Raw genomic sequence first — 272339 nt, forward strand, 5'->3', positions numbered from 1 at the left:
CAGAATGTCGAAAAATTGCATAGTGGCTGCTTCCCTACTTCACAAAAATTATGATGATTTATAGCGTAGTGGGTTCCTGGCAAGTGCACTTCTATTGGTTGCCAAGGAAGCCCATAAGGCTCCCTTGATCCATTTCCTCAGAATAATTCCCGTTCTCTCTTTCTCGCTCTCCGTCTCTCCGGTTACGTATATTATAAAGTGTGGTGGGACAGTTAAATGACGACCGGGCGTCACACAATATGAATTACGTAAGTAGTGGGTCTTTTAAAGCTTCCAACCCATTACAAAGGGCTCAGCCGTAATTTTTCATCGTCATCAACCACCACAATAACAAAGTGTACATAATGCCTCACAGATGGTACCTCGCTTCTCCACAGAACAACGAATAATGTTGTGGTGGGTGGTTCCCAACTTCCCAAAAATTATGATTTGTGGCGTAGTGGGTACGTTCCTAATGTACTTGTATTAGTAGCCACAAGAGAGTTTATAACGGGCTCTAGAAATGCCGCTCTTCCAGCTTTCGCTGTGACTGTGCTGCGCTTTCCGTGCAGGCCTGGCGTTTTTTGTACACTCAATTACTTAGCGACAAGGTAAAGTGTTCAGCGCTGAGCGAACTAGATGAGACTGTAACCGAGGGCTCAGAGCCCCTTGTCTCACTCAGCACCGTCGTATTAACCCCTCAGGCTGGCTCCTCCTTCTTGATGACAACCAATCACACATACGAGAGCACCTACCTTGGCATCAGCAAATAACACTGTCGCTTAGGGGTCGTTTGTCCAATTATTTGCCCGGACTTATCGTAAATGTTCCAAGCGCGCTTTTAAAACGAAGCAAATCGACAAACTATCTTCAACTGTTTTCTAAATGTCGCGCCCCTATTAACATAAGAAAACTAATATATTAAACAATACGTATATTCAAACCGATGAGGTGAATTTGTCGGGATCATGTGACGCCATGCCTTTGTGAAGCGTTCTTTACGCGCCAATTACAACTAGTCATCCTTGTCCTCCAGTCCGCACAGGCTGTACTTGAACTAGATGGTAAAGAAAACGTGTTCTAGAATTTGATGCTAACAGTGAATTCATAAAAAAAACACCCATGTGATTGACAAAAATGAAATACCTGTTAGAAGGTCCTCTGACGTCCAGAAAAGATTCTTAAAGCGATGATCAACCAACCGAAATGCGGCTTCATATTTTTAGTGCCATTGGAAAGGCCATGACTAACAATGAGAGGGGCAGACATATTTCATAATGCAAATCTTGGCGAACCAAGGGCACTTTAATCTTATCTACCTATCTAGCCGCTCGCGTCTTGGTGCTCTCCTAGCCATTTCGTCAAATTGATACATAACAAATTTGGCATAGTATGAAATGAGTTTATGACAAACATGAACGGTACGTCATAACGAGAATAGCACGATGTGTACGTCATGACATATATTAGTTGACGCGGACGTGGTGTCATGACCATCGTCCAAACAGTTTGGTTTTGGTCCAAACAGTTTAAGTGTGCGATCTGTGATGTTCAGGGAAAGCGTGCAGGGTGTTGAAAATAAAGAAGTGGGGCATGGGCTCAGGAAGAGGCGCGAGAGACAGGAGAGAGGAGAACGAAGTGGGATTTGGAGCTAGCCCTCAAAGACGTGTTCCAGATGTGCGTCCACGGGTCCTCGTTATTTATATTAGGTGCCGAAACCCGGGAGTGGTCATTCCCGGACTTCAATGACTTCGGCCGAGCGCCTTCGCAAGGTGCGTGGAACTCTCAGGGTCAGCGTCTCTCTGATTATTACACTCCTGACAGAACTGCTGCAGAATCCCGATACCGAAGCGCGCCGTGTCATGAAGCACGTCAACTTTTCGAAGAGAAAGGAAGCTGAGCTCCGCCAGTTGGACAGGAAGATCATCGACGTTATTGAAGACGAGGAACTTGACAAGGAACTCGATGAGTCTGCAGAATACCATGAGAAGGTCTTGTATGCAATCGCTGATGGGCAGTACTTCCTGTCTGAACGCGAACAGTCAGTTCACCTACGTGACACGTGCTATCGCCCTTTTGTTTACGCCAGACACGACAGCGGAAACTACAACCAAGCTGGTTTGTGTACAATCGCCGACAGCTAAGCTGAGCACACGACACCTGAAGCAAGAACACACAAGGCGACCGACATTTTGTAAATCCAGGTCGAAGTGCGCGAGGAAGGAAAGCAAGAAGCGCCGTCGTCGCACACACGCCACTCGACAAGCATGCCTGATGGCATGGGCTCGCCAACAAGATCTACACAGAATATTCCATCGGCATCTGCGCTAGCTGCGACGGTATTCCTACAGCAGCGCATTCCGTCTTGCACAATGTGCAACAGCAGATCTCACAGCCTCGCGGAATGCACAGCCGCCAGTTTGCCCGCCAGTTGCGATGGCTCATTTGATCTCCTCGGCGGCAGAGCTAGCAATCCTACTGTGTTTATTCTGGTTTACTCGCCATTGGACGAACAACAAGAACATGAGGACTTGGAGGAAGTGGACTGCTTGGAGGAACTGCACGAGGTTGTGACGGAGCAAAGAAAGGAGTGCGCAGACAAAGAAGGGAAAGCGCTGCTTCTGCCTCGGGAAGGGAAGTGGACTGTCCCGAAAACGAAGTCGAAGCAATACCGCCACCACGCGAACCTACTGCGAGGGCATTTCGATGAACATGTTCCCACGGAGTAGCGGGAGAGCCACGCACAGGGACTCGCCACTGACGTGGTCAACCTACCAGAAGAACAAGCGTCGATCTCGGCAACCTTCTCGAAATTTGGGATTTCGCAGGGTTTGGGCCGCAGCAAGAAACGTCGCTGCAGGTATCCAGACACTTCGTGGAGAAGACTCCAAAACGCTGCATAGACCGTCTGCAGGGGAACCTGAGTGCGGAGTACACCAGCAATGCCACACCGAGATGGAAACGGCGGAGATGGAAACGCGCACATCATTTTCATGGCACATCGGCGCGCTACCCCCCGGACGAGGCTTCGATGCAGATTCATGTTGGATACGCGGGAATGGTGCAAGAAGAAAACATATCTTTGAGTGACATCGCTACATTCCGGGCGAGATGCAATGGACAGAGCTCTTTCCGTTCGTGTTGAACCGGACCACGTTCTGAAGCCCTGTACATAGGTTCTGCATGCTGACAGAAACGAAATTGCCTATGTCACGTTCGTCCCGTCCCCCTCGGAGGATGTTGAAAATAAAGAAGTGGGGCATGGGCTCGGGGAGAGGCACGAGAGACGGAAGGAGAGAGGAGAACGAAGTGGGATTTGGAGCTAACCCTCAAAGACGTGTTCCAGATCTACGACGTGTTCCAGATCAAAGACGTGTTCCAGATCCAATGCGGGGGGCGTCCAATGCGTGTAATGCAGTTCATGCGGAAGGTGTCCTCAGCTTACTTTTAGAAGCGTGAGCTGACGCTGGGAGGGGGGGGGGGGGGGAGGTTGCAAATCTCACGCCGACGCAGCAATGTATTGAGGAGGACATAGCAAATATATCATGTTTCCGACCGAAATTTAATGTTTACTTCCGCCTAGAAATTAATTTATATCTCTGTAATGTCAGGTGGTACATTCAGGGATGTTAACATTCTGCATGAAGGAGGGGCAAGCATAATCCTCTCCCCTTTCGATGCTAGCTCAAGGGAGAGGGGGGGGATAGGCTTCGCACACCTGGAGCTTCGCACCCCTACCCCCCACCCCCTTCAACAGACAGCTCTGGACACTTTGCAGTTTCGCTACGTTGCTACAGAGGTCGAGGTTGGCAAATTTGAACGTCTTAAAAACATCCCATGGTAGGAAACATTGAGCTAAGCATGACAACTGATGAAATTACGTATATATGGAGCTAATCGAATATTCTGGTTCTGGCTTGCTTGGATTGTCATTACGAACATTGTTTTGGATAGGAACGTACTGATTTCTGGAAGCAGTTCAAGTTATATAAGAAGTGTTTATTGAAACTGTGGGTGTGCCTCCAGAGGTATCTGGATAAACGTGGAAGGCTTTTGCCAAGTGTTTATGTAGCCGGGGTCTCCACCAGTGCCACTGTCACGAGTGAAGTACACATGAGCCACTGGAACTAATATTTATACTAGCACCAGCCTATATAGCATGCCCCCTTCTTTTTTAAACTGACCGTCTACATATGTATATATAGAGCACAAGAGGCTCACAGATGGCATGCGGCAAGGCACACCATCATAGCATAGCAAAATAAGGCGGTTTATTTTAATTCGGTAATACACTAGAATTAAACGTATGACAGGACAGTTCAACACAGTATATTAGTAAACGAAAGGAATTCAATTAACCTGAGAGTTCTGTGGTAATTTTAGTAAGCGGAAACCTGCTTGGAATTACGCTGTTATATATGTTATAGTTAACCATTTACTGTGTAGTGTACATAGTCAACCAAACAAGGGTAAATCTAAGAATCCTGGGCACGTCAACATGTGACAAGTGTATGAAACAGATGAAGAGAATTTTGTCCGTATAATTTAAACGCCGCTGTGTTTCAATTTGGTTGTTTTTTTTTTTTTGCTTTCGTTATCATCCACAGTTGTAAAGGAAAAGGCGTCGCATTGAAAGCGGGCTTTTGTTAACATTGCTCACTGCGGGCCTAGCGGGAGGTCTGTTTGTCATGCAGCACGTAAGTTGCGAGACTACGGAGAAGACCGTACCGACGATGTAACGTCACTTTCTGGCCGCAACAGGGGCCAGTCCAGTTGCATGGAGCGCCAGAAAGCCGTTTAGACAACATTATCTCAGAACATCACACCAAGATGGCACATAGAATGCAGTCAGAGCCTTCATAATGTGCTAGGGTTCGGGCGTCGCCCTCCCTTCTTGGTGCCGCTGTACTCCGTGACTGCTTGCGCGAATGCCTTACAGACACGGCGTAAGAAGCCGCTTAGTCAAACAGAGAAAGTGAAAGAAGGCAAAAAAAAAAAAAACGCCAGGCCTGCGCGGAAAGCGCAGCACAGTCACAGCGAAAGCTCGAAGAGCGGCATTTCTAGAGCCCGTTATAAGCTCTCTTGTGGCTAATAATATAAGTACACTAGCGACGAACCCACTACGCCACAAGTCATTATTTTTGTGAAGTTGGGAAGCACCCAACACGACATTATTCGTCATTCTGCGGAGAAGCGAGGTACCATCTGTAAGGCATTATGTGCACATTGTTCATGCATTGGTTGATGACGATGAATTATGGCTGAGCCATTTGTAATGGGTTGGAAGCTTTAAACGACCCACTAGTTACGTAATTCGCATGGTGTGACGCCAGGTCGTTATTTTACTCTCCCACCACGCTATATAACATACGTTAACGCGAGAAAGAGAGAGAGAGAGAGAGAAAGAAAGGGAAAGAACTTTATTGAGACCCTGAGGTAATGGATCATGGAAATGCATGGCTTGTTCGCTCTGCCAGGAACTGGACCATTTTGAAACGGAAAGAGACACACGCAGGGTGAAGCACGTAAGGATGAAGCACATAACGCGCTTCACCCTGTGTGTGTCTCTTTCCGTATCAAAATCGTCCAGTTCCTGGCAGGGCGAACAAGCGATGTATTCGCACCAACTAGCCCCCATAGCAGCTTTACTTGGATCATGGGAGCCTTATGCGCTTCCTTGGCAACCAATAGAAGTGCACTTGCGAAGAACTCGCTATGCTATAAATTATCATAATTTCTGTAAAGTAGGGAAGCAGCCACTATGCAATCTTTCGCCATTCTGCGGAGAACCGTGGTACCCGCTAAACACCTGTAAGGCATTGTGATCAGTTTGTTGGTGCTGTGGCTGAAGACGATGAAGAATTATGGCAGATCCCTTCGTAATGGGTTGGAAGCATTCAACAACCCACTCGTTGCGCAATTCGCATTGTGTGACGCTTGGTTACAGAATTGGCGTTGTATGACGACTGGTTGTTATTTCAATCTTCTACCACATTACATTACATATGTTAATACGGTTCCTTCCCAGCATGAGGACTGTATAAGGCCTCTTTTCAAAGCAGTTTCAAGCACCGGGATGGCTCTGAGGTGGAATACTGGGTTCTCACACAGAGCGCCCAGGTTCGAACCTCGTTCCATCCCGGATATCTTTCTTATGTAATTTTGTTTCTCATTTCGCGCAATAGTGGTTACGGACAACAGCGGCGGCGGCGGCGGCGGCGGCGCCAAAAACGGCCCTTTTTGTGATCTCATAATAGCTCTCATGACAGATCTCCTAACAGCATAAAAAATAAGCACGGAGGCCAAGGGCGTGTCCTGCGTCTCTCCCACGTAAATCGTTCTTCGGGTTACAACATTGACACTCTAAAGATATAGCCACAGTCGAAAAATAAACGTCTTTTGCCTCTTTGTTGTGAGCCCTGGCTGGCTACGTATATCACTATCTTATAGACATATGTTAGCTCTCTTTCAGGAAGATTCGCCTGCCTAGAGAGCATAATGATATCTTGGGGTGTGCAAATAAAAAGTTATCCACTTTGAAGCGAACGCGAATGACGAAAACCATGCGCGAATCCGGTTGAATATTTTTCGATTATGTTACAATAAGAATAGTCAAAACTACTGACTTTAAAAAAAGATTCACAAACCAGAGATGAATATGTAAGCATGTTGTGCAGGAAATAATATAGAGCACGTTGTACAAGAAATAATATAGAGAAAATGTATGCATTGTACAGTGCTATTGCTCGACACTACTACTTATGCAGTTAATTAATTATCTCATGAAAAATTGATAGCTAGTTAGTATATACGGGAAGCAGACACCGATCTGGATCTCACCATCCCTCCAGACATTTAAAAGAGCCGCTCACTAGCCAAAATACTGCTGATGTGTTAATCTTGTTGTTACAGCTTAATCCTCTAAGTTGCTTTTTCAAGTGAGAGGAGCAACGAAAACTAAGCGGCCTGATGTTCATTACATGTGCTTCATCTTACGATAACCTAGAGTAACACCGGGGTTTCTTCTTTTTAGACAGCACATCAACAAAAGCGTCTCCTCTTTCAATTATTTTTATTATTCGTTCATACTGGTGAATGGTCGTCATATTAAGCAAACTTACGCTTACCTTAACTTGAACAAGAGCTATTGATTTCGAACCAGTTTTATTTTTTTAAATATGTTTTCTGAATATTCTGAAAACCGGAAGTAAATGCTCGACCGGATGTGCTTGGAAGAAAAACAAGAGCTTCACTCGTTGCTCGTGCCGCTAATAACTTCTAACATGCAATAGACATGACAAGAGGTCTAAGATTAATTAGATAGTAACAAACGCACGGTGCACATTCAGTGTAATTGTTGGTAGACCGCTAACAGGGAAGGCATCTCCCAGGATCACATTTAGCTCCTCCTCCCCGAAGGGGAATGTGGTGAGCGAGCAGAGTGCTTATTTTGAGATGGTGTGCATATGAGACGTACGTGACAATGAGAAATTCTGGCGTCAAGAAGAGCAGTTCACTACCCCGGGCCACTGTGTACAGCTCACAACTTTAGCTTCTCCTGGCGCATAACACAATGCCACACAAAGTTCGTTTCCAGTGCATCTCACGAATTCAAACGCGATTGGAAATTTCTTCAGGATCGTACTCTTGGAAGTCGCTTGTGAGACATGTTCACTGAAAACCCAGTATATGTAGGCGGGACGGTGAGGCTTGAAAATTCACATTGGGTATTTTTATTTATTCATTTAAAAGCTCTTTACGGGCCTTGCAAGACGCATTCGGTAAGGGCGGCATCGCAATAAGAAATTGTCATACATAATGAATACGTTTTCTTCATACCGGATAAAATTCTGTAATGCATACACGTCAATTCATGAACACATTAGAAGATTACACAGCAATATTTGCAGAGGTAGCGTGGTTATTATAGTAAGAATAAAAGAGGTGTTGAACGTCTGGTACATAAAAATAGGATAACAAAACTGCTAATGTACCCATAAACAAGAAAATTACATCAACATTATATAGAACTAAACGTGAGTACTGACGCACAAGTTGGAGTAAGCACTTGGAGGACGAGTGAGGTTCGCCTTGAAGAGTAGAAAGCGATAGCGTAATCGGGCACCGTGCGCATCGCTTTTCTCCACTGCTATAGACTAACTTCGGTTCTCGGTGCATGCCTCAATCGGGCCATAAGGAAATGAATGACCGTGCGCGTAATATTGGCCGTTTCAAACTGTCATGGAATGCCTACTGCAAGTACAGTTGTCAAGTGCCCACTACGCCATACTTATTCCCCTTGCGAATCAGCGAAGGGCCCACTACGCGTCCGTAAGGCAACGCGTAAATCTACGCAGCTGCTCACTTGGTTATGCTTTTGCAGCTGATGATGATCAAATATGTCTGAGCGCTTTGTAATGGGTGGGCCTTTAAAACACCCACTCGTTAGGCAATTTATACGTTTTGACGCCTGGCGCGATTGTACTCTTCTGCCACGCAATATTACATGTATTTCCAATACATTAGATTCATATAGCATTTTTTTCCGAAGCACTTTCAAGAAATACATGGCTACGTGGTAGAACACTTGCCTTCCACGCAGACGGCCTGGGTTCGATTTTCACTCGAACCCGAAGATTTCTATTATTTATTTTAGTTGCATCTTTCTCGAAAATTTCGGTCACGGACAAGATGATGAGTTTTCGCTCACAACCATCGACGCCGACGCCAGAATTTCTGCCAAACGAGCTCTTCAACGCCATCGGGTTAAAGAAAACGAAATATATAGTTGACAGAAAAGTATGCATTGTAAATTGAAATATATAAAAGTACCAGTACATGTAAGAAGAAATAAACCCACAAACAAGAGATTTAACAGAACACGTATGACGAGAAAAAAAAGAAAAGCAATATGCATTTTGTCGAGATCAGGCAGTGAAATATTAAATGATGAGATGTTGAAATTTATCAGTCTTTTTTTTTGTTCACTGCTGACTGTACATTTTGACGGCTGTGCTACCCTCCCCAATTGCGGTCTCGTTACAGCCACGTCCATATGGACTCCTCAAGCGCAGCGCGGGTGGCGTGTTAGTTTAGTCGAAACCAGCACGGTTTCCACTCTTTCGAAGCAACCCAGCGAGTAACGTGCACAAATGTAATGCCCGAGCATTTACGTGAGATTCACTCGTAATGCAATACAAATCACAGAAGCAATTGTGTCTTTTGTTCGTGCCCGTCTGAACTGCCCGATTGTGAAACATTACTTCCGCATATACACGCAGCCTTTTCTTTTCCTTCAGTCATACTTTTTTTTTTGTGCAAGCACGCCCTACATTCTCAAGTAGTCTTGCCAGGTACCGTTCGGAATGAAGAAAACCATGTTTTTATACTTTTCACATGGCTCTCTTTCCATTGTTCGCACTGAGCGCGTAACACGGATTGTTAACTACCAAATAAGAAAGAAATAATGACACGTTCTTCGCAATGACGCAAACGAGCAACCGCAAGAAATTAGCAATGCAAAAAAAAATTAATTTTCACGGTATTAAGCGCCACTAATATACGTGGCACGAAATTTGATGAGAACACACGTGGGAGCGAGGGCGGTAAATCCGTTCCCGTGCGCCGAGCAGTGAATACTGGCAACGTGGGTATGCGTGACATGCGTGCACACGGCCGCCAAGATGAGAATGGAAAGACGGATCCGAAGCAACTTACACGGATGGTGTCGCACATGCTGATGAATCTCTGCGTAGATCCTAGACATCACGTTGCCCTACAATCCCTGACATGCTGCCGCCGGCCTTCACACATTTCAAAGACTTGCTTCCCATGCACAAGTACTGTTACATGGCTTTAACACTACGCCGTCGCAGTGGAGCGTCGCGAGCAAGTGCGTCAGCGGCCGCCACGCATGAATATGTTGAATTTTTCTCGCCGTCTCATCAGGAACACCGCTGTTGTTTTCCCTTTCTTTTCAGTGATTCTGAATTCAGGTGAAGGTAGCTGAGGCCAAGGGTACCCGTAGTCCGCTGGTGTCCGAATAGCGTGTGAACCTTAGCAGTGAAAGGGGTCACGTTAAACACCAGCGATTTGCCGGTTGTATGTTGCTTCTCTTAAGGCCCCCCTTCCTTGTCGGATTTTCTTTTGCTGGAGAGGGATGGATAATAAACCGCCTCAGCGTAGACAGTCTTGTATCAGTTGGAGGCGCTCAGTTCGCTGGAACGCACACACTGGAATGATGGTGTTACAAAGTTGCGTATTCGCCCTGGTCCTGCTGGTAGCATCACCTATAGGTAAGCTCTCCTTTTGCTTGGCAAATTGCGTCTAGTAACATCTGATGGAATATCTGAGGGTACGCTGCGTTATTTTGCAAATTATCGCGCTGTCTTCGCACCATCTATTAAATGGAGGGTTCCAGCGCGCTCCCTTAAAACTACACTGTGTATGAAGGCGTGGCCAATTGCGTATGCCTCCACGGCACGTTGGCGGTCAGGTAAGGTGCGGTAGTAGTAGTAGCAGCAGTAATAGTGCAAACTTTATTCAATATAGTTTTGTTGAAGTTTGACCTAAAACCACTCTTTTAGAGCATTATTTATCATGGAGGTTCTTTATTTTCTATCACGTAAAATTAGCCTCTTAATAAATCAACAGGACTCGAACTAGTCATTGGGATGGTGTCATAATCCGAACATTACCGGTGGCAACGGAATAAAAAAAAAAGAGCCAACGCCATCTATTATTTGTATTCGCGAATTTCAGGAGTCCGTAATGGCCTTCTTTCTTGGCTCCTTTATGAGATGTGAGCGAACAAAAACGAAATATCTATTGCGCGTAATTAAAGAACGACGTCAATTTAAGAGTCCATTACATGTGCGAAATTTACGCGGTGTTCGAGCAATCATCAAGCATGTTCGAGCGATCATCAAAAATGAGACAGTGGAGCGGCGCAAGTTAGAAAGTCACGCGCGTAAGCTATGGCTACAGTGATCCCTTCAGGCATAACTATTCGAAACCAGCAGTATGGGTCTCTCTTGCGCTACAACCGTGAAGGCGACGAGGTGTGCAAATTGAGAATTAGTGCTGGCAAAACCATATTATTTGCTTTAAGCTTTTCCTGCGCTGGTCCCTCTAACCACTGGCTTCTTGGACATCACCGCGGGACATAGCAGACAGAGTGGGAGGGAAGCCGGTTTTATACTCAACGCACATTCATACTCCAATCGTTACACAGATGTGTAGGAGGAGCACTGGCGTAGCGAGAGGTGAGGGGGGGGGGGTTCAAACACCTCCAAAATTTTTCGATTTTGCATGTGTATATACACACGCACACATACAGAAATACGCATGAACATACATAAGGGGTGCTGCAAATTGGTTCTGCCGAATCCCGCAATGTGGCGAAAGGGTTAAGAAATGGAAATTGGCAACCACCCGTTTGCAGTTTGGCTGACCCCCTCCCAACCCGTCTCCCCCCTAAAAAACTTTCGGTTACACCCCTGGGAAGGATGCTGCTGCGTGGTCAAATTGTTATAATCAATATCATGCACACTGCGAACCCTTTTAAATTCATGTCATACATCAGATATTGAGTTAAGAGTAACTCTTGTACTAGTAATACACGATCATTTCACCGGATCTTGCTCACATGGTTTTTAAGACTATTATCTCTACTTTGTTATTTCATTTTTTTTGCTTCTGTAACTGCTCGCGTGAAAGGGCATTCATTCAGAATTTTTTGTACTTCGAATATGTGCGCTATATGATTTTTTTGCGTGTGTGTGTTCTGATATGTGCTATCGCTGCGTGCATTGTATGAGGTGCCTGCGGGCTTCTGTCAAGTTCTTTGCCTCTCAAGCGACTTCTACCTACAATCTTCTCCATCGTACATAAATATAAATAAGATTATTATTATTATTATTATTATTATTATTATTATTATTATTATTATTATTATTATTATTATTATTATTATTATTATTCAAACAACCCTTTCCCGAAGTCATCATTCACAGTGCTGTGTCGGCTGTTGCTTCACGGTAAGGATATTGACGTAGCACACAAGGAAGCAAGGCTGCTGTAGAAGGAGGAGACGTTCTGTCTAAGTGATTTGACTCAATCACCGACCACGGTGGCTGCATTTTCAATGGAGGCGAAAATGCTTGATTTAGGTACACGTACTTAGGAGCACGTTAAAGAACCCCACGTGGTCGAAATTTCTGGAGCCCTCCACTACGGCGTCCCTCATAATCATATCGTCGTTTCGGGACTTTAAACCCCAGATATTGTTATTACTATTTTTATGACTCAATCACCATTTCGAAAGCAAATTGGGAGGTGTAAAGAATAGAGAAAATATGACGTTGATCTCATTACAAGGCGGCTTAGAGTTCGCCATGACCGCACCTTGACGTGCCGGTTTTGCTTAAATAAAAACTATTCGCCATTCGTTTCATTTCAAGGTGATGATTTGGGGTCAGGACATTTCAGCAGCTAATTACCATACGTTGTTACTTCTCATTGCTCGTAAATAAATTGTATGCTCGTTATTTGACTACTTCTGAGGTCAATAATTGACGCAATGACATTTGCGGAGTCCAGGTAATAATACAGTAATTATATCTGAGGAAAATTAGAATATGGTATTCCATTTGTTTTGATTTGAAAAATTGGAGCGAGGACAGTTCCAATTGGTCGCCGCTATTTCTTTTAATTCCATTGTGTTTGAAATGTGTAAACTTTTCGGAATTTCAATCGTTTATACCGAATCCTCTTTCTCAGTCGCTCTCCGTCAAGTTGATAATTTTGCTACATACGCGACCACATATTATATTTATGAATGATTGACCTGCTACAGCGACACATCTGCTTGACTCTCTCATCGGAACCCCCGACTCCTGCCCTCCCTCGTTCATTGAAACAAACTTACTCCCCCGACTCCGCAATTCGAATTCAACATAATTATTGAGCCTCTCTTAACGCCTTTCCCAGAGCAGAGTAGCAAGCTGGATGTTCCTGGTGGTAATCTTCTCACGTTTCACATTCTATTTATAATTATGTTTCTAAATTCTTGTGAGAAATCTGGATAGTGTGTATGTAGTTTAATCTACGGGCTATTTATTGCAGGTTGTGCTGTGTACAATTAGGCGTTTTCATTCGTCAAGTACACAAATTAAGGCCAAATCTTACGGTGTTCATCAGAAAAAAAATGGAGGCACTTCTAGGGAACCAATTTCGCTTACCCTGCGTATGGCTTGCAGGTGCTCACCGAACAAAACTCAAGGATGGCTGCACAATGGACGCCCTCAAAGAATGCGGCGACGACTACATTCCGTACTCGAAGGGCGGGCTTCTGCGTATGCCAAACGTAGAATTCGCGGAAGGGTGCAGGTATGTACGTTAGCATCGACGAATGAAAAAAAAAAGCTGCATAATAAACAATCGATTAAGAGTATGCACGTATTCGAACCCTCACGTTTTTCTTCTAAAAGAACCAAGTCCGCTTTAACCTAAACCTAGAAAACGCAGCTTTTTTTGCTACTGACAAATATGGCCGGGCCTGCTCTAACAATTTTTTGCCAGTTTGCTCATGTCACCAAAATACCTCATATCTACATCGCGGCTAAAGTCTATTACACCACTGTCATCGGTAAGGTCTCAGGAGTAACACTTGGATTTGGCAAATAGAGTTTGAATTTGGCTTATAGAGTGGAGCATTTCATTTGGGCTTGAAGAAGCTACTAAAAGAAGTCTAAATTGCAGCTAATGCACGATATAGCAATATTTTGCGGCAAGTGTAACAGCATCCCTGTGCTTCCGTGTGATCCTTCCACGCAAAAGGCGCACCATTCTGGACTGTCGGCAGCGTTTTGTTGTTCTTAGCATCTATTGAAGTCCTTGAAATGTGATCGAGATCTTCTTCTAAGCTCGTTTTATGCGGTACCGTTTCGGATCACTTTTTCTTCTTCAAGGAAGAGATCGGTGCCCAATATCTTCATTTCATATGTCTCTCATTTCAAGTATACCATCCTGAAGCGAAAGAAAGGCATAATACAGTAGCGCAAAACTCAAAAAGAGCGCCGTGTTTGTCTCATGTCGTCTTCGTCCTTGTTCTAGCGCTGTTTCTTCGTTCAAAAAGTCGAAGAGAAACACCAAGAGGCAGAAAGAAGAGGGAAAGTCGGCCTCTTACTCTTTCTACTCGGGTTTTGCCCTACAACATCATGTGCTTCAGTATGTACCAGCTCGCCCCAATAAAACAAATTGTGGAACGAAAGCACAATAGCAAAGCAACTAAGACAGAAATGAAACATATTGGATGAGGCCATGCTGGTTGTTTTGTTCATGATTGTTGACGCAGCGCTGGTTTAATGGATCTGGCTCAGTTTGATTCAAACAGGTGCAGGATTTCGCTTATTATTGATTCGAAACTGCCTGCTTGAGTTCATGTTACAATACAGGAGTTGCCCTATAGGCACCCGTCCCTGACCAGAGGGCGCGATGGAGCTCTTATCGAACGCCTGAGTGTTGAGGGCACCAGCCGCCAGGGATACCAAGAAAATGAAACGCTCGCTGGACACATCGACGCGCTCAAGTGTCTCCCTTCTGGGCGCCTCTTTCAACGAACGCTTCCTACGTGCGTTCGTAATCACCTCAGGGATGTTGCCACCGCCTTCAATGCAGCACAAACGCGTTTAGAACGCGCTCTTTTCAGGCTGTGCCAAGGCAGCAGAAACGCTACAAACGCGTTTCAAACTCACTGCATTGAGGCGATGGCAAGTCACGTTCAAGTCAAGGAGCGTTTCTGAACATAGGGGATGCGGAGGATAGACACTCGATTTTGCTGCGTCCACTCGCTAGGCTGTGTTTTCTGGCGCTACCATCGTATCTCGGAAACTGCATTGCAGGGTGCCTATATCGATTACTATTGTTTCAGATGTTAAGGATTCTTAGGCGCGCTTTACGATCCCGCGATATTTATCGCAGTTTCGGTTGCTGGTCTTGGCTCTTTTAGAAAAAAAAAAATTCAGCGACGATTACGATGCTCCCTAATGCGAATTCTGAGCGTAGCTTCGAGTTGGGGCAACGCCAACTCTGTTTGAAGTTTTGGCTATCTGCAGTTGTGGCACTCTGACATTCGTTACATACTGCCACAGAAACTGCCAGAGCTCGAGTGCTACGCATACCCCTCTGTGCATAGAAGGCGTCGCGAAGAAAGTGAAACGCCGACATTCCCGTTACGACAAGCGAAGCCAGCCGCAGCGCACGTGTCAGCCCTGCATGCACACGAGCTCCGACCAAGGGGCAGCGCGCGTGACGGAGGAAGAAAGCGAGGTTAGACGCCAGTGGCTCGCGATATCCACAGACTCCGCGTTCGCTCTCTTTCGTCCTCGCTCGCTTTCACTGTTATGCCGACGTCAATGGCGACGCCACTTAACGCAGGAACGGGCGCCCAAGAGCTGCGCTCTAAAACGCCACGTATGTTACCATCAGTCTAGTGAGGCCTTTTTTAAATATAACGCCGGCATGCCCGATATCATGTAAGGTGGCACGCACGTTTCTCATTGCGTTGTGTTCATATACCCGGCATTGGTATGACGGGGCGTGCGAGCTCATTTTCTCTCATTTTTTTTTAAACTGTTGCTTTTTTAACAGTAGAACTCTTTAAACTTGCCGTTCTGCCGTTTCGGGTTAACAAAAGCTTTCATCATCATGTACGGCCTCTGCCTTTCAAGCGCGTGCAACGCTATAAGCCAGCCAGCGCGCGCTGTCTTCATCCTCTTCTTTATCTTCTGCTTCGCTCCCCTAACACGTACGCCCGGTACGCGCTATCCCGCTGCGCCAATTTCTCCGGCGTTGGATGCAATAACTCGGATGGCGGAGAGAACGAGTACAGAGAGAAGGAAAGAGAGAGGAACAATGAAACAGCAAGAAAGAGAAAGAGAGAAATAGAGAGAAAGAAAGGGAAGAAAGAGAAAAAAAGACATAGAAAGACAGAGAGTTAAATACACAGATAGAAAGATAGTAAGAGTGGAGAGAGAATTTATTTACAGAAAGGCAGAGAGGTCGGCCTGAGCTATAGAGTGCTTTGGGCTGCTACTCTACACTGCGTAAGGGGGACAGGGGATTAAAAGAGTAGTGAATGACGACGGCGAGTGAGGGAGGTGAGCATATAGTTCCGCCATGCTGGGACCAATCTAGAGACGTGCCTCCAGTCCAGTGGCTTGTACACTCTTAAAAAAAAGGTAGTATACTTGCTAACTTTGGGGTTGTAACGGCTTGTCACATATGTTACTACCCTGTTAGTAAGTGCAGTTAGTAACGGCAAGGGTGGTAACTGTTACTACTGTTGCCGTTGCTAACAGCAATTAGTAACTGTTACTACCCTAGCCGTTACTAACGATAGGTAGTAAAATAAAGGTTATAAAAAAAGGTAGTAACCGATTCGAACGTGTTCATTTTGCCACATTATTAACAGTGACCAAATTCATAATGTCACACTACGATACAACTTCGGGTAATCTTCCGTGGAGTGTCATGAACTAGAAGAACACACAGATGCAACAACAAGTTCACTACGCGACAGTACCCCACAGTACTTACTAAGCGACTCCCGGGGTATTTATAGCCCCTACATTCGAGATTCACGACTGGTACCGGTGAGCACATGTGTTGCACGACGAATTATAAAAAAAATGTGGCACTAAAGTACCATACCCTACTACCGGATTATGTGTGCTTGGGGACGTAGCACAAGACTTTTAATCAACCGTATTAAAAGAAGCAATATGTCCTGTCTATTTGCTATAAAACTGCCGCAAAAAAAGCGTTATGTACAGCGGCCGAGACAAGGTACTAAGTCCACTACCATAGCCTCAGTGCATTTAGATGAATTCCTGTGCTAGGACAGACAGTAAAAAGCTAATTATCATTTCTGGGATTTTACGTGCCAAAACCACAATATGATTATGAGATGCGGCGTATAGACTCCCGATTAATTTTGAACACCTGTGGTTCTTTCACATCCGCCTGTCATGCTAGTTTGTTGGAATTTATATTGTGTACTAAAACGCGTATAGCATTTGCTTACAGTTCATTAGCTTTTGCTCCTCCGTTTTCAGAAAAGCAGAACGATGCTTAGAAATCGCGGTTGCGTAATTTTCAAAAGAGAACTTGTATTTTTTTCTTGATTCATGGACGTTTTCTTCACCAGTTTTCGATTAAAAATTAAAAGAGTCGGGACGATTCCAGTTATAAATGAACACAGTAGGTATTAACTACGATTTTGGATTAAGTAGTTAACGGCCAGGTAGGAAAAAGGTAGTAACGGTCCATGAAAGTTAGTAACGGCTGCAGTTACTACCTATTTGCTTGCAGTTACTAACTTATGTAGTAAACAGGTAGGAAAAAGTTAGCAACGGTTGCAGGTAGTAACTGTTTACTAACGTAGGTAGTAAACAGGCAGCAAAAGGTTAGTAACGGTCCAAGACAGTTAGTAACCGCTGCAGTTACTACCCATTTGCTTGCAGTTACAACCTTTTTACTAACTTTTTTTTAAGAGTGTATAGGAAGGCTACGACCGCTCTTAGAACAACACTTTTGCTGTCTACGTCAGGCCAAGGACCAAACGCAACTGCTAGAAAGAATGGAATAGAAACTAGCAGAGACAAGAAAGTGACAGACAAGGACAGAAAGAAACAGGAAAAAAAGAGAAACAAAGAAGGCTACTCAACTTCGCTGTTACTTCAGGATTGGCACCGCTAGTGCGGAGCTGCGTTAATTTTTTTTGTTGAAATGAAAACACGGGTTTTAAAACGAAATAATAATCTGCGCAAAGCAAATCGGTGTGTAACGAATACAACTGTTCTTGTAGGAGTTGTCACAGATGCAGTTTTTTTTTTATACAGTTCGCCATTACAGATTTTGTAATAGCGCATTTTCTGTACCATGGGTACATCCAGTGTATAGAGCATGCTGTAGCGACTGCTACGTTGGGACAGCGACAGCTACATGTCGAAAGATAAAGCAGAGACTAAACTTAAAAAAGACTTGACACCGGCTGCTACCAACTAATAATAATATACTGTACTACACATAGTTTATTGTGCCACTGATGTGGCTTATTAGTTATCGCACTGTCGATGTCGTAAAGGATGAATGTGTGCACAAAACAGCCTTGTCGTTAAGGGCTGTGACTGAATGAAGGAGAAAAAACTTGGAGGTCGCTTGAGTTTTGCCTTCAACGGTGCCGCAAGGAAAGGAACGTTTCTGCGTGTCACATTGGCCGTTTGAAACTATCCTGGAATGCCTACTGGACGTACAGTTGCGAAGTGCCCACTATATACGCCATACGAGTACGTAAGGCGCCAAGCGGATTTGCGTAGCTGCACACCTAATGGTGGGCATTTTCACGCGGACCCAACATTTCTGTAATTTATTTATTTTCATCTCTATCGAGTTTGCGCTCACGGACAACGCTGATTTTTCGCTTACAACCAACGACGCCGCCGCCGACACCGAAACTGGAATCTCTGCGAAATGAGCTATTTAACGCTATCGCGTTAATACATTTACCCTATTGCACCCATGTACGCGGTCGACGTGACGAATGGCGATCGGAAGCACTCACGCGATGAATAATTCGGTTACTTCCTCGAGCAACTTGGACGATCACCTAAAGCATCAAACAATTTATTTGCGGTTGAAGTTGATTAGAGTATTGAATATGCTATGTGCACTAAAATTCCAATATGGAGGTTATGCCCGGCTTACCTGGCTGCATATCGACTTAACGCGTCTCAATTTTTTATTTTGCTCACGTTTCGTACACAACGTATGTTCAATTATTATGTCGAAGCTGAGCAATTATTTGTATGTTCCTCAATGATTATGTCGAAGTTGAGCAAGTATTTTAATATAACGCTTGCCACATTTTTTGTGTTTGTTTTTTTGGTACAGCTATATATACATTTTTTTCTTTTAGTCTTGCGATACGCCGCTGACGTGGCGAACGTGGTGTCTGTCTTTTGACATAATGTCTAAAGCAGTCAAATTTAATAAAGCCAGTATGCAGGTAAAGAAATCAACAAAATTAGCGAACACGTAAGGTAGAGGCCTTTCTTAAAAAATAAGGGGCACGCTCTTTACTCGTCTACATTTATGTATACATACATTAATCTTACCTTTACTACATTTCAACTGCAAGCAATGTTCTCAATGCTTTTCTTGCTTTAGCTTGACTTGATTTTGCAAAAAAAAAATCCCACAATTTCGCGTGCCTATATGGTTGCTATCGCATTAAAACGAGCGCTCGTTTAATTCGCATTGCACTCTTTCAACATTTTGCTTCACGGCATTTGCCGGCCGCCTTGTTCACGTTTCATATAATTGACTACGCTTTCATTACAGGGTCGTCAAAGAACAGATCGCATGCAGCTTACAGTTCATGAAGAACTGCACGCAAGGAGCATCCCAAGCAGCGTCGCTGGTGGTGCTGCAGGCGTTGGAAGAAAACATCGAGGACGTCTGCGCCGTGGGTTCCAAAGCCCATAAAAGTGCGTCTCTCCCACTTGCTGTCGCAAAATCCTGCATATATACACCTCGTGTGATCGGTCGAGCGACGTGCGACGAAACAACGAAAGCAACGTTTCAGACCAACAGACCTAGCGCTGGAGCACAACGCTAGTGCTTAGGAGCAAACATTCACCCTGAATATTATCAAACGGAAACGGGGGTTGTGAAGTTGTTTTTTGATAGGTGCTACTTGTATTAGGAGCCAAGTTACAGCTGCGAGCGGAATGTTTTGAAAGATTTATTTATGCATTTTTCCATAATTAATTAATTAATTAATTAATTAATTATTAATAAATTAATTAATTGTGCTGGTTGTTCGCTTATCCTCCACGTGGTCTAGTGGTTATGATGCTCGACTGCTGACCGGAGGGAAGCGGGATCGAATCCGGTCCGCGGCGGCCGCATTTTTGATGGAGGCGAAACCGCTTGAGGCCCGTACTTAGATTTAGGTACACGTTAAAGGCCCCAGGTGGCCGTATTTTCCGGAGCCCTCCTCTACGGCGTGCCTCATAATCATATCGTGGCTTTCGGACGTTAAACCCAAACAATTATATATGATCTGTGATCGCCTGCGATTCGGGAGCGCCTTTGCATTTTGCCCTCGTCGGAACGGTATCGCCGTGGCGAGCAAACAAACCCGTTTCTCGAGCTTGAATGTAAGATATGCCCCAGCCCCTTAATAAGGATACAGGGTGAAAGCGGAAAAGACGAAGACAGAGAAGAGGCTTGACACACACGAGCGCTGATTAACAACAGTATTTTATTTGGAAACAACCAACCACATATACAGCTCAAAACCGTGACATACCACGCGTGCGCCGTCGGCACAAAATTCATATCACCACGCAAGAAACATAACTCATTCCTAGAAAGAGCAATTGACGGCGTTGAAACACGTGCGTCTCCTAATCTAAAACTGAACTCGGCCTCAATGATCTCGTGGGTTACCTGATTTCTCCTTCTGCTCACAACTGAACACTCATTGTAAATCGGGTGACACGTGGTCATAACATTGCGAGATCTACAGTGTGCATCTAAAAACCCCCCTCTCATCTCGGAAAAGTTCAAACGATGCTCTCGGAACCTATCATTAGGGCATCGTCCACTTTGGCCAACATACTGGACTTCATACACGAAGCAAATTTATATGTGTATTTCTGAATAAATATTATGCCAAAGGGCAGACTTTCGAAAAAAAAAAAGCAAGGGGGTTTTTAGATGCACACTCTAAATATTGCACTGTTATGACCACGCGTTACCCGATTTACAATGACTGTTCAGTTGAGCAGAAGTAGAAATCAGGTAACCCGCGAGATCAATGAGGCGGATTTAATTGATAGATTAGAATGCGCATGTGTTTCAAAACCGCCAATTCCTCTTTCTAGGAAAAAGTTATGTCTCTTGCGTCGTGATATGAATTTTCTGCTGTCGGCGCACACGTGATGTGTCACGGTTTTGAGCTGCATATGTGGTTGCTTGTTTCCAAATAAAATATAGTTGTAAGTCAGCGTTTGTATTTGTCAAGCCTCTTCTCTGTCTTCGTTTTATGCGCTTTCACCCTGTATCATGCCAAACCAACAAGCCCAAACAACTACTCTTAACCACGAGGGGCAAAAGTACTTTCCGCTTAGGTCTCTTTTACCATTTGTTTTACCAATGCTTAGAGTCATACAGTGCAATGAACCTTGTTACGAATTTGCTAAAGCGCTCTTTAAGTGAATGATGAAGTTGCTCAGTAAATACGCGTTATTGATTTGTTGTGATAGACTCATGCAATGGTAGCGCGGCGACAGAATATGTATATAACAGAAGAAAAAATGACATTGAAACAGCACCACGTCGTAAGGAACGCGATTTAAGTGAATAGTCTCATTCAGAGAAACTAAATATGTGGTCCACATTAATAATGAGCTGATATCCACACTATAGCGCTCTTCTTTACCCTATTGCTTCCTTGCCTATACGTTGTGATCCACGCAGAGTACCAGAAATCCGTCAAGTGTATGGAACTAGTTGGCCAAGGAATGCACGGATGCATGGCCCACTTCCACGACCTCATGGAACGAGCTGTGGTCAAGGCTCCTGTCAAGGACGTCATTCACCAAAGCTGTTGGTTCGTACTGTATCTTATACATACTGCCACTGTGAGAGCGCGCGTAGTTGGTACAGTGGGTACGGCGCTCTGGTGCTGAGCCGAAAGTCGCGGGTTCGATTCCTGTCGTGGCAGTCGCGTTTTTACGGAGGGGAGAAACTAGAGGTTCGTCTACTGTGCGATGTCAGTGGACGTTGAAGAACATCAGATTGTTGAAATTTCCGGAAACCTCCATTACGGCATGCCTCATCATCATATTGTGGTTTTAGCATGTAAAACCTTCGATATTATATTATTATTAACGCACCTGCGATTGCATCTTAGTTGTTTGAGTGAATGCTGCCAGTTCCGCGTGTTTACCTGAACTTCTTACTATTAAGGTTTTAAAAATGAAGTTGGGATGCTTTTGTTACAAACTGTCTACTGTTACTTTTTCATGCAAAATGAAGAAGACGCGTAGCGGTAGTGGTTTAATTTTGCAATACACTTATTGGTCAACTTGCAATAACTCAAAGTTCAAGAATATTTTGTTTATTTAGAAAGCTTGCACTTAGGAATAGCGGAGAAGGGTGTCAAACATACACGGTCAATTTTGATTCGTGCCGATAGTCTTGGAGTGAAGGGTGAAATGGTCCACGGATCAAACTATGAAGATTGGGTGGGCGGCGGGGCATATCGGCAAATGTTATTTTTATGTATTGGCTACTGAGAAGCCTCCAATTATCACACTTTTTTTTTAGTTTTACGTGCCAAAACCGCTATAGGAGAGGCACACCGTAGTGGAGGGATAGTGTTTTTTAGCATGCACTGATATTGGACGGTACACAGACCTTTAGCATTTCGCTTCCATCGAAATGCGACCACCGTGGTTGGTATCAAAGCCCCGTCTTTTGGTACAGACGTCGAGCACGGTAACCGCTGTACCACCTCTGCGGAGCTTAATGAAAAGTCTGCTATAGCTCAACACTAGTCATGAAAAAACTCTGCGATCGCCTATCTGGAGGCATATAGCGGAAATATTAGTGCTCATAGACAATTTTCGCACCACGAGTTACTGCAATTACTGCCATAAGTGCCTTCACTTATAGCAGTATTCGTTGCATGAATGAGGCATCTGTATCAAGTTATCCGGATGAATGAACTTAAAGATTGACCGATAAAGATTGATACACCGACATCGGCTGCTGCGTTTTTCGGATACCATGATACGAATGCGTAGTATATTGATATCCATATTTGTGTACTAGTAAGTTCAGATGTCCTTGGTAGGTACTTGCCACATTTATTTATTTATTTATTTATTTATTTATTTATTTATTGTTTGTTTGTTTGTTTGTTTGTTTGTGGAACGCAGATAGACGCCTGGTATTACATTTATAGAGCGTCAGAATACGTTGTTCCATGCTAATAAATATAACCCGTGACGCAGTTATGAACGCCTATTTACGCAGTTCCGCAACGTCTCATGGCAAATATGGGCCATTATATCTCTTTTTTTCTTTCTCAGCATCTATAATGATTTAGTTGGTTGCTGGTCGAAGACCCTTGCCCCCTGCGAGAGAGTTCGAGCCAAAGAGTTCGCTCTCGGGATCCTGGACGATATCTTCGGCGAGGTCGTCCACCTTGTGTGCGGCCGGTACATCAAGAGCACGGATGCCTGCAAGGAGTTACCACCTTTGCCCAAATTGGAGGAGGGTGACCAAAGGCTCAGCACATACATCGAGCTCGTCATGGAAGCAGCAGCCACGTACGGCCGAAGAAACTAACGACTCGCCTCCCTCCCCGACATTCGTTCTGACATATTTTTGTCCCCAGCGTCACCAAAATCATTCTATTTTGCTGGTAGTACTATAGAAAATGCTTGGCAGAAAGATTGCTATCGACCGATGCCTGAAAGCGTTCATGTGTTACCTTTATGCCAGAAAACTTGCCACATTGATTGTTGATGACGGAATCCCATGACACAAAATGCCAGAATATGCATTTTTCTAAATAATTGCGACACCTAGGAGGGGACACACAAAATATATCGTGCGTGTTAGTTCAGAGTGACTCTGTGTCGAATGTTTAGTTGTTTTAGAAGTGTTTAGTTCTACGTTATACGCATTTGGAGACACCGATTACAACGTTGGCAGTGGTGAAAGCTAGGAAATAACGCCAAAGAGTACAGCGACGTTTACGTGTTCGAGAAAGTGTGTCATCCCTGTACATTTCTTGTATATTTGGGCATATGGTTTTACTGTTCTGGGCAATGTGCAGTTACAAACTCTGACGTTGCAGCTGCTGCAATAAACCGTTGCGAAATGAATGTGCGTTCGTTCTGTTTCATCCCTCCGCTGTACAGAAGGGACCACGTTGTTGATTGCTGCTATCTTCGTTGCACCATTTCCTGTAGGGTAGCCGATGGTCTTGAGCAGTTCTTTAAACGGGTACATGAGTTTTGTGCTAGGACCGTCACAGCCTTTCCTTAAGAGAGTCATATCACATGATCTAAATACAGGCATGTTGGTGTTATAAAGTTTCTCGTATGCCTACTTCATGAGTTCTACCTGCCTCGTTCGCATTTCTGGAGTTTGCACCTGCATATCTGCCTGCGCACAACATACCAAGCATGTTGTGCGCAGGCCGACAGGCAGTTTTACCAAAGGCAGCGTATTGAGGACTGCATCCCAGTATTCTCGGACAAGATCTGTGGTGCTACGACACTGGTGCCTGTAGGCGAGAATTCCCACCCCCCTGGGAATCCTGGATACGTAATTGTATGTATATTGTTTTATACCACGTATGAGGCGTTGTGCGAGTCCATCGTCTGGTGGATGGTGCGGGGCTGTAAATTTTCTGGTGATGTTTCCTCTTTTGCCCACCGTTCAAGTGCCTCGATCGCTCTTCAATGCAGGCCCGTTGTCTCCTAGAATGGATTTGGATATCTTAAAGATGTCTCTATTCAAGAGGGATATGACAGGGTCTGCATTCTCCTTCATTGGCTTAGCAGCTAACCTCCAGGTGCACTTGTTAATGCAACCTCAGAAGTGCTGTGTTTTTAACACCTTCCATGTTTTTTTTTAGTTTAGCGAAATGAACACGCACGGTGTCAAGCGGCCCAATTAATGCGGCGAAAAAGTCATGCTGTCGATCTTCTGCTCATATTTGGCCTTGCTTGGTTCACATTTATGCCAGAAGATAATGGGATCACTAATGTTCTTTTTCGTATCGGGCCATGAAAAAAAATTGCACCATCTCCCACTAAAAAGACCATGTATGGATGCGAAGCAGCGGGGAGATGGTTCGCTTGAGCGGGAGAAGGGATAATTTTATTGTAGGAGCTGGATTGCCAGGTTCTTAAGCTGGGGCGAAGTCCCGCGCCGTAAGCTGCACTCATCCATTCAAAGCGTCGTGGAGCGCGAAGAGGAACGCTGCGCGCGTCCGGTCTTCCCTCTAGCCTGGCCGTTAATTCTCACAGGGCGAGTGGGGAACGCGGTCGACAGGTGGGCGAGAGGGGGGAGCGTAGGAGAGGAGGCGGATGCGCATGCGCAGTAAGGGGGTCACGCCGCACACCACTACCACCGGATTTAGTTCCGCCATAAGCTGCTTCGCATCTAAAATATTCTAGGGGCTTTCCCGAGGTATATTTGGAAAAAATAGCATGGCCCCACCTCTCGAATGGCTTTTGTTCAAAGCTGCCAGAACGTTCAACTTACACTCCGGTCAGGCATCATTCACGTGTCCGGCGTAAAGGACCTCGTATCCCTTCTTAGGCAGTCCGATGAGAAGTTGAACAAAGCTCCTGGTGTGTTCGCAAGGCTTGTGCTATGACTTGTCCTCTGAAGTTTGCTTGTAGAACAGTAGAACAGAAAAGCCTCCGGGCTTGAGCTTCTTCTGTCAAACATATCAAACTTTGAACTCTCCCTGTTAGTCGGGCTTGAATGACAATCAAATTTTCCGTGAGTTGTAGCTGTCACTCGGTGTGCTGCCGCTGCTGGCGAAGCATTTATAACATCAACTATCCCATCGAAAAGTCGTTCTTGCTCGGCGAAGCTCTTGCCGACATCTCCATCAGTGGCGCCATTAAGTGTTCATAGCAAAACTTCGAGTGCTTCAGTCGTATCTTTTCTCGTGCTTCAAAGTCAAGTGCCTCAAGTGCATAGGCGTGCGCAGAGGGGGGGCAGAGGGGGCGGCCGCCCCCCTAATCATCTAAGAGGGGGGGGGCGCAAAATCTACCCCTTACATGGACTTTTTAGGGTGGGGGGGCGCTGCGATGAACCTTCGCCCCCCCTAATAAGGAACCCTGCGCACGCCTATGCTCAAGTGTCTCCGCGGTCTTTTGAGCGATGGCCTCACGAGACGAACTCACGGGACTCATCACACTGGTCACATTGCTTGTAGCTTACCTATCTTGGCAATAGAACGCAGATGGTAACCCCACTTTCTGTTTGGATTGCTTTGAAGATGGTCCCAAGAATACCGTCTGCCTCCCATGTCAGTGGACTTGGGCTGAAGTTTGTCGTTGCGTGTGCTTCAGGCCGCTTCAGTTGCATCGACGAAAAGCTGACGCATGTACTATATTTCGAAAATATTTGCACATCGTCGCAATGCAACGAGCCGCACTTCAAGCATGCGCGACTATATTCCCTGGACCCAACTCTCAGCGTTCAAGTTCCTCCAGGCCTTCGCCGGGGTGACGCTAGCCTTCTGTGCAGGTTATGGTTAGGTGTTGCATTTACGCACGCGCACGCGTGCCGCATAGGAATGGCCGACACCGCATCATGTGGCCGCTGCGGCGTTGATGAAACTATTCAACACGTTCTGTGCGACCGCCCACAGTACTGTTCACAGAGACAGTCACTTTGCAACGCGCTCAATAAATTGGACGACTGCACTCTATCGGAAGAAAGAATCCTGCGCCATCTACCGGACCAACGTCACAGAAGAAGGCTGTGCAAGCGCTGCTGCGCTTTCTGCGTTCAACCGGCCTCTCAGAACGGCTCTGATTGGAACGTGTGTGCGTGTTTTTGTTTTCATTTTATCTCTCTCTCTCTGTTCTCTTTCCAATCCTATTTCCCCACCCCTGTACAGGGTAGCAAACCGGTCACTCGCACCAGGTTAACCTCCCTGCGTTTGCTTTTCATCTATTTCTCTCTTTTGCCGAACATAAAAAACGATGCCCTCTTAGAACTTCTCACATGTTCAGTTAATACGTAGAGCTTTCTAATAAGGTATCATGCATATATTTAGTCCAAATACCAAGGTGTGCTGGATGAACGTTCAATACAGAGCTTTTTTTTTAAAGAGAGATTAACAACTTTTTCAGACGATCTATTATTCCTTCATCGCCTTAATTATTTTTCTTTCGTAGCATGTTGAACAGGGCACGACGACATATTTTATTTGTGCCTTTTGTATTTGTCATGTACCCAGGAAATAATATCACATTTCACAACTTTGCTCAATTTTGATCGTGCCGAAAGCCCCCCAAAAATTGATATACATAATGAAGTCATTATTTTTACAGTTACATCAATTGACTTAACGAGTATAAATCGACCAGTTTAATGAGGAGATCACATAAACATCCTTCGACAAAAAACAAATGTTGTTTGATGCACCCTCGCTCCATCCGCACAAACCTACAAACTCTCACAAATAGGCGGTAATTGTTTTAGCAGCAAAAATAGACGAGCAGAACGAGTTTTATACTTCAAGAAAAACGTGGATTTTTTTAGTCACATTTATGATGGTCGGAAAAACGCTGGTTGATTTGGCATACAATGACCCTACAGTCAGCTTGAACCATATAATAGCTCTTTGTATTCTGTCGCTCGTTGCGCTAATATCGCATTCGATGACTGACCTTCACAGAACACAAGCACGAGCCGTTTTATTAGCGGCCCGAGTACCGAGTGCCAATATTGGCTATCTTCCAGACCACCCTTTCAAGCGCCGGTATGAATTGTCCGACAACCTTGATAGCAATATAGATATATGTAAAATGAGTGTAATTAGTTAAGCATATGGTTGTGTAACATTTAGTAGACATTAAGGTATGGTGTAAGTTAAAAGTGGTGCCATATCATTCGTATAGATTAGCGGAAGCCGCAATTACATCTCGAGAACACCATCGGATGTAGAGTGCCTCGAGGGGGACATAGAGCCACTCTAATGGAATGCGGCTCGTTGCGGCACCTGTCGGAATAGACCTCAACCACACGCTTCTGTCCACGTGGCATCGACAGCGCGCGAAACACAAAGCTGACCTAATCAGTACGCCAGGACATGCGTACGCTGAAAACTTATATAAAAGAGTTGTAATGGCTTAAGCTGATGATTTTTTTATGATAGTGTAGATATGAAGTTATGTCATAAGGTCAAAGTGCAGTGTGAGTGCCACTTTCAGACCCCTAAGTCTTGAATTATGCGTGCTTTAGGTTTTTTGCTTCTTCTTCCCCAATTCCCATCGGATGTCTCTCTATTTATCTATGGCTCTCTGCATGTTGCATTGGTTGATTCGGCCTCATAGATAAACAATTCTAAGGCGGGGGCCTTCAAGATTAATCATGGCGCCTTACCTACTACCACACTAGCAAAGCTCTAGGTGAACTCCATGTAGCATCCGGGATTCAATGTCTGCTTCATCATTTTGATACTCTCAATAGGTAGTTTCGCTACGGACTTGCACGTAGTAACTGTAGTATATTACTATACGCCCCATTTAGCCGACGTGGCGCAGGTGCACGCACTGCGGTATAGACATGTTTCTTCGATACTCGAAAAAAAATCTTACGAAAAGTTAGTCTTGAAATGGCACGAGAAATATAAAATGCGTAGAACGCTTGAAGAGGTACAGTGGTCCCGATAGGCACCGCGCGATACACGGTACGCTATAATTTCATCGCTGATTTATCGACAGTTCATCGAGTGCTTTGATGAGAGTCATCAATGCGGGGCATTTTGTTGTGTCCTTGGATGCTGCCACATTTCGCCTATTGCATTTCAATTTACAATTTGTTCGTGATCATTCTAACGCTTTGTGGAGTACAGGTTGCAAGCTTCTAACGCATTTTTTAGGCTACCGTGTAGGGTTCTCTTTCTTAGGAGTTTTCGGGTCATCATCTGGATCTTACACGTTTCAGCTCATCAGCCCAGTTTCGCGATGACAGCTCAGGGTTGGTATCTTTTGTAGCGTTAGCTACACTTGCCTAGCCGCAGCCGATTTCGCGTGGTTCCTCATGAGCCGTGCTGCGCATGCGCGAGGATCACTGCGGAGCCGGCATCTCACGCGCTCTCCGCCACCGCCGCGCGCGGCTCGCCGCTGCTGGTGGCGGAGAGCGGGAGGAGTGGCGTCGTAGCCGGGCAGACAGACTGGCACCTGCGCGCGCGACTCGCCGCTGCTGCTCTGCGCACTCGAGTGGGGTGACGTCGTAGCCATGGCGCGCGCAGCTATTCGCCTTCGATGTGCAGTCAGTGCAGCGGCCGTCTGACAATGCGCTGGTGCCGCTTGATAGCGCCTCTGACTGGCGTTTGGAGGTGGGTAACGCCATGGAGAAGGAGAGCGCAAGAGCCGAGAAGCTTATGTCATCGGATCCCGAAGTAGTTGCCTGGCAATTAGCGGTTCAGCGTACGAAGAATGAAGAAGCAACCTGACGTTGACCAAAAATAAATATGCATGTGCCACATAATACGTATACCGTGTGTGTATGTGTGTCATGGGAGCAGCAGTAAGCATGACAATCAAGCTAATCCTAGACAATCTGGAAAGCTCAGAATAATCAGCTGAACCTTTGCTAACGCTACGTATATCCTCGCATAGCCGAGCTATGGCACTGCAAATTTTTGTTCTCTCCGTTAAAATGGTAGAGCTTGCATTCAAACGAAAGCTCCTGCTTCCTGCTATCAAACCCTTCGTAAGATCAGATGCGGATAGTCCTAACGCCTGGTGCATACTACCAGCAAAGGAGGCTGAAGGTCGCGGGATCGAATCCCGGCCGTGGCGGCTGCATTTTCGATGGAGGCGAAAATGTTTGAGGCCCGTGTACTTAGATTTAGGTGCACGTTAAAGAACCCCAGGTGGTCAAAATTTCCGAAGCCCTCCACTACGGCGTCTCTCATAATCATATCGTGGTTTTGGAACGTTAAACCTCAGATATTATTATTATTAGCAAAGGAGGCTGGGTAACGCCAAACCGGCATTACAAACGAAAAGCATTGCGCCTTTAGAAAAGGAAGTTCACTCGAATGTCGATAGGTTTGCATATTCGAAGCACTTCTTACCTTAACACATGTCCGAATGTAATGAATCGTCTTTGCGTCAATACAGAACTTCCTCAAGGGATAGCTACGCCGTAGCAATAGGAGGCACGAAGCGCAGTTAGCGGGCTTATGAAAATTACTAGCTGATATAAACAGGCACTGCACTTTATGGAAGCAAACTGATGCAATAGCTACATATGCGATCTTGATTCTAAGAATAAAGGCCAAACGGCATTCTTCATGCTAGGGCGTATCCATTGAAAAGAGCGCACAATTTTCATATTTGGGTCTTATTCAAGTTGTACGAGCGTGGCAGGACAAGTCAACGTGGCGCAATGTCTTGACTTCTTAATTTACAATAATCAAACCGGATTAAGAAGCTCTAGCCCTAATCCAAGCTAACCATGTTTATGTTGTTCTTTATCGCCCAGCTGATGGGTGTGTTGAAAAGTTCTATGCCTTCCTTGAAAGACTACTAACTTTTGTAGGCATGGACTTGTGCGTCGTAATAGGTGGTAACTGTAACATCAACAACAAAGTAATGCAATGTCACGTTCATTCCAGCTATTGCTTGATTCTTATGCATGTACAGTCACATTAAACGAACCAACTTGTGTCAGCATTCACCCTGAAAGTCTTCTAGACATATTTATCACGAATAATAGAAACGACTGCGTGACATCAGGTTCCGTTATACCGGATATGAGCAATCACTTCCCTATATAGATATACATGATATATAAAAAGAACAAGGTGTCTAGACATCTAAAACCAAATCATTTGGAACCCTCTCAAATACAGCAAATCAACTCAAAAACTATGAAGCAATTTCGACACCATATTGCAAGGTTAAACGTCAGTGCGCTGTATAAGTGCAAAAAGGCTGATGAGGCTTACGATACGTTGATGCATCTTTTAAAAAATCCATATCACTATTGCTTTAAGCTAAAGACTGTGAGGGCCTCAAAGAAAATTCGGAAGCCGTCGTTAACAAGCGAATGCCATGAAATTATTCGTAAAAAAGAATGCTTCATATCATAGATTTATCAAAAGTAGAGACGGCAGTGTTCTGGCCGAATTCAAGAAATTTAGAAACGCGTTAAACAAAACCTTACGTAACAAAAAGAACGCTAATTTTCTAAACCTATTTGAGAGGGCAAGTTCTCGTAGTGATGTTTTATGGCAGGAAATAAATCGTCTCATAGACTCTGGCACTCGCCAAACTAAGGAACTCGCTACTTTGTGGCCTCGCTACCTCAAAGACTGCGCATGGCTTCAACTTGTCCTCATTTCCTCAACTGCAGATTATTTTCTCATTTAGGACCATTTCCAAGTGAGAGAACAGCAATTAGTTATGTAAATGAGGGCAAGTTGAAGCCATGCGGAGGCTTTGTCGTAGCGAGGCCACGGGCTCCCGTGTTGAGCGCGGCTGTACCAGCTTGTGCCAATGTTAGAAGCTTCGTTAAACTGTGCTCATATTTCTGACAATTTGCCGGAGACTTCGAGGACATTGCCCGCCCTCTAACTTATCTTCCCAAGAAACACGTGCTATTTTCACGGGGTCCCGATAAAGCCCCTGTTTTACACGCGTCATTACGTGACTCATAGCGCCGCCGAATGTCGCTTACTTCGGTGCATCTGTTCCAGCCGAGATCCGCAATAATACCCATGGATCCGGGATTGGCGCTTTGTTAGAACAGCGTCAATCTGGGCATGATCGAGTTTTTGCGTATTCCAGCCGGCTTCTTCCCCCTGCCGAACGCAATTACTTTATTAATGAGCCTTGCGCTTGTTTGGGCATAAACGGAAAACCAAGATATTACGAAAAACAATGGTTTTCCTTCTTTCTCATCGACACGTGGTCACGCACAGTGTCAGGAGCCGACGCCACATGGAATTCATTGCTCACACATTCCGCGTTTCAGCGGCATTGTCGATCAGCAAAAGGGCCATCGCCTCCAACTTGGCGCAAACCAGGCTACTGAGGTTTCACCTCTGCAGCGTGTTCCCGTCGCTGGTCGATGTCATCAAACAGCACCGCCTCGCTTCAGACCCATGCAGTGTGGTCTGTCTCCTGACCGGAAGCGGCGCCTTCCCGGAGTTCAAAAACAAGACCGCGGCTGCCGTGGCTCAGGCCTCACCCCAGTGGGGAGGCGGCGCGATCTGCCCGCGTGGCGCCATCGCAGGCGACACTGTCTGCAATGCACTCGAACACAGCGAGAGGTGCACGGCACAGGTCTCGGCTCCGGAATCCGACCCCTCTCGGCACTCCGCGACCTCGCGGTTCGCCCCTTGGTGCGAAGCCGCTCTCGCCCTGAGCACTCAACACAGGAAGAAAAGCTCAGCGGCTGCCGTCGGCGAGCGAAAGAGGCACTGCCCTCTCCCCTGAAAACGTAAACACGTCGGCATCCTTCGGGCACACAGCCTTACTGCGGCCTTACACCACGCCTTGTAGAAATCGGTTTCGTGCGAAGCAGTCTAGTTCTATGCTGAACTTTTTTAGGGGCGTAGCTCCTCTTAGTCTAACCTTGTCACGTCTCCGTTGTCCGGCGTAAACGTATCTCCCGTATGATGCAATAGATGGTGCTGTCTCATAGAAGTACGAGCCTACATGACGCCTTGGGTTTTAGAGACAATGGAAAGCTGAACACACCCGCGATTGAAATAAGTAAGAGACGGTTAGGTTAAGTAGGTTAGGTTAAGTATTGGTGGCGGAAAACTAGAGAGAAATGACAAAAATAAATAATGGGAAAAAAATAAGGACATTCTGCCGTAAAGGGCACAGAACGGAGCTGAAAACCTAAGGTTTTTTTTTTCTTCTGGAGTAAAATAGTTTTAATTAAAGTAAAGACACTAGGCCAAAGCTAAATAAAAAAAGAGTAAAGGTTTTTTTTTTTCGAGCCTGGTGGCACACTTGTCAGCACCCCGTTATAAAGGGGACGCTCATAGCATCCATCCATCCATCCATAGAAGTACATACAAACAGCAGTTCAGGGCGATATTCTAGATGGCGCTGTACACAATCTGTGCCGCCTTGCGTTGGGCGCTCACGGGAAGACGACAAATGAGGCTGTAAAGGGTGATACGGGATGGACAGGCTTTGAAGTGAGGGAAGCTCAGAGCAAAATGAGATTCGAAGAGAGGCTGAGGAAAATGAAGAAGAGTAGATGGGCAGAGAAGGTTTTTAGGTATTTGTATAGAAAAAGCGTTGACACGCAGTGGAGAAAAAGAACTAGGAGGCTCACCTCTAAATATACGGCTAGCAGTGCGGGCGATATGGCAACAAGGAGTATTAAGCGGAAGGTCAGAGAGGCGGAGAGGACTTATTGGATGACAGCGATGGAAAAGAAGCCGGCTCTGAGAAACTACCGAAAGGGAAAAAACTAAATAAGGAGGGAAATGTTTTATGATAATTCAAGGGGAAGCGCTTTACTGTTTGAAGCAAGGTCGGGCTGCCTTAGAACGCGTAGTTATAAAGCGAGATTCAGCAACGAAGAAGAACAATGTACATGCTGCGGGGGAACTAAGGAAACGATGGAACATGTACTGATTGAATGTGGCGATATTCACCCAGGTATACTTGTGGGCACGAGTCTACAGGAAGCCTTGGGTTTTAGGGACAACAATGGAAAGCTGAACACGTCCGCGATAGAAATAAGTAAGAGACGGTTAGAGTATTGGTGGCACAAAAGTAGAGATAAAGTTCAAAGATAAATTATGGGGGAAAAAATAACGTCATTCTGCCTTAAGAGGCAGAGAGATAGACCGTGAATTTATAATTTTTTTTTAATAACATAGATTTAATCAATGTAGATAAGGTATTAGGCCAGCATGAAACAAGAAAGCTTTTTCCTTTTTCTTCGAGCATGGTGGCAGTCATGTCACCGCCCCGTTATAAAGGGGACGCTCATAGCATCCATCCATCCGTCCGTCGTCATCACCATTTCTCGTGTCATTTCCCAGATGGCGTTGGTCCAATAGAATTGTGTCTAGTTGTTCCTGGAGGGTTCTGTTAGAGGACGGACGTGTTTTTCGTGGGCTCCGGAATGACAGGGTCACATAAGTTTTTTTTTTGCATGATTCGAGCTCGTTTTTTTTTTAGTTATATGAGTACATAAGCCACTAGATAAGCACCGATATTAAAGAATTTGGTCATGATGCCGAAATAATCCTTCTAGGGGACATGAACGCTCACATTCATGACCTTGACGGATATTCAGACACCAATGGCAAGTTATTTCTAGATCTCTGCGAGCAACATAGTCTTGAGATAGCTAACGTGGGGCCTAAGTGTGAGGGGCAGATCATGTGGGAAGTCGGACACAGGCAATCGAGCATTGATTATTGTCTCATGACAGAAGGAATATATGACAAACTTAGAGATGAGAATAGACGAGGAAGGCATTAACAGCTTGGGTAATGATCATAAACGCATAATATTACAAATGGGATATAAAACTGAAAATAAGAACATAGAATCAACGTTTGGCAGCTTGTATCTAAATGACAAACAAATAACAAATATAGCCGCAAGAGTCGAGGAAAAGGTAGACGAACTACCAGGCAAAGACTGGAAGTATAGTGAGCTGCTACATGTAATCACGAAAGAAATGGAAATAGAGAAGAAAACTATTTGTTAGAAAGGAAAGAAAAAGCCAAAAAGTTGGTGGAACAAAGAAATCTGGGAAGCGATCGAGATGCGACGTCAGGCATCACGGGAGCACAGACAGGCAAAAAAGGAGAAGCGGCCACAGGACGAAGTCAACCAAATATGGGAAATATATTTAGAGCAAAAATCCATTGTGCAGAAATTAGTCGAGGCAAAAATTAAAGGTGAAAGTGAACGCTGGATGACAGAAATTCGCGAAAAGAAGAAGGCCGCGCCTAGGATATTTTGGAGCCACCTAAAAGTGCTAGGTAGGAAGTCTGTCACAATGCAACAACGTTTGGTATATGAAGGAGGAAATCAATTGGAAGGGCATGAAGCGCTAGGTTACATCCGAAAGATAACAGCCGATTCGTTTAAAAAGGTCACTCAGGGGATTCCCCCGGTGGGTAAAAGTACGCAAAGGAGTGCAACTGACGAAGATGTAGTACTAGAGAATTTCAATTGGAAGAAGGCCGAAGGAAAAATTCTTAAGCGCACTACTCCGGGCTTAGATGGGGCTCCCGTCAGCCTCATCAACGAACTCGGACATAACACTAAAGAAGCACTGCTGAAAGCCGTAGAAAAATGCTTACAGGAGAGGGAAATACCAGACAGTTGGCGAAAAAGTAGAATGAACTTAATCTATAAAGGCAAGGGAGAAAAGAATAACATACGCTCGTATAGACCGCTAACCATTACATCGGTGCTATACAGGTTGGCGATGCAGGCAGTAAAATTAAAAATAGAAGCGTGGGTAGAACAAAATGATATTTTGGGAGAACTTCAGAATGGATTTCGAATCGACAGGCGGTTAGACGATAATGTGTTTGTTCTTACCCAAAGTATAGAAATATCAAAAATAGAAAACAGGCCCTTATACGTAGCTTATCTAGATATCACCGGGGCGTATGACAAAGTTAATCAGAAAATTTTGTGGGATATATTGAAAGAAGTGGGCATAGGGGACGACTGTATACAGCTTTTGAGGGAAATATACCGAGAAAATACAGTTTGTATAAAATGGGAAGGAATAAGTGGCAAGGAGAGCGTTGAAATTAGCAAGGGGCTGAGACAGGGATGTCCTTTGCCCCCGCTGTTATTCATGCTGTACATAGTGAGGATGGAAAAAGCGCTAGAAGGCAGCAAAATTGCATTTAATTTGTCGCACAAACAGGTCGGCACGATGGTTGAACAGAAGCTTCCAGGTCTATTTTATGCTGATGATATTGTCGTATTTGCGGACAGTCAAGATGATATACAGCGACTGGCAGATATATGCGGAAGGGAATGTGAGGCTCTAGGACTGGGATTTAGTGCAACAAAATGTGGATTGATGGTATTCAATGATCACGAAGACCATGCGGTCATAATACAGGGCCAAAAAATACCGAGGGTAAGCGAATACAAGAACCTCGGAGTATGGGTAAATGAGGGGGATAGATATATGGAGGTAGAAGAGAAAGCATCGGTAGCAAAGGGAAAGAGGAATGCTGCAATTATTAAGCACAGAGCTTTATGGGGATACAATAGGTACGAGGTGCTTCGAGGTCTGTGGAACGGTGTAATGGTCCCGGGGCTTACATTTGGGAACTCAGTGGTGTGCATGAAGTCAGAGGTACAATCAGGAATGGATGTAAATTAAAGGACGGTGGGCCGCCTCGCGTTGGGCGCTCACGGGAAGACGACAAATGAGGCGGTAAAGGGTGATATGGGATGGACAGGCTTTGAAGTGAGGGAAGCTCAGAGCAAAATGAGATTCGAAGAGAGGCTGAGGAAAATGAAGAAGAGTAGATGGGCAGAGAAGGTATTCAGGTATTTGTATAGAAAAAGCGTTGACACGCAGTGGAGAAAAAGAACTAGGAGGCTCACCAGTAAATACACGGCTAGCAGTGCGGGCGATATGGCAACAAGGAGCATTAAGCGGAAGGTCAGAGAGGCGGAGAGGACTTATTGGATGACAGCGATGGAAAAGAAGCCGGCTCTGAGTAACTACCGAAAGGGAAAAAACGAAATAAGGAGGGAAAGGTTTTATGATAATTCAAGGGGAAGCGCTTTGCTGTTTGAAGCAAGGTCGGGCTGCCTTAGAACGCGTAGTTATAAAGCAAGATTCAGTAACGAAGAAGAACAATGTACATGCTGCGGGGGAACTAAGGAAACGATGGAACATGTACTGATTGAATGTGGCGATATTCACCCAGGTATACTTGGGGGCACGAACCTACAGGAAGCCTTGGGTTTTAGGGACAACAATGGAAAGCTGCGGCCGTATAATGTATTTTTATTCCGTGTTCCGTATTCCGTTTTCCCTGTTACGTCACGCTTGAAGCGCCGCCCACGCCAGGAGCCGCGACGTTTTTTGAATTTGGCCAATAAAAAGTGCTCGTAGCCGCTCATAGCTTGTTGAGCAAGGCAAGTGCGGCAGTTGGCGTTTTTTACGTAGCAATTCTGGGGAAATCCCTAGCAGTTTTTAGGCATTTTCGGAAGGAAAATCTAGGGGCTTTAGTGACTTTTTGGCTGAGGGCCGCAAAGGGGCCGTATAACTCTTTTATTTCGTCCGCGAGCGTGTGACAAAAGAACAGTTGTACGCAAATCAAAATAAATTTGTTTTATGAGCTTCTGGTGCTAAGGTTAATGAAGCGTATTGCGAAGTAAACGCAAAACAAACGTATTTTGAGTCGTAGCCACATGGGTCGTAGCCATCTAAGTCGCTTAAGGTGGCCGTTGCGAGAAAAACAGCTGATCGTCTCTTCGAGCCGTGTTTTCTGCTCTGTCACCTATAGTGCTTCGAAAAGAATGTGATCGCGACTACCGGGGGGGCATTTTCGTCGCAGAGGAATATCGGAAGCTGCGAAGAGCAAGGAAAACATGGAATTCTAGCCGCAAGGTGAGTAAACTATGCCGAGCATGCCGTTACCGCGTTTAATTTGCTTTGGTTCTTACAGGTAGCGAAGAAACATCGTTATGAACTCGGGAAGCCTGTACTTCTATCGTCTGATATCTATTAGGCTTCACATTTTGATTTCGTGAACGATAGTGCGTGAGCGAGCGCACTTACAGCGTACATGGACGTGCACATTGAGTTGTTTCCCCTGTGCATTTTGCGTACATTTCTGTTGAATCGAACTTGCACAGAAGAAACTTGTTGCGTAAAACATTTGTGTAAATATGCACACCACGGTGTTTCATTTGTGATGATACAACGAATAGATTTGACAAGCATAATTGTTGTAACCTGCAAAGAACTGTATGATATATGCTGCATTGGTTTACCGCGTTGCGGCGAGAACTCTGAAAAAAAAAAGAGGGGAAAATTTACGGAGCCACCTATCAGGCTGTTTCCAGCAGCGGCGGGCCTGTTTTTGGTGTGCGTGGCTAGAAGTGCTACGAGTTTTTCGCCAAGTTCCGAGTTTTTTTTTGCCACGTAGGGAGGCTCAAGTGTGAAGACTTAACGATGCTACTTTGAAGTGCTTGTACCGAGGTTAGGAAGAAGCGGAGTCAATTCAGGGTCACATTTTCATGGAACAAAAATAAGTGAAACCAACACTTTAAATCTATTTGACTTCTTGTGGTTGGGCCCTGGTTTAAACGTATAAATAACAAAAAACGGTTGGATTTTTTCTCCAGCTCAATGACAAATTCCTTGTCGTCGCTGCCTATCCGAATCAAACTTATGGAGCATTAGTTTGGTTTCCTGTGTATTCTTGCATTAAGTGGCCTGTAGTACATTATGTGAATTTCTCAGCTGCAGCATCCGGAGCTTGTCGATGAAGTGAGGGGCATGCGTTCGGCTACCTAATGCATAGCAGGCACCCTCTAACATCTCCTGGCTGCCAATGGGCCTGGAGTTCCCCATTCTTCACTGCTGCTGTAGCCACTTCGTCGGCCATGAACATTAAGACTTTATTGCCGTTTTAACTTGTCTTCATTTTTCTGTTCTTTGTATCGCGTTTCTTTACTTGCGTGTCATCTTTTTGGTGTGAAAAGTGTAGTGCGTATGTGTTTTTAAATCGATACTCCTCTTTCTTGGGGTAGTGTGAGCACGTCTGCCCAAGTTGCTTTGACATGCGATCGCGAGCCTTTTGAAATGATGCACACAACACATATCATGTGGCGTCATTTCATGCGGGAAGCCTGTAAGCATAGCCTTTCTCTCCAGTAAAACTGACACTGCAAGATTTCGTGGCAGTGCTTGCTCTTCATAAGTTTTTGGCATATGCTAGTCAGCTATCTGAAATGGTATAGACCATGCTTGACTGTACACCAAAAGACTGTAGTTTCATGATCTCACTTGAAGTAGGAATGCATATGACACAAGTGTGTTTACAAGTTGCACTAAAGGTTGATATGCCTGTTTGCCACTCACAGGAGGTGCTTTTACACTGAACAAAATAAAAGTAATCACACAGTCCTTTTTGAAACTGCAGTTGACTTATGCGCGGGTCACAGCTATCAATCCTTTTGCAAAGTTATGTCCTCGAAAACCAAGAATATTCTCTTTTTTGCAAATTAGGCCAGTTACATTGCAACATGCATTTTACATTTACGTAATGTTGGCGCTATATCTGTACAAAAAAACTTTGCTATTGCTATTCAGGAAAGCATCCTGTCACTTGCACAGGGGTGTTTTGAACACTGTACACATTGGTTTGTCTTGCTGCTTCATGTAATACCATTGTTATGCAACTATCCTTTCTTATAAACATTCACAAACCACCATCTTGTTAGGGGTACTATACTACTCTGTAATATATCTGAAATGCATAGCTGTGCACACAGTTGCCCACGTACCTTGTGATTCGTATACTGGGCACATTTCATGTGTCCCTTTTTTTTATGCGTTAGGATCGGACGCAGCAATAAACAGAGGCAACATGTGCCGAACTTAAACCAAAATTTGATGTGCGCAGACAGGTCCCTGCCACACGCGACCACAAAGGTGCTCCTTGAAACGCATATAACGCTTTTAGCAATGTAACGTGTCCATAGTAGAAAGGCATGCGAATGTCATCTATATTTGCATTGTAGTAGTCGTTAATTACCCAAGTAGTACATGTGACACTGTGCTTCCTTCAGCACGATGTTTCTTGTAACTTGTGCATGTACTAAATGTCAGTAATGCTTTAAAAACATGACACTGCAGTTTCACAATGTACGTTTATTTACAGAAAGTATATGCCATCTTTGCATCGGTGTGAACACGAATAAATTCTTTTTTTTACAAGGTTCTGTCTTGAAGAGACTGCTTACATATTCTTTCACATTCTTCTGCGTTGACAAATGAGCACACTTCTGAATAAAAAAAAAGGTACTTGAAATACCAGCATATGATGAAACCCAGCAGCGATTTATTATTACCAGGAAATTTAACTTCGAAACGCTTTCTTCTACTTGTTAGGTAACATCTTAGCAGGTAAGAAGTCGCGCTGCTGAACTTCATTCAGCACATGGCTTGGTTCCTGCTGACAGCGAACACATCTCCATGAGGGTAATATGCAGGATCACTGCTGTACTTGCATTGAGATTCACGCTAAAGAGCCACAGGTCATCAAGATAAATTCAGTCCTACACTGCAGCGTGGCTCACAACTGTATCATGGTTTTGGCACGGAAAACCCCATATATTATTGTTACGTCTCTTAGGCACATGTTTCTCACTGAAATGACACTTGCCTAGTGCTGTTGTCAGTGGTGCAGTTAGCCAAATAGTGGATTACCATTGCAGACAGCTTGTCCAAGAATACATGTGGAGTGTGATGACCTTCCTTGTCTAAGCAGTGGTTGGGGGTCATCACTGACAACACTGCCATGCTCACTATTGTAGTCATCGCTGAAATCATGAACACTTTTGTCACCTTCTGCAATGCAAAGGCAAGTGCAACACTACACATGCTGCAGCAATGTGAGATGCACATTCTGATTCTTAATGGAGGGTGCAGCACTGCTGAACGCAGCGAAAGCAGCTCTTCATTAGCCCAATACAAAGCTTCATTACAGACTGCACTGCAGCATGTGCGGTGTAGCACTTACCTCTTTAACACTCTTTCTGAGAGGACAGCCTTGGAGAGGTGTCAGGAGCCATGGTCCTGGATTGTAGCCTCTGTGACTGTCCCCTGCACAGATACAAGTGGTGTGTTGTAAATGTAAGGGATCCACAAGGCTGAGCCACACAAAGACAGCAATGATAGAATGATCAACATGATCTAATTCTATACACCTCACCAGTCTGACTTACCCGTACTATGCGAGGCATGACTACTACAAATGGGTTGTCAGGACAATGTGAGTCATTTGTCAATATTGTGGAGCGGATAACCGATAGCTGCAAGATGACACACATGCAGCGAGTGACATCCTGTCAGTTGTCACAGTTACCAAGTACCTGGAGCTAATCAAACAGGGCATTAACCATAGCGCGAGCAAATATTCTGTTAGCTCAAACTGTGAATATCCCAACTTTTTCTTCTGCTCACCACGCAGCCGCGTTGTCCGCCAGGCGTGGGCGTCGTAGTCTGACCCCAGACGCAGTGGTTCACAGCAGGATTCCGATGTCTGCGTCGCAGATTTGACGAAAGCGTGAACCACTGTGAGCCACATTTCGCTACGCCTACATGCGCTCGAAAGGATGGGAAGACCGATACTTACTAGCATGACGATGTGGGCATATGTCCTTTGTGGGGATAAAATGCCGCCTTGTGATGGTCACCCTTCGGTGCAATGATGACGGCAACGCTGCTGTCCACGCATCCGATGACGCCGGCAGCCGTAGGAAACATTGAAGGCCCCCTTTTCATCCGGCGTCCACGGGAAGTGAACCCACTTGTTACGGATCCCGGCGTGCACGATTACCTCCGCCACAACATCGCACACAGTCTGGTCCCCACAGCTTGCATGATGTCAATAGTATCCTCGCTTCCAAACGAGGCTTGAAAGCTGCCACTCGCGAAAAACCGAAGGTCGCACAACACCCACAGGCTGCACCGACAGTGCAGTCAGTCGCGCCGTCGCGCGCCTTCCTCGGCCACTTCGTCGCAGAACCACCGCACCTTCCTTTCTTCGCGCGAAAGTGACGGCGAACTCTTTCATCGACTGTCATGTCGAACGCGTCGTCGGGCGTCTAAGGCGCTGCCGAGCCGCCGAGCGACCGCCGCGAACACGAAAAAGCCTCTGAGAAATACGCTGGCACCGCCATGTTTGCTTTTCCGTCGAAACGGGGCCACTCGCTGGCTGTTCCGCGCTTCGACGGAACCGATTCCGTATATTTTAGCATAATGAGCGCGTACTCGTCGTTTTGACGTCACCAAAATTTGGGCTTCCGACACGTCACTTGAGTGACAGGTGAAACGACCAATCACGGGGCGCTAATGGCGGCCAAAACGGAATACGGAACACGGAACAGCGGTTCGTTATACGGCCGCTGAGCACGTCCGCAATCGAAATAAGTAAGAGACGGTTAGAGTATTGGTGGCAGAAAAGTAGATATAAAGTACAAAAATAAATAATGGGAAAAAAAGGTCATTCTGCCTTAAGAGGCAGAGAGGTAGACCGTGAATTTATAATTTTTTGGTATAATAACCTAGATTTAATCAATGTAGATAAGGTATTAGGCCAGCATGAAACAAGGAAGATTTTTTCTTTTTTCTTCGAGCATGGTGGCAGACATGTCACCGCCCCGTTATAAAAGGGACGCTCATAGCATCCATCCATCCATGTGTGCAATATGGCGCTTGTGTGAATGGACACTGCATGGCGCTGGAAGTGCCGCTGCTCTCCGATTGGCTGCTGCGCGGGCTGCGCGGAGATGCACGGGAAGCGAGCGCCTCTCATTCTCCTGGATCGTCGCCGTACGTGTCGGATCGTTGGCGGAGCATGGACGATGCGCAGCGGCGGGCGCTCGCTCGGCGGCAGCCAGGTGGCTCCCGTGACGGTGCGCGCCAAGGACGCCGCTGCGAAACGGGCTCAACGAGAAGCGAATCCCGAGACCATGATTGCTTCAGGAGCTTCGGGCAAGCTCTTCATCATTCACCCGTGGATATGCTGTGAATTTTTTTGGCTTTCAGCCAAGGGTTATGAGGTGGATCTACGTGTTTTAGATGCGAAGTATCTTATGGCGTTCAATCCGGTGGCGGTGGTGGTGTGCGGCGTGACCACCCTTACTGCGCATGCGCATGCCCTTTCTACTCCCCTCTCCATTTCCCCTCGCCCTTTACCCTTCTCCCGTTTCCCTCTCCACTACCCCTTTCCACTCTTCCTCTGAAACGCGGGCTAGACATGCCGAAATTCTTTCCTGCGCAACGCCACGATGAGCACCAGCGCATGCGCGTCTCCTCACCCTTTCTCTTCTCTCCTACGCTCTCCCCATCTCGCACGCCTGCCGACCGCGTTCCCCGGTCGCCCTGTGAGAATTAACGGCCAGGCTAGAGGGAAGACAAGACGCGCGTAGCGTTCCTCTTCGCGTTCCACGACGCGAGGTCGGTAGCATGCGCAAAGAACGCCAACGGAACGCGATCGTGCATGTGCTCCGGCTTCGCATCGCCTCATGGTCCCCTTTAGCGGGAAATGGTGTAATTTTTTGTAAGTGTAGTAGCTGTGTGCGCATCGTGGGCTTACGAGGCACGCCGACAAGAATGGCGTTTAAAGGGTAACTTACTGACTGACGTAAAGTCAGCACTCACGTTAGAGCCGATGCGTCAGTATTATCGATACGAAGTGCACTTCACGGTGCGATGATGTGAATATCATACGTAAGTTTCGTTAGCGCATTCCGCCGGGGCCCAGCAACGCTTGAATATAGCTTGCTGAATCATGGGAATACGAGTGTAACGTTTATTAGACTGCTATGAAAGCGGAGCCAACACTAAAACCACACTCTAAGAAAAAAAAACCCGCATTTCCCCGAAGGGGAGTATGAGGAAGTGCGAAGCACGGGGTGATGCTATGAGGGGGCGCGCGCGACTAAACTGCAGAGCCGAGCGAAGGAGACGGCAGCGAGAGAGCACACGCCAGCCGACCCACGGAGGTCTGGCCGTTTTTAAGTGCAAAGCACTTTTACTGATGATGATGATCTGTCTTCCGAACTCGTTCCAAAGAACCCGCAACGCGTTGAACTTGTTGGCGGCGTTGCGCACGCCCGAGATGGGGCTCAGGTTGTTGTCGAACCACAGTCGATCGCACACCGCGCAGCTATATCCGAAGCTGCGGTCCAGGAAGTCTCGCTTGAAGCGCGCGTCCGGCCGATCGAATTCGAGGGCCCGCGCTCGCTCACGCATCGCGCGTCCCCGCGCCAGATCGGCTTCGGGGTGCTCGGCTCGCTTCGCACGCTTTCGTTCGGCGTCTCGCCGCCGGCCTTCATCACCACAGGCAATGCGCGGGGCGCGCGCAGCCACGGAGCGGAGGGCGGAGCGCGCGCAGTCACGTGGGGCGTGACGTCGCTGCGCCGTTGCTACAGACGCTCCTCTCCGCTCCTCGCGCCGTTGCTATGGGACGGCGGATTCAGGGTCGCTTATAAAGTGCATTCGCACTTAAAAAAGAGTATGCGTGACTCTTTTCGGAGAGTTCTGACTTGCCACGTATAATACTCTCTTTAAATAGTCACGGTGACTATCTTGGTGGGTCAGGGTCGGCTCGCTCTAGGAGAGTCCCATGACCTACTAGGAAGAGTGGAAAGACTCTCATCCGACGGATCACGTTACCACTTATAGGGAGTCAGACGACTCTTGCCGGTAACACTCCTAGGGGGGTGAAGTGACCCACACCGAAGCGTCAAGCGACTCCACGAGTATTTTAAGCTACTCATTTGATCCTTGCTTTACTTTTGCGCGACTACTCTTGAAAATAGTGGAGTATTCATTTTAAGCAAGTCCAAAATACTTGCCGTTCTGCCCAGCGACTGCAAAAAAAGAATAGTTCAGTTTTAGCATTATTTTAATAAAGCTCGTCAAAACAACACATTCTTTCCAGCAAAGATATATAGAAAGCGCGAAAAGATGGTCTGTGACTTCCAATTAAGAAGTTTGGTTATGCCTCATTTACATGCTTCTATGAGTATAGCCAACTAAAATGTGTGACTGATGTGCATAGTGTCATATGGTGCAAAATAAACTGCAGGAATGGGCATCATGTTTCAGTCTTTATTCCTTATGATTAAGAATAAACCAAAATGTGGTGACGGCTGGAGGCATCAGAATTGTGGCTTGCTAGGTTGTCGCTCCTGTTCAGCGTGAGCACCATGAAAAAGGGTATCTGAAAAGCAGAACACGATATTATGATGAGAAAATGAAATTGCAGTAAAGGTTCGCAAAACCTACAAAATAAGTGGTTCACAGAGGCACAATGAAGGCTCACGACAAAACAACAAATGCAAACACGTATGGTCAGGAACCAAGTTTTTTGCCGTTATCGTGTAAAACACAACTTGCAAATAGTACCTTTAGTAACACGTCACTTGGCGACAAACTTGCATGCAGCACAAGATGATGTGAGCCTCTTTTAAACAACAAACGAAATTGGTTTCGGCTCCCTTGCGTGGGTCCCACTCAACTCTTTTCCTATGTCGTCTTGTCCAACCAAAAGAAATGTAGGACCGACTGCCTCGTTGACAGGGCGAACGCCGCTGTTGATTTTCCGATTACGAGCGCTGAGGCGCCAGACCAGACCGGCACCTTCGTTTCCCCGAGTGTGGCTGTCAACTGGAGTGAAGAGGCGGGAGAAGTGATGCGGGATTCTAGAAATAACCAAAACACACACATTATTTGTATTTAAAACCACCCTTTGTTCAACACACCGTTATTGTACACACATCTGCCACGAGTGTTTAGTTCAAATTTCACAATGAAAACAAATTTTCACGTAAAAGGCAGCGGAAACCTCGTCTCGCAATAGGCACTGGCTAGGCACGAATGAAAGCACTTCTTTTCTGAGAAATCGCTTCAAAATTTGGTTTCAGAATAAACACGGTTTCGCGCCGGCATATGCCAACACCCAAGCACATCCTCCGGCAGTCAGGGGCATGCCGTGAACGGTTACTGACCGCATGTTTTACAAACGTAACCCATAATCAGATAAACACATGCGAGTACGAGGGCCCGAACGACAACCAGCGCGTGCGGACGCCGTCTACGTCGAGATCAGACATGTCATATGCTAGAATTGCACACATAACTCCCACAATCACGTACACTCACTTGATTTTGTTACAGCGTCATCACAGATGCTGGCAAACCGTGAAATCAGCAAACAGAAACGAAGGAAAACAGTGCACGGCGGTGGCCGCAACAACGGGCGCCGTCGAAAGTCTCTAGCTTTTTCGCCTTACCGGCGAGGCGTGTCCAACTTTAATGACTACCGCGTACGTTCTAGAAGCCACCATACTATATCTGCACCTCAAACTACCGTTTTTAAGCCAACAAAAACCATTATATATAGTGCGTATGAGCGTTCTGTAGACAGGCTTTCTTTTTTTTTACGTTCCCAAGCGCGGAAGCACGCAGCACACTCAAGGTCGATGGAAATGTTATTATGAAGTAGACTAAAGTGCATCTCAAAACGACATCTTGCACCTTCAGTAGTGCAGACAGAACGTGCGATTAGCAAGAAATGACCCTTGATAACTGTTTGCATTTCTCACTTTATGGGAGCTTGTACAGCAACAAGCATAACGGAGGCAACTCGTTAACTGACAGCTTTAGTTGTGCATCCGCAACAGCCCCGCGGACACAGGCTGCTGTTGGAAATGGCTGGCACATAACTCACGCAGAGCTGCTGCAGACGCCCAGCTAAAGCTGTATAATATAAAGCAGTACACTCATCGTTGACTGGCGCCTGTCGTCCGTATCCGCAGCACCATGAATATTCCGCCCTCCAAGCGTCACTTCGTGCACGGAGCCGGCGTCAACACCACCGAAGACGCGCATGAACACGAAACTGATGAAACTTCAAGACACGCTACCCGCGCAACCAACGCAACCACGCAACTCATTCCAATCCGCCGCGAGGTCGGGCTACAGGTGGCAGCACCGTCGCCGCGCTAGTGTGGATAGGCGGTTGTCGCCCCGTATACAAACGCACAGAACAGCGCTTCGTTGTGAGCGACTTGACCTGATTTCCAGCAAACAAAATACCTTGACTGCAGCTTTCTGTTAATATGAGCGCTCTTCATTCCGGAATTAATCCATGAAGCGTGCCGAACGTTACTATTATGAGAGAAGCACATCCTGCCAACGAACGGGTTGCTCGCCTTCGGCAATAGTCAGCGCTTTCGCAATGGATGACGTTTCCTTGCTGTTTTATTTGCACTTGTTTAGCTTGTGTTCCACCTACTACGCACTGCTGTAGCGCGACTGAATTAAGTATTTACTTCTTGTTAATCTGGATACCGTCCAACAAAAAGAAAGCCCGTATTCCTGCACGATGAGTTCAAATAGAACATTGCGCACTACGTGCTCAAATACTCATCCGCATTTCTTATTCACTTCTCTATGAAATGTAGGACAATTGATAGGTTCACTGAGGAAACTTACGTAGCTGACAGCGCTTTCGCGCTACGCAGGCGTTTAACACGCACACGCTTGCTTTTATTCCAGTAACAGTATACACAAAGGCAACTGTACAGCACGGAACTTTTTTCGGTTGATTACTTGCACGACAGTAAAGGAAAAAAAGGTCCGGTTATATCAAGGGACCAAAGCAAGTTTTTTTCATCCGAATAATGTCCGCTGTCTTCCGTCAATCTGTAATAACGCAACGCAAGCGCTCAAGATAATGTAAAGAAAAGAAGATGTGGCTTCGCGTGAAATTACTACGACGTAAATATAAAGTACGCCGTTTGGATTAATTTTGACCGCCATGGCTCTTTAACGCGTAACTTAATCTAAGTACACGGGGTTTTCTTTTTCTATAAATTTCGCCACAAGTTAAATTTGCGCAGGGCAACTCAGTTTTGCGATTTCCGTGTAATTGTATTTTCTGTTCTTTTTAGGAAACAACTTAAGTACCGAAGTGTCGGACGTGACTTGACAGAAATATTTCTCTGCAGTGGGACCAGGACCGCACACAACTAAAGCTCGTCGCGTAACCTATAGACGTCAGACTCTGGAGTTTCCAAGATGTGTGGCGCCACCTGTCGGAGAAGTATTGAGTAGTGCATAGACCGACCCTCTCGCACAGTTTGCTATGGGACCAGGTGCAACTAGCGAGTGTGAAACAGCGATTGAGCTTAATATCGCGTGTGTTTGCGCATTTAGCACTCAGAACGAGAGCTGTGAATTGCTCTCCGCTAGTCGGACGCGCCACCGAACCGTCGTGAAGTGCTTGCTGGATCACTCGCCTGAACGACGGCGGAAACAGCAGCAGACGAGAGACCTCCGCACGCTACGAAGAAACTCCGCAAAAGACGCACTGTTGCGTTGTGAATTGCCACGGACGTAAAAGAATGAATAACAACGTTCAGTTTTACCGATTTCCATAGTTGTCGTACAAAGAAGAAAGGCGAGAGCGCTGGATACGGGCCGTTGCGAGCGTGTTGGGTAAGCGAAGTGCCCGCGTTCTCCACAGCCGGTGGCATGAATGTGTGGCTCTGCTGTTTCGCGTAGCCCTGATGCAAAACCGTGCTAACCTTGACTATGAAGCTCAGCAGAGGTGCTTGTCGTGTAACACGAAGTGAGCAGCTAGAGGCAGACTGGAGACGCGTGATACGCACACCGCGACGAGTTGGTCGTCACAACACAGCATTGCGGACGTATGTACGTTTTGAAGGCTCAGAGTTCTGGTTCTAACTAGCTAACAACACGTGCGTCACACAAGTAAATCGCAGAATGTTGGTCGTGACCCCCTTCAGGTTTGTTTCGCCCGTGTCCTCCGCGGTTGCCGTAGCTATCTAGGAGGCCACGGTCTTTGGTTGTACACCGCGAAAGTGGACACGCACGTATCCCCATTTGCAGTACATAAAAACGGAAGACGACCATCAAGAGACCATTTGAGGATGTGTAATAAAACACTACAATGCACAGGAAGCGAGAGATTAAGGGAGAATGCAACTGAAAAAGCGAAAATCGCCGGAGCCATTCGCCCCTGATGAACCGAGTTTTGTAGCACTGATCGTAAGATGCATAGCTAAGTAAATTGATCGTGTATGTAGGTACTTTATCGCTGTGGCATACGTATATACCCGATTTCAACGCATTTAGGCTCTAGAGAACGGTATCGGAGGGCTTGCCTCGAACTCGGTGTCGTGTGATGCTCGCTTGTACTTGCGAGTTGCAGCGCGCGGGAATAACTAAAACTTATTTTGCATTGTACTCGCAGTTCGCTTTGATCAGCTTCCTTTGTTTCTGAAGCGTGGATTGGCGGAAGAAGCTTTCCAGGTCCTTGATTTTCAGGAAGCCGCGCCTCGACACCAACGAAAGAGGAGGGTTATATTGCGGCCTATGCACATTCGCTTGCGGGCGGCTCTCCTTGCACTACCCAGTTAGTGCCAGGGCTACGATGAGGGCGCTGGTGGCGGTGTTTTTCGCAGCGCCGCCTGGGCAGAGTCTGACGTCTATAACCACAACGCGCAAGTGCATGAGAGCCTTTTTTTTTACCACCGAGCCGCTAAAAGGCTATAGTCACATGAGATTTAATACTTCTCATCTTTAGGACAACGCTAAGTGCACTTTGCAATGCGCCTGAACCACAGAGCGGCAGCCACACTGATATGACTCTCGTGAACGGAGGGTACAACGACCACACACAGCACTCTCGACAATTGCACTCACTGATCTTTTTACAGTACATATACAGCCGATCAAGGCCAAATGCTTCTTTACATCGAGTTAGGCATACGTACGAGTGGTTAAATGTCACTAACGCAACGGAACAAACCGCATTTTGAGGACCTGCATGACGTACGCGCACATCCAAATACAACGTGGCTAGCAGACGACGCATGGAGCAATCCACATTAGGCGCGGTTCAGCCAGAAGCCGCCAGGCGGTGACTCCGCTCGATCTCGCGGCCAATAGACGAGGAGACTGAGACGACTGAGAGAGGAGGCAGAAGCGGCGCGCCACCACTCCGGCGCCGACCCCGTCTGCGTCGGCGAGGAAGGCGCCGCAGCGGCGCCAAAGGGCAAGCGCGCGATATGTATGTCGTATACGGCGGCTCTTTCATCACGGAAGCAAATCGAAACGCGCTTCATGAGCGTCCAGTGACTCCTTTCGAAATGCTAACTCTTTTTCTCTGCCTGTACCTTCCAAAAGGGGTCAAAGGGACACCCGAAGAGAGTCACGGTTCAATGACCCTCTTTCGATTCTTTTTGTTTTAGAATCACGTTAACAAGACAATTAGGCCTGTATTGTAGTAGTGCATATATAGTGTTTATTGCTTTGTTATAAAATGACACAGCCAGCACCACAACCACAACTCACGTTGCACCGACATTAGGCCTGCATAGGATGTTTTTTCAGAGCAGTTTCTAGACCTGGCGCGTATCTGTGGCAGAATACCCGACTGCTACGAAGAATGCTTGCGTTCGATTCTTACTGGGATCCTAATTTTTAAATGCGAAGCATTTCTTAGCGAACCTCTGGCACTTTGAGCGTTTCCATCTACGTATCTATCTATCTATCTATCTATCTATCTATCTATCTAGCCGCCTATGTCTGGGTGCTCTCATGATCGCCTCCTTAACTTGGTGTAGACCAAAATTTGCATGGGAGGGTAAGAGTATTTGACGAATATGACTGCCGGTTCAGGACATGAATAACATTAAACTCCTGTCGCGTACGTCGTCAAACCCTTTCCACTAGACACGTGTGGCACATACCCGTTTACCACGGCCCGCGGTGTACGGGTATGCGCCACAGGTGATTGACAGTTTATATCTACCCAGGTTGACCTTGCTTCAGTTCATATCTACCCAGGAACAGCGACGAGAGACATTGGTAACTGAAATGCTAGATCGTTAAGGAAAACCAACATCGGCAGCGTCGACTACACGCGAAGCATTTCTTAGCGAACCTCTGGCACTATGAGCGTTTCTATCTACGTATCTATCTATCTATCTATCTAGCCGCCTATGTCTGGGTGCTCTCATGATCGCCCTCCTTAACTTGGTGTAGACCGAAATTTGCATGGGAGGGTAAGAGTATTTGACGAATATGACTGCCGGTTCAGGACATGAATAACATTAAACTCCTGTCGCGTACGTCGTCAAACCCTTTCCACTAGACACGTGTGGCACTTACCCGTTTACCACGGGCCGCGGTGTACGGGTATGTGCCACAGGTGATTGACAGTTTATATCTACCCAGGTTGACCTTGCTTCAGTTCATATCTACCCAGGAACAGCGAGGAGAGACATTGGTAACTGAAATTCTAGATCGTTAAGGAAAACCAACATCGGCAGCGTCGACTCAACGAATGGAAATAATGAAAATTAGGATCCCAGCCGGAATCGAACCCAAGCATTCTGCGTGGCAATCAGATATTCTACCACTGAGCCACGCCAGGTCTATAAACTGGTTTGGAAAAACAGCATACGCAGGCGTTATATCGGTGCAACGTCAATTGTGGTTGTGGTGCGGGCTGTCTAATTTTAAAAGAACGCAATAAACACTACATGATACTCCTACGATGTGTACTCCTAGGATGCAGGCGTCATATCAGATTAACGTCTGTAGTTCCAGTGTTGGCTCCGCTTTTATAGCAGTCTAATAAAGATGACATTTGTATTCCTATGATTGAGCAAGATATATTGAAGCATTCCTCGGCCCCAGAGGAATACATTAACGAAAGTTACATATGATATCCACATCACCGCACCGTAATGTGCACTTCGTCCGCCAGAGCGATGCAGTCTTCGCTTCATTGCTTACGAGGCTGGGCGATGGCCTCATGCTGACCGAGGATGATGCCAGATTGATTGTGTGGGGATCGAGAGCGTCCTCCTACCTGGCGCCTCGTTCCCCAGCTGCCGCGCGCGTGCCGGCCGCGTAGCCCGGGCGCACTTAGGCACCGGCAATCGCCAAGAGGGTGGCCAGGGCGCCTCTTTGTCTGGGCGAGCCAAGCGTCGGCTCCGTCCCGCGCTGGCATGTCCGGGCACGCTACGCTGGCGCGCTGCGCGGGCCTACGTCACAACGCAGCGCCATTCCCCATTGGGCCGCTGGTGACATCCTCTTCTCCTACGAGCTAAGATGCGCCCGACGATTCGCTCGTGGCGGGAGATGCTCTCAGGCTAGCACGAGAGGTTGACGCGCTGCTCTAGCAGGCGGCTTCTCGTTCGTGTGCTCGACCGCTGCCCTTTGTGTGGTAGTCTTAGCGCCGCTGGCAAGCGTATTCGATCGGTCTTGCGGAGTTCCCCTTACGGCCTGCAAGCCTGTGACTGTCGTACTGTGCTGCATCTTGGGTTAATAAACCCGTTGTTGTTGTTACCCTGCCTCGTGCGTGGTTTCTGCGCCGTGTCGGAGAAAACGACGAACCCGGCCGCAGCGTCGTCGCACGCAGCGGCAGTGGAGAACGTCGCGTCCCTGCACGGTCGCGCCCGTAGGTAAGCCTAGTGCAAACCTATCTCCACATAACTGGCGCCCAACTTGGTTTCGGCATGGCTTCAGAGCAGACCCCCTCGAGGCGCTCGTTCCTGTTCGATCCTGTGGCGACGGACTTGATCTCGTTCGAGGCGGACGGCGGCGACAGCACGGGGTACGGCCCTCGCGGCGACCCTCTGCTTTCGTTCACCGGGAGAGATCCCTTTTTCGGGGCCCCCTACAGTGATGCGAGCCGCTTGAACGAGGACCACAGTCCTAGCCAAGCCAGTAACGGGCTGTATCAGCTGTTCGAGACTCACGCGCTTACGGGCCCGTCCCCGGCGCAGTCTCCGCTCGCTGGCCTTTCCTTGTCAGCAGCGCAGTTGACGGCCCAAACCGCCGCACCCGCGCCTTCCTTCCCAGGCCACTCAGGTGTCGGCACGCACGCTCTCACTGACCCACGTTGGTCAGGAGCGCAAAGGGTTGACGGTGTCGTTCGCGAGCCTGCTCGCTTAACCGACAACGTCGCCGCGTTCACCGACGCTCGCTGGCCGGAGACTCGCGTAGGCGACGTTTTCGACGGACGTGGGCCACCGTGCTCCGCTGTCGACCCGTTTGCCAGTCGCTTGAGGCCTCAAGCACCAGTCGGAGCGCAAACCCTACCCTCCTCCATGCCGTGTACTGGCCCTTTTCGGACGGACGCGCATGTTGGGGAACAGGCGCGCGCACCTGTTACGGCCGCGCCCGCCTCGGAGCAATCACCGCTGCACGCAACTGCGGCGCAGCTCCTAAACGTCCTGTTGGAAGCGGCGCGCTCGCAGCCTTGTGCTTTAAAGGGAGACCTCGAGTCCCCTCAGCCAAGCGCACCGAGTAGCCTAAGGGTACCTCTGCCTGATACAGCGGTTATTCGGACCGCATGAGTGCCACAGAGTACCTCGAGGCGCTGCACCGCTATCAGCGGTCGATGGGGCTGAGCGACAGCGTTATGCTCGGTAGCGTATTGCCTGCATCGCTGACAGCCCAAGCGGCGCGGTGGTACCGACTTGTCGGCCACCAAGCTCGTTCGATGGAGGAGTTTAGGGCGCTCTTCCGTAGCGAATTCCTTCCTCCCGACTACGAGCGCCGCATGCGTCGCGAGCTAGAGCTTCGCACACAGCATCCCGACGAATCTCTTCTCGAGTACGTCCGGGCTTTGCAGGAGCTCTACCTCCTTGCCGATCCTACGGCATCAGACGCCGAGAAGGTGGAGCGAGTCATACATCAGGCTCATCCAACCTTCGCCGCTTACCTTCGGAGGGCCCGTTATCGCGACCTAAACGAGCTGGCATCCGATGCGAAGCGTATTCAGGGCGACATACTGGCGGCGAGAGCCTACCGCCCGCCGCCGCCGCCGTCCGCTTCTCTCGAGCCTCGTTGTGCGTGGGCTGGTGGTGACTCGTCACCCCGTGATCCCCCTAATCACGAGGTGGCCTCGGCCGTGAGAGAGCAACGAGACGCGCCGGACGTTTCGGACCGCGCTCTCGACCCGTACTCGTACGCCCGGGCGTGCCCCTTTGCACTGCAGGGCGAACGAGAACGAACCCCCGTGCCCCAATGCACGAGAAGCGATCCGATCGCGGAGCCCCCCCTGCGGCTAGCGAACGGAGGCCTCCTAGCTCTCAAGGGTCGCCAAAATCCCTCACTGATGGGGGAAATGGCGTCGTCTGCCACCGTTGTCATGAGCGTGGCCACTCCGCGCGATCATGCAACGCGCCCCACCCGACGCAAGGGCCTGCTCGCCCGTCGGGAAACGGGGTGAGCCGTCGGTGAGCTCCCCCTCGCCGGCGATTACAGCAGTACGAGAGCATCGGGGTGTAACCCAACCTCTGGCACCGATGGCGTGTCGCGCTGGACATGACTTTCCAGCCACGCCGGCGCCGTTCATCGCCCTTACGATCGCTGGTCGAGAGTTTGCGGCGTTGCTGGATAGCGGGGCTTCGATCTCGCTCTTCGGCGAAGAGGTTATGGCTCATTTGCGCGACCGCTCTGTCCGCATTCGAGCTTGCGACACTGCCTTCCATCTCGCCAGCGGTACCGCCACCTCGTGCGGCGCTACGCGGTTGGTTGTGCGCTGGGAGAATCGCGCGCGCCGACAGCGCTTCGTGCATCTCCCGGGTCTTTCCGTGCCCGTGATTCTTGGTCGCGACTTTCTCGTGCACACGGGTATCGTGATAGACGTCGCGAGCGGAGGCTACAGGGACGGCCCTTCCGGCGCCCTACGGCCATTCGCTACACCTCCCGTGGTCTCGGCTGCCCGTAAGTCGCCGGGCGCCACGAGAGAGCAGGAGGAGAGGAGACAAAGCGTGGCCCCCTCGGCCCGTGTCTCTCACTCCGGCGCCAAGACTGGCCCTTTGGCCGGCGCGGCGGAAAACGGTCCGTGCCTACCGCTTTCTCTCGAGCATAGCGCTACCGTGGTGGACGAGGTCACGGCTACGCCGGTGACCACCCCGGTAAGCAGCAGCTCGGATCGCTCGCTGCCGCCTTTGCCGGACAGCTTGTCGACACATGAGAAGGCACGCCTGTCGTCGCTGTTGACACGTTTCAGTGACATGTTCACGGAACGCCCGGGTTGCACCTCTCTGGTGAGGCACCGGATTTACACAGGCGACGCACAACCGTGGAAATGCAATCCTCGCCCCGTCAGTGCGGCAAAGAGGAAAGCAATTGACCAGGCACTGGATGAGTTGATTGAGACCGGAGTTGTCCAACGCTCAAACAGTCCCTGGGGTTCACCGGTGGTAATGGTCCCCAAAAGAGACGGCTCTCACCGGCTCTGTGTGGACTACCGCCGGCTGAACGAGGTCACGAGGAAGGATGCTTATCCTATGCCTAACGTTGACTCGATCGTGGCTGCTCTAGGCGGTGCCTGCTACTTCAGCACCTTGGATGCTAGCCGCGGTTACCTGCAGGTTCAGATGGAGCCGGCTGACGCGGAGAAAACTGCGTTCACCTCTCACAGAGGTCTGTACGAGTTTACCCGCATGCCGTTTGGCTGTTCTGGAGCTGCAGCTACGTTCCAGAGACTGATTGACCGCATCCTCGGGGACGCTAAATGGCAACACGCCATGGCGTACCTCGACGACATCGTCATCTTCTCTCGAACGTTCGAGGAGCACCTCCGCCACTTGGAGGACGTCCTCGAGAGGTTGCGTGCCGCCGGGTTGACCTTGAACCCGAAGAAAGCTCAAATAGCTGAGACTCGCATTTCACTATTGGGCTTTACCATCGAGAGCGGTCGCGTTCTGCCGTGCGAGGAGAAGGTACGAGCCATTGTGGAGTACCCGACGCCGGCGAACATTCAGGGCCTGAGGCGCTTTTTGGGCATGGTGAACTACTACAGGCAGTTCATCCCAAACTGCGCGGACCTCCAAGCGCCCTTGACCGCACTGTTGAAAAAGTCGGCACGATGGAGCTGGGGGCCAGAGCAAGAGCGAGCCTTCAAGGCTCTATCTCAAGCTCTAGTGGCCACAGCCGATGTGAAGCTGCCCGACCTCAACAGGGAGCTCGTGGTCCAAGCGGACGCGAGCGACCTGGGTCTCGGAGCGGTACTGCTTCAGGAGCACGACGGCGTCCTCCGGCCAGTCGCCTTTGCGAGCCGGTCACTTAACACCGCCGAGCGCAACTACAGCGTGACTGAACGGGAATGTCTCGCTATAGTCTTTGCTCTCCGGAAGTTCGACTGCTACGTCGACGGCGTGCCATTCGTGGTGGAGACGGACCACATGGCACTCACCTGGCTTAAGCGCTTGCGCGAGCCCTCGGGCCGCCTCGCGCGCTGGGCGTTGACCTTGCAGCGGTACAACTTTGTTGTGCGCTAACGGAAAGGGAGTTCGAACGTCGTGGCTGACGCCTTGTCGCGTGCCCCCGTTCTGGCCTCTGACACTTGTGTCCGCCACTCCCAAGAGCACTCGCACCGAGTAGACTCAGGGGCCTCTGGCTCCAATGGATCGAAAGGCGCGAACCCCGACGGCGCAGTGGCTTTCGAGTCGGCCGCCTCGGGTGAGGACGCATACCTGGTAGACCCTGTAACGTCCGCCGGTATCGTCTTCAGCAGAGAGGACCTACTTAAGGCACAGCAGGACGATCCGTTTTGTCAGCAAATTGTTGACGGGCTCAAAGAGCTGAGCTCCCAAGAGGAGCGGGGCGGTCAAGCCGCCGGGCGCAAACGGACAGCTGGTATTGCTGTCGGCGCCGAGTGCCGGACGCAGACTGGTATTGCTGCGGGCACGTTGGATTCGTATCTGCTTCATGCTGATGGAGTTCTCCTGCGCTATGTCCCATCTGAAGAAGCTCCCCAGGAGTCTTTCAAGGTGGTGATACCCCGCAGTCTAAGGAAAGCCACCCTCGGCTATTTCCACAACTCGCGGTTGGCTGGACATGCGAGTGGCCTTAAGACTTTTCAAAAGTTGTGCCGCTCTGCTACCTGGCCTGGCATGAAGCGTGATGCCCTTCACTACGCCCGCTCATGCCGCGTGTGCCAATGCGTGAAGCCTCGTGGTGGCAAGCCTCCCGGGCTCATGCAGCCGATTGACAGCCAACAACCCTGGCAAGTCGCGGCCTGTGACATTATGGGACCTTTCCCAAGAAGCCGGAGAGGCCATGTTTTTCTCCTGGCTGTCACAGATCACTTTACGAAGTGGGTCGAACTGTTTCCCCTTCGGAAGCTAACGGCACGCGCAATCTGGGACAAGTTGACCGAGGTCTTTACCCGCTTTGGCTTTCCGGCGGAGTTGATCACGGACAATGCGTCCTACTTCACGGCCAAGGTGTTTGTGGATGCGTGTGCTGCCTTTGGCATTAAGCACCGCAAAACAACCACGTATCACCCACAGGCCAACCCGACTGAGCGGATAAACCGAAACCTCAAGCCCTTGCTGACAGCCTTTGCGCAGCAACACAGGGATTGGGATGCCTATCTTAACTAGATAGGCTTCTCCTTGCGGTCCACGGTGAACCGTTCAGCCGGGTACACGCCCGCTTTCCTCAACTTTGGGAGAGAGCTGCCTAACCCCATGGACCGCGTTCTGCTGGGCGGCAGCGGGGCGTCCGCCACAAAAGCCGGCCCGTCTGGCTACACGGCGGAACTGCGCTCACGGATGGACGCAGCCCTCGACCTGGCGCGTTCCAACCTGGCAAAAGCGCGAGCTGGACAGAAGGCTCAATACGACCGGTCGCATCGGGAAGTGCACTACGATGTCGGCGATCTCGTCCTCAGGCGCAATCACGTCTTGAGTGACGCCGCCAAAGGCATCTCTGCCTCCCTGTCGGCCAAGTGGTTGGGCCCATACCGAGTGCAGACCAAAATGTCGCCTCTGGTGTACAAGCTGGCTGACTCCCAAGGGAGACAAGTCGGCGGTCCAGTTAACGTCTCCGACCTCAAACCTTTCGTTGCCCGCAGCAACGACTTGGGAGGGGGGGAGGCGGTCACCGAACCGCGGGAAAACCGTGAGAAGGCTGGCTCCAAGCCACGCCATCGCTACAACCTGCGGAAACGCACCTAAGCAACCGTTCTCCCACTGACAGGTAGCTGGACTTTATTGCATACCATGACAGTGAATGGAGAATAACCGCTAAGGTGCGGCGGCACATGTCTGGAAGTGGTAGAAGGCCCTCTTGGCCGAAAATACCCTCTGACGTGTTGTCCAAGCCATAACCTGGCAAGCGCCCCCTTTGTTGGGCAGCACTATCAGGCGGGCACCCCTTTTCGGCAAGCGGGCTATGCCGGGGACATTTCTGTCCACTCCTGCGTCGCCCAGTCGTCTCCTGCGCCTGGCTCTACCGTGCCACCAGCCTGTTCCTGACCAGCTGGCCTGCTGTTCTCTGGTCCCTCCAGCTGTGACCTGGTACCCACCTTCTGCCCTGCACTCACCTCCACCCTGCCTTACCCACCTCGCAGCTTCGGTAGCCACCCTCGGCGGCTATTCCGCCCACTCAAGCTTTGACCCAGGCCCGAGCGTGGTCGCTCCGGCCTCCGTTCCTGGCTGCCTGCTGTTCCGGCCTGCCGTTCCTGTGTGGCCCCCGTCCCAGCGACTTCCGGCAGTGGGCTGCCGCACGCAACTGGCAGCCACGCCTCGTACGTTCCCGGCTGCCAACCTCTCCAGTCCGGCGAACTTCAAGCGGGCTAGCTGCCCGCCCTTGTGCAGTCTTGCCCCCGTTCCTCCTGGGCTGTGGACCTTCTTCCCGGCGGTGGGCTCTCCCCTTGTGGTGGAACTTTTGGTGGAACTTTTGTGTGGCCATGGCCGACTTTTGGACTTGTACCTTCAGGAAGACGACACCCCCCTGTTGGACTTTGCCCCGTTGGCCAGCCCCCTTGCGGCTGAGCTGACCTTGCCACTTGGCCTCGGACAGCCTCTTTCACAGGCTGGCCTCGGTCTTTAGGAGGGGGGAATGTGGGGATCGAGAGCGTCCTCCTACCTGGCGCCTCGTTCCCCAGCTGCCGCGCGCGTGCCGGCCGCGTAGCCCGGGCGCACTTAGGCACCGGCAATCGCCAAGAGGGTGGCCAGGGCGCCTCTTTGTCTGGGCGAGCCAAGCGTCGGCTCCGTCCCGCGCTGGCATGTCCGGGCACGCTACGCTGGCGCGCTGCGCGGGCCTACGTCACAACGCAGCGCCATTCCCCATTGGGCCGCTGGTGACATCCTCCTCTCCTACGAGCTAAGCTGCGCCCGACGATTCGCTCGTGGCGGGAGATGCTCTCAGGCTAGCACGAGAGGTTGACGCGCTGCTCTAGCAGGCGGCTTCTCGTTCGTGTGCTCGACCGCTGCCCTTTGTGTGGTAGTCTTAGCGCCGCTGGCAAGCGTACTCGATCGGTCTTATCATAGTTGAAATCAAGAAGAAGAAATGGATATGGGCCGGGCACGTAGCACGTCGGCAGGATAACCGGTGGTCATTAAGGGTAACTGACTGGATTCCAAGAGATGGCAAACGCGTGAGGGGGAGACAGAAAATTAGGTGGGTAGATGAGATTAAGAAGTTTGCAGGTATTACGTGGCAGCAGAAAGCACAGGACCGGGTTGATTGGCGGAACATGGGAGAGGCCTTTGCCCTGCAGTGGGCGTAGACAGGCTGATGATGATGATGATGATGATGATGATGATGATGATGTTGTTGTTACCCTGCCTTGTGCGTGGTTTCTGCGCCGTGTCGGAGAAAACGACGAACCCGGCCGCAGCGTCGTCACACGCAGCGGCAGTGGAGAACGTCGCGTCCCTGCACGGTCGCGCCCGTAGGTAAGCCTAGTGCAAACCTATCTCCACAATTGACAGCCGCTTTGTGGATTAGGCTACATAGGCCACGTACGCCCAGGTAGCCTACGAATACGACAAACACCAGCCACTGATGTTGGTCTGCGTAGCACTATCCAGGCCTACCAGCCTCGACGGCCTATACCTCACCAACGCGAAGGGTGGCTTCAGGTTCCGACATGTCGCCGGCTCTGTCGACAGACAATTTGTCGACGAAATGACCGAGGCATCTACGAATTCCAAAAGCTTTACTATACCACATACTTCACTACACATGGACCCCTCATCACCACGATCACGACCGGATACTATAACAAGTCATGACCAGCTGCTGGTGCTCACTGATCACGGTGATGACGCCCTTCTTCAAGAACTGTCAAGAACTTCTTCCACACATGCACACGGGTTCGTGAAACATGCGTGTGTTCTCGGGACACGTGTAAGCACTACATATCACCTTAACGCTTCTGGTGAATACCCACGTTGTCATTGGCAGCGTTACTCAACCGTAAACAACTGGTTATATAACACATATGCGGCTATTCAGCATATATATGTGTGCGTATAAAATTTATACAAATCTTTAGTATCATTTTGTAACGTCTCGCTCACTAAAAAAAGTTAGGCCAGTCACCTACCCGCCGCATGCTTCGCATAACATCGACTCCCACGGTACGTGGGATCTGCCGAATTTTTATTCTTTGTATTCGTCGTGTCAGCGCTGCCGATGTCGGTTTTTCTTAACGATCTCGTATTTAAATTACCAATGTCTGTTCACGCCGTTCCTGGGTAGATATGAACTGTTAATCACCTGTGACGCATTCCCGTATACCATGACGCGTGGTAAACGGGTGTGCCACATGCGTCTGGAGGAAAGGGTTTGACGACGTATGCGACAGGATTTACATGTTATTCATGTCATTGCCATAGAGTCATATTCGTGAAATCCTGTTACCCTCCCATGCCATTTGTTGTCTACACCAAGTTAAGGAGGCGATAACGACATCACCCAGACTGAGATAGATAGATAGATAGATAGATAGATAGATAGATAGATAGATAGATAGATAGATAGATAGGTAGATAGATAGATAGATAGATAGATAGATAGATAGATAGATAGATAGATAGATAGATAGATAGATAGATAGATAGATAGATAGATAGATAGATATGCTTAAAGTGCCTTGGATTCGCTAAGAAACGCTTCGCATTTAAAATGCAACGCTTACGCATCGCTTACACAAATTCCAAAAGAAATTCTGCGTGGATGTTTATTCAGGGTAATCGATGGCTTCCTTCGTTCATGAACAACAAAGCACAAGCTCATGAAGGCCTACCGTCCCCAAACAAACGGCCTCGCACAACTTTTCAATCGCACGATCACTGATATGCTCTTCATGTATCTTTCTTCTGGACATCGCCACTGAGGCGCTGCGCTACTTTTTGCTACTTGTGTACAACATCTCGCGCCAAGGTACTGCTGGGTAGTCTCCATTTTATCTTCTGCATGGAAGAGTACCGACCCTGCCTTTCGACACGCTTCTACCTAAACCTGCCGACCTGTCGACTGTGTATGCTCGCCACACGTACCATTGCTACAGCCGAAGAGGTACGTCAGATTGCCCATCGCCGCCTTTCCGAAACGCAGGTGCGCCAAACGCATACTTAGGAAAGCCACCACTGGAAGGCCCACTTTTTTGCGGGTGACCTCGTCCTCCTCTTTTTTCGTCTCGGCATGTTATTCTGCTTGTTGTCTGAAGAGCTCCTCTCCAAATACTCGACCCCGGTCATGTGCTACGCCAGGTGACTGACGATACATTTGGAAGAGCGCCTCTAGACCTTACCGCGTCTTTCACATCTTCAGACGTGGCTCATGTTGCACGCCTGAAGGTACCTTCCGCCCAACACCTTCTAACAAGCGCCGGGTTGGCGCTTTCGCTGCTGGAGGGTGATTTTGCGGTTTCGCAGCTACCACCACGATGAAGTTAGGGAAGAAGGCGGGGACGACGTGATGGTGCTTTAGTGAACAACAGCCGTCATATTGGCTATTGGCCTGTTTTCTCATGTGAATAACGTGTAAATATATTCGCAATAATATAAAGCACGACTTCCCGTTTTTTTTTCTTTTGTACTGAAATCAAGAAGTTTATTTCTGTGGTTACGAGTTCCGTAGAAGAAGGCCGTCCAGGGTATCTCTTTATAACTTCGGTGCTTTCATACTGGTTATGCTTCAGGACAAATATCGACGCGGGAGACGGAATACCTGGCTGTACATCAATGCGTCCCTTTATGAAACGACGCCGACAGACGGCGGGCATAACCCAGTATTGATTTCACAAATGGTAGGTGCGCGGCCTGGTTAGCCTTGTTCATGTGCATGAGACTTCGTTTCTAAAAGCCAAAGCCTTTTCCAGGTCTGTTAACGACCCTGTTCAATTGTCTAGCAAGTGTCTCATCCCGAGAAAGTACGACACCAAAATATTTATGCGTGTCTTTCATCCAAATTACTTGACTGTCTAAAACACACTGATTCGTGATCATATTGAGCCTTTTAGGGAAGCACGTGAATGCAGTTGTTACTGTCTGATACCATTCTTGTGCGGAAATAAGATACTTCTTAAGCTTAGCGATATCGTTGTGATGAGATAAATTATTACACAAAACACAACGATTCGGAAACCTTCTGACGTTACGCCTTATTTCATCTGAAATGCCGTTCATGAACGAAAGGAAGGCATCTGAGACAAAAGAGCTTTGCGACATCCATAGTCTTGATGATTGACCAATGCATATTTTTCTGTAGCATTCAGGCACTCAAATTTTGAAATCCTTGATATGCTTCTGCACCCGCAGGGGCCGTAAGACCAGGCATGACCTTACGCATTTCCGAACTAAATGCATTCCAAAGAGAGGACGGCATGTTGTCAAGCCTCCGGGTCTTGTGGCTATGCGCTCAACTGCTGACCCGAAGGTCGCGGGATCGAATCCCGACCGCCGCGGCTGCATTTGCGATGGAGGCAAAAATGTTTGAGGCCCGTGTACTTGGATTTAGGTGCACTTTAAAGCACCCCAGGTGGTTGAAATTTCCCGAGCCCTCCACTACGGCGTCCTCGTAATCATATCGTGGTTTTGGGACGTTAAACCCCAGATATTATTATTATTATTAGGACGGCGTGTTGTGCAGGTTGGTAGACATGCATGGTTGTTAAACAACGCTAAATACATAGGGATTAGAGCGACTTATATCGGCCTTATTATGAAGAACAATTTAGATTATTTTATAAGCCTAATTTTTGTAGTGAAAAACTTATGGCATAACAGCAGTCTTTTTACATGAGACACACACATTTGTCTTTCAAGTGTACGATGTGAGGCGTTGTAATGTGGCGCTGTCTGAGAAATGTTTGGCACCTTAAGGCAGATAGTGCTCTCGTTATACTTGTTAATAATAGTAACCTGTGGGGTTTTACACTGTAAAACCTCGACATTATTATGATACACGCCGTGCAGGAGGGCTCCAGAAATTTAGTGCATTTTATGTTGTTTAAAGTGCACTGACATCGCACAGACTCGGGCCTCTAGCGTTTCGCCTCCATCGAAATGCGACCGCAGCGGCCATGAAACCATGACTGTCGAGTTAGCAGCCGGGCACCGTAACCACTGTATCACCGTGGCGGACCACGCTAAACTTGTCCTAAAAGATTTATTGCGATGCACAATGATTACATAGTTGCACATCATCTAGGAGACAGCATACTACCAGGAAGAAGCGTTCGACGAATGGTTGAGCGCCAGGTTAGCACAGTATCAGCCAGAGTAGTTAAAATAAATTAAATTAATGATGCGATTTCAGAACTAATGAAGCTAGTTTTGTCATTCGTCAATATTTATTCTCCTGCATGTAGACTTCCGTGAAGACTTCCGTAATCAAGCTACAACAACCATCGTGCATTGTGTGCACACTGGTCAGTTAATGACTGCATATCTGTGCTCTTGTGTTTGGGATCAACGGCAACACCAATTCTCCCGCCTAAACTTGCACAACGGCGAATAACGTCTTGTTTTTGTTTTGTACATTGAGGAAAAAAGAAGAGTTTCAAACTTTAATGATGCTGTACAGGGGTGAGCCTGTCAGGGAGCGCTTATGCGTATATTGTGATTTATTAAAATGTGCACGTGCCGTTCCACTCACCCAAAACAGGAAAGTTATCGCCTCTTTATCTATTCGGTTGGTGTTTTTATTGGCAGCAACAGTCGATGGTGACGCACATTCACAAAGCGGAGTCGCAATTTGAGACTGACTGCAGCTCCGGCTTCATCTTTCCTTTGGAACGCGCCCAAGTGAGGTTTCGTGTCGACTTCGAGGAAGGCTTTCGACAACGTACAGTCGGAGCGTGTGATCAGCCATCCGTGCGCTGCGAGTGATTGTCCGTTTTCTACGCGAACATTCGTGCGCCAAGTAACAGACACGGAGTTTGAGCCACCCCGTCATGCATTGCTGCTGCAATCGATTATATGCCGTAGGCGTTCTCACTGCCAGTTGACGGTGGAGACGTTATGTAACAACCAACCTTTTATGCACCGTCATGGTTTCTAAGAACGAAAATGTGTCACGCTGCTAAGATTGAGGACGCGGGTTCGATTCCTGGCCACGGCGCAAGCATTTCGGTGTGGGCGAAATGCAAGAAAATCCGTGTATCTCTATTAGGGCGCACGTTAAAGAACTCCAGGTGGTCAAAATTAACGCGAAGTCTCTCAATATGGCATGTCTCATAATCATATGGTGGTTTTGGCCCGTAAAACCCCATAATTTCGTAATATTGATCTTTAATGGCTTTCTCATTTTATCCTTGAGCGTCCATCGCGCTAGCAAAGAAACACCTCCTAAATAAAATGATGCCACCGCAGCGCTATAGCACAAGAGAAAAAAAAAACTGAGATAATCTGTTTTGAAAGAGTCCTGCACAAAACAGACGATGACTTCCGGCGAAAGCAGAGAGTCGAAAGCTTCCAGAAGAATATTTACTTTATTGAATAAGTGATTGGCATTGGGGCATCTAAGCGGCATAAGAATTGCGCGAGAAGTCGTGTCATCCTCTAGTGAGTGAGTGAAAACATTTATAAAAATAAAAGGAAAGCACAGCGATGCTCGACGGGCCCTACGCGTGAGTGGAGTCCTCAACCCAGGATCTTAGAGCGCCAGTGTGTGTTGCACGTGTGTGTTGCATTGACAGTAGAAGGTGAAACGCCGACTTCCGAGCCACAGAAAAGGACCATTGTGACCGAAACAGCTATTCATTTAAAAAGTCACAGTTTAGCCTCAAGGCCGAAGCAATGAATGCGACAGCAAGAAATTGAAATATCACACGTAGAGCCCAAAGGACGCAGAAAAAAAAATCACAGCATATCCACGGAGTGCATGATGATGAGTGGGCGAAGCTGCGGAGGTTCATCGGTAAACCGTGAATCTTCCGTGAATTCTGCCCAGTACATCATCACCGACGTGAGATAGGGCGCGTTTATACTAAAGGTTCGATGAGTTATGACGACTTGCAGCTCACTTTAATTTTACATGTACGCTGCGAATTTTCATTGTTTAGAAAACCATTGCTTTAGAAAACATCTGGCGTCTTTCGTTAAGCAGCTGGCGTCTTTTCCTTTTGCTTTAGAAACATCTGGCGTCTTTCGTTGGTTTATTTCATCAATAAACGGCGTTTTGAACAAAATTTTTATTGTTTAATCACGCACAGGAGAAATCTCACCAGGCACTACCTTGGAGGTAAAGAATGGCTGCTAATGGGAATGAGAGACAGAAGAAGTCGGCTTTTAGCTACCGCTGCGAATTTTTTATTGTTCAACAACGCACAGGAAAAATCTCCCACCGGCACCACCTTGGAGGTCAAAGCGTAAGACTGGTTACGGACTACGACTACGACTACGACTACGAGGGACGAACGGGTGCCGCCTTAAGGAGCTTCGCCCCTAAAAACACCCAACGCGAGTGCGAACGAATAACTCTCACAGCTAGACACCTGCAGCGCGCTGCTCAAACACAAAGAAGGAGGCATGAAAAGAACGCACAGGTATACATAGGACGAACGCGAACTTTCCCAGTTGTTGCTTCAACTAAACCCCACTTTGGCTCTTCAAGCTATCAGGTCACTGTTTTCGCAAACGCGACCGCTGCAGCGAGCAATGTGACCTTCCTGTGGTCTATAGCTTCAGCGCGAACGTTGCAGTGAAAGCACAAGACATACAAAACTCCCCTTCATGAGATAATCGCGCGAGCGCGGTCGACCACGCCCTGTATGTCAAGTACAAATAGAAGGCGCACATACACACTCCGGCGAAACACTAGACAGTTTTATAGTTGGGGACCCAAGAAATTTGCGAGCCGCCGGAACACGTGTCAGATAAGATACATGGTGGGGAAACAAAACGCTTCTCCCATAGTTTCTTGAACCTCCCAAAAGTTTTGACATATACCAGGACGCTCAATTTTCAGCCGTTCTGTGAAGATTTCTTAATTAGCATGGAACGCAATAATCAGTAAGCCACTACAATGGGCGATACAAAAAATATGAAACCATGTTACCAATTCTTACAGGAGAGTAGCATTATTCATCGCTTGCCTTGAAATACCTTTTTGTAGACATGTACACAGCACAGATGTTCAATCCACTAAATAAACCTTAAATTACATTAAACAGTTCGTTTCAGTTAGTGTGAACGTTTTCCCGTGAATGTGTCGCACGTTTTCAGAGATTTTTGATAATTTTAAACATGCTGTCACTTGAACTTAAAAATATTTATGCTCTAAACCACACAGTGAGCGGATTAATAGTGCTTATGCTATCAACACTACTGCTTGAAACAAAGCACGCTGCATGTATTTAAGTTCACCTGTAGGCTTCTTATTCAGTTAAGTAAATAAGGTAAACTGGATGACGTCCCAATAATCAGTCTTTCACGGGTTGCTTATTGCTCAAAAAAGATAAGGCCTCGAGTAAGGCTCACAGTTTTCAACAATCAAGCAGGCATGGTATTTTTATTCTGCTTGGAGTGCATTCATGGGCAGCTGGTTTATTGCTGTGACTTTAGCAGTTAGAATACAACATTTTTTATATTCATGAAAACAGCCTTGCAACAGGCAGAGAAACACAAGGAAGTTAAGCAGATGTTCTCAAATAGGCTCTAAATTGCTACACAATAAATATTTAATAAGGCCAGAAAATTCAGAACTTATTAAGGAAGAGGCCAACAACATAATATATGCATGGAGGGATTATTAGCTGGGTCAGTTGGTTTATGTTCATTATGATAAAACATGCACTGAGGAGATGCATGCTTCATATTCATTATTCCATGTAACCACAGTGCCGAAAGCATAAAGCAAAATATTTAGAAATAGTCAATTCTACCGCATTCTGTGTGACACACCACAAAGGTGCTAAAATGCAAAAACAATGAGTGCAACTGAGTCTGGCTGTTCGAGCCCCTACCCCAAGAGATAACTGTTCGTATAGCTTGAGTATCCATGACAGGGGTTTCAAACGCGCGGCCTGCGGGGCACATGCGGCCAGCGAACACTTCGCTAGCGGCCCGCACATGAGTGTCATTGTCCCATGTATATATATATATATATATATATATATATATATATATATATATATATATATATATATATATATATATATATATATATATATATATAATAAAGGACTGCATGAGCCACTCCGGCTGCCACGTGATGAAACATGACCGTGGACCAAAAACTCTATATCTAAGAATCGGCGTCCAGAGTGCACAGATTGGAGACAGTCTGATGCCTGACGTCAAATCCCCTTAAGAAATTATCGATGTCTGAAGTATGGGAAAGGCCTTCCTTCATAGTCCTCAAGTTCAGCTGATATTTCCTTAGTACTCGCCCCCCCCCCCCCTCCCCCCCCCCTCAGCTCCAACCTGCTTCACTGTGCCAGCACTTGCCCTTGCGGGAGAAATTACGTGATTGCGGCCCGCCATCTTAGTGAGCTTAGACCCCTGCTGTAAAGCATGGACTGAAGTAACAGCACAAGAAACTAACGTATACGTTGAGACGCAGTTATAGTTTATAAAATAAGGGGCGTCTGTTTGGACAGACGAAGATGAAGGAAACTGTACGAGCGCCACTACCATCTGCTTCATCATGCTGTCAATAGTTTGTGTATATGGTCAAGTAGGCGGGCACAAAACCACAGGCACAAGTTGAAGCAGCGCACAACTATAATAAAAAAGGAGATGATGGTTCCACGTGGCTAGCTCCTACAGAGGATATCCTGACGTGTTCAAGGCTTAGGGCTTGTGACTAATAGAAGTGTGGTTATTTTCCTTGATGCGTAAGGGTTCTAAGATTTCCGTCGCGATCTGGTTGTTATTGCGTCTATTGCTTCGACTGCGGCCGAATGAAAATCAAAACAAAAGCGATTAATAGAGTCAATTGAGGTTACTATTTTTGGGCATGCATTCAGCCGCTTTCGTTGCGTGCCTTCGGTAAGTGCTGGCGACGGATACATTCCCAATGAAAGGCAACACGTTCGGTTCTAATAATAGTAGTTGTTGGGGCTTCAGGTCCCAAAGCCATGACGTGATAACAGGTGACGCCGTAGTGGCCGGTTCTGAGAATTTCGACCATCTAGAGTTCTTTAACGCGCAAGTATAAATCTAAGCACAAGGCCCTCAACACGTTTGGTCCTGCTAGCAGTGTTTGTATGCACTGTTTGGTAGGCTATTGGGGTTCTGTAAAGCGTGGCATCCAGCTGTTCAAGTACAGATACGATGTTGTAGACCTCTGTCACTGCTCAGGCGATGAAGTGCTCTAAGTGTTTTGTTCTCCAAGTCGGACCAGACAGTGTCATTTGCCGCAAGGGCGGCAGTAGATTTTCTGAAGAGTACTGTACTGGACACTAAACTGCAGGGAAATCACTGTTACGTGGTTATTGTATTACAGGGCTGGGCAGAGATACTCGGAAAAGTATTCCGGAATACAGATATCGAAATACATGGGTTGGGAGCCCAAAATACAGATACTGAGATACGTTTGCCTTTGACGTAACGGGATATTTCGGAGATACTTTTGCAAAAAGAAGATAAACGTATTGAAGAATACAGGTGCAGCGATACAGATACTGGAATGTTTTTCTTTTTATTTCAGGGATGCTCACACTCCGCAAAGGCATTTATTAGGTGCAGCTTAATGCAAATAACGTCGTGGTCCATTGAAACTTCCAATTTATTTTTTCATTTATTATAGTAACATCAGCGCCATTAAGACACAACAGAGAGGGGGGTGTTCCAAAGTAAATAATTGGTAATAATGAAATTAGTAAAGATATCAATTGCAATAAAAAGTACACTATTTCACAGCAAGAGTAACGAGAAGTGGACACCGAAATCGACGTACATGGTGACAACAAAATGAGCTATGTTAGAAATAACATAGTTCAAGCGAATCACTCGAATAACTAACGAACACCAGCGAATTCCAAGAAAAGTATACATTCATTTTCCACTTAAGATCTCTTTTGCAGAGAAGGTTTCTGTGTTAGTTGCACTCAAGCAACAGGAGCTTCTCAAGTAGGTTGTCTTCTACACAGCGTCTGGTAGGCCTCGACACAAGACTCGCGAAAAATAAGTCTCTACCGCTGCAGACGAGCACAAACCCGTGTTTTACTGAAAAATACCGCCTTCATAGCCGGATAGTCGTGCAGCGTGGCGATATCTCTTCTCGGGTCATCTAGGTAATGAAACATGTCCGCCCTCGCGTGGCTCTGTTCCGACCATTGAGTAGCCAAAGCCGGTCCCCATCTTCGCAATCCTCAGCCGTCACACCCGCTTTGCGCTGCGCCAGACGGCTGAGGATTCCCCTGCCCATATAGGCTGGCCATAATTACGTACGCGCAATGGAGTCCAATATGTCAAAACTTGACAATTCAAACACTGGCTTCCTAAAGTTACGTTATTTGGATGTGAGAGGGATTGAGTGCTCCCAGGTCTCTCCTGCCAGCTCTCTAAACAGACGTGGAAACAGGGACAGTTGCTCAGAGCGTCCGATCAGAGACTACAGCAAGCACTCGTCGCCTGGGCACAAAGGTTCTCTTCGGTCGCCACCCCCACCGCTACCAGCACCCATTTCAGCAAGCTGCAACAGGCGAATTTGGTTCCGGCGGTGGCGGTACCTGATACAACAAAACACCGTTTCACGCCTGTAAATAATTTAGTAACACACCCCGACGCACTGGAGTAGTGACTGAAAGCGCGACAAAGATATCCATATTCTAGTCACTTCCGCCGCGACTACGGGAACTGCTTCTGGAAGTGCCGCCACTTTTGAGAAACGAACGCACGCGAAGTGTTGCAAAGCCTCTGTTTAAGGCGGTATCCGCGCGGGGCGTCACGAAGTAATGGCTTGCCACACGAAAAAAATTAGGCGCGCTGCACTGGCCTTGAGAGACAGCGATTTCCGTCGGCAGAGGCCGACAACACTGCCCACAGGGGCCATTCTGTGCTAGAGGGGAAACCACCACAGCCCTTCCTATGTCGCTGACCGGCGGCGCGCCTTTGCTTGTCTTGGCACTCAAAAAAACCCTTATTCTCCCTTTGGAAATACGCCTCAGCTCATTTCCGACAAAAAAGATGTGTATATATATATATATATATATATATATATATATATATATATGTGTGTGTGTGTGTGTGTGTGTGTGTGTGTGTAAGAAAAGTAGTCATTATGAAAAACATAACATTTATCAAAGAATGCCTTCGTACATGGCGTACGGGTTTAAGTGCAGATTTTGTCAATACATAGATGTAGACACACCATCGTGATTCGTTGGACCATGACATGGGAGGGGCCAGAACAACAACAACAGCAAACAAATCCCAGGGAGAGAGCGACACGCATACAAGGTGACACACACAGCATTGCACTCTGTGAAGAGTAGAGTATAGGCGGGGTCAGAACATACACAAAATAAATAACAAACAGCGAAACGAAATTACGTGTGTGGTTCGGAACGAGAGACGGAGGGGAAACAAATCACAGCATATCCACGGAGTGAATGACGATGAGTGGGCGAAGCTGCGGAGGTTCATCGGTAAACCGTGAATCTTCCGTGAATTCTGCCCAGTACATCATCACCGACGTGAGATCGGGCGCGTTTATACTAAAGGTTCGATGCGTTACGACGACTTGCAGCTCACTTTAATTTTACATACACGCTGTGAATTTTCATTGTTTAGAAACCCATTGCTTTAGAATACATCTGGCGTCTTTCGTTAAGCAGCTGGCGTCTTTTCGTTTTGCTTTAGAAACATCTGGCGTTCTTTCGTTTTGCTTTTAGAAAACATCTGGCGTCTTTCGTTGGTTTATTTCATCAATCAACGGCGTTTTGAACAAAATTTTTATTGTTTAATCACGCACAGGAGAAATCTCACCAGGCACTACCTTGGAGGTAAGCATTGGCTGCTAATGGGAATGAGAGACAGAAGAAGTCGGCTTTTAGCTAACACTTACACTTCTACTTCTACTAACGTTTCCTACTGGAACATGCCAATGGCTGCTAATGGGGAATGAGAGACAGAAGAATTCGGCTTTTAGTTAACGCGCACGCTGCGAATTTTTTATTGTTCAACAACGCACAGGAAAAATCTCCCACCGGCACCACCTTAGAGGTCAAGATCTGGTACTCGCGTTACGACTGGTTACGCACTACTACGAGGGACGAACGGGTGCCGCTTTAGGAGCTTCGCCCCTAAAAAAAGAAAAAAAATGACAAAGATGCGAACGCACTTAGCACGCTAAATGGGGAGACCCATCAACTACGGGACGAAAGGAGAATACGCTCACGGACGCCGGATGTAAACGTGCAGCACGCGTTTCCTTGTTGAGAGTGCTACCTTCAGAAAACGCGTCAAAAGCAGTTAAGTGTTTGCCCATCCATGCGCCTTTTAGAGAAGGGGGTTCGGTACGGCTTTTGAAGTCGACCGGTCTCCGCGGGCATCTTACAGGTGCTCGCGGCAATGACCATAGCCCTCCTTCAAAAAGAAGGATACGACTCGCTGGTGAACAAGATTGAGGACAGCTGCTGTTAGGCGCAATGTGTGGGCACATGACATATTTCTTCCAATCAAGAGACATGATAAACATATACATATCGGTACATGCGCACACACATATAGATACATACGGATATACATACACATGCACACACGTACTCATATGAACCACCAACCGATGTTCAAGCGTAAAAAATAAAAAAGAAAAAAAAAGAGGGGGGGGGGTACCGCATTCGTACTTGCAGGAAGGGGGGAACGAGCACGCACGTAATGCCCGTAATCACAGTACCAAACTTAATCACATATGTATTTATCAAGAAATTTCTTGATAACTTGAAGTGAATTTATGGCGTGCTTCTCTTAATGACCTGCCTTTGGTTCCGGGATTTCCTGGAGTAAAAAGCGAAGTCAATAGTTCTTGGCATGCAACATCAGGGGCATTCGGCCGCCATTATCGTCAAAAACCTACGTCGCCATAACCCCCGTGCTCTTTAAATAATGATAGGACAGGTCCACTGAGTAAAGTATGGGATGCACTTTGCGCAACCTCCCTTCCCTCCGCACACACTTAGGGACCAGGGGGCGCCTTCTTCCCCCACCCCCAATCGTCTCCCCACGCGCCATACATAGGGACTCGTGGATACCACGTTATGCGATAGAAGGCGCAGAAGTGTTTGCTCTGCCTCCTCTCGTAGGAGAAAGACGGCGCTACATGTATGTAGGCTACAGCGAAATCCGTTGGTAATTTCATATGAGTTCGCTGTGCTTGCGTAAGCTCGGGTCTGTGTGAAACGCCACTTTGACGATAACTTCAAGTCAGCTTTTGTGAAACGTGGCTGCCATAACTGTGGACACGGCAGCACTGCCGTGACAATGTCGCCTTACGTTCCTCTGTTTGTACAGGTGTTGGCCGAATGGATCATCTTGAACCGAGCAGTGGCTCTTGTCATCACCGAAACAAGGAAAGATTGTGCCGGGTTGGGCAGTGCGCTACTTCCTTCAAGGGACAGCCATCTCTGCGCAGGTAGATTGGAGCTGGCGAGTTCAATGCTATGCCACGTGGATCTGGACACCTGCGCACCCACTTGGAGCATGATGACGTCCCACGAACCCTTGATGACAAGCTGAACCGAGCCTATAAAACAAGGACTGACGCCTCTAGCTTCAGTGGACACGGCAGCACTGCCGTGACAATGTCGCCTTACGTTCCTCTGTTTGTACACGTTGGTGACGAAAAATATGGCTTTAGTAGTAATTGTATTTGTTTGATAGTGCTGCCGTGTCCACATATTGCCCTCAGTTGTTTGAAATATTGCTATTCAGTTGTATGCCTCTTGCTGAAACTGTTGGGTGACGTCGAGGAAAATCCTGGGCGTGATACTAAAGGAACACTGGGGAAAATATTGAACAATCAGAGTGAAATATTAGCAAAAGTTAATGAAATACAAGGAAGGCAGACCTCCTCGGATGCCTGTACTGCTGATATAAAAATCAGACTACAGACCATTGAAAAACAACTGGGGGGGGGGGGGGGGCAAGGGGAAATTCAGAAACGCCTTACGGCAATTGAAACGGGTATTGGTGAGCATGAGGGTGATTTATATGCTCTTGCAAGGCGCATATAGGATCTGGAGAACCGTTCTAGACGTAACAATCTCATTATACGCGGAATAGAGGAAGAATACCCTGAGAACGAAGCTGTATTACTCAGAAAGTTTAATGACGAAATCTTTGGCAAAATACTTAATGCAAAGCTAAGCTCAATCGAGAGAATACACCGATTGGGAAAGAAAACTCCTCATATGAATCGCCCGGTCATTTTGACAGTAGCAGACTTCAGGGATAAGTTGAAAATCATGACAAATTGTCCTAAACTCAAGGGTACACAGTTCAGCATCAGTGAAGATTACTATAAGCGAGTTGTTGAAATCAGAAAACAAATATGGATTTCATCAGCGGAAGAAAGAATGAAGGGAATGAAAGCTAAACTTATTTTCGATAAACTTAAGGTAAATAACGTTCTTAATGGCTGGAATGAAGCAAGCAATAAACGGTTCAGGAATTACTAGTTCAAGCCACACCAGCTTCGAGTGACGCAAGCCACGACCAACGGCATGCTTTAAGATTATAAAGTTAAATGCTAGGAGCATATTGAGTAAAGCTGACGCGGTAGAAGCAGTGATCCTAGAGCATGAGCCAGACATAGTGATTATAACAGAGACATGGCTACATAAAGGTGTACAAGATTCGGGGCTGGAATAATGACCTATTTTATTCTACGCAGTGGAAATCCTGCTTCGCTCTGCCGCGAACGTCGAAGGCGTGTGGCCTTTTCCTAACTGGAATAGCTGCTGTGCTATCACCGCCCCTTGGTCTACCCTGGAATCGCCGATACTGCGCATGCGCTGGAGCAACTGACGTCATGGCCTTCAAGCTATAAATGACGGCAGCTTCGGCTCACTGCCACTCATTGCAGAGCAGTCCAGGCAGCTGAAACACGGGGCTGGAATAATCACCTATTTTATCCTACGCAGGTATGTGTGCAGAACACATTTCTTAGTCACTAGGTCTTCTAGCTTTTATGTAGCTCCTGGACTGCTCTGTACTACAGTTGTACTAACCCTTAGTGTACTTGTGAACAGATGAAACATGGATGACAAGGTGCCGACGACCATAAAAGAGGTAGCTAAACTCATTGTCGAACTTTCGGCTAAGGTAGACATGCACAACAGTGATTTGAAATCTGAAATGCAAGAGCTCAAACAAACAATTCAGTTCATGGATAGCCATTTTGAGGATCTAAAGAAAACGCTTGAGACACTGAAAAGAGATAATACAGCCTTAAAGAAAGATAACGCTGCACTGCGTGAGGGCCTTGATGCAGCACGCTGTGAAATAAGAGATCTGAAGTAGTACAGCAGACAGCAGAATCATGAAATTAAAGGGCTACCAATAAAAAAAGATGAAGACCTGGCTAGTAGCATTATATCATTTGCTGAAAGGTTTGCAGTACCAATAACTTCGGAGGAACTTGATGTGGTTCATCGAGTGCCCTCACAAGACAAAACAAAACAAAATGTGGTCGTGAGATGTCGGTCGCGCTCAACCCGCAACCGAATCCTTCAAGCGGTGAAAAAGAAGAAAATTACCCCAGCAGATTTCGGTTACGAAGGCGACGGACCTGTATATGTAAATGAACATCTGTGTGCGGAGAATAAGATTCTGTTGGGAAAGGCAATATCGAGGAAGCGTGAAAAAAATTTGAAATTTGTTTGGTTTTCCAATGGAAAAGTTCTGGCAAGAAAAGCTGAAAATTCCAATGTCGTTCATATCCGATGTGAATACGATATCTCTCTAATAATTTGAATCAAAAAAGCTTGTCTGAAATGGACGTCGAGTTACGATCTGCAAGCCATTTTGCAGAAGTGAATTCTTGCCATAGCCTCATCCATTGTAATATACGTATCATACAGAAAAACATGGATCATTTCTGTACTTTACTTTCATTGCACGCTTTTGATTTTGACTATATAGCTGTTTCCGAAACTTGGCTAAAACAGAGCGAAGCTTACAGCATACCTGGTTACAATTTGTTTTCCACTGCGCGACACGCCTCCCACAGAGGTGGTGGTGTAGCCTTATTTGTAAAATCTGGTATACCTTGCAGTGTTCTTGCTGATTACTCAAAATCGTATTCATCTGAGCTTGAAATTATTGTTGTTAGATGTCAAGATGAAGTAATCATAGTGGTTTATCGCGCCCCCAGGGAAAAATTATCAGACTTCATGCAACATTTTGAAAGGTTACTACAACACGTAAATACGCTCAAGCAAAAAACTAATATGCGGTGACTTCAGCATAGATAGGCTAAAGGACTACCATTCACAGTATTACAACATGATATTGTCATACGGGTTTCATAACGTTATATTTGCACCAACACGTGTCACACCAAAATCATCGTCTTGTATTGATCACATTTTGTGCAACTTCGACACTGGAGAAGCATGGTGTGCTACTTATGACGCAACTATAAGTGATCACTCCCCTACGACTATATTATTCCCAGTCACACAGGTTCCCCGCATTAAATCACGAGACACCCATAGTCGTATTTCTTTTCCAGCCCTTCGTGCATGCCTACAAAGTACTGAATGCATTTATTCACCAGAATCTTTGCTGTCTGTCGAAGTATCTAACCCAGACGTGAATGCTTCCTATTCCAAGATAAGTAAATGCTTAAGTGAGGCCTTAATGCAATCAACAACAACTAAGGACAAGAAGTATTATAGAACACCAATTTGCCCATGGATGAATCGGCCCATTTTAGAACAAATAAAAAAGAAAGATTTCTGGCATTCAAAGGTAAAAATGCACAAGAACAATGATTATTACTTAAAGCAATGCAGAGTTGCCCGTAATAAAGTAACAGCGCTGATTCTAAAAAGAAAAAAGAATATTACACGAACTTGATAACGAAAAATTTAGGTGATTCACGAACAACATGGCGTATTATAAATTCGGTTCTTAAACCGTCTGCAAGCTATATGACCATGCCACATATTGAGGTTCTCGGAATATCATTAAGTACCCTAGTTTTGACGTTTAACACTTACTTTTGCACCTTCAGTTCTCGAATGGCGGCTACGGCGATCAGCGAAGAATACATTAAATACCCCCCTCGTAACCCTAACACATTTAAGTTTACTGATATAACGGCTGGTGAAATTGTAGCTGTAGTTTGTGGTATGCCAGTTAAGTTTTCAGTCGGATGCGACAATATATCTTCTTTAGCGCTAAAGGAATGCATTGACATCCTTTGTGTGCCTCTAGAAAAAATCTTTAATTTATCATTTTATACGTCTACGTACCCCGAACTTCTTAAGTTGTCAAAGATTATCCCGATTTACAAGGCCGGTGACAAAAACATACCAGAAAACTACCGTCCCATTTCGATTTTAAGTCAAATATATTGTGTTTGAAAAATTAATAGTTAAACAAATCATGTCTTTCCTAGAACACGAAAGTATTCTTACAACCTGTCAACATGGGTTTAGAAAGGGCAGATCAACCGACACAGCTGTTTTGTCACTTTCTGAACTTATCAATTTTCACTTAGATAACAGTAGAACAGTGGTAGGTATATTTCTCGATATAAAAAAAAGCCTTTGATACTGTCAACCACAACATATTATTAAATAAACCACAATGCTATGGCTTTCGTGAAATGTGTCTTGAGTTCTTTAAAAGCTATCTCGAAAACCGTAAACAAACAGTACAATTAGCCAATACCCAATCACGGTTTCTTAATACAACTATAGGAGTACCCCAATGTTCTGTTCTTGGACCAATATTTTTCTCGCTGTTTATTAACGACTTGCCTAGCATGGTACAAAACTTTTTTCATATTTATGTATGCTGATGATACAGCTCTCATATGCGCTCAAGATTCTTTTAACCATACCATAGCATCTGTGAACTCGGAGCTTGTTGATATCCACCAGTGGTTCTCTTCAAATAGACTAACATTAAATACACAGAAAACCAAGTACATTGTGTTTACTTCACCACGCAAAACCCTTGAGGAACACACATGCACACTCACACTAAATAATTCAGCGCTGCAAAGATTACATTCGATAAAATACCTAGGCGTTATCCTTGATGAAAATTTCAACTGGAAACCTCACATAGCCGAAGTCTGCAAAAAATTGAGTAAAGCTTGTTTTCTTCTATATAAATGTCGAGACCTTTTTGATTTACCGACTTTACGCGTAATTTACTTTAGCGTATTCCATAGTCACTTAAACTACTGTGTTGTTACCTGGGGTCACACTTACCGCACGTACCTAGAACCGGTAATAAAACTTCAAAAAAGAGCAATACGATTTATAACGAATTCAGACTATACGGCACACACGCTACCACTCTTCCGAAACCTAAATATCTTGCCGTTCAGCACACTAATAGATTATAAAACAGCTCTCATGGTCCATTCTAGTATAATCACTAACTATCCAGTTTCCTCATCAAATTTTTCATGTTCCAGTTATGCAAGCCGTAACAAAGTAAAAGGAAACTATCTTACTCAGCAAACAAAGAATGTATACGGTAACAGAAAACTTACAGCTAATGGAGTCGCCGTGTGGAATACCCTTCCACTAGAAATAAAACAGAATAAGAATTTCTCTCTTGCACTCAAAAGATATTTATTAAATAAAATATAGACGCCCAAATGTTACAATGTTCGAAATAACGATATTAAATACATTTTCAAAGAAAGTTATGTAACATGCTATTACATTACTTATGTGCACGCTCATCTGCAATTATATAATATGTATGTATGCATTAGAATCTAGTTCCTTTCAGTACTTACTCGGTATTGTTATGCTGGCCAGATATGTCATGATTAGTTTTCATAGTATCCCAATGTCATTAATACTTTTTTGATGCGCTCATTTATTGTTGTGAAGTTTGATATGCTCTTCTCAAACAATGCCTTACATACTTTCTTTTTTCTCTTTTTTTTTCTGTCTGCATCCATGATCATTCGCCAAGCACTGTAAATACATTACGTTATGTTCACTTTTACATGTGTAAAATATTTGTATTTGTAAACTTTCTTTTGTGCATGCCCTTTTCTAAATTACTTGTTTGAATGAATCCCAACTAGCCTTTGGATAGGGATTCAGATGCATTTTTTACACTGTTGTATACTGTACACTATTTTTATGTCAATAAATTCAATTCAATTCAATTCAAAGTGACACCTTTAGGCTATGTAATTGTAAGAAATTATCGGCAAACCAGAGGAGGCGGTATCGCTTTCCTTATCAAAGATTGCATTAAATTTTCAGTATTGGATGACAATTTTGACATAGAAATGCTATGGATTACGACTAGGCTAAATAATCAAACTGTGAATATTGGAGGACTATACAGGGCCACAAATTCTTCTTTGGATACAATAAAAAAGATAAGAGATTTTATGGATTCAAAGTTTAGTCTGCATGATAACGTTGTTTTGTTGGGTGACTTTAACTTACCGGGAATAGACTGGCTATCTCACTCTCCGGGAACAGAGCAAGTAGCAAGTGCTGAGCAACTAATGGAAGTAGTATTCTCTTACGGGCTAACGCAAATTGTTACTGATTTTACCCGGATAGGTACTACAAGGTCATCGGTCCTTGATTTGGTATTTCTGTCACCTGATCTGCGGCATTTTCTTAGTGGCTGTGATGTCGTAGAGGGTCTGTCTGATCACAAAATGGTAGTAACGCGCCTAGCGATGTCTTTGGACACTTCCAGTAGACACACGTTTAGCGTCGTAATGGACTTTGTGGCAGCAGACGACGTAGTCATTCTAGACTACCTTCAACAATCATTTGATGATTTTCTGGTCCTTTACAATACTGACTGTAGCAATGACAGATTATGGCAGTTATTTTAAAATGTCGTTGCAAAGTGTGTTGAATGTTATGTACCCAAGGTTGTGAAACGCATTCGTCAAACCAATCCTTGGATTACTAGAGAAATTATTCACGTGAAAAGAAAACTAAAACGAAAACAGAAGTCTTGTTCGAGATATAGTACCTCTGAAAACAAAACCTGTATTAAAGCAATGCGGCAAGAACTGAAATGACTAATCGAGGAATCCAAGGATAAATTTTACAATGTGACACTGAAAAAATTCTTGCATGAAGCCCCCTCAAAGCTCTGGGGCTATATAAAACCCCGTCAAGTTCTAGCCAATTATTCGAGGAACCTACTCCGCAATGCGTTGATTACTTTAATACCTTTTTCGCTTCTGTTTTCACGAATGATAATGGTAACTTTCCTCATCTTCCCGCTACACCATCAAGGCAGCCAATTGATAATGTAGAAGTTAGGGAGGAAGGCGTTCTTAATCTTTTAATTAATTTGAATATAAGAAAAAGCCCTGGCCCTGATGATGTACCCCACGAGTTCTTGTACAGATACGCAGAATGGACTTCCCGTTTTTTTACTAAAATATTCCAGTCTTCAGTCCGTAACGGCTCATTTCCAACTGCATGGAATTGCGCTAAAATCACGCCTGTGCACAAAAGTGGCTCTCATTTAGAAGTGAAGAATTACCGTCCAATCTCGCTCATTAGCACATGCTCAAAATTACTGGAACACATCATTAACAAACATCTGTTGGCCTATCTCGATAGCCGTAACACATTGTTTCCAAATAAGCATGGATTCCGCAAAGGCTTATCAAAGACAACCCAACTACTTTAATTTGTCCATGATCTTTCCAAAGCAATAAATTCGCGTAAACTGACGTGGTGTTTATAGATTTCGCGAAAGCATTTGACAAGGTGTCCCATGCAAAATCGTTATTTAAAATTGATAACACCTTTCAAAATAGTTTGCTCACGACATGGTTTGAATCTTATCTTACTTCTCGGCAGCAATTTGTTCAAATAAAAGATAAGAAGTCTTGTCTTGTTGCAGTAAATTCTGGAGTTCCGCAGGGTAGTGTACTGGACCCTCTTTTATTTTTATTGTTCGTAAATGATCTACCAAATGATGTCAGTGTCCCGATTAGGTTGTTCGCTGATGATTGTGTTGTTTATAGCACAATTGAGATTCAACATGATCAATTTAACTTAAACCGCAACCTTCAAAAAATTCGTAATTGGTGCGAACACTGGCAAATGACTTCAAACAAAGAAAAAAACATTTTTTATGTCCATAACTATAATGAAAAATATGCTGAATTATGACTACCGGATTGACGACGTCAAGCTCAAGCGTGTAGATAAGTACAAATATCTCGGAATATTGTTTACGCCTGGTTTGCGATGGAATTCCCATATTCACCATGTCTGCTCGAAGGCTACTAAGGCACTGTACAGTCTAAGGCGTAACCTTTATCGGGGTCACCCTGATATAAAGTGCCTTGCTTACAAGACTTTAGTCAGGCAAATTGTTGATTATTCTAAAATTGTATGGGACCCTTATACTCAGTCGAACTGCAACAAAATAGCAAGGGTACAACGACTTAGCGCTAGGTTTATATTAAATAAATATCGTCGGCAACATTCTACTTCTGAGCTCTGTGCGCAAGCGGGTCTAGAAAGTTTGAAAATTAGGACGAGGATTGAGAGACTAAAATTTATTTTCCAGTTAATTCATAATCAGTTTAAACTTACCCGTAGAGCTTTCTTTCATTAGCACGCAGGAACATTCCAGGCATCGCCATAGTATGTACATCGTGACCCTCGCCTCTCGTAATGACTGCTATAGGTTCAGTTACTTCCCCCGTGTTATTGATGATTGGAATATGTTACCCGATTCCACTATCAGATGTTCTTCGCTTACGTCATTTGAAGAAAGTGTCAAACGGCTTTCCAGTGTATAACATTGTGGCTACATGTAACTTTTGTTCTGCGTATATGCTTTGAACAGCCTCGCGATGCTGCCTACGCTTGTCCTTTGCTTTTGAACACGATGCATTTTACCCTGCTCTGTGCTTGTAATCTTTAGTATCCTTTTGTCATTTCTTTTTGTATATTTTCGCTGCTGTTCGTAACAAATCCTGCAAAATATCAGAAGAATTTTGTAGCAAATTTTGTCTGTAAACTATGTGTACCTTCCACCCTGTAATGACCCTCTTCGGGGCTAACAGTATCAATAAATGAAATGAAATTAAAATAGAGCATTGAGCGTGCAGTCACGTAGGGTTGTGCCAGGTTTAGATTGTCAGGTGGCGCTACATCAGCTGCCGCTACATCAGCTGCCGCTACACTACCGTCAGCTGACCATGCTGCCGGTCGAATCAAACAATCCTTTCACCAGAATGACACCAAGAGCAAGTACGTTGTGATCGACTCAGCCACAGTGGTGAGGCCCAACGTCCCCACGAGATTCATCCCCCACGTGATGATGACTATTAACCGATGGTGCATGAAAGTGATGGAAGTGCCAATGTGGTCTGGTTGTCGCGCTTTATTTGCTCCGCAACGTATGTATCGTTCGCATTTGAGATCACGCAGTGCAATTCAGGTAAATACAGCAGCGTCCCAACACAATATATTCTGCGACAACACTCTAATTTTCGATGTAAACTGTGGAAGAAACGCACGCGACCCAAGGTATAAGCTATGAGACACACCACGATAGACGACTCCGGTTTAATTTTTACAGCCCGGGTTTCATTAACGGGCAACTAAACGCGAGGGTGCGTTTCTGTGGTGTCCCCCATTGAAATGCAGACGCGATGGACAGGAATGGAATTGGTGTCCTCGAGCTTACCTCGCAGTCCCCACCTCGACTATAGAAGACTGCTCCCTCGGTCACAGTCTCGTGCCTCCACTAACCATACTCTCCTTCCTGGCACGTTTGTGTATATTCCATTCGAATGGCGGTGTAAACAAGATGGTCGAGTTTTTTCACGTTTTTTTTTCTGCCTCTGTTCGCGTGCGTCCTAGGCGGAAATAACGTGACCGCTTAACGGCGCTTGCTTCCCACAATAGTGAGGGTAACGAATGAGCCCTGACACAGACCTTGCGACGCCACTGGCCTTCATTGGAGAGTTCCCTGGCGACGTTCTCTCCTTTCGTGCTCTTTCCCGTACGTCGAAGCGATAACTTTCTCGGAGCTCGCTCGCGACTGTCGGTCATTACGGATTGTATACTGCACGAGTGCACACGGTCATGGCTTCTGGTCATGGGTATAGCCTTCTCGTCCTGCTGGCGGCACCGCTGCTTGGTGAGTTTGACGTGTCAAGTGGGCCGTAGTTTTCATCAGTAATGTTTAATGGGTTAACCGGCTCGGTGGATCGAAGGTCATGACGTTCTCCTGCACATGTCCGTGTCGGTTGGATTTCTGGTGACGGCGACGGTATTGCGATGAGGACGAAATGACAAAGCGCACTTGTGGCTAAGAGTCACATCAAGTAGCTCGAAATGATTGCAATGTGTTTAACACAAGCGAGGGCACACGAACGCCGAGGTTCGAAAGCCACAACCAGACGCCTAAGTCAAGAATTATGGTCGCCTCCGGGATTTCTCGTTATGAGTTTCACGCTCGCACATTTAGGCGAAGCTTATTTTTTCAGATATTTTTTCAAGGTACAGAACATATACGCATTCTGCCCAAGGGGCCGCTGCGCACCACAGTACAACGTAGGCAAACCGATGTTTTAGCACCGCTAACTTATCTCCATTGTAGTCGTAGCGGTGAAGAACCAGTGAATGGCGTGTGAACACTAACTGCCGGTGAGAGGTCGTAACTGCCGACGTTAATGACTTTCTTGCGCACAATTACAACACTTTTAAAAACTTTTCTTAGGAGCGCGTGTTAGCAACGATGAGCAGTTTGTTGCTTGAGTAAAGACCTGACATACCCTTCAATTATTGTCCGTGTTGAAAAAAAATGCAGTCCTCCGAAAAGAGGTATAAAAGCTTGCTTGCACTCGACGATTGCAAAACGGTAGCTATGCTAATAACATACAGCGTGGCAACACTGTTAGCGCCTATGAATCAGTTAGACACCTTCAGTAAACCAAGGCATGTGCTAATATTTTTTCAAGGCATCGAAATAGCCTCTTTGCTCACCACCCATCCCTTTTCTCTCCGAAAAATGGAGGGATTTCTTGGCCTCAATAATATCACGTTGCGGTGACGGCGAAATACAGAGAGCTCAAGCTGAAAATGATTGAACTATTTATTGGGCGAATTTGAGCCGAGCAAAAAAAAATTAAAATTCATAGTGCAAAGACAGCGTCGAGCACAGTCGTCGGTCGTCTATAAACTGGTCAGCGCGTAAAGTGCGCCGGCATTTTTAGTATATGTGGCATCGAAATTTCTAGCGTTATCGTTAGTGACATCCTTAGTTCCAGGATAAACTCAGCTGTTCGTGTTGTGCGAGCAACCTTACCAGAACAGTGTTCCCAGACATTACGGCGCGGCCTGCATCAGACTAGCAATATATGATATCGCTGTGCGCGCCTACGTATCAGTCAGACACCTTCAAAGCTACAAAGCATGGGCTAATCTTCTTTCAAGGCATCGAAAAAAAACCCGTTCTTACTACACGTCCTCTTGCGCTTCGAAATGACGAGGAATTTCTTGGCCTCAAAACAATGAATCAATAATAGAAAATATAAGTACGCACGTATACCTAACAGACTGAGGACGTCGACAGGAGATTCTAAAGGGGCGCGAAATATGATGTTAGCGCAGCTGCAGTCGCTTCTGGTGGCCTCTGTTCAGCAGGTTTTATATTGGGATTATCAATTTTGATAATTGTGAAGGACATTCGCGGTCTCTATTCTTCGTCCCCTGCTTAGGTACGTGTCAGCTACAGCTAAGCGACGGTTGCAAGGTGGAGACCCTGCGAGCCTGTGGAGAAGACTTCATTCCGTATACGAAGGGCCCGCACCTGCACGAGTCTGGGGCAGAGTTCGACGAAGGATGCAAGTGAGTAATTTACAGCTTATCTTTCTTTTGCAGTGATGCAGACTGGCTCTTATGGCATAGTGCTTGGTGTGTATTGGGCATTTTATGTATGCTGCAAGGCCTGTGTCGGGCGCGAATGGAAGCAGTGCTTGCAGCATCCTGATGCGAATCCAATGATCATAGCTAGTTGTGACCTTGTATCGGAAGCCGACTTTCAGTAGGAGACGGGAGTGTTCTGATTGGAAGCCTGGAAATGACTTTAGTTGGTGGAGCACCGTAGCCACCTAACGCGCAGTGGTAAATGTGACAGGTTCCACGTTGAGATGACAGCCTGTGTAAGGGCCGCCCCGGCCCGAAGCTTCGCTGATCAGGGCTCCATCCGCCCTAGTAAGGTGAAGGGGACGGAGCAGAGACACGGCGGGATAAGAACCGCGTACCTTCTCAAAAAATAATCTGTTTGCTGATAGTAATACAGACGAACTTATTCGTAAGATTTTTTGTGTGTGTGTGTGATTTATTGTCTACCTTGGCTATCATGTTTCCCAGCAGTACTTGCAAATAGGTGTTTTTGGAGTCTGACTAGCGCTAGGGCTGCACTGAGATTGTAACGCTAATTTGCACACTGTTCTTTTTGCTAAGAGGGTGGAAAAGGTTGCCGTGGTTGCACGCAACAAACATTTTTAGTTTCGTGCGTGCGTGTGGAAAAATTAGCATCCGCAATGAGATGAGCACAAGTATTTAAAAAAAATCCACACAGGTTCGCGCAGCCGCACAACTTCCTTGCAGGAAAACATGCGAATGCAAACCTGGCCGGAGGAGAAAGCACCGCCGAAATTTCAGCTGGTTGAACAGAACAGCCACACCATCGATATGTCGAGAAAGAAAAATTCATCTCAGTGCAGAGCGAACGCATAAAGTAACTACACTTGTCAGGCGCCACCATCAATACTACAGCTATAGACGTAGCGAAGGGTCCGCTGCTTATACTTATATGACCATAGTCAATGCTCATTGCGAAATGATTGCATTAAATTCTGAATGCCAGCAAGAAGCATGAGGGTATACACGGAATAACTTTCTTGAGGTAAACATCCTACAGGGAGCTCGTTGCTAAAGTTGCTGAAAAAAAATTGTTCTGGAGTAGAACGCGAAAGCCTGTTGCAGGGACTAGACTATTGGCGGGAAATAAAAAGCCGCAAGGCTAGAGGCAAGCATTAAGTTACCTTGATGTTCTCAATCGATTTAAATGTCCCTTCTCTACTCCGCTGGCGACCGATGCCCGCCTGACGTCGCTTAGAAATTCTAGTTGCACCTCTGGGTCCGAGCTAGCGAGTTGCGCCTCCAACTGCTCCAAACTGTTTACAATACTGTCAACCAAAATGTTCTTGAATTATCTGGCTTTGCGTCACACCCCCATCAAGACGAAGGAGGAGGAATAAACTTTATTAAGAACCAGCAATTTAAGTGCCTTCGCCTGGGACGAAGAATGGGAATTTTTTCTGAGGGGGCTCGTTTATATGTTAGAAACAACCAAATGAATGGAACAGACAGTTAGGCCAGGGAAAGCACAGATGACGTTATTTGTTGTCTTTTGACTGAAGTGTACTAATTGTAACGTAAATTGAAATGAACTGAAATGGACGAAAGAACCCATGGAGACGTGGTATAACTTTGCGAAACCACCGCACCACAGACAAACGTCACGGTAATACGTTGGATATAGTTTGCTTAGCCCTAATAGATTTGGAGAGACCTTCTTTGGCGAGGTCTGTAGGGTCTTCCCCGTCAAGGCATTTACTGAGGACGCTATATTTTTGTCGTGTGCTTCGCTCCAGGGAAGGTCGCAACCATGAAGTTTCTTACAGCAAAACTCTACGCTTACGGATCTCATAGACAGCGTTCAAGAGAGATTCATTCTGCTTCGATCTTTTTCATTCCTTTCTTTGTGCAAATGGTTTGCCTGTTTAGAAACAACTTAATGATTTGCTGATACAATCCGACTATCTGTCAGTCCTTCACGAAGCAATATGAAACGCGGGAGATGTCGCGCTTTGCGCAAGGCTGTGCGCTTGCCGTCTACGCTGCAACATTTGTCCTTTAAAGCGCCTCTCACCCTCACACTCTCTCTCTCTCTGGCCTTGTAGCCGTGTAGTACAACAAGAGCGCGGCGACACTTCCCTTTAGGTCAAGGAACAAGAAGAGCTGTACGCACGTGGACGAAGGGAAATTAGACGCGCCATTTCGCGCGTGTTTTGCCGAGCAATAAAACAAGCATTTGGAAGCACTCAATCGTCCAGCGTTACAAGAGTACCAGAGTTTTCCACAGTGTTTGCACACACAGAATGCATTAACAGCGTGAGCACATAACTGGCAGACCCTTTCTGCAGCTTGCCTATTCTTTAAAACCATCTTTACCTTTACGCAAATGACAGTGGCTGCTCATTTCTGTACAGAAAGGAGCACAATAGACGGCACGTAAACAAATAAATAACAGCGTCACGGACAAGCAATGGATGCTCACAAGAACTTCCATTTTTCAGCCTTTTCTGTTTTAGCACTCTCATATATCAAAATGAATGATAACTAGGTCGCTTGCATAGCAGTTTTATTTGAAAAGTGCTTGAACAAAACAGATATAACACGGAATCGAACAAGGGGGCAGTTTGAAGGTGCGAGTATCGTATTTTGCTGTGTTTCAAAGCAAATAATAGAAGGCGACAGAGGTTGGTCCCTTTCTGTGTACAGTGCTACAACAATACCTGTGCTGATGCCTCTGAGAAGAAATTTGTCCCGTAGAAATTTATTTCTGCAGACGCTGTTTTACGTAAGATATATATTGCCTTATCGACCAACATCAGTCATTTCGTCGCTATAATTTTGTCATCCGTTCTTTTGTTTTAACTCTTTCTGTTCATATGAGGCAGATGCTTGTCATGCACTTCTGGCCATTAGCCAGCGGGCACAATGAGTAGAGAAATATGACTACAACAGCTAAAGATATCTTCACTGGCGTACGGGCTCAGAAACTTAAGCTATCCTTAGTGTAAATGCGGTGAGATCTTTGAGCTGAGGTTATAAATATTAGGAAAATATTGGACAGATCTTGATTCCTTAGAGACCTTCTGCATAAGGTGTATTCATGCCAGCCCCTTGATTCCAGCCGTCACCTCCTCCGCTCCTCGTCTACCCCACTGCTTTGCGTTTGATACATACTAAAGCTGATGCGCGCGGCACATCCAGGAGGGACAAGGTGCAGATTCCGTGCACACTGAATTTCATCAATCAGTGCACGGGGGGTCTGTCCCGAGCTGCGGCACTGGTGGCTGTGAAGGCGCTGGAAGAAAACATCGAGGCTGTCTGCAACGTGGACTCGGACCCATATAAAGGTACTGCCCTTCTTCAAAATGCTCTATTTGTCGTCGTTTTGTTCCACATGCCAGGCGCGTGCGTGTATTTAACAGTATACATTTTGCAAACACAGAAGAACTTTCACTACCTTTTTCACTTCTTTATTTAAATTAGTCAACATCTGCGTCAAATATTGGAGCAACCTATATTTGGAAGTTTATAAGAAAGAGTATTCCAGAGAACTACAACCTATTAATGTCGCATAGCACACAAGGCAGCCTTATCGGTTGGAACAATGACACCTCTGATGGCCTTCTTGTTACACCTTACAATATTATGGTAACTGTTAGGGTTTGACGTCCCTGAGCCACGATGCATTGATGAGGGACGCCGTAGTGAAGGGCTCCAGATATTTCGACCACCTGGGGTTCTTTAACGTGCACCTAAATATAAGTACACGGGCCTCAAGAATATTCGCCATCACTGAAAATGTGGCCTCCGCGGTGGCGATCCCACGACCATAACCACTAGTAACGGGCACCTTACGTGAAGGTACCTTACAATATTGTTAGACTAATGTGCCATCTCAGTTTTCTGCAAATTATCAAATTGTTTCATTTTAGATGCAACACTTCTGAGCGTTCATAATCGATATATCAATTATGAACACGGTGTCTTCGCATGGAAACTCATTAGAAGGCTTGAGAAAAAAAATCGACAGATGCCACGCCTTGCGGGAATCGGGTTCATGCGAAGCAATCAGCGAGTAGCAGTCTATGCCGCATTTTTTTAGCTTTGATCCAAGCATTACTAGGTGGATCGACGTGTTTTTGTAAGTGTAGTAGTTGTGTGCATATCATGGCTTTACCACATATACACTGGTGCTTGAAGGCTAATTTATAGCCTGACGTAACCTCAGCACTCACTTTAGAGCGCAGGCATGCGTATTATTTCAACGAAGTGCACGTTACAGTCCGATGATTTGAATATCATGCGTAACTTTCGTTAGAGTATTTCTCCTGCGTCGAACAACGCTTGAATACAGCTTAATATAGCTTGCTGAATGACAGGAATCAAAATGCAATGTTTATTAGACTTCTATAAGAGCGGAACCAACACTGGCACTACCACTGACGTTAACCCGACATTTCGCATTTAACATAGAAGTACATATGCAATCTTCATTGCTTTGTTATAAAATTGGATAGCCAGCACCTTAACCATATTTGACGCTGCCGACGATTTGACGCTGCCAACGCTGCCGATATTGGTTTTTCTGAACGCTCTCGCATTTAAATTACCAATGGTTGTTCTCGCCATTTCTGAGAGCTAAACTGCCAATCACCTCAACACGACATGATTTTCACGTTATTTATGTCATGACCAGAAAGTCATATTCGCCAAACCATCTTACCCTCCTATGCCAATTTCAGTGAACACAAAGCTAAGGAGGCCATCAGGAGAGCACCCACAGGTAGGCGGCCACACTAGATAGATAGATAGATAGATAGATAGATGAACGCTCGAAGTGCCATGGGTTCGCTGAAAAATGCTTCGCAATTAAAATTTGCCGGTAGCAACTCCTTCATACAATGAGAAAAAAATATGCTGGCTTTGTGCCCAGTACGTCTAATTCTCCTGCGAAAACGTTGTAGGACTAGCTTGTAGGACTAGAGCCAATGAGTCGAATATACAACCCAATACAACTACTTGTTGTTGAGCGCGGTCGATGAATAAACCCTTTGATGTTAGAGTTAGAGCGCTTTGTGTTTGTTATGGACAGTCTCGGCTGATTCTTGCCGTCGCCGTCGCCGCCGTCATACGCCGTCTATATATATATATATATATATATATATATATATATATATATATATATATCGAAGCCACAAAGAAAGATAATTCAGAAAACTTTTCCGACGCACGGAATCGAACGGGCGACCTCCCGCTTTCCAGCGCGCGGCGTTAGATGGTTACGCCACCAACAGCACCGTCTTTCAGCTTGCTAACGGCTAGCTATTTATATACACCACTTACATCAGCATGCTTTCTTAGTTACCACATAGATGGCGCGATGTGCACGCGTGGCGCGCTTTAAAGATCGTCGCCCCGTTCCTGCGAACGCCATTGGTCTTCGACCTACAGGGCGTGGTCGCCTTCGTGCGCTTATCTCGAGGAAAGAAGGGGGCGGCTGGCGGGTGGAGGGGGGGATCAGGGGGTTGTATGTCTCGTGCTTTCCCCGCGATGTCCACGCTGAAGTCACAGAGCGTACGAAGGTCGCGTCGCTCGCTGCAGCGGCTGCGTATGCGAAAAGCGCGCTGTTCAAACAGAAATAAGTAATAACTGGGACAGTTAGTTCGCGCTCGTCCTGTGTGTACCTGTTCGTTCGTTTCGCGCATCCTGCTGTATGTTTGAGCAGTGCGCTTCCAGTGTCGATCTGTGACGCACGATATAGTTCGCGCTCGTCCTGTGTGCGTTCTTTTCGTGCGTCCTTTGGGCTCGAGCGACGCGCTGGCAATTTCGAGCTGCTTTCCGTTGTTCGCGTTACATTCCAATTCATTGCTATCGCATTCATTGCTTCGCCGTTGCGGCGAAAGTGTGACTTTTTTTTTAGCGCTCACTCTCTCGCGCATTGTTGTTGCCATTACGAGCCAGGCAGGCGACAACATGTTTTGAGCAGGTTCTCCTAAACTGCGCGGTTTGTGAACCCTGGTAACCATATGCTTCGAGTTTCAGAGCGGTTCAGCATGACGGCTTTCTTGGAAAAATTCGCAGTGCGCTTCCTTTAGTTAATAGTTAGGGCTCTTATATAGTCGTTTATTTTTAACAGTGAAGCTTTTTAAGCTGGCCGTTTGTCCTTCGCGCGAAAACAGAAATGATGAATCATCATGAACCGGGACGTGCTCTCTTCGTCCTCTTCTTCATCTCCTGCTTCGCTCTCAGAACACGTCCGTCGATTTCTCCGGCGCAGTATACAATTACTCTGGTGGGCGAGGGAACGAGTACAGACAGAGAGAGAGAGAGCTAAAGAATGAAACGTACAAAGGAAAAAGAAAAATTATTCACGAAGAAATTTCTTGGTGAGGCGGGATTCGAACCCGCGTTCCCATGATGCGGAGGCGAGCATCGTGGCTACTCGGCTATCCAGGCACGCTTGCAGAGCCTAGCATCGCCTTGTATAGTAGTATAGTATATCAAGTAGGTGGGAAAGGGAAGTGATGTTGGGGAGGAGAGATGTGAGGGTAGGAAAGTAAGTAAATCATAGCATAGAGAGAATGAAAATGAAAGATATGGAAAGAAAGACAGAAAATGAAAGAGAGAATGAGCAAGACTAAAAGAATTAGAGAGAAACAAAGAGAGAGAGGAAAAGATAGAAATAAAAATAAGGAAAGTGAGAAAGGGAGAGAGTTAGAAAAGGAGAAAATAGAAAGAAAGATAGAAAGAGTAAGAGGGAGAGAGAGAGAACGTGAGTGTGAGAAACAAAGAGAGTGAGGAAGGAAAGTGAGGCCGAGGTATAGGAAAACGAGGACTGGAGCGAGTTAACCATAGAACAGACAGAATGAGCAAGAGATAGAAAGAAGCAAACGTGGAAAGGAAAAGAGAGAGAAAAAATAGAGAGACAGAAAAAATATAGAAAGATAAAGAGAAGAAATAGGACGAAAGATAGAAAGAGCAAGATAGAGAAAGAAATAGACAGATGTAAATAAATAGAGAAAAAAGAAAACAAAACGGGAAGAGAGAAAATGAAAATAAAGAAAGAAAGAGAAAACTAAAGAGAAAGAAAGGCCGGCCAGCTGCGCATTTCCCTCAGTCTTGGCACGACTAGTGGGAAGCTGTCGTCATTTTTCAGAGCGCAGCTCTTCGGCGCCCGTTCTAGCGTTGAGCGGCGCCGCCGTCACCGTAGGTGGCGTGACCGGTGGCGTTACGTCGCAAGAGTAATATAGTGGGTGCTGTCTTACTTGACAAAAATTATGATTTATGGCTTAGTGGATACCTTGCATGTGTGCTTGTATTACTTGCCCCAAGCGTGAAGAGAACGGCCTCTAAAGAGGCCGCTCTTCTACCTTTCGATGGGACTTTGCGGCGCGTTCCGCACAGGCCTACCTATTTTTGATCGCAGCTCTTAGGTGCCCGTTCCCGCGTTGAGTGGCGTCAGCTAACCGATAGACCGAGCGAGGAAGAAAGAGAGCGAACGCGTAGCGCTCGAAGGCTGTAAGTTTCTGTGGCAATATGTGACGAATGTCACATTGCTACGACTGCGGAAAGCCAAAACATCAAACACAGTTGGCCTTTCCCCAGCACGAAGCTGCGCTCAGAATTCGCATTAGGCAGTATCGTAATTGTCGGTGAATTTTTCCTCTAAACTTGTCGTGCGCCAGCAGTACCATGTTTCAGTGCGGACATACTTGAGTGCTTAAATCGAGGAGCACCCTGCGTGCAATCGATTGGAGAATTGCAGGCGTAAAATAGAGACATCGCAGGACGACAGAATGGGTGAGGAAACAAACAAGGGTTGCGAACATTGCAGTCGACATGAAGCGAAAGAAATTGACCTGGGCCGTAAATGGTATACGTTGGGGAGGACACCATTGCTCAGCTAGAGCAACAGACTGGCTACCAAGGCACGGAAAACGCAGTCAAGAAAGGCAGCGAATCAGATGCAGTGACAAAATTAAGATCGAACCCACGTCTTTCGGATCACCCGCAGAATACCGTAACCAGTGTACCACCGCGGCGGCTCAGCAACAGCGAAAAATATAACAGAAAACTGTGAGAAACTTCGTAGGAAGACGTGTCTTGTTGAAAAAGAAAAGAAGACATGCATCATAAGACATCAGAACAAATATTTGCGTACCTCGCGCCCAGGCTCTCGTTTATAAAACACCGCTCTCTCGTGGTCGCGCCTACTTTGGGCAGACCGAAGGGTGTGTGGCTGAGCAGCTTAGAGAACATAACATTGTGAAAAAACGTGCTCATGGTCACCTGGCTGTCCACTTTTTTTTTCTTTATTGTGAGGTATGAAAAAAATAAAAAAATAATAAAACCTCGGCCCGCACCATAATAATATAGCAGGCAGTGTCAATGAGAAAAGAAAAATGAACAGGGCAGAGCAGAGTTAAATTTTGAAGGGGAAGGAGAACGGGACCCCAACCCAAAATAGCGGACAAAAAAAAAAAAAAAAAAAAAACTACGGTTCATGTTTACATTCCTTTGTTGCTGCTAACATCTTCGGTGCTGAATCTTGAAAGTGGTAGCTCTTCAGTCTCGTCTTCGTGGAATCTTCCTTGTCTTGTTTCCTATGGAGGCAGGCTGTTGATTTTTGGTTTAACTTCTCCTACTTATTAAGTGCGCTGTAAAATAATGAAATTTTGATTACTGACCCCCCCACCCCCCACCACGGTAGAATGTGACTTAAATTACGTGTCAGTAGTAGATGTGCAGAATATATCTAAGTTCAATTATTCTTGAATTCATGTTTTTCATTTTTTTTATTACATTACTGATATCTAGTGGTTGAAAGTGTGAGAGAATGGTGCGGCGCTTACATATTCTGTGGTGGACTTGTTAGTGTGGTTAACCTTTCTTCATGAATTTTAGAGATTTAATTTCGTGGTTTTAATTGTGAGAAAGAAAATTTTGAAGTGTGACAGATGGTCCTCGATAGTTAGAGCTTGGCATTCGTGAGTAAACATACTAAGTATATATATTTTGCATATACTTCCATTTTCACAGTTTTGGTTTTTTGTTTTATTTTATTTCTTCTTTCTTTTGCATCTGTCTCTGTCTTTTTTTCCTTTTTTCTCTCTCGATGATTTATTGTGTTTTTATTTTGTTTTCTTTTCACTTTTTTGTTTTTTGTTTTGTTTTACCTTTTCCTCTTTTGTCTTTTTATTGCGATAGCAATTATATGGACAGTCTCGGCTGGATTTTGCCGTCACCGTCGCCGCCGTCATGCACCGTATATGTATAAGTATGTATATATATACAAAAGCCCCAAAGAAAAATAATTCAGAAAAATGCTTCCGAAGCGCGGAATCGAACCAGGGACCTCTACCTCCGCAGCGAGTGGCGCTAGCCACTACGCCACGAAACGCAGATCCTCCACGTAGGTAACGGCGAGCGTTATATACACATACTTTACCGCTGGACGGACTCGGAGATGGCTGCGCTTATAAGCGTTTCCTCATTACCAGCGAGATGGCGTTAGGAGCGCGACAGGCGCATTTAAAAGTCGTCGGCGAGCTCGCTCGCTTCTTCTTATACTTGCGCAGGGAGAACCTTGCCCTTCCACTGTCTGCTCGCGCGGTTTTCTTGTGCTGAGGGGAAGGGGGATGTTTCACGCTTTCACCGTGATGTCCGCGCTCATGTTACGGAGCGTACGAAAGCCACTCGAGCTCAAGGGACGCCGCCAAACGAACAAACAGAAGATAAGCGCGAACTATCAAGTGTCACAGCTCGACACTTGAAGCACGCTAGTTTCCTTCGCTGCTTCGGCCGCCTTTGCAACAGGAGCGCTGTTCAAACTGAGAGTATCCATTGGCGAGCCTCACTTCATATAGCATTAGTTCCTTGCTATCGCATTCATTGCTTCGGCCTTGCGGCGAAACTGTGACTTTTTTTTTTGTAACGCAATCCTTTTTTTCTTTTCTTTTTTTCACTTTTATTCTTGCTTTCTTTTTTGTGCTTTTTTTCTTCTACATTCATTTGTCGCTCACTTCCTCTTGTTTTTTTTTGTTTTTTTTCCTTTTTTTCCTTTCTTTTTCCAAATTCATTTGGCGAATTGCAGTTTGAATGTTCCTGAGTATAGGATGTCCACTGTAGTGAGTCTGGTTGTCTACTATATTTTCATAACGCTAGGATTGTTATCGCAACAGATAATTGTTCGCTCACTTGAATATTGAGGTAGCCGAAATGAAATGATGATACTGAATATGTGACCCCGCCGTCTATTTCACAAACTAAAAAAATAACTTCGTTATCTTGACGGGATGCTGGATTGAAATGGCTGAATTATGATTGGCTTGTCACGTGGACTTATTTGTTTTCTTCCTGTTGACTTGTACATATATATGTATCTATGCGCCTCTCGCAGTAAACTTTCAGTTGAAGTAAGCGCTTGTGGTTTTTCCTTATAGTATCCGTTCTTAGTAAATTCTTGCGGCACCTACAATGATAGAAACTCCCGCTTGCTCTGATAAACGAGTTTGCACATACACTCACGTAAACAGCGTTGTCAGCGAACAAAATTAAGGCAGCCGAAAAAGTGCTATTTTTGTTTATGATGACATTGAGTGGGGTGAGAGAGTGGCATTAATCTACTGCGCAGCGAAGCTAAGCGTAGATGCAGCTGAGAGTTAACTAATGTTTTTATTATTTGATGTTGCTTCTCCTTCATTCAATTTTCACTTCAGAATACCAGAGAGGTATCAAGTGCATGAATTCTCATGGTGCCGGAATCCACAAGTGCATCAAGGGATTCCACAATACCCTGGAACAGGCCATCATCAAGGGTCCCGCGAAAGAAACCATTCACTATACTTGCTGGTGAGTATTGTTCATATTCGACAGCACGCGATTGGTTCCTCAAGCTCGAAGAGCCGCTTTCTTGCGCAGACGCTGCCCTCCATTGATGAAAGAACGTTTTGACCTGCATAATCGCAGTTTCCACCGCATTTCGTTTGTCCTATCTACTGCAAAATTATTCAAGCATTATTCACCGTTATTTAATAGCCAAGGAGATCCCATTCCAGAGCGTCCTTCAAGTTTTTTCACCCAATTTAATAGATATTGTTATGGGGAGAATATATTTACACTATATATACACAGAATAAATTCAGCGGCTGGCAAGATGGCGCCCAGCTTGCAGGGTTCCTCTACGTAGTCTTTTTTCTTATCTTCTTCGTCGTCCTCTTCAGCCGGTTACATTATTTTTCGCCGACTGAAGCACCGACCCGGTACTAATCAGGAAGGAGGCTGTCGAGTGATATGGATTGAGCCGCTTAACATGCACTATGTCAATATGATGACGAACGACGGTGTGAAATGCCACGACGGAGAACTTGTGTACATAGGCCAAAATTCAATAGCGCTAGACAGGATGCGTTGTCCGTTATAGTAACGAGAGTGTGCGGAAACGCAACGTTGTGCGAAAGCAGGACGTCAGGATTCGGAGACACTATATAGTCATCGTCGGGTACAGGAGGTACAGGTGAGACGCCGATGTAACTGTCTGTTGAGGAATGCGAATGTCTTCAGCGGAATTGAGCCGGCTTGGAGGGCAACCGGGAGGATCAACAGCAGTAGGTAGAACGAGTTGCACCGCACCGGCAGAACAGTCTATCAATGCCCGATGTTCCGACAAGAAATCGAGCACCAAAATTAGGTCGTGAGGGAAATGTTCCAGGACGTAAAACATAACCGATGTGTGGTATTCGGCGACGGTCATACGATCTTAACACGCAGCAACCACGGCAGGTGTTCCACCATCAGCAGTTCCCACCACAGGAGTTGGGGCAGGAGTAACGACTTTTTCAAGCGTGTTCTAAGGTCAGCGTTCATAACAGACGCCAGTGTCAATTAGGGCTGTAACTGGTACACCGTCCACGTCTGCATCGATAAGATTCCGATGTGCAGGTAAGGTTCCGATGTGCGAGTGGCAGGGTCAGTAGAAGATTTTGCCATCGGGTTGTAATTGCAGCATCACCTCTAGGAGCTGCTCTCGTCAGTCTTCCGGAGGTGAGCGCCGTAAGGAGCTTGGGGACGGCGGTCGACGAGATGGGGGCGAGCGTGAAAAACGGCGTTGCGGCGAAGGTGAGCGGCTGAGTCCAGAGGGCAAAGAAGTGTCGTCAGGCGTGAGCGGCTGTGTTTGCGGCGATGAGCGTAGATTGCCGGGAGGTAGGTGATCGGATGGAAGGTATGATCGTGGTGTCGAGTTAGACCAAGAACGGCAGTGACGAAAGATATGGCTTACACGACCGCAGTTGAAGTATATTGGCCGGTCGTCTGGTGTGCACCATTCCGCCGGGTTACGATAACGTGGGGGAGCGGAAAAATGTCGGTTGGGTGTGACAGCGACAGATGGAGTTCGCGGAGCATATTCAGGTCGGTGAATAGAGAAGACGTTGTTCAAGCCGATGTTGGCCAATTCTTGGTGCACGACGGTCTGGATCAGGCAGACGGTGGCGTGATAGTTGTCAGGGCTGAGGGTTGGTGAGGTGAGCGGAGCGGCGGCTTTGATTTCGCGGCGTACAATGCGGACAACATCCCTGAAACTTTGAATAACAGAGAGCTGAGCTAGTTGGTAAGTATTCATTCTAAAAAGACAGGGCGTGCAAACACGGACACAAGAAAGATGTGAGGACACCACAAACGCCGACTAACAACTGAAGAGACGCACAACGGCTGAAAAGAAAGAAGGCGCGAAAACTTATCTGCGCATGCCCATGCAGCAGGCGAACCTATCAATCCGGCACGCGTGGCGGTCTACGTGGAAGATAACTGTTAAGGCGAGAGAGAGAGAGAGAAAGCTCTTTAATGAAAAACAGAGAATTCTGCCGAACTGTTAAGGCATTTGATAAAGATGAAATCAAATGCCTGTTAAGGCATTTGATTTCATCTTTATGCAAGCTAATCGATGGTTGGCTCACGCATGCGCTACCACTATTCTCGATATGCCATGTTTCAATCATCAGGCGCGTTTCTTCATTTCTATGACGGTACAACACTGCGCATTCATCGAATTTTGGCGTGCACTTACAATCTCGACAATGTAAAGATAGATTAGACGGTGAGCCTCCTGTTATGTTCCAACAATCTCTAGTTAATGTATCGGCCCGTTTGTCCTACGTAGAAGCGGCCGCAGCTGAAAGGGACCTTACACCACACTCGTACGGCAATCAGTGAATTTGTTGGTGCGTTTTACGAAACAAATATCGGTCCGCTTCTTGTCTTTTACTCGCTCATTCTTCCTCCGCAGAGCGGCACAAGTCTTTCCAGGCTTATTGGCCGCCGTGAAAACAACATTAACGCCGTATCTACTTCCTACTTTCTTTAGCCTGTGAGATACGCAATGAATGTACGGTATGCCTACGACACGTTTCTTCCTATCGCTTTCCTATCGCTTCCTATCCGTGTTTGCACGCCCTGTCTTTTTAGAATGATCCCTGAAACCTTCCGTAAAAGGCACGCGGGGGTCTTCGCAGGTGGACAGAGCAGACGTGTAGGTAAGCGTGCAAACTGGTGGAGAACACGGCGGCTCTTGGCTTCCTCAAAGCGCCGGCATTCAGAAATGATGTCTTGTACAGTAGAATTCTTGAAGACAAAAGGTGAAAGGCATCATATGCTACCCACTTGATGACATGGGCATCTGCTTCGGAGTCTGCAAATTCACCCTGCGGCACAAACCGAGCACGTCCTGAATGTGAGTAAAGTAGGATTCGGTGCATGTCTGAACATGAGACGCGAGACCTTTTTGGGCGCAGTGCTGGCGTCCCACAGGCCTGCCGAATAGCTCCCGAAGCTTTTGTTTGCATAAATCCCAGCTGGTCAGCTCTTCCTCGTGCGTTTCATACCAGATCTTCGCGGCGCCCATTAGGTAGAAGATCATATTGGCCGGCATGAGCGTTGGGCCACATCGCATACGTACGCCCGCACGCTCATATGTCTTTAGCAAGTCTTCTACGTCACTGCCATCGGTGCCCGAAAAGGTACCTAGGTCTCCGGGAGGCTCCAAAATGAGGGTTGACGGGCCGGTTGGAGGCGGCACAGTAGCCGCTGAAGGGTCGGCATTGTTGACTTCCATCGCCATTAAAGCGGCGACTAAGTGCCCGCTGTGAAGCTTCGTCCTGTGTGAAGTGAACACCCCGCACCTTCCCCCAAAGATGTTACGGTGAGAGTGTATTTACACTATATATACACAGAATAAATTCAGCGGCTGGCAAGATGGCGCCCAGCTTGCAGTAGTAGTAGTATCCTCTACTTCATGGCTCATACCCACTCTGGGGAATTGGCCAAGGATTTATCTTATGAGAATTTTTTTTAAAGGGCCATCGACGTCGTGTTCTTTCTTCTCTTCTTCTTCGTCCTCTTCAGCCCGTTACAATATTAAACGAAAAAAACAACACAAGTAAAAAACAACGTTTGTTAAGATAGCTGACTAATGAACATGATTAGGCAACTGCTCGAAAAATTCCTCATTTAATGACTCGCGCAATGATGCCTCAAGAAGATTCCAAATGCCTTTAGTAGGTGGGAAAAATGCAAATTAAAAAAAAATCTAGCCAGCTCGACTGCGCGAAGACTGTCGAAACAGCGAAGCTTATGCCCGTCCTTCATCAGGCTATATCGTACATCTATGTTTTTCAAGTCTTCCATTCGCTGGCGCTTAGCTTCGGCCTCCCTTGCGCGAACATCGCAGTTGGTCCGGCGACGACATGCCCGTTCTGGCGTTAGTTCTGGCTGACGCTCACGTCGGGTGGCTTCGTCATCGGGAGAACGAGCAATGTTCGCCTTTCTGAGAACGGAAACTCCTGAATACTGACACTGACACACTATTTTGCACTCCATTGCGGCTCACCCTCACCCCATCTTGGCGCGTTTCTCGAAGGTTCACTCCTCGACATCCTCCACCCTCGCCCTTGCAACTCTCAACATGCACTCGCCTCTCGCCGCAGCCCTCCTCTTCCTAGCGAGCCTGAATATCGCCACACCGCAAGGCCAAGGGCACGTGATCAGTTCTACGGCGACCCCGGATATGAAAGCCTTGACTAAGAACAGCTTCGCTGTGAAAGGTCGATCTATGAATTCATGGGAACAGTATCAAGGTGACTTGTTCTGGTGGGCCGAGAAGAAGGGCTTTCGAAAAGAAGAGGCACAAAGATAGTGGCTTTCTCGTGAACAATTTTATGACGCAGAACCAACGCGGTTTCAAGTATATTCCCTTCAACTACCTCTGCAGTGCCTCAATATATATACATCAACATTGCCAAAGTAGATGGAAAGAGCGTGCCACCTTGTGACGGATGCGTATACTTTAAAAAATTGGCGAAGCTTGCACTAAGCAGCGCATTGCTTGAAACAGCGAAACTGCACGTTTCTGCACACTAATTTGGCTACTTCTAGGGTGTTTCTAGGCGTTGACTAGGTTATGCAGGTTGTTGATTGTTTCTAAATTGCTTCTAGGTGGTTGCAAGGCTTTAGCTTGGTGATGCAGGTTGTTTCTCCGTTGATTCTCAGCGCGGAGACGTTTGAGTTCAACTACAGGCAGTCACGGACCCGACGCGGATGTTCAAACTCCAGAGACGGAACTTCGTGCTGAGACCAAGCGTTCGCACCCCTCATAGACCTACGGGAACGTCGTCGCTGGCGTAGGGCCTTCCATCGCTTCGGGATCTTCTTGCAGCCGCCGTCGCCTTTCCCGTTCCCTAGTATACTCTCGTTGTGCGTCTTCGGGGTCTTCGACTAGCCGCCGTCGCTTCGCAGCAATTTGGTGGGCGAACTGTTGCTGCCTTCCTTCTTAGTGGAAGTTGTGTGTAGTGGGATGTTCCCAATTTCTGTGGCACATGCCCGTTTATGATCATAGTTTTCTGATAGGCCGCACAGTGGCGCATACCCATTTGATGACGATAGTGCTCTTCATTTTTAAGGAACCAGTGGTGAGTAGGGGGATTTACCTAATTCCTGTGGCACATACCCGTTTGTGAAGATTATAGTTTCCTCATGCGAGATACCAGGAACGATTTGCTGAACAGCTTAGGTGTTAAAAGCTCACCTAGCATTGCGCAAACCAGACTGATTGGGGACCACGCGTCTTGTTTAAACTGCAATGCTGTGCACATATCGATATGTGTATACCTGTAACTGCTTTCGCTGTTCCCGTGGGAAAAACGGTATAGGGTCAGCGTTAACCTGCCCTCTGACAGGAAGAAAGAATGACAACAAAGCTATTGAATACAGTTCCTAAAAACAACTGCGCAGCATACACCTTTGACAATATTAGACCAGTTGTGCTAACTTCTAATCTGGTTATATTAATAGAAATAATTCTTCATGGCTTGTCTTATAAAATTGGTAGAAGATACAGAGGTTTCATAGAATTCGTGTACAAATGTCCACATCAATATTCTCCTCTCCTTCCTTTCATGTTGCGTGTGCTATATATACCCCCATGTACGGAATAAAACCTTGGTTGTAAGTCAGCGCTTGGTCCGTCTCTTTCACTGTCCCGTACGCATTTCGCGCTGTTTCTGGTATCGTTGAACATGTACCAACCGGTCCAAATACGCACCTTAGTTTTCAGCCCATTACAAATTGGTTTTAGACCTAGATGTTCTATTTGGCATGCCCATGTGAACTTGGAGAACCAGATCCAACTAGCACGCCGTCATAGACAAATAGCAGCCCTGGTAACACTGGATATCTCAAAAGCTTACGATAGTGTGGAACATAAAATAATATTGGATCAATTGAAATTTCATGATATCTCTATTTCTATAGCGAGGTGGTTTAGTGAGTTTTTAACTGGAAGGGAGTTTTATTCTTCACTAAAATGTCATTCTTAAGTATACATTTCCAGTCAGGATTTCCTCAGGGAGCAGTCACCTCACCTCTTCTTTTTAATGAATTGCTAAGCACTATTCCCAGCCATGATGGCCTATACACATACATATATGCAGATGACATAGCATTGCTTGCTTTAGGCAGTGCTCTACATTCGCTATATACTATCTTATAGAGAAATATGTGTGCCATTGAAAAGTGGCTACAGGTTGTCCATTTATGTCTTAATGTTTCAAAGAGCGCAGTCATAGTTTTGCCTTTGGATAACCCAGTTAATAGACTAACTTGCAACCTGCAGAACATACTACAAGTGGACCCAGTAAAATATGTGGGAATCATTTATAATAATCGCCTCCTCTGGCATACACACAATGAATACATAACAAAGAAAGGAGTACGAGCGCTAGGAGTTTTACGAAGACTTTGCAACAGTCGATCGGGGATGCGAAGAGACACACTAATTATGATATACAAAATGTATGTACGCCCAGTATTAGGATTCGGATGTGTTTTATATTCGGGTGCACCAGCTTATAAATTGCGTCCACTTGTACTGCTGGAAAGGGAGGCCCTAAGGTTATGCCTCGGACTCCCGAAATTCGTAGCCAATAATGTCCTGTACTTAGAGGCAATATTGCCCTCTCTTTTGTGCAGATTTAAGATACTAAAGGTACTATAAAGGCATTTATTGACGGCACTAGTCGACGAAGCACAACGGCGACAGTCAAGACAGAGCGCGGACTCTGAGCGCGAGGAGCGTGCTGTCCGAGAAGAGCCGAAGGGGATGATGATGATGATGATGAAATACATTTATTATAAAAGAAAAAAGAAAGAGAGTTTGGGGGCCAAAGCATGACCCCGCTACATGGTCGGCGTCCCTAGTCCGGGACACCGCATGACGAGGCCCCGTCTCGCGCCCGTCGCACCAGAGCCCGTTGCGACTCCAGTGAGGAGCAGTTGAGGAGGGCAGTCTCCCATGCCTCTCGTGAAGGGGTAGGGGAAGGGGGCAGGTGGGGATTTTTAGTACATGCCCACACCATGTGGAAGATATCACAGGTCTCCCCACAGTGTGGGCACCGCCCATTCGTGTTCGGATATCCGCCTTACTCAGCCCCTTTGCAGGAGCCGGGAAAAGGCGGTGAGAATTTCTTTGAACCGCAGCAGCGGCGTATTGGCCTCCGAGTCATAAGGGACGACCCACTAGAGAGCGCCCGAGAGGGCGATCCATTACAGACTTCCAACGCTTCGCTACAATTACCCCGGGTACGAAATCACCTACTTGGGACCTGTCCGGGCCTTCACAAGGCTCACACCCGCCACCTACGAGGCCTTGACTACCGCCCCGGTCGACCACCCGACTTAACGCGCTGGACGCACGGGCCGTTGCATCGACCGCTCCTGGCCTTTATCAGCGAATCCGAACTCTTTCCTTTTATTTAACTTATGCCGTAGGGCATACTGGCGCCAATAAAAAAAAAAAGAAAAAGGGAGCCGCCTGGCGACCTAACTGCTTGTCACTATGAGCGGGTCATGATAGGGCTTCAGGCGCTCCACGTTGACAAAGTCGCGCCCTCGACGGCGCATGTCCGAAGATGGTTCAATGGGCTCGATCAGGTAGTTGACCGGGGATGTGCGTTCGACGACACGGTAGGGGCCGTCGTACTTGGACAGCAGTTTGGAAGAGAGGCCAGGTGCAGTGGTAGGGACTGAGAGCCATACGAGTGCTCCAGGGCGGAACGTGGGCGCAGAAGTGGTGGTGTCACCGCGAATTCTCTTTTGCCGCTCTTGGTCATGCGTAGTAAACGTCTTGGCAAGCTCCCGACACTCCTCAGCAAGTCTGGCTGTGGCAGAAATAGGCGCACACTCAGACGGATCCGGCTTGTATGGAAGGATTGTGTCGATTGTGTGCGACGGGTGTCTGCCGTACAATAAGAAAAAGGGGGAGAAACCAGTAGTGCTCTGAGGGGCGGTATTATAGGCGTAGGTGACGAAAGGCAGAATGGCATCCCAATTGGTGTGATCGGCGGCGACGTACATCGAGAGCATGTCGCCGAGCGTGCGGTTAAAGCGTTCGGTGAGGCCATTCGTCTGCGGGTGGTAAGCAGTAGTTTTCCGGTGAACAACGTTGCACTCTTTCAGGATGGCTTCGACGACTTCCGACAAGAAGACACGACCTCGATCGCTGAGCAGCTCCTGGGGTGGACCGTGGCGCAGCATGAATCGGTGCAGCGGGAAGGAAGCAACATCGCGCGCTGTAGCCGCTGGGAGGGCGGCAGTTTCGGCGTATCGCGTAAGGTGGTCAACAGCGACGATGGCCCAGCGGTTACCAGCCGACGTTAGAGGAAGTGGTCCATACAAGTCTATGCCAACGCGCCCGAACGGCCGGTCAGGGCAAGGCAGAGGTTGCAGAACTGCCGGCGACAGGTGCGTTGATGTTTTGCGGCGCTGACAATCGATGCAGGGGCGAACGAACTTCTGCACGTAGCGGTACATCTTTCGCCAAAAGTACCGTTGGCGAATGCGGTGGTAGGTTTTCGATACCCCAGAGTGTGCGCACTGCGGATCAGAGTGGAACGATTCCCATATGTCAGAACGCAGACCGCGGGGTATTACGAGTAGCCACTGGCGGCCGTCGCCGTAATTGCGTCGGTGGAGGAGGTCGTCGCGAACGGCGAAATGGTGGGCTTGACGACGCAACGCGCGAGTGGATGGTGTTGCCGATGGATCAATCAGCAAGTCTATCAATGAGGCGATCCAGTGATCCTTGCGCTGTTCAGTAGCGATGGTGTGAATGTCGATAGAAGAAACGGCATTGTCAGACACTGAGCTATGGGTATTGTCGTCGGGCAAGGGGGAGCGTGAGAGTGCGTCGGCGTCAGCATGCTGGCGTCCATCGCGGTACAGCACGCGGATATCGTAGTCCTGTAGGCGAAGTGCCCAGCGGGCGAGGCGACCTGAGGGATCCTTCAGTGACGACAACCAGCATAGTGCATGATGGTCGGTGATCACATCAAATGGGCGACCATACAAATAAGGTCGGAATTTCGTAAGGGCCCAGATGATCGCCAGGCATTCCTTTTCGGTGACGGTGTAATTGGCCTCGGCTTTAGTAAGCGTACGACTTGCATACGCCACGACATATTCAGGGAACCCTGGTTTGCGCTGCGCAAGGACAGCGCCAAGGCCAACACCGCTAGCGTCTGTGTGTACCTCTGTAGGAGCCGTAGGGTCGTAGTGGCGTAGTATGGGAGGCGACGTCAACAAACGGCGGAGCTTTTCGAAAGCGTCGTCGCACTCGGACGACCATGAATGGAGGGGCCCGTTACTTCCGAGGAGCTTCGTCAGAGGCGATATGATGGTCGCGAAATTTCGAATGAAGCGCCGAAAGTAGGAACACAGTCCTACGAAACTGCGCAGTTCTTTGACGGACGTAGGTTTCGGGAACTCGGTCACGGCGCGAAGTTTGCCTGGATCGGGGAGAATTCCGTCCTTGGACACGACGTAGCCGAGGATTGTCAGCTGCCGTGCTGTAAATCGGCACTTCTTTAGGTTCAGTTGCAGACCGGCGTCGCTCAAACGCGTCAAAACATGCCGTAGGCGTTGAAGATGGTTGGAAAAGTCCGAAGCAAAAACGACGACGTCGTCGAGGTAGCACAAGCACGTGTGCCATTTCAGGTTGCGCAGAACGGTATCCATCATGCGCTCAAAGGTGGCGGGCGCATTACACAGCCCAAACGGCATGACGTTGAATTCGTACAGGCCGTCGGGCGTGACAAAGGCGGTCTTCGGTCGAGCTTCGTCAGCCATAGGTACTTGCCAGTACCCTGAGCGCAAATCGAGAGATGAAAAGAATTCGGCGCCTTGCAGGCTGTCAATCGCATCGTCTATTCGCGGCAGTGGATACAAGTCCTTACGAGTGATCTTGTTGAGTCGTCTGTAGTCGACACAGAACCGCACAGAACCGTCCTTCTTCGCAACAAGAACGACAGGAGACGCCCAGGGGCTGTTGGAGGGTTGAATAACATCGCGTCGAAGCATGTCGTCGACTTGCTCGGTGATTACACGGCGTTCTGTGAGAGATACGCGATATGGACGTTGCCGCAGTGGCAGGTGGGCGCCAGTATCGATGCCGTGCGTAACGGCCGACGTGCGGCCGAGAGGCGTTTGAGCGACATCGAAAGAAGAGCGAAATTCTTCCAACAGGTCCAGAAGCTGGGAACGCTGGACCTGCGTAAGGTTGTCAGCTATGGTGGAACCAAACACGTCAGCGGGTGATGAACCAGACATCGAAACAGCACTGAGCGTACTGGAACTGCGGCCGTGCGTGTCATCGGGTTCGTCCATAACTTGTGCGTCTTCGAGGGGTTCCACGCTGCCGAGACATTCCCCTCGCACCAACGTAACACTGTACGGGGAGGGGTTGATTACAAAAATAGAGGTGCTTCCCTGAGTGATTTGAACGGTCGCGAAAGGCACCAGCAAGCCTTTCCTCGTGCAAATATGGTCATATGGCGAGAGGAGTGCAACGGTGTCGGATAGACTGGCGCAGTAGACGGACACCGCCGTTGACGAGTTTGGAGGCAATTTGATGTCGTCTTTGACGAGTACCTTGCTCGCAGCCGACGGACTGTCTTCCGGCGTCAAATTATAGAATGGTGACAGCTCTATTTCGGCTGGTGCGCAATGAATGACGGCGTCGTGGCGGGAGAGAAAATCCCATCCGAGGATGACGTCGTGAGAGCAGGCAGGAATTATGATCAGTTCAACGGCGTACATAGCGTCCTTAATCATGACGCGGGCTGTGCACACCGCTGTAGGGTGAATACGTTGGGCGCTGGCTGTACGGAGGGAGAGCCCGGAAAGTGGCGTCGTCACTTTGCGCAGTATTCGGCTAAGCTTTGCGTCCATAACGGATACAGCGGCTCCAGTGTCGATAAGGGCAGATGCACGAACACCGTCTACAAACACGTCTATCACGTTCGATGGGCTTCGCTGAGGGCTTTCGCAGTTCGATCGCGTCGCAGCCCTTGCCTCGTGGACTGCGACGACTAGTTTTCCTGGTCGCGTGGGACCAGACGTCGCCGCATCGGGGACAGTGAGCGGCGTCGTGGTGACGGTGAACGGCGGGTAGAGGGCGCTGGGCGAGACGGCGGTGACATAGGCTGCGGTGAATCGTAATACGGGCGGCTCGACTGGCTTGGCATGGTTGAGGCGACTGGAGGAAACTGCACGCGATTGCAATAGCGGGCGACGTGACCGGCGCAACCGCACGCAAAGCAGATGGGGCGGTTGTCGGAAGTGCGCCATCGGTTCGCCGGGGTGGGTCCCATCCATGGCCCAAGACGCGGTGGACGGGGCGGCGGCTGATAGGACTGCATGGTGGGCTGCAGTCGTGGCCTAGGAATGACGTCGGCGTACGCAGCCGGCACACTCGCCTGGAAGGCCTGTGGTCTGGCGACGACTTCGGCGTAAGGATGTGGGGCAGACACAGGGATCGCTGGGGGTGTCCTGGCTACAACTTGCGCGTAATTGAGTGGCGCAAGCGCCGGAGGTGGCTGGTGGTATTCCGGCATCACCTCCGCGATTTCCTGTTGAATAGCGCGGCGTAAGTTAGGCAGCAGTGTGGTCGACGGCTGTTCAACATGCTGCGACTGAGGCAAGGAGGTCAGTAGAGAAAGCTGGCGGGCAATTTCCTCGCGTACAAATGACTTGATCTCGGCGAGCAAGCCCGAGTGATCAGAAATGGCCGACAAGCCAGCGAGGTCGGCGTCGCGTGATGGAGGTCGACGGGTCAGCAACCGCTGCCGGCGCAGCTCCTCGTAGCTTTGACAGAGCGTGATCACCTCTGTCACGGTACGAGGGTTCTTGGCGAGCAGCATGGTGAAGGCATCGTCGTCGATACCTTTCATAACGTGTCGGATCTTCTCAGACTCAGACATGGTTACGTCGGCCTTCTTGCACAAGTCGAGGACGCCTTCGATGTAGCTGGTAAACGACTCACCGGTCTGCTGAGCTCGTTCACGTAAACGCTGTTCGGCTTGCAGTTTACGTACGGCAGGTCGGCCAAACACGTTGATGATGGCGGTCTTGAAATCAGACCACGTGAGGAAATCGGTTGCGTAGTTGTTGTACCACAGGCTGGCCACACCCGCGAGGTAGAAAACCAGGTTGCTCAGCTTTCCTGCCTCGTCCCATTTGTTGGGTACGCTCACGCGCTCGTATATCGCGAGCCAGTCCTCCACGTCAGTGCCATCCGCGCCGGTGAATATAGGAGGGTCGCGGATGCGGGGGGAACCGGAGCATGGTGTCAGTACAGGGGGAAGCGTTTGCTGGGCGGCGTCTTGAGGCATGGTAGAGGTCACGGTACGGGATCGAAGCGCCAGGGGCATCGAACGGACCGAAGCTGGTTGGACGGCGCACTAGAGAGCGCCCGAGAGGGCGACCCATTACAGACTTCCAACGTTTCGCTACAGTACAAACATTCCTAACGATGTATGAATAGCCTATAAAACTAAAAATTATTTTCATATCTCAGCCAGCGTTATTTTTAGGGGCGAAGCTCCTTATAGCGGCACCCGTTCGTCCCTCGTAGCGTAGTATGTAACCAGTCTTACGCGTTGACCTGCAAGGTGGTGCCTGTGGGAGATTTTTCCTGTGCGTTGTTGAACAATAAAAAATTCGCAGCGTTAGCTAAAAGCCGACTTCTTCTGTCTCTCATTCCCATTAGCAGCCATTCTTTACCTCCAAGGTAGTGCCTGGTGAGATTTCTCCTGTGCGTGATTAAACAATAAAAATTTTGTTCAAAACGCCGTTGATTGATGAAATAAACCAACAAAAGACGCCAGATGTTTTGTAAAAGCAAAACAAAAGAACGCCAGATGTTTCTAAAGCAAAACGAAAAGACGCCAGCTGCTTAACGAAAGACGCCAGATGTTTTCTAAGCAATGATTTTCTAAACAATGAAAATTCACAGCGTACATGTAAAATTAAAGTGCGCTGCAAGTCGTCATAACTCATCGAACCTTTAGTATAAACGCGCCCGATCTCACGTCGGTGATGATGTACTGGGCAGAATTCACGGAAGATTCACGGTTTACCGATGAACCTCCGCAGCTTCGCCCACTCATCATCATTCACTCCGTGGATATGCTGTGATTTTTTTTCTATCTTACTGTCCTCGGTTTCATGCACCGCAGGTGGGCTAGGTACAAGCACATCTTGGACCATTATATGCTAAACTGAGTGAAGTTCTTTCCATTGACAAGGAAAGACAGAACCTTGAAATCATTGTTGTTGGTATATATCCAAATCGAGTCAAAAATTTGTTTTACCAAATATTAAACGGCCTGCTACAAAGGCATTTAGGGGGGATAAATTTAGCAAATACCATAGCTACAGATGCCTGACAATCCGAAGAAAAATCTTGCATAGGTATTTTCTCCGAGACCTTCAAGTGGTCATTCTCATTAAGATTTCCCGAGTTCTTATGAGTATTTGCGGCGGAATTTCTAGCGGTGATTAGGGCTTTACGAAAGCTCAGCCCATCAATCTCAAGTGTGGCCATAGTTACACATTCTTTATCTTTGTGTTCAGAACTCCCTGCAAACAGTGATTCTCAATTATCACGTACTTTTCATTTTTTTTTGTTCTCACCCACATAACTTTAATCCGAATAATCTGGGTACCGGGCCACAAAGGGATACAATATGAATGAAATGGCGGACACTCTGGAGAAAGCCGTTCTCCATGGTTGGGTACTCTCAATTATCCAACCATCAGCACTCATAATTCGTGACAGATTTAGAAGGCGTGTCGCAATTTAACACTCTGGTAAAGTATTATTCGCTCATATAAATGAATATTAACACCTCTTGTTGCCATTGCGTAGGAATTTCTGTTCAATAAGAAAAAAGGAAGTTATTTCTACAAAATTATCCTGTCGCGTTCCGCAACTAAACTTTTACATGCATCGAGCTGGTATGCTTCCTTCTCCTTTTTGCTCGTTTTGCAACAATGACGAAACAGTCGAACATTAATTTTTATCATGCAACCGTTTCAATTTACTGAGGAAACACATTCTCTAAGCGGTGTTCAATCGAATTAGATTGGATTTCATTGCTTCTAATGTTCTATCCTTGGGAGCCTCTCATTAGGTCAGTGTCACCGGGATGTCTGTTCCGCTGTACAAAAATTGTTAATTGAATTTCAAATTTTTAAAGCAGCATTAATAATTTATTCTAACTATTGTACAATGCATTAGTCATACAATTGAAATGTGACCACTTTTATCTATAGCTTATTTGTTTCTTGGCCAATCCCCCAGAGTGAGTGTGATCCAGGCACCTAGGCAAGGGTGAGGGGGCCCAGGAGGGCCCCCCTCGCCCGAAATTCGTCTAGCCTATATTCCCGGGCAACATTTCGTTCTATTTGCCATGGAAACACTTTCTTTCTAACAAATAGGCTTTGGTCCGCCCCTTCCCCTCTCCCCCCCAAAAAATCCTGGCTACGTGCCTGGTGTGAGCAATTCATAAAGACAATCATCATCATCACTTAGCCATATTTGCACACAAATCCCATCTGCACGCGCACTCTGACTTTCGTATCTGGCCGAGGAACACAAGCACAACCGTGTATTGCTGGTTCTGCGAATATCTAACGTGAAGCATTAATAGCGTCGTTACAGGAACATTGCAGTGGTTACGTAGTTTAGTGCGTGCTTTGCTTGTTCCGCTGCTCTTGAACATCAGAACGCACCGGCGGTGAGATTTAACTCGTCATTACGAAAACAGCAGTCCCGCGCCCTTGTCATTAGGCTTAGTCGCATGTAACGCCACATTGCGATGACCTCGTCTACGCCAATGCACATATGCATAACTCATGAATTGATGCTCCGTAATTGGGTTGCGAACGAGTTGCGTACGTAGGACGTCGTCTTCGTAATCTGATCTTCGTTTCGTCACCGTCGCCTTGCTGCTGTTGCGATATACGCGCTCACGTTGCACATGCATATTTACTTGATCACAAAAACGTTCCCCAACAAAGTAACACTTTGCAAGAGATGGTAGATAGGCTTGCAGTGCTTAAGCTACACTGTGACAGTTAAATGAAGTCGACAAAAGACTATTTACGGTAGTATCTATAATTATTGAGCAACAATGGTAAGACACATATGAAGATGTCCTTTCTTTCCACCGGGGCCAGTTGACTAGAATTCGTGCTGAGCAAATATCCGAAAGTCTGTGCGCCGGTACACTTCAATATCTGCACAGCATGAGAGCTTTCTGCAAGGCTTCAGAATGACGCAACAAGGAAGACGAAAATACGAAAGATCACACGAACACAAGCGCCGACTCACAACTAAAGTTTATTCCATATCACAGAGCAGATATATACACACACGTGGCCACACACAACGTCAAAAAACAAAAAAAAACAAAAAAAACAACCAAAAACCAAAGCACGTTAACCATTCAGGTACAAGATTTCTTTATCCTGTAGCGCAATCGAGGGACAGCTGACACAAGACTGTTTTTTATTTTGAATGCTCCATGCCTCGATTACTTTCCGAGTCGTCTTATCATGATGCCTTGAAATGATGCTAGTGAGGCTAAACTGAGGCGCGCAGCCGCACTTCTGACAATGCTGAGAACTGTGCGAAAAACTACCACAACGTAGGTTGGCCGCATGTTCCCTTAACCTCACGTTAACACATCGGCCCGTCTGGCCTACATAAGCAGAGGCGCAAGACAACGGCAGACTATAAACCACATTCGTGGCACAACTGATAGCCGGATTTTTGTGCTTAACACCACAACCTTCTTTCTTTTCTTTTTTGGCCTCTGCCTGTCTCTCTACACGTTCGCAAATAGCCCCCAATTTGTTTGGTAACGAAAAAACCACTTCCACCCCATATCTACGTGCGACATTTTTCAAACCATGGGACAAGGCATGAATTTACGGTACGACGGCCACACATTTCTCCTTTTTCTCATCGATTCGTTCTTTCTTTGCTTCCTTGCCCTCCCCTTGTTTTACTGCTCGAATTAACTTTTCACAAGTACGTGTCAAAACATGATCCGGGAACCCCGCACTTTTTAACCTACCGACCTGTCTTGACACACTCTCATTTATTCTATGAAGGCACGTCTTATTAACAGCTGACCGTAGAACAGAGCCAGCAATGCCGTCTTTCACAATTTTTGAATGGCCAGACGAATAGCTCAAAATTTCTGTTTTGGAACGTGGCCAAAACTCCCAACAAATGTGATCATGAGAGTCGGACAATATCAAATCAAGAAACCGCAGCTCGTTCTGCTGAGGAACCTCATACGTGAATTTTAGACCCTTGCCAACCCTCTTGAAAACGTCAAGTACGTCACCCAAAGTTCTAGAGCTTTTACTTTGATCTACGATTACAGGATAGTCATCTACATACCTAAAAATGTTTACACCACACCCACCAAGTTCCTGTTCAATATCTTCATCAACACAACCCAAAAATATATTGCTCAGAACCGGGGCAATCCTCGACCCGATAGAAATACCCTCTCTTTGCAAGTACAGCTTACCCTCGAAACCTACAACAGTGGATCTTAAATAACAGCTTAATGATTCTAGGAAGGAACTGACAGAAACACAGCACTTATTGACAATTTCACACTCATCATTGTACAAATCAAAGCATCTTTGCACACATCCTATCAATTCCCTCTGCTGTATAGAATAATATAAATCTTCTGCATCAACACTAAACATACGGAAATTTCCTGGTTTGCAGTTTTTCAAGTAATGCACAACTTCCTCTAAATTAGACACCATGAACGGATCCTGAACGTTCAGGTGGTTTAAGCATTTCTGAAGAAACTGAAACAAGCACAACTGCCAAGAACCTTTTTCAGAAACTATCGTTCTGAGCGGCAAACTGTCTTTATGTGTCTTTACTGTGAAAAAAACCTTCAAGTGAAAACATTTTGCCTTCCTCACACTAGAGGCTACTTTTTCAATACCATTAGCTTCCAACAATTCAACAGCCTTCTTCTTAACCCCCTCCAATTTGACAGATACCGCTTTAAAGTTCTTGTTTATAGCCACAAAGGCTTTGTCAAAAAACATGCTTTCAGGTAACACAACAAAAAAAAATTGTGTGAATTTGTCAATAAGTGCTGTGTTTCTGTCAGTTCCTTCCTAGAATTATTAAGCTGTTATTTAAGATCCACTGCTGTAGGTTTCGAGGGTAAGCTGTACTTGCAAAGAGAGGGTATTTCTATTGGGTCGAGGATTGCCCCGGTTCTGAGCAATATATTTTTGGGTTGTGTTGATGAAGATATTGAACAGGAACTTGGTGGGTGTGGTGTAAACATTTTTAGGTATGTAGATGACTATCCTGTAATTGTAGATGAAAGTAAAAGCTCTAGAACTTTGGCTGACGTACTTGACGTTTTCAAGAGGGTTGGCAAGGGTCTAAAATTCACGTATGAGGTTCCTCAGCAGAACGAGCTGCGGTTTCTTGATTTGATGTTGTCCGCCTCTCATCATCACATTTGTTGGGAGTTTTGGCCACGTTCCAAAAAAGAAATTTTGAGCTATTCATCTGGCCATTCAAAAATTGTGAAAGACGGCATTGCTGGCTCTGTTCTACGGTCAGCTATTAATAAGACGTGCCTTCATAGAATAAATGAGAGTGTCTCAAGACAGGTCGGTAGGTTAAAAAGTGCGGGGTTCCCGGATCATGTTTTGACACGTACTTGTGAAAAGTTAATTCGAGCAGTAAAACAAGGGGAGGGCAAGGAAGCAAAGAAAGAACAAATCGATGAGAAAAAGAAGAAATGTGTGGCCGTTGTACCGTATGTTCATGCCTTGTCCCATGGTTTGAAAAATGTCGCACGTAGATATGGGGTGGAAGTGGTTTTTTCGGTACCAAACAAATTGGGGGCTATTTGCGAACGTGTAGAGAGACAGGCAGAGGCCAAAAAAGAAAAGAAAGAAGGTTGTGGTGTTAAGCACAAAAATTCGGCTATCAGTTGTGCCACGAATGTGGTTTACAGTCTGCCGTTTTCTTGCGGCTCTGCTTATGTAGGCCAGACGGGCCGATGTGTTAACGTGAGATTAAGGGAACATGCGGCCAACCTACGTTGTGATAGATTTTCGCACATTTCTCAGCATTGTCAGAAGTGCGGCTGCGCGCCTCAGTTTAGCCTCACTAGCATCATTTCAAGGCATCATGATAAGACGACTCGGGAAGTAATCGAGGCATGGAGCATTCAAAATAAAAAAACAGTCTTGTGTCAGCTGTCCCTCGATTGCGCTACAGGATAAAGAAATCTTGTACCTGAATGGTTAACGTGCTTTGGTTTTTGGTTGTTTTTTGTTTTTTTTGTTTTTTGACGTTGTGTGTGGCCACGTGTGTGTATATATCTGCTCTGTGATATGGAATAAACTTTAGTTGTGAGTCGGCGCTTGTGTTCGCGTGATCTTTCGTGTTTTCGTCTTCCTTGTTGCGCCGTTCTGAAGCCATGCATCTGTACCAACTCGCCCAATTGTCAGTGCTACTCAGCTTTCTGCAAACCCAAATGGCGATGGATACTACAGTATAAGCTTGGGCGGAGTTGGCTTTTTTCGTGTTGTGCACAGAAATGTGCTGTATGGATACACTCTAAGAAAAAGGTAGAAGTATGTGTTACCCTTCTTCGGCGAGTCCTGACTTGACAGGCAGATGGCTCCGTTTAAAGAGGTCTGATGAGTCCCCTGCGACTCCCACGGCCGTCCGAAGAGATTTTAATAGTCTCTAAAAACCGTTCTAATCTCTAGAGTTTCTTTTTTTTTCTTGTTGTGATTGCAATCTAACTTATAAAACATCTGCTTTGTTTAAACAACCTGTTCATTTATTTGCGTGCTTATTTAGACCCCCTACTAGCCAATGACTATAAATGTAACGAGTGATACATATCTTCATGTACTAAGAGAACTTGAAATAAAAATAAAACTGAATGAATGGATGAATGATAGTTCACGTGTCACATTAGAAGGACGGACAGCTGGGCGAGTTGGTAACTCATCTGAGGTGGGTGGCGCGCAAAAGAACGATAATAACACAAGTGGAAGGTACATGGACCCGGCGCAAATAGTCACTTGTGTGCGTGTACGCGGCAGGCCGATACACACACACAAAAAGAGCCAAGTTATTTTTTTAGTGTATCCTGCAAAACACTGCGCACGACATTTATTTAGAGAGCGCGCAGTGGAAATAAAATTCATTTTTTTTTCAATGTTCTTACGTCGCAGCTCTTACTACAACACGCTGGATTGCATCGCTAAGACCCTCGAACCATGTGAGAGCGTCGGCTCTAAGGATTTCATGGTCGGAGTCATCGAGCAGATGTTCGGCGAGACACTCAACCTGGTCTGCGGCAGCTACACCAAGGGTTCGCAAAGCTGCGAGTCTCTGCCGCAGCTGTCACAGCTGGGCGCCAAGGATCGGCGTATTGGCAGCATTGTTGAACTCCTCTTGGAAGCAGCCGGCACTATCGGGCGCAAAAACTAGCGGCTTGCGCAACTTATTTCATTGCGGCTTTATGTATAGGCGTGGTAAAGGACAGGCCTAATTCAAGCGTGTGAAACATCTGCTGAATAATTGTTCAGCATTGCTGCGAAATTGCCTCTTAATAGGCAGTTTCAGAATGGGGTACACCAAGCTTTGTGTTTGCGTTTGCTGCCACGGCTCATGCGTCAAGCGCTAACCTCTTGGTTAAGCACATTATATTTTGCAAATACGCAGTTAACCAAGCAAAGCAAACGCTACTAACTCTATCATAAAACTCTCGAATGACTTGAGATATTGCAGCAAGATCGTGCAAACTTCCTGTAAATTCCATCATCGCAGAAGTGCACCAAATTTTCTAACTTGTAGTGATACTAAATAAATTTTCACGCTCATCACATTCTGTCAGTGGAGCGACGTCACCTCCTTACCCCTACTTCCAGCGATGATGTATACGACTAGTTTCTAGCGGATCGCATCCGCGGGCAAATGGCGCGGAGAAAAAAAAAACATGGCTGGTCCTTGCGTCATAGGAAACGGTATAACACAAAAGTAAGTTGAAATTGTGTCTTCATAGAAGTAGTGCTTATTGTGCAGTCATATATGAGAGCTTGTACAATGTCTATTCGGTGTTTGGCAGCTATAGCGCCGTTTGACGAGGATGTAGCCATGTTAACGCCTAGTGGCATGTCTCCATCACGAAAACTAACGACCACGATCATGATTAAACCGTTATGCTAACTCAAGCTGTGATCGTATATTTGGACACAGCGAATCGTGAATCCCTAGTAAAGATGACGTCGACAAGCTCATAATCAACACTGGCACCCGATATGTACTTCTTCAAAACGTCGACACTTAAGGAGAGAAACGGCACGGTGTGCGCTTTCTAGTAATGGGTAACCAACGCCAGTGCGCTTGCATACACTACTACACTGCGCTTCCGCAGCACGAGAGGCTGAAGTTTGTAGCTTGTGCTAGAGCACTGCAAGGGCCGATTTTTCCGGCCCGGGCCCGGCCCGTCCAGAAAACGCCACGCTCCGGCCCGCCCGAGCCCGGCCCGGTGTTCCTAAATGTGGCCCGTACCCGGCCCGGGCCCGAAAGGTTTGGCCCCGGCTCGGCTCGGCCCGTTTCAGCTAGGTATACCTAGTTCATAATGGATGCGCTCTCCAACCTTCGGTTATTGTGAAGATACCTGCCGCACGCAAGGTATTTTCTTGAGATAAAAATTGTTTTAGGAAAATCATTGTCATGACATTCACTTGTACTGTGTATACTTTCGGTTAATTAGGCCCGTAACACTCTTGCGAAATAATTGCAGGGCAATATAAAATATAATTGGAGTCATAGCTGGCGGTTTCATGTACGCACGCTGTGCTAACCACGCAACCTTATTTTTGCATTTCAAAGAACGACTACGAAATATAATACCTCCATAAAGTGTAACATTTTGAAGCGATTTCTCAGAAAGCAAATTGAAATCAAATTTCGAAGCGATTTCAGATAGAAGTTCTTTCATTCGTGCATGGCCAGTGCCTAAGCGAAACGAGGTCCCCGCCACCTTTTACGTGAAAATTTGCTTTCATTGCGAAGTTATTTGAAATGAAAAACTCGTGTCAGACGTGTCTACAGTAACGGTGTGTTGAATAAAGGGTGATTTAAATAAAACTACTCAGTCTGTGTGTGTGCTTGTGTGTGTGTTGGTTAGTCCCAGAATCCCGGATCGCTTCGCCAGCCTAATCACTCCAGTTGTGAGCCACACTCGGGGAAACGAGTGTCGCTATGGTCTGGCGCCTCACGACTAGTAATGGGGAAATCAACAACGGCGTTCGCCCAGGGATGAGAGTCGCTCCGCATCTTGCACTTAAACTGCACGAAAAACAGCTCCCGAAATATTAATGACTCACAGGTCGCGTTGACCAGTCTACGGTATCACGCAGGCGGAAACATCCGCGGCGGGCATGCAAGCGTAGCTGCATACTCGAAATGTTTTTCTAGATACAAACGCACACATCTCATATACACCTACTGAAGTAAGGGTCAATTTGTGAACTACTACGAATTCAAAACTGCAGTCGATTCTCACCTGAAGTTCATAGGGCGCCAAGCATGACGCTGCTGGCTCCATCGCGAAGAAAAGGTGAATTCGTCGGTGAAAATCACTTCGCGCCAATCTTCCACCGTACAATCCTCCACAGAACGCTTGAACTCGAGCTTAGTTGCCTCTGGCGCTCCGTGAACTGAAATTTTTGAGCAGCCACGCCGCCCCACAGCTCTCCCTCTAGCAGCCGCCGCCGAATTGTGCTGGGGGAGACGTCCAACTGAAGTTCACGGCGGATTTCATTGGCGTCAATAAATGAATCGACCACTACACAGGCCACGATGAGCGAATCAGTTGGATTATTCGTTGCTCTGGGACGTCCACTGAGCTGTCTTTCAGCAAAAGTACCTGCACGGTCGCGGTAGGTCCTGATAAGTCTGCTAACTGCGGCGCTCCACCTGTTCATCAAGCGGCAGATGGTGCGTTGCGACCATCCCTGAAGCGACAGCCCGCCATAAGTCTTCGCTCCTCCAGGGTACCTATGGCGGCATTGCAAAGACGAAATGAAGAGAGAGAGAGAGAAATGTTTTAATGAAAAGCTGGAGATGTTTGCCTGGCTATTCGCCTGACATGCTACTGCAGGTGCTCCAGGGTGATGATTATGATATATACACTGACAACCACACATACATACATAGACTACACTGTTTACAAAGTTTCGGTCAGGCTTGTGACCCGCAAGAAAGTCAGCAGCTCTTTCGTTGCGCGTAACGCACAGGTGCTGCTTCGCCATGGGCCCAGAATGTGCCGCAGTTCTAAACACGAGTCCTGTTGAAGGTGCAAAGCCGCCTTCAGAGATAGTCTTTCTGTTGCGTATCGCCTGCATTCGCTTGCACCGCATCAGACTAACCGTCACCTACACTCATTACTTCAAGAACAAGATCAAGTTGTCGGACTCACCGTCGTGCGTTTAATGCACCGTCCTAGAAGGCCTAAAACACGTTGTCTGCGAGACGAAATGAAGCACCACCACTCTGATGCGACTTTCAATGTCTGCTACTTAGGAGCCGTTTGCATTGCGCGTCAATGTGATCGCCTGGTCTCATCGCTTGAAGTGATGACGGAGGTAGGGCGTCGGGCTAAGCGTGCAAAGAATGGCCACACAGAATTGCAGCAGCATATGTGGATGAAGGCTTCAACCTACACCTCTTTTTGTGGCTCGGCAACACCATAGTACAGGGGTTAAATTATCAATCGGAATCATCTCAGATATAAAACGCAATCCTACGCGCTAGCGACCGGCAGACAGCAGTTTTGTCGATGCAAGCTGGCGCTAAAAGTGAAGGCGCGTCCTCGAGCCCTCGTTGCCTATTCTTGATGGCGCATTATGTGCTACGTTTCCCATTTTCGTAATCTCGATATTTTCTTGCACGTTTTCAGACCAAAGAAAACTGCAGTTTTACAGCCTGCTTGTCCTGCATAAATTGACGTAAATAATCACTCTATATTAAACACCCTTAGTCCATAGAGCGTCCTACGCAGCAACAGATGTCTCAATTAGGCCTGACTAGGCGTAATTTCCATAATTCTGCAACATCAAACACGAGTAACTCGGGTGGGCTTTGATGTCACACACAATAATCAGTAACAAATATAATTAGTCTTAATGCTAATAAGATTTAATTTAGCTTAATGAGACTCCCCTCGATCAGGAGAAATTAGTGTATTCCTGAGGTTGCATTCTCTGAGCTCATGGGAATTCGAATTCAGATACTTTAATTATTATACTAATGACATATACCTTAATTAGACCTAATTATGCTCCGATTAGCTTGATGATGCCATGATGCCATCAACCATTTATCTATACTTACCTTCGCGCCGCCTAGATAGCTTAGGTATGAATAATTAGCCTTAATTATGCATTAGGAACGCCTGTACCTTCAGATGCTCCACCACGGTTCTTCAAGCTACACCCACTGACGTATGCCTTGGCAGAAGGAGTCATGCAAGAAATTCAGCGTTTAATAAGAGATTCCATCATTGTTCCGGTGAAGACAGCTAGGTGGGCTGCTCCACTTGTTCCCGCGACAAAAAGGGATGGGTGCATCAGAATCTGTGGGGACTTTGGTGTCATCATTAACCCAGTCGCTACGGTGGAACGCTACCCCATTCCAAGGATTGAGGACTTATGGACTGTGCTGGCTGGAGGTGAGCATTTTACAAAGTTGGCCTTGCGTGACGCATAACAGCAAGTCGTTCTGGATGAGGCTACTAGAGAGTACGTCACGATTTCGACGCACATGGGGTTGCTTTCGGGGTCTCATCTGCCCCAGCTATTTTTCAAAGCGAGGTGGAGAACATTTCTCAGCTGTCTGCCACATGTAGCGGTCTATTTTGACTACATTCTCAGAACTGGCGCGAATGATACCGAGCACTGTCGCAACCTCCGTGCGGTACTAGGCGAACGTCAAGAATCTGGCATCACCTTGAAACACGAGAAGTGCCACTTTTTCATACCCCGAGTTGAGTATCTCGGGCCCATCATCAGTATGGAAGGCCTCTCCCGAACGTGGACAAGGTGTCTGCCATTCTGCACGCTCCTGTGCCACGAGATGTCAAGGAATTCAAAGCTTCTCGGGACTCGTCAGTTTCTATCGGCGTTTCTTGCCCAACCTTTCTGCACTTCTCCGTCCGTTGCACTTGCTTTTTGGTTATGGAAAGAAGTGGCAGTGCGGAAAGGACCAGCAAGATACTTTCACTGCCTGAAAGCATCTGGTGACTTCAGCTGCAGTTCTCGTACATTTCCGCCCTGACAGGCCTGCGTGTCTCAGCTGCGATGCATAACTTTACGCTATAGGCGCAGTTTTGGCGCACAAAGACGCCGATGGCTGAGAACGTCCAATTGGTTTTGCTTCAAGAAGTTTATCAAAAACCGGAACAAAAATTTAGTCAACTTGACGAGGAAGCACGGGCCTTGGTGTTTGGCGCGGATCGGATCCAACAGTACTTGCGCGGCATACCGTTGAAGCACACACTGACCACAAGTCACTTCTTGGACTTCTGGGTGCCAACGAGACTGTTCCTGTACAAGCTTCGCCAGGAGTAGTCAGATTGGCTCTGAAGCTCTCCGCTTACAAGTACAAACTTGTCTACATACCTGGAAAAGAGCTTGGGCATGCCTATGCGCTTAGTAGACTGCCGCTGCCTAACGACTGGACTGCATTTCCTCGCCCTGCCGAGATCTTCATGCTGGAGGATGTATATCCACAACTCCTCTCACCAACTTTTGTAGCACGAGCCAGAATCCCTTGAAACTAAATTGCTCCATGTTCTCAAGCACTTGGAACAAGTTGAAAGCCGTTGCAAATCACTTGAAGGCATAGAACAAGACGTCGCCTCAACTCAGTGCACCGTTCAGCAACTAACCTCACAACAACAAGCATTAGAGGCTCGTATAGACGACCTCGAAGACCGCTCACGAAGAAACAACCTAGTTTTAAGAGGCTTACCCGACGCTCGTGAAACATGGGAACGAACTGAACAAAAGGTGACTGCTGTTTTTTTCAGCTGCTTTCGGCAACGACTTTCTTCAACCGCAAATCGAGCGCGCACACCGCATAGGCACCTTTTCTACACAGAGGGGCCGGCCGGTGATCATTCGTTTCTGCTCGTTTAAAGATCGTTCGTGGATACTAGCGTCTCGATTTAAACTTAAAGCTAAAGACGTTTTCATATCCGAAGACTTCTCGCCAGCGACCCGTACCGCAAGGAAACACCTAACAGAATTTGCCAAAAGCCAGCCCAGCGCGACAATGGGGACCAAGTTTCAGCTACGTTACAACAAATTATACATTAGTAATAAGTGCTACATGTGCGATCACTCAAACAACAGCATTACTCTCGTAAACGGCTCAGTTACGGAGGTAGGACTGGAGAACCCACGGCGGTCAGCCACCCCTCGTGCGCTGAACACCGCGAGCGTTCCATAGCACCGCGTGAGGGGACGTGGACAGTCGTCGACTATCAAGCGCATATCTGTACTTCTTGCTAACGTAAGAAGTATGATGAGCAAGCGAGATGTATTTCATTCAGTAGCCGACACGTGTAATGCACGTATCACAGCGCTTACCGAAACTTTTGCTTCATTCTGATATACGTAACACTGAAATTTTTGTCGGTTTTCCTTCTATCGCTGTAATCGGACATCCCGTCAAGGTGGCGGCGTACTCCTAGCCGTTTGCAAAACTCTCCGGTCATATGCTATTCCCATAACAACAGATCTTGAGATTATCTGGACATGCGTAGAACTCGCGCACCTAAAGCTAATTTTTGGTGTATGCTACCGCCTTCCGAACCTCTCTGCCAACTTCATTGATAACCTACACAATGCGATAAACGCTGCCTACACACGACACCCGACAGCGTCTATCTTTCTACTTGGTGACTTTAACTTTCCAAACATATCTTGGTCTTCCAACCCCCCTGTCCGAAGTCCGTTGTCTGATCTAAGCACCGATTTCTTAAATCTTTGTTCCACTTTTACCTTCTCACAAATAGTATCACAACCGACAAGAATTACGGAAACCACTGCGAATACTCTTGATCTAGTGCTTACCACTCGACCGGACATTGCCTCAGACATCGTGTATTTACCCGGGCTCAGTCACCATTTATCGCTTTCATTTTACATTAACACCTCTACTGCACCGGCTCAAGTAATCCCGAAGCATGTGCGTGACTACAAGAAAGCCAACTTCGACGCCATAAACGAGGAGTTCGCTGAGTTTCTTCATTTTTTTGTGATGGTTTCGACGACTGTTCAGTAGACGTTAATTGGAAACTCTTTGTTAATAATTTGAATGAACTCACGAACAAGCACATACCGCTACGAAAAATCTCATGTCACCCGAGAGCACCATGGCATAACTCATACCTTAAAAGGTTATCAAACAGAAAAAAACGTTCTTACCGCATCGCTGAAATATCTGGTACTAACGAAAGATGGGAAGCCAACCGCAACGTCAACAACACCTGCGTATCTGCGCTTAAAGACGCCAAAAAAAAGAGTTTCTTCAGATTACTCTTCCTAACACTCTTGCCACTGATCCCAAGAAGTTTTGGCGAGTCGTGAACCCTAGTCATTCCGATATCATCAGCTTAATAGACACTAACGGTTTAGTCTTTCCAGGTGCAGAATGCCCAAATGTATTAAACTCCACCTTTTGCAGCAACTTTGTCCGATCCAACACCGCCACCCTTCCACAAACACTCACTTATGACTACCTCACAATGGATCCTTTAATAATCGATCCTTATGGCATTGAGAAGATAATCGACTCGCTGAAACCATGTTTTGGCCCCGGAGTCGACCTAATAAACACGAAAATTCTGAAAGGTGCTAAAACGTAATGTTCTATTCTGCTTTCTAAGATTTTTCAGCAGACCACTGACTGTGCTATTTTGCCTGCCGACTGGACGACTGGGAAGGTGGTCCCCATTCACAAATCAGGTAGCAAAACTTCGCCTCTCAATTACCGGCCGATATCTTTAACGAGTATTCTATGTAAGGTATTAGAGCACATAATATACTCGGGCATTGCGAACTTCCTAGAAACGAATTCATTTCTTACTAATACACAGCTCGGCTTCCGTAAAGGCTTATCGTGCGAAACCCAACCAGCCTCGTTCACACATAAGCTTCATGTCATTTTTGATCCCCGCTCCACTATTGACTGCGTCTTCCTCGATTTCGCGAAAGCCTTCGAAAAAGTATGCCACAAACTACTACTCCTTAAGCTAAGCAAACTGAACCTCGATTCTAATCTTTTTTCCTGGCTAGAATACTTCCTTTGCAAACGCTCCCAGTTCGTAACTGCTAACAATACTACTTCATCACAAAGACCTGTCCACTTTGGCGTGCCTCAGGGATCCGTATTATGCCATCTTTTGTTCTTACTTTACATTAATGACTTACTCAGTTGCGTGTCTTCTAACATACACTTATTCGCTGACGACTGCGTAATCTTTCGAGAAATAAATGACAATAACGACGTCTGTATTCTACAAAAGGATCTCACATCAGTCTCAGAATGGTGTATCTCAGGGCTAATGCAACTTAATTCACCCAAATGTAAAGTACTACGTGTTTCTCGCACATCATCATGTTTTCCTGGCACATATTTCCTAAATAGCACTTTACTGGAACAAGTCGAGTCATATCGCTACCTTGGCATTCATCACTTCTTCCCTAACGTGGTCTCTTCATATCTGCACCATTATCAAGAGTGCTAACAGCATGTTGGGCTATCTGCGCCGTAATTTTTCCACCGCACCTTCCTCTCTGAAACTAACATTATACAAAACGCTCGTTCGTAGTAAACTAGAATATGCACCAGCCATTTGGGACCCCTGTTCTGCTAACCTAATCAATGCTCTTGAACTCACTCAAAACAATGCAGCCCACTTCATTCTAACTAACTACAATCGTACCACAAGTGTTACTACCATGAAAAACATGCTTAATTTAGCAAATCTAGCATTCCCGGTTGTGTTTGTTCCTTAAATAATTTAACATTGCCCAAATGTACGCGATGAAATCATCTCTCTCCCATCCTTCATCTCACACAGGCTAGATCATTCTCACAAAGTAGGCGTACCTTCATTTCAGACTACACTTGGTTCACAGTCCTTCATTCCTCGCACATCAGTCGAGTGGAACCACCTTCCGGGTCCGTCAGCCGGCATCGAGGACAACGCTTGTTTCCGCAATAACGTAGCTAACATTGTATACCAAGGCTAGCAAAAATTTGTTCATTTCCTGTGTACTACCTTCGTTATTTTTTTCTTAGTAAAAGCTCGCCGCATTATATATGCTTGTATAACCACGGAACATAACGCTTGCATTTGAACTTTGTTTTCCTGTATTGTATTGTTTATGAACACTCCCCTCTGTAGTGCCTTTGGCCTTGAGGGCATCAATAAATAAATAAATAAAAATAACGATCCAATATTGAGCCATGTTGTTCTATTTGTGTTGAAATGAGAAAGCCTCCCAGCGGGACCAGAGTGGAACCCCTTCAATGCCAGAAGTACCGAACTCAGTCTCCATGAAGGCTGTCTACTATCGGGGTCAAGATTCGTGATTCCGAAAGAAAAATTGCTGGCCCAGGTACTTGGCGTGCTCCATGCCAGCACTCTGGTATCAAGAAGAGCAAGATGATTGCCAGGAGCCATGTCTGGTGGCCAGGCATTGAGAATAAGATTGCAAACAGTGCGAAGAACTGCACTACGTGCTAGGCTCAACATCGAGCTGCCCAGCCAGTGCAGCAGATACCCTGGCCTTTTCCACCGCGACCCTGGTCTAGGCTTCACATTCTTGGTTATGGTGGACGCCTTCTCGAAATGAATAGAAGTCTTCCCTGTGTCTTCTACATCTGCAGACGCGACCATTTTCGCCTTGAGAATGGCCTTCGCCCATCACGGCCTCCCTCACATAATAGTTTCGGACAATGGTCCTGCTTTCACCAGTGCACAGGTAACGAAGGACGCCGAGAAATATGCTCTTGCTTCTCTGTTATGCAACTGCTAGAATACACTTCCGAAATATCAGTACACATCCTCTTCTACAATCCACGTCACTTTCATCATTTTAAAGCGGGCTGTTCAAGTTGGGCGTAATGCCATTATGCTATGCTTTACACCCTCCGCTCCTCATATCTTTCCTCTTCACCCTCACTTCTCCTTCCCACACGCTTGCTGCTCTGTACTATACATGACTATGCTGCGATTCACGCTCTGCTCTTGTCCTTTCCCTCCTGCACATCATTCCACCTCACCTTCACTTCCATTTCCCACCCCCTTGTTGTACTATACACTGCATGGCTATGTAATGCTTTACCCTCTGCCTTCCCCCTCATCCTGACGACCCTCTTACACCCACTTGCAATACTATACCATACAAGGCTAAGCTATGCTTTACCCTCTCCCATCAGCCTTTCCATCCTCCTCCTCACCCTCACATCGCTCATCCTACTGTCACTTCCCCTTTCTACCAGAATACCATTATTGTGGTGGCCATAAATGCTTGTACTCGGTATTGGGGCTAGCCTAATTTCTGTGGCGCAAATCCGCCCGAGTTTTGTACAGGATCCGCGCGGTTAAAGAAGAAGCTTAACACACCCGCTGTAAAAACTTTGCTGATTCCCTTACAGTGGGTAACTGCAGCATTTGCCGTCGTAATTCCGGGCTTGCGTGAAAAGGGCGTCAGCCGTCTTCTGGAACTTGCTTAGAAAAAGAGGCAAAACATTAGCACTCCATCTTAATTAGAATTCAAGATCTTCAGAGAGCGATTCGTTGGGCAAGTTGGTGATCCATAATGTTACTAACAGCGCGAAAAGGGACGAGGGACCAGGAAGAAACACAGACAAGCGCTGACTTACAACTGAAGTTTATTTTCGAAACGAGACAGAATATAAGGAAATGGCACGTGGAAAAAAAAGATTGCAAAGCACTTATTTGCAAAAAAAAACACAAAACAGTGTTATCAGCCCACATCACTTGCGGTGGTCATGCGCACGGGATATGTACCGAACTTTTTCCATCAAGGCAATGGACCGGACACTCACGCACTTATCGCCAAGTTTCGCGATTTCTGCAGCCTCAATTATTTCCCGCGTTAATTTAGAAGCAGATCGCCCCACCGCACGGCACCTCTCGAATAGGGGTTTACACTCAGCAGAGTCACACGTGCTGCAATGAAGGGCTAAGTGCCCACTGTTCATTTGCCGAACATTGTTGCTATGTTCGCGCAACCGGTCGTTCACGCATCGGCAGGTTTGACCGACGTACTCTTTTCCGCACGTTAGCGGGATGCTATAGATCCCGCCCTCTAAACATTCCGTGTAACGGTTCCGGTGCTTCACCTGGCAACCAGGTGCCTTCTTTTCTAGGGAAGTGTTTTTTTCAGCCTACCTGGAAAGCTTCTGGGGGGCACTAAATGCCACGCGAACATGAACGCGTTTGGCTATCTCTGTTAGACCTTGGGAAACACCGTGGACATAAGGCACAACGGCCGTCTTCATTTTGGTACACTCAGAAGTACCACATCCCCGCTCACCGAGGTTATGGTGAGACTTTTAACTTTTTAGTATAGCCTCAGCCACCGAAACGACCAAATGCCTTGGATAACCCGCTTGGATAACCCGGTCCACTTGCTGCGTGAACGAACTATGAAGGGCATGCACGCATGACTTCTCTAGAGCATTCTTGATGCACATCTTAACAATGCCTCGTTTCACTAATTTGGAATGTGCCGACTGGTAAGGCAACAGTGGCTTCCAAGCACGCGGTTCATAGCTCCAGGAGGTATGGTTAGGGTGGCTATGCAGAGCGATGTCAAAGAACCGCACGTTCCCATCTTCTGGCTTTTCATGCGTAATGTCCAAGGGGTCCAAGCACTTTTGGAAAATGTCTAAAATAGCCCCTACGCTTTGATCAAACGCCTTCTCATCACATTCAAGGAATACCAAGAAATCATCCACGTAGCGGAAAATGCGCACACAAAGAGACGGTACATGCTCCAAAATATTCTTATCACGCTGCGCCATGACCAGGTTACTAAGCGCTGGAGCAATACATGCCCCGATACAGATGCCCGTTCTTTGAAGAAAAAGTTTTTCATTCCAAGCAACAAACGTAGAACGTAAGTAGAATAGAAGCATCTCCAGAAAGCCACTTACGCTAACACCTGCCTTGTTTTCAAAGGGAACTGCTCCACACTGATCAATTTGCCTCTGGAGACATTCTAAAATCAAGTCGTGGGGAGGGGAATAGTACATATCTTTAACATCGACTGAAAAATATTTAAGGGACCTGTGATGGTTTTCTTTTAGAAAACCTGCTCTGACTTCTTTAGGTAAAAAGGGTCATCAAAACCGATTAACTGAAGTTGATCCTGTAAAATCAAGCCCAAAAACAAGTAACAATGACGCGAAAAGGCCAATCATCTTTGTGCGTCTTAACTGTGAAAAACATGGACAGGCTACATTTTTTCGAAGTACTTATACACTTTCGCAGTTTTGGTATATCCATGTTTTCACGTAATTTCTTTGCTTCGAATTTCACTTTTGACAGGTCAACATCATTCATTTCACAGAAATTGGATTTTACGGCCTCCGAAGCCTTCGCGGTAAAGGTGGCTCTTGGAAGACACAAAAACCACCTTCTTTATCCGCTGACATCAGACATAGGGAATTTACCTAAAAAAAACTTGGTGACACTTCCAAGGGGCAATCCAGAGCGGGGAGGCTTGCACCGTTCCAAGATATCTATACCCTCAGATACACACCGTTCGAGTTCATCGTCTGGAGCACAACGCGACACTTACCTGACAAAACATACCATCTCGGGCGCAGAGTACGTAGGCTGCACTGCGAACTTCGGCCCGAGGTCCAGAAGTTGCCGTATTTTACTCGGCAAGGTTACACTGTCGCACATATGCACACCAGCTCCTGAGTTTTTCTGCTTGGCCGGAAGGCCGGCCCGAAGGTGAACGATTGTGCTCCGCCAGAGGAATTCGAGAGTTTGGTCCGCCAAGCGCGAGAGCTCCTGGTGTCTTCTTCTTGCCCTGGGTCATAACCCTTCGGAGACCACTTGGGTGTAGGGGCAGCCTCTGTACATGCGGGCTTGTCGTGACCATTTTGACCGCAGAATCTTGCACATACGCCTTCCATGTCCGACAGACGGGGGGAAATTTCCAAACAGTAGTTCGACGTCCCGTGGCAACGTTCTCGTGCGCAGACAGAACCCTAGGGTGCGGGCGCGACACACAGCGAAGGCTAGTAAGCTTATTAACACTGAAGAATGCGAAGTTAAACATGAAATAGAGCCCGGTGGACTAGAAATATAACTTGAGAGAGCGATTCGTTGGGCAAGTTGGTCATCCATATTGTTACTAACAGCGCAAAAAAGGACGAGGGACCAGGAAGAAACGCAGACAAGCGCTGACTTACAACTGAAGTTTATTTCCGAAACGAGACAGAATATAAGGAAACGGCACGTGGACAAAAATGCAAATATTTCGTAATTCCATATCGCCTCGAAGGGGGGCTAAGATGAGACGTGTAAGGGATAAATAAAGGTTATAGAGATGTTTATTGGCGGACACTCGGCGAAGATGAACGACAGCGACAGTCAAGGCGGGGCCGACTCTGCGCGAGCTGCGCTCTGTCCGAAGAGGGCAACCCACTAGAAGGGGCCGGAGAGGACGACCCACTTCAGAGTTCCAATAATCTTCGCTACAAGGTAAATTTCTAACATGCTTTCACAACACACAAAGTTATCTCGCCTGAACGGTCGACTTGCTTGTTTCGAGGTCACTTATCGACACGGCACGTGTATCCCTGCAAAAGCCCTTGTTTCTTAATCGCCGTTAATAAAATGCCTACTAAAGCCAGCTCTTGTGTGACTCGAATCAGAGGAACGTGTTCAATGCTGTAATACCCGCGATGATAGTCATTTCTTGGGCTACTTCTTTCCTTCTCCATGCTTAGTGAATCCTAGGAGAGTAGAGCGAATTGCTCACTTTCTGTGGCACATACCCGTTCATGATGACGATAGCTTTCTGATAGGCTGCGCAAATTACGTCTAGCTTGAACAGCTTCGCTCTTCAAAAGGTAATAAAAGATACATTGGAAAGCCAAGTCATGTGGAAAACGTCGTAGCAAAGTGATTGTGCTTCGCGGAGAGGTGTGGTGAAAGCGATTACGCTGGCACAATTTTGACTGGAAACTGGCTTGCCCAACTCACTTCAACGACTATGCCATACGCTACCCACTCATGACAATGATTTAACGACGACTCTACATGAAGACGGCGACTGAATCGCGATGACGGAATGAATGTGGTTAAGGTTACATCGCTCAGGGTAATTTTGTTTGTCTGGATGCAAAGTGTACATTAAGCAGCTCCACGCATTTTCTCGGAAATTCGCAGAATGCTGTAGTAGAAGCGAGTCAAGTACTCCACACCACTGTTCAATGTAGCACTAGTTTTTAAGCAAAACTTTTTCACGTATTTTAGATGCTAGCTTTGCATTGCTTCTCCGAAACTTCTTGAAAACTGCACGAACTCCCGTTGAAAGAACAAAAATAACGCTTTTGAGATGATCGCGGTTCAGTAAGACATCCTTATGCAGCTATAACTTCGTGCGCTGAGAAAAAAAAAACGCCAGGCTTGCACGGAAAGCGCAGCACAAACACAGCGAAAGCTCTAAGAGCGGCATTTCTAGACCCCGTTATAAACTCTCTTGTGGCTACTAATACAAGTACACTAGCAACGTACCCACTACGCGACAAATCATAATTTTTGTGAACTTGTGAAGCACCCACCACGGCATTACTCGTCATTCTGCGGAGAAGCGAGCTACCATCTGTTAGGCATTATGTGCAGTTTCTTGATGCGACGGCTGATGACGATGAAGAATTATGGCTGAGCCTTTTGTAATGGGTTGGAAGCATTCAACAACCCACTCGTTGTGCAATTCGTATTGTGTGACGCCTGGTTACCGAAATCGCGTTGTGTGACGCTTGGTTGTTATTTTACTCTTCTACCACGTTACAATACATATGTTAATGTGGTTCCTTCCCGACATGAAACCTGCATAGGGTCCTTTTGCAGAGCACTTTCAAGCACCGGCATGGCTCTGAGGTAGAATACTGGGCTCCCACGCAGAGGGCCCAGGTTCAAACCTCTTTCTATCCTGGAAATTTTTTATTTCGTTTTTTTTTTCTTATTCCGAGCGATAGTGATTACGCACCCCGGCGGCGGCGGCGGACAACTACGGCGCCAAAAGCGGCCCTTGTTGTGATCTCATAACAGCTTTCGCTCTAAAAGAACTGAGGCAGCCACGCACAATTGGTGTGAGGACTGAAGAAACAGCGGAGTTGGTGGCATTCCCGTCCTCCTTTCCCCCCTTCTCGCCCTTACTTCAGTTTTCACCCCTTCCTACACTCTAAGCCAAAAGAGAGCAACGGGGGTATAGGGGTTCCTCCTTTGAGGGAGCAAGTGCTTTGCCACTCCCATTACTCTCCTAAAAGGAGCAACGGCAAGGGGACGAACCGTTGCTCTCCTTGAGGACCAACTGTTACTCCTTTCTGATGCTCCTCAAGGGAGCAACGGATACTCCTTCCAGTTACTCCTTAGTTTCTTCTTGGGCCGAAAAAAAAATTCGTTTTTGATCGACTTCTAGAGCACATTGAGGTTTATACACATATTTGTTTGCATGTACAAATGATACACAGACATCTCGTTCAGAAAGAAATTTCAGAAAATTTGCAACAAACACACAGGATTCGAACTCGCGACCACTTAATCACCATGCGCGCACGCTAACCACTGCGCCACCAAACGCTACGGCGCTGTCTGAAAGGAAACGGGGTTGTAGGTACCGACGGGTCGTTGCGCGTTCTGACATGTTAGTGAAATGAGTATAGGCGTGCAGAAGCAGTGGTGATGTTCGAAAGAGAATAGAAGGTAATAATGTATACATCTGAAAACGTCAAGGCAATGAGTCTCTCGCGAAAACACAGGCTTTGCCGTGCTCCCTTTGCGCTAGCTAAAAGGCCAGTTTTTTTCTTTTTTGCCCGGAGGTGTGTTTTCTTCTTCTTTATTATCATTGTTATTAATAATATCAATATTAATAATATTATTTTTTGCGGAAGAGTCGCCTCCCCTTTGAAAAGACAACACCGCCCGAGCTGATAACGTCCGTTTGCTCTGAGATTAAACACAAATTCAAACTACCGGACCCGATTGCGATAACTGTCCTCCCGCCAAAATCAGCCAGTGACAAGGCAGAGATGAAGGGGTAGGGGAGGCAGCGGCGTTAGCTCGCTGTCAGTCTCGTTGTCAGCATAAAACCGCAAATGTAAAGTCTATCAACTGTGTACTTCTCTCAATCGCTTGTTTGTCGCAAAGTATACACGGAGTCTCGCGAAGCTTCGCATTTTATTGCCACACTCTCAGGCTATATATTTATGCCAAATGTTATACGCAAACACGCCATTTGACTTGCGACGACAACAGCTTCAGGTGCTGGCGTTCTAGTGCAACCATGCCTTTTATTGGGCGATTTTAGCTTGTATTGTGGGCTTTTAGCTTTACGTTACCGTGTTACGAGTTGCCGGAACGAATCTGTGCATACGCGGGCCTTTACGGAACGTGAACTACTCTCCGGATTGGCTTTACGTTTACGGCCCTATCTCGAAAATCCACATTCGTTCGCGGCTACTCGCGATACCCGCTTTGCCGAGGCTCCAGCCGCCGAGTAAAAATAAGCCGAAGTGCGAGCGGTAATTGCGATCACTTTGTTTCAGCGGCTAGAGTACTAGAGTGACCTAGAATTAGAATACCGAAGCGGTAAAAACGTGAGAAGCCTTGACATAAATACCCCGACAGGCTGGATACGCCATCTAGCGGGAACAAGATGAAGCAGACAAGCAAAAAATTGTTATTTCAGAAACATCGTGCGTTCCACTTCTGGTGTAAATGCCTTGCCGCGGCATTATTACGAATGAGTTACCTTTTCAATAATTTTTTTCCCTCTAAAACACTAGGCGAAAACAAACGTGTCCACGACTATGGTTGCACGAAGCGTCACAAGATGGCGACACCATCGTCGGATAACCCGGTATTCTACGCTAAAAACCCCTCGAGATATTTCTGCAGCGGTTATACAATCTTATATAAATTAAATATTTAAATGCCGTTATCATCAACATTTCATGGTTTATTCAAACGTAAAGGTATCCGTTTACGTACGGGGAGGTAAAACCTTTCTAAAACATGTGTTCCGGTAACATGGTAACATTAAAAATTTTACGTACAAGCCAAATGTCCCTATTAGCGTGCGTATCTCTCTGTTCAGTTTACAAAAACTAGTTTCCTTATGCCAGCCCGCAAGAAAATGTGGCCCATGCATCGACCTATACTGGGTGCGTCCTGCAGGAGAGCAGCGGTTGCGCGCCGAGAGAAACTGTTGCCGTTCGTCCTTCTGTTGCTCCCTTCCAACCTAACCCTAAACGCTTACTCCCCCAACTTGAGCCATGTCAGCCATCTTGTTCCAGTTGGTCTTTTTGGGGAGTAACAGTTGGTCTTTAGGACTAAAACCTGCAGTTACTCTCGTTTTTTCCATTTTTGGCTTAGAGTGTATACTATACTGTGCAAGAGTACGCTATACTTTACACCCTCCGCTCATCATATCGTTCCTCTTCACATTCACATCTGTTTACCACCCGCTTGCTACATCTCTCTGTCAACATGCCCATGCCCATGCTTCACCCTCTACTTTTGTCCTTTCCCTCCTTCTCACATCATTCCACCTCACCTTCACTTCTCTTTCCCACCCCCTTGCTATGCTATGTTCTGCATGGCTATGTAAGGCTTTACCCTCTCCCCTCCTCCTCATCCTTACGTCCCTCTTACACCCCCTTAGTATAATATACCATACGAGGCTAAGGTATGCTTTGCCCTCTCCCATCCTTCTTCCCCTCCTCCTCCTCTACATCACATCACTCATCATACCACCACTTCAATTTCCCACCAGAAACGCATTATTGTGGCGACCATAAATGCTTGTACTCGGTAGTGGGGCTAGCCCAATTCCTGTGACGCATGTCCGCCCGTGTTCTGTGTAGGACCCGCGCGGTTAAACAAGAAGATTAACACACCCGCTGCAAAAACGTTGCTGATTCCATCACAGCGCCTGACTGCTGCATTTACCGTCGTTATTCGGGGCTTACGTGTAAAAGGGCGTCAGCCGTCTACAGGAACCTCCTTAGAAAAAAAAGGCAAGACACCAGCACTGCATCTTAATTAGAATTCAAGGTCTTCATTCCAGGGTGTTTGTTAATGATAATGTCCGCACTTGTGCAACGCCGTAGACATACTAATGCAACGCAGGCAGTGGTTGAAAACAAGATCTTCTCGGAATACGTCTTACGTAATTCCATATCGCCTCGAAGGATGGTAAGATGAGACGTATAAGAGGTAAATAAAGGTAAATTTCTAACCTGCTTTCACAATAAACAAAGTTATCTCACTTGAACAATCGGCTTGCTCGTTTCGAGGTCGCTTATCGACACGGCGCATGTATCCCGGCAAACGCTCTTGTTTCGCAATCTCCGTTAATAAAATGCCTACTGAAGCCAGCTCTTGTTTGTCTCGAATCAGAAGCACGACTTCAATGCTGCAACATCCACCGATGAGCAGCCAAAACACTTAAGCGCGTTCGACGCGAGAGGGTGGCTGTCCATAGGTGAAATAAAGCGACACAAAGGAGGTTTGAGCAGGGCGTCCGAACATGTAACATTGTGTCGAATGATGGCGTTCCGTTTGTCAATACTTATTGGAAGCAATATCCGACGCCAATCACGCGATAGCGGCAACACTCGCACGGCCCCTTGGCAGGCACGTTCACCGTAGAATTAACGAGTGATAGAAACCAGTTCCACAGCGTGCTTACCTTGCCCTCGTAGTCATTCCTCTCGTGCGCCCGTTAAGGTGGAAAGGCTGTGAAAACCAAATTTGCCCGGAGCAGCCTCACGGCAGCCGTGGCGAAGGGTACACTGACGCGGACCCTTGCACCCCGTCACGGCCTTCAACTTGAGGTTACTTTCGCGCTTTCTTTCCCCTCTTTTCGTACTTAATCGAAAGTACACAATAAATAGCGCTCTCATGCGTCAGTGTGCTCTTCAGTTCGAGTTGGATGTAAGGGTATTTCGCACGGGGCACATTCGCAATGGCAGCCAGTTTAGGCTTTACCCTACTCGTCTTGTTCGCGGTACCACTGCTTGGTGAGTTGGGTTATATTTTGAAAAATTGATGATTTTATTCTTGCGTATTTGTACAGCATGCAGCGCTTTGTTCCCTAAGTTATGGGAAGGTTGTGCTTCATTAGAACACGTTTCGACCGAATATAAATCGTAAATTTTATTATAGAAGACGATGACTAATATTTATATTCAGTTCTGTTATGCGCTACTCCTAATCTTGCAGGCTAAACCGTCGTGGTAACTTAGCAGGTACGTTGTCGCGCTGCTAAGGTCGAGCACGTGGGTTCGATTCCCGGCTGCGGTGGCTGCGTTTTGATGAGGCCGAACTGCATGGACACCCTATCACTTAGATTTGGGTACAGTGGGTATCAAAAGTTTAAATAGGATTGGGTCTGAGAAAACTTAGAATTTCCCAGCAATGTGTTACTGTATTCAGTAGAACTGCACAGTACATGCTGTTCGCGTGTTTTGGTTCGGGTCAGAAATCCAAATTCAAGGCTGGATGCCGATGGAGCGGCAATATTCAGCTGTTTTCTGTGCCTCATGGTTCCTAAATTTTGGACGCTAGCTGTGCATGTTGGAGAACAGGAGTTAGAGATTTATTCGGAGTTTCCGAATACGGCATCGCGGGCCCTCAGATTGGCCTGACTGCTCCAAGGTGGAAGCGGCCCGCTGCACGCTGATTCACGCACCTAGGGTCTTTCGATAAAGTTTGGATCCATCCCTGCATCCCGACTCTTAATTGTAGCGCATTATTAGGATGTAAAACCCAAAAAACTTTACAGTTTAACTCGTCGTTCTCTGTATAACAACGTCGCACTCTTCGGGTTACATCGTTACTGAGCTAAGATAAACCTACACGTCATAATTCCATGACTTGAAGTGCGTCGATAAGAAGGGTAAAATAAAAAAGAATTTGCCTGGGGTAGCTCGGTAGCTCGCGCGGACGCATTACACGTAAGTTTACGTTGGTTGATGCTTGCAGAATGACTGAGAAAGCTCTCGAACGGCGGTGAAATAACGTACTTCTGCTATCGGGCTTTCTGAACATGTGGTTCGACATATCAGGTAACGGTCAAAACATGCATATGATAATTCGCGTGAAAACACTCCCGTTATCCACACCACTCGCGCGCAGCAACCATCCGAAGCACCGGGACCAAACTTTACCAGAACGTATAGTGCAGCTATACGATAAGGAAAGTACTCAGAAACGTTACCCTGTCGTAATTTTTGGTGTAATTGCTGGCTTTTGCATAAGATTAAGGCTCTTAGATCCTCCCAACGTCTTTCCTTCCGAAAGCTGAATACAGACGTAAACGTGTTCGATGTCCACTGTAAACATTGTATTGTTTTACTTTTGCACTTGAATTGTCTAATATTGCATTGTTTAAGTTACAGCAATGTCGTGCTGTTTCTTTTTGAACTCATGTTGCATTTTATCAACCCTGCATGGAGTTAGTGTCCACAGTATCTATTAAGTAAGCAAATAAATGAATAAATATTGTCAGGGAGTTTTCTTATCTTTTGAAATCAGGAACTCAAATGAACGGTGACCAGTAACCGAGGACTGGAGCTCTCATTTTATGTGGTCCCTTACATTATTTTTGAGAAAAACTTACTCTGTGTGGTGTGCTGTTGCCTTTAAATCAAAGACGCTAAAGTGCCATCGGCACTTTAGTGAGAAGTTCACTTAGTACAAGGAGTTTTAGGTGAGCTTTCATCGAAATGAGCATCGAAAACGTTGACCAGTAATTTATGGGTCAACATTTGTCCCTTCCTCGGAGTGATGCTGTACCGGCAAAATTATTCGTAAACAAACTCGATTCATGAAATATGCTTCTTTAGATGAACCATTTTGCAATGTGACACGTTGTAGTCAATCCGCGGTTCCTTTCTAATGCGACTGCTGATATGTATTTAGGAGATCACGTAAATATATAATTTTGTAATGTTAAGGACAACAAGGAATACATCATGGACCAATTGAAATTAAAACGAAAAAGACTATTTGCATCAGTACCAGGTATCTCACGCGATGCAAATGTTTGCAGGAATATCGATTCACATAGGCTACGGTTTGGCGATAGCGACCAATGCTGGTGTGGTGTATGCACATCTCGCTGTTACAGCGAAAGCTGTTACGAGATCACAACAACAGCCGATATTGGTGACTTAGTGGTCCGCCGCCGCCGCCGATGTCCGTAACCACTGTTGCGCTAAATGAGAAAAAAAAATGAAATGAGAGCAAAAGACATACAGGATGGGATAGTGAGTGCGTGAGTGCTTCCCTACTTCACAAACATTATGATGTTTATGCAGTAGTGGATGCCCTGCAAGTGTACTTGTAAAAGGCACAAGAGAGGTTAACAGCGGGCTCTATAGAAATGCCGTTCTTCCAGTTTTCGCGGTGACTGCACTGTGTTTTCCGCGCAGGTCTGGTATTTTTTACACAAGCAGATTCTTTCTTCTTAAGAGTGCAATGTTGATCTCGTTTCGATATATGCCGTTCGGCTGTGCTTCGGAGGCACTCGTTCGGCTCCCCAGCGGTGATCGCATGAGCGGACCTTGCACTCACACTCTCCGCAATAAATATGAACGGAGGAGCGTGGCTCAATCTGGGACAAGGATCTTGAATTGCGACATTAACCTGTTTCGCTGAAAACCATCATCAGTGTGGGAACATCAAGTACGCTCTGCCTGAGCAGCAACCGCATTGGTCGCAGTGCCTTTAATCCTCTTACCTCCTGGTTGGCTCGGCGCAACGAAAGTGAATGTTTACAAGGTGTGGGTTCGAGCTAGTTGGTACTCCATGATCACTACTTCTTGCGCAAAATTTTTTTCTAAGATGAGGGACGAAACAGACACGGACAGGCGCAAACTTCCAACTGAATTTATTATTAACATGTGCCCTAAATATATACAAATATGACTATGACAAAACAAAACAACAAACACCAATGCCACAGGTGTGCAGTGTGTCAGCGCGCATTAGCTACTCACTCCCCCAAAATGTAGTGACCCTACCAAGAAAGCCGTTTCCTTCTGTGTCAATGACACTGACGTCATGCTCACGCAGTTGCTGCCCTCCCTTTGCATTTTGGCTGCCTCCACAATCTCTCGCGTGCGCTGATCCGCTGTTTCGTCTGTTTCGTCCGCCGTCTTAGAAAAAAATTTTGCGCAAGAAGTAGTGATCATGAATGATTCAAACATTCCTTTTTTCACATTTTTTTCCACTTTCAACTGTATCTTCAGCCCAGAATGGGAAAGTGCCTTTTCAAATCACGTTTACATTACAATTCTAATGGTTGCGAACAGAGCGCGCCTGCCCTCTCCTTAGGAGTTTTAGTCCAATTTTGTGCCAGATGAGTTACTTCTCTCTCGGTCTTTTTTTTTAAGACGCCGCAGTGGAGTGGTCGCAGTCAAAGAGTAGTCGCTATTTAACAATCGTCAATAAACGTTGATCCACCATCCTCACGCTGGTGTGCTCGTTCCACCGCAGATATTCGCAGGCATTCAATGTCGTAGAGCAGTGGTGTGGACTAGTCGAAGTGATTGCGGGCCCCTTGCTGTGACGCACCGGGGAAAGGGGGCGGGGTGAGGCTGCATGATGCAGCAGGCTTAGTCTTTAACTGAAGCGTTGGGGTGGCCGAGGCGATCTTGTTGAGAATGTTGTTGCAGTTCTTGGAGCAGGACCTGAAGGTGGTAATAAGTCACAACTCGCCCCCAAAAGCTTTGTTTTTTTCGCGGGTGATGGCGTCGCGGAGCCCCTAACACTGCTCCGCGGAACTCCACTTGAGAACCACTGTCGCAAGGTTGCACAGTCGACATGCCATTGCCGGCATTCCTTTGGTGGCACTCCACTGTCGGGATCCCGCTTCACACTTTTATACCTGTACAGCTGACGTCATTCCAGCCTTGCAGTGCCATTATTATCTCGCTGGTTTTTTCATGCCGGTGTCAATATTTTAGTATCCTAATGCCAGTTTCGCCATGCTGACGTAGCCCACACTGTTCTCGCTATACCGTCCTCTCGATTCCAGCTTAAACCGTTGTCATTGAGTCACTGCCGTTATTTACAAAATGGTTATAAAGTTAAGTTTTGGTATGGAATGCACCGAAACTACGATATCATTGTGAGGCAAGCCGTTAAGGAGGAAGGGTGGCGGCTTTTAAATATTGCTTAGTAGTAGGGTTTTAATATGATTAATATGATTTTGTTTCGTTTCACACTATCGAAACGTGCCTGCTGCAGCGGAAATTTGGTCCCACGAGATCTGGCTTAGCCGCGCAGCGTCATGGCGGATCAAAACATTTTTGTACCGTTGTCATCATGTTATGGTCTATATACAATCGCCATCACTCCAGCGTCATTATCCCATTAACGCGATAGCATGCAAAAGCTCGTTTCGCAGAAATTCCAGTGTCGGTGTCATCATCATCGGTTGCGGGCGAAAAATCAGCGTTGTCCGTGAGGGGAAATTCGAGATAGATGAAAATAAATAAATAATAAAAACTGTCGTGACATTGTGGTCGACATTCCATTTTGCCTTACCGTCATGATGTCATGTTATCGGGGTTGTCCCTTAGCCAGCACCGGGGTTTCCTCATGTCACCGTGAGCCACATTTCATGCATGCACGACTACACTCCTTTGATCCCACGTTAAGCCTTCGACTCCCATCAAGACTTCACCGAGGTGACGCTATCGTTCTGTGTAGATTATGGCTGGGCGTCGCGTTTACCCATGCGTATGCATTTCGCACAGGGATGGCCGACACCACCGCCTGTGAACACTGCGGCGACGAAGAAATAATTCAACGCGTTCTGTATGATTTTCCGGAGTATAGCGCACAGAGACAACCACTTTACCATCCTTTCAACAAGTTAGACGACCAGCCTCTATCAGAAGAAAGACTACTACGCCATCGCCTGGACATAACGTCGCAGAAGAAGGCTTTACAAGCACTACTAGCCTTCCTGCGTAGCACTGGCCTGTCAGAACGCCTCTGAGCGGAACGCTCTCGTATGTGTGTGTGTGGTTGTGATTGTTTTTTTCCTTATTATTTATTTTCTCTCTCTGGCTTTCAGCCCCCTAATCCGCAACCCCAGTTCAGGGTAGCATACCGGATACAAACTTCTGGTTAACCTCCCTGCCTTCCTCTGCTGTTTCTCTCTCTCTCTCTCCATGTCACCGTTTTTCAATAGCGGTACGTGTAGTGTAGTAATTACGGCATACATGGAAATGAATTTAAGTGGACGAATCAAGAGACATCGTTGCCGTCGGTGGGAAGCGAAGACATAGCCTCCGCACTAGGCGTCCGATGCTCTACCAAATGAGCTACGACGGTGGGCGTTCCCCGTCAACTTTACTGGCTATTTCTGCGGGTAAAAATAGGCGTGCTTTTAAAAGCGGAGCTGTTTGAGATCTCAGTGAGGCCGGTGTCGTAGACCGAAAACTCGGTGGGTATGCGCCACAGAAAGCGCGTATGTGACAAGCTGCTGCTAGCGGTAGCTTAGCCATGCGTAGCATAGTATAGCAGGAGGGTGAGAAAGGTAACTGAGGGTTATCAGGAGCGATGTGAAGCTGAAGAAGGTGGAAAGGAGGAGTGGAGAGGGTAAAGCGTGGTATATTCTTGCATAGCATATTTTATGTGCCGCAGGCAGAATATATGTCCAAAGCTGCTCCTAGCATAGCATAGCCTTACGTAGTAATGTATAGCAAGGGCGTGGAAAAACGGAGTGAGAGAGGAGCAGTGATACGGATGTCAGGAGGAACGTAATGAGGAGGGCAGAGTGTAAAGCCTTGTGTAGCGTAGTTTAGGGATGGGATGAGAAAGGGAAGAGAGGATGAGGAGGACTGATGTTAAGGGGAGTAGGAGGGGGAAAAAGGAGGAGGTGAGAGGGTATACCATTGCCCAACCATATACAGTATAGCATAGCAAGGGGCGGGAACGAAAAGTGAGGACAGTATAAAAAGACATAAAGAAAGAAAGAAACATGAAAGAAAGAAGAAGGAAGGTGTTGAAAGAGAAAACGAAAGAAAGATGAACGAAAGAAGAATAAGCAGCTGAAGAAAGAACTCGGTCAATGTTCGCCAGGTGGTGGCGCTTGCTTGCCAGCTCCACCGTTTACTCAGATTTCACAGCCGTGGAACAGATTTTAATTGTTAACACGAAAGTGTTTTATGCCGGGATCCACTACGGCTCCACTGACGTATTTCCGTCACGGATATGACGTTGTTAATGCAGTTGGCAAAGAAAAGAAACAGAAAAAGTTCTCTCACCGGGAGTCGAACTTACGACCCCTCGCTCCGCAGCGCAGGTCGCGAAACGATTCGGCCACAGACGGCACGTTCCTTGGCATGCTAACGGCAAGCTATTTATTTACAACATTTGCCGGGGCCGGTACTCCGAGATCGGGGGTACATCAGCGTGTTTTCGTTATCACTAGCGAGATGGCGTGAAGGGCTCGAAGAGCGAGCTTTAAAGGTCGTCGCCCCACGCGGATGAGCGCGCGCCTTTAACGGGCATGGTCGCTCGTGCCAGGGCTTATCTCGTGATGACGGTGGTTTGTACGTCTTGTGCTCTCACTGCAAGTTTGCGTTGAGAGCACTAGGGTCACTTCGCTCACTGCAGCCGCCGCTTTTGCGAAAGGAGCGCGCTGCTCACAAGAGAAATAAGTTACAACTGTGGCAGTTCGTGCTCATCTTGTGTATGTTCCGTACACCGTTTTTACTTGAGCAGCGCGTTGCAAGTTTCGAGATGCTTGCCGTTCTTCGCGTGACATTACAATTTGTTGCTGTAGCATTCAGTCTTTCGCGCTTGGAGCGAAAGAAGGCACAACAAACGCTCAACTGCGCCTGTGACGACGCGTTTCACTTTCGTGTTATACCGATTCCTATGACAGAGGGATCAGCCATGTTTCTTTCGTCCACTTTGAATCATTTCAATTTGTGCTGTAATTGCAATACTACCGTTAAAAAGTACAAATAATGTCTCCTATGCTTTTCTTGGCTTCACTTCCTGTTGATCTCATTTGGTTGTGTCTAACAATGAAACGAGCCCCTTGAACAATCATCCTTCTTTCATCCTTGCGGTCATCAAGTAGGCCGTCGTAATATTATCGTGCCAGCATCATCATCTTCTCCGAATTCACATGATTTAGAAGCAGAAGCTGTTGCGGTGCGGAGAAATTCCCAGTAAAAGTATGCCCACTTATAGATGGAAGTCCTCTTTCGCGCACACTAATGAAGACTTAACAATAATTGATTCTCATAGCGAGGAATATTTTTGAATATTCTTATTGATTCTCATTAAAAATTAGGCTGGATGGGTGATAACATTCCTGTGTTTACCATTAAACGCGCTTACGTCGCGCCGGCAGCTTTCTTATTTTCATGGTTTTTAACATGGAATAGCGCCAACAATCCAGCGCGACTGTTGAGTACACGTATGCTTACGCTTGTTTTTCTGTTTCCCTCGCATCGATAATCATCGCGTGAGATGTAGCTTTTGGATGATTGCCACAATTTCTGCAATGGAAAGTGACGCTACAACAAAAGACTAATAACTGCACAGAACTGTGTGAGAGTTGTGGGTGAGTTAATCTGCACGCACGTGTATTCCATAGGAGCCCTCTTAAGTTTTTTCGTAGAGTCCGCGAGATGCATTTCAGCTTCTCATCAAATGCTGGGTAGCGTGCGCGGTGTAATTCACTGTTAAGGGGAGGGTGTAAAACAGGGAGGCTACCGTTCCGTGTGCGGCTGCCCGTTACACGCATTGATGTGTTGTTAGCAATTTATTACTCATGTATGTAGGTTTCCGCACTTTTTTACCAGTCACTTTTTTCTATCAATATTGTTTGTCTAGCTTTCGCTCCGTTAGTTTCGTCTTGAACACCTTCTACTTCCTTCAGCTGGCGTTTATAGAGGAAATAGGGAGCAATGTCTTCTACACCAAAGCATAGTTACTACCCATAAGCGGAGCGAGTGTTTTATTTTTGTTTCAGTGACATTGGCATACAAATATCCATGTGCAAATGCTATAGCATGCAAATTTTATATTTTTGCCAAACCACCCATCTTTACGCAGTCGCTCTGCGCCAGTGAACTGCCTTACGACTGGAAGAAAGCGCACGTTGTGCCAATTTATAAAAGTGGTTCGAGAAAAGATGTCCAAAATTATAGGCCCGTTTCCCTGACACGTATTATATGCAAATTGATGGAACACATATTATACTCAGCTATAATAAATCCCCTCGCAGAGAACAATATCCTAATTAAAGAACAGCATGGCTTTCGTAAGGGCTTGTCCTGCACTACACAACTTGTAGAATTTTATCACGATTTAGGGTGTGAAATTGATGCTGAGGGCCAGATAAATCGTTTGTTTTTAGATTTTTGAAAGACTTTCGACACGCTTACCCACTCACTTCTTGCTTACAAACCTCAGAAAATAGGTATACATAGTGATGTTATCAAATGGATTGATAATTTCTTATCGGAGCGCAGCCAGTGTGTTGTTGTTAATGGAAAAAAATCTAGTTACGTAAAAGTCACCTCAGGAGTCCCAGAGCTCTGTATTGGAACCTGTATTATTTTTTATATATATTAATGACATAAATTTGGGTATTACGTCTACCTTACAACTATTTGGAGAAGATTGCGTGGTGTACCGAAATATATCTTGTGATCAGGACGCGACAGCACTTCAGGGAGACTTGAATAGAATACATGACTGGTGTAAACAGTGCAACATGTGTCTAAACGCCAAAAAGTGCATCCATATGTGTTTCACTAAAAAGCAAAAACCACTGATAAATAACTACTGTATAAATAAGGAGTTGGTTACCACAGTTGATGTTTCTAAGTACTTAGGCGTCGTGTTTTCTGCTGATTGTTCATGGAATGCGCATATTATTGAGATAGTTGGTAAGGCTGGACGGGCGCTGAACTTTGTTCCACGAATTCTAATATGTCGCGAGATTGAATTAAAACGGAATGCGTTTACCACATGTGTAAGACCAATGTTAGAGTATGCCTGCCTACAATGGGATCCATCGGAAGCCAATCTCACTTCTCAGATCGAAAGCATTCAAAAAAGAGCGTCCAGGTACGTCCTGGACAGGTACCGTAGAACAGACAATGTCACGATGATGAAACAAGAATTGAACTGGGAGTTGTTGTCTTCGCGCCTACGGAAGTTAAGGCTGAAACTGTTTTTTTCAAATATATAACTAAAAAGTAGGCATAACCAAGGCTACTTACTTAAAGACACATTTTATCTTTCTAGACGTAACGATCACGAACTCAACATCCGTGAATACCGGCCGAGGACGTGCACGTTCGCTCATTCTTTTTTCCGAAGTGTGTAGTAGCCTGGAACAAGCTTTCTGAAAAACAAGTATGTTGTGCAAATGAAGAATTATTTGTATCTCTGTTGTAAAGCCCCCCCCCCCTCCCTCCCGCTGTAACGCCCAAGGGAAATGCGGGGTAATTCTTGAATAAAGAATAAAGTAAAAAATAAAGAAAGAAAAATGTAAATTGAAAGTGATGCAACGCGGAAATATTGTGCATCACACTGAAGCAAAAGAGAGCATAGTGAACCATAAATCATAACATATTGTTATTGGTCGCCCAAGGCACCACTTGCGGATCTATTGCTATGTGACAGAGCGCATGCACCTGGCGTCAGCAAACCTGTATGGCAGGTAGAATCTGCTGACTAAATAAAACAGAGGGGACATCTATTATGACGCTGCTCAAGCGCCTACTGACTGAGAGAGACAAAGTTGGAATCAATAAATTGTCACATTGATTGCGAAGTACCGCGGCAGTGTTTGTATACATTGTGCTTTTAAGCATGAGACTACTTCTTTATACACGTAAAGTAGTTGGAATGCTTTTTTATCCTTACAAAAAGGAGTTACTCCTGTGGCAGGTGCAACGAAGTGCCGATGCCTTTCGCATAGAAGTCAATGTGATCATGGATATTGAGAAGACCTGCGTGTTACGGGTATTAGTGAATCACTCATTGCCATTATTCTGTGGTATGTCTCCGAGGTCTTGCCCTGATGGGAAATCCTGCGAATATACTGTAAGATTCAGGTAATTCGATGGGAGTGCGTCCGCCGCGGTAGCTTAATTGTAAAGCATGCGGCGTAAACATATTGCGGGAGATCTGGGTTCGAATGCCACCCGCCGTATGTTCGCTCCTCGGCCACTTTCATTTTCCCTTTCTTCCCCTACTGAAACGTTTCGTATGCCATTCCAATCATTCCGTATGTTTTCGTAAGAATTTTACGGAAATATTTGAAAAACATATGGAAAATATGCGGGAATCATATACATTCCATACGGAAATATATGGAATTATTGAAATGGCTTCCGGAACGTTACAGTAGGGTCTGCAATATTCAAATGAAACATACGAATTTACCTTAGGCTTCTTCTGTAGCGTCATTGCCTCTTTTTTTATGTGGTCATAGCTGACTGAAACTTCAGCCATTTGGGCCCTCACGGTACCCTCGGTCACTAAACAGCGTTTCACCCTTCTAATCAAATAGGCAAATGCGAGCTGAGCCTGAAGCCCGGCTGCAAGGTGGAGACGCTGAGGGCTTGCGGTGACGACTTCATACCCTATAAAAAAGGCCCACACCTGCACGAGTCCGGGCAAGAGTTCGACGAAGGATGCAAGTGAGTCACTGGTCAAACTTTGTCGGCGACTGTGAGGGTTCGTGGGCCCAGGAACTCAGACTTGCAGAGTCGAAACAGTAGACATAGAAAGTTACTTTACCATTTTTGATGGATCACAATTGCCAGACATAAACACGAGACACAACACACAGAAACTTAACACCACTGTCCTATTGAGGGTGCTGTTTAAGCCTTGGCGAAATACCAAGCACGTCCTTCTATGCAAATGTCTAGACACGGTACGGCACTCTTGTGAAGCAATGCTTGCGAAGTCGTCGACCACTCACTCGTACCGTTGCGACGAACACAGGCGCCGGGAAGCACGATGAAATGGTCGTGTCGGACTTGCAAGCAGCCACGTCCTGGAGACGTCGACAATCATTCCGTTGCGGCGAACACAGGCGCCGGGCAGCATCATGACCTGGTTGTCACGGTCTTGCAAGAAAGCACGTCGCAGGTGCTCGTAATGGCTTCTTCTCGTTGGAAGCCAAGGGCAGTGTGGGACCATTGCATCGTCCTTGCAGGCACGGCGACGCCCACATAGCGCGACTGGCCTAGCACACGGGCTTCGAAGCCCCGGATGCCTGATCGAACGCGGCGACGTATACATGTAGATGTACATGTAGATCCTGTACTGTTGGCTCACACCCACTCAGGGGGATTGGCCAAGAATCGGGTAGCTTAGAAAAAATATTTAAGATATAGAAATCAGAATGATTTCTTATTTTGTGTAACAAGAAGATTTTTTACAAGTTAATTTTGCAAGAATAGTAATTAAATAAGAAGGTGGCTGGAGTTAATTTTCATTCCAATAAGATATGAATTATTGTGGAAAAGAATCTTGCTGTATTTTGCTTTTCGTATTTTGTGTAACAAGATTTTTTACAAGTTGATTTTGCAAGAATAGTAATTAAATAAGAAGGTGGCTGGAGTTAATTTTCATCAAATAAGATATGAATTATTGTGGAAAAGAATCTTGCTGTATTTTGCTTTTCGTTAAGTATGGAACTTTGGGACTGTGGTTATTGTGCAAATCGTTTTGATTGCTCTATGAAATCTTGCATGGCCTCGCATACTTTCCCGCTGCTGTGCCCAAGGGTAAGTGCACTTAGAGATAGTAGATTTCAGATTGTCAACTCTAATCACATGATGCGTAACGGCGTTTCCAGAGATTTATTTCGTAATGTAGAAAATTTCTGACAAGAGATCAGAAAGTGTTCTATTGTTTCATCTTTCCTACAATAAGAACAAAGGGGTGATGGTGCCAAACCGGCTCTACATAAATAAAAATTAAATGATGGAATACGACAACGCAACTTCGTAATTTTAACTAGCAGCCCACCCAACTTCGTCTTTCTCTTTCTTCATGTACCCTTACGAAAATGCCAGATATGGCCCATATATGTTTTATATACGGACGTATATGATCAAATAAGGGGATATATAAAGTCATATATGGCCATATATGAATTTATATAATTATATAAATGTGTTCATATAAGTCCATATACTGCCATAACCTACCATATACGGCTTCACATAAGGTCATGTACTGCCATATATGGCTGTACTGATATGCATATAAGGGCACTTATAAGGCTATATAATCCCATATATGAGTGTATTTATATGCATATAAAGGCTCATATATTGCTGTATACTCCCATATATGGATGCAAATATGAATGTAAATGTGTCCAAAAATCGCCAAATATAAGAGAACTGAAGCATTTGCTCGCTGCCTTCATAATTACTTTTTCTGTGGTGGGAGACATCTTGAAATGACCAGACACACCAATTACGCCGTAATTAAACAAAATAAATTAATTAGCTTTTTAATTAGCGGAGAGACGCGGTCGAGTCAAAAGGGAGAATTGCGGTCCTTACGCCGAAAAGACCATTGCCGCTTTGACATCTTGAGAAATCGGCCTCTGGTAATTATTGCGGAGCAATGAAATTGAACCAAATTCACTGGCGAAACCAAAACCGTAGCTCCAATGAGCGCAACTGGCAGACGACCAGAATGACGTCACTATTCACGACGGCGATTGCAGTGGTGTTAGTTCTTGTGCATTTGTTAACGTAAGTGCACCATACGTGCTCTAATTGCACACGAAATCCGCACAACCCCGAAGCGAAGTCAATTAATCGGTGGCTGGTAAAACACGCTCGCTCATTCTGGACATCTCGGAAAGGTAGTTGTGCTGTCCCGAGTTTCGGTTTCGCCTGTGAAATTTGTCAGATTTCATTATTCGCTAGTAATTGCCAGCGGCTGCTTTCGCAAAATCAAAAGGTGGCAACAGGCTCTTCGCAGAATTAAGGGCTGCAATTTTCCCATTTGACTGGACCACTTGTCTCCACTAATTAAAAAGTTAAATAACCCAATTTCTTTGATTCCTGTCGTAATTTATTCCTCTGCTCAGCTTAATTTGCCACCACACAAAAAAAAATAATTATGAAGGCAGCGTGAATATATCTCATATTTTTATTTCTGAGGATTTTCGGACACATTTCTTGAAACACCCTGAATTAGGGTGCTTATAAAGTCATATACTATGCAATGAACCTACTTTCATTTATTCTAGCTCAATCATGCAGATATGACTTTCCAAAGAATCCATATTGCCTATTTCTGGTCTCTTGACATTGTGCCCCTCATTTTTCATCTGGTTCTTCCACTTGTAGCATTCCTTATTTTGTAATATCTTGAACCATATTGCAGTGAAAAACGAAACGTTTTCAAGCAAACAGCAGTGCCACAACAGAACATCATAATGGGTAGTATATTTGTACTTTTTTTAGTGTGCAGACAGTACATTACTAGGAGACAGCAGTGTATAAAATATTAAAAAAAGAAGACGGAAGGAAGAAGTTTAAATTAACCATGAGTCGAACCCACAGACAACAGCACTACCAAGCTGTCCGCGTTGCGCGTTAACCGGCTACACCACCCGCGCGCTTTTCTTTCTTTCTTTTTCTTTATTGGATACCGCCCGTGCGCTTGGCAGTGCGAAGGCTTCATTTTTTTTAGTAAAAGCTGCGACCTATATCTGTGTTCTACTTAATAACCATCGCGCCAATTAAATCAGTGCTACGTCGTCAACACCCGGCGTGATCTAGATATGAATAGCTCCGCACTGTTCCGAGACGCGCTAGTTGCGATCTCGCTCGATCACTAACTCCGCACTGAACAAAGGCTAATTACCTCAATAAACAAAGATTTTCTACCGTACAGGGAGCTCTAATGTACGTGCTAGCGTCGTAAGTACGTAGCGGCGACACCAGCAGAGTACGATAGCTTGTTAATTCATTTTGCTTCGACGCAATGTACGTACGAAATGCCACTGTTTGAAAGAGAAAATGCTGTCTTATGTGAAAATTCTACTATTTTTTAATCGACCTCTGATTAAATAAGAACGCACTGTACATACAAGTAATGCAGAGCACTGCTTCGACCGCCGATGGAAAAGTAAAGCGCACTGTCCGCGCTAGAAGCCTGTCGTCTGCTATGAAAACGCAAACAACAAAAAAGGCAAATCTGCTGAAGTACTATTTGGCTTACATTGCATAAATTGCTCTTCAAGATAAGCTATTATTTTCATTGTAAACTATTTTTTTCGAATAACATGCGTGCACTTTTTAATTTGACTCGCTCACGTATTTTTCTTTTTTTTTTTCATCAACTCTACGAGCCAAAGCCATCCACAGTCAAAGCCAAATGTCATTTATTTTTTGTTCTGTGTCAGCGTCTCGTGAGCTCGTTACGTCTTCAAGAACATTAATTTCATCTGAGAACGTGCCGCCCCCATATATGGGATTTTTGTAAGGGTAGCTCCTTGGCACTCGAAGGCGGTGAAACCGAAACTGACTGATCACAGAGACAGATCAATTCAGCGACTTCGCACATCTAAGATGTTGCTGGAATATGCAGTGGTGTGTATCACGGCAAGTAGACGTTACTTTCACCAGACTACGCTGCAGAATTCCGAAGTTGAATTATTACCTACACAAAGCTGGACTCAGCGCATCTCCGTTATGTCAGTTTTGCGGTGAAATAGAGACAATAGATCATTTCTTTTTATTCTGTCACCGGAATTCTAATGAGAAAAAAAAGATGCCTCGTCGCTCCCCTTCAAAAGTTAGGATTACAAATCAATGTTCCGCAATTTTTTTTTTGCCCCGCCACGGTGGTCTAGTGGTTATGGCGCTCGACTGCTGACCCGAAGGTCGCGGGATCGAATCCCGGCCGCGGCGGCTGCATTTTCGATGGAGGCGAAAATGCTTGAGGCTCGTGTACTTAGATTTAGGCGTACGTTAAAAAACCCCAGGTGGTCGAAATTTCCGGAGCCCTCCACTACGGCGTCTCTCATAATCATATTGTGGTCTTCGGACGTTAAACACCAGATATTATATTATTAGTCCCGCAAATTTTATCATTTGGTGGCATTACATTAGGTTATAGGCACAGGGAGGTCCACTCTGCAGTGTTTGATTATATACAGGAAAGAAAACGATTACCATGCTAGTTTATATTGACTTATTTTCATTACTAATTCCAGCCCGTTGTTGGATCCGTCGAACATCATACCTGATAGTCTGACTGTGTGCTCTGCAGAATTTTTCAAGTATTAGCTATGTTTATTCTTTCCTCTTTTAGTCTAAAAGTACAACGTTTATCTTTAGCTTCATGAGTATTTACCTCAAAGATCCTGCCGCCCGGTTCTTGGCCCATCCCCCTTTGAGGGTAAGCGACATCAGTAAGAGGTCATCATCATCATCATCAAAGCAGCTTCTTTATCACATGAGCAGTTGCGAGTTTCACAGTGTGTATTAGCATATATCGCTGTGTAGAAAGGACTCTCGGTGTTTAATTTTCAAAACCATAACTTTGCATTCACCACTTTTCGACTGCAACATCTATTGCAACAGCACTTGTATATAGTAGACGAATGTTTGTTTGCAGAAGCGATGCGTGCGTTGAAGTGCGCTTAGACGCAGAATGGACGAAGCCGAGTGGACACCTTCACACTCTTTTTTCATTATTTACCTGTGAGACTCAGCGACAGCAATGTTATGCGCCCATGACCCACTTGTTTATGCAAAACACTTCGAGCATTTCCCTTTCAGGCTAATAAACAACGCTCACGTGTGGAAGGGAATCCACGCCCTGAACTGCTCAAACCTGTATTGTGACGATGCGGAAGAAAACGAAGGTTGCTAATGTGTGTCAGAGTCCTGCGCAACCCGTGAGTCTCAGTAGTCTTCTCTTCCAACGTCCGTTTTTGCGCACATTAGAATTGTGTAAACTCAACCTGAAATTCGCACCCACTAGTCCGAATTTAATCTCCAGTAGTCGAAGCAAACATCGAAGCGGACAAATGGAAACATACAGTGCAACAAATGTTATATAAACTGAATTATGGGCCTCATACAGGCTGGCTGGTGTTCTTATTGGTGGACCTATCTCCGTCGAAAGGTTCCTTGTCATTCTTGGAGGAATATTTTTAGAGGGTTAGTGGTAGCACGCTGTCATAATAGCTCCTTCTTCTGTGGCAGTGACACCATGTGGCGTTAACCGCTAACCCTCCAAAACAACCCGCCCAGGATGACATGGATCCTTTTGACAAAATAGGTGCACCTATCGAAACATCGGCCACTTTGTCTGACGACCTTTACAGTCCCTCGCAATAGTAAATCATTCTGACGTGTTTCGTGCCCCACGATGTTTTAGAAATTTTTCTATGACAATTTAACTTCTGAAACCTGCTTTACGTGTGGAGCCTGCTCTTTTATTCCAGAAAGGACAAGACGCAGCTCCCTTGCACGCTGAAGTTTATCAACGATTGCACGGACGGGTTGTCGAAAGCCGCGGCACTGGTGGCAGTGAAGGCTCTGGAAGAGAACGTCGAGGCTGCCTGTAACGTAGGCTCGGAGCCGTACAACAGTAAGCTCCTTGTTACATCCACTGGCCCGGTGTGCCCCCCCCCCCCTGGCTACGCCACTGGTGGCCATCGCTACAGCCGCCTGCCTCGCGCACCTCCAGCCACGCGACGTTCTTATTCTTCTCAGGAGGCCGGCTGGGGTGCTCTGTAACCTTCGCCACCATAGCGAAATAAAAATCAATGAAATGCAGAACAAAATAAGTAAGAATATAAAAATGAAGTGTTTCATGTAACTGCAGTTCGTGCCACCGAAGCAGCAAATAAAAGGGATATGAAAAAAGAAAGAATAATGAAAAACGTAAAAAATGAAAAAAAAAGCACAAGAAATTCACAGTTTCGCCGCAAGGGCGAAGCAATGAATGCGATAGCGATGAATTGCAACGTCATATGAAAAAAGGGTAGCAGCTCACTGCTTTAACCCATACGGCCGCTGCAGCGAATGAAGTTACCTTCGTGAGGACTACGGCTTACAACGCAAACTTTGCGACGAAAGCGCAAGGCCAAGAGTGCTATTAGTCATCTGTGGAACCACCCTCAAAATCGCGGGAGCCCACGGTCCTCAATACGAAGTATCGGAATCGTCGGTAATTTTTTTCTTCTCTGCGTGTTATTGCCTCAGCCTGCCTATGATTGCTGTCCAAAAGCGCATGTATGGACCAGACCCATCGTCTCACGACGCATCGCTTCCCTTCTTGAGATTCATCGTCGATCGCATGTTTTGTTTACACCACACAAGCAGATCATTGAATCCGATTTAAAGGTCTTAGTCAGAGCTCGAAACTGTAGTCGACAGTGCTTATTTGCCGATGTACGGCTTTTTCTACAATATTTAGGCTAATCGAAGCGCCTGCTTACGACAGTTTAATATTGATTAGTGCGAAACCGTGAGAGTACCGGGATATGGTTCCTTTTGCTTGTATTAGACCTCACTTGAAATGAAACATGCGCAAGAATTCCTTCTAAAAAGACAGGGCGTGCAAACACGGACACAAGAAAGAAGTCAGGACACCACAAACGCCGACTAACAACTGAAGAGACGCACAACGGCTGAAAAGAAAGAAGGCACGAAAACTTATCTGCGCATGCCCATGCAACAGGCGAACCTACTAATCCGGCACGCGTGGCGGTCTACGTGGAAGATAACTGTTAGGGCATTTGATTTCATCTTTATGCAAGTTAATCGACGGTTGGCTCACGCATGCGCTACCACTATTCTCGATATGCCATGCTTCAATCATCAGGCGCGTTTCTTCATTTCTATGACGGTACAACACTGTGCATTCATCGAATTTTGGCGTGCACTTACAATCTCGACAATGTAAAGATAGATTAGAAGGTGAGCCTCCTGTTAGCGATCTCTTATGTTCCAACAATCTCTGGTTAATGCATCGGCTCGTTTGTCCTACGTAGAAGCGACCGCAGCTGAAAGGGACCTTATGCACCACACTCGTACGGCAATCAGTGAATTTGTTGGTGTGTTTTACGAAACAAATATCGGTCCGCTTCTTGTCTTTTACTCGCTCATTCTTCCTCTGCACAGCGGCACAAATCTTACCTAGCTTATTGGCCGCCGTGAAAACAACATTAACGCCGTATCTACTTCCTACTCTCTTAAGCCTGTGAGATACGCAATGAATGTACGGTATACCTACGACACGTTTCTTCCTATCGCTTTCTGCAACCATGCTTGGACTTAACACAATAGACTTCTTTAAACGTTCAGCAACCGTGGCCACTGCATCACGAGGATACCCTACATCTAAAAGACGCGTAACCTGCGCGTTAAAGCTATCACTCAGTTTGTGCTCACACGACTTGGTGAGGGCTGATTTAAGGCAAGACATGGCGATGCCGTTTTTTACAACCTTCGAGTGCTTCGACGAAAAATTTAACAGCGGTTTCGAAGATTTAGGAGAATACTGCCAGCACACGTGGTTCTTCTGGAACGTTAAGGAAATGTCTAGAAATTGTAAAGGACTTTGAAAAGGTGGTAACTTCCGTGAGCGAAAAATTTGAATTAAATGGAGGTGGGCTGAGCTTTACTAAAGAGGTGCCTCAGAATAATAGAATACAATTTCTAGACATTTCCTTAACGTTCCAGAAGAACCACGTGTGCTGGCAGTATTCTCCTAAATCTTCGAAACCGCTGTTAAATTTTTCGTCGAAGCACTCGAAGGTTGTAAAAAACGGCATCGCCATGTCTTGCCTTAAATCAGCCCTCACCAAGTCGTGTGAGCACAAACTGAGTGATAGCTTTAACGCGCAGGTTACGCGTCTTTTAGATGTAGGGTATCCTCGTGATGCAGTGGCCACGGTTGCTGAACGTTTAAAGAAGTCTATTGTGTTAAGTCCAAGCATGGTTGCAGAAAGCGATAGGAAGAAACGTGTCGTAGGTATACCGTACATTCATTGCGTATCTCACAGGCTTAAGAGAGTAGGAAGTAGATACGGCGTTAATGTTGTTTTCACGGCGGCCAATAAGCTAGGTAAGATTTGTGCCGCTGTGCAGAGGAAGAATGAGCTAGTAAAAGACAAGAAGCGGACCGATATTTGTTTCGTAAAACACACCAACAAATTCACTGATTGCCGTACGAGTGTGGTGTATAAGGTCCCTTTCAGCTGCGGTCGCTTCTACGTAGGACAAACGAGCCGATGCATTAACCAGAGATTGTTGGAACATAAGAGATCGCTAACAGGAGGCTCACCTCCTAATCTATCTTTACATTGTCGAGATTGTAAGTGCACGCCAAAATTCGATGAATGCACAGTGTTGTACCGTCATAGAAATGAAGAAACGCGCCTGATGATTGAAGCATGGCATATCGAGAATAGTGGTAGCGCATGCGTGAGCCAACCGTCGATTAACTTGCATAAAGATGAAATCAAATGCCTTAACATTTATCTTCCACGTAGACCGCCACGCGTGCCGGATTAGTAGGTTCGCCTGTTGCATGGGCATGCGCAGATAAGTTTTCGTGCCTTCTTTCTTTTCAGCCGTTGTGCGTCTCTTCAGTTGTTAGTCGGCGTTTGTGGTGTCCTGACTTCTTTCTTGTGTCCGTGTTTGCACGCCCTGTCTTTTTAGAATGAATACTTACCAACTAGCTCAGCTCTCTGTTATTCTAATGCGCAAGAATATTACGCTTTCGTGGAAACAAAGCATTAATAATATTTTTATTTGTCACATCACACATCGTTTACTGCTGATATGCACATGTGATAAAAAAAGTTCGGAAATGCAAAGGAAACGCAAACCTGCCGTTAATACCGATCCACATGAATACACCCATCTCCCATCCATGCTCTAGTTTTTTGCTTCCGCCGGCAGTACGCATGTTGCATGTACGATTAACCACATATTTCAGAGGAAATGACCGTGTTGAAAGAAAGCAGGACCGTGCATAAACAAAGACACAAAGTGCTATTGCGCATGGTGTTTTATATACAGACAGTAGCTAACAATTTCTACAGTGTGCGCCGGTTCGACATTTGTCAGATTTTGTGTTGTGCAAAGCGTTATCGATCGCACAGTTGCGCTGTCGTGTTACAAAAAACAATTTCTGCAGAAGGAGCGATGTTTGCCTGACGTGGCTTCAGCCTCTCTACGTTATCAAACAATGAGAGAATGGAAGAACGGCCGATTCTCATGTTTCGCAAGCGCGATAATACCATCACAGAGCCACATTATTGCGTTTATTAAATTCAGAAAGTTAACGACAGCAGGGTTGTCATATTAAGTCGCTTTCGGCTTTGTGTTCACATTTGAATTCTCTCTCTTCGAAGTTGGTAATAATGGTGGAGAACCGGAAAACCCCACATAGGAATGTCAGTCAGGACTGAGAAAAACGAAGCGGCAAATAACAATGGCTACGATATCTTCCCGCTGAATACTAGATAAGTTATAAATTTCATTTCAGAAGTTCCTGAACTTCTCGGCATTGCAGTTGTCGCCTTTAACACGTTTTGCAGTTTCCGCGGCGTCATAACACCACATCTGAAGTGTGGCTTTGCGCACTCATAAGTATGACGGGCTGTATAGCAATGCGAAATATTTTCAGACGCCATGCTGATGTATCATTTATTTATTCCGTTTATTTCCCATATCAGAATACCAGAAAGCAATCAAGTGTATGAATTCTCAAGGGGAAAAACTCCACAAGTGCATCAGTGACTTCAAAAGTATTCTGGAACGCGCTGTGGTCAAGGCACCTACCAAGGACGTCATTCATCACACCTGCTGGTAAGTGCTGGTTCTGTTTTCTTCAACGGTGCCGCGCAAGACAAAAAAAAAAAATGCGCATTAATTGTCATCTACATTCGCAAAAAATTAAGAAATATTTTATAAAGCTTGGTTTCACGCAGGTCACTCTCTTTATAATCATAAGCGACATAACCGCAAAAGCCCCAAGAGAAAGACAAAGAACGAAATTTCTTTTATACGATGAGGTGGCCAAGACACAGTGCAGGATATGGGAGTAATAGGCTAGATAAAATGCCGTGATCATAGATTTGTGACGAAGAGACTATTTGTCAAGCAAAGAACAAGAGAAAAGTTACCTACCAAAACTTGCCAGCCTAGATGCAGTCAGGATAAAAATACAGGAACTTACAGTTGTCCTTAAAGCAAGCAGGATGGTTTAGAACAAGAAAACCATAATGACATAGAGTGAATGTCCTTTGGTTTATATAGTGGTTGATAGACTGCGCTCCGTCTGTTTCAGTCTGCTTGTCCCGTTCCTTGGGCTGTTACCTGACTCTTCTAGTACGCACCAGCCAGCCCAAGTTAACAGCTGAATGAGGCGAATAGACATTTCGAGTAATATAATTCATCTTGCGGGGGTTAAACAGCCGAACAACATGCCGTTTTTTATAGTTGGCGATTTTAATGTAGCAAGGCAAATGCTGACGAAGATGCTGCAACGACTCTTCGCCAGAAACCGTGCGGTATAGAACGTCGCCTAATATCAGCTTTGGTGCTCGTGCTTGTCTAACGTCAACTGTGGCTGCAGTGTTTGCTAACTGCTCCATAGCGATCTAAGACACATTACATGTGTACTCCTGTGACTCAGGAAGTTATAGTCTAGCGGTGCTTGTCCCCGCAAGAATACGCCAACGAACGCTGCTACAGTATTTCCTTTCGATAAACTGTCGCCTGTGCTGTAACGTGAACGCCGACATTACGTCAGACTATAGGTTTCTCTTTAGGCGCCACTGCAGTCGACGTGCCTGCTAAGCCCACGATATGCACAGAGCTGCTGAATTCACACAAAGAGGTCGATCCACATCGTAAGACTTGGTCCGAAGCCCCCCCCCCCCCCCCCCAAAAAAAAAGAAAAATGCTGCATACGCTGCTACTCGCTGACTGCTTCGAATGAAATAGATTCCCACATTCCTTGGGACCTGCCAGAAATTTCCTTTAGACGGTCCGGTTTTCTGCCGCGGTAGCAGGCGACCGAGCGTTGAAACCGGTTTGTGAGTCACCTTGACGCATTGTATCCCGAGAACCCCAGAAAGCTGTTCGGTAATGCTGGGGACATACGGGATAGCAACACGTCGAGTTCACTCCTTCTCTACTAGAGTCTTTTAGCAAGTTACTGAAATACGATACGGAAATACGGCACGGTGTTACCGTACCACTCCTTCTTTCTCGCTCGTTGTGCTTAAGCCGCTCGCAGTTCAAGTGACAGTGCATCCCCAGAACGACAGGTTCCTCGTTAACACTGTGTAGACTGAGAGGCAGCAGTGAGGAGTGACAACCCCATAGTATATGTGATCATTGCATATGTCATAGTTATCACCCGACACCTGGAGTAGCAAGCTAGGCGATAAACGAAGCTAACAACTCGGCGAATATCATTGAAAGTTGTTATCGCTCTCTCTGTCTATGATAGATAGGCAAGTTATCTTTCCATCCACTTTACTTTCGTTATATTTAATCCTAATTACTACAAACAACATCTCCTATACTTTCCTTGGCATTATTGTCTGTTAGTTCTCATTATTATTGTATCTTACAAAGAAAAGCGAGCCCTTAAAATCCATCTTCTTTTCTTCATTCATAGCAAGGGTCTCGTTCTGGCAGACTTGATGCCGTCGGGTATTATGCGAGAGATTATTGGTCGGCTGCCAGCTAGTAAAGATCACGTGCTTTGTGACGTAAAAAGGCAAAAAAACAGTTTTCCACGCTCACTGTCATGGCTGCGATCGGCGCTGACGAACACTCCTAGGTTTAAATGCACATATGTATACCCTATAAAGTGGACAGGGAGATGACCGCCACCGTAGCTCAGTCGTAGAGTATCGGACGCGTTATTCGAAGGTCGCAGGTTCGGTCGCTGCCTGCTACCTTCGTCCTTTTCGTCCATTTTACTTTCTTCACATCTTTTTTTCCACTTTACTTTCTTCACATCTTTTCTTCCACTTTACTTTCTTCACATTAATATCCTAATTATTACAAGTAACATCTTCTATGCTTTCCTTGGCATTATTATTTTTTAGTTCCCATTAATATTGTGTCTAACAAAGAAAAACGAGCTCTTAAAATCAATCTTCTTTCCTTCTGTCCATGGTAGGAATTATTTGCGCAAATATGCCTGCTGCTTATATCCAGGTATTGCGAATAGGTTCTTCGGTATCCCGCATGGTGGCCGAAGGAATAAGAAAGGAAAATGGACAACCACCCGATTGTAGTCCGAAGCCGTGAAGAAGTCCATACAGATTTGTCAGAAAGAAACCTTCTTAGTTGCAGAAAGATTTGTCCTGGTCTGGTGATGAAACCCGGGACCAATGCCACTCCGGGGCGGTCGCTCTACCAACTGAGCTAACCAGAAAGCAAACAACTGGCAGCGCGAAGGTAACAAACGTGTGGTCGCCGATTTCCCTTTCTTACATCCAAGTGTGGTGACACCAGTCGAGCGGCAATGTACTACTGCAGCGATTTTCCTAGGGGAAAGGGCTGGGTGGCTTAAGTTAATTCTAAGCAGTATTAATAAAGAAACGGGATACGATTGGTTAAATTATCGATTGCTATGCTCACTCATTGACTTACTGCTTATGCAACGCAGCTCCTATTCGCAGACGGTGGATTGCCTATATAACGCACTGGCGCCATGCAAGAGCGTCGGCGCCCAGGATTATATGGTCGGAATCGTCGAGGAGATGTTTGGCGAGACGCTGAACTTGGTCTGTGGTCGCTACAAGAAGGGCTCGACGGAATGCAAGTCCCTGCCGCAGCTGCCGCGTCTCGGTGCCAAAGATCGCAGACTGGACAACGTCGTCGAGATCCTCTTGGAAGCCGCCGGCACACTGGGAAGGAAAAACTAGAGCCTCGTGTTTATGTAAATAGTTATGTTTGAATCACTGGAAAGGATGGACACAAATACAGCTAGTCGGCAAGGTCAGTTGCACTCCCGTGACATTTCCATTTGAGTGTTCACTTCGAGAAAAGACAGGCAGGATTAGGAATCATCGCTGTGTGTTCTGTCCGACATTCATGCCCAACATTTGAGCACGCATCACATAGAATAGAATGAACTTGTCCTAAATATCCTTGTTATTAAGAAGCCCATGCGTATTCGTCTAAGTACATTACAAGGCGCGGTAATCGGTGCCGACCAAATTAAATGAAAGTGTTGGGAATGTAGCGGTAAAGAAGTATTAAAAATATCGTGCTCATTTCCACGCACACAGAACTCGGCCACTTTTACGGCCACTTTTACTTTTACACGCGCGTCCTGTATTGGCTGCCAAAAAAAAAGAAACGTCGCAAAAAATTGATGCTTGAGCAGTGCTAAGCGAAAAAAGGTTTGCGCTTCCAGCAGGAATGGCCTTTGAGTGCATCATTCTTCTCTCGCGAAAATAAAAGCCTATGCTATTTTGAATGGCCTATTCATTTATTCACTGATTCATAGAACAGCTGGGTGATTGACAGGACGTCAATTTGGTAAATAAAGAGAGAGCATTTCCATGAAAGCTTAAATAAAGCTGACGACCGCTAATTGTGTGCTTGCAAACTGTACAACTCTATAATATGATAGCACACCTTAAAGAGATTGTAACATAACTGAAGTGAAAGCTACGTCATCTGCACAAGTAGTCTAGTGAAGGTTCCGTCGTCTAAGTGGCTGAAGCTAGCGCGCAGAGAATGTCGTTGGAAATCAATGATTCCACAACAGCTTGGAATCTCATTTAAAGTTTCATAACATTCGCCAGCGTGCTTCGTGGCAAGTTAGAGTGTCGAATTATGAGGCAAAGAACACGCGAGTAAAGTTGACGTGCAGTATTGATTGAAACAGTGGTCACGTACGTGATCAGCGCTGTCGCAGGAACATGGTTTACAGCTATTCAAGTACAGACACGATGCTGTGGACCTATATCGCTGCTCGGGCTACGAAAGTGCTTAGTGGAAGCACTAAGTGAAAGCTGTATTTTGTTCTCCAAGTTTGACCAGACAGTGTCAACTGCCGCAAGGGCAGCAGTAGACTTTCTCAAGAGTACTGGACTGGACACTAAATTTCAGGGAAATCACTGTTACGTGGTTATTGTATATACGCATAGCTTTATCATCTCCCCATCATGATACTTCATCACTCTTTGAGTTTTCGTTTTCTCTGTTACGGGTACCAGGACAAAACGTTCCAGCTCAGGCTGGCCTCTCCGCCACCTTCTGAAAAAGTCCCCCCGCCCCTCCACACACACACACACATTTAGCATTGTCGAAAAGCTTTTTATCTAGCCTCGCGCTGAATACCGCCGCTAGAGAGAGCAGCTGTGGTGGAACCCACCTTTTTCACGATGCCAGGGTGCATGTGCTGTTACCATAGCGGAAAAGTCGCGAGACACCTCTTGATCTCGGACGCTTCCGTTCTGGCGATACCAGCTGTTCCTGCCCCTATCAAAGAGGGCAGTACAGGAAAATGTAAAAGGCGGATGAAGGTTGATTGGCCGCATACACTGCGGGTGGCACAGGGTGCGCTTCGCAGTACCGCCAGGAATACACCATCTGTGGCAGCTGTAGGAGAGAGAGAATCGCAGATTCCTGGTAAGTACCTGCGTGTAAAATATGCCAGTGTGTGCTTCTGGCGCGGCACTCGCAGAATAATGTCTTATGTGTCATGGGAGGGCACCCACATTGCGAAAAATTGGCAGAACGAGACCGCGAGGCCCATAAAAATGGAGACATGTCCACGAATACTCCCCCTCCCCGCCCCGTTGGTCATGTCCAAAAGATATGCCTCACAATGGATTAAAAACTTCAAGTGAATTCATGACGTGCGTTTTTCCATGACCTGCCTTTGGGCCCGGGATTTCCTCGAGTAAAGAAGGGAAGTCAATAGTTGTTGGCATGCGACATCAGGGGCATTCGGCCGCCATTATCGTCAAAAACCTACGTCGCCATAACTCCCCTGCCCTTTAAACAATGATGGGACAGCGACTGAGTAAAGTATGGGGCGCGCTTTGTGCATTCCCCCTTACCCCCCACACACTTAGGGACTAGGGGGGGGGGGGGTGCCTTCCTTCACACGGTCCTACCCCCCGCGCGCCATGCATAAAGGACTCGTGGATACCATGTGATGCAATACAAGGCGCAGAAGTGTTTGCTCTGCCTTTGCTATCTCGTAGGAAGACGGCGCTACATACTTGTATGTATACGGCTACAGTGAAATGCGTTGGTAATTTCATACGATGAGCTCGCCGTGCTTGCGTAAGCTCACGCCTGTGTAAAACGCCACTTTCTCCGATAATTTCAAGTTAGCTTTTGTGAAACGCGGCTGCCACAACCAGAGCATTGAGAGTGCAGTTACGTAAGGTTGTGCCAGGTTTAGATTGTCAGCTGACGCTACATCAGCTGCCGCTACACTACCGTCAGCTGACCATGTGACCGGTGGAGCCAAACAGTCCTTTCACCAGAATGACGCCAAGAGTAAGTACGTTGTGAACGACTCAGCCACAGTGGTGAAGCCCAACGTCCCCACGAGATGTATCCCCAACGTGATGATGACAGTTAACAGATGGTACATGAAAGTGCCGTACGCAGTGTGGCCCGATTGTTGCGCTTTATTCGCTCCTAAACGTATCATTCGCATTTGAGATCACGAAGTGGAATTCAGGTAAATACAACATTGTCCCAACACAATATATTCTGCGACAACACTCTAATTTTTGAAGTAAACTGTGGAATTTACATACGCGATCCACGGTATAAGCTGTGAACCACACCACGATAGACGACTCCGGTTTTATTTTTACAGCCCGAGTTTCATTAAAGGGGAACGAAACGCGAGGTTGCATTTCTGTGTTGTCCCCATAGAAATGCAGACGCGATGGACAGTAATGGAATCGGTGTCCTCGAGCTTACAGGATCTTAACCGCCTAGATCCCACGAGGAGTAGCAGGCCCCACCTCTCCACTATAGAGGACTCGTCCCTCCGTCACAGTCTCGTGCCTCCACTAAGCGTAGTCTCCTTCCTGGCACGGGTGTGCACATTTCATTCGACTGGCGGTGTAAACAAGATGGTCGGCTTCTTTCACGTTTTATTTTTTCTCCCTCTGTTCGCGTGCATCCTAAGCGGAAATAACGCGACCGATTAACGCCGCTTGCTTCCCACAATAGTGAGGGTAACGAATGAGCCCTGACACAGACCTTGCGACGCCACTGGCCTTCATTGGTGACGTTCTCTACTTGCGTGCTCTTTCCCGTAGTCGAAGCGATAACTTTCTTGGAGCTCGCTCGCGACTGTCGGTCATTTCGGATTGTATACTGCACGAATGTACACGGTAATGGCTACTGGTCATTGCTATTGCCTTCTCGTCCTGGTGGCGCCACCGCTACTTGGTGAGTTTCACGTGTCTAGTGGGCCGTGCTTTTCACCAACAATGTCGAATGGTTAACTGGCCCGGTGGGTTAAAGATTGCGGCGTTCTCTTTCTGCACATGTCGGTGTCGATTCGATTTCTGGTCACGGCGACTAAGTTGTAACGGGGACGAAGTGCCAAAGCCCACTTGTGCCTAAATTTAGCGGCAGGTCGAATAAATCCACGGGGCCTAAATGTACTTCCTACCACTCACTACGAGCTCCTTGAAAAACGGCATTACTTTAAATCTCATGAATTATTCATTTTCCTTAGCTATCCTTTTGCTTTCTTAAAGGAAGTTGTTTGCATTGCCAACTTACGTTTTACCTTGAAGTTAAAGGGCGAAATTCTCTAGTTCCGGGATGCGTTATCACCACAATGGATTCGTGCAAGGGCTCGAACCTCGAGCTTCGAACTACTACAGTGTAAACCACTTTACACCCGTATGGGTGTAACTTGGTGTCTATAACTCACACCCCTGCACCCCAAAAATAAGTGTACCAAGCAGGATTACACCTATACAATGGGTGTAATTTCAAACTTTCACCCAATGGGTGTGGTTGGGTGTAAAAGCATATTACACCCAAATGAAAAAAAAAGATGTAGGGTGTAAAAGCACATTACAGACAAACGAGAAAAAGGGCGTTAGGGTGTTTATGCACAATTACACCCAAACACCCAGGCAAAGTTTCCATAATTCGAGTGGTTCCCCCCTCCCAGTTGGCTCCCATTGAAACGCTAGAAAGCTTACCCTTTAGCCAGTCCTTTCAAGGGCGCATGACCTATTATAGTGGCTCCTGCCACAGAAGGAAAATGCTGGCAGCAGCACTGATTTTATGGTGCATATGAAGCACGGCATATAGGCCCTTACATATACAGTGCAATCGTGACTGAATACAATGTCATTACCTAAAATATGTTGACACATATTACAAGATGTTCACACAGTTATCCAATAGTACAAAATAAAGTCAAGCTTTAATAAGCACAGAGCTCGTACGTCCGAGACAAATTCTACGGTGTTCAATGACCTTTCTCGAGTGTGCGGAGCGGTATCACGTATGCCGCCAAACAAGGAGCACAAATGACCAAGGCGTTTGTGTCAAAATATGAAGCAAGGGTGTTATTTCCACTTCATAATGAGGAATTCAATTTAACATGCTTCATTGCAGGGCTGGGCAGAGATACTCGGAAAAGTATTCCGGAATACAGATATCGAAATACATGGACTGGACGCCTCAAATACAGATACTGAGATACATTTGCCTTTAGCGTAACGGGATATATCGGAGATACTTTCGCAATAGGACGAAAAAAGTATTCCGGAATACAGATGCAGCAATACAGATACTGGAATACTTTTTATTTCAAGGATGCTCATACACCGCAAAGATATCTATAAGTGCACCATAATGTTGTTAGTAAAGTCGCAGCGCATTGATGCTTTCAGTTTATTTATTTATTTATTTATTTATTTATTTACTTATTTATTTATTTATTACAGTACCCTCAGCGCCAATCAGACATTGCAGAGGGAGGGGGTTACAAAGTACATAATTAGTAATAATGACATAGTTACACGTATCAATTGCAATAAAAAAGTACGCTATTTCACAACAAGAGTAACAAGCATTCGACACCGAAATCGACATACTTGGTGACATCAAAATGAGCTATGCTAGAAATAGCACAGTCTAAGCAAATCACTCACATCGCTAATGAACACCAGTGAACTGAGAAAAAGTACACATTTATTTTGCACATAAGATCTGCTTTGCTGAGAAGGTTGCTGTGTGGGCTTCTCAAATAGGCTGTCTTCTAGACAGTGTCGGTTCGACCTCAGCACAAGACTCGAGAAAGAATAATTAAAAGTCTCTCTGCCGCTGCAGACGAGCACAAATTCGTAGTATAGTGAATAAACGCCGCCTTCATAGCCGGATAGCCCTGCAGCGTGGCGATATCTCTTGTCGGGTCATCTGGATACCGAAACACTTCCGCCCTCACGTGGGTTGTTCTGTCTGTTCAGAAGCTGAAGTCGGTCTCTATCCTCGGATCCTCAGCCGTCTGACCTGGCACTGACCGGACCAGACGGCTGAGGATTCCGCTGCCCATATAGGCTGGCCATAATTACCTACGCGCAATGGAACCCAGTACGTCAAAACTGCACAATTTATACATTGGCTTCCTAAAATCACGTTGTTTGGGGTGAGAGGGTTTAAGCCCTCCCAAGTCGTTCCTGCCAGCTTTCTAAAAAGACGTGGAAACAGGGACTGCTGCTCAGAGCGCCCCATCAGAAACTACAGCAAGCACTCATCGCCTGGGCCGAAATGGTCACTCTTCAATAAAGCTATCACCACCGCCGACGCTACCAGCACCCATTTCAGCAAGCCGCCACAGGCGAAGTCGGCTCCGACGGTGGGGGAGCCTGGTACCACAAAAGACAGTTTCACGCTTGTGATCAATTAGGAACGCACCCCGACACGCTGGAGAAGTGGCTGAAAGCGCGACAAAGATAGCCATCTTCTAGTCACTTCCGCCGCGACTACGGGAACGGCTTTTCGAAGTGCCGCCACTTTGAAAACTGAACGCACGCGAAGCATGCAAACCCTCGGTTGCAAGGCGGTGTCCGCGCGGGAGGGTCACGAAGTAATGGCTTGCCACCCGAAAAAAATTAGGCGTGCTGCACTGGCCTTGAGAGACAGCGACTTTTGTCGGCAGAGGCCGACAACACTGCCTCCGCGATTCTGCCGTCTGTGGCGTCGCGCGCTTTACCACATGGGCCATTCTGCGCATGAGGGGAAACCATCGCCGCCCTTTCTGTCGGCGACCGGCAGCGTGCCTTTGCTTGTATTGGCACAAAAAAAAAAGGTCATTCCCCCCTTGGAAATACGCCTCAACTCATTCCCGACAAAAAAAATGTAACGGAATAACCGTGTCCTGCGTTGTATCACGATACAAACGATACATTGTAAATATATTTCACTACTGAGATACAAAAAAATTTTTAAATGTATCTCGATACAGAAATACAGATACTCAAATGTATCTCTGAAATACTATCGCGATACTCTTGTATCGCGATACTGTCCAGCCCTGCTTCATTGTAACACAGCCGTATAGTGCAGTATGGGTCTTAGAACAAGCGACACCCGTGCGAGTGGGGTGTAATAGATGAAACCGCCCTCGAAAAGGTAGCAGTTACAGGGAGAAGCACAAACGAACCTTCTTCCCTGTCAGCCCCCTTAGGGCACTACAGACACCTGGTCCCTTTGGGCGCACCCCAGAATGAATTTTCCCGCTGTAGTTGCCCTTCCCAAGAAGGGAAATATTGGAGCCACTTCTTATACCTGCACTTATGCAGTTGATAAAATAAGGTGCCATCGTCTTAAATGGGCTGCATAACATCAGTGTATCTGTTTGAAATCAACTGGAACACAAGGTACGGTCTGGTCGTTCTCCTGTTAAGGAGATAGTTCAGAAATGTGCAATCCCTTGATGAGAAAGTGGATTGATAAAGTTTCAAAATTCCAGCAGTGCCCACACCATTGTGCCTGTTGTCGACTTTCTTAGTAGGGTAAACACTGCCACCACACAGCTGTAGCTGATACACGAGCAGGGTATCAATGCTCCGTGACAACTCACGCAACATTATAAGGACTCAGAATGTCGTTTTCCACAGCAGGCCTCCATATTATCACTTTTCTGGGAAAGTACATGAGTGAAGTAGAAAACTGTGCACATTGATGGAATTATGAAATATTTCCCACTTTCTCAAAAGCAATGGATTGTGGCTCCAACACAAAAAAGTGAGCAATCGGGCCATGACGCGCACGTTGCAGCGCATGCTGAATGCGGTATTATGCAGGAAATGCATGAGAATAGGGACGTTATGACCACGACAGCACTGCAGAAGCATTACCTACATAACAACAGTAGAATCAAATTTTACACGGGCATGTTCAGAGAAATTTAAAGATTATCCCTTTCCAAGCAAAGACATTGGTAATTGAATAAAACGAGTATTTATTTCTTTTAAAAAATATTGACAAATCTTGAAGCTTGTCATATAGCTCAAAAATAAATTTTAAAACAATATTCGATGCACTGATTTCACTGACAAGTACTGGCAGTTTCGTTAAGCTAAAGTTTCAATAGCAAAAGATCTCAATTATTAAAACTACTGGAAAAAAGTCACGAAATCCTTTGAATATAATAACTAAGCCAATAACCACAAAGTGGAATGACCTGCGAGAACATGTTGAAATCGGCAGAGACAAAATTGCTTGTGTTAAAATGTCAAGAAAATGAGCAAGAAATTGAAATGAAATACTAGTACCGCCATAGTATTCGTTTCTGTATAATGTAAAACAAATTACTCGTTACCATATGAAAATATAACTTTACGGCTTAAGCTCGAGTTAATCACAGGTGGCGACATACTTTAAGCAGAAGCTAAGGCCTATTTTCTAGGCTTTCTTGAAAATGTTCAGGAGCTTTACTACTTGTGTCCTCGGAGTCATTACCCACTGGCCAAGAAGGAGCCATTCAACAGCGACGAGAACATTGAACGCCTTGTGATGGCAGTCGATATTTAACAGCCAATGTGCTGCCATGAGTGCAGCTACTCATTCTTCGGCATTGGACACACTGAAAAGCAGTTCTTTGTCCACATGGAGGAAAAGCTTGCTTGCATAGGGAAGATCGGGGCCATCGTACACAATGCAAGGTTATTGCAACGCTCTCTCCCTGCATGATAAAAAATAAAAAAAATCATTGTCTGGAAAGCGACGCAGACTTCAATTATTTGTTTCAGTAAACAGTTTCTGTACCGTGTACTATCGTGAGTAATATGAGCTCGAACATGCGAGCACGTGGAAAATAGCCTTAAAACTGAGATAGGGTGATACGTAGATGGCGCTGCCGAAACTGGAGGGGAGAGGGGGGGGGGGGGCGCTGTTCCGCTGACTGTTGGTACTCCCGCCTCGCTAGCGTTGCTGCGAGATGTCGGCTCATTGCGTGCCAATGACCGCTAGCAATGATAACAAAATAAATAAATGAGGCGCAGCAAAATCCTCAGCCGACACCACCGAGATAACGATGCGCAAGCATGGCCTGCGCATCGTGGCAGGCTATGTCAAAGCCGATATCTCAGCAGCTACCTAGTCTGATGTGGCTGTTCGCGTTGATGGGAATTCATATCACCGCTAGCGGCCACTGACACTCTCTAAGATGCTGTTTCTCATCAACAATATCGAAGCGGGAGGGTCAACAGCTAGTGGAAGCGCGGCGCCCTTTCCGCTTTGTTTCCGACAGCCGCCGCTGCGAATCAGCCGACGTAAGGTTCAAGGCTGTTCGCCACGCGCTCGCGTGTTCGAGCTCGTATTGCTCACGATAGTACCATCCAAATATGAAGCTCATAACATGCCCCATATGGAACTGGAGAGAATTAACAGCTTTTCTACGTGCAATTAGCTTGTTTGGGAAAGAGAAAGTACTATTTGACAAATATATCCGCATTTTTAAGGAAAAAGGTGCATTCTTTAGTGACATGAAGGATTCCTGCACATCGATAAAAAGAATATAAAACAAAACTATGCACAAGGACTTCTCTTCAAGGCTGCAACTTGCAGCCTTGAAGATGATTGGAGAATTTAAAATCTCTTATAAATCATTAGGCTTGTCTTTTACCAAATAATATCATTGGAGGTGTTCGTACAAACTGCGTTTTTTAATGTTTGTACACGAAAAATATTTAGCGAAGTTACAACGCCAAACCGAGGCGAGGTGCATATAATTCTTAATAACCACAACAAAATAATGAAAGCTAGACATAATGGAAACAAACAGAATAAAATAAATTGTGCTCGAACGCGGGCACTCAGGCGTACGCACGAAGGGGGGGGGGGGGGGGGGGGGCTAGTCAATTCAGACAGAGGGGGGGGGGCTAAAGTCTGCCCCCATACTTTGACTTTTTACAGCGAAAGCTGTTATGAGATCATTTCACCGGCCGTTTTTGGCGCCGTAGTTGTCCGCCGCCGCCGCCGCCGCCGCCGCTGCCGCCGCCGCCGGTGTCCGTAACCAGTATCGCTCGAAATAAGAAAAAAAAAAACAAAATAAGAAAAAATTCCAGGATGAAACGAGGTTCGAACCTGGGCCCTCTGCGTGGGAGCCCAGTATTCAACCTCTGAGCCATGCCGGTGCTTGAAACTGCTTTGCAAAAAGGTCCTATACAGGCTTCATGTCGGGATGGAACCACGTTAGCATATGCAATATAGCGTGGTAGAAGAGTAAAATAAGCACCAAGCGTCGCACAACGCGAATTCTGTAACCAGGCGTCACACAATGCGAATTGCGCAACGAGTAGGTTGTTGAATGCTTCCAACCCATTACAAAGGGATCTGCCATAATTCTTCATCGTCATCAGGGAGAGCATCAACAAAGTACGCATAATGCCTTACATGCGTTAAGCAGGTACCAGGCTCTCCGTAGAATGAACAAAAATGTCACGGTGCCTGCTGCCCTACTTCTCAAAAATTACAATGATTTATAGCGTAGTGGGCTCCTCGCAAGTGCACTAGTATTGGTTGCCAAGGAAGCCCATAAGCGCATGATCCATTTCCTCGGGGTCTCAGTAAAATTACAATAATTTATAGCGTAGTGGGTTCCTCGCACGTGCACTTGTATTGGTTGCCAAGCAAGCCCATAAGCGCATGATCCATTTCCTCGGGGTCTCAGTAAAGTTCTTCGCCTCCCCCCCGTCTCTCTCCCACGTCAACGTATGTTATACAGCATGACGGGAGGGGGAAATAGCGATCGGGCGTCACCCAATGCAAATTACATAACTGATGGGCCGTTTAAAACTTCCAACCCATTACAAACGGCTGAGCCATAATTCATCATCATCAGTCGTCGCGTCAACAAAGTACACATAATACCTTACAGATGTGTAGCTGGTGTCTCGCTTCTCTGCAGAATGACGAATAATGGCTTAGTAGGTGCTTCCCAAGTTCACAAAAATTGTGATACATGGCGTAGTGGGTACCTTTCTAGTGTACTTGTATTGTAGCCCCAAGAGAACTTACAACGGGCTCTAGAAACGCCGCTCTTCCAGTTTTCGCTGTGACTGTGCTGCGGTTTCAGCGCAGGCCTGGCGTTTTTAGTAAAGCGGGGGGAGGGGGGCAGCGATTAACCTTCCTACTTCCCTCCCCCCTGATGGGGAACCCTGCGCACGTCTAAGTGCACACTGATGCTCGAACTAGCGCTTGCACAGTTCAGGTAGTTAAGGCGATTCGGCCACACATACACATGAAAAATTCATTCGAACATAAGTCAAGTTTAACGAACGGCTCCCCATGCACGGGTGCCGGCATCATCAAGAAACCTATGTTACGGATGAATTAAAACATCGGTACGAATTTAACGAAACGGAATGTATTAGCACTTAGGCGAGCTTCGCGCGGCGTACCTAAAACGAAGCAACATGCTGCGTTAAAATGACCCACACGCATCAACCCGAGCATCACGGTAGTCTTAGAGCACAAAACGAACACGGACGGAAAAGAACGACGCGGACACCACGTCGTTGTTTTCTGTCCTGTTGTGTTTTTTGTTGTGCGAAAAAAAAATGCACTTGAATTACCAATAGGCCGAAGCATACGCGTTGATGCTTAGAGGTAACAGGCGCCGTCACAACCCAACTATTCTTAAATCAAAATGGTGGTTCATCGAGAGCTGGGCCCCTTCCAACACCACCGCCGACAGGAGGGCACCGCCACACACCACAACTGCGTTCAAATCCCCCTCCGAATCACAGCCGCGCATGCGCACACTGCTTTCAACACCAAACAAAGCAAAGCTTGCCCGCGCCTAATGTCAGACAACTCTGCCTTCATCCCGATGAAACAATACACTCACATATGCTCACTACGTTAACAAATGGTCACCGATCGTCAACCAGTTAAGAAAAGCTTAGTTAACGGCATTATATCGCGCTTTCGGAGTTAACAAAGCGCTGGCCGTAGCAACGTGATAGTGGTACATACCGTTTCAGTTTGAGTGCTCCACGATATGAAGCTGCAGGTCTCCCTTTGAGTACAGTGCATCTTCGCAATAAGCAGCGCTGGCAGAAGGTAAAGGACGAGCACACAGCGCAGGCAAACTTCAAACAACCGAAACACCGACTTCAAAACTCGACCGATCGGGAGGCGATGCACAACATGCACAACACACGAAGAAAACAATTGAGTCCGGCGGCGTGTCTGAGCCTCTGAGCGCGTTGCATAAGTCACGTGGTAACGTGGTGATAGAGCTGTTCCGCGCGCTGCGCACGCGCGGCGGCTGCGCAGGCCGAGGAGGTGGCGCCGCGGCCGTTGTTGGGTCGCGTGGGCGCAGCTTTGTTTCTGCGGCAGTGTTACGTTTCCTTATGCTTTACACAGTGTATTCGAATCGCAGTAAGCATTGCGACGACACAGTAAGGGCTGCATGACTACAAGCAGGGCTAAGTCTCCCTTCACTGGAGGGGGGGGCCCTCACAAAGCGGCAATATATATGTATATATATAATCTCAAAGAAAAGATCGCCTAGCAGCGATCTTTTCGCCGCTAGACTGATGCTGCTGTGGTCTCAGCGGCTCTGCTACGCGCAGATCGTGGGTTGTTGGAACGCGGTGCGAGCTGTCATAGCGAAGAATAAACGCAGGATTTCTCGATATATCGGTCAAGATCCACTTTCGCGGTCGTATCATCCAGTTTTGGCAAAAATGTCATGCTATTAAACGCACGAAAATGCATTATTTTCAAGGGATGTTGGCAGGAAATAAAGACGAAAACGTATTAGGCTGAAAAACGTATTACGCAGAATCGTGTCAACGAGATTTTACTGTATATGTATCCTATAGATTAAGCGTTAGGAGAGGTGTTTGCGATGATCACAGTGCAGTGAAGCCAACTGTCTCTAAACTGAACAAATGCTTATGAATGCTAAACAAATACATATATTATTCCGAATGTATTTCGGGCATTCATTCAACGTGTCAATCCAATCAAGCAATAAATGAAATTATTTTGGAAACGATTTCTCAAAAATAAATCTGGATGTAAAGGCTTAAATATATGTGAGCTCAAAATAAGTAACATCAGTTGACTCACTGCATTCAGAACCTCATGCACGACAATGCTATATTTTATTTTCACTACCACTTGCCTAATAAAGTAGGCAAAACACATGCGTCTTTGTAATTACAGTAGACTTGTGATGCACAACTAAAAGAATGAAAATTGAGTGGCAAGCTTAGCAGACCAAGGTGAACCATTACTGATTCACGAGCAGGTAGCTTCACACTCAGGTGCCTCGTGAAATAGTATCCTGTGCCAAGACGCTCTGTCGAACAGGGTGGTGACCCGTGGTTTCAGAAGGCGTTGCCCGTGGTGTTCAGTGTCTCAGTTAATTGCATCCAGCAGTACAACGATACCTGTTTACACCTATGGGTCAATTCACTGCGTGAATTGACCCATAGGTGTAAAATTCAAAGAACACCCATGGGTGTTTAACAGAACATGCACCCATTGTACACCCAAAAATAAAAAAAGGTGTGCGAAGGGTGTGCAAAGAAGACATTACACCCTTTCGGATAATATTGACAGAAAAAAGGGTGTACGATAGGTGTTTTATCGCAAATACACCTATAAGGGTGTGAAACGGTTTGCAGTGTACTGCACTAGTGCAAACTTAAACTGTTTATTTGGCCGAACTTGTGGCCGGAAAATGAAAACTCGAACTACAGCAATACACGCTGTACGCTGATAGCGGCGAACAGGGCCACGGCCGTCGATAAACTGCTCGTGACTGGGACGCGCCGTCTTTTCTACATCACGCATCGAACTTTCCAGTCTTATCACTGGTGGTCGCGCAAGCTCTAGAATAATCTAGACTATCCGCGTCCTGCGCGCAATCTTGGCAAAACGGTCTACTACAATCGCGAAGCTTCTCGGACACTGCGGCGCGGTCAGCGTCGAGAGTTGATAGCCGTCCTTGTGGGTCAAACCTGAATATATAAAAATAAAACAAGAGGCAGGCGTGGCAATATACTTATGGGCATTGTCACCATTATGACAGCTGAGTACATGGCGAAGGGTCCGCTGCTAATTCCGATATGGCGATAGTCTATGCTCTTTGCGAAGTGCTGTATTAAATTTTCATTGCAAGCAACAATCATGATGACACTGACTGGTTAATTTTCTTCCGGTAAACATCATAGAGGGAACCCATTGTGAAAACTGCCGACATTAATATCTACTGGATCATATTTGACTTCGGTATCGTGAAACTTGATGAAGAAAGCTTCTGGATCATGAAACTCTCAGTAATTTCTTCAGCTCGAAAGCCTTCAGCACACTTGGGTAATGCGAACTTATACAGTCAGACTTCTTGTAGGAGATAACGAGCCGCAGGGTGAGCGACACGCATGAAGTTACCTTGATGGTCTCAGTCGATTGAATCGTTCTTCCCAATGTCCACTGGCTACCGACGCCCGCATAACTTGGATTAGGTATTCTAGTCGTACCTCTGGGTCCGAGCTAGGGAGCTGAATTGAAGGGAATTGAATTTTATTTGCCAAAAAGATACAAGAATCGACAAAAACATCTGGATCCTTAGTTTGGATCCATACAAAAAAGGTTACAGTTATACATATACAAAATAACAATTTTAACTGTCTACTTATTATTTTTTGCAGACAGCGGACAACATATTTATGTTTCAACAATTATTACATGTCTTTATAATAGTGTTTCTGGTTAACAGAAAAGTGTTTACTTTGTTTATTGCGACTGGAAGATTGTTCCACAAAATGCTACCAACCCTAGACAGCCATCTTTCGCCATATACATTTTTTACAAGTGGCTGTAAGAAGTTGCCTGCTTCGTAGCCTCGCATGCGAAGCCGCTGTGCCGAGTTGTGCCTTCCATTGCTACAAACTGTTTACAATACTGTCAACCAAATCCTTCTTCAATTATCTGGCTTCGTGTCACACCAGCATGGAGACATGGTATAGTGTTGTCAAACCGCCGCACCACGGACAAGCGTCACGGTGCAACGTTGGATATATTCTGCTTAGCCTTAATAAATTTCCAAGGACCTCCTTGCGGAGATCTGTACAGTCTTTACCGTCAAGGTATTTCTGGGGGACGATATTTTATTGCCGTGAGCTTGGTTTTAGGCGAGGTCGCAACCATAAAGTTTCTTACAACTCCACGCTCAGGCATCTCATAGACAACGTTCATGAGAGATTCATTCTGCGTCGATATTTATCATTTCTTTCTTTCAGCAAATGGTTAGTCCGTTTAAAAAAATCACAGCATATCCACAGAGTGAATGATGATGAGTGGGCGAAGCTGCGGAGGTTCATCGGTAAACCGTGAATCTTCCGTGAATTCTGCCCAGTACATCATCACCGACGTGAGATAGGGCGCGTTTATACTAAAGGTTCGATGAGTTATGACTACTTGCAGCTCACTTTAATTTTACATGTACGCTGCGAATTTTCATTGTTTAGAAAACCATTTCTTTAGAAAACATCTGGCGTCTTTCGTTGGTTTATTTCATCAATAAACGGCGTTTTGAACAAAATTTTTATTGTTTAATCACGCACAGGAGAAATCTCATCAGGCACTACCTTGGAGGTAAAGAATGGCTGATAATGGGAATGAGAGACAGAAGAAGTCGGCTTTTAGCTACCGCTGCGAATTTTTTATTGTTCAACAACGCACAGGAAAAATCTCCCACCGGCACCACCTTGGAGGTCAAAGCGTAAGACTGGTTACGGACTACGACTACGACTACGAGGGACGAACGGGTGCCGCCTTAAGGAGCTTCGCCCCTAAAAAAGAAGTCAATGATTTTCTAATTCAGTGCAACTATCTGTCAATTCTTGACTAAGCAAAGTGAAACGCGCGAAATGTCACGCTTAAGGCAAGGCTGTACGGCTGCCGTCTACGCTGCAACATTTGTCCTTTAAAGCGCCTCTCACTCTCTCTCTCTCTCTCTCTCTGGCCTTGTAGCCATGTAGTACCACAAGAGCGCCGCGACACTTCCCTTTAGGTCAAGGAATAAGAAGAGCTGTACGCACGTGGGCGAAGAAAAATTAGAGGCGCCCTTTCGGGCGCGCTTTTCCGTGCAATCAAACAAGAATTTGCAAGTACTCAGTCGCTGTAGTATGCGCGACAAGACGACCAGCAATGGCCACAATGTTTGGACAGATTGAATGCAACATTATGAGCGTCAGCGCGTAACTGGCAGGGCGCTTTCTGCAGCTTGCCTATTCTTTAAAGACACCTTTCCCTTTACGCAAATGCCAGTGGCTGTTCATTTCTGTATACAAAGGGGCACAGTAGACGGCTGAAAAAAAAAAATAAACAGGAACAGTTTCACGGACAAGCAATGCTTGCTCACTAGGGGGGATCGGAGATCTCCGTTCGTTCCGCGTTCGTTCTGGCGGTGTTACGTCACAAAAGTGGGCGGTCCGCAGCTCTCTTCGGCCGAGAGGAAGAGGACAGCCAATCGTCAAGCGGTGAGCGGCGAGCTTTCCGGAAGTAGACGCGCATCGTTTGTCCTCGGCGAGGGACTGTATATATTTCAAAGCGAAGTGTTTCTCGCCTTCTAATAAATACAGTTGTTATGCGAAAAGATATTGTTTTTCTTTTCAAGCTCAAACAGTTTCTGAAACAGCTAATAGGTTTGGGCGCTGATATTTATTGGTGTTAGTTTTTCTAACGTGCTCGCTATGTGAAGTCGCGCACGTGAAAAAAAAAAAAAGAAGAAAAGTGGCGGTTGGCGCAGTTTTTGAAGATGTCGTCCCACCGGAATGTCTGGCTTGGCTCCCGGGTGTTGAATCGTCAAAAGGAGCTTCTGCCGGCTTTTATAAAAGAGCACCCACAGATACCTACGCCGTCGTGCCCACTGCGGCCGTCGTTCACGTGTGAGGACCGGGACGACACGTGGCAGTAGCTGGTAGCGCTTTTGAACTAAGAAGTCCCTGCGCGTAAGACCACAGCCCAGTGGCAGGCCCGTTCATTTTGTTCGCACTGTTCGTTTCGAGAAAAGAAAGCGACAGCGCACTCGCTCATGTCTTCAAACGCATCTCGCACCTCCAACTGCAAGAGAAGCACACTTCGCAAGCGCCACTTTCTCAAAATCAGCTCTTGCGGCAGCCGCAACCGCCGCAACCGCCGCATCATGCCGTGTGAAGCCGTTTGTTCGCTCGAGAGAACGCGTGCGAACGGTCTCGCGCTCCGTTCGTTTGTAGCAGACGACATGCTCGTTATGACGCAGTATGACGTCACCAAAAAATAAAAGATCAAGCAAAAAGAAAAATGGCTACGCCCCTCAGAGAAGCGGTTTTTTCCGGATTCGGCCAATCGCGTACGCCGCCAGAATGGGTACAGAACGAACGGCGCACAACAGAGATCTCCGATCACCCCACTCGTTATGCCGCGATATGAAGTCAACAAAAAAGAAAAGATCAAGCAAAAAAAAATGGCGACACCCCCCGGTCTTGAGTGTCATCTCCCGCTTCAGCCAATGAGCGCGCTTGTTCTTCCCCAGGAGAATGAACAAGCGGAACGAACAGATCTCCGCTCGCCCCCTAGAACTTCATTTTTTTTTTCAGTTTTTTTATGCGCTGTTGTATATCGAAATGAAGGATTACTAGGTCGTCTGCATTGCGGTTTTATTGGAATAGTGCTCCAAGAACACAGATATGTCGGGCAGGGTGCAAGAAGGGGGTAGTTTGAAGTTACAAGTATTGTATTTTGCTGTGTTTTAGTTCAATTAACAGAAGGGAACACAAGTTGGGCCTTTGTGTGCTGTGCGGAAGTACAACCAGACTTATTCTAACGTATATGCAAAGAAAATTGTCCTCTAAATATTCATTTGTCCTAACACTGCCTTAAAGAAACATGACTTGCTTGATCGACCAACGTTCGCATTACGTTACCATAAAATTTTAAGCCACTCTTTTGTTTAAGCTATTTCTGTCTATAATGGGCAGACTCTTACTGCCCACTTTTCGGTAACGAGTGGCTACGACGGGCAGCAAAATAAGATTGCAACAGCTGCAAAGCTCTTGGCTGACCTATAGTTTCATAAGCCTAGGCTGTCCTTCGCGTATGCGGTGCGATATTTGAACTGAAGCTTTAAATGTTAGCAAAATGTTGAACACACATTGATTGCTTAGGTATTTTCTGTGTAGGTTGTAAGCCACGTTACCCTCTTCGTTCCTGCCGCCGTCCCTTCCGTTCCTTGCTCTATTCACCGCTCTGAGTTCGATACATACTAAAGACGATGTGCGCTTCAATTGTAGGAGGGACAAGGTGCAGATTCCATGCACCCTGAATTTCATCAATCAGTGTACTGAGGGTCTGTCCCGAGCTGCGGCACTGGTGGCTGTCAAGGCGCTGGAAGAAAACATCGAGGCTGTCTGCAATGTGGACTCCGACCCATACAAAGGTATTAGTCTCGTTATATGCACTCTATTTGTTGTTCTTGTATTCTAGATTCCAATCGCACGTGTGTCTTGATTAAAGATACATTTTGCGAACACAGAACTACATTCAGGTAAAACTCGGCACTGCCTTTTCAGCTCTTAGTGGAAATCAGTCAACGTCTGTGGTCGGTTGCAAACTTTGGCGCAACCAATGTTCAGAAGTTTATGCGAAAGGCAAGTCCACAGAACCACAACCTTTCAATGCAGCATGACTATTTCAGCACATGGGTCAGCATGAATGGTTCGGACAAAGAGACGTCTTGATACCCTCCTGCTTACACCACACAGTATTGTTACACCTAATGTTCGATTTCAAAGGTTTCTCGGAAAAACATAAATTTAGATCTAAAATGAAGGAATTCTGAAAAATATCTCAGATCGCACATTCGGTGTAAAAATATTATCGGCTACTACGCTGTCTATTCGAGTCATTGCTTTACAACTACTGCTGGTTGGGCACTGTCAATGAATAAACCCTCTGTTGTTAGTGCACCGTGTGGTGTACTTGAAGTTTCCTTTCTTTTTTTTTGTCCCTCGTTCTCTCTGGCGCCATGTTGTTGTCATATTAGCCGTGTAGGCGCCACTACGTTTTGATCATTTACTCCCTAAGTGCCCTATTGGTAAGCCCATGTAATATTACGCCTCGAGTTTAAAGGCGGTTTTGTAGGGTGAATTCCTTGTGAAAGTTGGCAGTGCACTCGGTTATCCGATATCCCTCAATTTTCTGTTGATATTCTATGTATGGTCTATTCGGTTCCTTTACTCTTTTTTCTCTTTTAGTTACTACTGCGCTAGGAGCTCCAAGTTTGAATGCAGATATGCATAAATACTCAATCTCAAGACCACGCAATGCGCAATGTAACGGAAAATGGTAGGTGTAACACCGAGAAATCGGAGGGTGGCAGAATGGATGGGGGAACAAACGCGACTAGCAGATATTGTAGTTCACATAAAGCGAAAAAAAATAGACCTGGGCCGGCCACGCAATGAGTACCACAGACAACTGCTTGTCAGCTGGAGCAACAGGCTGGATACCAACTGAAGGAAAACGCAGTCGAGGAAAGCATTGAATTAGATTAACAAAATTATAAAGTTCCCAGGGATACACCGGAATCAGCTGACACAGGATCGGTACACTGGTCATTGGAAGATGCCTTCTCCTTGCAGTGGACCTAAACAGGCTAAAAATGATGATACTCCAGAACACCGAAGGATACATATTTGCTTTGTTAATTTACACAAGGGCATACAGTAGCACCGCACCTCAGCAGCGGCTACAATAGCCATCTGCCGCGTGCAACGTTGCTTAACGGTCGATTGCATAAAATGGGCCATATCGTGCTTCGCGTCTGAAGAAAGCCCAAGAACGCCTACATCCACGCAATACGACGCGTAGTCGCCATTAGGCATTGAAGGGCGTGATTCAAAACTTATATGTGGCCTCAGTTTTAAAAAAAAAGACATGGCCGTTCACTGCAAGTTCTACGTTGCCAATTAGGGCACCCACTGTCTCGCTATCCGCGATGCGCAGCGCCTATAGGGGCGCCACTGAAAGCCGCGTAGCGGCGGCCGTTGGAACCGCATGCGGGTCGCGTAGCGGACGCCTCCTTTCACTGCAAGCATGACGGAAGTGCGCACATGCGATTTGCCGCTTGTGCGCGTCCCTTATAATTACTTTTGCGGCGATAGTGTGCGCAAAGGAGCCGCGCTTTATAATGGTGGACATGTGCCCGAATTAACAGCTGTGTGGCACGACAATGTCACTATACGCGCCAGGTATTTGCCACAGACAAGCGTCAACAAGGTTCCTTACAAAGTGGAGCCCATCGTAAGTACACCGCTTTCTTTACAACGCCCCGATCACTAACGCCTGCATGCGTTGACGCATGAACCAACGTTTTTTCTCGACACAGTAGCTTCGTTTAGGTGCCATGTGTTTATATAGTAGACTTTGAGGGAACGCTGTCGCGCCGGCGCATGGATTTCACGGATGCGGCCACGCGAAGGGTCAGCGTTGGTAAAACTTTGAAACCAGCACGATAAACTTGCGAAAAAATATCTCGGCAGCTTGAGCTAGTGGCGCGGGACTGAGTCACTGCGGAGCTGGTGGTCACCTAGCTTGTCATAGCAGCTTGGCTACGTATTTGCTGGGTGTCTTCAGAGAAGAACGTCGGTGCATGTACGTCGACCCCCTGTAATTTCGCTGAAAAAAATATATATTGTTGTCTTCACGAATACGTTTAGCTCTTCGACAGCAGTTTGTGCGGGAACAAAATTTTCGTCAGAATGAGATGCATCCAGAGACTCTACGGCGATCTCGGTTTGAAGCGGTTGAAACAGTTCTGGCACAAAATGTCGGTTTCTCTGATGGATGAGGCTTCTTCCGGCGTTCGCCTTCAGGAGGAGTGGCGTCTTAGCCGCGCCAGACAGACTGGTGCCGGCGCGCGCGCAGACTCCGCCACTGTCGCGCGCGGCTCGCCGCTGCTGGTCAGCACGTTCGGGAGGAGTGGCGTCTAGCCTCGCTAGACACAATGGCGCCGGCGCGCGCGCAGCTCTTCGCCTTCTGACACTGCGCTGAAGCCGCTCGATAGCGCCTCTGACTGGCGTTCGCAGGTGGGTAACGCCATGGAGAAGGAGAGCGCAAATGCTGCTCAACGGCGCAGAAGGGCCGAGAAGCTTTTCTCATAGGATCCCGAAGTAGTTGCCTGGCAATTAGCGATTCAGCGTACGAAGAATGAACAGAAGGAGGCTAATAATCCTAGATAATCTGGAAAGCTAAGAATAATCAGCTGAACCTTTGCTAACGCTACGTATATCCTGACATAGCCGAGCTAAGCCACTGCAAATTTCTTTGTGATGTGCGTAAAATGTAGTAATAACTTGCTCTTCAGAACCAACTGTTCCTCTTCTTTTCTCTCAATCCATCAATCCACAGAACATATTCACCACCTAAAAATAACGATAATGGAAATTATTGCTCCATGCTCGCTCAATGTTGTGGTTACTCTGTTTACGTCAATTTGACTACTTTCGTGCTTCATAACTTCTACGTCACAAAAATAATGCAACATGTTTTTACAGATCAAGTTAGAACACGTGCTTGGCTTTAATTGTAAAATGTTTAAAGAAAATCGAAGATGGTGATTTCTTTAAATCAGCTTCGAAATATTGCATTTTTAGAGACTTGTCCTCAGTTGAACATTTCTAGTTGACGTTTGAAGTCACTTTCTGCAATTTCGTTCAACGAATTTGTTAACCTAATATATCGCAATGTTCTCAAAACTTTTGGGAAGTCTGGCCTTTATGCACGCGGAGAAAAAAAAATCTTAAATTCGAGCATTATTGAACTTTGTGCTGTAGAGAAGCATTGGTACTTTGCGACTTTGCGATTTTTTTTCCTAAAGTAAGAGCATCAAAACTGCGAAGTGATAACGTTTTCTCGGCGCAAACTATCGGTAGTATGTGGAGACAATTTGTCAGACCTACAGCTAAAATAGTTTTTTTGTAACATCTCATCGAAATCCCATTTCCGCGAAATTCGAAAGAGGCGGTTGCCGCTCAGTGGAGGCTTTTAAAGTTTTTTAAAGGAGGCGAAATTTTTTTTCGCGAGAACAAAAAGTGGTTTTGTGGTCTTGGGGACTCGGACAACGAAATATATTTTTTTTCAGCGAAATTACAGGGGGTCGACGGACATGCACCGACGTTCTTATCTGAACACACCCTGCTAGGTTTTTTGCAAGCTATTACCTAGTGTTGCAAAATGGCGTTAGGTTCTACGTGACAATACGCGTAGCGAAATAAATGGAAAAATAAAAACACGGTAATCGTTCTAACACTGCCTAAACAAAGCGCGATTGCTTACCTTTTGCGTCGGACAGCCGCAATCCACCGTCGCCGTCGCTCTCGCTCATGAAATAGCACCGGAAACTTGTAAAAGTGCGTTCCCGGCGAGTTTTTGTATGTTTTTGAGCAGCCGACAACGCAGCAGTTATTTTTCGACATCGCTGAAGCCCGAGAGAGTCGTTAAATCACGTTTAAAAACACATCCATCCGTGCACGCGCGTAGACGCTCGCTGAAACACTGTTCGCCGGGCCCCGCAAGCGCTTCCGAGCCATGGCGGCAGATGGCGTGGTCGGCGCTTTGCGCATCGCCTATAAGAGATTTCAAAGGGACTGAATACGCACACTAACTTCGCTTCCCCTTGAGCTTGAGAAAACTGGTTCGATGGTCACGAGCTAGGCAACATAATACCAATAGCTGTGAGAAATTACCACTTCCTCTCATAAGCGTGTTTACACGTACACTTACATAAGCAACGTTGCCAGTGAACGAGATAAAGGGTGCAAAAAATGTTGCATTTTTGTTTTGCGATGGCATGAAGTAGGGCGGGGGGAGGTTGGCACGAATCTATTGCATCACCAGGTTTAGCATCGCAGCAGCTAACGGTTAACAATATTTTTATTAATAAATGCTTCTTTTTTACGCCATTTCACGCCAGAATTCCAGAGAGGTATCAAGTTCATGAATTCTCATGGTGCCGAAATTCACAAGTGCATCAAAGGATACCACAATACTCTGGAACGGGCCATCGCCAAGGGTCCCGATAAAGAAACTATTCATTACACATGTTGGTGAGTATTTTTTCTTATTCAGCAGTATGTGATTGTTCCGTAAATCTCGTAGAACCGCTTTCTTGCGCAGATACGGGCCTCTATTGACGCCAGAATGTCTCGACTTATTTATTTCCAGTACGGACCTTATGTCGCTTGTTTTATGTACAGCATGATTATTAAAATATTATTCAGTTATTTGCTGGGAAGATCCCATCAAGTGGAGCGGAGCTGACCATTCGCCGAAGGCACCTTTGCTCTTTGTGCCAAAAGGCCGACATGTAAAGTAGCACGCACTAAACACCTATGTGGGGGAAAAACGCAAGTTGTACCCTGAGCAGAAAAGTGGACGTGTTATAATTAAGAACTACGATGATCGCTGTTTTTTACACGCGTATAATAATTGACTTGACGTAATCTTCCTTTTCAAAAATGAGCTTCAAGATAACATTTCATTCCACAATACAAAATATTCGCAGCTGCAAACGTTTTCTGAGAAATCCGATTTGGTGAAACCACGCCAGTAAAGTGGTTAGTTAGTTTCATTTATACCTGGAGACCTATTTATGGGCGGAAGGTCCCATATGGATAAGGTCATTTAGAGAAGAAAAAGAGAGAAAGAGAAAAACAGAATGCAGGAATGAAATCACCGTAAACTAAACATTGTCTAGTTTACTGCCTAAATGTATTATCTCATATGCCACATATCCAGTACCCTCATATATTTAGTTGTACGAAGGCACATCTTAATCATATGGTGTTTCACATGGTTACGGAATTATCGCTTATGCGTCCTATTTTTAGATAGGGTTTGTTTTATCTGCGCAACGCGAAGGAAATACTGAAAGCATTACCTGCAGCGATATTCACGAAAGTTAACGGTGCCTTGTTTTTTCCACGTGCGCCGCGAACTGGCATCAGAAACACGTTTATGCAATTCATGAGACCATTTTGAATGTCTTGAAGAATGTTGGAGTAAGAATAGGTGTCTACAAATAAACATGAAGTTATCTGAACGACGTAATCTTCAAGCGAAGCTTTGTACTGGGTGACTGTGAAGATGTTGGCGGTAGTGGTCCAAAAAAATGACGCCATCTCCCGCTAAAGGGGACCATAAGTAGATGCGAAGCCGGAGCACTTGCACGATCGCGTTCCGTTGGCGTTCGTTGGGCATGCTACCGAGCTCGCGTCATGCAACGCGAAGAGCGACGCTACGCGCTTCGTCTCTTCCATCTAGTCTGGCCGTTACTTCTCACAGGGCGAGCGGGGAACGCGGTCGACAGGCGCGCGAGAGGGGGCAGCGTAGGAGAGGAGAGAGAAGGGGAGGGGACGCGCACGCGCTCGAGATCATCGCGGCGTTGCGCAGGAGAGAAATTCGGCACGTCTAGCCCGTGTTTCAGAGGAAGAGTGGAAAGGGGGAGGGGAGAGGGGAAGGGGAGAGGGTAGATGACCGGTGGAATGGTGACGGGAAGTGGAGAGGAGGTGTGTAGAGAGGGTATGCGCATGCGCAGTAAGGGTGGTCACGCCGCACTCCACCACCGGATTGAGCCCCGCCTTAAGATACTTCGCATCTAAAAACCCACCACATCAGAAAAAACGCCAGGCCTGCGCTGAAACCGCAGCACAGTCACAGCGAAAGCTGGAAGAGCGGCGTTTCTAGAGCCCGTTGTAAGCTCTCTTGGGGCTACAATACAACTAGACTAGAAAGGTACCCACTACGCCATAAATCACAATTTTTGTGAAGTTGGGAAGCACCTACTAAGCCATTATTCGTCATTCTGCGGAGAAGCGAGCCACCAGCTACACGTCTGTAAGGCATTATGTGCAATTTGTTGACGCGACGACTGATGACGATGAAGAATTATGGCTCAGCCATTTGTAATGAATTGGAAGCTTTAAACGGCCCACCAGTTATGTAATTTGCGTTGGGTGACGCCCGCTTGCTATTTCCCTCTCCCGTCATGCTGTATAACATACGTTGACGTGGGAGAGAGACGGGAGGGGGGGGGCGAATAACTTTACTGAGACCCCGAGGAAATGGATCATGCGCTCATGGGCTTCCTTGCCAACCAATCCAAGTGCACTTGCGAGGAACCCACTACGCTATAAAGCATTGTAATTTTACTGAGACCCCGAGGAAATGGATCTGCGCTTATAGGCTTCCTTGGCAACCAATACAAGTGCACTTGCGAGGAACCCACTACGCTCTAAATCATTCTAATTTTTGAGATGTAGGGCAGCAGGCACTGTGCCATTTTTCGTCATTTTACGGAGATCCGTGGTACCTGCTAAACGCATGTAAGTCATTATGCACACTTTGTTGATGCTGTGCCTGATGACGACGAAGAATTATGGCAGAGATCTTTGTAATGGGTTGGAAGCATTTCACAACCTACTCGTTGCGCAATTCGCATTGTGTGACGCCTCGTTACAGAATTCGCGTTGTGCGACGCTTGGTGCTTATTTTACTCTTCTACCACGCTATATTGCATATGCTAATGTGGTTCCTTCCCGACATGAAGCCTGTAGAGGACCTTTTTCCAAAGCAGTTTCAAGCACCGGCATGGCTCAGAGGTTGAATACTGGGCTCAGAGGGTGAATACTACTCGTTCCATCCTGGAATTTTTTTCTTATTTCGTTTTTTTTTTCTTATTTCGATCGATACTGGTTACGGACACCGGCGGCGGCGGCGGCCGCGGACAACTACGGCGCCAAAAACGGCCGGTGGAATTATCTCATAACAGCTTTCGCTGTAAAACGCCAGGCCTGCGCGGACAGCGCAGCACAGTCACAACGAAAGCTCGAAGAGCGGCATTTATAGAGCCCGTTATAAACTCTCTTGTGGCTACTAATACAACGACACTAGCAAAGTACCCACTACGTCACAAATTAAAATTTTTGTGAAGTTGGGAAGCACCCACCACGACATTACATGTCATTCTGCGGAGAAGCGAGGTACCATCTGTAAGGCATTATGTGCAGTTTCTTGATGCGACGGCTGATGACGATGAAGAATAATGACTGAGCCTTTTGTAATGGGTTGGAAGCTTTAAAGGACCCACTAGTTACTTAATTCGCAATGTGTGACGGCCGATCGTTATTTCACTCTCCCACCACGCTTTATAACATAAGTTAACGTGAGAAAGAGATAGAGAGAGGGTATTAACTTTATTGAGACCCTGAGGAAATGGATCATGGTAGCCTTATGGGCTTCCTTGGCAACCAATAGAAGTGCACTTGCGAGGTACCCACTACACTATAAATCGTCATAATTTTTGAGAAGTAGGGAAGCAGCCACTACACACTAAACAGTTTTACACCCTTAAGGGTGTAAATCGGCTTGTCGCCAGACAGACAGCCTTAGGGTGTTATTGACAACACCCTTCAATTAGGGTGTTAATTTAACACCCTAGAGAAAGCGTGTTCAGCAAAAATTTTGTGGGGTGTTAGGTTGTTAGCTGGTATTAGCGCCCTTTTTTATGGGTGTTGGAAGGGTGTACACCATTCATTTCGCGTCATGTTTAATGGCCGAAACAGAAGCTTCAGGTGGCCACAAAGGGCGTCATGCATGAGTTCCTGCGGATATCATTAATTCGGGGTGTACTACCGAGCCTGTTTCCTTTGCACAAACGCGTCTTCATATTGATTTGACAAAGGTCGTGTTCGCACAAGGAAGGCTCGGTTGGAAAGACACCCCGAATTAGTGAAATCTGCAGTGATCCATGCGTAAGCCTCGTGTTCTCATCTGAAGGTTCAAATCCGGTCATCACCCACTTGTGCTACATATTGAGGATTATAAAATGAAATCAGAAGTAGTAATAAATATGTATATACAACATCATGTACCAGAACATGTACAAAGCAATGCTTAATATGGCTTGCACATCAAGTCACACTTGTCTGCAAGACATAATGCTTGATTTTGAAAAAAAAAATCTAAAATATTTGTTGTCTGCTGTGATACAGAAAGGTATGAAAAATTGGGAAAAAAACGCCAGGCCTGCGCTGAAACCGCAGCACACTCACAGCGAAAGCTGGAAGAGCGGCGTTTCTAGAGCCCGTTAAGCTCTCTTGGGGCTACAATACAAGTACACTAGAAAGGTACCCACTACGCCATAAATCACAATTTTTGTGAAGTTGGGAAGCACCTACTAAGCCATTATTCGTCATTCTGCGAAGCGAGGCACCAGCTACACGTCTGTAAGGCATTATGCGCACTTTGTTGACGCGACGACTGATGACGATGAAGAATTAAGGCTCAGCCCTTTGCACTGGGTTGGAATATTTAAACGGCCCACCAGTTATGTAATTTGCATTGGGTGACGCCCGGTCGTTATTTCCCTCTCTCGTCATGCTGTATAACATAGGTTGACGTGGGAGAGAGAGGGGAGGGGGGGGGGGGGGGGGCGAAGAACTTGCCGAGACCCCAAGGAAATGGATCATGCGCTTAAAGGCTTCCTTGGCAACCAATACAAGTGCACTTGCGAGGAACCCACTACGCTATAAATCGTTGTAATTTTTGAGAAGTAGGGCAGCAGGCACTGTGCCATTTTTCGTCATTCTACGGAGAGCGTTGGTACCTGCTATACGTATGTAAGGCATTATGCGCACTTTGTTGATGCTGTGCCTGATGACGATGAAGAATTATGGCAGAGTCCTTTGTAATGGGTTGGAAGCATTCAACAACCTACTCGTTGTGCAATTCGCATTGTGTGACGCCTGGTTACCGACTTCGCGTTGTGCGACGCTTGGTGCTTATTTTACTTTTCTACCACGCTATATTGCATATGCTAATGTGGTTCCTTCCCGACATGAAGCCTGTGTAGGACCTTTTCGCATAGCATTTTCAAGCACCGGCATGGCTCAGAGGTTGAATACTGGGCTCCCACGCAGAGGGCCCAGGTTTGAACCTCGTTCCATCTTAGAATTTTTTTCTTATTTCGTTTTTTTTTCTTATTTCGAGCGATACTGGTTACAGACACCGGCGGCGGCGGCGGCGGCGGACAACTACGGCGCCAAAAACGGCCGGTGAAATGATCTCATAACAGCTTTCGCTGTAAAACAGACATGGGTAATTATCAAACTTTTTTTTACGTGCAACAAAATTCGCATGTTATGTACACCGTGACAACAAACAAAGATGAGCTGATGGAATCTGCCAATGAGGGTGCCTGATACTTGAAAACACTTTGTTTGTGTATGAAAAAGAAATTTGAAATAATGTAAGCTTCAGTTTTTATGGCCTTGCAAAAAAAACCACGATGGAAACGTTAACGAAGGCGATACCAAAATTCGAATTGTAAAACAGTAACTGAATCCTACTATGCATTTTTTACATAGAATTGTATTAAAAAGCCATTGTGAAAAGCAGGCCCGTAGCGAGGAATTTTTTTCGAGGGGGGGGGGGGGGGGGAGGCATTTGCTGAAAGCCCTTAAAAACACCCAGTTTCATATTTTTTTTCGGTAAAACACCCCCCTCCGTCAGAACTTCAGGAAGGGGGGGGAGCATGGCCCCCTCTGCGTCCTGGCTATTACGGGCCTTGTGACAAGTATATGTGATGCATCGATACTGAATATAATAGAGAGGACGAAATAGTATTCCAAGAATACAACTTTGCTTCAATAGTTTTCTAGCCATTAGGTTTAGTTCATTGTAAATATTTTTTGAGTAGGTTGATCCCCTCAATTGAAATCTCTGCACGAGCATTTCAACACCATATCACTTCTAAAATTTTTTGTAACATCAACGCACAACTACAATATAAAAAAATAACGTCAAATGTGGGATGTTGTACAGTAAAACGACAGTTTTACGTTACTATACCAGTGTTCAAAGTTATAGTTTATGGTTTTCTTAAAATTCGGCACTGGGAAGAATGTGAAAACCACCTTTGGAGACATGTATCGAGGGTGACACAAAGTGAAACAATTGTATTTGCTGTCAGCCACCAAATTGCCTAAGATTCAATACTGAACATTTTAGTGACTGCAGCAAGCGGGCACGTTTGTACTGAAAAGTTGGGAGCAGTCTCTTTTCTACACGGTTCCACTAGGAAGAATTCCAGCATGTCTGTGCTCGAGATATCTCGCTGCAAAGTCATATGCAGCTTTTCTGGACACCAGCGGCCTAGTTCGCGTGAACGACACCACGTGGCGTATCGACCTTAAAGAATTCAAAAGTCCCGCCATGACGTATGCAGTGACGCGGCACTAAATAAAATAGAATCAAAAGAAACAGTACACACGCCCCGAGACTCGCTTCACCTCGGTGCGCAGAAAAGAGAGCGCTGTTTGTCGGCGTTATCTCGACGGCGACGACTGGCAATGAATTGGCAGTTTTTCTAGACGTGCCATGCCAAATGTCTGGCCGTTATAGATGCGCCCACGATGCATGAAGAGAATCGTGTTTTTATTTGTTTGTTTGTTTGTTTGTTTAGATTCTTGCGCTGCCGTACCAGTGGGATATTGGAGCAGCATGCTGCTTTCCGAGTTTCTTTTTTCAGCTAGCGGGAACCATTATGTTTGGGTACGAACAGGATATTGTGGTTGCATAATAAACCGAATTTCCTTTCGTGTACCACTTGGGTGATGCTCGTTTGCTCCTTGCGTTACCTCAAATTAGAACTGGATAAGTTTGAGAACGCTAGGAATGAGAGTAAAAAAATGAAGTTAAAGATTGTTTTTATTTGTGTTCATTTAGTTCTTATTGAAATGTGGCTGCCACCGCAAGCTTGGCGCCGTCTAAGCGGGTGTGCAGAAATGATACAGTCGTTGAAAGATGATCTTGTACACCGGAAAATGTGAAATTGGTTAGTTTTTTTTTGTTGGGAATGAACGTATAGTAGAACATATACGACTGACGTGTTGTGTAATAATCTCTAGATCTGCCGTCTATCGAGCTAAAAAAGGCACTTATCTATCCTAATTGCATTTCTTCTTTTTCTTTCTTTTTTTCCCTTTTTTTCTCACGGTCGACTGACTCATATGCTGGATGTCATTGTCTTGAATCCTGTTGGCGCAGATACACCAATAGGTTACTCTAATGGGCTGGAAGTTCTCCTGAAGATCTACTTTCATGTTCTGTAGGCGTAGTCTCGTTCAACTTTGCACTACAGCAAGCACAAAGTCGATCATGAATCACCTACTGGCCCAATCGTCCACTTTGATCAGCGCAAAGAAATTCAGAAGAGCGAATTTTGGCGTTTTTGCGCTGACAACAACGATTGTTAATGCATCATAATATAATAACTATTCCTACAATCTCTCAAAATCACTTCTTTATTCTGTATCACTCCTGATGTAGAATACAAAATGCATTTGACTTGCTCAACAACGGGTCACAAGACACATATCAGAGAAAAGCGAACCCGTTAATTCCCCCTCCTTTCGTTCACCCAGCATGTGGAAATTTCTTCAGTTGTGAGTGGAGCTCCTTCTGTTGCCACGAAGATGTGCAGGCATTCCAAAGGAAATCTTAAACCTTTCTTTCCAGGAGGTTCCCTTAAGAGAACGATGGTGTTTATGCGCACAGGAATTTTGATAAGTAGTTTTTCGCTCGTAGCTATGACTGAAAAATACCAGTCTTCAACCAGATAAAGCCTAGCGAAATCTGCTTTTTCCCTTAAAGGAGTCCTGACACAAAAATTTTCGCCCCGCGTTTTTTTGCTGCAATGTGTTGCTGGGGGCCTATCAGTCAAACACGGCACATCGTTTGCTGCAGCGCGTGGCAGATAATTAATTACAAGCTCCTCATTACCGACACAGCCACAGTTTCGGTTTGACAGAGCTCCAAAAACGACAAGCCGCCGGGTGCAACTACCACCACCTAGCGAGTGAAACGCGCGGTCACGTGAGCACAACGAACAGTGACGCATTTCCGCGTGGTCTGTCGTCGTCAGGCTCATAGTCGTCTGATGGCGACGATTTTCTTGCGGCGGGGATGGAAGGAATTTTCGACGTGGCGAATCACTTCAGGTTTGACCCGCTGGCGAGGAGCGATTCGTCGGGAAGCACTTCAAAACAGAAATGGCGGCTAGACGTCATCATAACTTGTACCGGCTGCAACAGTTACGTAGGGGAAGTAGGGGGGTCACCTCGGGTCACCTCCGAGGGTGTAAATGCACCAGGTGCGGCCTCTAATGCTGGGTCGCGCTCGCGAACTTCGAAATTCACATAAAATACCGTCCAAGCTTTATTCGCTGTCGATATTTTGCAGATGGTACACGCACGTACACGGGAATCGATTCAGCGGGCTATCTCGGCCGCGAAATTTTGTGTCAGTACCCCTTTAATATCTACTGCTTTTCAAGCAGTAGTCTTCTTCCTCTGAAAGCCCAACGGAAAATGACCCATGTCGAATAGAATGATTACAGCTCCACTCGAGGGTCTTCAAAACCGGAGCTTTCTTTAGATGCGAAGTATCTTAAGGCGGAGCTCAATCCGGTGGTGGTGGTGGTGTGCGGCGTGACCACCCTTACTGCGCATGCGCATACCCTCCCCACACACCTCCTCTCCACTCCCCCTGTCCTCTACCCCTCTCCCCTTTCCTCCACTCACCCTCTCCACTCACCCTCTCCCCTTCCCTCTCCCTTTCCACTCTTCCTCTGAAACGCGGGCTAGACATGCCGAAATTCTCTCCTGCGCAACGCCGCGATGAGCTCGAGCGCATGCGCGTCCCCTCCCCTTCTCTCTCCTCTCCTACGCTGCCCCCCTCTCGCCCTCCTGTCAACCGCGTTCCCCGCTCGCCCTGTGAGAATTAACGGCCAGGCTAGATGGAAGATACGACGCGCGTAGCGTCCCCCTTCGCGTTCCACGACGCGAGGTCGTAGCATGCCCAACGAACGCCAACGGAACGCGATCGTGCAAGTGCTCCGGCTTCGCATCGGCTCATGGTCCCCTTTAGCGGGAGATGGTGTAATTTTTTTGTACTTCATGATGCAAAACATCAGCCGCGTATTGAATCCTGGAATCTTCTGGCTTGATAGGAATGTCAAAGCTGCGAAGACATTCCTGGTTGGGATTCTTTTTTGGCTCAAACGTGTAGGCCCACCTTGAAAGTCCCTTCCACTGTATCGGGTAGTTTTGTCTCTATTGTAGATAAGGAAATCATAGTAAAATAGATAGTAAGAAATATATAATTCAATATTAAATTTTACTGCAACATAAAGGTTGCAATAGAAATAGGCGCGAAAGCGACTAAGAAAAATTAATAATATTTCAGAAGACACGATAACTGGCATGTAGCCTCGACTTTAATAATAGGGATATCTGCACACAGGTGTGAAGTCTGGTTAATGCGCATCGATAACACAGTGTTATCATAGATGCACGCGTTTTAGAAAACATGCTTAAAACGTACTTGTGGGCTAGTTGGTTGGTCATATTCACGATAAACGGCAGCGCACACCGGGTTAAGACAGATACACAAAACACAAAAAAAGGACGACACAAGCGCTGACGTCCTTTTTTTCGTGTTTTGTGTATCTGTCTTAACCCCGTGTGCGCTGCCGTTTATCGTGAATTAGAAAACATCCTCTAGACATGGTATTCCCTCTCAGCTTTGTCTGAGTGGAAATAGGTCAAAGAATTGAATTCCTGTCAATCTGATAACATGTTATTTTTTTTCTTAGATTAGGCCTAAATCTGCCCTAAATGGTGGCTCTGCGCTGTACAGCGCACACGTGTGCTGTACAGCACAGAGCCACCATTTAGGGCAGATTTTGTAGTGATGCGGAAATTACCTCCTTGATAGTCAGAAAGTTCAAATATGTATACACAATAACCTTCTCAATATTTACTTATGGACAAATATTTGGGATCGTGGAACATGAGGTGAGCATGAGTGAGGTCACGCCTTTTTAGAGTAAATACTTACTCTATCACTATATATATTCGCGATGTGCTTTCTTAAAGGGACTGACAACCGACCGAAATGTGTCACAAGACCCTGGCTGTGAATTGCAGTGACATAAACGAGCTTCTTTTTTCACCATATGATTAGGATTTGTATTGTTGAATTGCGCTTTGAAAGTCACAAGGGCATGTCGCGTTGCCTGACGGGCAAGCCTTCATAGTGCATGAATGAGATGTGCAGAATGCTGTACGCACTCCGGTGCTATTTACTAAAAAAAATGCGTTTAAAATAATCCGCGCGTTATTAGGCATTCTCGATTTATTCTGTGCTTATAAAAGAGTAAAAGGAGTTGACGTTGAGAGGTGGCGTTGCCTTCGCGACTACTAGTGAACGCATGCCGAGCAACGGTGTATGCGCGCGGCGCTTTCTACGTTGAATGAACTTCCAGGTAGCACACATCAAAAACCGGAAAAAAATGCATTCCATAACGTTTGGGCTGTGGCATGGGCTTCGCAAGACACTGAACTACGTAGGCGGTGTCACGGCTGAACGTTAGTAAAGGCATCTTTTCTTTTTTTAGTGAGTGCTACCCGCAAGGCATTCTCCACACACACACACACACACACACACACACACACACACACACACACACACACACACATATATATATATATATATATATCGAGAAAAGATGTTTCTGGGTCCAGGTAAATGAACGCAGTAAAACAGACACGCGTACGAAGCGATTTATTGACGTTTCGGCCGCGGGTCTGGCCTTCATCAGAAACGGCGTATGCGCGCGTTGGTAATTTCTGATGAGTCTTCTGATGAAGGCCGGACCCGCGGCCGAAACGTCAATAAATCGCTTCGTACGCGTGTCTGTTTTACTGCGTATATATATATATATATATATATATATATATATATATATATATATATATATATATATATATATATATAATATATATATATATATATATATATATATATAGTGCATTACCGACACGGTAGTCAAACCTGAGGCGAACAAGCAAGGCGAGCTTGATCTGTTCATTAGTTTGATGAACCGTAATTAGGCTTGGCTCGGGAACACAGTGCGGAGGGCAATCTAGTAAGCGTCGAATACTTGGCTCATTGAATCGGTAAGCAGAACTGTAAAGCGAAAAGCGCGCTTGTTAGTTTTGAAGTCTTCTTCCTCGCTGTTTTCATTCACTCTGTTGTACATTGCTGCTAACATGGGTACCTGTTAAGGGAAAGTCATCAGTAAAGACAACATGCATGTGTCCATGCCTGGACTTCCCTCTTAGTTACTCCCTCTTATTACTCTTTCAACGGCGTGAAATGGCGTTGCGGCAACAAAGGCAGTGTGTAATCGGCTAATATTCCCTATGAAATTACCTATGCTTTTCAGGAAAGCAGCGTACACTAAAGAACGTGTTGAAAGGGTGTCGTTTCGCCTCACAAAAACAGTCCTGATATCGTGCATGCCTCTCGACTGCATTATCGCCGCGCGCCCGCCACTTCCAGGTCACGAATGGCATGCACGTGAGACAGCATTCTTCATAGCAAAGTGGCGAGTGCCGAGAATTCAAGAAAGGAAACGCAAGCCAGCAGCAAAGCAGCCGGTTGAAGATCTCTCCGTCGTTGCTATGGCAACGGCGCGCGCGGCCGCGCTCGCTTGCGAGTCTGCTTGCCTACCGTTTCGCCGTCTGTTCCGTGCACACCGGTCTCCGCCGCCAGTCAGTGAGGGGGGGGGGGAGGGCTTGGGTAAAGGGAGGGGGCACTTGCTGAAGGCCTTGGCAGTTTGAGAGAAACACCTATTCTCATTATTCTTGTCGGTAAAACACCGCCTCCGTCAAACTTTTGGGAGGGGAGGCGGGCCCTTGGGCATACCCCCTAGCTACGGGCCTGGCCTCTGGACTCCTAGGTGGTCCCGGTCGGTCTACGAAACTTCTTCCGAAGTACCACGGTCCGTACCGTGTTGTCTAGCAAGCCTCGTACTTCATATACGCCGTCAAGTCGCTTGAGACTTATTGTAATCAATGTCCGGGCATGAGATTGTGCATATGGACCTGCTAAAGCCTCACTGTCACTGTGCAGCTGTCCGTGATTAGCCAGGGACGCCTCTTTTTCGGAGGGGAAGTAAATGTAATGCAAAAGAGCAGCACTACTTGCAGAAGCAGAGAACGCTGCTCCCGCAGAAAAAAGGCGACGATTAAACAATACAAGCTTTGCGTTGGTTCTAGTATTACTGGTTGCGTTTCTGCGTCGTCTCTAATAGTAGAGTACTTCTTTAAAACGCTTCATTATATTACAAATGGCTGCCCTCATGCTTGCCTTGGTTTCGTTTTGTATTGCCTTCTTATGGTTGAGGTTAACTAAAATCTGGGTTCCTTTTCTTCGTTATTAAGTAATGGGTTGCGTGGTAATAAGAAATGAAACATTAGAAGTTTACTTGCTCGATTTCCGAAAGCGAAACCGAAACTGCAGCAAATATCTTGGTTGCAATGCTCCAGCGAAAAAACAAGCAACTAAATCTTCAGCAGCGTTGTACTAGTAATAATAATTGCTGGAGTTCTACGTGCCCAAACCATAATATGTTTACGAGGCATGCCGTAGAGGAGGGCTGAGGAAATTTCGACCACTTCAAGTTCGTAACGTGCATCTAAAACCAAGTACACGAGCCTCTAGCATTTTCGCCTTGTTCAAAAATGCTGGAGCCACCGTCAAACCTGTGCCCTTTGGGTCAGCAGCCGAACACCGTAACCGTTGTACCACCGCGGCAAACATAAGCAATTCTGAGAGAGACAAAAAAAAAGAAGAAAAAAAACCGCATTGGGATTCGAACCAAGGCCCCAGCGATTGCGCGCAAACAGCCAGGACGGATGATCAACCCATTCAGCCACAGCGCGCGGCGGCTAGCCTGTGATACGATAGCTATCATAAAGATACTACGGTCAAACTCTCCTTGCAACGCTCCTTGCAAGTGTCCCCACCTGCCAAAGAGCAGGAACGGAATGTAAAAGTGAAAACAACTGCTTTCTGTTTGCAAAAATGCGCTGTAGACCATAATTCGATGTTTCACAGCGCAAGGAACGGGGACGACATTGGAAAACACACACAGAGCTGAACTTACAACTGACTATATTTTCAAACTTACAGCAATTTATATGCGCTCTTCACCAGGAAAGAAAAAAGAATAGAGCAAATGAAGCATACAAAAAATTCCAGAAAAAATTGTAGAAGCCCAAACAATTTTGAAACGTGATAAAAAATGCACGAGTGCAGCTTCGCTTGCTCTTTCGAGCAACGAAAGTGAATTTCTCGTGATCGTAAAATATATGTGATATCGATGATGGGTTGTTGTTTCCTGCGACTACAATTTTTTGTACACCGGGCCTGCAATTGTCGCGTGACCAAGATCACGTAACATCGCACATCTACTTTGTGACTACAATCACGTAACAGCTAGCCACGTGACTAAAATTCACGTAAAATCAAGTAATTAGTCTCGCCACTAAAATCCCGTAACGTCACGTAACTATTGACGTGACGTGTTGGCGCCAAAAACTTCGGAACAACAGGGTGGCGTGGGGCAACCTCAGCGTCTGCACTGGACTCTAATAAAGATGTACTTTCTCTCTCACGTCACTAAAATTCCATCACGTACCTACTAGTGACGCGACATTTCCCCTTCAGAACCACGCAACAAGTGCGTAGTCTGGGGAACCGACCGAAACCTGAGAAGAATAGGTTATCCAAGCCTAGCCATGTCCAGTAATACTATACTAGCAAACACTTTGCACCTCTAGCAATAGCTTGGTATTAGCAAAACCTTAGAAGAAGCTAGGTCGAAAGCTAGCTCCGCTTTCGGTTCCAGCCTTGCGCAACCAGTACATGCTGCGCACATTTTCATTTACAGATGTTTAAAATGGCATCTTATTGCGGTACGTTGAGGTGGGCTGCGAGTGCGTGCGAAAAGCTGCTGAATCACATGATTTTCGTATTGTAACTGGGAGCACCAGTCCCTGGACTTCCCGAAAGCTTTCATCTACACACGTCATACAGGAGCGTCGGCAAGGTTTTGTCTTGGGGGGTGCAAAGCAGTGTTGCATGGCGGCTGGGAGAGGGGGAGAGTACTGGTGTAGCTTGGGTGGGGGAAAGTGCTGGTTTGACTTGAGGGGGGCAAGCGCCCCTTTTGCACCCCCCTGCGACGCCCATGACGTCATATCACACGGACCTATCCGATGCAGCGCACAATGCTTTGCGATGTAAAAAGAGAAGGCATGCTGGGTTTTTTCTGTTCACGTAGGGCGATAGATATGACAAGAGATGAATAAAAAATACGGCAGATCCCACGCACTGTGGGAATCGATGTGATGCGAAGCAGGCAGCAAAGAGCTGCATACATCGCCTTGTTTGTCTTTGAGCCAAATGAAATCATTCATGCCATGGAATCTAGTCCACCATATATCACATGTTTGCCATGCACGCATGCATGCACAATCTAGTGTACACCATGCCAATGAAACGCATATTCTGGTATATAAATGCATGACCTGTCGTTTATGTTCATCACGCACTCGTGTCATGCCTATTTTGGTATATATCACGTTAAGAAAACGGCCGGAAGCGCAACATGACAGTGGCATGTAAATCATACCGTACATGACATGCATAACATGATTTGCATGTTAAGACCTCTCATTTATGTTCGTCATACAGTCACATCGCGCAATACCAATTTTGGTGTGTATCAAAGGAGCGAAATGGCCGCGAGTTCACCATGAGTAGAGTATGTAAATCATGCCATACATGACGTGAATATTATGGTTTTTCATGTTACCACCTGTCACTAATGTTCATCATACAGTCTCATCGCGCTATATCAGTTTTGGTGTATATCAAGCTATCGAAACGTCCGCGAATGCACCATGAGCGTGGCATGTAAGTCATGACATACATGGCATGCATGTCATAGTTTTCATGTTACCACCTGTTATTCACGTTTTTCATACAGTCACATCGCGCAATACCAATTTTGGTGCATATCAATCTAGCGAAACGGCCACGACTGCGCCATGAGCATGGCATGTAAATCATCTCGTACATTTCATGAATGTCATGATTGTCATGTTACCACCTTTCACTTACGCTCGTCATGCAGCCGCGTTGCGCAATACCAATTTTGGTGTATGTCAAGCAAGCGAAACGGCACGAGTGCATCATGAGCATGACATGTAAATCATGTCGTGCATGTCATGCATGTCATGATTTTCATGTTACCACGTCTCATTTACCTTCGTCATACAGTCGCTTCGCGCAATACCAATTTTGGTGTACATCAAGCTAGCGAAGCGGCCGCGAATGCATCATGAGCGTGGCAATTAAATCATGACATACATGACATGCATGTCATGGTTTTCATCTTACCAACTGGCATTCATGTTCTTCATACAGTCACATCGCGCAATACCAATTTTGGTGTATATCAATCTACTGAAACTGCCGCTAGCGCATCATGAGCGTGGCATGTAAATCAGGTCGTACATGACTTGCATGTCATGATTTTCATGCTACCACCTCGCACTTACGTTCGTCATACTGTCGTGTCGCGTAACACCAATTTTGGTGTATATCACGCAAGCGAAACGGACGCGAATGCACCATGAGCGTGGCATGTAAATCATAACATACATGTCATGGATGTCATGGTTTTCACGCTACCACCTGTTATTCATGTTGTTCATAAAGTCACATCGCACAGTACCAATTTTGGTGTATATCAATCTAGCGAAACGGCCGCGAGTGCGCCATGAGCGTGGCATGTAAATCATGTCATACATGACATGCATATCATGATTTTCATGTTACCACGTGTCAGTTATGTTCGTCGTACAGAAATGTCTCGTCATACCAGTTTTCGTATGTATCCCTTCATTTAAACGGCCGCGAGTGCCCCGAGACCATGTCATGTAAATCAAGCTGCACATGACATGCGCGTCATGATTTGCATGTTAGGACCTGTCATTATGTTCGTCATGAACTCTTGTCACGCCGTACTAATTTTGGTATATCTGAAATTAACGGGACGGCCGCAAGAGCCCAAAGGCCGTTGAATGTAAATCATGCTGTTCATGACATGCGTGTCATGATTTTCATGATATGACCTGTCATTTATGTTCGCGATAAGGCCATGTTATGATACACCAATTTTGGTACACATCCGATTAACGGAAGGGCCAGGGAGCCCAAAGGCCGTGGAATGTAAATCATGCTGTTCATGACATGCGTGTCATGATTTTCATGATATGACCTGTCATTTATGTTCGTAATAAGGCCATGTTATGACACACCAATTTTGGTATACATCCGATTAACGAAACGGCCAGGAGAGCACAAAGTCGTAGGCGGCTAGATAGATAGATAGATAGATAGATAGATAGATAGATAGATAGATAGATAGATAGATAGATAGATAGATAGATAGATAGATAGATAGATAGATAGATAGATAGATAGATAGATAGATAGATACGCTCAAAGTCGCAGAAGTTCGCTAAGGAATGCTTCGCATTTAAAATCCCAGTTTCACCGCAAGGACGATGCAGTGAGTGCGATAGCAACAAATGAAGTAAAGCTGGCAGCTAATTCTTCTAGATCCCGTCTCGCGTAACTCTACAAAATGGTGCTGTAAGAGAACACAGCCACTCCAGGTAGGAAAGGGGATTTCGCGCAGTCTCTTCGAGTCGAGAGCGCAGCATATAGAAGGGTATATGAGCCGTCCGCTGATGCTTGTCGAGATAGCGATTTTGATTTCATTTAAGTTAGGGCGAATCATTGCACTGCTGTTTGAAAAAGAACAAATAATTTTTCATATTCCTTGATTGGCTTAATTATCTGTTGGTTTCATTAGCAGCGTCTAACAGAAAAAAAAGAACCCTTCGAAAAATTCCTCTTCGTTCGTTAAGATTACGACAGACACTTGCGTTAGCCCTAAAGTAAAAAGCAACTGCAAAAACGTCTAACTTTGTCATTTAATTACTATGCCTCGCTTGTCTAAGCTTAGTTCGCTTCCTTTACGTTGCTGAATTGTAGGTACCTGAGAAGATCGTAACGACATCATGAGAAGGGAGAAACAAGTTTCCACCACAATACGCGTACAAAAGTTCGAAAGAGCTTTGTTCACCGTAACTTGATCGGGCGTTCTGTTCCTTAGGACGTTTATAAAAGAATAAAGTGAGAATTACAAATGTAGGTCTGAACGATGTGATACGCGTGGAGTGTTTAAACATACACTAAAGAAGTCATATAATAAAGAGAAAAAGAAACGGCAGCTCTAGATTACAGTCAAGAACCGAAACCGAAACGAAAGCTCTTTTTTTGTTTCGGCGGCGACATCCTGTGCGAAGCTGTGGAACTAAGTCACGGGCTCAAAAGAAAAAAAAAATGCTGATCCGTCGCCAGGAATCGAACCGATGACGGCGCGGTTATGCCGGGCTCTGAACTTGAGCGATTAGCTCGCTCGGCCACGGTGGGCGCCTTGTCGCCTGTGGTAAGCAAGGGTTTATCAATTTACCACAAACATTTGAACGACCGCGCTTCAAAAAACGCGTTAGGGAACAATGTTATGCCAATTGCGGCAAGTTGAGATTGGCTTCAAACGAAAGCTGAGTGTCAGGACTACATGTGATTTCCTGACCATTAACATAACTTGCTTAGTTTTACGACAGTGACCGTTTTTGTCTCGAAAAACAGGCCACATTTTTCGCCGTTTCCATAGACTCCCATTGTACAATCTTTAACTGCTCTGGGAACAAAATTGAAGCTTACTGCAACGTGATCGCTGCAGTCCTCCCGTGCGTTTAGGTTCCCAGAAGCGCTCTGTAGTCTGCGTTTTTCAACATTCACCCTCTACACTTAATTATTCGGGAAAAACTCGCCAGTTCCATTGAAAACGCGCTAGCTTCGCGCCGGGGCCGCCAGGGGCGCTGGCTGTGATGTGTCCACAAAAGCTGGATATGTGATGGCGGATTGCATAATCACGCATGCAGGGCGGTGTGGAACGGCGCAATCTTCCTCCGTGATGTGACGAGCAGTAGCCGGTAGTAACAGCGTGGAGGGAGGGGGAGGGGCCTTGCTCCAGCGCTCACCGTCTTGCATATGTAATAATGCAAATCGCAATGAAATATTGCAGCAAGATATCTCGCAGCACAGACATGCTAGAAGAATTCTTCCAAGTGGAACGGCGTAGAAAAGCGACGGCCTCAAACTTTTCAAGACAAAAATTCCCGCTTGCTGCAGTCGCTAAGAAGTACTTCATTCAATCATAGTTAACTGAGCGGCTGACAGCGATTATTATTTTCTCACTGTGGCTCCATGGATACATAACTTATCAGCAAAAGTGATTATAACGTACATTCCGGTGCTAAAATTTAAAAAAAGCAATAAAGCTGCCTTCTGAACACCCTCTATTCTGCTCTTGATGAAGTGAAAAATCAACACAAAATCAACCAGGAAGGAAGGAAACAGAAAAATGAGAAGGCAGGTAGGTTAACCAGAAACACTTCCGTTAGAGCACAACTGCACTATAGCCCCAGTGAATATAAATCACCAAACTTTAAATTTCTTGCATAGTGTTGCAGTAATGCAAGTTTAACGGCTCTTTTAAGTGGTACAAAATACTGAAATTATTGGGCGAACATTACTAGAGTCGACAGGAGTTGAAGCTTGTGTTTCTTGGTACTGCGTTGCCTTTAACGAAAACCTATACACAGAGGCTCAGAAGTACATAACAGCGCTCTGCTGCTCTGTCCATAAGTGTATCAGTTCATACATCACATTCTGCGCTATGATTTGAAGTGATACTAATGCAGCACCATTATGGTTCTTAAAGCAGAACTTGTCGTGAATGTTGCACATAATTTTCAAGAGAAACAGTTTCGCTACAGAGTGCAAGCTGAACATCAGAATTAAAATTCACCAGCACAAAATTTACCCAACAATTGAAATAATGAATTCCTTATTAAGATGTCTTGAATAGTAAAAACATCTAAAACATTCTTACTGTGCTCGAAAACTAACAACAGACCTTGGCATTATATCAACACTAAAAATATAATCCAAGCAAAAAAACTGCACTAGAAGAGAAACTTGGGCTAGTTGGTCATTCAAATCATCCATGTGATTCATTCATCATGAATCACATCGTGGTTCTGGCACGTAGAACTCCTAAAATTATTAATAATAGTATTAATAATAATTATGGCGTTTTAACGCCCCGAAATCACGTCATGATTATGAGAGACACCATAGTGAGGGCTCCGAAAATTTCATTCAACTGGGCTTCTTTAACGTGCATCTAAATCTAGGTACACGGGTGTCAAGCATTTTCGCCTCTATCGAAAGTGCGGCCGCCGCGGCCGTAATTCAATCCCACGAGACCACGACCTGCGGGTCAGAAGTCGAGTGCCATAGCCACTAGAACACCGTGGTGGGTCTATTAATAACAGTATTATTGGAAAGCGCCAAGCTAGGTAAGCTCGAGATCACAGCGCAATAGAGATGAAACTATTCAAGCCAGATCACACATATATAGTAGAAGGCAGTCGTCGTGCTTTCAAAGCAACTTTGGGAAAGCAGGCTGTCTAGTACATTAGGTCTCCTTTGCAGCCTCCTCGATGTGGGTTCGTCTCTCGGGCAGAAGAAAAAATTAGGGTGTGTTCCAATCGACTATTCCTGAAATGTCAGCTCACCGGCAAAACTAAAGACATTATAGAAAACTTTGAGGGCAGAGTGGTCAGTTAAGGAGTGAGTCAAGGGTGCGCCCCCCCCCCCATGCTAAACAACTGGGGGATACACCCCCCGCCAGTAGGCATATCTTATCGGTCCCATACACCAGCTGCATATAGTTCTAGAAGATTTAGTGCACTCCAGGAACAAACCATGCGTCAATCCGCTTCCAAATTTTGACTACAAAAACGACGATATCATTTCCTCGGCCTCCTTTAATGAACAGTTACTCTGGCGTCTGCCGATAGCCATCCACGCCCTGCCTACCCTTCCTGGCAAATGGGGAACCTACGTGTCACAAGCGGTCACCGGACGTCGTCGACGGGGAAAGACAAGCTTTTGGGTTGTTGGATGTTCAGTACTCAAGCAAACACAGTAAAGGGGTCAGAGTCAGGAGGAAACAACGAGATGTTCATATTCTGCACATCGATACCCACAATAATATAAACAATAAGAAAAGAAAGATCAACCAGCACACATATACTGAAGATAGATCAGTGGTTAGGGCACAATGCAAATAACGAGAACTTAGCAATGCATACAAAATTAGGACAGCCCGCGAATCGCAATTCGCTAACAGCTCAAATGCATACGCTTAACAGCGGCTAACTGTAACAAAAGATCAAAAGGAAAACAAAGGTGGCATACGGATGACCAGGCAACGTTGATAAGTTTTAAAAGTGAAGAAGTCGAACGGTCCCGCAGAGTGCTGACTATTCTTCTTGCGTCAGATGGAATTGCAGCGCAGTTTTTCCCGGGAGACTAGTTCTGCAGGCATGCTGACCAAGCATGCTGACCGATACAGCAGACTGTTGCAGACGCTGGTTTGACGTCTCTTCCTCAAGTAAACGTTCAGTTAAAGTTAGGCGGCGAGGCGATACTGGGCGACGCTAACGTCTTCCAGGTTTAGCTTGTATGTCATGCTAACTAGACTGCTTATTCACCAACGCCTACTCCTTTAGGAACGAGATGACCGACAACGCCGAGTGCAACGCCTGTGCCGTTGACGAAACTATTGAGCACCTTTTGTGTTACTGCCCGACATACGTAAACGAGAGTCTTCACCTCAGCACTGCACTAAATCAACTGGACGGAAGCGCTTTCACTGTCAAGAAGAACCATGGGGCTGCCCATCACAGTTCCAAAAGGCAACGAAAGCGCTGTTGCATTTTATTAAGGATACCGGACTGATTAGCCGTTTGTGATGTCAAACGCGGAACTGTTACGTCGGCGGAACGAGTGACTTTTCTCTCCTCCTTTCCAACTTTCCTTCTCCCTGCTCCCTTCCCCAGTGCAGGGTAGCTTACCGGGCTCAGGCCTGGTTAACCTCCACGCCTCTCGTTTATTCTTATTCTCTCTAGACTGCTTTGCAGGACACTGTCGTGCGCTTCAATAACATTTCACCTCCCCAGAGTTTCTATGTTTGGAAGTGGACACCTCGATATCTGTCCAGTCACGCACAGTTCATTGTCCCCGAACTCCATCTTAAAATATATTTGCCACACACTGTTTATTCAGAGGCGAGAGTGAAGACTTAGTTTCTTACGTCTCGGGAGTCTAAAGAGATGTCGTATGCATCCTGCAGCTGCGATCTGCTCATGGAAACGGTGTCATGTCTTCGTTGCCAGGCCACTATGTGGATTTTAGCTTAGCTTTCATTTCTGATCTACATGTACTGCACTCTGCCCGACTAAACGAAGCTCGGGTACTATTAATCAAGTTCGCCTTTTTCAACAGTACCGTTTATTTACCGCCTTATAGCCTGTACCGCACCATTGTTACTTTTATGTATTTATCCCTGTGATAGTGTTGCTGTTGGGGGCACCAGGCCTAAAGAGTTCTGCTTTGTAACATTTTCGTCAAAAATTGGTTTTGTACGTATAGCGTTATTAACCTTTATGTTCATGCCACGGTTCTTCTTGCTTTTTCTTTTTTGCAATGTTTCACTTTTGGCTCCTACTGAACATTTGGCTTCAAAATATGGCTGTGAAGCGTACTAGTCCCTGTGAATTAACTGCAATTTTGGCGGATAGGTGTGTATCGACTCTAAGTTTTTTACATTTCAAAGTACAGTCAGTGCGCTCTAAATAAGGCGAGTTTTGCAGTTTTCTTGATGAATCTGGCTTCAAGTTTTCGGTCATTATGCTAAGCGAAACTTGGTACTCGAATGATGCCGATGTTGTGAGTATAGATGGTTATAATGTGGTTCACATGAACCGAAAAAGCCGGGGCGGTGGTGTATACATATATGTTGAAGCTAGAATCAGCTACGAGTATGTTGATGATCGGTCTCGAAGCTGCGAAGATTTTGAAGTCATGAGCTTGAAATCTGAAAAAATTTCTCGTTACTGTTGTCTATAGACCACCTCATGGCAGCATCAATAGTTTTTTTCCACTTCCTAGACGAATACTTTAGGTTCGTAAATGAAAACAATCATGCTTTAGTGCTTCGAAGGGATCTGAACATTGACATGGTCACAACATCTAACAAACAAACCGACTTTTCCAACCTGCTTCTTTCGTACAGCCTGTCGAATGTTGTAACTACCCCAACTCGCGTTACAGCTACTACAGCGACTTTATTTGATTTATTTATAACAAATACTGCTGATATATTACATCATGGTACGATTGGTATTACGATTAGTGATCATTTGCCAATCTATCTAATCACTAGTTTACAAACTAACAAAAACGTTCAGTGGAAAGAGATATTTACTTTCAAGACATCAATCCACGATCTCTATCTTGCTTCCGTGAAGAAATAAGCTTGTTAAGCTGGAATGACATACTGTCTTGTTCTTCACCTGAAAAGGCCTATGACCAGTTTATTGATACCTTGTGCTCAGTATATCGGATACATTTTCCTTATAAGCAAGCAAAAAAAACCAAAACAAGCTCGTAAACCATGGATTTCGTTAAGCTAATCCAAATGATAAAGAAAAAGAATGCATTATACCATTTATATGTGTGCACTCGTGAGCTCGGCGTGTTGAAAGAGTGTAAAACATTCCGTAATAACTTGACTAAGTTGCTAAAACAAGCTAAGCGTGACTATTACTACTCCATGTTTGATGGCATTGTGGATGTAAAGCACATGTGGAATAAGCTGAATTCTGTCCTATCAAGATCGCGGCCCGCCTCTACAGTTAATGAGCTTAAAGTAGGAAGCGAGAGCTTTAAAGATGAAGCCCTAGCAAATAAATTTAACGAATATTTTCTATCATTGGTTGAAAGCACTCATTATCAAGATGCGTTGTTGTACTTACCCAGCCCCCTAACACATTCTCTGTATCTATACGAAACTGACGATAATGAAATTCTAACCGTGTTCAAAAAATACAGGCGAAGCAAAAATGAGGATGTGAATGGGCTAAAGATTGCACCAATCCTTCATGTCATCGACCTGATCACACCTTGCCTCATTCACATTCACAACATGGCATTAACGTCTGGCATTTTTCCTCAACAGATGAGAGCTGCAAGGGTAACTGTGGTACACAAAGGTGGTGAAAGAGATAATTTAGGCAATTATAGACCTATATCAATTCTTCCCTTGTTTTCTAAAGGTTTAGAAAAAATTATCCTCCTTAGAATGAGTTATTTCTTTGACAACCATTCCGTAATAACGTCGTCACAACATGGGTTCAGAACAGGCTGTTCGACTGAAACTGCTCTTCTTAAACAAAAAGAATTTTGAACAGTGTTGAGGCTAGGAAACTAACACTGGGAGTATTCTTAGATTTCTAAAAAGCATTCGACAGAATAAATCATGCAACCCTATTAGATAAATTAAATTGTTACGGCATAATTGTTTTAGAATTAATTAGTAGTTACATTACAGATAGAAAGCAATGCGTATCAATAAATAGACATCATTCTTCGTTTAAACCTATTAGGCAGGGTGTGCCTCAGGGCAGCATACTGGGCCCACTTTTATTTGTCATGTATATAAATGATATTGTGAATGTCCATGATTCCATTAACTACATTATTTACGCGGATGATACTAGTTTCTTCATTTCAGGAACCAAGGATGACGAACTTATACATTTGGCAAATGAAGTACTAAGAAAAATCTATAGTTGGTCGGTAAAAAACTCGCTCCAGCTAAATTGCTCTAAGACAAAAGCAGTGCTTTTTAGAACGAAATCTACGCCTTGCGATATTACGAAGACTCTTACGCTAAATGACTCAAAAGTAGAACTCTCTGCGTCAGTTAAAACATTGGATGTTATTTTTTATGAACTGATGACTTGGGACCACCATACCGATTACTCAATATCTAAGCTTTGCAAAGCCCTAGGCATGTTGCGCAGGTGCTAGAGACTGCTACCAATACAACAGAAACTCATGATACATAATGCACTACTTGCTTCACATCTGCGTTATTGTCACCTCGTTTGGTCAAACAGCACAAAACAATCACTAGGTCCTCTAGCCATACTGCAGAAGCAAGCCATACAGGCTATTGCTGATGTACCCTACAATGACCATACGCGTGATCAGTTTCTAAAGTTCAAAATTATCCGAGTGGACCATCTATATGAGTATCAGCTTATGTGTTCTCTTAAACGTGAACCGACTAAGGGTACTGCTCATATTATGACCATCGCAAACTTGTTATTCAACCAATCATCTCGCTTCAACCGACACACTGAACATTGGGCAGTTCCGCGACCACGCACAAACTATGGTTTTCAAACACTTTCCTACTGTCTTCCCTCCACTCTAAATAAATATAAACTATGCGATGAAAACATACGTTATGTTCCTAAAAACGCACTGCTTCAACTAATATTATGAATATCAACCTTGCTTTTGTGTTTCTTGAAAATGTGTGTTTCTTGCTGATGCTAATCACTTTGCTTTCTGTATTTCTATTTTAATATTGTAACAAGTGGGAATATTTGTCATGTTGCCGCTGTTATTGTATGGGGAGGTGGGACCAGTCAAGCTGCCTATATGCAGCTTTTATCCCACCATCCTTGCTGTGTATACATGTTTTGTAGCTATGTGGCAATAAACTTGAACTTCAACTTCAACGCGGCGCACGGTCTTGTATCGTTTTATGTAAAAAGATGTCCGTTTCTGTGCAAACCGACTCCCCGCTGCCCATACATGTGCAAGAGAACGAAACGACGGCGGCAAGCCGCCAAAAATGACCGCCCCCTATTTCGGCTCAATATATAATCATTCAGTATTCAAGGCCCACTATTTCGGCCCAATACATAATCATTTAGTATTCAAGACGTTCCCGTCCTCTCTACAGCTTAATCCTCATTGTAAAAGGTCGGCTCCAAATTAACACAACATTTATTAACAAAATGACATAGACATTTTGCCACCTGTGCGGGTGGCATCCTGCGTCTACACTGCCAACAAATGACGCATAGTGATTCATGACACCAAGAAACTGCGCTAATTTCAGTCTCCCATGAGGGGACACAGCCAAGCGCCGCAACAAGTGAGCCGAGGTTGGGCAGTGCAGTAGTCACGTATGTACGCACTTGTAAGCGTCTAGTAGGGGGCTTCGGTTGTTGTCGCAAGCCAACGGGTCAAGACGATTGAACCACAATTCCACGAATCTGCTTTTTCCCCACATTCGTTCACGTACCAGCGTCATCGCAATGTTTATGTCGAAGCTATGCCTTGTCGTCCAGCAGTGTTCAACGAGCTCCGTCTTGGAACGCGTTGCATGAGTGGCTTTAGCAACATCTTCTTTGTGTTCTTTAAGCGTCGTTGACCTTTTTCTGACCGTTTGACAGATGTAAGTTGCGTCGTAATCCCCGCATTGCACTTCGTATACGGCCCCCCTCTGATTCGCAGGTGCGCGGTCTTAGAACATTGCGAACACATGTCCCAAGGTGAAATGAGGCTTAAAAACTGTTTGTATGAACCGTCCGGCTTGTCAACAATAGTTACTGGTTCGCAGTAGCACGGCTCAGCATATGAGAGTGCAGCCCGTTAATCAGCATGTCCCTGCGTCGTAAAATGGCAATTCTTGGTACTACGCATCTTTTTGCCGGAACCGCCGAGGCCGCGACGAGCGCGCTCGCCATCGAAACATTACGAAAAAAAATCATATTTTGTCCACAAGGTATGAGGCACCGGGTGCATGTGTGGGGCGAGGACTGTCCGCCGACGTCTGCAATGTTCGCGCCGAAGTGTCTTTTTGACTGCGAAAATGAATTCTATAAAAAATGCGACGTTGATTTCCGGCGCACGTGGCTGTTTTGGTCGGAGATACATGACAGTACGAAAAAAATTGCTATACTGTACATGGCTATGCTATGCTTTACGTTCGCGCTACACCTCTCTTTCCTCCTCACCCCGCTTCCTTTTTTTCCACCCCTTGCATTACTATACTATACACGGCTATGCTATGCTTTACCCTTCCCCTCCTCCTTTTCATCCTCCTCATCCTCAGATCTCTCATCATCACCCTGCACTCCCTTTCCCACCCCTTGATATATTGTAATTTTCACGGCTTTACTATGGTCGACCCTCACCCTAGTGCCATTCCTCCTCCTAGCCCTCAGTACCATTTCCCACCCCTTGCTATGATATGCTGTACTATGCTGGCTATGCTATGCTTTCCCCTCTCCCCTACTCCCTTCGCTCTTTCTCACCCTCACTTCCTTTTCCCTCCCCTCTACTATACCATAGTATACGTTGCTATGAAAAATCTGTCAACACGGGGTGTCGCTGGAACTCGAGCGACACTCCGTGTTCACGAGTTTTTCATCTCTTCAAGCTTCCATATCCCCCTAACTTCTGCCTTTTTTGGATATAAATGGCTATGCTATGCATGGTTTTCATTCGTGACGCCATACATGGCTATATGTTATGCTTTACCCTCTTCCTTCCTCATTTTCTTCCTCCTCATCCTCACATCATTCCCGTCACCGTCATTTCTCTATCCCGCCCCATTGCCATACTATAATATACATGACTATGCTATACGCGTACATCGCTAAGGTACACATGGTTTTGCCTGCGTGACGCCAAGCGACGACATCGCATGACAACATACGATGACAGCATACGATGACAGCATACGACAGAACACGACATCCCGGGCACAAGGCATGGGCAATCCATCTTTATTAGAATTCGAGGTCTTTACTCCATGGTTGTTGTTCGTGATAATTTCCTCGCTTGCGCAATGCCGTAGACATAGACTCATGCAGCGCATGAAGCGGTGGAAAACAAGATCTCGGAATAGATCTTGCGTAATTCCGTATTGAATCGTCTCGGGGGTAAGATGAGACGCGTAAGGGATATATAAACGTAACTTTCTGACACTCATGATGAAACAGGCGCAATATACACGGTGACTCAGAAAGGACACAGGACGGAGCGCTTGTTTCATCATGAACCTTTACCAACATGCCCAAGTGGCAGTCATGCTAAATATAATTTCTGACACTGTTTCACAGTAGAAAAAGTTATCGCCTGAATGGTCGACTGGCTCGTTTTGAGGCGCTTATCGAATCGGCACATCTTGTATCCCGGCAAACGCCCTTGTTTCTGAACCGCCGTTAATAAAATGCCAACTAAAGCCCGCTCTTGTTCGACACAAATCAGAGGAACCATTTCAATGCCGCAATATCCACTGATGACCAGCCGAAACATAATAAGTGCACTCGACGGGATAGTGGGGCTATCCATAGCTGAAATAAAGTGATACAAAACAGCTTGGACGAGGGCGTGTCATCACGGCACATTTTGTCAAAGGACGGTGTTGCGTTTACCAATACTAATTGGAACTTGTATTCGACGCCACTTATGCGATAGCCTCAAGACACGCACAAACCCTTGGCAGGCACGTGGACCGTTCAATCGACGCTGTATACAAACCAGTTCCACATCGTGCTTCCCTTGCCCGTTTTCCTCCTGTTGCCTTAGTCATTCCTCTCGTGTGCACGTTTATGTGGAAAGGCCTTGAAAACCAAATACGCCTGGAGCAGCCGCAGAGCATACGAGGCGAAGGGTACACGGACGCGTACCTTTCCACCCCATCCCGGCCTTCAACTTGAGGTTACTTTCACGCCATTCACGTTTTTTTTTCTCTCATCTTTCCCTACTTAATCGAAAGTACACATTAAATACCTCTCACGTGTCAGTCTACTCTTCAGTTGGAGTTGGACGCAAGGCGAGATCGCACGCAGCATATTCGCGATGGCGGCCAGTCTGGTTTTTAGCGTCTTCGTCTTTTTCGCGGTACCACTACTTGGTGAGTTGGATCGTGTTCCCCAAAACTATACGATTTTGTTCTTGCGCGCGTCCACAGCGGGCAGCGTTTTGTTCCGTAAGTTAGACGAAGGTTATGCTTCAGTAGAACACTCTTTGGCCGAATATGAATAGTAAATTTTATTGTAGAAGACGATGGCTATTGTTCGCGTTCAGTTATGCCGTGAACTACGTCCTAATCTTGCAGGCTAATCCATCGTGGTAGTTTGGCAGGTACGGTGTCACACTGCTAAGGTCGAACACGCGGGTTCGATTCCCGGCCGCGGCGGCCACGTTTCGATGAAGGAGAAATGCAGGTGCACCATCGTACTCAGATTTGGGTACAGTCGACATCAAAAGTTTAAAGACAACTAGGCCTCAGAAAACTCAATTTTCCAGCAATTTGTTACTGTATTGAGCAGAACTGCGCAGTAGATGTTGTTAGCGCGTTCTTGAACAGGCCGGGAATCCAAATTGAAGGCTGCCTGCCTATGCAGCGGCAATATTCAGCTTTTTCCGGCGTCTCGTGGTCCCCAAACGTTGGACGCTGACTGTACCACATGCTGGCAAACTGGCGATTGAAATTTGTTTGGAGTCCCCGACTACGGCGCGCTTCATAATTGAAGCGTAGTATTGGCATTTAAGACCGAACAGTCTTGCAGGTAAACTCACCTTACTCTATATAACAATGTCACTGTCCTGGGGTTACTCGTTTTCTGAGCTAAGACGGAGCTAATATTCACCGGCACTAAGGTGCAACTGAGCAAAGATAGAAGTGCACGCCAACTTTCTGTAGCTGAAGTGCGTCGATAAGGAGGAAAGAAAACAGAATTTCCTGTTGTGGCTCGCTAGTTCGTGCGGACGAATTGGCCGTAAGTTCACATCGGTAGAAGCTGGAAAATTGCGAAAGCACTCGAACAGGTGGAAAAGGCGACATCCTTCTGCTATTGGGCTTTGTGAATATGGGGCTCGACCTGTCAGGGGAATGATTCAGAAGGTACATATATGATTTCGCGAGAAAACCCTCCTGTTTTATGCACACTACATGCGAGCAGCAACTATCGGAAGCACCGACACCAACCTTAACCAGAACAATGGGACCTTACAAATAGTGCACCTATATACGATAAGGAACGTACTGAATAACGTTAGCCTGTCGTAACTTTTGTGGTCAGTCTTGCCTTTTGCATATGATTAGAAATCTCCCATCTTCCCAACGTGTTTCTTTCCGAAAGCTGAATACAGACGTGAGCGTGTTCGAACTCCATTGTAAACATTGTATTGTTTTACTTTTGCACTTGAATTGTGTAAATTTACATTGTTTAACTTAACTTACAGCATTGTTGTGCGGTTTCTCTTTGAGCTAGCGCTGTATTTTGTCAACCCTACTTGGACTTCATGTCTCCATTATTTATAAAATAAATAAGTAAATAAATAAACTATTAAATATACATAAATAATAAATAAGTAAATAAATATTTTTCAGGTTTTCTTATCTCATCAAGTCAGGAAGCGGAATGAACGGTGAACAGTAACCAGGAACTGAAGCTCTCATTTTATGTGGTCCACTATATTATTTCTGAGATAAATTTCTTCTGTGTGGTGTGGTGTTAACTTTGGATGGAAGACGTAGTTTGTAATTGGCACTTTAACAAGAAGTTGACTTCATACAAGGCGTTTTAGGTGAGCTTTCATCAAAGTAGGCCTCGAAAACGTTGACCTGTAATTTATAAGCCAGCACTCGTCCCTTCCTTGGCAGATACTCTATCGACGAAATTATTTGCAAACGAATTCGACTCGTGAAACCTGCTTCCTCAGGCGAACCATTTCGCTATGTGACACGTTGTAGTCAATCCGAGCTTGCTTTACTAATGCAACTGCTGATATGAGCCTTGGGATATCACCTAAATTTATATTTCTATAATCTTAAGGACAACGAGGAGTATATCACGGAGTAAAAAAATACAAAAGAAAAAGAAAATTAGCACCAGTACCAGGCATCTCGCGGCATGCAACGGCTCGCTGAAATATCGCCTGGTTTAGGCTATGGTCTGGCGATAGCGATCAACGCTGGTGCCGTGTATGTACAACCCCTTTTACAGTGAGAGCTCTTATGAGATCACAACAACAACCGATTTTGGTGACTTAGTTGTCCGCCCCCGCCGCCCGTATCCGCAACCGCTGTCGCGTGGAATAAGAAAAAAAAATTGAACGGAAAAAAACACATCCAGTATGGGATAGTGGATGCTTCCCTGCTTTAAAAAAAAACGCCAGGCCTGCGCTGAAACCGCAGCACAATCACAGCGAAAGCTGGAAGAGCGGCGTTTCTAGAGCCCGTTGTAAGCTCTCTTGGGGCTACAGTACAAGTACACTAGCAAGGTACCCACTACGCCATAAATCACAATTTCTGTGAAGTTGGGAAGCACCTACTAAGCCATTAATCGTCATTATGCGGAGAAGCGAGGCACCAGCTACACGTCTGTAAGGCATTATGTGCACTTTGTTGACGCGACCACTGATGACGATGAAGAATTATGGCTCAGCCCTTTGTAATGGGTTGGAAGCTTTAAACGGCCCACCAGGTATGTAATTTGCATTGGGTGACGCCCGGTCACTATTTCCCTCTCCCGTCATGCTGTATAACATACGTTGACGTGGGAGAGAGATCGGGGGGGTGGGCGAAGAACTTTACTGAGACCCCGAGGAAATGGATCATGCGCTTATGGGCTACCTTGGCAACCAATACAAGTGCACTTGCGGGGAACCTACTACGCTATAAATCATTGTAATTTTACTGAGAGCCCGAGGAAATGGATCATGCGCTTATGGGCTTCCTTGGCAACCAATACAAGCAGGGTGTCGGAACGGAACGAAAACCGAAAAAGAAAAACGAAAAAAAAACGATGTTTTTGACCGGAACGAAAACGTAACCGAAACTTTATCTATTATTTCGTTCCGGAGTGAAACCGAATTTTTTCAATCGTTTTTCGGTTCACGAGAAAACTTCGCAGTCCGGAACAACTGAGCTCATGCAATGTGAGCATATCTCAGGGTACAGTATTAGCGCGTACCTCAGGCAGGCGTTCCAAAGCAAAGATATGTTGAAATTGTGCGAAAAACGAAAACAGCGGCAACCAGAGGTGTTCGTATTAACACAAGTGGACTTTTGCGCGCCTGTCGCCTGTCACGCTGGCCAAAGTGGAGAGGGCATTGTCGGCGCTGAAGTTTGTTACAGAGAAGGCTCTTATGAGATCACAACAGCTGATTCTGGCGCCATAGTTGTCCGCCGCCGCCCGTGTCCGTGACCACTATCGCGCGAAATAAAAAAAAAATGAAGTGAGAAACAAATTTATAGGATCGGGTGGGATTTTAACCCGCGCCCCTTGCGTGGTAGTCGAGTCTTCCACCACAGTGCCACGCTGGTGCTTATAACTCCTTCGGAAAATTACTCTATACAGGCGTCGTGTCGGGCAAGGAATAGTGTTAACATATGCAATACAGCGTGGCAGTAGAGTAAAACGACAACCAGCCATCACACAATGCTAATTTCGCAAAGAGTGTGTGGTTTAATGCTTCCCACCCACAGCAAAGTGTTCAGCCGTAATTCTTTATCGTCATCAGCCACAGCACGAAGCGCACATAATGCCTTACAGATGTGTAGCGGCTACCACGATTCTCCGAAGAATGACGAAAAATCACAGTGGGAACTTCGCTACTTCAGAAAAATTACGATGATTTATGGTGTAGTGGGTACCTTGCATGTGTACTTGTATCAGTTGCCCCAAGAGACTTTACAACGGGCTCTACAAAGTCCGCTCTTCCAACTTTCGCTGTGACTGTGTTGCGAATTCCGCGTAGGCCTGGCGATCTTTTTATCAGAACAGCGGTCTCGCACATCAGAGAGTACACTCAAAGACGTGCTGCTTCTGAGATCGTGCTCACTCCCTTGACACAATGCATTGAGCCCACTAAAAATGTTAATTGAATTTGGAAAAAATAAATACTATGACTTTGAAGGGTATACTGGTTTGTGCTAGTTGGTAGGAATTCATAGTACCGTTACTTCCGCTCCTCTGAAGACTATGTTTTACCCTTGTCCCGCTTTCTTAGGAGGAAGGCAAGTAACTACATCACAAATCAAACGTTTTTTTATGATTAGTTTAACTTCAAATTTTTCCATAAAAATAACGTTACGAACCGTTGCGGTACAATTTTTTTTTTCGTTCCGGAACAGAAACGGAACGGAACTTTTTGCGGTGGAACGAAACTGAAACCAAAACGAAAAACATTTCGTTCCGACACCCTGAATACAACTGCACTTGCGAGGAACCCACTACGCTCTAAATCAATGTAATTTTACTGAGACCCCGAGGAAATTGATCATGCGCTTATGGACTTCCTTGGTAACAATACAAGTGCACTTGCGAGGAACCCACTACGCTATTATGCGCACTTTGTTGATGCTGTGCCTGATGACGATGAAGAATTATGGCAGAACCCTTTGTAATCGGTTGGAAGCATTCAATAACCTACTCGTTGCGCAATTCGCATTGTGTGACGACTGGTTACAGAATTCGCGTTGTGCGACGCTTGGTGCTTATTTTAGTCTTTTACCACGCTATATTGCATATGCTAATGTGGTTCCTTCACGACATGAAGCCTGTATAGGATCTTTTTGCAAAGCAGTTTCAAGCAGCGGCATGGCTCAGAGGTTGAATACTGGGCTCCGACGCACAGGGCCCAGGTTCGAACCTCGTTACGTCCTGGAATTTTTTTCTTATTTCGTTTTTTTTATTTCGAGCGACACTGGTTACGGACACCGGCGGCGGCGGCGGACAACTACGGCGCCAAAAACGGCCGCTGAAATGATCTCATAACAGCTTTCGCTGTAAAAATTATACTGATTTATGCTGTAGTGTATGTCCACCTGCGATACATTAGTGGTGCAGGCTCTTCTCACATTCTGTAGTGTATGTCCTGCAACTGTACCCCAAGAGAGTTAACAAAATGCCGCTCTTCCAGTTTTCACTATGACATTGCTTCGTCTTCCGCGCAGGCCTGGTATTTTATATACAAAGAGATTCTTTCTCCTAAACAGTGCAATGTCAATCTGGTTTCGATATATGCTGTGTGGCTGTGCTTCGTAGGCACTGGTTCGGAACCACAGCGGTGATCGCCTGACAGGACCTCGCACTCGCCCTCTCCGCAACAAATATGGACGGAGGAGCGTGGCTCGATCTAGGAAGAGAATCTTAAATTAACCTGCTTGGCTGAAAACCGCTGTCCGTGTCCGAAATCAAGTACGCACTGCCTGAGCAGCCGCCCCGTTGGCCGCAGTGCCTTTAACTGTCTTACGTCCTGGATCGCTCGCTGCAACGAAAGTGAATGACCCAGGCATTCTCTCTTTTTTCTGCTGCACATTTTTTTTCAACAATAGCTTCAACCCGGAGTAGGAAAGTCGGGTTCAACATCGTGTTTGCACGAAACTTCTAATTTTGCAAACAGTGCATGCCTGCCGTTTCTTTTGTACTTCGGTCCGAGATGTACTTAAGTTTGTACTTAAGTCCGAGATGAAGTACTGTCCGCCACGGTGTATCAGTGGCTACGGTGCTCGGCTACTGACCTGAAGGTCGCGGGTTCGATCCCGGCCGCGGCGGTTGCATTTGGGTAGAGGCGAAATGGTAGAGGCCCGTGTGCTGTGCGATCTCAGTGCATGTTAAAGAACACCGGAAGGTCAAAATTTCCGGAGCCCTCCACTACGGCGTCTCTCATAATCATGTCGTGGTTTTGGGGCGTAAAGCCCTAGATATTATTATTATGAGATGAAGTACTCTTCTCCTGGTCTCTTCTTACGTTGCCGCATTGCAGTGGTTGCGGTGAAAGAGTCGTCGCGCTTTCACAATTAATGACAATCGTCAATGAACAATCCCCATACTTGCGTATTCCTTCTATCGCAGATATTTCCAGAAATGTGACGTCCTAGAGGCTCCACAGTCGACATTCCATTGCCGGCATGCCCTTGCTGCCGCCTCATTGTCGTGATCCTGCTGTAATCGTCCTCAAAATTTTTTTTATCCAAGTGTCGCCGTGCCGTCGTCACACTTTTGTCTATACGGAGAGTTCCTTTTTAGGAAACACAGCAAAATGGCTGTTTGGCCTAGTTGGAAATGGTTCATCATTTAAGAAGCACACAATGACACGGGGACAAAGCATAGACACACACAGGACAAGCGCTTTCTAACAACTGTTAGAAAGCGCTTGTCCTTTGTGTGTCTATGCTTCGTCCCCGTGTCATTGTGCGCGTCTTAAATAAAGAAAATACAGATTTTTTATGAATCTTTTATAACAGTCAGGCTCTTGTCGTTTTCGCACATGAACTCTACGTCGAGGCGTAAATACTCTCCCGCAGCTGAAATGACTTTGAGGCGAATTATTAATTAAAGCTCGTTAATTAACATTTTAATTGTTGAATTGACTGCAGTTGTTTATATTAGAAAGTTGTAGTGCATGATAATTTATGGCATGCCCATTTTATAGAAATCACAAAAGTTTCACGTAGTTCGAGATATTCATAATCGCATTTCAAGGTCGAAACTGAAACTGATCGCGCCCAGTGTGCACAAAGCGCGGCGGAACACCGGAACAACCCGTGACAGAAAAGTAACGAAATTTGTATCAAGGCACGCAGAAGCAAAGTCTGGTAAAAAAATCTCGGCAAGCATTCTGAAATACACGAGTAGATAGCTTAATGCCTGCGTGCGATGGGTGGTGCTTATCTGTTTCTTTATTAAACTATAAAGAAGCGCGAACTATTTCGCCTCTTTATAAGAAGAAGCGCCGTAGTGGCTGCCCCAGAGTTTTATGCTTCCCAGACAAAGAAAAGGTTGATATTGAGGTTTTCTTGTGCACATTTTGAAAGGAACGGCTAAGCACCAAACACTAGACGCAAAATAAGGTGATGCGCCGGCACAAGTGAGATTACTTGCAGCTTTTCACGAAAACATACGGCCGCGGCTTACCTTCATTCAAAGTTCGGCACTCCCTTGTCACGGGAGGTTCCGGTCTGACGTAGCAGAACGGTCGCGCTTTGTGCCCGCCAGCCGCGATCAGTTTCGATTTCACCCTTGAAATTTGATGACGAATATCTCGAACTACGCGCAACTGTCGCGATTTCTAAAAAAAGAATAGGTATGCCATCAACTGGTACGCCCTAAAAAGTGTAATATAAGCACCTACCCTCAAGTCGATACTACAATAGTTAATTAACGTGCTTTGCTAATTACTCGCAGCGATGTCATTTTAACTGCGGCGAAGCTGTTCCACCTCGACGTGGAGTTTGTGCGCGAAAACGATAGAAGCCTTACTGTCATGCGATTTTTCTAAAAAATCTGTATTTTCTAATGAAAAAAACCCTGTTTACGGAACCGACGCCATGCTAGAATAGCTGTACCATTATTATCTTGCAGTATTTTTCATGCCAGTGCCCTTATTTTTGTATTGAAATGTAACACACGCCATACTCACGTAAGCCCTCGCCGATCTCGCCATGCCATCTTCATGATTGCAGCTTATCCCATTGTCTGTGAGTCATCGTCCAGATATCTGTCGTGATTTATAACATAGTTAGCACATTAAATTTTGGGATGTCACCTACTGAAACTAGAATACCATTATGAGTCGAGCCGTTGAGGCTTTGAATTAACTCCAAGTACTATGACGTTATTTATTCTGCGTTTCACATACTCCCAAATGTGGCTGCCGCAGCGGAAATGTGGTTCCACGAGGTCTAGCTTATTTCCGTATCGCGATGGCGGAACGCATCAATTTCGTACTGTTTTCACCATGACGTAGTCTTTATGCGATCCCCATCAATCCGGCGTCGTCATCCTATTGCCATCACATTGTGGTCGACATGCCATTTCGCCTTGTCATGGTGTCATGATATCGGTGTTGTCCTTTAACCTGCACCGGGGTTGTCCCACGCCGCCTTTGCCCACAGCGGTAACTGTAGTCTGGTAACTGCGACATGTATGGAAATCAATTAAAGTGGACCAAAAAATACCACTGTTGCCGGTGAGACCCGAACCCACAACCTCCGAATCAGGCGTCCAATGCTCTACCAATCGAGCTACGGCGACTGGCGTTTTCCCGTCCACATTGTTGGGCATTAATGTGAGCAGTTCCGCAAGTGATTTTTTTCGTCCACATTATGTGATTGTCATTCATGTCACAATTACAGCACCGAGATAACAAATTGGCGAAGCTCGCACTAAGTCGCGCAAGGTTTAAAATAGCGAAACTGGACGATTCGGAAGTTTAAGCTAATAATAATATTATCTGGGGTTTAACGTCCCAAAACCACCATAGGATTATGAGAGACGCCGTAGTGGAGGGCTCCGGAAATTTCGACCACCTGGGGTTCTTTAACGTGCACCTAAATCTAAGTACACGGGCCTCAAACATTTTCGCCTCCGTCCAAAATGCAGCCGCCGCGGCCGGGATTCGATCCCGCGACCTTCGGGTCAGCTGTCGAGCGCCATAACTACTAGACCACCACGGCGGGGCGGAAGTTTAAGCTGCTTCTATAGGTTGTAGTTATCATTTAGCTATAGGTTAGTCATGATACGGATGTCCAAACTCCACATCCGAGCGTTCGCACCTCTCATAGAACGACCCTTTCTTTTTGTAGTGTTAGCTACACTGGCCTAGCCGAGCCAGTTTCGAGTGGCCCCTCAAGAGCCGTGCTGCGCATGCGCGAGGATCAGTGATGTCACACAGCTGGCGCATCGGAGCCGGCACCTCCCGCTCAATCTGCCACTGCCGCGTGACTCGCTGCCGCCGGTCTGCGCTTTTCAGAAGAGTGATGTCGTAGCCGTGGCAGACGTACTGGTGCCTGCGCGCGCGCAGCTATTCGCCTTCGCTGTGCAGTCGCCGTCTGACACTGCGCTGGAGCCGTTTGATAGCGCCTGCGACTGGCGTTTGCGAGCGTGGTTTAGTCATGGAGGAGAGCGCAAATGCTGCTCAACGGCGCAGAAGAGCGGAGAAGCTTAACTCATCGTATCCCGAAGTAGTTGCCTGCCAAAATAAATATATATGTGCCACATAATACGTATACCATGTGCGTGTCATTGGAGCAGCAGTAAGCATGATAATCAAGCTAATCCTAGACAATCAGGAAAGCTAAAAACAATCAGCTGAACATTTGCTAACGCTACGTTATCCAAGCATAGCCGAGCTAAGCCATTGCAACATTTTTTCTCTGGCTTTTGTTCTCTTTATTTCTCTCTTGGTATTTCTATTTTTTTCTATCGCTTTCTCTCTCTTTTCTATATCTGCTTTTTTCTCTCTCTTTCTGTGATTCCCCTTCTTTCTCTCTCTTTATATTTCTATGTCTTTCTATATTTTTTGTTTTTATTCTCATTATTTACCTCCTTTTTTCTCTCTCTTTCTTCCCATAGCTTTCTCTCTCTCTTAGTGAACCACTGCAGAGTAGCGGGATTTGCCCAATTTCTGTGACACATACCCGTTCACGATGATGATAGTTTTCTGATAGGCCGCACAAATTACGGCTGTCCTAAACAACTTCGCTTTTAAAAATACAAATAGCGTCCCCTGTGCTTTACTTGCCGTCCTTGTTTGTTTATTTCATTAATTTGTGCCTAACAGAAAAACGAGACCTTGATCAACTCGCCTTCTTTCGTTCTTGCGGTCGCGAAGCACGTGTTTTTCATTTCATCGTCCTCGGTCCATCATCGTCGGCTACAATTTCTCATGATTTAGCGGCGCAAGCTATCGCGTTGCGGAGATATTTCCAGTGAAAGTGCACCAATATTACTGGCGTTGTCTGTACACTGCACTGCTCTATAGTTCGCTCTTTCGAAAACGCCAGTGAAGGCTTTACATTGGTTGACTCTCATAGCGAGTGATGTGCTTATTGTCCTTAATGATTTTCAATATAATTGAAGCTGGACGTGTAAAAGCATTTCTGTGTTCATGAACACACGCACTTGCAGACTTCGCATTTAGAGCTGGCAGAGCTGTTATTTTCGCGCTTTTTGGCATGAATTAGTGCAAACAATTCCGCGCAAATGTTGAATTCCAACGTCTGCTTACGCTTGTTTTTCTTTATTCCAATCTTGGCGTGATCTGTAACTTTTGGACTATTGGCATTATTTCTGAAATGGAGAGTGACACAACATGAAGATACTAATAACCGGAGAAAGTTATGTGAGAGTTGTGGGTGAGCTATTGGGCGCACACCTGTATTCCATAGGAGTGCTGAAATTTTGGCGTAGTGTACGCGAGAGGCATTTGCGCTTCTCATTGACTGCAGTGAAGCGTCGACAGTGAGATTCACTGTTAAGGGGAAGAACCAGGCCCGTAGCCAGTAGGGGAGCACCCCCCCCCCCCGATGTTTTTATGATACATGGAGTTTTACCGAAAATAATGAAAATAGGCGTTTTTCTCAAACAGTCAAGGCTTTAAGCAAATGCCCCCCCCCCCCCCCAAAAAAAAAAAAATTCCTGGCTACGGGCCTGGGAAGAACCGCTATGTGTTCGGCTACCAGTTACGCTTCAAGTCTGGCATTGATGTGGTGTTAGCAATTTACTGTAGATGTGTAAACGTGCGCACATTTTACCAGTTATTCATTGGTAGAGATATTGTGAAGTGTACCCATTAACAGCAATTTCACTCTACATTAACAACTGCAACGCTTTCCCTCACATGTCGTTTATAGAGAAAAATAGAGCGATGTCATCTACACTTTAGAAAATTCAACGGTCTGGTTCCATCCAGAGACCCGTGAACGCGTCTCTGGATGGATGGATGGATGCTATGAGCGTCCCCTTTATAACGGGGCGGTGACAAGTGTGCCACCAGGCTCGACAAAAAAAAAACTTTACTCTTTTTTTTTCTTAACGTTGGCCTAGTGTCTTTACTTCAACTAAAACTATTTTACTCCTGGTTGTGCACATGAAAAGGGCCCTCTGGTGTACACATGAAAAGTTGGCGCCCTTCAAGATAGTCTGAAATCCATGCGTAAAGTTGTCCTCCAAGAACCAAGGGTTTCCAAAGCGTCGAGTATTGCTTTATGATAGACGGAATCATACGTGGCCTTAATGTCTAAAAATAATGCAGTAGGTGTGTTTCCACAAGCCAATTCTTCTTCAACTGATGCGATCAAGGCAATGACATTGTCAATGGCAGACCTATTTTGACGGAAGCCATTCATTTCCTCCGGGCAAATTTGCTTAGTCTCTAGAAACCAATTGAGTCGTTTGTGAATCATGTTTTCGAATAGCTTCCCCACGCAACTAAGTAGAGATATGGGTCTGAAGGAGGCGTAATTTGTTGGCTGCTTTCCTGGCTTCAATATAGGAATAAATTTGGCTAGTTTCCATTCCTTCGGAACCTCCCCACTTATCCGCAAGGCGTTATAGTACTCCGAAAGACGTAGGCGAGATGTGGGGCTTAAATTTGCGAGGGCTGCATAACTCACTCCGTCATGGCTAGGAGTTGATCGCTTGTTCGTGTCGCCGATTGCTGCCTTGAGCTCTTCAATTGTGAAAAGTTCCTCTAAGTCAGAAAAGGTCGCTCGAGGAGTACGAGTCTGATGATTTGCAATGTTCAAAGATGGTGTTGCCCCGCCGGAAAGGAGCCTACAGTACTGCTCTGCTACCTCTTTCAGCGATGCGCGCTCATGCAATGACAGCGCGTGGAAGGGATCTTAGTGGTACGCTAGATATACGAAAACCGCTGAGCGAAATCTGGCGAGTCATCAGAAGCAGAATATAACGAAGAACAAAGCATAACACCTTGTTGTTAGTCGTCATAGGCCCGACTTGCGGATCTATTGCTATGTGACAGAGGCATGCACGTGGCGTCAACAAAGCTATATGGCCGGTAAAACTTGCTGACTAAAACGTACGGATGGGACATCGATGATGGCAGTGGTTTTACACGTTTGTAAGTTGAAAGGACAGCAAGAAGAGTTTCGTTGGGCGTCCACTCACTGAAAAAAAAGTCAGTTTCACCGCAAGGGCGAAGCAATGAATGCGATAGCGACATACTGTAGTGTTACACGAAGTGAGGCTGGCAGCTAACTGTTTTGTATCCGATGTCGCGTAACTACAAAACGCTGGTGTAAGAATACGGCCGCTCCAGGGAGCGATGCTCTACATAGTCACTTGGTGTTGAGAGCGCAGCACGTAGGAGGGTATACGAGCCGCCCGCTGTGATGGCTTTCGAGATAGCACGCGCGCCAGCGTTCGCCACCGCCCCCTCAGATTCAAAGTTCAAAGTTGCTCCTCCTGCGACGCTCCCCCCCCCCCCCCTCGCGTCTTCGCGTCTTTTAAGGCTCGTTAAAAACAGAACAGGAGGGGCGTTTCCTGTCTGCTTCGACGGCAGACCTCCCGACCGGGGTGATGTTATCGCATGCATCCTCCGAGCGACGGAAATGGGTCGGCTTGTTTGAACTCTGCTTCGGCCGCGTTCGTCGCCCCCGTTCGCGCACTTTTACCTGCGGCAGAACATACAATGCGTGGGGGGATCTTATCAACTTGGAATTCATTCCGGAAGGACATGACGGCGACGGCGAAAACCCGTCGAGACTGTCCGTATAATTGGTATCGCAATAAAGTTGGAATCAATAATTTCTCACACTGATTATGAAGTTTTAAGATATTTCTATAGTGTGTGGGTTTAAACATTAGACTACTTCTTTACACACGTAAAGTAGGTAGGACACCTTTTTACACTTACAAATAGGACATAGCGTTTTGACGCGAATCGCCACGTGTGCATGCATTTCAGATGCCAGTCAGCTTGGTGATGGAAGTTTAGGACCCACGTGGGATGGTTATTAGTCAATCACTCATCGCCATGATTTCAAGGTGCAGCCCTGAGGAAAAATCATGCACATACGCAAAAATATGCACGGAACCTAATGGTAATGCGCCCACCGCGGCAGCTTAATTGCAATGCAGCGTTCATATTATGCGCAAGATCTGGGTCCCAATGCCGTACTCCGCCTGTTTCCTTCTCGCTCACTCTCGTTGCCATTCTCTTCAGCAATGTTCAAACGAAACATAAGAATTTTCCTTATGTTTCTTTCGTTGAGGTCAGTGTCTCTTGCTTATGTGATTGTAGCTAACCAAAACCTAACTTCTTTAGGTCCTCATATTACACTCGGTCACTAAACATTCTCTCTTCATTTTAATCAAATAGGCAAATGTGAGCTGACGCTCCAGCCCGGCTGCAAGGTGGAGACGCTCAGAGCTTGCGGTGACGACTACATACCCTATAAGAATGACCCACACCTGCACGAGTCCGGGCAAGAGTTCGAGGAAGGATGCAAGTGAGTGATTCAGCATAATCTCTGCAGACAGATTTAACAGTTGATCTCAGATAAAACGCCCCGCCACGGTGGTCTAGTCGTTATGGCGCTCGACTGCTGACCCGAAGGTAATGGGATCGAATCCCGGCCGCGGCGGCTGCATTCTCGATGGAGGCGAAAACGTTTGAGGCCCGTTTACATAGATTTAGGTGCACGTAAAAGAACCCCAGGTGGTCGAAATTTCCGGAGCCCTCCACTACGGCGTCTCTCATAATCATATCGTGGTTTTGGGACGTTAGACCCCGGATATTATTATTATAACTCTCAGATAAAACGGTTATTGCGACTTTCTCGTGGTTTACCACAGAAATGTCGCTATATAAAAGAACCCTGGATCTGATCTCTCCCGGAAGTGATCACATGGTTTAGTGATATGGCGATGACAGGCAATGACGACAGATATATGCCGGGTGTCGCAGCTACCTTTAGCTAAGGGTTAAAAATACATTAGATGCAGGCGAGTGAAACCAGTTGCAAATTGTGACAGCCACCTTGCGCACTACAGATTATTTTTTGTTTTGTAATTATTTAATTTGTATATTAGAATTATTTAACTAAATTGCTAAATATTGACCTTAGACGAGAAATGCGACTTATAAAATTCGAAAACCTCTTCAGAAACTCCCATTGCATTATTTGCGATAAAGAAAGTCTCACGTGTACTATTTTTTTCAAGCTGCAAAGAAAGCTCGGGGGATACAAAAAAAAAAACACGTGACGGCATTCGCGCGGAATGAACGTGCTGCTCTGAGCCGTGGTTTGAGCGAACGAAATCAGCTGCGGCAGCGACTCGCCGGCTCCTTTGCAGCGGTAGGCCGATAAGTTAACGATGGTTTCTGGGTTCGCACTCACTAAAACTTGAACCGTCACGCGCGCCAACTGGGTGACGCGGGCCAAGAAGCCACCGCCAAATTATCGGCCTACCGCTGCAACGGAGCCGGCTAGTCGCGGCCGCACTCGATTTCGATCGCTCAAACCACGGCTAAGAGCAGCACGTTCGCTGCGCGCGAATGCGCTAGTCATGTGGTTCGTTTTGTATTTCGCGGTATTTTTTTGCAGCTTAGAAAAAATGGTAGACGACTTTCTTTATCGCAAATAATGGAATGCAATGGGGGTTAACCCTTTGGTTAAAGATAACGGGGACACCCGGTATATATATATATATATATATATATATATATATATATATATATATATATATATATATATATATATATATATATATATATATATATATATATATATATATATATATATATATATATATATATATATATATATATATATATATATATATATGGGTTTAATTAAAAGTAGATGCGCTTTCATCATATGACATAACATAACAATATTTACAGCATGTGTGTGTCCTCTTATACCATGTAAAGAGTAAGAGTAAGAATTTTGCTTAACGCGAACATTGTGTTAGTTCAGGAAGTGATGTTAAACTTTGACAATACAGCCTTCCCGCCCCCACCTTCCCCTCAACAGAGAATGTAATGACCCCGCGCGTCTAGTATTGCAACCTTCCGGTGTAAGGAATTTTTTACCACAACCCTGACGCGTATCCAAGCAAAAAAGTAATTGAAATTTTAACCCGACTTGTCCTCGAACTGAACAGCTTCGAATTTAACAATCAGTACTACCTTCAAATCAGCGGCACAGCAATGGGTACAAGAATTTCCCCAAACTACGCTAACATAATAATGCATCACATAGAGTCCAATTTCCTTTCAGGCTGTGATATCAGACCTTCCTTCTGTAAACGGTACCTAGACGACATATTCATGATATGGACTGATTCCGAAAACGAACTCCTCAAATTCATACATGCATTTAACCAAGCACACCCCAGCATCTCTTTTACGTACTCCTACTCTAACACTGAAATAAGCTTGCTGGATGTACACATTCGAACAGAGGATGGCGCGTTGGTCACTAGTGTATACAGAAAACCTACGGACAGGCAACGGCACCTGCACTTCAATAGCTGCCACCCGCGCCACTGCAAGAGCAGTATTCCCTATTCCCAAGCACACAGATTCAAAAATTACACCATCTCCCGCTAAAGGGGACCATGACGCGATGCGAAGCCGGAGCACTTGCACGATCGCATTCCGTTGGCGTTCTTTGGGCATGCTACAGACCTCGCGTCGTGGAACGCGAAGAGGGACGCTACGCGCGTCGTATCTTCCATCTAGCCTGGCCGTTAATTCTCACAGGGCGAGCGGGGAACGCGGTCGACAGGCGGGCGAGAGGGGGGCAGCGTAGGAGAGGAGAGAGAAGGGGAGAGGACGCGCATGCGCTCGAGCTCATCGCGGCGTTGCACAGGAGAGAATTTCGGCATGTCTAGCCCGCGTTTCAGAGGAAGAGTGGAAAGGGGGAGGGGAGAGGGGTACGGGAGAGGGGGAGGGGAGAGGGAAAGTGGAGAGGGGAAGGGGAGATGGAAAGTGGAGAGGGAAAGTGGATAGGGGAAGGGGAGAAGGTGAGTGGAGAGGAGGTGTGTGGAGAGGGTATGCGCATGCGCAGTAAGGGTGGTCACGCCGCACACCACCGGATTGAGCTCGGCCTTAAGATACTTCGCATCTAAAAGAATCTGCTCTCGCTCTGAGAATTTCCAAAAAAACACCGCACGTATGCGCGAGGTACTCCTCCATCAAGAATGCCCACCAGCTATCATTGATGACGCGATCAAAAAAGCGGCACATCTGGACCGCCAGACTTTACTACACCAACAAAAAGATAACGATCAGAAGCGCAAGAAAAATCTTGTATTAACTTTCACAAACAACCCACCCAACATTAATAAGATCTAAAAAAAAAAACACTTTAACATAGTGGAACAGAGCAAGCGACTATCCAAAGTTTTCACTTCCCCTCCGGGCGCGGTATACGGGCGGCCAAGAAGTATCAGGGATCATTTAACAAATATAAATTCAAAGAGAGGTACAAAGCCTCAAATCTGGTGTCGCGCTTGCGGAAAAGGAAGATGCAAAGTATGCAAACACATGCAGACAACAACGGTGGCGGAAAGCACACGTTCAAAATTTAATCACAGCATAAGTGGTACACTCGACTGCGACTCAAGCACGTCATATACCTTTTGGCATGTGATATATGTAACATGCAAAACGTAGGCCAGACAGACACGCCTTTTAGAATTAGGTTCAACAACCATCGGCCACATGTACGTTCCCTGCCCGGCCTTCCGCTTTCTAAACATGTCGCATTGAAAGATCGCAGCTTTGACGGTATCAGGGTTACACTCTTGGAAACAATTTTCGAACAACCAGAGAACGAGAGCAACGTGAATCCTACTTTATCTACAAATTCAACGCAATAAAAAACGGAATAAATGAACACCCAGGCACCCTCTCCGCATTACGATCATTAAAATGCGCAAACGCCATTCTCTAATCAGTCCCCGGCCCCTTGCCGCCCATTGCGAGATTAATAATGTTTTGAATGGATACCGCTCCTTGGTGCAGCTGTAAGCTTATGCGCCTCACTACCCAGGATTCATCTGCCACTTCAATCACAGCCGGCATGCACAGATAAGTGGTCTTGGACGTCGTACAGTGTAGTGTACGTCGTATAGGATTGTACTTAAACTGTCATTACACTAACAAGCTTTAATCCGTCTTTTTCCTTTACACCCCTTCCCTTTTTCTACAACTTTCCCTCTCCTAAAAAGAGCCAACGCGTTTAATGAGCATTGGTGACGCGGCAACACTACCGGCCTCTTAAGACCTTACATCCACGCCGACACCTAAAAGCATGCGATGAAAGCCCTCAGTCCCCACCTCGCCAATTCCCTTAACACGGTAAACGTCGAAGAAGGACGTCAAAAATGCCACCCGTGGCCTTACACCGGAAGGCGCAATACTAGACGCGCGGGGTCATTACATTGTCCGTTGAGGTGGGGGCGCGGAGGCTGTATTGTTGTCAAAATATAGCATCGCTTCCTGACCAAATACAATGTTCGCGTTAAGCAAAATTCTTCTTACTGACTCTTCTGACATCCTCTCTTTTTTTTTTTCTTGTTTTCTTCCCCGTTTCTTTTTACCTTCTTGTTTGCCTTCCTGTCCGTCCTTTCCCCTCTACTCTTAACATGGTATAAGAGGACACACGCAACTGTAAATATTGTTAGGTTATATCTTGAAGAAGACGGGGCTCCCGTCGAAACGTCGACAAAATATATATTTTTTCGATATATATATATATATATATATATATATATATATATATATATATACAATAATTATGGCAACTAACAGACAATAATGCCAAGGAAAGTATAGGGGATGTTTTTAGTAATAAAAGTAAGGTAATTGTGAAGAAAGAAAAGTGGACGAAAAGATAGCTTGTCGCGGGCAGGGACCGAACCTGCGACCTTCGAATAACGCGTCCGATGCTCTACCAACTGAGCTACCACGGCGGCCATCCCCCCGTCCACTTTATAGGGTATATGTGTGCATTTAAACGTGGGAGCGTCAGTCAGCGCCGCCAGTAGCCATGACGGCGAGTGTGGAACACTTTTTCTGCCTGTTGGCGTCACGTAGCACGTGAACTTATTACGAGCTGGCAGCTGACCAATAATCCCTCGCATACTACCTGAAAGCATCAAGTCTGCCAGAACGAGACCCTCGCTATGAATGAGGGAAAGAAGTGTTAATTTCAAGGGCTCGTTTTCTTTGTTATACACAATATTAATGGGAACTAACATTATCGTCCATTATTGTCTGTTAGTTCCCATTAATATTGTGTATAACAAAGAAAACGAGCCCTTGAAATTAACACTTCTTTCCCTTATATATATATATATATATATATATATATATATATATATATATATATATAAATGAATATTTCGACCATCTAGTGTTCTTTAACATGCACTGTAATCGCACAATACATGAGCCTGTTGCATTTCGCCTCCATCGAAATTCCATCGCCGCGCCTGGGATCGAACCCGCGACCTTCAGGTATATGTGTCAGAGTTACGCGCATTCCATTAGTTACCGGTTTGTGTTGTTTCTGTCTTCTTCGCGTCTAACACCCGTTTTGCGCACACTAAAGATATGGATCAACTCGATCTGCAATTCGCACCCATTAGTCGCAGTTTTCTCTCCATAATCAACGGAAAATAAGGGGTCCACAGAGGAAAGGCAAGGTGCAATAAATGTATAAACTGAAATAAGGGGCCACACTTAATTAGGGGATATGTGTTGTTTCGATAGGTGGACCCATCTTTGTCAAAGTCTCCTTGTTATCCTTGGGCGGGCAATCTTAGAGGCCTTTGTCGCTGCCGTTACCTGCCATAATAGCTTCTCCTTCTGCGGCAGCGACACCACGTGATGTTAACCACTAGCCCTCCTAAATTGACCCGCCAAGGATGACATTAAGGATCCTTTTGACAAAGTTGGCTCCACCTATCAGAACGTCAACCAGATTGCCCCAGATATTTATTCCTCATTACACGTTAAAGGGACACTAAAAGCAAATAACAATTTATGTCAGAGTGAAAGCTCAATGTATGACGTCTAAAACGGCGATATTATCAACAACAGTGCCCTACTTACCGAGAAATTAAGCTAAGTGTATCACACTATGAGCGCCACGAGCGGCACAATTTCAAATTGATCCCGATGACGTATGAGCGTCTGCCTACAAATATTCACTAGTAATCAAACTAGCAGCAATAAAAAAAGAACCTTCTGTGCATCAAGAGACGTAATAAAATGCTGTTCATTTCTCTTCGATTCATGAAAAAAAAACCTCTTTGGCGTTGCCGTGGGGAACGGCTCGCATGGCTCAAAGGTTCCGTTTTCGCCGAACTGCGCTTCGCCTGGGACCCTGCTTCGCTCACGCTGTCGCGTCTCAATGGTAGTTTCGGTATCGCGTGTTGCCACGTGTGTTTTGCGCTCTTGAAAGACACTCTGACAGAAAGTTCGACAAAATGGCGCATGCGTGTGATGTTGCCGGATGACCGAATGGTGCACGCCGCCAGGGCACGCCGCCGCGCAGTAAAGGCGGGCAACGTTGGGCACGGCAGCAGTGACATGCGACTGATTTCAGGCGTGTGATTTGAAGTGCGCTAACGCGATGCGGACCACTAAAACGTGATTTTATTTTAAATTAGCACTTCTTTGGCATAAAGGTAGCACTACGAGGTTTCCGGACCGCTATTTCAACAATCAACGTCGACTTAATATTTGCCTTTAGTGTCCCTTTAAAGAACACCATATGATAAAAATTTCTCTGAGACCTCGACTACAGCGTACCTAATAGTCATATTGTGGTTTTGGCACGTTGGACGCTAGATAATATATTTATTATCCCTCTTGATAGGACATTTATTGACCCTTTCAATAGACAATCATATTGAATGTGTTTCGTGCTGGACAAGTTTTTCGAAATGTTCAATGACAATTTGCTTTATGAAAACTGCTTTACATATGGAGTGTGGTTTCCATTCTAGAAAGGACAAGGTGCAGATTCCTTGCACCCTCAAGTTCATCAATGACTGCACTATTGGACTGTCGAAAGCCGCGGCACTGGTGGCAGTGAAGGCTCTGGAAGAAAACATCGAGGCTGCCTGCAGCGTTGGCTCTGAAGCGTACAACAGTAAGCTTCTTGTTATACCTTTGTTGTATTCTCCCTCGCAGAAACTTCAGATGCTGCTCTGCGATAAATACTGCAAGTTCGATCACGAAACCGCCTCTTCTCTGAAAGAACGAGGCAGTGATGAGTAATCAAGAAAATGGTCACTGGTTTCATAATAAGAAGTTCAGCGGGGGCCTGCAACGTGAAAAGAGACACTTCAAAAGTGAGCTGTGTTGGAAATATTCGAATTTAGACATACAAGAGCAGACACCGTAAATGTTTCGCAGTGATTAAAATTCTGGCGCTGAACAAAATGTCGTCCTGCTGATTAGACTTCGTTGATTCTTCTTACACAAACATCGCCCGCGCAATGTGTGCATTTGAGTAAAAATGAAAATCTCAATTCGTGGTCTCTCCTTAAGAATCAGTTCTGCGGAATACCGCTAGGTGGCGGAAAGCTTGTGACAGGGAAAATTGGCGATCTCCTGTTTTGTAGCACAGAGATACAAGACTTCATTGTTGGCCGTCGGTACAGCCGCCTGCCTCGCGCAAATCCAGCCCCGCGACGTTCTTATTATTTCGAAGAGGCCGGCTGGATTGCTCCGAAAACTTCGCCACCGAAACAAAATAAAAATACATAAAATGCAGAACAAGAGGCGAACGAAAGTCAAAAAATAAAAAAGTAAAAATATAAAAACAAACTGTCATGTAACTGTCGTTCGTGCCATCGAAGCAGGAATAGTAAAGAAGTGAAAGAAGAAATAATAAGAACAAAAAAAACCATGAAAACAAAAAGGCCATAAAAGTCACAGTTTCTGCGCAAGGGCGCAGCAGTGATTGCGATAGCAACAGATTGGAATATCATACGAAGAAAGCGTAGCAGCTCACTCATTTAGCACACACGGCATCTGCAGCGAGTGAAGTTACCTTCGTATGGACTATGGCTTCAACGCAGACTTTGCGATGAAAGCGCAACATCTAGAATGCTATGGGTCATCTGTTGAGCCCCCTTCAAGGGATAAGCGCGCGAGAACCCGCGACCACGCCCGGTTTGTCAAAGTACGGAGTTGACGGAGCCGAAAGCGCGCAGCACCACTCCGGCGAAAGACTGGCGGGGCGACGCATTTTGCAGCGCGCCCTTTCAAGCCCTTGCGCTAAAGCCGCTAAAGCCCCTTGATCAACGGGCTTTAGCGCCCGTTAGCCCTAAGCGCCATCTCGCGAGTGGTAGTGAAAAATCCTCTGACATGATGAAGCACCTCCGAAACGTGCGTCCAAGCAAAGGTAAATGGCATATATAAATAGCTCGTCTTTAGCATAGCTCACAGGCAGATGTATGCATGTGTGGCCGAGTGGTTTAACTCGTCGCACCGTCTTCTGGTCTCTAACTGTAGGTACTACATATCGCTCACTTTTTGCATTTATGTGTTGCCAAATTGAAACACGCGTGAAAACTGTCGTCACCGTCCGTAATACTGAGTACCGTTACCGTCGATAATCTTTTTCGTGTCTACACGTGTTTGCCTGAACAAGCTTACGACCGCTGTCGAAAAGCGCATGTATGGACCAGACCCATCGTAGTAGAACGGATATCGCCTATCTAGATTCAGCGTCGACCGGACGTTTTAATTAATGAATCCGATTAATGAATAATGAATCCGATTTAAAGGTCGAAGTGAGAGTCGGAAATGTCGGAAAAGTCGGAATCCGATTAATGATTAATGAATCCGATTTAAAGGTCGAAGTGAGAGTCGGAAAATACAGTAGACACTCACGATTTACAAATGTACGACTCTCGCTGCAGTATTTAAAGTAACCGAATCACCTGGTATCGACAGTTTATTGTCGACCAGGGGGAAACCAAGGCAACGCAGAGATACGCTCGCTTTCGCTCGTATTTGGCCTCACTTGCACTGAAACATGCGTAAGAAAGTTACGCTTTCTCGGGAAACAATACTTTCAGAACATTCTTACCTGCCACATTACATGTATTTTGATATCGCATGCGAAGAAAGCAAAACGCTTGCCGTTAATACAGATCTGCATGAATACAACGCTCTCGCATCCATGCTCGAGCTGTCTGCTTCAGCCGGCAGTAGGCATGGAACATATGCTATTAACCACGTATTTCAGCGGAGGTGATGGTATTGAAAGAAAGCAGGATTGTACATAAACAATGACACACAGTTCTGTTCCGCGTAGCGGTTTATGTAGAGGCAGCAGCTAACAATTTCTACAGTGTGCGGCGGTTCGCCATTTTCCGGATTTTGTGTTGTGCAAAGCGTTACAGATTATACAGGTGCCCTGTCTTCCTGCAAACAGAAATTTCTGCAGAAGGAGCGATGTTTGCCTGACGTGGGTTGAGCGTGTCTACGTTATCAAACAATGAGGGAATGTAATAACGCCCGATTCTCGTCTTTCGCAAGCGTGATAACAACATCACAGAGCCACATTATTGCGTTTAGTAATTTCAGGAAGTTAACGACAGCGCTGTTACTGCATTAGGTCGCTTTTGGCTATGTGTTCACATTGGAATTCTTTCTTTTCGAAGTTCGTAATAATAGCGGAGTACCGGAAAACCCCAAATAGGAGTGTCAGTCACGACTGAGAAAAACAAAGCGGAAAGTAACACTGGCCTCGATATCTTGCCCGCTACATTCTGGAGAAGTTGCAAATTTCATTCAGAAGTTGCTAAACTTCTCGGATTTGCAGTTATTGCCTTTAACACGTTTTTCAATTCGCGCAGCGTCATTACACCGCACTTAATATGTGGCTTCGCCCAGCCTTAAATATGACGGGCTCTATAGCAGTACGAAATATTTGCAGACGTCATGCTGATATATCCTTTATTTGTTGTACTTATTTCCCGAATCAGATTACCAGAAAATCATCAAGTGCATGAATTCTCAAGGTGCAAAGCTGCACAAGTGCATGAATGACTTCCAAGGCATTCTGGAACGCGCAGTGGTCAAGGCACCAACCAAGGACATCATCCATTACACCTGCTGGTAAGTGTAAACTCTTTGTTTTCTTCAATGCGACACGCTGTGTCGCATAATATGAAAAAGGTAGCCAATTGTTATGGGGTAAAAACGGTTTTTTCGGCTCCGTGCAAGTTGGCAAAAGTATGTTCCATGATGCACAAAGGTTTGCGCGTGCCGTGTAGTAAGCGGCATGTTGATCCCGCTGTAGAGTGCGTAACAGGTGTGGTATACGAAATCCCCCTGTCCTGTGGCCAGTGCTACATTGGACAGACGGGACGCTGCTTCAATGAGAGGGCGCGAGAGCACAGTCTAGCTGTGCGCTCCCACACCGGAGGCCATCTCGATTTACACTGTAGGAGATGTGGTTGTTCGCTGAAACTAAAGGAGACCCAAATACTGTACAAGTCTAATGACAAGACGGAAAGGGAATCAATAGAGGCCTTCTTCATTGCGCGAAGCGACAATTGCGTTAGCATGCCTTCACTCACATTGCTCCCGAAGGAGCAGCAATTTTTAGATTTTTTTTATGTAATCAGACGTTCATTTGTCTGTTATTTTCTTGTTTGCTACTTCAGCGCATGTTACTGATCATACTCTACCCACATATCACTATCACCACATGTTTGCAGGTTGGCGTCTGCGCGGTGGACCTTAGATAAGGTTTCAAATTTTTGTTGCTCTTAGTTTTCCACTTTTCTTGGTTCTTATATTTCTTCGGTTTTTTAGGCACGTGTCAGGCAGATGTTGATTCAAACTTTTGAAGTTGAAGTTTTGCGCCCGTCTTGCCCACTTCCCTTCGTCCTTGTTCTTTCGCGCAACCCTACACTATGTGTTCACCTGTGCACCAACTAGCCCGAATGAGAGCTTTACGACAACCACCCGAATGTCGCACGATGCCTCGGGGAAATCCATACGGATTTCTTAGGAAGAAAACCTTCTTAGTAGCCCAAAAGTTCATCCTGGTCCGGTGATCGAACCCGGGACCAATGCCACTCCAGGGCGGTCGCTCTACCAACTGAGCTAACCGGAAAGCTAACAACTGGCAGCGCGTGGATATCAAACGGGTGTTCGCCGATTTCCCTTTCTTACATCCAGGTGTGGTGACATCAGGCGAGCGGCAATTTACTACGGCTGCTATTTTCTTGGGGGAAGGGGCTGAATGGCCTCAGTTGTTTCGAAAGTTTATTAATGCTAATAAATAAATAAACATTATACGATTGATTAAATAATCGATTTCCTTAGTCACTAATTGACTTACTGCTTATGCAACGCAGCTACTATGCCCAGACGGTGGATTGCCTATATAACGCACTGGCGCCATGCAAGAGGGTCGGCGCCCAGGATTATATGGTCAAAATCGCCGAGGATATGTTTGGCGAGACACTCAACCTGGTTTGTGGTCGCTACAAGAAAGGCTCGGCGGAATGCAAGTCCCTGCCGCCGCTGCCACGTCTCGGTGCCAAAGATCGCAGACTGAACAACGTCGTCGAGATCCTCTTGGAAGCCGCCGGCACACTGGGGAGGAAAAACTAGAGCCTCGTGTTTATGTATATAGTTTTGTTTGAATCACTGGAAAAGACTGACACAAGCACAGATAGACGGCAAGGTTAGTTGCACTCGCGTGACGTCTCCGTTTGAGTGTTCACTTCGAGACAAGACAGGCAGGATTAGGAAACATCGCTGTGTGTTCTGTTCGACATTCATGCCCAACATCTTGGCACGCAACACACAGAATAGAATGAACTTGTCCTAAATGTCTTTGTTCACATAAGAAGCCCGCGCGCATTCGTCTAAGTACATTACAAGGCGTGGTAATCGGTGCCTACCAAATTAAATGAAAGTAATCTGAATGTAGACGTAAAAAAGTAAAAATATCTTGCTCATTTCCAGGCACACAGAACTCGGCCACTTTTACGAGGCAGTTTCACACGCGCGTCCTGTATTGGTTGCCAAAAAAAAACTTCACAAAAATTGATGCTTGAACAGTGCTAAGCGAAGAAAGGGTTTGCGCTTCCTGCGGGAGTGACCTTTGTTCACTGTATTATTTTTCTCTCGAGAAAATAAAAGTCTATGTTATTTTGAATTGCCCACTCATTTATTCCCTGATTCATAGAATAGCTGAATCATTGACAGGGTGTCAATCTGGTAAACAAAGAGAGAGCAGTTCAATGAAAGGTGCATTAGTGCTGGCGACCGCTAATTGGGTGCTTGCAAACCGTGCAACTCAATCATACAATAGCACACCCTAAAGACATTGGAACATATTTGAAGTGAGAGCTACATTGCTTGCACTAGCAGTCTAATGAAGGCTTTCTGTTTCTTTTCTCTGAATTCTCACTCATGCACACTAAACCAACGTGCACCGAGATGCCTGAAAGCTACTTAAGAGTTGCAGTTTTGAAGAGTTGCTACCTTGAAGAAGACAAGACCCCTCGTCGAAACGTTGGTTGGAGCAACAAGCTGTGTTCAAGAATGTTTCATCTCTTCAGCGTTATAAGATACGAAAGAGGCGGGAGAAAATGGCCTAGTGGACAGAATAATCATCGTCTACAAATTGACAAACATCAATGTACATAAACGTAGTTCACCACTAGCAAAATACTAGCCCCGTCTCCTATATTTCTAGTCTTTTTAAGCTTTCAGTGGCAACTGCATGAAAGAGTATTTAATCGTGGGCGTCGCATTAATCAAGGCGTCTTGCTCTCGAGCTTCAAGTAAAGGAGCTTCACTCATATAACAATGTGTGGCTTCCCCGACATTCGTCAGCGCGTTCGAATAAAGAGAAAAGTGTAATCCAGAATTCAGAGAAAAGTATAGAAGTGAAATTAAATGGAAAAGTGGACGTCCGTGTATACCAACGATTGCCCTCGGCCGCAACCTGATTCCTACGACGAATAGTGTGTCATTCCTTGGAAAAAATGACGTTGTAACTTAAACATTACTAATTACACAGCATTCGTTCGCCAAAGAAGCATAGAATTCAGTACGGAGAACGAAATGGGTTTCCCAGTTGCGCATGTCATCAACGGGGTCCTTCGTTGTTGCGTTTTGTAGTGTTAGCTACACTGGCCTAGCCGAGCCCGTTTCGCGTGGATCCTCATGAGCCGTGCTGCGCATGCCCGAAGATCAGTGATGTCACGCACCGGAGCCGGCACCTCCGGCGCACTTTCCCGCCGCCACGCGAGGAGTGACTGCATAGCCTTGGCGGACATATCGGCGCCGGCGCGCGTGCAGCTATTCGCCTTCGTTGTGCAGTCGCCGTCTGACACAGCGCTGGAGCCTCTTGATAGCGCCTCTGACTGGCGTTTGCCAGTGTGGTATAGCCATGGAAAATGAGAGCGCAAATACTGCTCAACGGCGCAGAAGAACGGAGAAGCTTTACTCATCGGGTCCCGAAGTAGTTGCCTGGAAAAATAAATATACATGTGCCACATAATACGTATACCGTGTGTGTGTCATTGGAGCAGCAGTAAGCATGATAAACAAGCTAATCCTAGACAATTGGGAAAGTTAAGAATAATTAGCGGAACCTTTGCTAACGCTACGTTATCCTGGCATAGCTGAGCTAAGCCACTGCAATATTTTTTTTGTTATGGGAGCAGGCGATGCTCGAGAAAGCAGCCGGAAAAACCAAGACAGAAAGGAAAGTTCTTGAAGGGTTTCGCATGGGTTGCCAAAGAAACATGTCGGTAATCGCCATGGCCTGGCGTCAAAGCGATGGATAAGAACAGTTCATTATTCATGTAATTTGCGATGGCTGTCCTGTTGGTTCCTACGCATGCGCCTGAGGACTGCCAGCGGTTACTTTTTTGTTACTCCCACAATACCTATTCCGATGCTCAATCAGGACAGCAAATTGGGCCAGTTGGACGTGCCACGTGGAAGTGGATATGAAATGGCAATGACAAAACGGAGAAAGAAATTAAGTGACTGGTGTCAGCGATCTTAGCCGTCAGTGCGTTCCAAATTGTCCGTTCTTTTAGCGTTGTGTTTATACTCAGCATTATGATTCACTTGTTAGCCCGTCATTTTGTGTTTTTGCAGAACATTCACCTTCAATCATGTACTCACTTTCACAGCTTTCAACGTTGCCGCATCTCTCGTTTTCTGAGAAATTTGCCACGCTATTATGTGGAACTGATGTAATTGAGCCGTAAGGTTTTTGTTTCAGCTTCTTAGCTGAGTTCATTGCCTGCGATATGCCGCCGACTTTGAAGCCACTATAACATGAAGTTGTGTCCATGCGTTATGAGGTGGTCGGTCGTTTTCCTTGACCGCTTTCTTCAAGTCTCTTCGTAACTTTTACTGTTACTCAAGTTCACCATCTCCAAGTCATTAGCCCTGGTTTACCCGCCCGTGTTAAATTTATCTCCAACGTCTCTTTCTCAATTGCGCATTCTCGATGCCGGTGGCTGAGGTCCAAGGATCTGTCGTCTAAGTGGCTGAAGCTGGCGTGCAGAGAATATCGCTGGAAATGAACGATTGCACAACAGCTTAGCATCTCATTAATGTTTCATAAAATCCAGCAGTTTGCCTCGTGGCAAGTTGCATTGTCGAATTATGAGGCAAAGAACACGCGATTTTAGTTGACGCGCTGCATTGATTTCAAACAGCGGTCACGTATGTTGTCAGCGCTGTCGCAAGAAGTAATCCATTCAGGGATGTGCTAAACGTGTCGCTGCGATGGAGCCCGCAAGGATATCCTTGAGTGAGTGGAACGGCAAATCGCGTACACTTATATGGGCAATATAAAGGTGAAAGTTGTCGCCCCTGCTTTAAAACATTTTGCCCCCAAGCGTAAAGCGTACACTGCTATTCTTTACAATAAATTACCTACCTAGTTCACGACATGGAGCGAGAAGAAGGTGCAGATATGCAAGTGGCTAGCTCCTTAAGGCTACTTCATTAAAGCTCACGTCTTACCTGCTCGATTGCACACGGGGCTGCCTGTCTCCCGGTCGTATTTTTTTATGCGCAAATAACAACGACATTATCGCCGTCAGTCTAACGCAAGCTTGTACATCTGATCCAAAGTGATGCCAGGCGTGTCATCGTACCTTGTCATGGAATTGGAGGAACGTCAAGCGATAAACTGGGCCGATTTCTGACGTTCTATCAGTCCGACGATCACACAATTGTATGGCAGCAGCCTGCGTATAGGAGCGACTCAATTGTGACATTGGCTACCATGAACTGATGTGCCGCCATGGTTGCCCTTGCGCAGACTAAAGAGGATCCTTTGCCTAAGCCGGGTTTAGTTTGAAAACATGCCGTCTTGGATGCGCTTTATCTTTGGATGCTACGAATGATCAACAAGCCTGGCGTGCAACCTTATTTGAAAACGCAACGACGCTTTGAACGCCTTCTGTGCTGAGGACGGGCTCAGCATTGTAATTTACTTTTTTTCTTTTTTGTCTCTTTTTCTTTTCCTGTTACAAGTGAAGCTCTTGAAGGTCGAGGTAAAACGTATCACAGGCAAAAACTACCATCATCATAAACGGGTATGTGCCACAGAAATTGAGCAGATCCCACTACACATCACAGCTGCACTAAAAATAAAGAAGTCAACAGTTAGCTCAACAAATGGCTCTGAAGCCACAGAGGCGAGCCGAAGACCCCGAGTACGTGCAACGAGAATACTAGGGCACGGCGGCTGCGAGAAGACCCCGAAGCGATGGGAGGCCCATGAAAACGACGACGCGTCCGTCGATCTACTAGAGGTGCGAACGCTTGGTTTCAGCGCGAGTTTCTGTCTCTGGAGTTTGGACATCTGTGTCATGTCTGTGACTGTCTGTAGTTTAACTCGAACCTCTCGGCGCTGATAAGCTACCTTGAAACAGCCTAGCCCCACCTAGCTAAAGCCTATCAACAACCTAGAATTTCCTAGCTAAATATGCTGCATAAGAATGGAAGCTTGAGCGACGACGAAGTATAAGAATAAACTTTAGTTGCGAGTCAGCGCTTGTCCTGTGTTTTCTTATACTTAGTCATCTCTTTGTGAGCGCTGTTTCAACCAAGATCCTAGCTAAAGCCTAGTAAGAACCTAGAAGCAACCAGATTAGGCTTCAGACATAGAGTTAGTACACAGTCTAGAGTTTCGAAAAGCTCCCCATAGGGCCCGTGCATTAGAACCTCTGACCGCAACGGCGCCGCCATTACTGTATACCATGCGACTGTTAAAAGCCCCTGACGCATGCTAGACTTGACGGTAGTATTAAATTTTCATCGTATTTAATGAAAGTGAGCTCACATGAAGCCGAGTTTTAAGTACGTGTCAACAGAAAACGGAGAAGACGCATTGCGACTCACAACTCAGTCAAAAGACTCGAAATTGGCCACGATCTCGAACTCTAGTGGATATCACCCCGCCACGGTGGTCTAGTGGTTATGGCACTCGACTGCTGACCCGAAGGTCGTGGGATCGAATCCCGGCAGCGGCGGCTGCATTTCCGATGGAGGCGAAAATGTTTGAGGCCCGTGTACTTAGATTTAGGTGCACGTTAAAGAACCCCAGGTGGTCGAAATTTCCGGAGTCCTCCACTACGGCGTCTCTCATAATCAAATCGTGGTTTTGGGACGTTAAACCCCAGATAATATTATATTATAAGTCTAGTGGATATGGTGGCGCCATCTTGCAAAAGTGCCTGACAACGCATCCTCATTACGCGCGGTTCCGCGCACAGTAAAATGCCTAAATGGCCTTAAACATTGCCTAGAGATTTTCGAATTGAACGTTAAACGCTGTCTGCATGTTGCTAATTTGTCAAAATTTCCGTGTCGATTTTTATTGCCAGTATTACTTTCATTCAATAGCCCTACTTCTAGCCGATTTGTGAATAAATGCAAAGGCAACTATTACAAAGGTACAGTAATGGTGGTGTTCTTGAGGTAGGCCCTCTTTCGGCCCAGCTTTTCCTCCAGAGTCAGTGCTAACTTTATGGCTTCAGAATTGTCCACTTTTGCTGTTTGAAGCCTTGCGCGACTTAGTGCAAGCTTCACCATCTTTTTAAGCGTCTCTTTTTTCTTCGCTTTCATTGCCTCTTTCCCCAGCGCAGGAAAGAGAGCAGGTCCAAGAACTGGCTAACCCCCTTTCCTCCTGCTTGTTTCCTACATTCCAAAAAGGAGCCAGAACACAAGCTAAATGTTGCCAAAAGCCGCCGCGCCATATAAACAGTACGAAATTTGCTCCCAAATAGAACATAGGCGATTTATGAGCAGCTTCTTTTTATATTAAACAAAAACAAATTCAATAAGCAAGAACATAGAATAAAAACATTGTATTTCCCCACATAGGTTCAGTGCGCTTAACCATAGCTTGTCTATAACAGATACAGATAGTTATTTCAAGAGTGATCTTAAATATTCTAGTCTACCACTCAGAAAAAAAAGGTAAACGTAGAAGTCGTTTTTCCTTGACTCCGCATGCCGAAATTGATAAATGGAGTTGACAAGTCCGCCTTTAAACAGTGGCATCTAGTTAAAAAATGAACAGTATGGTTTAAGGTTATTGCGAATCCCTGTTTTTTTGTAGGTTCACACGAGAACACGTGCAGTGCATTAGCCTTGGAAGCTGCCATGTAGCGTAAGCAGCGTGGAAGCCGCTCGTCAGCCTACATGCGGGTAACTTCGTCACTCCGTATCGACAATCGCGCCGCGCGCAGGGTTGCCTCGATGCTCATCAGTGCACCGGCGGGGGCCGTAGAGGAAGGATGAGATTACGAGAGAGCGTCACGTGATCATCTCGAAACCTAGTTAGTGACATCCGTCCAGCCTCGTTGCAACGATGCTGGTGGCTTCGCCTGCTGGATTCTCCTCACGTGGAGGACATTGAGCATATTGAGGCTTCACATGGAAGTACAAACGTTTATTGTCCTGGCATTTATAAGCGCGCTAGCCTTGACAAGTATTGTCAAGGCTAGCTCAAACGTGTCCCACAGACCCACCTTAGTGGAAGCTGCGGCCGCCATCTTAGTAGACGCAGGATAAAGCGTTAACGTTGAATGAAGGGAGCGTTTCCTCACGCGCCCAACGAGTTTAATGTGGCAAACTTTATTCGAGCTAAACTAACCAATGCTCATTTCGATACGTTACTTTTGTAAAGAACAAAGAAATCTGAATTTAGACTTAATGTAGCGTTTACATTTACACAGCAAAACTACTTCATCTCTGAGCAGGCACCACCCGAACAGAGCTCGCTTATATCAAGGGTGGGTAAGCGCTTGCTTCACTTTTGCCTATAAGCTGTTGCGTGAACTTCCACTCCAGCATTCTTGAAAACCTGCTTAGGTAGGAGAACGTCGATTCGCCATCGCCGCACTGGCGACGGGGACAGCAAGCGTTCGGGTTTGGAGGCTTTGGCGTTCCAAGGCGTGAACATCGACCTTGATAAAGCTAGAGCGAGATTTAACGGACAAGTTGTAACATGTCACGGCAATCTGACAGGTATAGGTGCGGCAGCCCTGCTTCGGAAACAGGTCAGCCATGAACCTCTGGACAGCCCTCGATGTGCCACGTCGTTACTTGACTGGGAAAACGTGGTGAATAGGCCTAACACCCTAGGCATGTTCACCACGTCAGCTACGACGTCCTCGGGCGATTCTGTCAAAAGACAGTGACGTTAACCAGGAATATGCTCGTGTTGGATACCCTGTGCTGATGAAGAAGAGAATCGGTAACAACACTACAAACTCAGTATCTAAAAGCATTGTGCGAGATCAGTCATGACTTGTATTTCAATCCGGTTTGCCGATGAAACCGCAGCAACGCCCTTATAGCCGCTCGCGCTGAAGACCGGGTAGGCCAGTGCCCTAGGTTTTTGTCCTCCGTGAGAGGGTGGTGGTCTAGCTGGCCCAATGTGGCTGAGAGAGCTGCTATTAGGTTGTCAAAATGGTAGCGTTCGCAGAGAAGGTGCGCGACTGTTTCGCTGCACCCGAACAGTTCACACAATGGGCTATCAGCCACTCCAACGGTGAATGTGACCCAGAGAACACCGAATATTCTTGATTACACAGTCGGCGAACAATAGAATGTTCGATCGTATGAGGAGCTACGAGGCCAATGTTTACCAAGGTTTGGGTAGGATTAAATATTAAATGACGTATCATTAGGTTTTGCGACCGTTCGTGTGACGTGTTTTGTGCTTTTATTAAATGCGAAGCATTTTTTAGCGAACCTCTGGCACTTTGAGCGTTTCTATCTACGTATCTATCTATCCATCTAGCCGCCTACGTCTGGGTGCTCTCATCATCGCCTCCTTAACTTGGTGTAGATCAAATTTTGCATGGGAGGGTAAGAGAACTTGACGAATATGATTGCGGGTAATGACATGAATAACGTTAAAATCCTTTCTCGTACGTCGTCAAACCCTTTCCACAGACGCGTGTGGCACATACCCGTTCACCACGGGCCGCGGTGTACGGGTATGCGCCACAGGTGATTTACAGTTTATATCTACCTAGGAACGGCGAGAACAGATATTGGTAACTGCTTAAATGCTAGAGCGTTAAGGAAAACACAACATCGGCAGCGTTGACTCAAAGAATGGAAAGAATGAAAATTAAGATCCCAGCAGGAATCGAACCCAGGCATTCTGCGTGGCAATCAGGTATTCAACCACTGAGCCACGGCAGGTCTATAAACTGGTTTGGAAAAACAGCTTACGCAGGCGCAATATCGGTGCAACGTCAATTGTGGTTGTGGTGCTGGCTATGTAATTTTACACGAAAGCAATCAACACTACATGATGCTCCTACAATGTGTACTCCTACGATACAGGCGTCATATCAGATTAACGTCTGTAGTTCCAGTGTTGGCTCCGCTTTCATAGCAGTCTAATAAACATTACGTTTGTATGCTAATACTTCAGCAAACTATATTGAAGCCCCGGAGGAATACATTAAGGAAAGTTACATATGATGTCCACATCACCGCACCGTACAGCGCACTTCGTCCACCAGAACGACGCAGTGTCCTGGGCAATGGCCTCATGCTGACTGAGCATGATGCCAGATTTATTGACAGCCGCTTTGTAGACTAGGCTACGTAGGGCACATACGTCCAGGTAGACAAACACAATCCAATGATGTTGGTCTACGTAGCACTATCGAGGCCTACCAGCCACGACGGCCTGTACCTCACCAACGCGAAGGGTGACTTCAGGTTCCGACATGTCGCCGGCTCTATCGACAGACAATTCGTCGACGAAGACACCGAGGCATCCACGATTTCCAACAGCTGTACTATTCCTCATACTTCACTACACATGAACCCCTCGTCTCCGCGATCACGACCGGATCCAATAACAAGTCATGACCAGCTGCCGGAGCTCACTGATCATGGTGATGATGCCCTTGTTCAAGAACTGTCAAGAACTTCTTGCACACATGCACACGGGTTCCTGAAACGTGCGTGCGTTCTCGAGACACGTATAAGCACTACATATCAGCTTACCGGTTCTGGTGCTGGTAATACCCATGTTGCCATTGGCAGCGTTACCCAACCGTAAACAACTGGGTATATAACACATATGCGGCTCTTCAACATATATATGTGTGCGTATATAATTTATACAAATCTTTAGCGTCATTTTGTAACGTGTCGCTCAGTAAAAAAAGTTATGCCACAGTCACCTACCCGCCGCATGCTTCGCATAACATCGACTCCTACGGTACGTGGGATCTGCCGAATTTTTTGCATACTTGTATTCCTGGAGAACTGTCAGTTTGCTTTAGTCGTGAGCCTGATAAATAACGCGCGCTGCGCCCTCTCACGTGTGCCTTTCCAGATCCCGAACGCAGCCCCCAAAAGTTACGACAAAATGTAGTCATGGATTCAGATAGAAGAGCTTGAAAAGCACGGTGAAAAGGGAAGTGCAATGACACAGAAGATTTCCCTGCATAAAAGCTTTGTACAGTGGAGTATAAAGTAAAAAGTAGAGTGTAGTACTTCAGAAAAAATGAAGTACGCACTCTACTCGCTTAGTAAACTGTGTAGTTGTTTCTCACATTATTCTATACTAAGCAGTGTGTGACCTTCTATACTAAGCAAAATTATCAACTAAATGCCAATTCACTTACCTTCTGTGTAGCTTCGGACACTTCTTGCAAAGCTTTGTGCCTAAGTGTGTAGTACACACCAGAATAGAATTCTGGCCTTGTGTACACACTATGTACACAAGGCCAGAATTCTATTCTGGTTACTGCTGATACTATTGGCCTAACGTTTTTACGTCATTTCATATGAAATCTTTCTAATAGTTCTGCGCTCGACAGGTAGCGTCATGTGCATTACCTGTTTTGCATTTCTCCGACATTTCTTTTTATAAATCAGACCCTTGTGCATTTTTGTATATTGCCCCGGCTCTGCCCCTTCTCTCATCGGAGTGCCTGCAATTCTCTGCGATTCTCTGTAATGTCGAATCCAGGCTCTGTTGCCTCCACAGCCCTCAGAGGATATACCAAGGTCCTTTACTAACGTAGGCGTCTCTACCTCTCGACGTGACTCTGCCCTGCTGATCCGTCTATGGCTTGGAGTGGCCTTCTCGAATGCCTATTTGTTTATTATTGGAGTGGCTGACAGCTCGTCATGTGAAGTCTGCGGGTGCAAAGAAACAGTCGCGCACCTTCTCTGTGAGTGCACCCGCTTCAACTCCGAAAGAGCGACCCTCTCAGCCGCATTAGACCAGAGCTGGACAACTGCCCTCTCACAGAGACCAAAATCCTAGGGCCCCGGCCTACGCGGCCTTCAACACGAGCCGCTCTGATGGCAGAATAATTGATGTCTGAGGGCGTTCTACTCCGAGGGCGTTGTTGCGGTCTCTTCAACCAACTGGACTCAATGTCAAACTGTGACTGTTGGCAGAAAATGTTGCTGTGTAGTACTTGGACTACGGCCATGACTTCGTTTATTGTTCTTTTTTCTTTTTATGTTTTGTCGCGTGCTGTCGTCACACACTCTTCTTGTTTTTCATTATTTTACATCTCCTTTCCCCTTCCCACGTATAGGGTAGCAAACCGGAGGCTTCCTCTGGTTAACCTCCCTCTATTTCGTTTCTCTCTCTTCTCTCTCCCTTTACTTCCCCCATCTTGCCCTTTTATTTCCGTTGAAGTTGTGAGGTCTACTTGGTAGGGTAGGGTTCATGGATTACATCAGGTCGTCAACCCCTCTTTACCCTGCCACATTCCCTAGAAATGAATGACACAAGGTATCCTGTGTGCAGCTTGCTGCAACCATCCCTATGTGGTAGGACGCTCACACATGAATCTTGTGTTCGGGCAGCTACGTTACGGACAAAGCTGGGACTATTATTGACTTCAAATTCCTGGTCATATTCCTTGGGGGCCGTAGACCTTTAACTAGCACGGTATTAGTGCTCGTGCCTCTTAATACTGTGGCTTTTCTTCTTCGTACTTTTTTTCTACTATAGGAACATCTTGTTTCTTCTTGCCAACGATTCCTATGCTCATTATAACTTTTTTTTTTCTTCTCTGCCATGGGAGCTTCGCGAGATTCTCTAGTGGACATTACCGCTGCCACTTATTTAGAAGATGTTCGCCTGCACTTCTATGTCTTATGTTCACTCATGTTGCTGTTTTCATAATAAGAACAGCTTTTGATGATTTCCGCGCCCCACACCGCAGTCGATGACAGTCGATGGTCTGCTTAGCGGGTCTGGCGCAACGTAAACATTTCTGTTGTATTTTACGTCCGTTAGCGTCGGCTCTGTCGCTTACCTTTCTTCACACACCATTGGAGCATCTCGATCAACCCTTCCCAGATTGCTCAATCCACGCTCTTCTGAAAACTTGTCCGCATATTCCGCCACATTCTCCAACTTGCGTAGCTTTCGTTCCTTCAAGAATGTTCCCAATCAATGGCTACCATGAACAAGAAAACGTTATGCCGCCTCACCCTCGCACACACGTTATGTGCCTTATGGGATTCTCACAGCTCCTTCTAATTGTAAAGATGGTTGGTCGGAACGTACCACACGCTGTTTTCCTGTTTGAAAATCCGCAGGCTAACATGATTATAGATTCTCGCGAAATACTTCCGCAGTTAGCCCGAATCTCGGCAATGACATCTTTACCTGGTCATAATTGGGTGAGTTATTGTGCAGACCAAAACACTGAACGCCTCTCCTACCGGATCGAAGCCCAAGGCACAAGCGCACTCGCTTTTTTCCACAGCCTTGCCCGACAGCTACCCTCTGAAAGCGATGCAAGTATGCATCCAGGTCGTTTTTTGGCTTGTCTAAAGATTCTATTAGCAATTAGCCATTCTATTTGCCATCAGGCCTGCAACACTAGGCAACACTGAGGTACTAGCGTAATCGCTGGACACGCACTTATTTCGCATAGCCGAAAATTTCAACTTTACTATTTTTTCTTCTCGTTGACGCTCAAGCTCGGATTCGTGCTCTTGCGCGAGTTGCTTCTCCTCCTACTTAGCGTTCTAAAAAAATCATGACCCCCTCAGTTATGTTCACATCCTTAGCTACAGCCTCCAAGTGCTCCCAGACCACCTCCGAAGCTCGTGAGTGTCAGTGATCGCGCAGCAAAATAAATTCTGAGAGGCTCACCAACGTTCCAACACATTTTGGAGGCGTGCTTTCAGGACATGGAATGAGACACGCAAGACGGCACATTACGCATGATTATGTCACGCTGAAGGCCAAAACAAACTGAGCGTACTCAACAAACACAAATATACAAATAAAACTACAAATCACTTCACACGTGCTTGAACAAAACCAACCAACAACTCATTTTGTCGTTAATCCTACCCAAACTCTGGCAGCATCTGTCTCGTAGTCGCTCACACAATGGAGCATTCATGCCTTTTTTGGCCGACTGTTTAGACAATAAAATTCAGCCTTGGCTGCGTCGCGTCCAATGCCGGTTGTCACTTGACGATCGCGAAGACCGTAGCTCTCGGTGCCGCAGCCTTACGATCGGTCGGCGACCGTGGCCCATCCAAGTGTAGACGTGGCACGCCAGGGACAGTTTATCGGGTCAAAGCCGACCTACTTCCAAAGGAGCGTTGTGTATGTAGGGGGGGGGGGGGTGGAAGCGTTGCTAGTACGAGCAAAGTGGCTTACGCGAAACAGAAGCGTACGGCATGCGTCTATGCGAACTATCTGGCACAATAATTACTGTTTACTGCTTTATTACATTTTTAAACCTTTTGCTACCGTTGACGAGCATAGTCTCGTTAGATTTTCTAAAAAAGTCACCGATCACGACTATACTCGTCATCAACAATAATTGGCCCCACATGAAACTATTGATTGATTGATTGATTGATTGATTGAAAACTTTATTGGAATATATACAATGTGCTCCCGCTTGTTGACTTCAGCACCATGGTATCAAAAAAATGGAAAGAAAAGAGAAAAAATAATAAAAAGGTGAATTTCTCAAACTAGTGAGCTTGTGATCGTTATTGCTGGGCAGGGGATGGCCGTCGTGCGCAAGTCATTGCCCAATATATTCAGCATGACTCTGATGAGTGGATCTTTGAGTATTAGTTACGTAGTTTTCTCCATGTCCTGCTGTGGGTGGGGAAGCGTACGTTGGGCTCCTTTTATGAAGACTATACGCGTCATATTTTTGTTTCTTGACGCTAGAGGGCCACACTTGTCCATTCATGGTCATTTGTGTCGCTGCTTTTTTTTTTATCGCCATTTTAGAACGCAGCTCTTGGGCGCCGACTCCTGCGTTGAGTGGCGTCGGCGTAACCGATAGAGCGAACGAGGACGAAAGCCAGCCAACGCGGAGTCTGTCGATATCAGGAGCCACTGGTCTCTAACCACGCTCTCTTCCTCCGTCACGCGTTTTGGCCCCTTGCTCAGCGATCGAGCGCATGCACGCCTGGCAGGTGCTCGGCGGCTGGCTTCGCTTGTCGTAACGGAGCTGTCGGTGTTTCGCTTGGTTCGCGACGCCGGCAATGCACAGATTGGTGCTCGTAGTACCCGCGTAGTTTCTGCGGCTATATACAACGAATGGTACATTGTTGCATCTACGGATAACCAAAACTTCAAACACGATTGGCGTTGCCCCAACCCTAAATGTGCATCCGTTTTTTTTAGAGCGCAGCTCTTAGGTGTCCGTTCCTGCTTTGAGCGGCGTCGGTGTTGCCGTAACCGGCAGAGCGCACGAGGAGGAGAGAGCGAACGCGGAGCGCAGTGGTGAATGAAAGACTGCGATAGCGAGGAGAGCGCGAGGAGGAGGGAACGACAGGGGCGACGCGACAGGTTCCGCAGCGGCCACCCTCGGCGTTACAGTAGTGCGCGCCGTCATGCGGTCACCTTTGACATCAACACTAACGTATGTGGCAAGGGCATCCACCGATGCCATATATAGAAATAATTCTGTAAAAACTGCGCGAAAAACGTGGACAAAGGGAGAAACGAACGACACCCTTTGTCCACGTTTTTCGCGCAGTTTTTACAAAATGCATTACCACTCGCCCAACAGTCCGTTCTTCTAAGATATAGAAATGAAGCGCCGTATGAACGGAGACCTGTCTGCGGCGGTTGTTGTGGAACGCGCCCACGCGCTGCCTTCTGTGGTCTCCCGGTTGATATGGCTGCGGCGGTTGATGTGAAATGGGCTGCATGAAATTGTCCGCGCTAGTCACGATGCTCACATTGTGGTGTGCAACTCTACATACATACTTGTCTCTCTCAAGTTGTTTGTATCAACTTATCGCAAAATCCAAACAGCTAAACAGAATTCGCATTAGGCAGTATGCTAATCGTAGGCGAATTTTCTTTTTCCATTGTATTGCCATGTGGTGAAGCTACGTTCGGGTTGTCTTTCTTTATGTGATTAGAGAAATAAAGAAACCCCATTGTACTGAAAGAATGGTGCCATATTATTTAGAAATAAAGGCTGTACAAATTGAGCGAAAATAATCTTCGGTAATTTTGACACGCTTATCTTCTTTCTGTACGGTAGTGATAGGGTTATTCCACAAGGCTTAACTGCGTGTTCTGTATTCTTTATTTTTTTGCTTCCGGGTCACAGCAAGCTTTTTGTTCAGGGGCTGGCTGTCCACTTATGTCTCTACGCGCTAGCTTTTAACGCGAAAACTTTTAAGAGCTTCATTTCGGAGAAATTCCGGTGTAGTTCTCGGCGCCGGTGTCGGCGTCGTTGGTTGTAAGCAAAAAATCAGCATCAGCGTTGTCCGTGACCGAAAAATCGTGAAAATAAATAATAAAAATGTTCGCTCCGAGTGAGAATCGAACCCAGGCTATCTTCGCGCGCAAGCAGGTCCTCTACCACCAAGCAACGTCACTGCTTGAAACCGCTTGGAAAATAAACTCGATATGAATTCCATGCAGCGGCAGGATTGAGTCTCCTTAACGCATGTACTAATATGTGTGGCAGAAGCGTCGAATAGCGCCAGGCGTCAAAACCTGTGAATTGCACGACGAGTGGGTGTTTCAAAGGCCAACCCATAACAACGCGCTCCGATGTATTGAATTATCAGCAGCAGCAAAAGCATTAACAAAAGTGAGCAGCTGCGTAGGTTCACGCGTTGCCCTACGGACGCGTAGTGGGCCCTTTACTGATTCGTAAAAGGAAAGATTATGACGTAGTGGGCACTGCGCAACTGTACTTGTAGTAGGCATTCTAAGATACTTTGAAATGGCCGTTTTTCAGCCACAGATGTTGGTTTCGTTGCGGCAAGGTTGAAGTATGCACGGGGAACCGAATCCATGCAGGTAATTGTGAAGGCCATGCGCGCGGGGCCCAATTACCATATCGCATTCTACCCTTCAAGGCGAAGCTAAAGCGTCCTCCAATATTTTGACGTTATTTTCGTGAATCACTCATTCGATCACCGTTAGTTTCCTCAAACCACACGCACCGAAACTTGAACTTGTTATGTTAAAGCGTAAATGTGCGAGTACATGGTTTCTTGTAGACTGAGATGTTGCGGTGAGGTTTTTGAACCTCCGCAAGGCATCTGTGCTGTTGCCCAGTTATAGACAACTATAAAGCATTGAAAGGATACCTAGTCGCGATTTGAACGAATTTATAAGGGACGAATGGCTCCTTCGTCTCACGGCACTTTTCAGAACGAATGTACGGGCTTGATTTTGAATGACATAACAGGTTCCTGCTTTTTTCCAAACAATAGCACAGTATATCGCATTTGTAAGCACTGCAGTATCGTGAATTGGAAATATTTTCTTTACCATCGCTTCCTTCGTTCTTTTCCTTAGAAAAAATTTGCTGGGCTCACCGAATTCCTTACACCACTTCCGTCCTGGACATGGCCTAAGCAATAAGCCACGCTCGCTCGGAAGCGTCTCTGAATTGATGTGTGGTTTCCACTTCGCTTATAGTCATAGCGTAGATAAGAAACACCTGTTAGACAGGTTTGGTAAGAAATAATCACCGACATAATGGATGCCAATAATAATAATAGCTGGGGTTTAACTTCCCAAAGTCATGATATGTTTATGAGAGTCGCCGTAGTGGACAGCTCCGGAAATTTCGACCACCTAGGGTTCTTTAACGTGCACATAAATCTAGGCACTCGGGCCATTTTCGCCTTCATCAAAAATGCAGCCGCCGCAGTCGGGATGCGATCCCGCGACCTTCGGGTCAGCAGGCGAGCGCCGTAGCCACTAGACCACCGTGGCGGGGCGATAATGGATATTATAATCTGTCACAAACATTCGCTGGAACAGGCCCGGGAAGACGCGTCGTGTCTAGAGCACTGCACGGGCTCGGGCCTACCCGGAAACCCGGGCCCGGCCCTCCCCGTAGGCCGGGCCGGGCAGGGTAAAGTAGTTGTCACGGCGGGCCCGGGCCGGGCTCGGGCCTGAACCTCCGGTATTAGGGCCGGGCCCGGGTTTGAGCTGGCGGGCTCGGGTCGGGCCGGGCTTGGACTTTGTTCGGTTCTTAAATGGACACTATAGTGAAGAAATGAATCATTTTAGACTGATAAACTGTACTCTAAGAACCCGAACGTCATTCATTTCGCCATACTAAGTTTATTATCAGACGAGAAAATGAAGGTCAGAATTCCATTTTTTAAGTTTCGCACCGAAACTCTGAGCGTGACGTCACGGATTTCAAACTGTATTTGCCGTCTTTGGGGGACATTGGCTCTACAAAATTTCCTTACACTCGGTATGTTAGGTCTAGGGCGAGTGTGGTCCCGGCGAAAGTGGTGATTTAGAAATTGCAAAATAGTAATTTGCTGATAACAGAAAAATTGTGTTTCTTTCTGGTGCCCGTTCAAGTTTGTTCCACATACGTTGTGCATATACGTATACATGTGTCTTTCACATATTCTCTTGAAAAAAAAAACGCTTTTTTTATGTGGGGCGAGCTAAAAGTAGATGTACTTTGGCTATACCAGGCGATATATATATATATATATATATATATATACATATATATATATATATATATATATATATATATATATATATATATATATATATATATATATATATATATGTGTAATAATAATGTAATATATATATATTCACTCTGACGAAGGCAGACCCTCCTGCCGAAACGTTTGTAAAACTTGTGTTTCGCACGTTTGTCGACCTGTTCTATCTATCTATCTATCTATCTATCTATCTATCTATCTATCTATCTATCTATCTATCTATCTATCTATCTATCTATCTATCTATCTATCTATCTATCTATCTATCTATATAGATAGATAGATGCTGATATAGTTAACCTGTCGTTATTCTGTGCTTTATTTGCATTCGTTATAATTTTATATCCCAAATGCTATTCTGTAATCGCAGTAATCAATGTAATATCATAAATATATACCTTAAACGGGTCATGAAGCACCCCTTGGGCTGATTGAAAAAACACATCCTGCGGAAAGCTGACACGGCTATGAACTGCTCTGCCAAATATTACAGTCGTGCGCGCCGCGTAATGGCCACAAGCGGAGCGCGAAGTTGCCGTTTCCCCAGGCACCCTCTTTTCAAACAGAGGCCGGTTCTCACTCTCGTCGGTGGGCGGGGCGTCTGTCCGCTGTACGTCGCAAAGACATAGCATGCTTATTGGCCGATAGCCGACGTAAATCGAGAGCAGTGTTTGGATCAGATGCGCTTGTTCTCGTTGACACTGTGTATAATAGTTGTTGTAGTTAAATAAACAGGTTGAAATATGGAAAAACTTCGTTGCGAGTTTTCGAAAGGATGACTCACTTCCGGTAGAAGCCAACTGTCGTCTGCTGAACTCGGTGCGCCCGCGCACGTTCGAGCGCAACTTAAATTTGGCCGCACGACCTTTTCGGTATCGCAGTTTCTTGTGCCTCGCTTGTTTCGATTAGTCTGGTACGTCATAACTGGCCTCAAACCTTACAAATCTTGTGTGTGGCGTTGAGTTCTAACGAGACGGATCTCGTGCTTACTTGATCAGTGCGTGCACAGATCGAGTTGCAAGCAGGTTCTTAATTAACAGGCCGGAGATCGTCCCCTCGTGAACCATGAGGGTTGGATTATAGCTGAGGTTTTTAACACTATTATTTTGTTGACAGAGAATGCGCACGATCCTTTGACCTTTGGATAATACACTTCACGTCGAAGATATCCCGAAGATGCGCTTATATACTTGCGGATTCAGCGGTAAGGTCGGAATAATACAACCTGAATTCCAGCTGTCGACTCATTGGGAGTACTTTTGCTTCCAGTCGTCTTCAAAGAATAAGAAAACGTTCTCATATAACGAGGACGCGCGCATGCACGTAAGCGCGACCTTCAATGCACAGAAACTTTCGTTGAAGCTGCGGCTCTTCGACTCTTTAACTTACGCACCGCCACTCACCTAACTTCTACGGAAGGTACCACACACAACCTCCGTTTCCCACGGTCAGTGGCAGCCGCAGGAACATGTTAAGGGATTTATCTATTCTCACTCGTTAACCTTGAGTTATCCCGTGAGCGCAGGCACAGCGGTGATTTTCCGAGTTTCGTGCGGCCCACTCGAGTTTCGGCCGCTCTTCAGCTGACTGCCTGTTCTTCGTTGCTCAATTCGCGAAAGGTGATACCTCGCCCGCGAGCGCGCACGGACTTTGCTCCACCGACGGTGCGCGAAGTGCGCCCAGCTCTGTCTGGAGCAATGGGCAAAGAGGAAGCGGTGCCTTGCGCTGTCATCGGCTGTAAAGCCAGCGACAGAAAAGGCGTTAAGACCCGACATGTATTGCCTAAAGATGACGCCTTGCGTTCTGCTTGGCTGCAGCGCATTGGCCTACCATCCACAGAGACGCGTAAACGTATACGTGTTTGCGGTAGACACTTCGCACGTGACGCCTACGTGTACGACCAAGAAGTGATGAAGCACGCGGACGTCGGCTGATCATGTACTCGTCTGAAATCGACTGCCCTACCGACTTTGTTCCTTCCTGGCAGACAGGTAAGCGGCAAATACATATTTCACGTTGTTTTTACTTCTGCAAACTTTCGCAGCAAAGTGACGACGCACTTGCCAGTTAGTAAACTGCAGAAGACATGCTATACAATTTTTGCAGAACTAAGTAGTCCGTCATATAAATATTTATGCAAGGACACTGTAGCTGCAGACATCCAGATGTATAGCGTGTGCTCGACGCAGATGTGTAGCTTTCTTCAAGTGACCATTCTGGGTATTTCATTTCTTTAGCTTCACAATGCAATAATGAGGGAGACAACAAACTTTAATAACCTGAGATGCAGCACTACTTGCATAAATGTTGCCATGTTGAATTTATTTTGTCCAAATGTTGCAACAAAGAGTGAATCAGGTGAGTGTTCAGGCATGTAAGCACTAGAAACCGCTATAGCCTGGCGGCAGGAAACAAATATACGTTCTAAAAAGTGAAAAAAAGTTACATTCTTATGAAACACATTCTCTAATAACTAAGCAGCAAAGCTGTGTACCATATTTCATGATATTACTTTCGTAAAATTGCCTTTAAAAACATGTTACTGTTGGCTATTTCCCTCAGTGCGTGTGCTCTTAGGTTGTTCTGACATGTGCTACAGCGCAATTATTCACTATTTAAAAATGGTATTATTGCATTCATCAGCCAATTGAACTATGTGATGCGTCATATAGCCACAAAGAGCTAACAATTGTGGAGGTGCAATTCATCGCAGGCGATCTACAACATGTCAAACAAAATATGTTGCTAGAATAGTTCATATCGTTTATCATATCACATTGTATAGGGCTGTAGCAAGGATATTGTTTCGGGGGTGGTATGACCCCTTGTATGTACGTGCATGTGGGTGTTTTGTTGTGTGCATGTATATTTCACATATAAGGGGTAAAAATTTTGGAAGGAGGTTAGGGACAGAGGTTGAACACCCCTGTGTACACCTGTGTTTATTCCACTTTAAATTGTCATGAAGTTATTAAACAATCAGTAGTTGAAGCAAGCAACAGCTGAAAGTAGTAGACTTGCCACATAAACCACGTGCACTATTCTGCAATTTAGCTTCCATTGCAACGTGAAGTGATGTTGTAGTAGTACTAGCATTGATCTTCCATAATACATTGACACATATTCTCATAGCATGACAATCCGCCGCACAGAGGAGGTCATCGCCAGGTCACTAGTGCAGCTGCATCTTGTGACACACAGGCTGAAGGTTCACGGGAGGTGAGTAGGAGAAGCACAAAAAAACTGAGGCACAAATACAATTAAAACCCTTTATTCACTCTCAGCATGGCACCGGGACCAGTGAGTTGCTTCCATCTACAGTTGGCATAGAAGCTTTATCTAAAGCAAGACCTATGCTCTGTTTTTTGTGATCCTATGCTAAATCATCACACTGTATAGGGCTGTGGCCCGGATATTATTTAGGAGGTGGTCCGACCCCTTGTATGTACGTGCATGTGGGTGTTTTGTTGTGTGCATAATAATTTCACATATAAGGGTTAAAAAATTTTGAAGGAGGTTAGGGGGAGGGGGTCAACATCTCTGTGTACACCTATGCGTATTTTCTATCACTCTACATTGTCATGAATCAGTAGTTGAAGCAGACAACAGCTTAGAGTAGTAGACTTGCCGCATGAGACACATGTACTATTCTGCAATTAAGCTTTCAATGCCATGTGAAGTGACGTACTAGTACTAGCAGTGGTCTTCCATATACATTGACACATATTCTTATAGCATGACAATCCGCCACACGGTGGAGGTCATCGCCATGTCACCAGTGCAGCTGCATCTTGTGACACACAGGCTGAAGGTTCACGGGAGGTGAGTAGGAGAAGCACAAAAAAAACTGTAGTATAAATACAACAAAAACCCTTTATTTACACCCTCAGAGTGGCACTGGGACCAGCGAATTGCATCCATCTACAGCTGGCATAGAGGCTTCCTGTCAAGTAAGACCCATGCTGTTTTTTATGATCCTATGCTAAAATCTGAATTTAACTTGTCTACAGTTCTAAGTTTACTACTTTATAGGTGCAGATCTGCAAATGCAGCTCTCCTACTATGTGGCGCACTATCGCAACTCAGGCTGCCATTATCACCAAGACTGTTTCTACAGAAACATCACACAAGGAGACGCTGAAAAAAGATGCTAGTAAGTTTACATTGCCATACATGAAAATTTGTGAGCAGTGCATCCCTGTACTTACTGAAAGTGAGTGTTGTACAGTGTGCTCTGCGAAAAATTCATGAGCCATACCACTCTGTGAAAGTGGATAATAAGTGAAGCTGTGCAGCAGATGGCATAGAGACGACACATAATTGTGATGAAAGGTACAGAAAGCACAGAATTTTTTAATTTGGATGCGCTCCATCAAAGCGTTTCCACCTCACTTTGCATGGACCTCAACTGCAGCCCACAGGTTATTTATTGATTTGTTAATGCACTGATTTAATTGCCAAGTAAATTATTTCATTTATTTATTGATTTGTTTGCACACATATTTATGTATTTACCTTTTCTGCATTTATTTACTTGCTTATTTCTTTATTTACCTTTTTCTGTTTACTTTCAAGAATAGAAATTTCATAGATAAGTATTGCATGAGCTGATGAGTAATTATTCGGTTAGTGACATGACAAGCGAAATGTTTTCTCATGTGTAGGTGCTTACTTCTGAGTCTACTGTATTCTTTTAGCAGTGGCGAAGTAGGGTTTGCCAAATTTCTGTGGCATATACCTGCTATGGGGCTCTCTGCTCAGTAGGTAATTGTCGAGTAGGTAACTGCTCATGGTGCTATGAATCACATAGTTATATAGTCACGTTGCTGTGATGAAGTACGCATCACACTCGTACACACACGCACGCACACATATATGCATACATACATACTATTACTATGCCTAACTCTATGAAGGAAGACTGCACTTAATACTTGTGACCAGCACTGTTAGCAAAATCTGTTGATTGTATATTACATATGATATATCGAAGAACTTCGATACATTCCACAAGTGATAAACCGAATTGTCACACCGTGTTGCGACACGAAGTGCTAACGGGACATTAACTAGCATGCTTTGCCTCTTATGTGAATACAATATTAAATTGCATATGTTTTTCACAATGCTTAGGGCGTCATTTATTACACTGCAATTTTTGCTCGCTTTCTGCAAGACGTAGTCTGAGAAATAATTAATAATTTTGCTTCGTTAGTTGAAAGAACGGAGCACTAGTCACAATTCAACTAGTCATAGAAGTCGCTAGCCTCATGGGTGGTGGGACGCACTCCTAACACCAAGCCTGTTTGCCTCGCTAGTCATCAACTCAGTCAGTATGTGTTCGAAATGTATCGAACTTTTTTCTTTCCCACACAAGCCAATGAAGTGCAGGAGGCGTCCTTTGGTGGAAATAAAGAGGGGACATTCATGTGCCCGCGTGAATTTTTCCTGCAACTGAGAGAAAGTGTGAGTTGCTGCCAGTCAGCCCATGAGTGAGGACATGTTGTGAGAACTTGTGCAATTCGAGTAAGTTGTCAAATGACAAAGAAAAAAAGAGCAGCAATTTTGCATAAAATTTAGCCAAAACTTTCACAATACCCAAGCGGGAACCATTACCAAGATTCAACAGGTTTTTGGTGATGATGACATGAGCATGGCTGAGATAAATGAGTGATACAAGTGCTTCAGAAACGGCCACACACCAGCAGACGGCGAACCATGTTCAAACAGATCCTCAACAGGCAGAATTGAGAATCATTGTGCAAGAGCTGATTTTTGCCATTGAGGATTATGCATCTTTGAAATGGGCAGCGCAAAAACGAGGACACGAGAAAAAGTGCAACACACCACATCCTCGTTTTTGCACTGCCCATTTCAAAGATACATAACCATTTCCAACTTGCCCAAATGTCAATTCTTCTGCAGTTCATTGAGGATTGCCGCATCACAATGTGAGAACATGCAAATGAGATAGGGGCAAGTATTGGATCAGAACATTCAATATCGACCGAGGATTTGGGCACGGGAAAACTGTCTCTGGCATTTGTACCAAAACTGCTAAACTGCTAATGGAGTCGAAGAAACTGTGCCCTGAAAACATCCTGTGCTCCATCAGGCTCCCTACTCTCCCGATATGGCTCCGTGTGATCTCTGACTATTTGCGAAGCTGAATATTATACTGAAAGGAGCCTGATTCGAGTCAAGAGAAGACACCATGCAGAATATCATTGCGTGGTTGATCACCATTTCAAAAGATGCATTCCAGAGATGTTTTCAACTATGGCGGGAGCATTTGAAGGAGTGCAAGTGCATTAACGATGAGACCATTTCAAAGAAGGGCTTTTTTTGTACCGCCAAATCAATAAATGAATTTCTGCTAACCGAAGGTTAAATACGCTTTAAACACACTTCATAAGAAAACTGACATGTATAATAGAGTAAACAGCAGCTCATAATCAATAACTTATGGATGAATTGGTAATCTGCTAGTAAATTTACTGCTCAATGTAGCAATAATGTGTTCTGTAGTTTTTCAGCACATTACTGTGTGAAATTTTTTGCAGCCACACAAGTCAACTTCAACACCCGTGGCTGCAAAGAAATGGGCACGCAGACCGACACTCGCACACCTCTTGAGGCATCATACCTCAGTGGTCCAGAGTGTGCTCAATCATCACCACCATGGAGGTTCGAACCCGCACGAGGTTCCACACCAGTGCCAGATACAACAGAAGAGGCGGACAACGGAGAACTATCATCTGTTGCTCCTGAAATCGATACAACCTACCAGCCATCCTTCGATGAGAGCTTTGCAAGGTAAATCATAGTGAAATTTACATACTCTTGTAGTGTTAATGAGACTAAGAAAGTGAAAAACTCTGCAGTTTAACATTAGGTTCTAATTTGCAAGCTCCAAAACTAGTGACATGCCGTAAAGCCTAATTTTTTTTAATTGTCAATTGTAGCTTTGGCATCGTACAGTGCCTCTCAGGAGCCCGTGTTCTTTAACTGAGTTATTGCACACCAGGATGCAAAGCAGACATTGAAATGTGAGGTCATAAAAAGATGTCTACAATAAAAAAAATTTTGGAACAGAACTTCATTTTTTTGGCCTGTAGTTTCCTTCATGCCAACAATAGTTTCCCTCAAGTTGAGCATCTCAAACAGACAAGGGCAGTGAACACACAACTGTGCATGCAGTATCAGGTCAATTTATGTATGAGATCAATTAAAGCATCAATGTAAGTATGAGATCAATTTATGTCACAAAAAACAGCTAAAAATTCAAGTTAATGCCTGCATGTTCCTCTTATTAAAAGTTGTTTTTCTCTGCGACCGGAGATGCCATCACAAGTTGTTGCATTTACATGTATTATGTGCTACCCTAAGCACTATATTAACCAAGGGTAATTCAAAATTTGGGCTTGTGAAATGTGCAGCACAGAAGATTGCTTCTGAAGATACGTCTTGCTGCAAAAAAAGAAAGAAAAAACAAAAAAGAAAGAAAAGAAAAAACACAGAGGCAAAACGAAAGAGAGACAAAAAGGAGGCTGATTGAAGCATCATTTGAGTACTGAACTTTGATATAAAAAGGCAGGGTGGCAATGTCCTTGCACTGGTCACTAGAAAGGAAGGAACTTTCGCCATGGTAAAAGTAGCTTTCTTTCCCTTACAGTCAGCTTGCTTTTAACTAACCAAAATTTCTGTAGAGCCCAGTGACAAATAGCATTTAACATGCACAAAGTGTGCAAACTGAAGTTGTGCTACTTGTCTCTGAAGAATTGGAGTAAAGTGTGAATCCCAATGTATGTTGCTATTGTGCATGCGTTATGCATTCATTTAATCTTTTTTTATTGTTTGCAGTGATACGGAACCCACTGCCAGTCCTCAGGATGAGAGCAAGTTTCTGGTGTTCCGGGGCTGCCTGGAACCACTACTACTGAAATGTCGCATCTGCCTCTCAACATGTGTCAACAAGTACATGGTGCTTGGCACCATGCTCACTGTTGAGAGCAGGTGCAAACAAAATCATGTCACCAGCTGGCAAAGCCAACCTATGGTGGGCGCAAAGCCTGCTGGAAATGTTCTTCTAGCAGCTGCCATCCTGTTTTCTGGATGCCCCATAGCTGCAGTGCTTCGCTGCCTGAAGTATTTGAACATGGCAGCCATCACCGAGAGGTCCTTTTACACTTATCAGAAGTGCTACTTGCTGCCTGCAGTCAATGCGGTAAGTTTTGTTGTATGTGGAACCCAAAATTTCAGAATATTTATTTTTCCTAAGTTTGTAGTAAGAAAAACTACGTCCTGCATAAAAAAGTGCTTACTAATATATGCTGCAGCAAGAAAAGTAAGCCATGCATGTAAAGTTATATGTTCCTTTGCTAAGCAGCATGCTATAGTGTGCAAAGAAGTTGTAAAGCCTGTTATACTATTTCTTAATAAAGCTAACTAGGGCTTGTAACTGTGGAACAGGCTTTTTCCTTGAGTCAACAAGTGGCAGTGGAAAAGGTTTGTGTTATGATCATAGGTCGGCAAACTCACTCAGACTCAGATTGAGCCGCGAGTCTGGGTCTGAGTGAGTCAGGCTGAGTAATATTTTCATGAGTCTGAGTCTGAGTGAGTAATACTTTAGTAAGTCTGAGTCCGAATGAGTCCAGATGAGGAAAATTCTGGTGAGTGAGTCCGAGTGAGCCCTAAGCGCAAAATATATTTATTGAGTGAGTCCGAGTGAGCTGTACTTTTTTTTTGCCGACCTATGGCCCTATCTACTCAACTTCAGCCTTACTATCAGTCTTACTATCAATCTTATGTAGGCTCACGTTTACACTCACATCTATACTCATGCATACTTCAAAGCAATAGCGTTCATACGCCATCTCATGATGTATTGATCAAAGGCGTGCGTTATAAAGGAGGGAAGGGGGTGGGTTCGATATTTTTTTTCAGCAGAATTTTTCATGGGAAGTTCTTAATAAAAATACCTCGTCAGAGTTATTTCTTTCAATAAAAATGTCCTTACTGGATTGTAACCATTGATAACACTTGAAGGTACGAGATCAAAACAAGCCAAGTAGAGCACAATTTATGTGAGATATTGGTGTTAAAATAAAAATGTCCTTACTGGATTGTAACCATTGATAACTCATACTTAAAGGTACGATATCAAAACACGCCAAGTAGAGCACAATTTATGTGAGATATTGGTGTTAAAGAGCATTGACACTATGGTCGTAAAAGTTAATTATACGCTAATGGTCTCATGAGTCGACTCACTCAAACTCACTCGGACTCAGATCAAGCCGTGAGTCCGAGTGAGTAATGTTTTGGTGAGTTTGAGTCCGAGTGAGATTGGTCGACAAAAATTTTAGTGAGTCTGAGTAAGTCCGATTGAGGAAAACTTTGGTGAGTCTGAGTCTGAGTGAGCCCTTAGGGGTAAAATATATTTCGTGAGTGAGTCTGAGTGAGCTCCACATTTTTTGCCGACCTATTGTCATGATATTACATTATAAGCACTGAGGGGTCTGCTATGAAAAGAACACTTGTGTGCAGCGATGTACAGATTTTTCTCTCTCGAAAGAGCACAGTTACATAAACTTGCAGCAGATAACTAGTGGTTGGCACTTCTGACCCCTTTCGACACAACGATCTCGTGCATGGACATTGTTTCTACAACCACTTGCAGTTGGGGCACCAACACTGAGAAACTCACATTTGAGTCGTCTTTTTAACAGTAAAACATACTGTACACAAAACTAAATGGCATCTCTCATGTGTTAAAAAGAGACCTTAGAGTTACAAATACCTACAGCATATTATTGGTGTTGTGTCAGAGCCATTTTTCTACACAGCTTTTCAGGGACAAGCAGACTCGCCTGATAAATGGAATGGCAGGGACTGAAGTGGACTTGGCTGGTGATGGCCGCTGCGATTCACCAGGGCATAGCGCAAAATACTGCACCTACACTCTGCTGTGCAGCCGTACCAACCAAATTGTGCACTGTGAGCAAGTGCAAGTTAGACAGGCAAGTACAAATAAGGCGAATTATTCGGTCCACTGCAACCAAGTTCTACCCATCATGTTTGTTCACAGTCGGCTGCTGTGCCAAGCAGCGCTTCAATGGAGAAGGAGGCATTGGTGAGAAGCTTAGACCTTTTGGAACAGCTGGGCATCACAATCCGCTCACTCACCACAGGTAAAGTTGCACCTAATACACAGCCTGCAAGGCTCCATTATTTAGTACTAACCAAGTTCTAAACAAAGCAATGCCGCACAATACAGAGCACTATCTGTGGTGATTGTAATACAAACAATGGCATACATGAGGAGCTGCACTTTTTATGCAGGTTAATGAAAGCGAAAGAGCACAAAGTTGCATGATGCCTTTCGGTGTGCTATAAACACTTTTATCCAGTGAAATCTTTTGCTGGAGAAGTTGGCTGACATCAAGACATATCGAAGCCAGCTGCGTGTACTCAATCCCTGTATTTTGATAGGCTGCACAAAGAATATACTCCACTGTTTGTACTTTGTTTACAGCAGGTAGCACTTGCATATTTACTTCTCTGCAGTCTTCTGTAGAAGTTACTTAATTTTGCAGATCGCCATCCTTCCATTAGGACATTCTGCAGGCAGAAAAGGCCTGGAATGCCTCATTATTTTGACACGTGGCACATAGGAAAGGGTATGTTATAGATATAGCTCAATAAAGTAGCAATGTATGTACTGATTGCATGCCATTTTATGTAAGACTGAGGAAGAAGCTCAGAGCAGCTGCTAAACTACGCAACTGCGGTCTGATCCAAAAATGGACTCAGAGCATTATAAATCATCTATATTGGGTGGCTGCTACGGGAGAAGGTGATGGGGAACTGATGGTCAGCATGTGGAAATCCCTGCACAACTTTCTCTTGTGTCTGTAGATCAAAGTTACATGAATGTATTTTGTACTGGGTGCAGACTGTTCTGCAAATTTGTAGCGAACTTGTGCCAAATTTATCAACTTAAAATTTGATGACAGCAATAAGCGCGAAAAAACGTAAGACTAGACGAATAAGGCTACAGCACAAGCGCATACTAACAACTGAACTTTTATTAGAAAGACGAAAATATATAGGCAACCCAAACCACATGTTCACCACAAACACAACCGAAAACCTTAGATGTGCGCATCCAGGTATGTTATCTCTGCCTTAGTTAACGCAAGGGAAGGCTTTGCCACACAGTCATCTCCAGCTTTCAAAATGAAAAAAGCCTCAACTAGCTCATGTGCCGTCTGGTCCCTATGACGTGCGAGCACTTTCGCATCAGACAAGCGAGGAGTGCACCTACACTCACGGCGGTGCAGGGCCAAATTAGACGACGGCTGCCCATTCAAAGATCGACGGTGATCTTGCAGGCGCGAATTCAGACAGCGGCCTGTTTGTCCTATATAGTATTTACCGCACGTCAAAGGCACCTGATATACAACCCCCTTGCCACAAACCGAAGGGCTGTCCCTGTGTTTCACCTTACACTCATGCCATTTCTGCGCAGTCCCATCCACCTTCCTTTCAACAGCGGCGCATACTCTACCAAGCTTATTCTTGGCCGAAAAAACAACATCTATATCATATCTGGCACCAACCTTCTTGAGACGATGGGAAATACCGTGCAAGAAAGGGATACTTGCGAGAGGCTTCTTCTCACGTACCCTATCATTTTCGACTGAGCCTTTCAACTCAGATTTCAAGGTCGCGAGAATCCTTTCACACAGGCGGCCCAAATTAGCAGTAGGATAGCGCGCTTCTCGGACCCTGTCCAGCTGCTTATTGAAACTTTCACACAACAGGTGCGGGCACATTTTCTTTAAAGCGGAAGTCAAACAAGAAACCGCAACGCCATTTTTCACTAACTTAGAATGACAAGATTGGAAGTCTAAAATTGGCTTCACTGAACGCGGGGAATACAGCCAACAAGTGTGAGCACCACCAAAACGAATGGTCAAGTCTAAAAACTGAATAGCGCCTTCCCGCGGCACTTCAAACGTGAAATTAAGGCCTGCCCCCTTCTTCTTAAAAAGTTTGAGAACGCTCGTCCTAGTGGAAACACACCGGCAGGAATCAACTAGAACCAGGTAATCGTCCACATATCGAAAAGTTCTTACAGCAACATCACTCAAGTGAGGTTCAAGTTCCCGGTCCACCCTGCTCAAATAGATATCGCTCAAAACTGGGGCGACCCTAGAGCCGATGCACACACCCGACTTCTGCGTGTACACATCACTCCGCCACCCGATCACTGTAGACTTCAAATACAGACCAAGCAACTGCACAAAATCCCCCACAGAACTGCCACATTTGTCCTGGAAAACTTGCTCATCGTTGTCCTTTACAATGCAATCATGCACATAGGACAGTAGCTTATCGTGCTGCAGAGAATAAAACAAGTCCTCGACGTCAACGCTGAACCCAGAGACGGAAGAGCATGAATCACTCTGAAGGAACTTGATCACCTCAGACGAGTTCTTGACTCGAAAGGGATCCGCGATATGTAGTGCCGACAGGTGTTTCTGGAGGAACACAGCAACACTGAACCCAGAACCCAGCAACACGCTGTTTCTGGGTTTCTTTTCCTTTTTTTCCTGAAGTAGCAGTAATTACTTCACATGAAGCATTTTCAAGTTCACTGCTGGGTCTCCAGTAGTGTACTCGCGCTGTTGTGTAAGGCCAAAACTGTACTTTGAAGCCGAGTTGCATTGTGTATATCACATGTATTACTATGTAAGTTTACAGTGAATTGTGTTTATTGTAATGTTGAAGTGTTGGAATCTGTATTCTGTATCGAAATATATTCTTCCCCCCCCCCCCCCCCCACTGTAATGCCCTTGGGCGCTGTGGGTACTATGATAAATAAATAAATAAATAAATAAATACCGTGCAGCGCTTCAAGTGACCGATCCGAAAGGAAACGGCTGTGCGATGGGTTTCGAACGTTTGCCGGAAAGCGGCATGAATGCAAAATGAACCTCACACCGGCATTAATACGGCATTAGGTAGTCAACGCACGTTCACTATCAAGATAGCCACTAAAGATCTAACTAGGCTCGTCCGCACAGAGTGAATTAATGCTAATCGCGGACGTAATTCTGTGCCCCGCAGTGGCATATTTCCAAAGACTATTTTCCTTTCAATACAACTCTTTTCTTTTGTTCCTAATATTTTAACTACTCATCTCCTTCCAATTGCAATCTAAGCGTTGAGATTGGTCGTACATGTCACGTGACTGATTCAGTGGAAGGAAAGGGCACTAGAGCCTCGGTGTACAATTTGTGCAGCCCTAGTGTTCTTACGGCCTACGAAGAGCCATCATTTCATTAAGTGTTCTCTCTCGCGCGTGTAGAACATTCAACTCGAAGGCAGCTCGCCTCTCTTAACATCATTCATATTTGGGAAATGCACCAGGGCACAGCAGTCTGAGCAATGGCAGTGGATCGCGGAATCAACGTTCTGAATGTATTGCTCGCGGCGTCGCTAATAGGTGAGCTTGCTTTGCGCCTATATTTGATGAAAATGTCTGAAAAAACATGGTTGATCCCTCCATCATTGGAATTGGAATAACACGACAGTAAAACGTGCCCTTACAGAAGTAACTGAATGTTTACTGTACATTGATATAAGAGAGTTTGCACAATGTATATTGTTGTCTGGTAGCTATAGCACCGTTTAACGTGGATGCCCCCATATCGATGCTTGGTGGTACATCTCCATGCCGACGACTAACGTCCATGTTCAATGATTAAACAAACCCTTGTGGTAGCTGTAGTAGTTAACGGTGACAGCGTAACCAGAAACGAGTTGTGATAGCCAGAAGAGCGTCGCATATTGGACGCAGAACTTGGTCGCCATCCTGCGGCATGTTAAAAAGTGATTGAACACCAAGGCCGCACTAGGGGGAAACGCAAAGCGCATCGTGCCGCCTCGGTAGCCCGGCCGCAATTTTTCTCGGGGAGAGCGCGTAGGCGGGGAACGCGCTGAGGCAAGCGCGCGTCGCAGAGCTGTTTATGGTTTGATTAGCGTGATGCTATGAGCGAGGCCGACGCTTTTACGACGCTTGCGTTAAGGTAGCGACCTCGCGGTGTGTGAAGGCATTGACAAAATTGCATTGCTATTGAAACGCGCCGAATGGGACGAACATGTAACGCGTTGCAGGTAGTAATCGCGGAGGCCACAGTAATGATGAATTACTTTACTTTGCCGTTCCCAGAGGGCAACACCACCCTTCCGACAGGGAGAGTGGTAGATATAAAAGGCGCGTTTGCAAAGCCTCTAGAGTCTGTGACCATGGCGCGGTGGATAGCGTGCCCGGCATTTGTTGTTGCGGACCGAGAGGTCGTGGGTTCAATGCCCGTTCATGTAGCTATTTTTCTTTGCCATGTGATCGTGTACATTTTTTCGACGTCATTTCCGTGACGGAAATGCATCACTGAAGTCTTGGTGGACCCCGGCATAAAACACTTTCGTGTTAAAAAAGGCGCGAATTGCCTCTCGTTGACTGTACAGTTTTACGTAGTCGGTATGGTGCTTGACTGCTGCCCCGAAGGTCTCGGGATCGAATTCCGGCCGCGGCGGCCGCATTTTCGATGGAGGTAAAATGGTAGAGGCCCGTGTGCTTAGATTTAGATGCACGTTTAAGAACCTCAGGTGGTCAGAATATGCGGAGCTCGACCTCACCCCTACGTCGCCAATCATATCATGATTTTGGGGCCTGAAGCACCCTAGCAATTACGCACTATGCATAGTTTTACGGCTTATTTTTCCGCCAAAGGAATTTTTTTTATTGAAGTATTTCCTTAGCTATTATGCCCATTTGGTCTTAGCTAACGACAGGCGCACATGTGGTAACTACCGCTATAAATGAGGGACTACGGCGTGAGCCTCCTGAGGCCCAAGGCGAAGCCGCAGGTTCGAATACCCGTCAAGACGTCCGCATATAGATGAGGGCAAAATGCAAAACAATTTTAACGTTTGCACTAAGCCGTGCAAAGCCTGGTACAGCGAAGCACGGTCCCGTCGCCACTCGTACTTCCCGTCCACCGACAAGTCTAGCTTCGAGATGCTCGGCTTCCTCTTCTGGAGTAGGCACTTCCTTAGGACGCCCCTTGACTGTCTAGGTCTTCTCACATGCTCTGCTAGCGTGCCTGGATAGCCGAATAGTTAGGACGCTTGCCTTCGGATCGAGAGTACGCGAGTTCGAATCCCACTTCGTTAGGAACTTTATTTCTGCAGGAATTTTCTCTTGCTTTTTTTGTCTCTCTCTCTACTTCTTCCTCTCTTTTTTGGTGATGTTCTCTGTGTCTCTCTTTTTTTTTCTTTCTGCATTTTCCTCTGTATTTCTTTCTTTCTCAATCTTTCTGTGCTACGTTTTACTCTGTACTTTTCTCTTTTCGCTCCTCCTTACCATCACATATCTTCTCCTCACACCTCCTCTATTCTCTTTCTAATCCGCTTGCTACACTATACTATACAAGGCCACGTCGTAGAGGTCAGCAGTGGGATTTGCCCAAATTTTGTGGCACACAATGGTTCATGATGATGATATTTTTCCGCCAGGGTCGCATTACTGCCAGCTTAAATAGCTTCGATGTAAAAAATAAGAACGCCCGTGTACTAAGATTTCTGTAAATGTTAAAGAGCAACACATTCCTAAAATTAATACGCGATCACTACGGCTGACCTGAGAATCATGTTGTGGTTACGGTTCATACAATCCCAGAATAAAAAAACCCGCATTTCCCCGAAGGGGAGTATGAGGAAGTGCGAAGCACGGGGTGATGCTATGAGGGGGCGCGCGCGACTAAACTGCAGAGCCGAGCGAAGGAGACGGCAGCGAGAGAGCCCGCGCCAGCCGACCCACGGAGGTCTGGCCGTTTTTAAGTGCAAAGCACTTTTACTGATGATGATGATCTGTCTTCCGAACTCGTTCCAAAGAACCCGCAACGCGTTCAACTTGTTGGCGGCGTTGCGCACGCCCGAGATGGGGCTCAGGTTGTTGTCGAACCACAGTCGATCGCACACCGCGCAGCTATATCCGAAGCTGCGGTCCAGGAAGTCTCGCTTGAAGCGCGCGTCCGGCCGATCGAATTCGAGGGCCTGCACTCGCTCACGCATCGCGCGTCCCTGCGCCAGATCGGCTTCAGGGTGCTCGGCTCGCTTCGCACGCTTTCGTTCGGCGTCTCGCCGCCGGCCTTCATCACCACAGGCAATGCGCGGGGCGCGCGCAGCCACGGAGCGGAGGGCGGAGCGCGCGCAGTCACGTGGGGCGTGACGTCGCTGCGCCGTTGCTACAGACGCTCCTCTCCGCTCCTCGCGCCGTTGCTATGGGACGGCGGATTCAGGGTCGCTTATAAAGTGCATTCGCACTTAAAATGTTTTAATGGAGATGGGCCGTTAGAATATACCGTGAAGAATTAGGATGGCTGGGAGCTCGACAGTTTCAGCACAGGGATCGCGTTAGGTTAAAACACGTAATGCTATGCGTGGAGCAAGAGCGTATATGTAGTCCATTATGGAGGATTCTTATGCGTGTCTACTTGTCTCTTCTCTCATTTCTCCGCACTTTACAGGAGCGTCCCAGGCCTACCTAAAGGCAGGTTGCAAGCTTGAGACGCTGCGAGCGTGCGGCAATGATTATACGCCATACGCCAACGGCCCACATTTGCACGAATCTGGTCAAGAATTCGACGAAGGATGCAAGTGAGTGAGCCGTTATATCAAGGTTGTTTTACGCTTCTTTATCTGGTGACCATTCATGGTGTTGGAGCAACATTACGGAGCGGAAATTAGTGACATTAACACCCACTCCAGGATCCATCTGAGCACAGTAGTTCCACTGCTGCTGCCTGCTAGGAGGTGTATTTTTCCTCCGAAGCACACTGATGTGTGCACGCGTATTACTTGTTCCCTCTTTCCTCCTTGCTCTCTCTCTTCTTTTTTCTCCCCTTCCCCCTCCCCCCGTGTAGGGTAGCAAACCGGGTACAACCTGGTTAACCTCCCTGCCTTTCCTTCGCTTTTATCTCTCTCTCTCTCCGAAGCACATATTTTCCTTTTATACTGAAACCAGCGCGTCGCGCAGTACGCTTACAAAGTTCCGAAATGAGCAACCAACCAACAAAAAGGTAATTAGAGAAACTAGATGTGAATGGCGCCGCTGTAACTAATTCACCTCAACTGGGCTCATCCCGCTGTGTGAAGATAAGATTTAATGATCATTATCTCGCATCACGCGTCAATGTGTGCGCCATACGCACGTCGTTGTAAGGCATCGGCCTCTTATGGGTGCAAGTCGCAGGCAGCTGGAAGTGTAAAAAAAAAGCTTCAGCCAGTTTTCGAAACGAACCCGACTTTTCGGATGATGTTCGTAACCTTCCACTGTGGGGAGGGAGTCTGTATTGGCTGTGGAAGCGGCTTCCCTTCTTTTACTCTCACCTTGGTTTCCCCTCCATCGCATTGTGAAAGCCGTGTTCGAGCATGTTTTTGTTGCATGTTGCAGCCTACGTGTCCTGCAAGTTTTTTCACATGCCCATTAGCCCCTCCCACTGTAATACAACTCAGCTTTGACTTCGTATTACTTTTATTTTTATTTATTTATTTATTTATTTATTTATTTATTTATTTATTTATTTATTTATTTATTTATTTATCAATACTGCAAGCCGAAGGCTCATACAGGAGTGGCCATACAAAATAGTACTGCCAAAGCATCCATTTCAAAGAAGACGCATGAGATCAAGAACGACACAGGAAAGAACTAAATACAGTAGACAAGCTCTGCAAAAAAATAATAAAAAATGAAATTAAAATATCACAGCATATTCACGTAGTGAATGATGATGAGTAGGGCGAAGCTCCGGAGAGAATCATCGGTAAACCGTGAATGTTCTGTGAAACGCCCCATCAATAATCATATGAAGAGTGAGAAACACGGTGTGTATATTACAAACATCAAACTTTTATTTTTCTTAATTAGATGATGTTTGGCTTGCGTTGTCCCTTCATTATCACGGCCTTATTGTCCATGAAGTGAAGGGAGAGCGGTTCATGTACGGGTTGCAACTGGAAATTAAAAAATACCAGGTTTATACACGTCCCTCGGATGGTCGTTGGTTTCATATGATCAAAGGACGTGCACGTGAGAGCATATTTGGCTGCCATATGAGCAGCTTCGGCTTCGCGGGCTCTAACGGCGGAATCAGCTTCGCGGCGCCGACGTGCAGCTTCGGCCTCGCGGGCTCTCACCTCAGGATTCTGTCTGCGAGCGCGCGCTGCCGCCGCCTTCCGTGCCCTCCGTTCCGCAGCCTTGTGTTCCATCTGGCGACTGCGAGCTAAACAGAAAGCGTGCCAAGAGGGAGCCTCATGGCGCGTTACTTCTGAAATGTTGTCTTCGGGTGTCGTTGAAAACACGAGACGTAGTAAAGAAGAAAGAACGCCACACAGGCGAACACGCAAAAAACGAGAGTGTCACTCGTCAACGTCGTCTTCTTCTTCTACTGCATACCAGAACGCGCGCAGTAAAAAAGAAAGAATGCCACACAAGCGAACACGCACGAGAGTCTCACTCGTCAACGTCGTCTTCTTCTTCTACTGCATACCGGAATGCGTGCTTCTCACGAGCTAGAGGTGGCTACTACAGCGCTACAAACAAACGGAGGATGGACAGACCCACGGCATAAGGAACTTCGCCCTTAAAAAATAAAAGAAGTCAGCATCCACACTCGTGTGATGTCTACGAAAGGGCATTCTATCGGTCCTATATTTTCGTATACAAAAATATAGTGTTAATAAACGGTCAAACACCTATTGTAAGCTTGTCATGTCCACCAACATGTCCACCAGCACACCGCAATTAGAGTGGCCTAGAATAGGGGGAGTGTCCAAAGCGCCGGCTCCCGCGTGGGCCTTTTGCCGTGAACTCCCGCGCCGCGCCGCTGCTGCGCCGGACCCGTGGGCTTTCCGCGCTCGGGAAGCGCGTGGGAAGCGAGGGGCGTCTGCTACGCGCTGTAGTTCCTTGCGCTGCGTTTCCACACAGGGCACTTGAAGTCTACTTAACTTTTATAGTGCGGTGCGGAATGGAGTTTATCCATCTTTAAGCGTTGTGTTAGTGCTGGGGCGACAACAGAATGGAAAAAATCATGTGTCAAGCGGCAGCAGCGTGGCCTAGTTCCGGTCAGAGTTCGAGAACGTTGGTGCGTGTGTAAAAACGCGCAAAACGGACACGCACACGCAAAGAACGAAAACAAAACCTTATTCGCACGAGTAATCGGGCAATAGCATCACGCATGCTTGAATTAAGAGTAATAAAAAAAAGTACATTGCACGCGCAGTCAGCTGAAATACTTGCGCGCAGTGACCGCTTCACACTACGAGCTTTTAACTCACGGTCGCCACTGGTTTGCTAGCCATATGCACACCGCTTTATTCAACAATTCATTAGCCTCCACTAGCTCTTTATTATGGACGGAGCACACCGGGAAGACGCAAGGGAAACAAAAAAAAAGAAAAAAAAAGAGTAGAGACGGCCATACGACCGCAATGCTGTTGGCTTATTTTTTTGCTTCTGAGGTAGCGTACAACAAGGTTCACTGTGCACAAACATTTGAAACAAAAGCAATGCCAGGTAAACTAACTTTATTCCACAAGATTTTGCATAAAAGGCGTAATATAGAAGTTGCTTTACAAATATCCAGATATCACGCAACAAAGTTACAAATGCCCCCATTCTTGCTGTACAAGCTGCCTGAACGAAAATACGGTAAGAAATCGACAAACAGAAGTGTAATATCTCAATCACTTCAGAAAATTGTTCAAATGCAGAGATCCCTTATGTACCTAGCCAGAAAAAATGCAAAAAATGCACTTTGCATTGGATCACTGACGTCAGTATGAAACGTTCGCGCGAGATGCGTGCATTGCTTCAAGCCTATACGAAATGAAAACAGTTTCAAACAACTTATTGTCAACTTCAGATGTTTTCACGGTTCCCGGAGGTTAGCGTTCGCCCGGTTCAGAGACTTTACAAAAAGATGTGGACGAGTAGTTACATAAAATACAATTGTTTCCGCGGCAGTTGAGTGCGCGCCAACAGGGCACCCGACCGCAATTTTCCGCTTTTTCCTGATGACCTCAATATAGCGTCCACCACAATTTCGTGCTGAAGCTCCGGAGTACTTAAATAGCGAGTCTGGTCATCTCTTGAATAAATATAAAGAGATGACCAGACGGGTAAAGCAAGCCTCTTTTGTCCCGCAGACGCGTGCAATCAGCTGCTCTGAACTTAGAATCACGTTTGTTTTCGGGCGATCGCTCGTAACATGAAGTGAGGCATATACACGATGATGCACTGATATCGTTTCATTTACTTTGATTTGTCTTGTTTTTTTTTTTTTTTAAGGTAGAGCCTTAGATGCCTTATCAAACACGAAAATTGACCGTCGGCGTCCCGCGTCGCCAACACGAGTGATGGACAATATCATCACGCGATGACGTCGATCGTGATCGGGAACCGATCACAGAGGCAATGTAAAAGCAGGTGAGGTGCAGAAAGCTTGCAATGCCTTCGATCCTGTCGGCAGTCCGAAAGCACGTTATGTACAGAAGAAAGCTTTCGGAGAGGGGCGAAGGAGGATCAATGCATCGACTGACGAAAAAGATGGCTTCCGTTTTCGAGTCATCTCAGGCGAATGCATAAGAGACCATGTTTTTTTTTTCATGTAGTTTTTTCGCATACATTTTACCTATGCGGTCAGTTCTTCAAAATGTATGGTTAACTCTAAAATGTTGACATCGATATTGGTGACCACCAAGTTTTTTATAACCTGACGGAAACAAATCGTCAGACCACACATCGTCAGAATTATATTTCTGGATACAGAAAGCGGGTTTGCGCGCCACACACCATATGATTATTGTTAGTCGTTACGCAAATGGAAAGCATGTCAAGTTGCATGTCGATAGGTCATGGCATGTATGCCATGACCTATCGGTCGTGTTGGGCATACGTACATTCGTGCCCCTCTGTGCCAATTTTCGTGTATACCAAGCAAACGAGACGCGAGTTATGCGAGTAATTTTTTACTTTTGGTACCACGGCCACGCCGACTGACACATTCGGCTTCGCATGAATAAATGGCTTGAAACAGCAGAGCGCCGGAGGCAGCCTTGTAAAACAAATCGAATGCACGAAATAAAAGATAGGATATGAAGAGTGCAAACGCGTTAGCATGCATGAGCTAGTTACTACGTGTATATGTGCGACGTTCTCCTGGTTATCTCCAGTTTATTCTTTCCTGCAGAAAGTTTACGTTCATCATTCCGCACGAAAGTAAGTTAAGCGCCTTTTCTCACGATGAATTGCGCGCAGGATGCGTTCCTCAAACAGCCGCGGAAGTGTGGACCAATGCGGTGACAAGCCAGCTGAAAGGATATATACAAAATCCCCGTTTCACAACACACAAACACACAAACGCGTGCTCTGCGTGATGAGTCGCTGCAGTATTATGTTGCAGTGATGCAGTATTAAATATTGCCCAAATTTCCGCAATTTTAACTACTAGCGGCCAAAATATCACGCGCGTAGCAGACGCTCGCCGCTTTGACGCGGCTTCCGTCGCGGAGAAAGCCCACGGGTCCGGCACGGCAGCGCCGCGGCGCGGAAGTTCACCGCAAAAGGCCCTCGCTCCTCCCATGTATTCGCACGGCGCTTTGGACACTCCCCCTATTCTAGGTCACTCTACCGCAATCAGCCAATGATATACCGGAAGAAAGTGTTATCAACCTGAATTTTTTTGGAATCTAGTCACATCCACCCCCTTCAGAGATATGTGCCCCTGCCGCAGTTTGTTTTGCGACGTCTGTTGTAAATTGCTTGAACCTCCCGCGGGGAAGTCGCGCGCATTGAATTGCTTCGGCACCGACGAGGAAGAAGAGAACGTTTCCGTTGAAATAGAAGACGCTCATTGACAAGGATGCTCAGTTTGTTCCTGTTTTCTCGGGCGCCTTTAAATGTCGAAGTGCGGTTTTCCCCACAACGTCAGAATAAGTGACCGATTTTACTGCCACTCTTAGGCCTACTCTGTGTTGGCAGCGCTCAGTCTCCTGCTCTTTCCTTTGTGATATTCCCCACAGCCAACGTAGTGTATCAAACGAAATGTTTGTCTGGTTATCCACCATCTCTTTTTTTTTCTTTCGCTTTCCCTTAGGAGGAAAATTATTTTCTTCTTAGTGGCGTTACCAAGTTACGCAAAGGGTAAAAGAAAACTGGTAAGGGAGGTAAGATATTTCCAGTGCGTTCAATCGTGAAAGTTTCCGCAGCTCGCGCAACGGGTATATACTTTAGGTTGGAAGGAAATGTCACTAATGTATGAGACACGGCCTGAGTTCCGTGTATCTGCAGCGTCACTTTCGGTACTTTTACACTACGCCGGTTATTAATAACACTTTATTTCTTACAGGAGGGATAGTGTACAGGTTCCTTGTACATTGAAGTTCGTCAAGGACTGCACAGAAGGAGTGGCCCGAGCAGCAGCACTGGTCGCAGTGAAAGCGTTGCAAGAGAACATTGAAGCCATATGTGTTGTAGGCTCGGAACCGTATAAAAGTACGTCTCCCGCTTCTTTTGCTCGTTAGAATATGACGCACGGATAGCTATTGTGATCAGCACGTTCCGTGCATGCCCGTGGTGTTCAAGTGTTTTCGAATTCGAGATTGACAAGGGAAGGCTCATTACAACGGTGGTGACAGGGAGTGTGAGGTGTCGTATAGCCATGCACTAATTGAAACGGAATAGGACTAACAGAAAGGCTTCGGGAACGTTGAAGGACCAAAAAAAAGAACGAAGCAGCGCGAATACACTGGCAACAAGAGAAGGACAACACAACACAAGCCACTTCTCTTGTGTCCAGTCTTCGCACAGTTTTTCTTTTATTTTTGTTTTTGTGCAAAGACACATGTACCAACTAGCCTTTCAACAAACCACGCTTCGAGAATCATGTGTCTGTTTAGATCGGCATTGTTAGTCCCTCATACCGCTCATTGTTAAGTGCGTATAGGCAATACAATATTGGTGCTTACGTGTTATAAAAGACATTTGCTGTGTGAATACAGTCGACTATGCCACTGTAGGAGGGAGATAGTAAAACGCAGCACAGGAAGACTGAGAAAGAAAGAAATAGAGAGAAAAAAATGCAGAAAGAGAAAGAGAGACAGAGAGCACATCAACGAAAGATAGAGAAAGAA

General features: G+C 46.0%; 4 protein-coding genes across 5 annotated transcripts in view; all 4 read left to right on the forward strand.

Annotated features, from left to right (window-relative positions):
* The first annotated feature begins 81934 nt into the window (after positions 1 to 81934).
* LOC119375484 (uncharacterized) lies at positions 81935 to 115220 on the forward strand. The gene is made up of 5 exons (XM_037645665.2): positions 81935 to 82148; positions 83731 to 83860; positions 87080 to 87225; positions 94597 to 94729; positions 114023 to 115220. The coding sequence occupies exons 1-5, from the start codon at positions 82094 to 82096 to the stop codon at positions 114279 to 114281; spliced, it is 723 nt and encodes a 240-aa protein (XP_037501593.1). The 5' UTR covers positions 81935 to 82093; the 3' UTR covers positions 114282 to 115220.
* A 17840-nt stretch (positions 115221 to 133060) lies between these two features.
* LOC119375482 (uncharacterized) lies at positions 133061 to 232736 on the forward strand. 2 transcript variants are annotated; one of them, XR_007414333.1, is made up of 6 exons: positions 133061 to 133172; positions 143717 to 143846; positions 149645 to 149790; positions 153893 to 154025; positions 156850 to 157181; positions 232258 to 232736. XR_007414333.1 is itself a non-coding variant. In XM_037645664.2 (5 exons), the coding sequence occupies exons 1-5, from the start codon at positions 133118 to 133120 to the stop codon at positions 157106 to 157108; spliced, it is 723 nt and encodes a 240-aa protein (XP_037501592.1). In that variant the 5' UTR covers positions 133061 to 133117; the 3' UTR covers positions 157109 to 157337. The 2 variants fall into 2 exon arrangements, 1 of the variants encoding a protein (XP_037501592.1); XM_037645664.2 differs by lacking the exon at positions 232258 to 232736 and having other exon boundaries at positions 156850 to 157337.
* Positions 207557 to 232259, forward strand: LOC125756125 (uncharacterized). Its single transcript, XM_037645662.2, has 5 exons — positions 207557 to 207672; positions 220896 to 221025; positions 227546 to 227691; positions 230543 to 230675; positions 231926 to 232259. Exons 1-5 carry the CDS (start codon positions 207618 to 207620, stop codon positions 232182 to 232184), a joined length of 723 nt encoding a protein of 240 aa, XP_037501590.1. The 5' UTR covers positions 207557 to 207617; the 3' UTR covers positions 232185 to 232259.
* A 29679-nt stretch (positions 232737 to 262415) lies between the features above and the next one.
* The window catches only part of LOC119375291 (uncharacterized), a 10417-nt gene continuing 493 nt past the window's right edge, over positions 262416 to 272339 (forward strand). The window contains exons 1-3 of the mRNA XM_037645471.2: positions 262416 to 262587; positions 265673 to 265802; positions 271556 to 271701. Of these exons, the coding sequence (XP_037501399.1) occupies positions 262530 to 262587; positions 265673 to 265802; positions 271556 to 271701 (334 nt within the window). The 5' untranslated portion in view covers positions 262416 to 262529. The remainder of the gene's footprint in view (positions 262588 to 265672; positions 265803 to 271555; positions 271702 to 272339) is intronic.

Source organism: Rhipicephalus sanguineus, chromosome 11 (genome assembly GCF_013339695.2).
Source record: "Rhipicephalus sanguineus isolate Rsan-2018 chromosome 11, BIME_Rsan_1.4, whole genome shotgun sequence".
Classification (NCBI taxonomy): Eukaryota; Metazoa; Arthropoda; class Arachnida; order Ixodida; family Ixodidae; genus Rhipicephalus; species Rhipicephalus sanguineus.

Bases quoted from the DNA above. Each gene is read 5' to 3' on its own strand.
- LOC125756125 (XM_037645662.2), top strand. From the start codon at position 207,618: ATGGCGGCCAGTCTGGTTTTTAGCGTCTTCGTCTTTTTCGCGGTACCA. The intron at 207,673-220,895 runs GTGAGTTGGATC...TTAATCAAATAG, and splicing joins TTTCGCGGTACCACTACTTG to GCAAATGTGAGCTGACGCTC. The intron at 230,676-231,925 runs GTAAGTGTAAAC...TATGCAACGCAG, and splicing joins ATCATCCATTACACCTGCTG to CTACTATGCCCAGACGGTGG.
- LOC119375482 (XM_037645664.2), top strand. From the start codon at position 133,118: ATGGCAGCCAGTTTAGGCTTTACCCTACTCGTCTTGTTCGCGGTACCA. The intron at 133,173-143,716 runs GTGAGTTGGGTT...CTAATCAAATAG, and splicing joins GTTCGCGGTACCACTGCTTG to GCAAATGCGAGCTGAGCCTG. The intron at 149,791-153,892 runs GTAAGCTCCTTG...TTCCCATATCAG, and splicing joins AGGCTCGGAGCCGTACAACA to AATACCAGAAAGCAATCAAG.
- LOC119375484 (XM_037645665.2), top strand. From the start codon at position 82,094: ATGGCTTCTGGTCATGGGTATAGCCTTCTCGTCCTGCTGGCGGCACCG. The intron at 87,226-94,596 runs GTACTGCCCTTC...TTTTCACTTCAG, and splicing joins GGACTCGGACCCATATAAAG to AATACCAGAGAGGTATCAAG. The intron at 94,730-114,022 runs GTGAGTATTGTT...CTTACGTCGCAG, and splicing joins ACCATTCACTATACTTGCTG to CTCTTACTACAACACGCTGG.